This window comes from Aulostomus chinensis, chromosome 11 (assembly GCF_037954235.1).
Source record: "Aulostomus chinensis isolate RoL2024-O1b breed Wild chromosome 11, RoL_Achi_v1.0, whole genome shotgun sequence".
NCBI lineage: Eukaryota > Metazoa > Chordata > Actinopteri > Syngnathiformes > Aulostomidae > Aulostomus > Aulostomus chinensis.
In genome coordinates this window covers 8,003,363-8,285,316 of record NC_141330.1, presented here as the reverse complement: position 1 = coordinate 8,285,316, position 281,954 = coordinate 8,003,363, and the positions used below count along the sequence as shown (strand labels likewise).

The window sequence follows — 281,954 nt, the reverse complement described above, 5'->3', positions numbered from 1 at the left end:
GATTTGCTTTGACTAAAAAAAGAATCATTAATTTTCCCATCATGCTTCTTCAGAGGACAAGATGTTGAGTTTCCTCTCACATCAGAAGAGGTGGCTAAAGCTCTCATTTGAGAAAAGGATTGAATCGTTTGTCAATATCATAAATAATTTTGTGGCCTCTGGCTTGCACGCCTCTCCAACCTTGACCCTGTCAAACACTTCGGGAGGATTTAAAAGCTCTGAGACATCAGGGGTCAACCTCACCACATTGGAGCAAGTCCACCCAGCCAGTTGGTAAAATCTTCTGAATGGTCCTGGAAGATTTTACAACTCAGGGTTTTGGAACGACTTGTTAAACAATCAGGCGTGGGTGTAGGTTCCAGGTGTCCAGTGTACCTGACTTGTCTTACTGCAGCTCTCAAATGAGATGCCCTCAACTGTGACACCGCAGAGGTCAGATCCACATGCTCGGGGACTCTCAAAAGTCCTTATCTGTTGCTCAGGGGAGCACAAAGTGTTCAAGACTTCAACGGTGGTTCACAGTGTGATGTATCAGTAAAGTCTATCAAAGGTCAAGAATGGCTTTAACTACCTGACAACAACGACCCAACCTGTCCAGCGACTTCATATTTGTCCCGGGAGGTCCTGCTACTTCTTCCCTCATCTATTCTTTTCTTTTGCAAAAATTTGATTTCCCTCCTGGTACCTGCTGCTGTTTCTTCATTCTTGCATTCTTTTAACTGTTTTTTAACCTTTTCTATCTCTGCATCCATCACTCTCTTCATCTCTGTCTCCTTGCTCGTTGTGTCTGTATTGATTTTGTGGCAGTGCACGCTCTATGCTTCTCAACCATTTTGATAGAGAGTGAGATGGAGTCTCTGGCTGCCAAATGAAATCAAAGTCTTTCTCTCTGTGTCTCTCTCTCTCTGTATCCATCTCTCTGACTCTCTCCCTCTCTCTCTCTCCTCTCTTTCTCTCTCCCCCTCTTCAGTCACTCCACCGCAGTAAGCGCAAACTCCATGGGCTTTGAACTTGTGTTTGTTAAAAGAGCTCTCTGTGCACTGATTGTCAAGTCATCTCTGTCCACAGACTCTTGTTCTCTCCTTGGCAGACACTCCCCCCCCCCCCCCCCCCCCCCACATAACCCCCATTTCAGTTTGATCAAAAAATTTACATTCCATTAGCGGGTTACCACCACACAGGTATTCCTCTGTACACACCCGCATACTCTCTCTGTATGCTGTCTTTCATAACATGCCACGAGCAATTATAACACAGCAATAAACAATTATAATGAGTGCAATTAATCATTGATAAGTGTGTCATGCCATTTATCAATAATTGAATACAAGAATCTTCTGTGTTCAAATCCGAGAAAACCGTTACTATGGATACGATCCACCCGTCCATCCTTCCTGTTCATCTGGGTCATCTTCACATTGGCAGCACAAGAGGCCGAGCAGTCTAGATTCTCTTTCCTTCCTCCACAGCTGCCTGGAAGCGTGGCTGACTGACAATATGGCACAGTTACACACAGCACTTACACCAACAGTGTGTTCCTCCCTCCCTCCCTCGCTCCTTCCATCCCGCCCTCCTGTCACTGGGAAGGTTGGAAGAAATCTGGGCTCTATTACATGAAGTTACGGTCGTGCGCAATGATTTTAATGTTTAAACTAGATTTTAAAAGGGGTGCTGAAACATGGAAGAGCAACCATGACATCCCTGTGTGAGGATTAGTAGAACCTGCTGCAAAAGCTGAAAATCAGTGAGCTTAGAACAGCAAACCTATCTCATGACCAGCAGCATGGAAGCAGCCTCAGAGCTCTTAGATCATGACATGTTGCTGCTTTTATTTTCAAGCAGTGAGAAGAAAATAAAACATTTTCATATTGTTTTAGATCACCAAACAGAATTTTTTTTGCACTCTAAATCTTTGTCTACCAACTTGTAATGGGGAGGAGCAAAAGGTCAGACTCACCTGTAACCTGCGTGGTGTAGACTAGCACAGTGTGGCACCTGACTGGAATCATAAAGTTTAGAGGTTTACTCCCAGGACAGCATCCACCCGCCGGCTATGGTGGGACTGGCGTTTTTCGTCTAGACATCAGCCTGAACATTTATTTTTCACTCAGACTTTTTTTATTTTTAAAACAAACACTATCATTTATTTATTTTCCACGTTACATCTGATGTCAGCATTGTCAGGAGGCAGCATGATTGTCCAGAGACTTTGGGCCCCTGTAATCCCAGGGATTACCAGCAGGTCAATTTTTTTCCACATAGCTGGAGGTACTGGCCTTGGCAACCCACACACACACACACACACGCACACACACACACACGCACAAGGACAATAATTTGGTGGCGAAAGCTATTGAACTTTAGTGCAGATTTTGAACATGCAGTATTAAAAACTGCATTCCTTTGCAATTAAAGTATTTTTATCGTAACCATCCTGCTGGGTGCTGGCCCCGCCCAGGCCGCAGGTTTTCTTCTTTAAATGACATTAGTTCAGTGCTCATTCACCAGGATTCTATGCTATTTGATTATGTTAAGTGAGATATTACATATTCTTTGTGAGTAGCCCTGTGCTTCGCAAAAGGTCCTGCAGCTTTCTATGTTTTCACCCCCCCCCCCCCAAAAAAAAGAGAAGAAACCCTAAAATATTCCTGCTTTCTGCCATTAGGGCCATCAGCATGCAGATTTGTCTTGTACAGATTTAAACATCAATGGAAATTGTGCACAGATCACAAAGACTTTCATGATGTAACATTCATTTTTAATCTCACCTGCTCCATCTCTCTCTCTCTCTCTCTCTCTCTCTCTCACACACACACACACACACAGGGCGATGGCTTGCAACTGGAGTACGAGATGAAACTGACCAATGGCCAGTCGTTCTGGACGCAGCATTTCTCTGCAGACGAGTTTGGTAAGAGTGATTACACAAAAAGAGAGATTATGGGATGAATTGCTGATGGCACAAGCCAACACCACTTAGCACGGCCAATAAAGCACACTGAACTGAACAAATTACAATAATGAAGGGACGGCTGAATGAATTAATGATGATAGATGAACTGAGAGGAAGAGATGAAAAGAAGAAGATGCCCCAGTAGCTTCTAAATGAGTCACTCCTGCATCTCCCACTCTGTTCCTACTCTAACTCCTCCTCTGTCACATACCTGGCCTGCTGTATATTTCATTCTTTTTCCATGCCTTCTCCTCCTATTTCATCTTCTTTCCTCATCATCTCCTCTGAAACCACTTTTCTCACCGTTTCCCACGTTTCTTCCTCATCCAATATTCTATTTCACCCCACTGCTTTCCAATCCATCTCTACTTTATCTCAGGAATCTTGGAGACGGACATCACCTTCCTGGTCATCTTCTCCATGGTGTTCCTGCTCTCTTGCTACTTTGCCTGTAAGTACTTATGAACAGGGATAATTTATGCTGCCTTCAAAGCCCAGCCAGTCATAAAGTGCCCTTTTCCTCAGCTCTATTATAAAATTGACATGTCTTCTTGATAGAAAAGGAGTACGTTCTCATGTTTCCCCAGTTACGTAAAGGTGCGCCATGTGAATATTTCCTCGGGGGGCTTTGGAGTTCAGCAGAGCAGAACATAGATGCAGGAGTGAGAGGATGACGAGAGGGAGGTTGGGTTTTCGTGTAAAGGTGAATGGTTGAGTGGAGAAGGTAGCGGTAGCCTTAAGGTCAGTGAAGCGAATTTGTCACATGAAGGTCAGAGCTCCAATAACCTGCAGTAGCTGAACATAAGAGCCCAGAGGAAAGACTGTCATCTCCTTCTTGCTCCATGTAGGCACGAGTGTGTATTCTCTCTCCTCTGTCTTCCACTCTCTGAAATGGTTCTATTCAACAACAACACCAAAAAAAAAACATAATTTCCCAGTTTAACCTAGTTCAGTAGTTCCCCCACTTTGGCTTGTAATCCCTTTGAAAAAGCAATACCTTTGTGTGAAAAACAGCAGTGCTGGCCTGGATTGATATACAGTTAATACTAAAATGTGTCTAAGGTCAGTTTTTAAATACATTTTCACTTTAACCGTCACCATCTCAAAAACAGGAAACATGTCAACATGGCAACGCACATTGATTACGAAGAGTTTGCTCACCAATGAGGAAGCATCTCCTCAGTCGTCTGCAGTGGTGTAGTTTTGCAGAGATTGATGTTGATGGTGTGGCAGCTAAAGTCAACCATCCATGCGTCCATCTTCTACTGTTTATCATGTTAAGGGTCACGGGGGGGCTGGAGCCTTTGGGCGAGAGGCAGGTTCACCCTGGACAGGTCACCAGTCCATCACAGGGCCAACACATACAGACAGACAACCATTCACACTCACAGTCACACCTACGGTCAATTTAGAGTACCAATCAGCCTCGTCCCCTCTTGATGTCTTTGGACTGTGGGAGGAAGCCGGAGTACCAGAGAGAACCCACACAGGCACAGGGAGAACATGCAGACTCACACAGAAAGACCCTGTGATGGAGCTGGAACTCGAACCTGGAACCTTCTTGCTGACCACTGCACCACCGTGCCACCCTAAAGTCAACCAGTGCAACTCATTCATTCCAACAGCTGAAGTGCAACGAGCACAGTGATATGTTTCTTGTGCTTACTGAGGCAATTTGAACAATTCTTTCACCTTTTGTAAATCGTACAACACAAAATCGGTTAAATCCTAAATTGGGTGTGAAAAATGTGATTTCTTTTTTTTAGCACACACCCACACACACACACATATACATATATACATATAATATATATATATATATATATTACAGGGTACCACTTTATAATAATCTCTTATCATTATTATTAGTCATTAAGGGGTTTATTGTAAGTGGTTCCTGATAGTATAGTACACTGTGGTGTAAGTATTGTACAGTAGAGCATTTGACCAAAACGAAGCTTTAATTGAGCTCAGGACAGATGTTTCTGTTAATTACCAATGTCCTGACAATCATTTACATGTAGAAATACGAGGGTTGCAACGGTTTACGGTTTGAAACCGAACCGTACGGTAGGCCCTGCACGGCTCACACACACTGAGACAAAGAAAAGTAACAACAAAAAATGTTATGACGAGCGGAGGGGTGGAGAGACCGGAGCACCGGCTTCATTCAAATCTGCGGTGGGGGGGACATTTCGGTTTCCCTGTAAATTTTAACGACGAGGGAGAGAAAAAAGTGGACAAAAATAAAACTACGTGCGAGCATTGCTCCGCGCTAGTCCCCTACGCTAATGGGAACACTTCCGACATGCGTCAGCACCCAGAGGTACTGCTACTACTTAATGTAAGCTAAATAATAGCTAAGGCTAATTATTGTCATAATTTAGTTTTCTTAAAAGCAAAATAAAGGGAGTCTTTTGGGAAGTCAGACTTCTTGTTTTCTATGCAAAACACGAACCGAAACCATGATCCCGAACTGAACCGTTGCACCCCTAAGAAATACACAGGAAAACACAAAAACAGAGACGAAAACTCCCCACAGAATAAATCTGTTGCGGCTCGGTCTGCCATTTGGCCTCCCCTGCGTGACAGCTGCTGGGGAGTTGCGTAACCGGCAACAAGGGCGGGTGAAGCGCATGTCGTGACACACCTGCAGCTCATCTGCTCATTACTCACCTGCATCTAATCAGCGCCCTCTGGCTAGTATAAGTTTGTGGGCCTCCCAGTCCTCAGATGCGAGTTTGCCCTGAAGAACACAGACTAGTTCCCTCAGTCTTCGCTGCCCTGCATTTTTCCTTGGTGTCAATCCCCCGATTTGGTTAGTGCTGTTTGAGTTCAGACCCCAAAGGAACCGTTTTGAGTTTTTGTTCCTTAAAGGAACACTGAAGTATTAAACCCTCGCCAGTTAGGCAATCTTATCTGTTGTCTTGTGTTGTGCTGTTGGGTTCAGTCTACAAACCCTAACAAAATCAAGCTGATCACCCTGATAAAACAAAGTGATAGAACTGCACTGGTGTTACTCAGTGAAGCAGAATACTCTACATTTAACTTGAACAAGAGTAATACACATGCCAGTGGAGACACACAACTCCACAAAAAAAATCCTTTCTTTGATGAGTTCTTTTCAGCTCATCCATAACCCAAATGAAAACAGCATATTTTGGAGATTGATTTAACTCTAAGTGCTGCCGGTGGATGCAAACTACATTTCAAGTATGTTGCTCACGCCGGAGAGAATTTCTTAGTCTCGTTCTGCACAATAAAACCACCAGCAAATGCTCCATTTGTTCTAAAGAGAAAATATACTGCTGGTAACAGGTACTGGGAGGGGTGGAATGCCACGGATGGGCACTAGAAGCTGCCATGAAGTGCTTTATGGCCATGTTACATTCCACCAATACAGCATTTAAGTGCTGCTATTTATAATCTTAATGGAGAATGGAAATAATTAGTTTTATAACAGCTCAGTCTGCGTTTGACCCAGGAGTTAAATGCTCACTTTTAGAGTGAAGGATATTTTTTCTTCTCGGATTGTTTGACTTGAAGAGCTCTTTTGGAAACGAATGGTTGCGAGCATCTTAAATCCATATGACCGTCTTGACCGCCTCTCTGCTGCTGTTGTTGCTTTTTTTTTTTTTACGATTTGGAATCCACCACCTCCGCTGAACACAACACTAGTTTTGTTACCCAGTTAATGCCGATGGTTGCATTTGCCAAGATTTTTTAGGTATTTTTGTGTACGATCTCTGCTGCCACCTTCAATATAATGAAGGCACTCACCGTTTAAAAAGAAATGTCATTTGAAAAATTTAGCAGCGACAGACGCACCGGATAATCTGAGAACGTCCTGTCAACATGTTTTTACAGGACTATTCATCGGTTTGTGAAAGCAGTTCCAATAAAAGTGTTGACACTGGAGTCTTGGGATCATCTGGTGTTCTTGAAACAGACGTTGCTTCTGAAATGTTTATTTTTCCGATGACCACAAAACACGGCGTTAACCTCCATTTTATTGTTGTAGAGGAGGAAAGCACATCTGATTTAATCAAAAGGGAATCTGAATTAACAAACATCAAAATCAGACTAAATTCTTCATCTTGACCTTTGAGACGGCCATTAACAACACAACCTCACCAAAGGGTCGGTGTAGTAGCTGCATTTTCACTTTCAGCCGTATCACTTCAGCTTCCTCGGTCCAGTCATCCTAGAATTGTAGATCTGAATTTCCTTTTCTCAAAGCTCTTAAAAGATTCATTGCTCATGTTGGTTTAAAAGCCGAGATTGGAAGATCAGATGCCAAGGTCAAGGAGAAAGCTTCGGTTTCATTTCAAATAACATGGAAAGAAAATGGAATGTGTGTGTTTTATCTTTGAGTGGATAAGTTTAGGAGAAGCATAGTCCTTGCTTTTCTTGCAGAAGTATAATGAAGTGCAAATACTGTACATCTAAGGTGATTTTACTAGGATTGGGAGGAGGCTTTGAGTGAACCCCTGAAGCATATTTGCTGTGTGTTGTGCATGTGTGTGTGTGTTGCTTCTGTCAGATTCATCTAAGTCTGTACTTTGGCACAAAGTTTTTATTCATTTGCATAAAGCAAAAGAACCGTGGAAAATGGAAAAATCCCAATAGAATTTTTTTTTCATTGCTAAAATTAAATAAAAGATAATTCAAAAATGGAAAAAGGCAAATACTGATTCAGTGTAGTTATAATTTTATAACCCAAAGAAGCCAGAGGAGGACCAGCACCTGACCACCAAGGTTATAGAAGGAAGCCGGGAGTGTTTTTATGACCCGACCTGAGCTTGTAAATATTCCCTGGTTGCTACTGCTGTTTATAGGAGTGTTTTGGTAGTAAAATATCCTGCTTAAATACACATTAAAATATTTCCTGAGATTATGGGGGAAGACGAGAGAGAGAGAGAGAGAGAGAGAGAGAGAGAGAGAGAGAGAATGAATCGAAAGGTGGACGCATACTAATTGTCACTCCCTGCTTTATCTGGCACCTTCTCTTGTTCCTCTACCTCACTCTCCGTATCTCTCTCGCTCTGCTCTGCCATCTGTTAGCATAGCTCCATCCTTTTTATCTGTATCCCCCACCAATACACACACACACACACACACGCAGACCTCATCACCTAATTGTATTTTTTTCATCCCTGCAGACAATTTGAAGGGACGACAGCTTCTTCATACAACCTACAAAATGTTTATGACAGCGGCAGGTGTGGAGGGTAAGAGATACGCGTCTCATATAGGCTCTCTCTCTCTTTCAGTGCACGATGACAACCAGCGTCTTGCACGGCTGCAGCATCTCATACCTTAATCCACACTTGAAGAGCTGAGATATTATCACCCCTATTATGAGAACTATTGAAAACAGCCGTGCAGCGCTACAGTGTTCAGTAGAGCATGCTGCTACTGATGAACGCCCCCTTACTTGTCTCATCCTCTCCTCTCCTTTTTTATTCCCCCCCTTATCTTGCTTTTCGCTTGCTTGTCCCCTCTCCAAATCCCTTCTCCCTCTACAACCCATTCTCTCCATTTTTTATCTCTCTTTTCTTCTCAACCCTTCCCTTTTTTAATCCCTTTTCCTCGTTCCTCTCCCCTTCTCCCTCACCCTCTGCTTGTTATTATCTGCCCGTCTCATTTGTTCAACTTTACCCCTCAAAAAAACTCTTCTGTTTTTCATATCCTCTACTTCTCCTCTTCTCTTTCTCCTTCTCATCCTCTCATCTTTACTCTTCCATTTCTCCTCTTGTGCCATTTCTCTCTCTCCTCTCTGCATCTTCTCCACTCGGCAGTGCTCAGCCTGTTGTTCCATTGTGTCTACTGGGGCCTGTATGCAAGAGATGGAGTTGGCAGCGGCAGCCTGAAAATACTCGGTGAGTTCTTCTCCTGCATCAGTCAACCACTGACTGACAGTTTCTCTGCGCTGGAAAATCACTCTCTGCCTGAGCAGAATGAATGAGTGGATGATGATGGATGGATGTGCGGGTGAAGAAGTGTAATAGCTGGTTTGACGGGCATTGGAGGCATCCTGTGTGTGTGTGTGTGTGTGTGTGTGTGTGTGTGTGTGTGTGTGTGTGTGTGTGTGTGTGTGGGGTGACCTGATTTTATCTTCTTCCTCAGATATTACACATTCAGAAACCACACAACCTAATTACCCCTTGTGTCTTCTCCTTCTCACTTTCTCTTTCTTTCTCCATCTCTCCAGGGAAATTACTGTTCTCCATCAGTTTCTTGGTGTTCCTCCTGATGCTCATATTGCTTGGCAAAGGTTTTACTGTCACCAGGTAGGGGGTTTGCAGTTTTTATTATTTTCCTACTTTTCCTCATGTAGGTACATGTATTTGTGCTAGCTAACCTTCATTGTGTTGATGGGCTGCTGAAGTGTCTCATTCTCAGACCTTCTAAGGGCGTCTTCACACCGGCCCTTCATTTTGGTCTAGTTGAATTGAACTTACAGCTACATTTTTGCTGGTTTGAAACCCGCAGCCACACTTGCAGCATGTGTACCAGATGGACTTGGCCCTTGCTGAAGAGGTGGTCTGCTTACAAACCAACTGTGGTAATGTTTGTCGGTTGTTTGAACAGGATTTAAACTCCATTGGGGCCAACTACTTGTTGAATTTTGAGCTTTGGTATCCAGGTGGGCTCAGCATTTTTGGATGCAGCAGAGCGTGTAGACGGCAGCAGTTTATGCTGTAGAAAAAAAGATATGCAAATCAAGTTGAGAAAACAGTCACCCCTTTCACATCTGACCAGTAAAAATTCTCCAGTGGTTTGTAGTGATACATTGAAGCTTGCTCATCCACGTGCAACAAACAAACAAACCAAACCAAGAGGAAAATGTTTTTGACAAATAGGTTTATGATGAAATGACCTCAAGGTGTGAACCTTTCCAACGCTTGATGCCGACATTGTCATGTGTTAGAGTTGATTTTGAGCTCGCGAAAATGTGACAAAGCTGAAAACGCGAAAAATGGTAATAATTTAATTCACATCATTTGTAATGTAATTTCACTTTTTTTTTTCAAATGGATTTGAATCTGTATCCAAAAAAAAAGTGTTGTTCAGTAAATGATATGGAAGTCAAGTATTCATTATATGCAGGAAAGACTCTGTCAACAGCGTGTGGGTAGGAATCATGTAGAATAGCCTGCACAAGATGACCTAGCGTTCTTCTTTGCCTGCACATCAACATGTCACTGCAGACCACATTGGAACGTCTTGGTTTTTTTAAATTTCAAACTCCCATTATTGAACTGGAAAAGCCAGCCAGCAGCTCTTAAATGTTGCTGAACACCTGCCAAAATCTCACCTCAGGTTAAGGTGAAAATGACGCTATGCAGTCATTCACTTTTTTTGAAAGTCTAAACAGCTTGTTAAGTGGCCGTGTACACAGCTCTGAATGGTGAGCGGTGATGAGTCATCATCTCAACTGCTGCTTGTTGTCGGAAGATTGGACTGTGCTCACTGGATACTCTCCACACTGGTAACCGATCTTGCAGTATTTAAGCCGGCCTTTTCATCTCAGGATTAAATTCTCCTCTGGGTTGACAGGATTCTGCGATCTGTTGGATTTATGAAACCGTCTTAAAACTCCTGTGAATAAACTTAAACTGCATTTCCATCAAGCTCACAACTTGATTATTTATGTCCAGTCGCTGATATGTTGACAGTTTGGAGATGAATACCGGACAGCTTTGATGTGTTGTCTCTGATGAGTGGTGATGAATTAGTCTGTGCGAAAGGATGTTTGAAATGCGGATGAATGCTAAATGCTGACATGCTCTCATTTGGTGACTGCAGCTGCTAAGACATGAGTGTGGGCAGTGTTTGTTTATTTATTTATTTATTGCAGCTTGTCCTGATGGGTTTTTTGGCTGTTTTTTGAACTATAAACTCATAGTTGAGCGTAACTCTTCTGACTCCCTTCTGACTTCCTGCTTTTATTGGCCTATAAAAACCATAAATGGATGGTCTTACATGTCCTTCCCTCCATTGTCTGTTTATCTCTATATTCTATTTTGTTTCTTATCTTGCTCTAACTTTTGTGTGACCTCGGACCTTTTGTGTCATTGTGTGTGTGTGTGTGTGTGTGTGTGTGTGTGTGTGTGTGTGTGTGTGTGTGTGTGTGTGTCAGGGCAAGAATCAGCCACAGCGGGTCAGTTAAGCTGAGCATCTACATGACGGTCTACACAATCACCTACGTCATCCTCTTCATCTATGAGGCAGAGGTGGAGTATCTCACACTACATTACCCACAGAGCCTTTCATTTTTGATTATCACAGCTGAGACTTGACACGCGGGTCAGACTAAAGACAATCCCACAGGATTTGCTGCTAAAAGTAGAGGCAGTTAGAGAGTTTAGATGCAGAACAATCCAAACTCCTCAGAGCTGTGTGGTGTACCTTTAACCACAGCTTGGAGGAGGCCCAGCCACCAGAGAACCCCTGAGTAGTTTCATACTTTGTCACATTGGCGTTGAAACATACCTTTATTAATATTTTATTGGGAGGCGATTCACCCATGCGCTTGTATTTGCCATAATTTTTTCCAGTTGAAGAGAACTGGAAGCATCGTTTCCGGTGCTGGACAGAATTTATCTGAGACGGGTGTGTTAGCCACCGTATTTGCCTCCTTTCAAGCAACAACAAGCAGGCATTTAGAAATCCTCAGACTTCAGATGTCTGGTGTCGCCAGACTTAGATAAGACAAGAAAATGTCAAATTTAGAAAAAAAAAAAACAGATCACAAATTCCTCAAGGATCAATTTACAATAATACAAAGACAGAAGGAAGGAGCAGAGATTCAAGTGATTCTTTACAATTCATTTCACGACATAATATTTAAGCTATAGACACCAATCAACTCTGTGTTCCACTTTCCTGTTCGACATTCCCGTTTTATTTTATTTTCTGTAAAGATGAGCGCTCAAATAAGAATAATAATTGAATAATCATTCCAGTCACACTGTAAATCTAAATAGAAAGGGCCTTGAAGTCTGTTGACTCAAGTGGAAGGTAATTCATTAATTAAAAATTATTCACTTTGGGCGCTCAAATGTTGGAGAAGCTACAGCTTTTCTATAATGTCATGTTAATTGAATAGTTTTGGCAATAGAATAGACAGAACAAACCATCGGCCTGGCTTCTGTGAAATTGTCGTGAATATTTTCCACTGTTTACTGACAATTTTTTTTAAATACCAAAACTTTTATCTTAGTATGAAAACTGGGTACCAGAGTTCTCACTTGACGCAACTTGACGAAGTATCTGTAATCGTATTAAATCTCCCCTCTGCTTGTTAAATAATCTCATGAATATTCATGCTCGAGCTGAGCCTGTCTCGTCCTGTGATGCTTTCATATACTGCCAATGATGAATATGCATCAATACAAACATAAGAGTATAGAAATTGCTTGATGTGTTTCAAATTTTGGATCCCGACTGGAACAAGAAGAAGCTGCTATAAATATTGTAAACCTACCTTACGTTTGCGGTGCTTCTCACCATATGGCTTTACAGTATGCGTGCACTTTTTCGGTGGGGTTGTCTTACTGAACAGCTACTGTGGGATCCATTTTTTAATTATACTGCACCTCTATGTTCTGTATGTACAGACAGACAGAGACTGCACCCCCTGTGATATTAACTATGTGAGCTTATGAATTAATAATGCTCAGGAGTGGTATATATTCATGCATCTCTACATGCTACCGTGAATCCAGCACAGTGAGATGTAATGATGTACATTTAGGGACAGTGGATTACAGTCTTTGAGTACAGCATGGTAATGACCCAGTGGGAATGGTGCAATGGAAGTATCCGAGCTATATTTAAATTTAGAGCCTTTAGCCATCTCTCACACTGCAATATGTGGCTCTGAAGCAGTGTAATTTATCTGGCGCCTGCCCTCTTACATGCTCCCTGCTATTAAAGAGCTAAAAACTCAAGGGAGCTCCTGCTAAAAATAAGCCAAACTAGGTTACAATTGGAAGTGAGATGAAGACTTGAAAGTGTCTCTGCTACTGGGCCTGCAGTTGGGAATCCAACTTGCCCTGGCTGGTTCCACTCTGGGTTGTCAGACCTATGCATTATGTAGCAAAGGTAACACTGTATGGTCCAAGCTATCCAGTCACTGGACTGTGAAATGCAATCTATAGTGTCTGCGGAGGCAAGCACGTGTGTACACTCATGAACACGCACGCCAGTGACCTAGATGGAAAAAAGATGTGTCAATGTCAAGGAGTCACAATGCTTCAAGCTGAGCTTTGGCTCAGCCATGTCAGAGCACCAGCTGAACCGCAAGTAATTAGGGCACAGACCACAGCGTGCAGCTGAGTGAATCAGTGCCTCTCTGAGTAAGAAACTTGTTTAGCGTGTGTATTGATTTTGGTTTGCATGTCCCTGTGCCAGTTCTTTGACCCAGGTGAAGTGCTGTATGCTTACGACAGCCCTGCAGGCTACGGACTGATGGGCCTGCAGCTGCTGGCCTACGTGTGGTTCTGCTACGCTGTGCTGGTCTCTCTGAAACACTATCCAGAAAAACAGCCTTTCTACGTCCCTTTCTTCACCACATACACACTCTGGTGAGACCTTCCCAGCCTCCAAGCACTGCCCCAGCAGCAGATAAATAGTGCCGAAGTGAAAAGCGGGAAAAAAAACACACATTTCTCAGTTTGAGGTCTTTTCAATTTGAATAATTTATGCATCTCTGTAGGAATGTGCACACGATAGCTGATGCTTTACTAATGAAAGTTGTTTATTTTACACTACCCCTCTACTACATGGTGGGCTCCACCTCTGTGCTCTGCTCACGCTGTAATTGTAGTCGAGCAAATGATTGCTCGAGGAAAATGCCTATTTTTCAGCTGATAATGTCTCTTCTATTACAATAATTTATGCACCCATATATCGGCGAGAGATAGTTTCAAGCTTTGTACCGAAAATAACAGTTATTCCTTTTAATAAACTGGAAAGAAAATTTACATCCACTGCTCAGCTTCTCTACACTTCACTCACTCTGTATAATAGCGTGCGTTGGAAATGAGGGGCATATTACAAAGAATATGATCTCTATATTCTTCTCTTTGCTACCACTATCTGCCGCCTCATTATCTTCGCCTCTCCTCCCCTTCCATTCTTATCTTTCACTACGCTTTATATGTACTTCTGCTCTCTCTGCCTCTCTCCTCTCCCCGTCGTTACACTAAATCTGCTCCATTGTCCGCAGGTTCTTTGCAGTGCCGGTGATGGCTCTCATCGCAAACTTCGGAATTCCTCGCTGGGCCCGGGAGAAGATCGTCAACGGCATTCAGCTCGGCATCCACCTCTACGCTCACATCGTCTTCCTTGTTCGTAGCTCCGACACACACATGCTCGCGCAGACCTTTGCACTATTACATAGTTCACATTATTCAGGAGTCGTTATTGCGGCTGTCAGTCATACATTATTCACTCTCCTTGAGTCACTACCGCTTCATGCTGATTGTCTCCTCCACACATCATTATCTACATCTCCCTCACCTTCGACACATTGTTCTTTACTAATGGGCCTTACTTCTCTCTTACTTTTAATTTCATATTCCTGCTCAGTGCATTCATTTCCAATCTCTGCTTCTTATTTGAACCTTAGGAGCTCTAGCAATGAGGTAGATGCATTCTAACAATATACATACTACACTGTTTACCTCGTTAGAAATAATAGAAATATGACATCGGACAGAAATATATCTTGTCCTCCTTTTATCTCTTAGGCTATTACCAGACCTTCAGCAGCAAATAAAAACTTCCCATACCATGTCCGGACATCCCAGATTGGGATCCTGCTCTCCAGTCCAAAAGGCGGGGAAGGGGCCGAGAGCTTCCCTCATCATGCCTACGGGAATAGCTCCTTCCTGGGAGACTCGCAACCCAACTTCACTGAACTGTTCTCCATCCAGTCAGTAAGTCCGACTTCAGTTAGCGTGTTTGGATAAATCCCAGGTTTAAGCTTTAAGTGACACAACACAAAAACATGACAGAAGTGATGAGGTCTGTTTCAGATTATGGGAGAATTATTTTTACCTCTTCCAAGGAGATAATGTGATGACATCACTGCCACTTGTCTGTTTGCAGGATTATTTAATACGTGTGGAAGCATTTTGATGAAATTTGGTAGTTCACAGAATTTAAATTGAGGAAAAATGAATATGATTTTGAAATTAATCCAGATTTGGACAGGATGACATCTTATTACCTAGGCAGAGGTACGAGCTCTCTGAGGACCTTCTAGTTTATATCAATATTTTAGTGTAAAATGTCTGTCATATACTGCAAAACTCATCTTTTTTCAATAGGATGTGACCAAGGGACCCAAAAGAAGAACCAGATATCAGTACTAGACTGGAGATGTTCAATACACTGCTTTTTTCATTTTATTGCCTCCAATATTTTTCATGTTGTTTGTTTGTTTGTTTGTCGTTCGTGGTTCATGTGATGACAGGAACCCAGAAATGTGGAAGTGCAGTAGAACTTCGGCTGAAATTCATTTGCTTGTGGTAACCTAAAAAACCCATTTTTTTAGATACAGCGGATTACATTTTGGGATCCTTAAATCTTCATATTACCTTATTGCAGGTATTTCTGCTCTTAATCCTTTCCAGTTAATTCATTCATTCAATCTGTGAACTTCTGAACAAGTGATGTAAATGCAAGACCAGAAACAGCTTAAAGATTAATATGAGCACCAGAATAGAGTTACGGATCAGTTTTTGTGTGTATGTATTGCCAGCTCAAACTTTTCCTTATCAGCAGTGTCAAATGTAATTAGATCCAGGCTGTGCCTATTTCTCCTGATACAATGCAAACTGCTGTCTCATCTAAGAGAGATGTCTCCTCTCTTTGTTGCCAAATAGAATCCGCTCATATCTTGAGTGAAGGACGTGTAATTGCAGTGGATGTCTATTGAATCCGCATCATTTTGATGAAAATAACTTTACATACAGCAGAATGCAGCCCTTTATGTATGCTAAAAATGACAAACTATGTTGTTTTGCACTTGTAACACAGGGAATATTGCTAAAAATGGATTTATGTATAAAATGGATAAAAATGCACCCCAACATGCTGATGGAAGATGGAATGACAATGAAATTAGGCAAAGAAAAGACAGTATATGACTTTGTGAGTGAAAGTACACTGTGGCTTTTAGTAGGCCATGTTATAATTTTGAGGCACAGTTAAGAAAAGCTCACAACAAAGACAAGCTGCACAGCCTATTTTCCTGTGTGTGTGAGTGTGTGTGCGCAGTAGATGTACATACACACGTAATTTACGCCGACCTACATAACCACCTCTGTGACCGAGAGCTTTAGAGGAAGCTGTCTGTGTCTTGTTACTGCCACAGTTTTTTGCACATGTTCTGTCCAGGTCACCTCATTTCTGTAACCTCCATCAGGTCAGTGCAGGTCAAATGTCTAAAACCATCATTGTCTTCATTCCAGGATCCAGTAAAGACGGTGGAGGAGACGGTGGCCCGTAAAGGACCAGAGGTGCCAAGGAACAGCGAGCAGAAGATCATCACCACTGCCGCTGACTTGACATCGATATTGCCCCCACCTCCACCACCTCCGATACCACCCCGCCCGGTTGTACGCTCACCCCCACTACCACCTCGACTCCCTTCGTTCACAGAGTATTTCAGCATGCAGAGTGGAGGAGGAGGAGGGTTTGGATCTAAGGCATGAGACAAAGACAGGACAGAGGGATATGGGAGAAGGCATGGAGAGAAAGGACAGAATGACATTAAACAGAAAAGAGATGAAGTTAAGGTGGTACAGACAAAAGAGACAGCCAAAAAAAAAAAGATTGGATGGACAAAGAAGAGAAATCATCAGAAGAGAGCGCGTGAATGCCTAAATGGTCCCTTTTCACCTGTGAATGGAAATAAACAGAGTGGAGGAGGAAATGGCGGTGAGATATGAGTGCAGAGGATGTTAAGGAATAAAGAAGCAATAAATATTTGATGTTGCCCAGTAAAACGCACACAAGGAGAAAGATGACAAAGTGGATGTAGCCGGAGCAATAGAATGATAGCTGTGCACGATGCGGAAATGAACAAAATTCTGAAATGCTTTTTTTTTTTTTTTTTTTTTCCTTTTCTTTTTTTCAAAAATTCATGAGGCATTGATGGTGTGCCTGGAAGAGTGTAAATAGCTTAAAACTGATGAGAGCTACCACACTATATAGTTTTTAATCTCAAGAAAAACTATTCTTTTTTTTCCATGTTATTAAACAACAGTCGGTGCTGTGACCATCAAAAAATGAAAATCTCATGCCATCATGTTTATTCAACTCATGAGGAAATACATTTTTTTATGTTTAACACATTTTGATAAAGCATAGATATTTATTCTATATGGAGTTTGTTTATTTATATTCTTATATGCCTTCATTGCAGCTGGTTATTCTGGATTGATATGCTGATGTAAAATGTCACGTTTACTGTGGGCACCTCTAGATACGTACTCGTGAAAACATGCATGTTTGTATCGTATTTCCTGTCCAATAAGCTGATACGTGTACTCCATGTGACCATGCAATATTCGCTTATTGTGTGTATTGAAATCTAAACTTTTGTGAATACATACAATATTTTCTTTGACTTGATATTCTGATCCAAACCCCTGTACACTGTTTGACTCACAGCATAAAACCAGTACTAAACTATACTAACTTGACTTAAGTTGTTACGTGCGGAGCTCCAGAGTGGCTCCAGAGGGAAAAGAAATATAAACTTTTCCCACCGAACTACAATATGATTTTTTTTTTTTGCAACAAAATATAACTTGTTCCCACACAAAATATAAGTTGTTCTCATGATATTAATTTGTGCTAACAAGCTTTATCTCATGGCCATGAATTAATTAAAAGCACGAGAACAAATCAGTCAAACAGCTGAAACACGAGATCTCACAGGCCTAATGATCATTTAAAAGCATGGGAACAAATTATATCTTTTTTGCAAAAAAAAAAAAAATCAACTCGAGGGAACAAGTTGTAGCATGTAGCAAAAAAAAAAAATGCATTAAATTGCGGGAAGATGTTACATTTCCTGTTCTCACTCAAACTGAATAAATCAGTGTGGGAACAAATTAGTTCTTATCTCCGATAAATATACTTTTCTCTCTTTTCATGACTATTCTGAGGCTCCGGGGTTACAGTATCTATTTTAGTCAAATTTTCATGGGAATGCAGATTGTACCTGCTCCGAAACATCATTTCTCTGTGTATGTAGACATTGGTGAATGTACTGATGCAATATAGCACAAGGACAGGGGCGATTTTCAAGTTACTGAAATACTACAATTCTGGTCCATTTGTCTTTTTTCCCTTCTCTGTAACTTCATCCTCTCCCCTGTCCAGTACCTGCAATGCGACTACTATATTTGCAAGCTTTTTGCACCTGAATGTTGAAACAGTGCAAAAGGTTTGACAGATAATTCTGGATTTACTCCCTCTACCATTGAGCTTCAACAAAAAAGGCCTTGTTGATGAACTGAGAAAATAGCAACGCAACTTTACATTTTGTCTGTCCTGCATGGAGCACTTTAATGTTCCTGGTCTTAGTCTGTTTATTCGTGATGATGTCACCTTATGAGACTGCTTTGACACCTGTATTCACACCACATCTATTAGTATTCCCGACGCATACACCTGTAAATACAGTCCGAAAATGGTAGTGATTGTAAGGACTTTTTTAAGGGAACTTGTGCTAAATTAACATAATTTAACATTCAGCTGATGTTGGTGAGTCATGCAAGATTGTCAGTGAAACCACCACCAGCTTCCTTTAGCACAGAAAGTGGGTAAAAAAAGTGAAAGGACACTGGCAAAATCTGTACTTCTATCTTGAGCAGACAGCAAGCATGGTTCATGTATTAATTTCTAATCCTTCAAATTGGTGGTACTCTGCTAACAGTCTACAGATTTATGCTGTAATGGAGTACTTCTTAGGATGTTAGGACTGTGGTGTGTAACTTGTAAGAGTGTAGTCAGAGGTGTAACTTAGTCTGTGAAACAGAATGATACTTGAATTAGTTCTAGTAGTTACTTCTGTGTCTGGTTTATATTTGGCATGTCTGCCATTTTGTCTGCTGTTGCCTATTGTTACAGTTGCCACGACTTGACTGAACAGACACTGAGACTAACAGACAGGCTCACTGATACTGTATCACTGCTTCAACATTGTGTATATTGACATGCAATTACAGGACTGACAAACACACACACACACACACACACACACCCACACACACACACTCACAAACAAAGAAAAGAGATTATGTATGCATGACAGAAAACAGCACAGCTTTTAGGCTACTCAGAGTGATCTGGTTAAGAGCACATAAGTGAAGCACTGTTCAAATGCATTTTAATGGTGTCAAATGACGGTTCTAAATACGCTGTAGATATACACTTTTTGCCAAAACAATAAAAAAGATATGGTTTTATTAGAGTTCTTGTCTGGGTTTGTGTATTATTTGCCGACTGTGTTAATAAGCAGGAGTGTTTTTGCTCCACTTAGCACCAAGGCGTGTGTCCAAAGGAGTAAATCTAATATCTGTAAATCACATTTAGAATCTGTTCTCGTAACAAGAGTCCATTGAAGTACAACACCGCAGGGACAGAATCCAGGCTGGATGCACTGATGTGAGTTAGCCTAATTATTTCTCCGTCACTGCCAGTATCCTGCACTGTAACTGCTGAAGTGCAGCTTCACAGCTCTGTCTATACTCCAGCACAGGACTAAATCTAAATCTAATATTCGGTCACACTAAAGCAAGATCAAGGTGTCATACTTTAATTTAGTGCTTTTTTTTTTTTAGACCTTTGAGGATATGCTGACAGCTGTTGGACTGAAGCATTTTGTTTTCAGGATGTCTGTCCATCCCATTCTCGTTAATGATGTCTCATTAATGACTCAAGAGGAGGTCAAGGCCACCTTACGTGTGTGCAGTATCTCAAACCACCTTGAGGGAAATTCCTTCTAGTTTGCCATCGGGACTCAAAGATAATAGAATATTTTGATGGTTTAGTGGGATTATAAATGTGTAACATCAGAAATGCAAGCTTGAAGATATGGACCTCCGACTGATTTTTGATAAGTATTCCAAGTTTTGTGCACCATTATTTCAATCAAAACCAAATGTCACCTGATACTAAGGTTTTAGTTTCAAATAGGGACTGAACATTCTGAAAATCTCCGAGATATCAAACACAGTTACGCATCTTGACCCAGTTACAGTTCAAGGTTTAATCAAAGCACAACTTCAGTTTTTGATACAATTCAAAATAGCGGAAAGGCACAAGGTCAAAGTGGGTGGGTTCTGTTTTCAAAAGATAGGAAATCTACCAGAACACAGGGAAAAAAACAAAATATTAAACTTGTATCTCCAGTAGTCGAGAAGTTCTTACTAAAAAAAAGAACCCTCTTTTTTTTTTTTTGCTGCAGGGACTTATGGGACTAATGTTCTTATTTCTACTGTGCCTGGACCCTTGAAACACTGCGACATCAACAAATGGGTATCTAAAGTTCCATTTATCATTTTGGTGCCGTTAATGAAAGCTCATGGTATACAACCTGTATTTATCAAGAAATAAAATAAAAATATGTCACTTTTGTTTATTTATTTCTTTATTAAACATTCAACTGCAACTGTCCATTAACAGAAACGATATTCTGAAGTGGATCACTGTTTCTGAGTCCTCATCTGAAGCATCTGCACCACGCGGACCCTGCCATCCTCGTCCAGCTCCCTCTGCGCCATCGCCGGGGTAATTAAGTTTTAGCTGCCAGCTCTTTGGCCTTGTCTTCTCTGTAGCTTTTGAGCAGCTGGTTGATGAGAGTCAGTTCATTCTCCTTAGAAACAGGATACAGAGGAGGGAAAGGGTTGCCTTTGTACTCCAAGACCGCCATCTTTGCTCTGTCCAGGTTCTCTCTGTTGGGAATGCGTACCATCCGCGTGTAGCTTCCGGGGTGAGGCTCAAACCGTGGAGCGAGGACCTTAAACAACTTTGGGATCAGATCCTTTTCCTGAGAGGACGAGGGAGACTCAACCTTAAAACCACATCAGCCATTTTACCTTTATAGCAGGCTTGAAGATTCACAAATTTCAATAGAGCAACAGACACATACCGTCAGCCAAAAGTTGGCCATTTTCATTGCCTTCTCATCAGTGTCTCCCTTTTTGGCATAGTCGATCAGCTGAAGCACAAGACAAGCACAGTCAGGACAATTGTGTGTCAGGAGTTGTTGATCCTTCAATGTCTTCCAGGTCAAATAACAGAGTCAATCATTCCTACACTACACAATTAAGACACACCTCTATTCATTTTTATACAGTATTTTGCTGTTTGTTCTACTTTATATCAATATTCTATGTATTTATGTATTTAAAATGTATTTACTTCTCTAATCCCTTCCTGAACAGGTGAGAAGACCCATCCTTTCTTAAAACTTAGCTTCTTCTACTTTACTGTAGTTTTTCCTCTATCACAAGACTGGACAAATAAGACACTCCTATTCTAATACTGATTGCCAGCTTCTTCGTACCCATGTAAACATTAAGATGGATACATATCATGTAACCCAGTTACTCCAAATCAATCCCCACACTATTACTAGACTGGAAAAGTAAGACAAACCACCTGCTACAGACTTTTACTGCCTGTTCTAGTTTGTATGAACATTTGAATGGAACATTCATTTGTTTCCTATCCAATAGTTTCCATTGATCTTGACTACGAGACCAAAAGTCATAAAATAAAACACATCCATTTTATTCTATTGACGTTCAACGTCCAATAAGGACTTAACGTTAGCTTGCTACACTGTTAGCTAACTTGTAGCATCACCAGTCGTCGTCGTCACCTTCTCGGCGTAGAAGCGAACTTCATCTGCTCGCACCATCGTGGTTTCTATCCTCTCGTGTCGAACCAGTCCCGTCAGAATGTTCCGGAGCATGTTGATTCGGGATTCCGGACCTAGACCCATCCTCCGGGCCATTTTGCCGTGGGAGATTAGCATTTGCAACGTGAGACGCATTTTGGCTTATATACAGCTACAATTCTACAGTCAACTATCCGGAAAAAACAAGCTGGAAAAGCTTCTCAAGATAAATTTAGTTCGATTAATTTAAAACCAGGCCAAATATTAACAGTGATCTGAAGGCACAGAAAAATCCTGAGGTCAGTTGTCAGCAAGAAGATGGGGATGACATTGTTGGTGCATCGCTTATTTTGTCCGAGTTGATCAAGGAACTACGGAGCGAACGTTCCTCTCAAACTTGGAGCCAGACATCGAGGACGAAGGGTTGTTGTTAATAACAGAGCTAATTTGAAACGTTTTGAATTTTCTTGTTATGGTACCAATATGTCTCACTATTTCCCATTTCCATTTTCTGTCTTTGGAATATAATTTTTTCCCCCTTCATGGTTTTGCTTCTTTTTCTCTCTTCAATTGTTAACATGAATAAAACCACACAGGGAAATAATATGACTGAAATATTCATTCTCTAATTTAATATCAGTTATTTTTTTATGTACACATGGTTCTCATGGTTGTATTAATGTAATAAAATAAAGAGATTATGATGAAACCTAATCTGACACCAGGATGATTCTTAAATGCATTGTAGCCTCAATACAACCCCCCAAAACACACACACACACACACACACGCACACACACACACACACACACACACACACATCCTTGTACTTATATCTTTTTGAGGACTTTCACTAACATACACATTCCCTAGCCCCTCACCCTGAACCTAACCATCTCAACTGACTGCCTGACCCAAACCTTGAACCTAAACCTAACCAGAACCTAATTCTAACCTTAAAACCAAGTCTTGACCTTCAAACGGCCCTTTGAAGATGTGAGGAGCTGCTAAAATGTCCTCACTACTCTGTGGGTTAAATACATATTCTAGTCCTCAAAATGTAGCAACTTGTTACTCTGACAATAGACAAGACACTTAACTACTGTTAAAGTGCTAAGAGCTTTATTCAGTAAGAACCAGTCACTGTGATCACCAATGTCCATACAGAGAAGCAGAGGAGAAAAAGCAGCAATCTTTACGTGTTATTCCATTTTAAGTATGCCTGTTTTTTTGTCCTTTTTTTCAGCTTTCATATTTTTGGTACAATTTGTAGCAGTAGATGTGTCCCCTGCTATCTCCCACATGGAAAGTGTCCCTTCCATGAAATGCACTATCTTTATCAGCAGCAGTCCTGTAACTATACTTTCAACAGTACTTGATGCTGAGATAAAGAGTAACACATTTTGGCAGGGGGTGCTTTTCACAGCAAGCCAGTCAGGCAGCACACTCTCTTTCTCGTTTCTGTACATCAGCTGACACTTAATGTCACTTTACAAATAAATTATTCAACTGATGAATGATTCATGCGTTCTACTTTTTTCTGCAATGAACTGACATGTAATCCGATGGACACTAATATGCCACAATGGTTATATTCTGAGATGGGTTACGAATGCTGTTGACCATGTGGACCACACACACACACACACACACACACACACACACACACACACACACACACACACACACACTTCCTTGGAACCTCACAATTACTGATTATTTGATAGAACATGAAGATGCAAAGATTTTCTTCTTGACTCCAACCAACGACTGTATGAAGACACTACCTCAGTGCTGCTGGCCAAAAAAAGTACTGGCTAGGTACTGATGGCATACTCATTAAAGGTAGCCTAGTGAAAGCATGTCTTTTTTAAAACTCTACCCCTGCTGGATGAATTTCCACCTTCTGTGGCTTGGTTTCAGAAGAGTACAGCAAGTCTGATACAAGACATAATCAGCATTCTAACCTTGGCCCCAAACACAACGAGTGCCAGGTGGACCCCCTCTCACAGAATGAGTCTGGCCTTCACAGATGAAAACTGCAGGGACAAGTTGTCTCAAAACTACTTTAAAATCAGTACACAATTTGAAAAAGTTTTCTCCAGCCATATAATTTCACTAAAAAGAATAATTTATTTGATGATGATGAGACCAATGATACCTACTGATAATGGCTCCTACTAAATTAGAATGTACAAGGAGTCACGTCTTCCCATTGAATGATGCCTCCAAGTTCCAGACAGTTTCTAATTGGATTTGTTTAACTATTATATTTTCTGAATATGTTTTTGTTTTATATTGCTGACATGACAAGGTGCGAGTTTGTTCTTTGGTTAGAATCTGTCATAATGTGTAATATCCAAAATTATAGTTGCATTTATAATCAGAAAATTGTCTAGTATTTTTCTTTAAAGCAATGAACAATCTGTATTAATACAGAATGTATGTTTGTAATTCTGTTCACATGGAGTTTTAACATCTTTTATAGTGCAAACAATTCTTACAATGGTCAAATACAATCAAATTTCTGACAGGATGAAAAGACGAGTAATCAATGCAAAAAAAACAAACAAACTTCTGATTGCCTGCTTATTTGTTGCGAGAAAAATTGCAGTCGATTTCAACAGATATTTCACTGCAGCACTTCTTCCATTACAAAGTTTGTCTTTTCACCTGTTTGATTGGTGAAATACAGTTTCAGCTGTACAGTAGATATAAGATATTACCCATTGTTTTTACTGAATACCGAGGAGCAGTTAAGTCTTAAAACTGGAGCAAATCCAGGCTATGTGTGATGAGCGCGATGCAGGGAGACAAACACCAGAACAAGGAACAACTGTATGACAGCTGAGGTGTTAGTCTTTATTGCTGCACACTGATAGGAATTCTAAAACTTTCATGGAGTTACAGTGATGGAACATAGGTAAGATGGTTTTCAAAGGTAAGATCAGACTTAATAACTTAATACTTGGCCATGGTGCTCTCCAGCCACTGGTTGAAAATGCAGACCTGTGAAGCACAGAAAGCAGAATATGTACTGAATCTGAATAAGACAAGCAAAATCTAACAATTCCATGAAATATATTTTTATGTTTTATTATCATAGCCATGTATGTTTTGCCCTACCTTGGCATAGACACCAGGGTGGTCCTTCTCAGCACATCCGTAGCCCCAGGACACAACACCCTGCAGCTCACCGTTGCACACCACTGGGCCACCAGAGTCACCCTGAGAGAAAGAGATTGTAGACCATTTTCTAATTAACAAATTTCAAACTTACTGGTCTTCAAAAAGTTGAATTGTTCTCATATCTTCAAGAAATAAATGTTCATGATCATCTGGGAAAAACTAGTTTCTATGTCTTGCCACATACCTGGCAGGAGTCCTTGCCTCCCTCCAGGAATCCGGCACAGAACATGGCATCAGTGATCATGCCAGGGTAGGAGCTGTCACAGTCCTCTTGAGAGAGGATGGGGAGGTCCAGGCACTGCAGCTTGTTTTTATCAGCAGCTGAAATGGGACATAATAAGTATGGGTGGGAAAGAATCCATAAAAATCCAATGCTTCCCTAAAATCTTATCTAACGTTCAGCTGATGTAGATTTTACTCACTGGGGCTCATGGTGTTACCCCATCCAGAGACTTTGCACATGGTTCCAGCGGGGGCACAGCTGGTGGGCAGAGCCACAGGCTGCACGTACTGATTGAGGGAGGCAGGCTTGCTCAGCTTGATCAGCATGATATCATTTTTAGTGTAGTAGGAGCTGTACTCAGGGTGGGTGATGACACGTTCGGACCTGATGAACTGCTCCGTTCCCTCATAGTAACTGAGGTGGTGCTCTCCAAGACGCACCTCTATGCGCCTGGAAAAGAAAAACTGGATAATTTGCAGCTGATTTCAAATTTATAAGTTAGAAGACATGAAGATTGTTGCAGGAGAATTTGTATCCTCAATATATCGAGAAGTTACAAACCCTTTGTAGCAGTGAGCAGCAGACACAACCCAGTTCTCGTTGACCAGGGAGCCTCCACAGAAGTGGTAGCCAGAGTTCAGAGACACCTGATGGGGCTGGGAGTAGGGGGTGCACTCATAACCTCCAACAATCTTGTCATCCTCCGTGGCAACTGAAAACACACAAAGTCAGCAGGTGATTACTTCTGTATTTCATTTATCAGGACAAATAAACTCAAGTAGAGAAACTTCATCTTACAAGCGGCTCCAATGAGCAGAACGAAGACCAGAGACCTCATGGTTGCTGAGTGATCTTGTGGATGAGAGGTCTTCAGCTGGGTCCCTGGTTTATATGGAGCTGTGCCACTGTTAAACACACCTCACTTTTGGCTGCTGTTGACCAATTAGAATCCTGAAAACATTGGCCTGGTTCTCCATTAATAGCTCTTATTGAGTTGGCTGAGGTGAAGGGTGGTGGTTTTTTGTTGGGCAACGACGCACTGATAGCATGAATTCCATAGAATATTCAGTGTAATTATAAAGAAGAGTCATTGATAAAAGATGCATTGGAGCAAAACACACAAAAATGTTTGTCATGCACAGATCAGTTATAAGATTTGTTTTGGTTTTTTTTTCATGTTCAACACGCCTCCTTGCAGGCCAGTGCACAGAAGACATTCAAAATACATGTTCAGATGATATGTGTTCATTCAGATTTCTTTTCTTGAGATGATTTTCAAGCCAGCGTCCATTTAATTTTGAGAATGCATCATCTATACACTCAGAGACAAAATTCAGAAAATGTGTCATTCAAAAGGTTATTGTGTTCATCAAACGGGGGGTACAGTCGAGCCCATTTGAAATTCAATCCCTCAAATGAGAGTATAACATTGAAGTCATCATGATGACACAAATTATTTTATCTTTGTCTGAATAGTATGTCATATCATAAACTGAGTTTACTCTGAATGCATAGAGAATGCCAGGTGGACCTTCTCTCACAGACACAGTGGATAAATGATAACTGTGTACAGCTGTTACCGCGTTTTTTTGTTTTTTTTCACAAAGAATTAAACAATTTCCTTTTTCATATCAAGCATTTTTTTAAAGTTTTATATTTAAATATGCAAATGATGCATCATCATGATTACGTGTGTTCTAGCTTGAATCTATTTCCAGGAGAGAAAGCTGAACAAAAAAATAATTTTAATGTATACCTAACCCACAGGAAGTAGAAAAATGTTGCCTCAAATCTTAAAGATGACCAATGAAAAAAATGTTTTTGTGCATTTTGCTCCAATGCATCTTTCATAAATGACTCTTTTTATTACGACACTGAATATTCTATAGACTTCATGCTATCAGTGCGTCGTTGCCTAACATACCTCCACCCCTCACCTCAGCCAACGCAATGGGAGCTTTTCCTGGATCAACCATGAATATGTTTTCAGGATTCCTATTGGTCAACAGCATCCTGACAGGTGTGTTATCAGTGGCACAGCTCCATATAAACCAGGGACCCAGCTGAAGACCTCTCATCCACAAGATCACTCAGTAACCATGAGGTCTCTGGTCTTCGTTCTGCTCATTGGAGCCGCTTGTAAGATGAAGTTTCTCTACTTGAGTTTATTTGTCTTGATAAATGAAATACAGAAGTAATCACCTGCTGACTTTGTGTGTTTTCAGTTGCCACAGAGGATGACAAGATTGTTGGAGGTTATGAGTGCACCCCCTACTCCCAGCCCCATCAGGTGTCTCTGAACTCTGGCTACCACTTCTGTGGAGGCTCCCTGGTCAACGAGAACTGGGTTGTGTCTGCTGCTCACTGCTACAAGTCGTAAGTTATTTCTTGATATTCAAAGTTACACCTTGCCCTCATCTTTTAACTGGTGAAGGAAAAAATCACCTGCAATGGAACTGCTTTTTTCCAGACGTGTGGAGGTTCGTCTTGGTGAGCACCACATCAAGGTCTCTGAGGGCACCGAGCAGTTCATCAGGTCCGAACGTGTCATCCGCCACCCCAACTACAGCTCCTACAACATCAACAATGACATCATGCTGATCAAGCTGAGCAAGCCTGCCTCCCTCAATCAGTACGTGCAGCCTGTGGCTCTGCCCACCAGCTGTGCCCCCGCTGGAACCATGTGCAAAGTCTCTGGATGGGGTAACACCATGAGTGCCAGTGAGTAAAATCTACATCAGCTGAACGTTAAATAAGATTTTAGGGAAGCATTGGATTTTTATGGATTCTTTCCCACCCATACTTATTATGTCCCATTTCAGCTGCTGATAAAAACAAGCTGCAGTGCCTGGACCTCCCCATCCTCTCTCAAGAGGACTGTGACAGCTCCTACCCTGGCATGATCACTGATGCCATGTTCTGTGCCGGATTCCTGGAGGGAGGCAAGGACTCCTGCCAGGTATGTAGCAAGACATAGAAACTAGTTTTTCCCAGATGATCATGACCATTTATTTCTTGAAGATAGGAGAATAATTCAACTTTTTGGAAACCAGTAAGTTTGAAATTTGTTAATTAGAAAATGGTCTACAATCTCTTTCTCTCAGGGTGACTCTGGTGGCCCAGTGGTGTGCAACGGTGAGCTGCAGGGTGTTGTGTCCTGGGGCTACGGATGTGCTGAGAAGGACCACCCTGGTGTCTATGCCAAGGTAGGGCAAAACATATTTTGCTATTATTATACAATACTCATAATTAATATAATCTATATGCATATGCTGCTGTCTCTCTGTGCTAACTTCTGTTTCCATTCACAGGTCTGCATTTTCAACCAGTGGCTGGAGAGCACCATGGCCAAGTATTAAGTCTGATCCTGGACTTACTTTAACTACTTTAACAGTTTAGAATTCCCATCAATGTGCAAAAAGTTCCATCTGAAGCAATAAAGACTTGCACTTCCATACAATTATTCTGTCCATGCTGTAGCATTTGTCTCCCTGCATCACGCTCACTACTTCACAACACTGTAAAACACTGACCTGGGTTCACTCCACTGTCATCACTTAACTGCTCCTGGGAATACAGTAGAAACATTGAACAATATCTTGTATCTACTGTAAAGTTTAAACTGTCTTTCATCAACCAAACGGGTGAAACAACAACCGATGCTGCAGAAGAAGTGTTCAAACACACAACTTTGCCTGTATCAAATAAGTAGGCAATAAGAATTTTGATTTGACAGTAATTCAATTAATTAACTCAACTTTTCCTTCCTGTCAGAAGCACATAGGTTTTGACCTTGATAACAGTTTCGTTTGTACCATAATGGCTGGAACGACAGTTGAACTGTTAAAATTGCAAAGACGTCTGCCCAATCAGAAATCCAAATCTGAAACTTGGACAAAAGGCAGCAAGCCTGAATTCTCAAAAAAAAAAACAAAACAAAACACAGTAGGGTGACGAAAAGTCCTGTTTTCCTGGGACATGTCCTGTCTGCACAGCCTGTCCTAGCCATCCTAGTTTTTTTTGTTTGTTTTTTTTTTTGTCATGTAACAATTTTCTATACATACAGAGAAGGCATACTTTAAATGTATTGAAATTATAAGGCATCTTTTAGTAAACTTGGAGTATCATTTGAGTATCTTATTGCAATCAAAAAATGGTCGCCCTAACCCACAGGTAAATCTATGTTTCGACACAGTTGGAGCTGTTGCACGCTATTTGAATGAACAAAGACGATAAAACACAGTCTGAATTGGTTTAACGCTGTTTCTCAGCATGACCAGCACTGCGGTAACTTTTGTAGGTCATTGTAACATTTTTGTACAGAGATTTTCCACAGAAACCCCACATTGCTGCCCATGTTTCCTCAAGTACCTGCACTGGAATGCATTTAGACTTGAAGTCTGAAATACCAACCTGGAACTACTGACTTCCCATTTGCAATCGAATGAAGCATAAATACACGGAGGTGGGAATACAATGAGACAGAGGTGCAACACATTCAGGTGGGGCCAGGTAATCACTCACCAGGGCAGGGTGTGGAGGATGTGAGATGAATGAGACAGATGAGGTTCAAAATAAAAGCACAGGACACACAGGGAACCAATGAAGACAAAACAAAACCTGTGACCTGTCTGGCAGAGTCCCTGATGTGAAACATCCATCACGAAAACCTCAACATTCCAAACAGGACTGTGACAAATATGAATAGTGTTTTGTCTGGTTTACACAATGAAGTTCTCAGGGCCTTGCAGACTTAATAATAATTCAGTAAATTTTTTAATGTGTAATAATAAATAATAATAATAATTAAAGCTGCAAGCAGCGTTGTTAGGGCCTGAGCCCCCTCGCGGCCTATGGCCGCATCCTTGACACCGGCCCCAATCCAACGGTGTAATCGGCAAATCCCTAGGCCTTGTAGTTTAGGAGATACCAGCCTCAGTTCACTGCACATTGTGACTGCACAGCTGAGAACAGAGCTGCCAGCTGGCTTTTTAAGAACCCCTCCCCCGCTGCACTGTCTCTGATCTGTGCTGGAGTGGAGAGAGTGGAGGATTAAGAGAAATGTAGTGTGGAAAAGCTGAATAACTCGGTATACGTTGGCCAAAAGTCACACATAATATCATATTTTTGTAGGGATGTTTGTCAGGAATCCAGTGGTGTGTTTTTAAAAGCTGTGGGTTGTATGGTGTAGATGTGAGAAGCATTTGTTTGAGAGTATGTTCCCTGAGAGGACACGCTCTCCCCATAGACTTCCATTGTAAGGCGAAAAGTGTCTCCCCCACTTTGACGGCTTATAAAATCCAAACCGAGCGAGTAGTATATTAACCTTTAACAATTTTTAATCAGCACAGTTGGGAGAGTAATGTGTGAAAGTTTGGAAGCCCTGGCATTTACGGTTTAGGAGGAGATAGATTTTGTTTGGGGTGCAAAATTGTCCAATATTAGACATTCGTGTCCAAATTGTGGACATCCTGTTAGAGTTAGGTCAGGGGTGTGAGTGTATGATTTATCCGTCTTGATGAGACGAGTTCAATGGTGTTGGTCCCATGTCTGTAGGACATTCCTACAGGCTGTGGCGTGGTTTTTTGTGTATGTATGTGGCGCTATTAAGTAAAGTGCCTCTTTTTTGTTTAATTATTGAATTTTTCGTTGCACCTGATGTGCGTACCAAATTTGGTGAGTTTTCCAGCATGTTTAGGGGGTCAAATTAACTTTTGAAGTGGCGAGTGTGCCTTCGAAACATAATAGGGTCTTCGCCAGGTACTGGCTCAGGCCCTAATAAATCTAACAATACATGTAAAAAAAAATTAAGTGGAGAAAAAAATGTCCATATTGGATTGAATGTAAATATTTATGCCAAACTACAATATGTTATCAAGTATCAATGCGTATAATGTATCATGTGCATTTATATTTATAAAAAAGCATGTTTTGACAAAGAGTTTGCATTTGTAATTCTGTTCACATGAATCAGAATCCAAATCAGACACGCTTTATTGATCCCCAGGGAAAAATGCTCATGTTCAAGCAGGGAAAATATAGAATAAAAATTAAAAAAGGGGAATAAAAAATATGCAGAATTATATCTAATATTCCACAGAACATTAGGGCAAATGTGCCTGTGACCAGTTGAACAGATGACAAATGAATGTAAAAAATTGTGTTGTTTTTTTCCTGTTTTCTCTGTTTATTTGTTGCAGGGCTGATTGTCTCAGATTGGAATGGAGTTTTCACGCTGGCTCTTCCTCAGTGATGAAGTTTGTTGTTTTGGCAATGCACCGTATGTACTGTGTAATAGATACAAAATCCTGTTTCTTGTTTCTATCATATTCTGATGAGCAGTGGAAATCCAGGCTAATGTACAATGTTGTGATGTGATGAGAGCGATGCGGGGAGGAAAAAGCTAGAAAATGGAAAGAACAACTGCACTGATGCTGAGGTGTAAGTATTTATTGTTGCACATTGATAGAAATTCTAAAACTTTAATGGAGTTACAGTGATGGAACAGAGGTAAGATGGTTTTCAAAGGTAAGATCAGACTTAATAACTTAATACTTGGCCATGGTGCTCTCCAGCCACTCGTTGAAGATGCAGACCTGTGAATGGAGACAGAAGTTAAAAAAAAAGCAGAAAGCAGAATATGTACTGAATTTGAGTATGACATACAAAATCTAACAATTCCATGAAATATATTTTTATGTTTTATTATCATAGCCATGTATGTTTTGCCCTACCTTGGCATAGACACCAGGGTGGTCCTTCTCAGCACATCCGTAGCCCCAGGACACAACACCCTGCAGCTCACCGTTGCACACGACTGGGCCACCAGAGTCACCCTGAGAGAAAGAGATTGTAGACCATTTTCTAATTAACAAATTTCAAACTTACTGGTCTTCAAAAAGTTGAATTATTCTCCTATCTTCAAGAAATAAATGGTCATGATCATCTGGGAAAAACTAGTTTGCTTTGTCTTGCCACATACCTGGCAGGAGTCCTTGCCTCCCTCCAGGAATCCGGCACAGAACATGGCATCAGTGATCATGCCAGGGTAGGAGCTGTCACAGTCCTCTTGAGAGAGGATGGGGAGGTCCAGGCACTGCAGCTTGTTTCCGTTAGCAGCTGAAATGGGACATAATAAGTAGAGTTCATAAAAATCTAATGCTTCCCTAAAATCTTATCTTACGTTCAGCTGATGTAGAATTTACTCACTGGGGCTCATGGTGTTACCCCATCCAGAGACTTTGCACATGGTTCCAGCGGGGGCACAGCTGGTGGGCAGAGCCACAGGCTGCACGTACTGATTGAGGGAGGCAGGCTTGCTCAGCTTGATCAGCATGATGTCATTGTTGATGTTGTAGGAGCTGTAGTTGGGGTGGCGGATGACACGTTCGGACCTGATGAACTGCTCGGTGCCCTCAGAGACCCTGATGTGGTGCTCCCCAAGACGAACCTCCACACGTCTGGAAAGAAAAAGCAGTTCCATTGCAGGTGATTTTTTCCTTCACCAGTTAAAAGATGAGGGCAAGGTGTAACTTTGAATATCAAGAAGTAACTTACGACTTGTAGCAGTGAGCAGCAGACACAACCCAGTTCTCGTTGACCAGGGAGCCTCCACAGAAGTGGTAGCCAGAGTTCAGAGACACCTGATGGGGCTGGGAGTAGGGGGTGCACTCATAACCTCCAACAATCTTGTCATCCTCCGTGGCAACTGAAAACACACAGCAGGTGATTACTTCTGTATTTCATTTATCAGGACAAATAAACTCAAGTAGAGAAACTTCATCTTACAAGCGGCTCCAATGAGCAGAACGAAGACCAGAGACCTCATGGTTGCTGAGTGATCTTGTGGATGAGAGGTCTTCAGCTGGGTCCCTGGTTTATATGGAGCTGTGCCACTGATAACACACCTCTCAGGATGCTGTTGACCAATAGGAATACTGAAAACATATTCATGGTTGATCCAGGAAAAGCTCCCATTGCGTTGGCTGAGGTGAGGGGTGGAGGTATGTTAGGCAACGACACACTGATAGCATGAAGTCTATAGAATATTCAGTGTATTTCAGTGCAAAAACACACAAAAACTTTTTTTCATGCACAGGTCAATTTTGAGATATGAGGCTATTTTTGTCTGCAACATTCTGTCTTTCACACAGAAGAAATCAAAAATACATCTATAATACACATTCATCTTCATGAAATTTATTCACATTTGCACAGTAGTTGGTGGTGATAATGCATCATTTAAATGTAAAATTCAAGACGTGTGGTACAAAAAGTAATTGTTATAATATGACATAATTAAGACTTCAAACCAGCCCATTTCTATAAAAAAAAGTGTCTGAACAACACTAATTGATGACCTTTGGTTGCACAATTCTATATACTATCAGCTGAATTCTCTATTAAATGGATTGCACCTGTTTTTCATGCAGGACTTATTTTTTTAACCTTGATGCTGATGGATTTGTGCTGTAAAAACACAGTTGCAGCTCTGCAGATGGTCTGGTTCACAACTGCAGTTGCTGATTGTGGTTTTCACAGGAAAAATGACGCATGTGCCTTTAGAAAAAAAAAACGCCTCGAGAAATGTTTATTTAGGAAAGTGACAAGAGCTGAACAATGTAAACCACTTAATAGCACAATTACACTAATCACCCATTAAGATTCTCCTCAGTGAACAACAATTTAACAGGATAGCAGATGATTTGGTTTTTATAGTTGACACATTCACTCTTTTATCAAATGTAATAATAAGAATGATTTCAAACAAAGGCTTGGTAGCATTACTTCAAGTAAAAAGACATAATAAAGTCTTATTATTAATAATTACAGAATACCTTAGAGCTGCCGCTGGTGAAGCTTAAATAAACCTCTATATTAAAAATCAAGCACATGCAGTATTTTCTTAGCTGAGGGTACGATAATTTGATTATTTTTCCTTCCATAAATGGATGAATTACCATGTCATGTTCTATTTTTTGGCATAGAAAATGGGCTCTTATAGTTAAAGGTCACCTAGAATCAAAATCAAAGTTTTTGTGTTTTTGGTGTTCATTCAACGTCCCCCAGTAATGGGGAATACACACGAAGTGTGAGGCAGTGTCATAACCTCTGTTTGAAGTATCTCCCCTTTTTTGAATCGCTGCCGGAAAATGGACAAATGCGCTTTTGGCTGAAGTGTTACGTCACAGTTCAGTCAGTGCCCCCCCCCCCCCCCCCCCACACACACACACTGAACCCACCCCTTTCACACACGCCCCTTTGACATAGGAGGGGGCGATTATGCGAGCGAGCCGAGTGAGTGCAGCTTGCTCGTGTCGCTCGTGCAACACAAACTGGAGACTGCAGCAGCAGCACTGACTGAGCAGATTGATTGAATGAATGGCCTCGATAGAATTGAGACCTTTGTTTGATCTGTGCTGTCTGTCGCTAGCTGGCCTAGCCTGGCTTGAGGGGGAAGGAATCTCGCCAGCCAGGCAGGCTACCAAGGGGCCAGGCCACCGGGAAAACTCCCGGTTGTCCCGACGGCCACCCCGCCACTGCATATATGGCTGGATCCGTGAATGGGCCATGGCTACTTGGTATCTTATCTTACGAATGTTGTTGTATGATATGGAATGTTGTCAATTGACAGTAGCAGTCACACTTAGCACTGGCGACAAAGCCGAGAAAGTGGGAGTACTTTCTTTTCAGTGACAGTGAGGGCAGCCAATCACTGAGTAGCAGTTAAATGAGGTTGCCAGATAAACAACGGCAACCGATCGCCGTCAACTCATGCACTTGCATAAATAATGAGGTTGCCAGTCAAGGTCAAAAATGACCCCAATAGGGACAAACGACGCATTCTAAACCCAACATGGTAACATAGCGGTTTCAGAGAGCCTTTTAGGAAGGTTCTGAGCCATTACAGACCAAACCATTTTTTGTGGGGTTACATATCACACCACAGAACAAGAAGTAATACCCCGTTCAACCTCTCTATGGCACCTTTAAATGTCAAAAATAGGAGGAACAATAAATGCATTAGATGATCGATATTCTTATTTAAAGACAACCTAAAAGCTTCAGCTCTCTGAATGGATGAGATTAATTATGATATAATAATGATAATAATAATAATAATAATAATAATATGATTAGGATTCTGTTGTTGTTGTTTGTGTTCTTCTTTTAGATGTTTTATTGTTGTCAGAGTCTGGTATGACTCAGCCTGGCCAGGCATCCTGGGAATGATACAGCTGTTCCCGCCATCCTGGACTGGAAATCATTGGAACACAAACCTGTGATTCTCACGTTCTGAGGTCCGTCACCTGAAATGAACCACCCACTATCACCTTGTACTGATTGGGATTTATTGGCCAAATCAGGGTGTTGGAAGTTGATATAAAATGTGGACTTGGATGTCACTGTAGACTTGTCTTGATCACAGTTCAACCATGAAGTCTCTGGTCTTCATTCTGCTCATTGGAGCTGCTTGTGAGTGTAATAAAGTACTTGTCGGGTTCGGGTGATTTTCATATGCTTGTTTGTTGTTATTATTTGACTGATGCAAACTAACAAGTATTTCTGTCTTTGTGTGTTTTCAGTTGCCACGGAGGATGACAAGATTGTTGGAGGTTATGAGTGCACCCCCTACTCCCAGCCCCATCAGGTGTCTCTGAACTCTGGCTACCACTTCTGTGGAGGCTCCCTGGTCAACGAGAACTGGGTTGTGTCTGCTTCTCACTGCTACAAGTCGTAAGCACATTTTAGATATTTTCCAGCCTGACTTATTGTTAGCGGACTACAAAGATTTAACCATCTTGTACTTTCTCAACTTTCTCAGTCGTATTGAGGTGCGTTTGGGAGAGCACCACATCAGAGTCTCTGAGGGCAGTGAACAGTTCATCAGGGCTTCCCGTATCATCCGACACCCCTACTTCAACAGCTACACCCTGGAGAATGACATCATGCTGATCAAGCTGAGTGAACCCGCCATCCTGGACCAGTTTGTGCAGCCTATTGCTCTGCCCACCAGCTGTCCCTCTGCCGGAACCATGTGCAAAGTTTCTGGATGGGGTGACACCATGAGCTCCGGTCAGTTAAAAAAAAACACAGGAGTGAGGCAAATGTGAATTTTGAAGAATCAAACGACCCATCCTTCCTGCACACATTTGTGTTTTCATGTTGCAGCTGCTGACGGTGACAAGCTGCAGTGTTTGGACCTCCCCATCCTGTCAGATGAGGACTGTTACAACTCCTATCCCGGGATGATCGACAACACCATGTTTTGTGCTGGATACCTGGAGGGAGGCAAGGACTCCTGCCAGGTATCTATCTCTGAGTATACATGTATTTCAAGACAGTAAGAACATTCCTGAAAAATAGTTTCAACTGTACCCTTGGTGAAGCAAATAAAAAAATTAACACCTCGCTCTTCTTCTCAGGGTGACTCCGGTGGTCCTGTTGTGTGCAACGGTAAGCTTCAAGGTGTCGTGTCCTGGGGCTACGGATGTGCTGAGCAGAACTACCCTGGTGTCTATTCCAAGGTAACACATCAAATAAAAGTTAATGCTAGAACTCAGTGTGGTGACTGCAACAAACTAACACGTCTTATTCACAGGTCTGTGTGCAGACTGAGTGGCTGCAAAGCACGATGGCCAGCAATTAAGTCAACCATCCATCCTCCGCACCAGCTAGACAGACCATCACTGACGGCTGAAATACCATCATTTGTGCTGGAGTTGAAGGATTTTGTCAAATAAAGGGTTTGACTTGAATTACAGCTTTTGCGTACATGTCTTATTTTCATTCAAGGGGAAAAATATTTCTCTTCTTCATGCTTAAAGTGCCTTGGATACACTTTTAGGGCCTGAGCCTAGTATTAGGTATTATAGTAAAGACCCTTGTATGTTTGCTCGGCAGAGCAACACATTAGCAGCACTAAAAACACGAAAAACACACACTAAACAGTGTCCCAGCCCCCCCCCCCCCCCCCCAAACACCCATGAGGCAACTCGGCCAGACGGCCCGGAGCCAGTTTTCACATACTCACCCATTCAAAACCTGGTAGTAGACTGTTCTTGCTGTCAATGAGTGTGCACAATATGCGTATTATGCGCATAACGCGCATAATCTAATTTCACCCCCTGAACATGCATGGAATTTGCTGAAATTCGGCACACTTGTCCAGTCTGGCTTAACATTCACTAATCTACCAAAAAAAGTCTATAGCGCCACCTAGGGAGCCACACAACTAAAAGATAATTTTTTTATAATTTGGAGCGCTATAACTCCTCCCACGAATGTCCCACAAACATGGGACCAACACCGTTGGACTCGTCTCATGAAGACGCAAAATTCATACACTCTGACCCCTAACCTATCTACAACAGAATGTCCACAAATTGGGCAAAACTGTCAAAATGAGGAATTCTTTTACTCCCCGAACAAAATCTATCCCCTCCTAGGCCATTAATGCTATCGCTTCCAAACAGTCACACATTACTCTCCCAACTGTGCTGATTAAAAGTTGCAAAAGCTTTTTGTATGAATTACTCGGTTTGGATTTTACAAGCCGTCAAAGTGGGGGAGACACGTTTCACGTTTACAATAAAAGTCTATGGGGAGAGCATGTCCTCTCAGGGTACATACTGTCAAACAAACGCTTCTCACGTCTACACCATACAACCCACAGCTTTAAAAAAAAAAACACACCACTGCATTCCGAACAAAACTCCCGACAAAAATATGGTATTATGTGTCACTTTTGACCAACGAATGCCGACTTATTCAGCTTTTCCACACTACAATTCTGTTCATCCTCCTCTGCTCTCCACTCTAGCACAGATCAAAGACAGAGCAGTGGGGGAGGGGTTCTTAAAGGGCCAGCTCTCAGCTCTTCTCTCACTCTAGCACAGATCAAAGACAGAGCAGTGAGGGAGGGGTTCTTAAAGGGCCAGCTCTCAGCTCTTCTCTCACTCTAGCACAGATCAAAGACAGAGCAGTGAGGGAGGGGTTCTTAAAGGGCCAGCTCTCAGCTCTTCTCTCACTCTAGCACAGATCAGAGACAGAGCAGTGAGGGAGGGGTTCTTAAAGGGCCAGCTCTCAGCTCTGCTCTCCACTCCAGCACAGATCAAAGACAGAGCAGTGGGGGAGGGGTTCTTAAAGGGCCAGCTCTCAGCTCTGCTCTCCACTCTAGCACAGATCAAAGACAGAGCAGTGGGGGAGGGGTTCTTAAAGGGCCAGCTCTCAGCTCTGCTCTCACTCTCTGATCAGACTCAGGCTTCTAACTCCTAAACTACAAGGCCTCCACATTTGACCAAGACACCGTTGGATTCGGGCCGGCGTCAATGACGCGGCTGCTCAGGCCCTAACAACGCTGCTTGCGGCTTTAATTTTCACTGTTTTACTCACCACTATTGCGAATAAGAATTTGTTGTTATGTGATCAGCATTGATAAATCGTAAATTATTGATAATAAATATATGAATAGATTCTATGGCATATTTGTATATTCTCCTTGGTAATGAAACATAACACCCAAATAGTCACATCTCTTGAAAATATTATTTCAGGTTTAAGTAATAGCTTACAACTTTTCATTAATTACCATCTACCATTTTCATGTAGCAGATTATTTAATTTTTCACCCAGAAATAAAATACAGTATGAGTGATCCATTTTAATGGGCTGGCCAATCTAGAAAGTTAGTGAAAATACGTACATATTTCATACTTAAGCCTTTGGAGCACTTGCAGGAAGATATATTATCATTAAACTCACATTTCAAGGTACTTTCATCATCAGCCGCAAAAATAAATTCATATATTTTAATTTGATGATTTAATTAGTAAGTTCCATTTTCTTTTTTCCTTTTCCTTTTTCACAATTAATATTACATTTGCATTTTAATTTTCAAGTCCCTCAAGGCTGACTCGACATCTCATGGGAAGTTGTGTTCCACGCTCAATATGCTGGGAAACACAGCTGTGAGAGCCGCTGTGATAACAAAAATCTATTCATAGATGTGTCTGTCGGTACAATCTGACCAATCACACATGAGCAAACCTTCACCAAACTGTTGATGACTCACATCTTCAAGAATAAAAGTGGTAATATTAAATAAGAACCTGCAATCAAAACATTACATATTTATATCAAGTGAAAGAATTACAAGGTTATTGGGTTAAAATGATCCCTTTAAACGATGTAATGGTCACGTTAGAAAGAGAGGCAATGAGTTAAACGTCCTATTTTAGAGATTATTCCTCTCTTAATTTTTCAAATAAATCACTTCTTCGATGATTGTGGATTAAAAACCATGAAAAATATAAGTATAAACAGTAGGGTAGGGTGAATATACTGTACTAGTTTTCAATGTTTAACCAGGGGTTTGTCCTTTATCACAATTCTTGCTAAGCTACAAAACATTTTAAAAGATCCGACTAAATTTATTTGTGTTTATGGAAAAATTTGTTTTTCAAAGACTCGTGAATTGATTCAAACTTACAGGTTGTTCGGATATTACAGACTAATCTATTGTTTATAGGTGATAATAATATCTACATTTATAATTTGTGTTACATTTCCCAAATTGGCAGAGGATTGACGAGAATAAGGTGTTGTCACCTCACCCTAAACTTCAGAAGTTCTGTGATTGGCTCTTCTCTGACCAATGAAGGTGGCCATTGAGAAGGGCAGCTCTCCAGATTTTAGATATAAACCAGGGATGGAAGTGAAGTGCTGTCATCGACAGGATCAATCAGCAACCATGAGGTCTCTGGTCTTCATTCTGCTCATCGGAGCTGCTTGTGAGTTTGAAGTAGACTAGAATCACCCATCATGACATCTAATAGGAAAGTGTTGAGTTTGACAGTGTTCAATGCGCAGGTTTCCTTGACAATCAGAAAAAGAAAATTCACAAGAGGATCTTCAGAGTGAAAAACAAGTTTTGTTTCTTGTTCATGCGTGTTTTCAGTTGCCACGGACGAGGACAAGATTGTTGGAGGTTATGAGTGCACCCCCTACTCCCAGCCCCATCAGGTGTCTCTGAACTCTGGCTACCACTTCTGTGGAGGCTCCTTGGTCAGCGAGAACTGGGTTGTGTCTGCTGCTCACTGCTACAAGTCGTAAGTACATTCCTCCTCGTGTTGGTGGATGAAGTAGCAAACAGAATGGTGTAGTAAATGGTCTGTCTTTATGCAGAATTTTTTTCCTTTACAGTGCAGCAATGCCTCATTCGTGTAATAAATTTGTTGTGTGTTTTGTCTGAACCATTTACCTGCTTCTTTTTTAGCCACTGTAGCTCACTGCTACAAGTCGTAAGTTACTTCTTGATATTCAAAGTTACACCTTGCCCTCATCTTTTAACTGGTGAAGGAAAAAAATCACCTGCAATGGAACTGCTTTTTCTTTCCAGACGTGTGGAGGTTCGTCTTGGGGAGCACCACATCAAGGTCTCTGAGGGCACCGAGCAGTTCATCAGGTCCGAACGTGTCATCCGCCACCCCAACTACAGCTCCTACAACATCAACAATGACATCATGCTGATCAGGTTGAGCGAGCCTGCCATCCTCAACCAGTACGTGCAGCCTGTGGCTCTGCCCACCAGCTGTGCCCCCGCTGGAACCATGTGCACAGTCTCTGGATGGGGTAACACCATGAGCCCCAGTGAGTAATAAATCCCAAACTGAGATTTTGAGCTTATATTTATTTTACTTCTGTGCATCTTCAGTATCAGCAAGTATTTTTTTTCCACAGCTGCTGACAGGAACAAGCTGCAGTGCCTGGACCTCCCTATCCTGTCTGACGCGGACTGCAAGAATGCCTACCCTGGCATGATCACTCAGTCCATGTTCTGCGCTGGATTCCTTGAGGGAGGCAAGGACTCTTGCCAGGTATTATGATTCAATACAGCTTCTTTTATGTGAAAATAATGATGTCATGTTGAGTTTTTGTGGAGATTTAATTCTGCCTTCTGTTCTCAGGGTGACTCTGGTGGCCCAGTGGTGTGCAACGGTGAGCTGCAGGGTGTTGTGTCCTGGGGCTACGGATGTGCTGAGAAGGACCACCCTGGTGTCTATGCTAAGGTAACCTTTAAAAGAAAGATGCCATCTGATGAAACTTAACTGTTGCCATGATACACTGGCTTGTTGGTCTAACTCTCCCTGCTCTAATTTGTAGGTCTGCGTCTTGAAGGATTGGGTGGAGAAGACCATGACCTCCTACTAAATGATCCAAATCAAATTCAGTCAAACAGCTCAAAATCATTCGCTGTTTATTTTCCATCTCACTGAAAATCTGAAAATATATAACAAATAAAAATTTTCATGCAGATCATTGGAGTCTATTTCATGTGACATATCATGGTTGTGTATCTTCTTTCATATCTACCATAGTCAGCGGAACGGAGACGAGCATGGCTCATTTGGGACTAAAAGCATCAACTTCATAACACTGACATAAAAGTTAACGCTTTCAAAGTCTGATGATATAGAAATTCAGAATGAATCAATTAATAATTACAAAAAGGGCTTCTATGTAATTTTTGCTCATAATTCGTTCAAAGGAAGTGAAGAATAGAAAGGTATAATAGGCCTCATCTCCTTTCAGCCACATAGAGCCTTTGGGTGCAACTGCTTGTGATGCAGACATCCAGGTCTAGACTTTTATTCTGTTTGGTCCCTCTGTTTTGTTGGGACTGCATAGTGCATGTTTGCCAAAAAGGAAGCACCTAAATTTGTGCATGATGGTTGGGACACGAGCCTGTGAGACCAAATTGCTTCCTTTTCTCAAAACGTCAAAAACAAAACAAAACAGAAATAATGGAAATGTGTGTGAAGATGAGAAGGAAAAGCCAGTAAAAAGCCGCACGCGTGCTGTACAGTGGCATCAAGCTTCACATCTGCTGTGGGGTTAGCTGTCCCTGCTTTTTTCTTGTTCACCAGCCTTCTTGTGTGCTCGCAGTGAGTCGACAACATCCATCAGCGTCAGCGAGAACTGCAGATGCCAGCACGAATGAGAGTTCTGCCTCTTGTGCTGCCTTTGCTGGGAGCAAATAAATTATTATTTTTTTGCCTTCATTGGCTTGAATTTGAATGGAATTGTCATGCAACGCAGACAGTCTTCAGGTGCTCCTGCATTATACAGTCTCACAACTCATTAGAAGACAGATGTCTGCTGTGGTTGTTGCCAGTTAATAATTCACCGTCATTACCCCGCATTTGAATTATGAATATATTAATTATAAATGGAAATGTGAAATGACTTTTTTAAAATGACCTCAGATTTTACACGCTGTCATTCTTCTTCTGTAGTGTCCCCCTGTCACGTTCCTTTTCATCTCTCTCTGTATCTGCTGTGATAATGACAAAGAGGAGTTTTACACATTCAAAGCATTTCATTTCAGCCTTATCTGCCTGTAGAGGACTGATGGGAAATGTTACTGCACAAAGATCCATCGATCCATTTCAGGCAATTTCAGGCAGCTACAAAAGTGTCAAACGGGATTTTTGGAATCAGCTGGGGACAAGTGACTGATGACAACTGATGTTTTAACCATCAGCCTCAACCATCATTTCACGGACAAGGAAACAAGGCAATCATGTGAGCTGTGACATTTATTTTCTTGCTCAAAAAAATACTAGTGGTTTACAATATCATAATGGTTACCTGCATAGCCAAAACAACTTGACAACATGAAGATTTTTTTTCCCCTGAAGGATACTGTCAGTTGATCAGTCATACGTGCACCAGACTTCAACATCGCGTGTGTTGTTTTGAATAGAATAGAGTAGAAAAACTTTATTCACTCCTCAGGGGAAATTCATGTGTCCATCAGCTCCCATTCAGTAACAACCACTCTACCACTCTGATAATACATAGTGTAAACATACATAAGATTAAATCAAAATAGTGTATTTCACTGTCCAGTAAGCATTTACTGGACTTAAGGCAGGGGTAGTGCATTGCAGGTGTGTGTATGTGTGCACATATGATTGATTCATGATTCACTTAAAGTCCAACTGAAACAATATTTCCAGAGTGTCTAACTGCTTTTTCCTGATATATTCCTGAGTGAAAGAGGATGGAACGATAGGAATTAACATATCTGTGTCCGGACAAATGGAACTCATCCTGTGAAATGGCGGGAAGCTGTGTGCACAACTCATGCACTTCACTTACTTTTGGTGAATGCGGTCAACAGCGGAGCTGTAACAGATTCCCACTTTCATGGTATTTTGGTAAATGATTAACAGGATTTGAGGTGGAAAGCAGCGAAAGACATCCCAATGTACAATTTTTGTTTTCCAGATAACTAATATGTTAGCTGCAGACATACAGTATGAACCTGGAATCCCTCGTCCAGGTCTACACTCCTGCTACACGCCTGCTACACTCTGCCTGTGAGAGACGGCTGATGCTCCCAGCCCAGCATGGCTCTAAATCTCTAGCTAGACACTTCTTCTCTGTTGTTCCCAAACGGTGGAATCAACCACCAGACTCCATACAATCCACAGAGTCCCTTTCTACTTTTAAGAGACATTTGAAGTCTCAACTGTTCAGGGAACACCTTAACAGCACTTAAATCTGACCCCTCTCCTCTTTGTCCTTAGGGGTAGAATGAGACAGAAGGTTTAAGACCCAGCTCTGAGTGAATACAGTACTTGGCACTGACAATGCTGAATCTTGAACATGTTGAGTCTTAAAAGATATTGTTGATTTTGAATTATTTGTTGTGGTCAGTTGTGGTTACATTATATTAAAAAAACAAACAAACAAACTGGTGCTTCTTCTGCTGCAGCGCCTGCGGCCGATCAAACTTGAAGCACTTTGTCGTACTTATTAAGGTTTTCCCTCCAGTCTAAATTCTTGCTTGTGTTGTACGTCACTTTGGACAAAAGTGTCTGCCAAATGACATTTTTTGAACTGCAGAATAAACATGTGGCTAAAAGTTGAAGATTGATTTATAAGTGGATGACACGGCATTATCAGTTGCAATTGGTAGCTTATTTTGTTTTAGAAGAAAAAAAACAATTGGATTTTGATATCAAAGATAAAGAAACTGATTTTTTTTTCTTTTCTATGTACTGGATTGTAGTGAAGAATGTGACCCAGGGTCTGAAATTAAAGGGCAAAAAAAGGCTTAGTTTCATCCCAACTCATTTAAAAATATACTGAGCACCAAGGACACTGTCTAAAACCTGTTCTAAACATTTGTTTTATGACCCACTGAGGTGCCCTTGACCCCTTGACCCCTACCACTCAGGTGAGGCTGCTCAGTGGCTGTACTGAGCATCTTCTGTTGAGTGTTAAACTGTAAGAATGTGATCTGGTTGTTCCTGCTCTCAGTGGATTTTTTCCAAAATGTTTTTTTTTAAAAGATGCCTATGAATTGTCAGCAATAATTAACACACTCATGCATCACAAGATTGCAAGTTTTATTAAAAGTTGAGTGAATACCTCTCACATTAATTTGTGTTTCCCTGTGGATTCCCCTCCACCACTCATCTGTTGGTTTTTATTCTGACACTTCCCTTCCTCCCGTCTCTGTCTCCTTCAATTTAAATCTCTCTCTGGTTTCCCCTCTTTAATGTAGTTGTGTGATAGGAGATCACAGTCTAGCTGTAAATGTAGAGAGTGTCATTGATCCAGGACAACAAAGAGCAGACTTTGGTGTACACGCCTGGATAGTTAGGCAGAGCGCAGCCCTGGCCCCAAGAGACAACTCCCTGCAGCACCCCGTTACACACCAGAGGACCACCGGAGTCACCCTGAGAAGAGACATTTACATTCGTCACATCTTCGAGCATCGTATACACTCATAACCTGGTGTCTGAAAATACCTGACAGGCATCCTTTCCTCCCTCCAGGTATCCGGCACACACCATACGGTCAGTGATCATGCCAGGGTACGCGTTTTCACACTCCATGTTGGACAGGATAGGGATTTCCACACACTGGAGGTAAAATGGGTTGAACACTGGCGATAGACAACAAGAGAAGGCATAATTTGCCTGACCCATCTATTTGCTTCAATCTTGGCTGCTTCTGCTTCCTCTACAAAAGAGTTATAAGCCTGTGTTGGTAAGCCACTCTGCTCTTGGGTGCTGTGCGCAATAGCTGTACTCTTTTCTCCGAGTAATTGTATGTTGAACCTCACCTTGGTCAGAGTAGATGTTCCCCCAACCAGACAACATGCACATCTCCCCAGGTGTGGGGCAGGATTTGGGCAGGGCCACAGGCTGCACGTAACTGTTCACTGTGACAGGATGCGTCAGCTTCATCAGCATGATGTCATAGTCCAGGGTCTGATAGTCATAACTCTGATGCCAGTAGATGGCAGCCACTGACATGTACTGCTCTGTTCCCTCTTGCATCCATATGTGGTGGTCACCCACGATGGCAATCTGGGAAGATGGGCTGAAGTAGAGAGAAAGAACAGTATCGTGATGATTCTTTAAAAAATACAGTTCACAGAGGTATATTACAATAATGTAGTGTACAAACTTTTGCCAGCAGTGGGCAGCAGAGATGATCCACTGGTCATTAATGAGGGAGCCACCGCAGAAATGATAGCCGAGATTCAGTGACACCTGCCAGGGTCGCGAGTGAGGGTCACACTGGTATCCTCCCACAACTCTGTCATCAGCAGGGGCTGCCGCTGTGGTTTAAACAAAATGTGTATTTATTACACTTACAGTTGTCTTTTGTTTTTAACCCCAAAGTTTTTGTACAAGTTGAAGTTGTGCTTCACCTGCAGCACCGAGGAGAGTGAGTACAATCAGGCCAATCATCGTGTGGCTTCCTACAACCAGACTGGATGTTAAGCATTTGAAACTCACTGCCTTTATACCTCGAATCCCCATGTGTCCTTCTGTGCACCACCCCGCCCATCCTCAGCCTCATACGCACCCCCCTCCTCCTGCCCCAGTTCGTGTCCTGAAAATGACCTTCTCCTCCTTTGCCATGTTTATTTTCAACACAAACACATCGGATAGTGTTAACTTAAATTTTCAGCCAACATTTTATTTTACTGTGTCTATAACCTGAACAGAAACTCATTTTTTTTAAACCAGATGTGACAGCAAAATGATGTAACCAATCTTATTATGTTATTGCTTGATTATAATATAATAAAGACACTTCATCTGCACTCATTAGCATTCAAAAGCCATTGATTCCTGCTTGACATAGAAAACAATCTTGCTTTTTTCCTCTCTGAGGCTGCAGGTGATTATTTTCTCTTGGCTTTTATTCAAGGACAACTGAAGGGGGGAACCCATAAACAACACATTTATTCGCCTTTTAAAAAACTGTGTGGGGGAATTTGTCTGCCTTTTTCAGATGCACCTGTCCCATATGGATGTGCGAAGTATTCTTTTTTATTTGTAAAAAAAAGGAAAAAAAAGGCTTTAAAATTCACTAGTGTTGCACAATGGAGCCCCTTGAGAAACACAAAACTATTCCTGGATATTTGTGAGTAATACTAACAGAAATTTTTCTTCGATTCCAGCCAAAAACTGCTGTTGTTTTCAAATTGAAGCTTGCCAACAATGAGTGACCCATGAGAGAACCATAGACAGGTGTTAAATGTGTTGAGACCTTGGGACACATTTGTAAATGAGATACACAGATGATATAACTGCAGGGGGTGAGCCACCATGGCACAGGAATTGGCATTTTGCAGACTGATAACAGAGTTGATTTGATTTGGCAACTTAGAGTGTGAGGACTCAGCTGGGGTCAACAGATGGAGGATAAAGTGGATGTGCGTGTGTGTGTGTGTGTGTGTGTGTGTGTGTGTGTGTGTGTGTGTGTGTGTGTGTGTGTGTGTGTGTGGGGAGAGCATTCAGTAGGATATAAATATGAGCCCAGGTTTATCCAGATGCCTTCTGATCATTCACCAGACACCATGATACTTTTGGCTCTGCTGCTGTTTGTCGGAGCTGCTGGTAAAAACAAAAAAATGATGCAAATATAAACTTATAAGAACATAAATGCACATATGCACACATACACACACACACACACACACACACACACACACACACACACACACACACACACACACACACACACACACACAGAGTGAAACATTTAACACAGTATAATGTAAAAATGTGGCTGAACACACAAACCTTCTGTGTCCTAATCCCGTCTGTGTTTCTATGTGTGTGTGTGTGTGTGTGTGTGTGCGCGCGCGTGCTTGTGTGCGTGACAGCGGCAGTTCCGCGTGGAGATGGCAGGATCATTGCCGGGTATGAGTGTCAACCTCACTCCCGTCCATACATGGCCTCCCTCAACTACGGCTACCACTTCTGTGGTGGGGTGCTCATCAACAGGCAGTGGGTGCTCTCTGTCGCTCACTGTTGGTACAAGTAAGTACATATAAATGGAGAAAGATTTAGAAAATACTGGATGTTTGTGAATATTACCTAAACTTTTCAGCCAAAACTCTCCTTTTACCACTTACAATATCTTGCTTTAAACACAAATTAGAATATACAAAATACAATACAAAAAATTGCAGAATGGACTGATGGAGAGTCAAGAAAGCTTCATGCTTTTTCTGTCTCCTGGCTGGTTTATGTCACCTCCTCGCTCTCTCAGTCCATATTACATGCAGATTATGCTGGGAGAACATGATTTACGAGTGTTCGAGGGCACTGAGCAGCTCATGAAGATTGACAACATCATCTGGCACCCGAGGTGAGTGGAAAAAAATGTGTGAAAAACTTCCTCCTTTTGTGCATTTCAATGACCATCTGATTTATTGAATCAGTGCAGGGAAAAAGCAGGCTTGAATCACGTTTGTATGTGTGCAGTTACAACTACCAGACTCTGGATTATGACATCATGCTGATCAAGCTCTTCCACCCGGTGGAGGTGACAAGGGAAGTTGCACCAATCTCACTGCCGAATGGGTGTCCATATGGTGGCCTGGCCTGCTCTGTGTCTGGCTGGGGGAATACGGCCATGGAAGGAGACCGTATGTATAGTCGTAGTTTGATAATTTTAGGTATTTTAGGTGGTGTGCAAAAACTGAACATGATGTTATTTTAACACACTCATTTTAGAGCTGCCAAGAAGGGACTTGGAGCAGGGAGGAGTTGGAGATGACAGCATATTTTTTTTTTGTGTGTCCATGAAGTTTGACATTAAGCAGCTTTAAAAAGAAATACGTCTAAAAATCCCTTTTTTGTTCCCTGATAAAGCTTAGTCACTTCTGTTGTTGTCCAAAAACAAGCATGCTGGTGTGCTGCCAGGCTTGTCTCACCTTTAGCAATTGACCATATATTTGTGACTTTTTAAAAACCCATTAATATTCAACAACTATATCTAATATGTTAAGAAAAATAAAAAATTTTAAACTGTGTTTGGACACACTATGGGCAGGTATCTACCAGTCAAAACGTGAGGTTTCTATGAATCCGTTCATTGGTCAGAGTCAGGAACAAAGGAAAACCTGGGAAAACTGGGTTTATTACATGTAGTCCACATCATCAGATCATTTGTAATCTGCATATGTGTGCGTATGTTGGTCGTTCAACTATGAGATCCCAATGGAGACCAAATACTTGATGTGCTCCTTTTATGATTTCTGATAAATAACAATTTTCTTACATCTCTATTATTTTCTCTGATTGCCGTATATTGAATAAGCACCTGAAATGTAAGTATTTCATTATTTTCAGTCGATTTCATTGCATGCTTGATTACTTCTTCAGATTACTCATTCTAGGACAAGCTCAGAGAACACAGTAGGAGTGTAAAAATTTCATTTGAGGTTACAAATGTTTTAAGATTTATATCTTCAAGTGAAACAAATGGGCAGAGTGCCATGTGCAGGCTGTGGGTCTTGTACAGTTTGAGCGATGTCATCTCAAAAGAGTCTGACCAGTCACTCTGTCTGTTCCAGCGATCTTGCCTGAGCGTCTGCAGTGTTTGGATGTGCCCATACTAGACGACCAGACCTGTAATGACGCTTATCCCGGCATGATCTCTCCCAGGATGATGTGTGTCGGATACATGGAGGGAGGCAGCGGTGAATGTAATGTAAGTTTCTTTGTAATAACGTATTAGTATAAGAGGTGAAGCCAATGATTATGCAACAGCAGATACTCACTCATTCTGTGTTTCTCAGGGTGACTCTGGCAGCCCTCTGGTTTGTGCTGGACAGCTCCAAGGCCTGGTGTCATGGGGACGTGGATGTGCCCTACCCAACTACCCTGTGGTGTATGTCAAACTGTGTGAATACCTCTTCTGGATTGAGTCCACACTGGCAGCCAACCCCTGAAGAAATGACATCTTCTCCCTTCTCATTTCTCTCGTGTTGCCCTTGTTTCTCTGCCCTGTGTTACCACTCATTGCTTCGGTCCCCTTATCTAACTCCTCCCCATTTTTCTCTTTAACAGCTCCATTTTTCTCTCCGTCTCTCGCATGTGCTTTATCTCCAGTGCAATTTAAAACCGTTGCACAGGTTTTCTCCCTCACGCGTCCAGACTCCATCAGTCAGAAGATGAACATGTAATAAAATCATCAGATATAAATTCTCGTTTCATTTAGTTTCATACTTTTAATGGGAGGAATATAAAACGACATCTGAAATAAATTCAAGCTTAAATATACAGTATGTGTACAGTTTTGTTTTCTTTTAGTGCAAATTTAAAGCCGTTAAATACAAAGTTACTTTACTTAACTGACCAAGTTTTGATTGTATTGCTCGTAGGCAAGTATTGCACAGTACTTAAGGATAAATCTGAGGTTCATGTACTTTGTTTCTTCCTCTCACTCTTAGCTTCTTCCAGATCCCATTTTAAAGGGAAATAACACGTACTTTCTACTTCATTACAAATAACCTGACATTTGTTGGAACCAATTTCTTCACAAATTAATATTTTGCGTACACAGCATATGTAGAACTTCCAAATTGGTTTATTCAATTAGTCAAGGGACAGGAAATGAATTTGCAATTAATTTAATATTATTTTAATAAATAATTCATCATGCAAAAATATGATTCCAGCTTCACAAATGTGAGCATTTGGTACTTTTACTTCTTTCTTTTTTTTTTTTAACAAACTTTACAAACAGTTGATAAATGGAGAAAACACTGATCAGAATAATCCGCAATGAGAATAATCAACAGATATTACCCGAGAAAGTTCATTATTATCTCCTCAGCCAACATTCAAATCACACTTATATGAGTTATTTAAATATATTCAGCTGTTGCTAAGGACATTTTAACTCTCAAGTACATTTCCTCGACTTCATTCCATCCTTTTATTCAAGCGGCATTTGTGGCCTTTTCTTGTAGTAATTAGTTATACTAATGATTTGAATTCCTCCTCCACTGGATATTGTTTCTAAATGGGCTGGGTGATGCAGCAGCCTATGAAATAATAGATGCATCAATGACATTCCAATGGCAAGTTTATTGTATCATCAAATACACTATTTTAATACGGCGAACCTCTATAAAGGAATCAGTGTCAATGAGAAATGATTGCAGTGTGGTCTGTGAACAGCAGGAGGACTCTGTTCACCTGTCTAAACCTCACGGCAGCACTTCAGACACTTCACCTTTTATTTATGTGACTCTGAAAATTCAGCTCACCGACTTTATCAACTCCAGATCCTAGCAAATGTCTCATCAAACCCTTCCGACAAATAAAAAGGAACCAAAGTAGAACAACTTTTGCGAAGTTTTGAAGAAGAAATATTCTAGTAAGGAATTATTTGAAGATTCAACAACATAATTTTAAGCGTAAAGATTTAGATTATAAAGGACAGAAGTTGCAGCTGAATTTGACTAGAACAGATACACAAACATATCACATGCATAACTCAATTATCTGGTATCTAACACACCACTAAATCTACAAAATAATGATAATAATAAAATAGAAGCCTTACAAACTTTGTGTTGTAGTTGTCTGAGTGATGTGCCGATAACAAATCTAAATGGAGAAAATGACCAGTTCTGCAATATCAGTAAAATGATCACATGTACAGTCTTTGCACTCGTGGTGGATTTTTTTTCCTTTTACCATATTACACCTAAACCGAGAAATAAAGTTCATCACATTTTTACGTAAGATTTAGTGGCAGAACTGTGAAAGGTTTCACTTTTGTTGATGAAAATGTTTTTTTTGGAAGATTGAACTAAAACTGATGTGACTGGAAATTCAAGCGAAATCCAGATATTTAATACAGTATCAGTTATGTACCAAAAAGATCAGTTCAATAAAGGTCTCGGATATTGCAGATAAAACTTTATTGTTTACTTCTCGGATGTAAAGCTTCATCTGTTTGTTTTTGTCTTCTCTTTGTGCCTTCGACGTGCTTTGCCGCCGCTCTGATCCTGCTGAAGAGAGAAAAACATTCAACAATTTTGCTGCAACATAAAATCACACTACAGTTGGTCCTTGTAACAATATGTGAAAAGCTTTAATATCTTTGTGAACCAACCAGGTGGGGGGATGTTTTGGTTGCTGTCCTGGATTCAGGGGTCTGGTGGAGTTTTGTTGTTCTTCGGAGGCAGAAGTGGAATGCTGCGGTGGAGTGTGGGCACCTGGTAATCCAAACTTGAGAGCTGTGAAACAGAAGGTGTGATGAGTGGATGCGTACTACAAAGAGAGATGGACCAAGATTTCAAGTGATTCCTGATAAATCAAGACTGAAGTCCATCTATCTATTCATCCATCCATCCATCCATCTGTCCATCCATCCATCCATCTAACCTCTCTTCCTATCTTTATCTCTTGGAACAAAGTTTATAAAAAAAGACCCTCTGGTTTTTGACAGTTATTTGTGCTCCCATATCTTGGCTCGGGAAGAAAAGTGGCAGTCTAGTCATCACAGGGTCATCGGTTCAATCCCTGCATCCTTAGGAAACTCTATTAAAGTGTCCTAAAGGACTAAAACCCCTTAAACCCTTATTGGTAGACTTGACTCTTGCAAGGTAACACCCCCACCCCCATCCCCCCATCCTCCCACCCCATCTGTACCTCTTTCTATCAAATCCATTTAAAGTTTCAGCCTCAGACCGAAAGTGGATCTATCAACGTCCCTCCAACCCAACAAAACAAATATAGAGTGAAATGTATTCACAAACCTTCTTCCGTGCAGCGATTTCTTTCACCACCAGCTCAATATCCTCGTGGTCCTCGTCTTCCTCCTCATCCTGGTGTGTTTTGTCCTCCTCTTTCTCCACCTGGCCTGGCAGGTAGGGCTCGATGAGGATGGACTCTGTTCCCCTGATGTCACAGCGACAGTACGGGCAGGTGTGGCCTGCTGACTTCTGCTAGACGACAGTTCAAGAAACAGAGGCACCACTTCAAGATGTGGAAGTGAACTTGAAAAAGCGAGTATTAGATTGACCTTTTAAACCAAATGTTAATCCAGATATACCAGATAAATGGATGCATGGATGAATGGATGCATCCAGATGTGAAGGTAAAGAAAAAAGATCAAAGGGAATCGTTTTTCTTCATTTTTGCAACTTGTCTGACCAGTTTGCACACAAATAATAACCTGGCATTTTTCAAACAACTGCCTCACGATGGTTTCACACAACCAAAAAAAAGTGATATCCAATTATATAACATTAAGAATTGTGGTCTTACATTCATGATGCATACATAATTTTACTGTGTCTGATTCAAAGTGAAGGAGACCGTTACAGTTAGAAGAGGATGTGAGAATAAGCCCACACAGGAAATCTTCAGCCAAACCTGCACCTTTGCAAAGACTTGAACAATGCCATGGTAGGTGGAAGGCTACTGTTTGAAAGGAAGAAGTGAAATAGATGGTAAAGCTGAAAATTTCCAACAGTAGCTTTGATTTTCATTGACCGTGACATGTTCACTCAGGGTTTAAAGAATATCCATGATGTATTTCAGACTCACTTGCCTTCTGGTGTCTTTCATTCCTGAGGATGTTGTGTATCACTCGTTTCTACCTGAAGTTTTACATATGCTTCTTCTTATTTTACAGGCTTTATTAAAGAAATAACTTTAGTTTTTGGCATAATCTATGAACCATATTCAAAAATAATAAGCACTGTCACAGTGGGCTGGCGCTTTAACTTCAAAACATGGCACCGCTGATTTCCAGCAAACCCTTTTTTCGCTTCACTGAACTCTTATAAGAACAGTTTGTTTTGACTTCAGAGCATGAGGAAGCTGAAAATTTGCATGCGACCTATAAAAAAGGATGATATCAGGTAAAGTCAGAGTGATTGGGGGGGGCCATACCTGCCAGCCAGTGAGGCAGGGCTGGCACAGGAGATGCCCACAAGGCTGAATGCGAGTGTCTTTATCCCTCTCTGCACAGATCTTACACAGCTGGAAGGTGCTGCCGATCTCGCAGTAAAGCGCATACTGCTCCTGTTACGGTGGCGGTGGGTTATCACAAGCAGAAAAAGATAAGAGAACGTCTCAGGATATGATGTACATTTTGTCTTAGTTAAAGATTCAGCAGGCTGCAGGCAGTCCTCTGTAAAATTGATAAAGAAGTATCAAGTGCATCCACTTACTTCTGTAACTTTGACTTTGCCACCCTGTACTGATTCACACAAACTTGTCAGGTCAGGGTTCATGTCTCGGCCATCTGGGTACAAGTAGCTGCCGGTACACAAACACACTGCACTTAGAGAAACTCGTTAACCAAAGAAAATACACAAAAGAGAGAGAGAGTGTGTGTACTGTCACCAGCCCTCTTTGAAGCCCTGAATGAGTGCCTGGTACAGAGGCACATTCTGAGGAATGGTCTGGATGATGCCGCCTTCGGTGGTCACATGGCCAATAGCCCACTGGCCCATTCTTGTGCAGCTTAGCCGGAAGATATAGCTAAGAGGGCCAAAGAAGATCAATCATGAAGCCAAATTTCTCTTCAGCACTGTTCTGCTCAGTCTCACTCCCCAGTATAAGTACTTCGGGCCACATTTGCTTCTATATTATCTGCAGTTCCTGAATTCCAATAAAACTGAGAACATATAGATGTTTATTGTATTAAACTCAGGGCCACATTATTTTTCTGTTTATCTGACTGGACCTGCACTTATAACATAAAGAAAAATGACTTGATGTTTCGGTTGGAAGTAGTTTCAAAGTAATTTAACAAGAAATTTTCTGACTGACTGACTGATAACCCTTTCATCATTAATGATGAAGTGTTTAAAGTTTTCGGACTGCTGGGCACGGTTCTTTACTTCGAAAAATTGAATAACTGTCACGGCTCAGATCAACTGTACTTAACACACATATGGCTATTTATAGTTTTGTGATATTTCTACATGTCAGTGGGTATTTTGGGGAGCGCATCAGTCACTGGCCTGGTCCTCACCTCCCTGGTTGGTGTAGGTAGTGTTCCAGTCGAGCTACAACTTGGTCATAGGTGAGGAAGGCCATGTAGCCTGGATGGGTCACCGCGAGCTGGTTCCAATTCCTTAGAAGTGATTTCCAGGGCTAAAAGAAGAGGGAAGAATGTGAGTTTGCTTGTTTTCTGCAGCATTACACAAATCTTCCCGGTCCATTTTCATGATTGGTGATGGAAGGATGTTCCAGAGGCCAAGGATGAAACCATTACATTCTGGGACTGATCAATAGCAAACAAAAAAAGGACTCAGAGAACAGATACCTCTGCCAAAGAGGCTCCAAGGATACAGAATATAAATATCAACAACACCTCCAAAAACCATGTAATAATACTTTTATTTGTGTCCATTAGTTTTTGAGATGGATAAATGTGCTTCCAACAAACATACCTGAAAAAGCTAAAAATGAAGCAAACATTGCTCCATATCAAGTTATTGAGGCAACAGTCAGAAATCTACATTCTTGTAAATGTGAGATTGACACTATCCTCACATCTATACAGCGAATAGTATGAACCTTTTGCATTAAGACCATAACCATAGTTCAAACACTGATGCATAAAAACATTAATTTGTGATGTTTATGTCTTTCTTGGTTGCAGGGGGGATTTGCTGAAGTCATAAATTCTCCAACACAGACAAAAGAAGAGAATTCACTTTTGAGATAAGAAAAGATGTCATTGTGCTGTTTTGTCAATGTAAGAAAAGGATAAAAATTAAATTCTAACCAAGCTGTAGCAGCACAATTGGGTGGATTGTGTTTCCAAGTGTAGCTGGATATTTCTCCACCTTGACGTGCGGCTAAACTCAGCTGAATTCAGCATCACAGGCTGTTTGTTGTGCAGATATGATAAGTATCAATTCTCTCCTTTAACTCAGGAAGGAATTTCACAAACGTCGAACAATTCTTTCAAATAATACTGGATGCACGAGAAAGATTCATGGTACCTGAAACAGTCGAGTGAAGATGTCAAATTCAAAGACGGAAACGTGGTCATTGCAGGTGAGATCTATAGTTGACTTCAGCGCCATGGACTCCATCCCTTCCTCAAATGAGTGCTCCCTTCTCAGCTGTTCTTTGAAAGTGTTCCACTGCACAATACATCTGTAGGGACACATTAGCATACAGAGCAGATGTATACAAAAAATATCACATCATATGATATGTATAGGAAAGATTTCACACTTACCTATTGCCAAATGTACACGTCCAAAACTCCTGCGCTTCTGTCTTTGTTATCCTGTAAGTGTTGCCTTGGAAACATTTACCTTGGAACATGGCTTTTAGTTCCCAGAGCATGTGACTGAATAGCAAGGTTAGTTTGGTCAAGTTCCTCCTGGGAAGGGAATACACACACACACACACACACACACACACACACACACACACACACACACACGCACACACTTTCAGTTGCTTTTAGATGTACTGAGGAAATGTTGCCTCGTCCACAAGCATGGAAACAAAACAAAAAAATACACCAAAATGATTTTTTTGTGATAGGAGTTTATTGGCCTGACACAAATATTTGAACAACCTCTCAGTCAAGTTAGCAAAATGACTGCACTGCTTTAAACTGAGGACCAAACTCAAGTTCAGATTTTTAGGATTTTATTTTGCGCTCAGTGTTGGTCTTGTATGTCGTTTGATTCAACATGTGTATTCATGTTTCCTCGAGTGTACAGCTAATAAATTATCACTAAACTAAGAGTGTAGGTGTGTGAAGTCATGTGGGTAGAACCCACCAACAGTGACTGAGGTATACTGAGGCTCACTGTACTATGACTACTACACACACACACACACACACACACACACACACACACACACGCACACACACACACACACACATTAGCAGATAGGTAAGACAGGATGCTGTCGGCAGCATTTCTGTCAGTGAATACCACAAAATGTTCCAGTGGCCAGTTTGCTGCTTCAGGCCAGTCTTCATTGATCTAAACAACCTTTCTTGGCTGACGTGTGTTTTCCTAATGCAATTTTGAAACTCCTTTTAACATTTATGCATTTGTGCTCTTTACAAGTACAAATAAAGTAACCTGATCTTGATGTTTCAAAACTTGCAGCAAAAAAAAAAAAAAAATACACATCCCAAGTTAGTCAATTTTATTACACCAGCAGCAAACATGATTAAATGTTAACATGTATATGCATGGTTTTAAATACTAATGAGTAAAACCCGTATCATTTTGTCGTCGATCTTTTTTAATTGTAACATTATCAGCCGTACGGTACAAAAAAAAAAAACGGCGGTACAAAAAAGTACAATACTGAATTCTATGGTTTAACATCTTCCTTTCATCATGTGTCTTCATTCGCGAGACATTCGCCATCAAATTTGTGATGCATCTCAGGAAATCGCCTGTGAGGGCATTCAGCGTGCACTGACCATTATGCATGTTCACTATGTAGATGATAGCTTTTCTACATCAGTGAGGAGAGTAAAACCTCAAAATGGTGGTGTTCCTCTACAGACTTTTACATTTAAAAAACACAAGGATGGCGGTGAAAGTGTTGCTGCTGACACATCCATTCGTAGTGCCTGATCATGTTGAGCGCCACACTGTCTGAACAAGGTGACGTTGTCTTATGTCTTACAGCCAAATCTGAGCTTAGTTGTTTGAAAATACGCCACTTAATTGTGCGCCACTATTCAGAGAAAAGTGTCATATATTTTCTTCACACTTAACTGACACTTTCAGGTAAGAGTACATACTTACATTACTGTCATGAGGGTTAAAGGTCGAACCAACCACGGGGCTGCACCTTGACAGTAAATTGTATGCTTAAGCAATAATGCATCTATAGAAACAACTATTTTACCTGTTAATCTGTTAATAAAAGCTATGATTAACTTCTGATTTATTATAATAATAATAATTATTATTATTATTATTGATTTTTAAATGGTTAAAAATCAACCTTACTATTTTTACAAAGTCCCAGTTTTGTTTGACCAACAGTCAGAGACCAAATGTTATTTATTAACGTACTTGGGAAAATAATATGCAAACTGTATATTTCAATATTTAGTAATAATATGCAATTTATAAAATCCAGCGGCCAGTTTTGCATACACTGATATGCATAGATCAAGCTGGAATAAAAGAGGATCTACACAGACAGACATGATTAGGCCGATATCTAAAGCCACGTTAGGTATTTACTACATGACCATCCATGCAGGCTCGGCTGTCATCTGAGTCTTCAACATGGCACAGTGAACCTCCAGTTACGTCTGATTTGTAAAACTTCTGGGAGAAAATCTTTGACATGAAGTCCAATGTATTTAACTTGGAGCACTCAAAGAGTATATGTTACATTACAGGAGACACACATTATCCAATCATCCGCTGACATGGCGCTCAGAACCGCTGTCTCGTCACTGAGGCAGACGGAGGAGGAATACGAGTTAGAGCTGCGTGATAAGACATTTATACATCGTATGAAGGCATATGAATAAGATTTATTTACATAATGGGTGTAATCGTGTATTTTCAAATATAATTTCTTTATGTTTGAAAATATTGTTCATAATCAAATACAAGGACGGAATGCTTCTGAAACCTGAGACGCTCATCGTTTCATTAAAAACTTAAAACGAGTTCAAACGCTTGAGATCTCAGATCCTGCTGGTATTTGAGTCTGGATCCATTAGTTCTGAACGCAGCAGAGTCGCCGCGTGTCCATCCAGTCATGCAGGTCAGCAGATGAAGTCAAATAAAAACCGGGTGTAGCTGAGCGAAAGCATTTTTCTTGACGATACCTGCAAGCTGTCACTAGGTGATGTCTGCTTCAGGTCAGACACGCAGTCTCTTAATCGGTCACATAGTGAGATTTTAATCTGATTGACCAGTTTCCTCGCATTAGCATCACAAAAGGCTTGCCATTTTTTCCACATTCAGCATTGGTAGTCTTAACAGGGGACAGGGCTCAACTCTGAATGGGAAAAGTAGCTCTATCCTCCTGTGTTGCCTTAAATTTGCACATAAACCAAACCCCACACTTGCTGTTTCTCTAGGACACACAGATGTCTATTTTTGTCTTGTGGGAACATGGAGGTTGTTTTGTTTTAATCCCACAGATAGAAAAGAGGGGTTCACGGAGGGGTTGAAGCCTCTGTCATAACTGAGCATTATAAGTCATGTATAAATAGTTTATCTTAAGTCATACAAATGTTTGAGTTCTTGTTGCTACTTTTAGCTCCTTTAAAAAGCACAAAATAGCCCCCAGTCCCATAGCCCCATTGTAGTTCTGCGATAGACATGGATGTTCTCTCTCTGACCCCACGATGAAGGAGGTTTTTGTCCTCCGAAATCTCCTGATTTTGATTGGAGAACCCGAGCTCGCTGATTTGATTTGGAGAGAAAAGAGTTTTTTGTTTTTTTTTAAATGGTTGGTGGGTCCAAGTCAAACATATTGTGTATGTTATTCTCAGAGAAATCCTACTTTTGTGATATTCATCTCGCTTTTTTGTTGTTGTCTGAATTTAAATGAGACTCAAAAAAAAAAAAAAAAAAAAGGCACACAACTATGTCAACATAAAGTTTCACTCCTGACCCCAACCCCCACCCCAAAACCCCCTTAAAAAAAGTTTTCACCAGGTAATCCTCTGTGTGCGCAGTTTGGAACTAGAGTGAATACAGACTCTCTGTGTCACATGTAGTGTTTCAGAAGTTAATGCCTTACTGTTTTATGTGACTGACACGTGCATCTCCTGTGTGTGTGGATGTAGCATTCAAGTAGAGGCCCTCTTACCTGAAGCTTGATGTCTCCTCAAATACCTTCTCCCGCCCCTCTTTAAACAGCAGGAGAGCTCTGTCCGTCTTATCCAGCAGGTTTCTCACGTGGACCCTCAGGTACTTGGCCTCATCTCCCCGGGGCATCTGGCTGCCTGCCACCCTGGGACCTTGGTAGGGCTCCCAAACCTGTGTGAGCATTATTGATGACTCAGACACCAGCTCCGGAAGGTACGGTGGACTGTTCCTCAGACCCAATTGTGGGTTAGTGCACAGCTTGTGGAGTTTATCCAGTCTTCTTATAGCTTTGTCCACCAGTCGTCGATCTCCACTGGTAGGAGCCTGGGAGCTGCCGCCTCCTGAACTTGCTGCCGCCATTATTTGACTGTTGTCTGATGTATTTGAAACTTCAGTGAACCAAAACCTATTCTGAATGTCACTCAAAGCAGTCTCTGTTGGCAGTGGTAAATAATAATAGTCCTGAACTTTGCAGTGAAAGTGCAATTTTTATGTAAATATGAATGAGCAGAGATTGAAGCAGCTACCCGGTCAACTTTCAACAGGATTTATCCCCTTTAAGATGGTTGGCTTCATTTGACAAGCACACTTCTTATCCTCTTCAGCATTCATATTTCATCCATATCATCATAATCCAACAGCATTACATTATCCAACAATGGGCAGCGTGTGCAGGAACAAAGCCAAACATTTCATCCCAAAACAGCCACTGTCATCCATTTATAACTTCTCACTCTCTTTGAGGATCTTCATAAAAAAAAAATGACAGCAAATGAATGCAGTTCTTCATTTTCCCACAACAAGAACACGAGATGTAAAGCAGAATGATGCCTGTACTGAAAATGCACAACACTACTACAGTCCCGCTCTCCTCCAGCTCTCTCCACCACACGCATTCAGCCCCTCACGCTCTCAAACCCAGAGTCTTGCCCTCTATTTAGAGCAGCATCTCAGCAGTCTCATATCATCAGGTCAAAAAATCTGAGATATCTACTCACAACACAGTGGAAACATATTTTCTGTCTTTGCCTGAAACGTCGTTTCTCTTTTGCCTCCCTTGCTTATGTCAGTCCCTTTCTATCTCTGTCTCTCTCTGTCTCACTCTCTCTCTCTCTCTCTCTCTCTTTGATAGTTTCCTGGTTGCAGCCAGACAAACAGGTTTGTTTTCTTTGCTCTATTTCTTCAGAGGCAAGCATGCAGTGAGCCAGAAAGAGAGAGAGAGAGAGAGCGAGAGAGAGCGAGAGAGAGCGAGAGAGCGAGAGAGAGAGAGAGAGAGAGAGAGAGAGCGAGAGAGAGAGAGAGAGAGAGAGAGAGATGGGAGGGAGGAAGTCACAGAGGTGTGGACTTAAATATGTACTGATACTGAAATGAGTGCAGAATGCCTGACTTACTGTAACATCTGGGCAAGTATAAAGTGCGTTTGGCCAATCTCCTGTAGCACATTTAGTATCTGTTACAAACATGAACACACACTCTATGCTGTTTGCACGCTTGAACTCACTCATTCACTTACTTACTCAGCTGGTTTGATAAACATTTAAAGGCCATCGGTGGCTCATACAAAATGTCATAGACACATACGCTGCATCTCTTCATTCATCTCTTGTCTTTTCTTTTTTTACAGGAATGACAGGTAGAATTCAGTCTTGGTTTAGTTGTAGAATCACTGTCAGTCAGATATTGACAACCTCAGCTGACATAAAAACACCAGGTTGGTCAAAGATTTCTCCAATACAGAACGCACTTATCTTGTTTTGTAAAATCACTATGTTACATAGAGGTGATATTGTAGTATCAATGACCCATGGCTGTACCTCACACTCGTCATTAGGTAATAGTGTGTAATGTGAAGAAGCAGCTGCACCAGAGGCCTGCAACTCATGGAGTCACTCTAAAGTTTTTCGTAAGCTCTTCGTGAGATTTGACCTTCATCACTGGATTCAAAGTCCAGCGTTCCATTACACTGTCCCTCCTGCTCCCTCATGCTCTACATGAACACTTTTAACCAGCAGAACGGTATGGAGGAGGGAGAGCCACGTCCCTTTAGCTGTCCAATCACGAGTGAGTAAAAATCAAGTCCTACGGCACATGACAAAGTATGGATCAATGGTGATTTAAAACTGGATTTTTTGATTCAAAGCCCAGGTTGTTAACCGTCACATCGTAGAGCCTCACAACCTTGTCAGACATATTTGTTTTATCAAAATACTGTGTCTCTGTAAATGCAATGTGAGTTGAGATACACAAACCTCAATGAAAGTCAACAGTTTTCCTCAAATCCAAATGAAGTGGTTTTGATCGTGAACCGCTTACCATGCAAGATTGCAATCTCTGTGTAGAAAGTTAGTGTTGGAGGTGTGAGGTTGTGTGTGAGGTCCAGACGGTGTCAGTATCAGGCTAGGTAGTAACAGCCTTCGGTCAATAGATATAAAGTTATCAGACCAAATGCTATGTGGGAGAAAACAAAACCTATTTCCCTATAAGCAGAGGGTCCAGGTTCTGACATAAACCTCCAGCTACTCATCAGTGCTGAAGGATGCATCACTAGGTTCTGGGCATAGTGGGTCAGCCCATTTAGTGTTAGATTGTTTGTTTGTTTTTTCCAGCTTCTTATTTCACAATTGTTTTACTATGAAAACTTCAGGTTGTCAGAGGTGGAATGTAACGCACATGTTCAAGAGCGCTCTCACCAATGCGCCTTAGACTGGTCAGCGACATTGACTAGACATCTATTACAGATTTTAAATGAATCCAGCAAACACCAAAGCACTTACACTAGAGGAACTCTGCATATATATATATATATATATATATGTACATGGTTGTCTACTTCATCATAAGAGAAACTAATTGGCTGAATTTCCTGTGAAGCCTTTTGCTTCCACCTACTGGGCTTTTGGTGACGCACAGCTGATTTTATATTTAAATTTCTACATTAGCATTTTGGTTTTAAATGCTACAGCCACATAAGCAACTTCTTGATGATACCAGTCACTTCTTCAGCAGCCAAATAAAGAAGCAGCTTATAGCATATGTCAGCTTAACAGATTCCCTCAATGAGATCTATAGTTTCTCTTTGTTATGTCAAGATTTGTTGGTCTGCCCTCTTAGCACAAGGGGGCCTCATTTCATTCTTTGGTAGCTGGATGTGTTGTCTGATGATTTGTGCTCCTTCTGACTCTGCATTCATCATCCTACACTGTCTCAGAAGAGAACCAAAATGGGTATGGGCATTTTTCAGTTTCTATTTAGGCCTGCTCTTGAAAAAAGCACCCTGAAAAAAACAACAACCCTCAGTCAGTATCTCATTCAACAACAAACTGTCAAGAGTGTTCAGGGTGAGGCTATAACTGTAAAAGACGTCGGTGCAGTTTTTCATAAACATTGATATCAAATGCCATAGAGACTACAATGGCTGAGTGCTCTGACAGCTGCACAGCATGTTTGTGTAATGTCAGGGTGTTTTAGGGACTTTAGACACTAAGCTTTACTTTCCGTTGCCTGGTGCACACATCAGTGGAAAGAGGAAAGTCCCAAATTGACCCTAGTAATCAGAACCTCTTCTGAGGTTGGAGCAGGATCAGATTTAAAATGAAGACATGGTGTGAATGTATGTGCGGCTTGTGGACACAGTTAACGGGTGTGCAAGTGTTAAACACAAGGTGATTGCCTGGCTAGACTGGGGAGTATATTTTCTCTCAAATCTTTTATTTCAATTATGCCCTCCTTTTATGAATATTTTATTTAAGAAGACGCGATGCATATCGAGCACGAACACTTAAGTCCATTGCATATGTGGCATGCAAGCTGCTAGACCTGCTTTGCAGACCCCAGAAGGTTGATGGCTTACTAAAATCAGTAAAAGAGACAATTAAAATTACTTGGACTGTGCAGGCTGAAAGTATGTCCTCCAGACACCCACAGCATGCTGAATGATCAGCCCCCAAAAAAAGAGCATAAAGCTTCATTTCCTGCTTATTTAAAATCTTCTGCATTTGCACTTCTAGCAGAAATTAAAATAAACATAAAATTCAAAGTCAAAAGGGGAGTCTGTTTATTGAACTGTACAGTGATCTATAAATGTCACAAAAGCGTATGAAGCTTGCTTGCCTTTATTATTCTGCACATTGTATATTGTTATCTTCTCTGAGGATTTAGAAGTTTCTACTTGTTAGACAGTAAATTGATTTTTTTTTCATTAGCATTTCTGTACAATCAAAATGTAATCATACACAATTTAGTGGAAAAGGGACGTTGCAGCACGTCCACAAGTAAAACTGAGGTGATGAGACTGTCCACGGGGTGGTTAATACTGAAGTCACACACACAGTGACTTTGATTGGTGGCTACGCGTCGGTGTATGTGCCCGCCTGAACTTCTTCAGAAATTCAGCAGATATGTTATGATCTTGTATGCAAAACGCTGCTGGTTAAAGGGAAAGTACCGCAGCTCTGATTGCTTCATTAGGGGCGAATGAGCGGCGCTGCACTGCTCTGTACCTGCAGTGTGGAGCTAAAGGTGAGCTATGATGAGGACAGCCTCCACATCACTAACCTGCACCGAGCTGATCTCGACTCATTATCGAAAGTGCGTTTGTAGTTTAAGTCACTCAACGCGTGCAGTCTTCCTAAATGACACAAATGACACAAAAGGAAACTGGTGATTCGGTCGCTGCCAGCTGATTTCTTGGAGATGAGCTGTGAGAACTGACTCGGCTACTTAGGATGGTTTGATTCCTCCAAACTGTCTTAGAACACCAAGACGCGGTCTTCATATCCACCCCCACACACCTGAAAGTTCTTCCGATCCTGAGTAACTCGCCCCCGGTTGATGCCGAGGATCATGACCATGAACGGTGACCACGAGTCGGTTGCCACAGTGCCGCTGGATCTGAGCACCACCAAGCGGGGAGACACCGGGTCTAAGACTGCGGACTGCAACAGTTGCGGCAGGGACGCCCGGGTGACGGCGGAAACTCCTGCGTCTCCAGCCTGCACAGAAACGGACAGCTTGGAAATACGCTGCCCCTCGGTTGTTAGCTCTCAAGCTGGCGCAGGGCGCAAACGGCCAGCGGACAAATCTCCCTTCAGGCTTCCTTTTAGGAAACGACCGATTCCTGTTGAGCCAGAGACCCGGACACAATCACCGGCTCCACCAGAACGGGGAGACCGCCTTCCCTCAGCGGAGGATACGGACATACCGCAGCAGGAGCGTTTACGCTTGGGAAGAGCCGCGGAGGAGGGCAGTGTGGCTCTACTGACTCCCAGTCGGGTTGAGGGACCCGGACGCTGTATTGGCGGATTTCCCATTCCCATTCGGTTTTCACACCAGTTTACTCATGGTAAGAGTTGCAAGACTAACTCTGTTTTTTCTAACGCTGAAACCCAGATGCACATTAAAAGTTTTGTTGTGATTTTAACACATTCCGATCGGAAATGTTTGATTTTGGAAAAAAAAAATCGTAAGTACGGACTGGCTATTTTGAATAATCAAACAGAACTGGAGACTCAAGATTTCAATGGAAGGACTTAAACAACCAAAGTTATGAAAAGTAGTCCAATTGTGTACAAATGTATGGGTTAGTTGGTGTTAAAACGCCGCAGTCATGCTGACTCAATCAGAAAATGTCCAGTCAGCACTTCTGCAGCTCCACCGCTGTCTGGTGCATGAGCTGACAAAAGAAACTTAGTACGTCATACTTGTACACACTCCCGTAAAAGAAGTCTGCAAGGCCACCCTTCTGATCTTGTCCCCCCCCCCTTTTTTTTTTCGCCCTTTCATTGGTCTCAGGTCACTGCCCGGTGTTGTGTTTGCACCCGGAGTCAACCCATCCTGTGGTTCACCCCACTGAAAACCTGCTGACTAGTATCACTTTGGCCACACGTCAAGATGAAGATGGAGACACGTATGTTCACTTTATTTTAAAAGGCTTTGACTAGATGCTAGCATGTCACCGCCTTTGCCAATGTCATTGAGAAAATGCTTGGCTACCTTTGTTATCATTATCAATGTTATTTTACTATATATTGTATGAGAAAGTAGCATTGGTTATGTAGAGCATGTACATGCAAATAAAGGGTTGCTATAGTAACAGTAACAGTTCTGACAGGTCCCATCCTGTCTGTGGGGAGTGGCACTGGCAGGAGGGGTGAATGGTCTGTTTCTATAAGTGAGCCCTCTTAGTGACCGGTGACCTTTGGGCCTGTCTCACCTTTCACCCAATGAAAACTGAAATGAGCCCCAGCTGCCTGACGGTGTACAGGATCAGAAGATGTACACTGTGAAAGATTATTATGATTCATCAAATTACTTTTTCAGTCAGACATGGACATTGACCAGCTCTGCATTATCTATATTGTGAATTCCTAAATACAGAATAACCCCCCCCCCCCCCCCCCCCCCAGGACTTGGGATGTAACAGCCGTAATGAGAGTGAAATTAATAGTCACAGGTTTGGCATTTGACATGCAAGAACTTGTGCGTCATTTTGTTCTTCAAAGGAGTGAATAAGGTCTAAAGCGCAAGGTATATTATTAGTATTTTATATGTGCAACATTCATATCATACTTACTTTAATACACAATTTATATGAATGTTTGTTCTGTGTAAAATCAAAAGGTGTAATTTTATGAACATTATTGCCCTTTATGTTCACAACATGTTGCTGAGAAGATGTTACCTAACATGTAAGGCTCATAAGAGAGACTGGTGGCATGTCGACAGTCAGTTCAGCTAACCAGCAAGCTTCTGGTATGTGGAAGATGTGCAGCATCAGGCAAAAAGCTCTGTAGGTAATGTCACATAGAGCATTGGAGGAATAATTCTTGTCAATCTGAATCATTTTCTTTTTCACCAAGGCCATTTTGACTAATGTTAGTATCAAAAGTGCATGTGGTATTTCTGGTATTGCTGATGATTAATGTTTATTATTTTCACAGTGAGTCCTGTAGTGAGAACAATACCAGGATTGCTTGTATCACTGTAACATGTCAAAATAACATTTCAGCTTGTCACAAAGCTCCTTTGCAGCCTATTGAAATGTCTCCTCTCTGCAGGTTCCACTAAACTACTGAAATGAAAAGTGAAAGTGAAACAGTCACAAATAATGCTCAGTACATCTCAATCAGTTACTGGACTTCAGTCTCACTAAATAACAAGGCTTAAGTTGTTGTGCAACCTGTTCATGGTTTGTCAGATGGCCTGTCAGTGACTTTCCTATCCTTTTGTTTTTTTGCTATGATATACATGACTCACCTGGGCTTGAATATTCAACAGGTACAGCCAGTACCGATTACATAGCCCACGGAATTCTTGACCGTTGTTTCACTTCCTGTGATTCACTGAGTTGATCTGAAGACTTTGTTGAAACACATAACCTACAGCACTTGAACCTGAACTGCTGTAGGATTTGCATGTACCGTGTGTAGTTGAGTGTGTGTTTTGAACAGCCTATAATTCTCATTTGACTTGATGCTAAGTGTGCGTGTGTGCGCGTGTGTGCGTGTGTGTGTGTGTGTGCAGGCAGTGAGAATACTGTGCAGAGGAGTTCTAGAGACCACATGAATGCAAATATTAAACTTTAATGCATGGTTACTTTACTTACCTCCACCCACACACTAACTGAAATCATGAACTGATGAGAACACACACACACAAACACACACACACACACACAAGTCATGTGATTTAAAGCATTGCTTGTCCAATGATTATTTAAATGCTGTGGTTTCATTGAAATATGAATTTGCACCCAAACAAATGTCTGATGTATATGTAGCAGTCATTGGTACTGTGACCCGTTGCAGCTGCTTTTCGTCACATATCTGCTTATCATTAACAGAAAGTTGCCAAGAAATAAGAAAAATGTGATACATCTTCACTAATAATAGTCATTAAAAAACGAATTCCATGTGTATGCCAACAAAGCCAAGTCTCATGTTTTAATAGAGTTTGAACATAAGAGCTGCGTAATATCGCTTAACTGTTGGGTGATGTGCAGAATCATTACATTGTATTGTCCTCAATTTAAGTTTATTGTGAATATGTTTTTATCAGCAGTTCAACAAAGGTGGCACGCAGCACATTTCATAGAATATCATAGAATGCAGCTTTTGGATTTGAAACTTTGGCGCTCATTTACAGTAACTCTTTTTGCTCTGTGGTTGCATGAAACTGTGTGAATTCTGCAGGAAAAAAAAACCCAAAAGCATTTGCAGCCCACTAGACCCCTTCACACTGTTTCTATGTACCTGAGTGTCTGAGTGTGTGCGTGTATGCATAATTTCATGGCGTGTATCTATGCCCTCCTCTTACGTCAATTGGGTGTTCATCCTCGGCTCTCAGCGCCTCTGTAGCCCCTTAGTTTCAGGAAAACCAACGAGTGCTTTGTGTAAAACACGGCTGTGGTTTTTCTCAGGTGTCTGTCTCTCTCTTTTTTTCTGTTTTTAAATGAATGAGCTAAAAAAACCCAAACATCCGCTCCTCACTTCCTCATTTACAGCTCCTTCTCTGTCAGTCTTAACTGTCTTTTATCTTCTTTTTTCTTCTGTGTTACCTTTCACTTACTTGTCGACATGTTGATTTTATCAGGTTATGCGGACTTGTTTTCTGCTCCTGCTAGTGAATTTCTATATATTTAAGGTCATTTTAAAGCTCAATAACATGCTTGTGCTGACTCTGCCAGTAGTCTGGATTGCTGCTTGTGTCATTTAAACATCTTCAAGGATCAGTGTGTGAGATTTACTGATATCTAGTGGTTAGGTTGCACATTTTTCCCTTCACCAGAGGAACCTACAGTGGCTTGCAGGATCATTCACCGATATTTATCAAAATGCATCCCATTACTATCTGATGTTTTAAGACTTAATATATTTGATGCAACTGTGTGTTTCTGTTATTATTGTTATCTCTCCTGAGGAGGTAAACATTACTCTGGTGAGGAAGCCAGTTTCGCCACAGAAAACTGTAATAACTGGACCCTGCATGGTCATATCTTTTCCAAAGTTTACACTCTGAAAGTGGAACACATATGGAAAGTTGAATTTAATTCATAGTCAAATCGCAAACTAGTTTCTACAGGAAGTTGGCTTGGTGTCACAAACATTTGATTTACATCAAAATCACACGGTGTTGTCTTTGCATGATGTATATTGACATAACGTACACCATAAATGTGTGTTTTGTAGCACCAACGTTTTCCCCAATGAAACCAAATTGTTTATAAATGGACAGTAATTGATTGTATGTATTTAAAGTTGTACAGTTAAATCACCGCAAAGTCTGGAAGTAGATCGGTCTTTGTTGCGAGGACCGTAGACCACAGCATGGCATACGCTGACATTTCTTGTCATGTGGACTGTGGTGCCTCTTTGCCCCGCTTTTGTTTACTTTTGACACATCAACTCACTCTTCAGCTGGTCTGCAGACTGCAGCACATGTTAAGAAGCTTTATTCTGATCATTCACTTCGACTGTGCCCTTATCCTCCTTACCAAACAGGATACCACATAGGACGCATTGTCTTTCAGCCTTGTCTTTTTCTCACAATCTCTTCTTACACACGCACACGCACACGCACACACACTCACACTGGTAATACAGCAAGCTTTGGTCTTGTGTCTGCGTCAGTACCGCTGTGCCTGAGGTTATCTGGGGCTGTGGTCTGCCCCACTTCCAGGAACTAGAAACTACAAAGTTTTTATCTTAAATGCAAAAGAGACAGAAATGTAAACAGAGAATAATAAGATATAAGGACTGTAAAAGGACAGCTGTTGATAGTGCTGACAGATGAGCACTGAGGGAGATGACTTCTGTTCAGATGTTATTTAAAAACTCAAACAAAAAACTTTGCTTCATCAGTACATTTTATCATCAGTTCCTTTAATCTTGAAATGAAAACTATACTCAAGCTTTACCTGAAAACTCTTTAACTGCGTTGTAACTGTGGTGTGAATGGTCACCCTTATCAGTTACGGGCTGCAGACAAATGAAGAGTAGCATGACTGGCGATCTTTGTGAATACAGATTATTTCATTTGTCAGTCTGCTCACTTACAGGAATGAGCATCAGCTGACGAAAGAACCACCCTTTCCAACATACTTTGTTCTGCTTTTCTCTATGATGTCATGGGCAAATAATCTGAATGTTTATTGTACTTGCCGTTCCAATCCTCTCCTGCACAACTGTGTTTAGTTTTGAACTAAATTTGCACAGAGAGGGTTATCTTTTATCAGTCAGGAAATTTCTGCTTTTTATGACTTTCTGTCAGTTGGAATCGCCACTGAAAGGAAGTGTTTTTGTTAGTGTTCAGGCTTATTATCTACCCTCAAATTCTGTGCAAGGGCACCTGTCAACTTATTCTCAAGAACTGTCCTTGTTTCCTGTTGCAAAATTACCTTCTATGTCTAATTATGATTTATCCTTTGAATGGAACTGTCAGTTAACCTACAGAAAGCCCCTGTTAGAGACGGTACAGCTTGGAGGATGGATTTCACAGCAAAGACACACACAAAGGAGACAGAGTGCTGCCATTGTTACAGACAACAGGAAGTGACATAAAACCTGTGTGACTTCTTACTGGAAGCTGCGTCTCTTGACTGCATGAAAGAGAAAAATGTGAAGAGTGCTATGCCGTCCTCCAGCACATGCTCTCTCCTACCCCCTTGCCCCCACCTCTTGCCCCCACCCCCCACACACTCACACGCACACCCAGTTTCCTGCCCATCCCTGTCCTTAACTTTTGGCCTTAATTTGCTCTTTCATTTCATGTGTAGATCTCAGATAGTTATGTCCTGTATAATACATATAACGTAGGATAAGAGGTAGCGTGAGTCGTGCTTGTACATCAAGTTTTTCAGTGAAATGTCAGCTATTCAGAATATTTCATGTATTTAAATGTTCTACTGGGCAGATCAACTATACTTAAAATGTAATTTGTGAAAGAGTATACATCGAAAGCTTGTATTTGTTGTTTTTGTTGTTTGAAGTATTTAAATGGATTATTTGATATATAATTATCATAGACAGGGTGATCACAATTTCTGGCAAAATGCAAGTGAATCATTGAATGCTGTTTGTCATATAAGGAGTTTAGGGATGCCCCATAGCACTAAAACAAGCAACACCATGTTTGACTTCCCATCAATATTTGAATGAACTTATTAATTTATTTGTGTTATTTCTTTATTAGGCAGTTCAGTTATTTGTTTTTTAGTTCTACAGTAGTTCTTTGCCATGAAACATCCACAGGATGCTGATAATGCATTAAAACTAACATGTTACTTCAAATTAATTGCATGCCTCTACTTTGTGTTCAATGCAGGCCTCTCCATATAGCAGTTGTCCAGGGGGAGTTTGCCATTGTCTGCAAACTGATCCGTCTCGTGCTGTTGGCTGGCAGAAGTCTGGACATCTACAACAACCTTCGTCAGGTGACAGAAACGCATCAATAAAGACCCATCAAACAGATACACGGCATATTTTTTTTCCCATTCCGTACATAAGCGTACAGAGGTGTTGTCATTGTGAATGCGATGTTCAACATCCCAGACAGAATCATTGTTGCCCTTTTTAATCTGGCAGGTAGGCAATCCACTCGATTTATTTTCTTTGTTTCTGTTGTATTGGATGAGAGACAATGAAAGAGGCATAAGCATCAGTTTCTATTAACATGAGATAACTGGCATTTATGTCCCTTCACGCACAGCATGACAACCAGATTCCCCTTCCTCCCCCTTCTAATAACAGTAACATGGAAAAAAATGAAAGGGGAAGTGCCTCTTGATTTCCTCCTTGCCCTGTTCTATGTTCTCACATACAGTCATGGTGGCTAATGGTTATGCAGCGGAATTCACCCTTCCCAGTTTCTCCACCTGTTCTTGCCACAGGCCAAAGCCATGCGCATGCCGGGAAGGACCTCATGTGCTTTCCAGTGTTCTGTTTTCTTTTTTATTCACTGTTTCTCAAGACTGCATTCCCTTCTGTAAAGGCATTTTTTTTTAAATGCTGAAAGTAGAAAAGAGTATCGAGCCGAGATGATTAAGTTAAGTACAAGGGTGACTCCCATGAACTCTCCACTCGTATCTCGTGGCATTACTCAACTCAGCTTTATTTATATTGCACTTAAAACAACTGCAGCTGAAACAAAGTGCTGTACATAAATAGGCTAAACGGCAGAGATGTAAAACAATTAAAAACAACAAAACTGAAAATATATGAGGAGGCTGGAAAATTATATAGCATGCATTGAAAACATATCTCCTTTAATTTGTTGCCCAGCTATACTTTGCTTTTTTTACTTGCATCTGAATAAAACTTTGGTTAAAGTTCTACATCCAGGGCGGTTTACAGGGTAACCTGGTTGCCTTTGAAGGGTGTGACCGATAAAGGATTTTTTTATTTTTACAGTGATGCTTGAAATGTTATCAAACACTTGAGACAAAGATGCAACTGAACCAGGATAATTTACAGTTTAACTTCAAACACTATCATCCAAAATGATGACCACCAGTGAACTAAACAGTAATCTAACTTTAACTATTTGCATAACTAAATCTTAACTTCTATTTGGTGACTGGGGAATAAAAGATTTCTAAAATCTACACATCATCCAATATTCTTTTTGCAATTATCCCTAAAGTGGAGCTTTGAAAAACATTTGACAAAGATATGTAATAGAGACCGACTGTTGTCCAAAATGATGTCAGATCACCGAGGTTATAAACTTGATGACCCCTAACATCATTTTTGGAATGAGATTTTGTTGAAAACAAGTTTTCGTACTGGACAGCATACGAGTATGACAGACACACAAATATACCTGTCAGCTCTGATTTTACATTACATAGGTATTTATGAATGAATGGACCAGGTTTTTTTGTTATGTTGATTAGTCTCCCCTGTTATAGGCGGTGATCGTAGGCAACCTAAACATAGGAGATTAGCAACCGTGTACTTTATGGAAATTCAATCAAGGAATTGTCCTACAGTGTGTCCAAATCTTGGGTCGCCCCACCCACTGGCATTAGGCCAACACTTCCACATCTTCTTCTCTTGCTCATTATCATCTTTTTTTTTTTTTTTGCTTTCTGTGGTTTTCATTCTTTTCATCTTTTGAAGAAGAAAGCATCTGAGCTGTGCAGAACTTCGGTTCTCATGGCTGGGGTTTCACACCAAGCAGAGCGCCACGAGCTGGCTTACCAGAAATAACGCAGGTTCTACACTATCTTGCCTCATTGCTAAAGCTGCATTGGTTTTGTGATATCCTGTGTGTGAAAACTTATGCACGACGCACACATTATCTCCTCACACACACACACACACACACACACACACACACACACACACACACACACACACATAAGGCAAAATGTAGTTAAAAGGGGAGTTTTTAAGGCACATGTCCTGTCAAAGTCATTTGACTACAGATTGTGTGGTTTTGACTGAATTGTGCAAAGATACTTATGAAAAAACAAAAACAATGACAACAAAAAAAAAACCCAAGGGAAGTTTCATTTAAGCAAGCCCAACATGTTTTCTGTCAACAGTCAAACGCCAGAAGATAAACAGTAAAATATAGCTTATCCAATACTGTTGAGGAATCCTGAGTTTCTGTGGTTTTGCATATGGAACATTTTGACTGAGTGTTACTATCACTACTCTAACTGAACAAGAGTGCAAGTGTCTGTACTTGATTTGCCGTCCTCGCTGAACTACGATGGGGATAGCTGTTTGATACGCCCACACTTGACATGCTATCACTGCAGCTTCACAAATGCATGCTGTATTGGTGTACTTGCGGCTGCTTTTGGCACAGCTGGTGGTGTAGTGGGTATGTAGCAATGTCACTAGTGGCGTTTGGGGACGATATCCCCTGGGACCACCCACACTGAAACATTTGCTGCCGGGCATGAGATTTAGATGCAAGTCATCTACTAAATTAGACGTGTTACTAACACAATGAGGTGTGCCGATAATCTGCGTATTTTGATATACATTTAAAGTTATTTTTGATGTACAGTTTTATTTGTGTCATTGTTTTTCATTTGTTTGTATGCATGCTGAAGGCATACCGTGCACATGACATTTGTATGTATTTGTGTGTACTTTAGCATCCTTGATTGGAGAAGTCACACGACCCCCCCCCCCCTTTCCCCCGCTTTGGGCTGTTTCATAACATACCTGAGGTTCACAGGGTAAATTAGAGGGACTTTCCCTTCTGCGTCTCTTTCTCTTTCTTCCTGTCTTGTACCGTCTGTGTCAGTTATGCTCTCTCACCGCTGCCTCTTTTTTTTTTTTTTAGCCCTCCCTGCATACCTCAAGAGAATTTCAGGGTTCTTACCATAACTGATCATTTGACCAATGGTATCAGTATAACTGTCACCAGCAATGACGCAGGAGCATGTGATGTTTTTTATTTGTGCAGCAGGAGTGGCTTCACTCTCAAGTGTGTCTTGCCTTCCAACTTTCTGTCTTTTACACTGCCTACAACCCCGGGCTGTTCTTCATGCCCAGAGACTTCCTCTCCTCTGCTCTCATCTCTTCACCTCCCTCATGTTGATCTGCTCATTTAGCAGGAATGCAAGAGTGTGAGGACAGACTCAGGGGAAAGAGAAGGGATTTTCCCTTGTTATCCTGTCTTTCCTCTGGACTACCCTCTGTTGCTTCTGTTCTTTCCTGATTCCGCTGTCTTTTTTCACAACACACACGCGCGCACACACACACACACACACACACACACATACACAGTTCTTATCTTTGAATTTTTGTGTTAATCATTCTGAAAACTTTTACAGGAATCCAGAGCTAAACTCTGCCAACTGAGGGGGGGGGGGGGGGGGGGGTGGAGGTGGGATGGAATCCACATGTGTTTTGGAAGTGCTTGTATTACTGTTGCTTCTTTAATTTATTTCTAGAACAATGACTTTTGATAAAAGCAAGTTCAAAGAACATCCACATTACAGAGGTATGTGACTCTGTGTGTGTGTGTGTGTGTGTGTGTGTGTGTGTGTGTGTGTGTGTGTGTGTGTGTGTGTGTGAGTCACAGGATACATGGAAACAAGAGCTTTTGGGAGGGACAGTTGCGATATTGGCTGAATTCCACATAGACACCATCATTGCCAGTCAACTTTTTTTTATTGTTTTTACAGTAACACCCCCCCCCCCACCCCAGCGTGCCACTACACATATTCAGTCATGTTTCCCTCACTTCAGATTCATACAGTCTTTGTGTGGACGTTAACTGGCGTAATGCTGCTTAATGAAACAACAGCAATCACTACTGAATCCCTAACCCCAGAACTGAATCTAAAGCCACTTCTATCTTTAAAGTGCCCTCATTCGTCAGCTCTCACAAATATAGCTGCAGAAACGCACGCACACTGTAACACACCAAAAGTGAAACTTGGCGGATTAGTCCATTTCTGCTTGCTGTGTTTCTTGCACAATTTGTATATCAGCTGAAAAGCCCGGATTAAAAAAATACTTCCCTTTATGGTTGAACTCTTGCATTGCTGTATTGAAAGAGCAGGTTGTCCCTCCCTTCGCTGGCTGGAGTTGACAGACTCATCAACAGGATGATAAAGGCTGACTTCACCCTTAGGAATATCCTACATTGCTCAAGTGGCTTAATCAGTATCCAGTATACTCAACCAGGCAACCACCTTGTGAATTGTGTATAATTTTTGTTTTTTCTGTGATTGCGGACTGTTTCTAACTCATCACAGGTTCCTCTTTATTTTGAATTTACCCACACTGTTTCATGGCTGTTGGTAGTGTTTGCTTTGTGATACATGGTGCAAAAATCTCATCTGTTTGCATTTTTTCACTCCTATTAGAGTGCTGATATCTAAATTTAGCATTTTGCGTGCGACGTGCTTGTGTAAATGTCGATATACTTGTGCCTTTAACTCAGTATTTTCTAATGTGTAATAGTGATAATCTAACTAACGTTGTCTTTGCGTGTATTTTTTTTAGGCTTAGGCTTTTCCTTATGAGAACTTTTCTATTGATGCTGACCTTTAACTCATATAACCCATAGCACAACTTGCAGATGATTTGTATAATCTGTTCGTTGGTTTAAGGGGAGCGTTGGGGGTTGGGGTCTTTTTTTTTACTGTTGCACAATCACAAGCAGCACTGGCATGGATAGAGCATTGTTTGTATGATAAGCGGGGGCTTCTGTCCAGTGTGTACTGCAGTGTGGAAAATGAAAAAGATGTTAAAGACATTGTTGGGTTTTTTTTTTTTGTCTGCATAGTCTCAAAATTGCTATTGCTTTCATCCTCCTCTCCAGACACCCCTTCACCTGGCAGTGATTACCCAGCAGGGAAGCATGGTAGAGGCTTTGTTGAGAGCAGGAGCTAACCCTGCTGCCTTGGACCGGAACGGACAGACGGCCCTTCACCTCTGCTGCGAGTACGACCAGCAGCAGTGTCTGTCTGTGGTGCTCTCTTTGCCCTCATCCTCCGCTTGCCTGGAGAGCAAAAACTATGGGGGTAAGTTGTGGTCTACTGAAGAGGCTTTTCTCCACGAAGAGAGATACAGAATATTCACCCCAAAACCTTTTTTTTTTTTTTACCTTTGAGGTACTCACAAATGGTGTCATGATTTTTTTTTACTGTCTGTATCACTTTGTTGTGACTCCAGAATGCAGACAGCTATATTTATCTTGGAGCAAAAAACGACAACAACAACAAAAAAAACAGCAAAAGTGCCCAAAATTACCATTTTACAAACTCTCCAATGTATTGTCTTGCTCAAATTGTGTCTTCTTTATCTGACTATATGGTTAGTAATGCACAAACACTTTGATTTGAGCTAAAATCTCACTACAACACCTCTATCTGTATGTTGACATTAGCTTCTCGCTTCCTCAAGCTAAATACATTTGTGATTGTGCGTTCTGGAGTCACAAAGATGTGACGCAGCATTAAAAAAACCCCACATCTTTGTGAGCTTCATTTATGAGGCGAAATCCAGGAACAATGAAATATACCAGCCTTGTTAATGAGAAGTGCCTCCTTGTTTTCATTTATAGGCCATTCAGGCAAGATTTAGGGAAATACTTAATGTAATCTGCCAGCATTCGCTTCAGACTACTGGAAAAATAGTTCCAGAACATCATCAAGGTGCTTAGTGTAAAACTCAGGTCCCACGTTGTCTCCTTTATCAGGTTTGAGTCCTCTTCATCTGGCTGTGCTTCGTGGTCAGAGGGATTTGGCTAGAATGCTTCTGGATGCCGGTGCTGACATCAATGCTATGGTCAGTCCCTGTGCTATGCTGACTCATGGTATACTTTGCATTTACTGTCAATGCGTCAGCTGACTTTTCCCATGGTGTTTTTTTGGTTCTAATCAGGACATCAAAAGTGGCCAGAGTTCTCTCATGCACGCAGTGGAGAGCAATAACCCAGAGATGGTCCACTTCCTTATTGAGGTAAAGAGGGTGTGTGAGAAGGGAAGGGAGGAGAAAAAGGTTATGACTCAACTTCAATTGATAAGTCTCGTTTTCTTTTTCCAGCTTATCAGCCTGATACAGTTCGCATGTAATAACAAGGAGCTCTCGCCTCAGTTTCCTATGCTGAACTTTGTCAGGCTTCCTTGCTGAGTCACATTTGTCTTTTCTTGTGCAGAATGGCTGTGATGTCAACAGCCAGTCGTACAGCGGGAACACGGCCCTACACGGCGCTTGTGGCCGAGGACAGGTGGACACAGTGCGGTTCCTGCTGAAGAGCGGAGCTGACAGCAGTCTCAAGAACTACCATAATGACACTCCCGTGATGGTGGCCAAAAATAAGAAAGTGAGTGAGAGGATGAAAGAACAAGAAAATATGCAAGACAAAACAAACCCCACTGAATATTATTATATATATAATGTTATATATAATATATACATATATATTATTATTAGGAGTTTCAGCCTCAGGACAGGAAAGTAATGGATGCCAGAAAGGTCACCAAACTTTCTTCACACTCTTCCCCTGTGACTACTGAATCTTGCATCAAGCAATCTTGGAATGGAAAATTACTCTCAAGTCTTGCTGCAGTTGTGTCATAATAAATGTAAACAATTGCAAAATACTGCTTGACTCAGCTCCAGCTGTGATAGTAAGGGGAAATTCTTAGACTTGGTATGTAAATGTGTCTTTCCCTCCATCTAGAGGCCAAACCTGAAAGATGCAGCATGTTCCCCACTAATATCACATTCTTGTTTGGCTCACAAGGTGATGACGATGACATTTTCACTTAAAAGGGAAGGGAAGTTGTAAGAGACTGTAAATCTTTTCCAGATTGCAGATGTTTTACGAGGCCGGGGGTCAAAGCACATACAAGGTCAAGAGCTACACTGCGCTTCAGTCTCACCACATGGGAGCAATTTAACAGAAAATGGTGAGAACATGCACAAGATAAAACTGCAATACACAAACTCAGTAACAGTCCCGTATTTCATCGATACTCTATGATTCTCCCTTAGGGTCCCCGTCTTCCAACCCCAGTCGTGGATGTTCACCTTTGACGACACAACTCACTCCTCACCACTGCAGCTCTCAGTCTCCAAAGACTACACTTGTACTTCCATTTTACTAGCTCAAAGTTATTGTGCATTGAGACCTGCAACTACCTCCACGCAGCCAAAGGGACAGCCAGGAGAAGCCAGCGGGATAATAGACAAGCATGCTAAAGCTCCCTAACTGGACTATTTTTGACCCTAACGACAAATAGCCATAGCCGGTGACCTTCCTTGTGGGTTACAGACCACTTGCAACCACTCTCCTCACCTAGCAGCTGTTGCACGCATTGCCCTCATGACTGGCAGCGAGCAGCAGGTTTTCTCTACGGGACTGTTTTGAAACAGCTGAGATATGTCTGTGACATGATAGACACGGACCTAAATTCAGCAAAATCTTCAGTTTCACAAAAAAAGAAAAAAACCAACAAAAAAACAAAAACGTATTTTGTGGTGGATACTTGAGAGACTGCAGTAATGGGAGGATAGAGAGAGGTTACATGCAGCACATGCTCCTGACTGAACTCAATTGAGGGGTGTTAGATTGTCAGCATCAACACCTCATTTTTATTTTTCATATGTATACTGTCTGCTCACAGTAGGCTTTGATTAATTACACTGTCAAATCCTGTGTCTAGCTTTTTCATCATGTAGTTCAACTGTATCATGAATGTATCTTTTTGTATGTGGATTATATGTGTGTTATAAAAGTATTAGATATTTTTCTATATAAAATGTGTTTAAAAAAAAACAAAAAAACAACAACCCCAGTTGTCTTGTTTTGGGCAGTCATATTTGAGGCAGTTCATCTGGTACGACATTCAGCATCCTGTTTATCTGCTGGCCTGGAAGGCTGTGCTGGACGCCCAGTAGGAGGATGAGGATGAGCAGGAGGACGAGGCCCAGCAGGAGGACGAGGCCCAGCAGGAGGATGAGGCCCAGCAGGAGGATGAGGCCTAGCAGGAGGATGAGGCCAAGAACAATGATGAGGGAACAGCAGCAGGATGAGGCCCAGCAGAATGATGAGGACCCTGCAGAATGATGAGGGATCAGCCGGAGGACAAGGGACCAGTAGTAGGATGAGGCTCAGCAGGAGGCACCGGGCCTTTAATGAGTCCGTGGCAGCAAACTCTCTCATCTGCTTTTGGTTGGTCATATGTGAATGACAGCAGTGAAGTTGTGTTGTTTTGTGTGATCGGCCACAATAAATGCAACATAATGTATTCATTCATCTCAGTAGCTCCATTTGCAACATCATAAAAGACAAAAATTAAGACAAACTACAGAAATGCATGCTTTTGACAATCCCAGAAAGCCCTTTAACATATCCTGGATCTGGGATTGAGCTCCATAGTTTAGTTAAAATACTATTTTGACACACAATTAGCCTTTAACTAATGTTGCTCCCTCCTGTGATTTGAAGATTGTGCGAGGCTATATTCTGATTTTGAGTAACTGTACAGTCGTACTCCATGGCCCACGAGGGGGTAAGAGGAATTTATGTCTTTTAATGGTGAGATATTAATTCTTTTTGACACTTTATCTCTGAGGACAAATTATATAAAAGTTAGAGATTATAACCTCGGCCAAGGAGGTCATGTTTTGCCCCTGGGTTTGTTTGTCTGAGAGCAGGATTATGCAAAATCTTTTCAGCTGAATTGTGTTGAACCTGGAGCACCAACAAAGCCGGTGTGGCAGATAGAAAGACACACTCTGCCAAACTGAGGCCCCCAACTATATGCCCAGTGATAAAGTATGGTAATAAAGTAGCGTTAAGTGCTGTGCAGGGTCTCTCTGTCTGAGTCTTACAAGAAAAGGTGATACAGAAGTTAAACTCGCGTTCTTCCTAGTAACCAGCAGGGGGCGACTCCAGTGGTGGTTTGAAAATACATTGATAGTTACTATGACAATTTTCTTCTCAGTCTACTTATTACCTCTGGAAACATTTTCTTCATAGGTTCATAATGTTATCACTGCTTCTTATTCAACACGATACAATACAGATAGAGTTTTTTTTGTCTTTTAGTAAATTATGGTGTAAGATTATCGGGGGTACTACTATGTGATTAGCATGTTGCTGCCACAGCTAGTTGAATCTTCAGTAGTTCAGCTTAAACAGATCATTAATGCACAAAAAGAAAAGAATATAATATAATGGTATGCATTCATAGAGCATCAGTTTCGTATTTCAAAGATTTTCAAGGAATGAGACGTCTTGATTACTTTGCAGTTGACGTAGAGAATGCTTTAAAGTGAGGTGTCTGGTACAAAACAATTCATGGTGTCTATTTAATATGCACAATAAATTATGAACATTACCCGCGTATAGCACAACTTTAATTAGACGATCACTCTTTTCTAATGAAATAATATTTTCCTTAAGGGAACCTGATATACATTTTTCATTATTCTTCTTCTTAAATCCTTGCATAACATTTTTTTGATTGAGTACAATTCAGGAAATGATGGGTCAGAATTTCATACCTTTACAAAAAAAATAAACAGCCACACGCATAAATGATCTAAATCCATTTTATTATATCGTTGCCTTCTTAAAATAATCGCTTGAACGTTCTTAAAAAAACACACACACCAAAAAATGCAGACAAAACATCTTAAGGAGTTAATTTATGCAAAACAAGTAAAAAAAATAAACGACAAGAAGGTGACGATATTTTATTAAAAATATTTTAATATAGTAACAATTCTGCACAATTTAAAATGACAACTCCCTTATTTTGTCAGTGAGTTGAAACCATGCCTGGTGACGCGAGGTTACTCACTCAGCAACAACAGGCTCAAATTTGAAAGCAGCGCTGTGATTGGTCAGTTTCGGGGTCCTTCAGTAACCAACCGGCCCAAAAAAAACGAGTGCGCGGCCATGTTGAATTATCAATAATCTGAGATAAGAGACAAAAGAGAAACAACTCGGTGTATCCGTCGAAGTACTGAGTTTTATCCCTAACTCGTTAGAACTGCTTAAGTAACGTCAAGTACCCTGACGACAGGGCACACTTTGGATGGGTGTGAGAAACTTAAGGTATGTTCATGAACGGAGTGATTTCTCAAACCTGTAGGTTAGTACTGTTGTAGGGTAACACTAAAAATGGCTGAGGAAACACATGCGGGCTGGGTTAGTTGCGTGTTTGAGGCGAGTTTTAGAATAAATAGAAGGCGCAAATCGACAGGAGCCCCGAAAGTTTGAATAGTTTGATAAGCGGGGTCTCGCGAGTAAACAGGAGCGTGACCCCGAGCTGAAAGTTAGCTTGCTAGGTGCGGGGTCAGAGCCACGTTGCTCTATGTAGAGTTACAACAATTATCTCTGTCTGCTAGAGTTCCAGACTACAATGTGTCCACGAAATAATAAACCCGCACCCGACAATTCTCCGATGGTCACGGATAAAATAACTTTATCCTCTTGTTGTCAATGTTGTTAACTCACTAAGGCCCGTTAAAGCCAACTTGAAAACATAACTTTGAGGAATCGAGCGGAGGTTGAATTTAGCCTGTGTTGGCACTAGCGGTTAGCCTTGACATGATAACAAAGCCGCATGTAGGAAGGTAATTGCTATTTTATCGTGAACTTGTTTACTTTTTCACTGTTGTATCAGTAATTAGACTGAAATGGTTTCCATTATTAGCATCAGTTAAAGCCGAACCGTGTCGAAATAACTTAACATTGTGCGGCTGAGATGTTGTCGATGAAAAATCTAACATCATAGCATATCAGTCAAAATAATCCTATAATGTTTTTTCCTCATAAAACTTCAGCCCTACTTTCTTTACTTGTGGCTTGCTTGTTAACGCACATAATCTCTTGTGACAGGTAACCTGGATTTGGTAATCCTCAAAGCACTTTGCAGACTGCCATCTCAATTTTTACAGAAAAAGAAAAGGGAACTGGAAGAAGCGACCCACATATAGTAAAAGAAGAAAGTGCTTTTCATATTAAAGCTTGCTTGAGACATTTTTTGAGCACCAACGAACCAGGTGGAGGTTGAATTCATGTCAAAGGAAAAGTCTGAGGCTGAAAGTAGATCATATTTTTCCACTTTTTTTGATTATATAAACCTAGTACTCAGACTCTAAAATCCAAGATACACAGATGAACACTCAGGATTACAACAGGAATAAGTGGACGTTGAGCCAAACATTTTGAATCAAAAATTCAGACTGTGGTTTGGTCTCATTTGATTTATTTATTCATATGAATGTTAATTTCTCTCTTTTTGGAGAGATTACTTGTAAATAGATTTATTGAATATAACAGAATTCACAGGCAGGGCTCTTTTTTTCAAGAGGCCTGAGAATCACATTCAGGAGATTCTTGAAAAAGTAAAGAAAAGGTAAAAAATTCAGGTGTTCAGATTAGTGAATAAGAGACAAAATAAGTCTGACTGACTGTGAGGGAATTGTCAGATAAACTTTTAAAGTGAAACAATGGCGACGGTGAAAACTGCAAACCCAGCACCAGTGATTGGACTGAACAAACCAACAAATGGTCCACTGAGAGGACTGGCCAAGCTGGCCGGCCAACAGTTGGGATTCCCTGCAATTGCCCAACAGAGCAGTTCCCCCCAGAAAAGAAGCAGCATTCCCCAGAGCAGCGGTGGCATCAAGTAAGACACTGGTCCATTGCACTTTCTTGCAAAATTAAAAAGTCAGGTCAGCTTATCACAACTTCATCTTGACAAATTGCACTGGATTTAGAGTTTATTTCCCCAGTGATTGGCTTTTCTTGCATAGCTCTCTTATATAGCAGGTTGTGTTAACAATAAAAGATAAAGATATGGAAGAATGTAACTTTTTCTGTGGTTCAAAGTTGGCAACTGTAACTCTGATGGTTTTAGGGTTACAACCAAGTGATTTTACTGTCAACTATTAAACACTTTCTTACAACCAGGTTTGGTGATGACTGGAAAAAGTGCCTGGAGCTTCCTCCAAAAGACAACAGAATGAAAACCTCGGTAAGCTAATGATGTAGCGATAGCAGACAGAATTATTCAGACTGACTATTCATAACAGTGCTGAGCTCCTTTGCGCCTATTGTCCTGTATTTGAAATGTGGAAATGTTGTTCTATTTATTAAGGTGTTTCTGGAACCCTTTACCCACATTGCCTTATTCATGGATTTTTAAAAAAAATCCGCCTTCCAAAGCAGATTGTTCCCATTCCCGTTATGAGTAGAGGAGGAGTTGCATTTCTGTTTTTGTTGTTGATTTTTGTTTTTCCTGAGTTCAACAGCAGAAAGGAGTGAAACATGCCAAAATAGCTTAGCAGAAAGCAGCATGGGGGACAGTGATGGTGATTGTGTTTGCTGTTTTATTACTTTTGCTGTTTTTGTTTTGTTTTGTTTTTTAAACTCCACACTGACTGAACAATGTTAAAGCACTTTTTGATATATTGTCAACTGCCTGTTGTATGCGAGTCTGACATTTGAATCAGCACAAGTGCGCCGAAAATTAAGAGTGACATGTGTTTTGGGTTCTTATCAATGCTAATGGGAGCTGATAAATACGCACTTCTTCTTTAGAGTCATTTGAGCTGGGACTGGATGCACATTAAACTTGTTTTTGTTGTAGAAAAAGTCAAGATGTTCGCTTGTGTTTGCAGTTTTTTTGTCGAGTGGGAAAGGTGCTATAATCCTAGTAAATGGGAACATCATATTCCTGCATTGTCTTGCCAGGATGTGACCTCAACTAAGGGTAATGAATTTGAAGACTACTGCCTAAAGCGGGAACTCCTAATGGGAATCTTTGAAATGGGATGGGAGAAACCCTCCCCTGTCCAGGTACCTTAGCTGTGTAACTACACTCTCGTGAATATTTCCCATTACACATTGTATATTGTGTTGCTGTTTTAGAGTGAAGAGTTTTTCAAGCTTAGGGCTTGAATTGTGTTATTTCCAAAAGTCTCATGTTAAAATCCATCTGCTAATAGGAGGAAAGTATCCCCATCGCTTTGTCAGGCAGAGACATTTTGGCTCGGGCTAAGAATGGCACAGGGAAAAGTGGAGCCTACCTCATTCCTCTCCTAGAGAGGATAAACCTGAAGAACGATCACATTCAGGGTGAGTTCTAACCCGTCTAGGAGTCGCCCTCTTAGGTGGCCTCCTGTTTCTCTGCTAATCCACCACTAGATCATTGGTTTTATTGGTTGGTTTGAACATTCAGGGTTTTTTTTGTTTTGTTTTGTTTTTGAGATGTTGAAGCAACTCTGTCCATGCGTGTCATTTCATCAGCTCTCCCATCTCTGTTTCAATCCAGCAATAGTCATGGTGCCGACCAGAGAGTTGGCCCTGCAGGTGAGCCAGATCAGCATTCAGCTCAGCAAGCACCTCGGTGGAGTCAAGGTCATGGCCACCACTGGTGGCACCAACCTTAGGGACGACATCATGCGTCTTGACGAAACAGGTACTGGTCACGCCATTAATATTTAAGATAAGGAAACAGGATAATTGTAGTATGGATTCTTACTTAGACAGTATTCTGTGGCAGGTTTTTGTCCCTACAAGGTCACAGATCGTTTTGGCCGTTTCACACAAATGTGCTAATTTGAATTGCAAAGGTTTATTTAAGTGTGACTTTAAGTTTTTCAAGCCATTTTTCACTGTCATGGCGCCCTTGAGGAAAAAGGTTTTCATTTCATCAAAAAAATACCTTGCAATATGTTATATGCTGATCGTAGGCATCCGATCCTATTGGAAATGCTAGATTTTATTTTAGTCATTTTTTTCAAGGGAAAAATCATTTATGCAGAATGATAAACACTCCTATTAGTTAGCAGTGGCCTAAACCTATTGAACTCTTGACCTTATGTAGTAAATTTTACTGCTTTTCTCAATAGAAAATGTTCTGAGATGTCATTCGTGCCCCCATTTGTCTCAACAGTGCATGTAGTAATAGCCACTCCAGGCAGGATACTAGACCTGGTAAAGAAAGGTATTGCAAAAATGGATAAAGCACAAATGATGGTGATGGATGAGGTGTGTTTATTTTTCTTTTTGATTTACTTTTTTAAATTTTATTTTTAAGTTGGTCTTTGTGACTTTTATTGACACTTTATTTGATCTTGTTTATTCCTCCTCTGTTCAGGCAGATAAGCTCCTATCCCAAGACTTTGTGGGCCTGATTGAAGATATTATTAGCTTCCTACCGAAGAGTCGTCAGATTCTGCTTTACTCTGCCACTTTCCCTATCAGCGTGCAAAAGTTCATGGTGAGGAATGAAAAGGGCAGTTTATTTTCTCCAAATAAGAAGAGGAGAACAAAATGAGTTGTTGTTTTTTTTTTTGTCACTACACTTTAAAAAAAAAAAAAATGTTGTTTGTCCAGAGCAAGCATCTACAGAAGCCTTATGAGATCAACCTGATGGAGGAACTGACGTTGAAGGGCATCACTCAGTACTATGCCTATGTGACTGAAAGACAGAAGGTCCACTGCCTCAATACGCTCTTTTCTCGGGTAGGTGTACATCACTCATGTCAGGTGTTACTGACTAGTCTGGTACTAAGAGCCAAAAATACTCCAGCATAAATGGATTCAAAGGAGAATGCAAGCTCCTGTATTCCTCCCTCAGGTGGACATACAGAACACTTGAGATGAAGAGCTTAATGAAAATGTTCTCTTTGTCATCAGTGGTCATTAATCTCTCCATTTCTATGACAGCTTCAGATCAATCAGTCCATCATCTTCTGTAACTCCACCCAGAGGGTGGAACTTTTGGCCAAGAAAATCACTCAGCTGGGCTATTCCTGCTTCTACATTCATGCCAAGATGATGCAGGAGTACAGGAACCGTGTGTTCCACGACTTCAGGAATGGATTGTGCAGAAACCTGGTCTGCACAGGTAGGGGATGGGAATTATACAGATTGCAAAGGCGTAAATGGTCCATAAATTTGCTGATGTTCATGCTTTCCACCAGACTTATTCACTCGGGGAATTGACATCCAGGCAGTAAATGTGGTCATCAATTTTGACTTTCCCAGAAGTGCAGAGACCTACTTGCATCGTATCGGGAGATCAGGTGAGAATCAACAATTTTTACATTTACCACCTTAAACCACAGCACCAGGGTTACTCTGCCGTTCCCTTCAAGGATTGTGTGGTAGAAACGTAGATGTGTAAGGTTCCATAACAATACGATAAACAGTGGGAATGGATATTATTGCTGATAGCAGGCTCGGCAAACATGCCTGCTGAGTGTCTGTTCAGGGTCTCCTGCCGGAGTGAGACATGGTGCTCAGTTTGAGAACATTCCATCAATTCATGCATTTATTTTCTTAATTCTCCCACACGATTCCTGGAGGGTGCAATACGAATGAGATGTTATCTTTATATAAAATACATAATACATACAATATATATACCCCCCCTCCCCCAGGACGTTTCGGTCACCTGGGTCTGGCCATCAATCTGATCACATCTGATGACCGCTACAACCTGAAGAACATTGAAGACCAGCTGGTTACTGACATTAAGCCCATCCCCGGCTCCATTGATAAGAGCCTGTATGTGGCCGAGTTTCACTGTGTTGACCCAGGGGATGATGGTGGTGATGATGGCAGAGCCACAGGCAAAGAAGGGGAGCAGCCTGAATGAATGGTCAGTTGAATAGTCCACAAAACATTTAAGAAATCAATTTTGAGTAGACATTAGTTCAATTATCTTAGTTTGGTTGTTGATCGCTGATAAGCTCTTCTTTGAGCATCCTGCAGCAGCTCGTCTAAGCCTGGTCCTAGCTGCTAAGTGGATCTTTCAGACCAGACTTGATAGATTTTAAGGTGTGCAGTTACTATCTGATTTGACATGGTCGGATACACTGATCAATCTGTTTAGGTTTGCTTATGTTATTTGCTGCTATGTAAAGGAAGGATGCAAGTCAAACTCCCCACAGTTACCCCAGTAAGATTAACATCTGTGCACCGGTATTCAATGGAATAAGGATCAAAGCTAGATGGTGTAACTGGTAAATATTTGGCAAAACCTGGAATGTCAGACTCAAACGGGCGAGCTCGAGACTGGGTTGAAGCCCTGTTGGTACTAGGTGGTTCAGTTTCATCATTTGGTGAACTGTGAATAATTAAGAGTAACTAATTTCCCTTTTATGGAATATTATTTGGGTGGAGCTTTTATGCACAGTTTATCAACAATACATCGAAGCTTTCCAACCTTGAAAGCGAGCCAATACTATCAACCGTGCTAATGGAGACTATCCTCTTTCATCAAGAAGATTAAGGGAAGTTTTACAGGATTTAAAGGTGAAGGGTTAATGTTTGTCCTCCTCCAGCTGCTCAACAGCACTTAACATGAATTTGCACAGAGCTGATCTGCCTTAGCTGTGACTCATTACATGGTTATCACTAATTCTAAATTGCAATTTATGCTTTGTCTTTCAGGAGAAACATGGCATCTGGTATCATCACAAAACTTTGGCAACATGTCACGCAAGAACCATGTGAAGATCTTCATTGCCCACATAACAACCAGTATTGAGGATTTCATTGTCAGTCTTCTTGAAAATTCCCTTTTCTCAATTATTTTCTCTATAGCATGGGCTTTGTGCTATTGCTACAATCTGTCCTTGAATTAACAACTTTAAATGAGGGTATTTATTTGTTGTGCTGAGAATTAAAATGTGAAACTAAAGGTGGCGTTAAATGGTACAGCCCAACTCACATCCCTGCTTTTTTTTTTTTTTTTTTTTGGTATAATAGAAAAACCCAGGAGCCACTTGTATCATTCTCCTGCAGAATAGCCTGAATTTTTCTGTCATGGATTTCACAAAGTGCCAGAAACATTCCTTGTGCTGTTTTTTATTGTGACAAAATGGCTTCATGCAGATCATTCCATGGTTGACATTTTTCTTTTTTCTGATATTTGGTTTGCACAACTGAACCTTTTCGCCATGTTGTTATGCACTGAGTTGCTGTAAAGAAACCATTTCCATTACCAAACAGTTGTACCTGATGAAGCAATCGGTGTTGTTGTTTTGGAGCTTTAGAGGGAGGCCGAATTCTAAAATTGGAATCCAGACGGTCACAGAAATGAAAGCTGTGGTTATGCTTAAACATGAGGTTATAAAATGGTGTTGCTCATAATACAGTAAGTTTTTGTACACAAAACAAGATATTTAAAGTGAACAGTACACACAAAGCAGCATTTTCTTGGGTCTTGATGGAACTTTAATTGACTTTATATTGAAACCGTCCAGCTTGTTGGGTCTTCTCAGTGTTTTTGTGTGTGTGTGTGTGTGTGTGTGTGTGTCCCGTCCCACCTCCACAGTGACTTGAATCTAAAACCAAACTCCTTGTCTACCAAGGCTAGTTGGGAAAATGGCCCACATTATACTTTTAAAGGGCTTCCTAATGGTCTATAAACATGTTTTATATTGTATGGACTTGTTTTCTTTATACATGTGGAATTCCTGACTTAAAAACGTCACAAAAATACACTGGGTACGTTTTAAGAATATTTCTACTCTTTCAGACTTGGATGCTGTCTTTTGTTTTGTCGTTAGAGTACTGCCAAGCACTAGCACGGTTGGTGTGTGTGTGTGTGTGTGTTTGTCATAGTTTTCTCTCTGGCTCTAGGGTTGTTGAGTGGTTCTCTGATTATTCAGCCTGGCTGCAGACGATACTTGAACCTGTCTGGACATTGATCTTTTTCTTTTCTTTTTTTGTTGACTTTTTAACATAACAGGAACTACCACTGCCAACTGCACTGTGCCGTAAAGACTTCTGAATGACTTTTTTAAGTATTGATTTTCATCTGATGCAGTTTCCCACACATCACTCCTCTGCTGGATTGAGTACTTTCATGACCAGATGATTTATTAAAGAGAGAGAGAGAGAGAGAGGCAAGAACTTTTGTTTAAATGTTGATGCCAACGCCTGAAAAGAAATAAAAAGACTGACTTGAGGTTTCTTCTCGTCTGTGTCTGTTAATGCATTATGTCCATGATTTTTCCTCCTCTTTGAAATGATTCAATTTGAACTGAACAAGCCTTTGAAAATAGATGGAAAAAATAATCAACAGTCTAATGAGAATGCATTAGTCCTTGACTGCACCTCTGGACACATCCTGACTGAATTATAAAATGTCAAATTGTAATATGCAAGCATGTCTCAAGCATGTTTGTTGATGAAGATGCACTCATTTTCTTTTTTTCTTTTTTTTTACAGTCTAAGGTTTCCAAAGCATTCCTATCCAGTCACGTCACTGTTAAGAAACTGTATTGCAATGTTTGATAGCAACAAATGAAAAATAAATGCTCAGTAATAAAATCTTGCGTTAAAGCCACGGTGTTTCCTAAAGGCTGCCCCTGAAATAGACGTACCCTTGGAATGTCATTCAATGGGAGATTGAATGAACCGACTGATGACCCCGTGTGGTACGTCATCACAATCGGGCGGAACCTGCTATAATTCTAGCCAATGGCGTTTACGATCAGACGTAAATCAGCCAATCCACGGGCAGGTCCTGGGAAGTGGGCGGGCACTTGTCAATTACGGTCGCGGACGTTGTCGTGAACTTTACCGGTGTTGAACTACCCCTGGACCCAATCCGTAAACGTGAGTAGCAAAAACGTTAAATTATGGGAGAATTGTAACAACAGGAGAGCCGCTGATACTCCGTTATCAAATGACCATTACCCTGAACCGCAGTTTCTCATTTCCGGTGGGCAGATCTCGTGGTGGAGTCCACATGGCTACATAGCGGCTAGCCAGCTAACAAACCAACCTTGCTAGCATTAGCCGTCATGGGTTAAATATTGCTAGTGAACAGTTGCCGGCTGCTGGCTTTTCTCCAAATGTGCATTCCATAGCTAACCACGGGTTGCGGAGCGCTATCAACTATAGTTGCCTGAATTCTCCACAACGGTCGCTGCCAACCCCAATCAGCATTGTTTTCGAAAGACGGACTAACGCTGTAATGGGCCTTAACTTAGCTAAAACCAACCTGCTGGGCTGGTAACGTTACTGCCCTGTCACTTCAGTTCACTTCAGCAGAACTCATGCTTGTTTGCCAGCATGTTTGTAGCAAACTGCGCCCCTTTGAATTGGATGTCCTCTGAGAAAGATGCATGCTAAGCAGGCTAATGTGGTCTTTACTTTCTCAACTCCACAGTTAATGTGTGTGAATTAAACAGTTTCCTAGTGCTTCTGTATCCAGCAGCGCAACTTAAACATGGTAAGATGACGAGTTACCTAGACGAAACAACAATCATCTACTGTCTACTTCCTTCTTAGTCTGCCAGATTCTCAGAGTATGGGCAGTGTGTTGGCTGCCGCCTCCCCCAGCCCGGCCCCAGCTGCTGCTGGAGGTGGTCCGGGGGTCCCAGGGTTGGTGTCAGTCCCTCCAGGGTTCTCTATGCCCCCGGTGTCTTCCGTCCCTCCAACATCGGCATCTGAGCAGTCTACAGATGCGGAACCTGCACTCCCAAACCCAGGCACATATGAGGAATGTCACCGCAAATGTAAAGGTTGGAAATGTGCTGTTATAATTTATCAACTTCAGTCATCATTTATTATGTTTGTATTGACACAGCAGCTTTTTCTCGAGGTGTAGAATACATGTCCATTGTACATTGTGGGTTTAACAATACAGTATATTCTAAGCATAATCCAACCATTGATCCATATCGTGATCAGCCATCTTTTTGGGCAGCTTCATTTGGGGATTCCCATGGCACATCCATCTGCACCTGTTCCACAAGTCTTTCTTTACTCTTTGGCAGCCATCATTATTTTATTCTTTTTAAAAAAAAAAATTTTTTTTACGTAGCTTAATTTCATAATATCACTGTCACGATTTTCAGAGCTCAGGACTACATTGTGAAACCACGTTTAAGTTGCTCATTTGTGTGTTGATGATATAAATGCAGGTGATTTTGTTGATGTGCATATGAAGATCGCTGGCCCCTCAACCGAATCCAATCATAAAGCGCAAGACTTGATGACTTCAGTCAATATTGCATCATAGATTAGATCGTGTCTGCAATATTGAGTTGTGATTCAACTTATAATTCACACTCCTTGTAACCCCCCCAATCTGTCTGTTGTAGAGGTGTTCCCTTTGCAGATGGAAGGGGTGCGATTAGTGGTCAACAAGGGCTTGAGTAACCACTTCCAGGTCAGCCATACCATCACCCTCAGCACCCTGGGGGATTCCGGTTACCGATTTGGCTCCACCTATGTGGGCAGTAAACAGACCGGACCAGCAGAGGTGATGATCTTTTTTTCCTCAAACTTAAAAAAAAAAATGTCTTAGAAGTTCACTCGGCTCCAGGAGGTGGAAATGAGTCTGTTATGTACGTTGCAGCACATTTTAGAATTTACGACACACATTTTTGGAGTTAGAGTCAGAAAGGGCTAGTCTTGAGGCTTGTTACTGATATTGCACTTTGCAACCTTTTTAATACATAAAAATAGCAGCAATTCAGATGTCATGCACACCAGCAGAAAAGTAACCGTTGTGTGTTCTGTTCCTGGTAGTCATTCCCGGTTATGGTGGGAGATATGGACAACACAGGCAGTCTGAATGCCCAGATCATCCATCAGCTCTCCAATGCTGTGCGCTCCAAAATAGCCATCCAGGTACGTAGAGGGGCGGAGCCTTTGACGTGATGTCTTTTATCTTGTAGGGCTATGCAGGTCTCCTCATATGCTTGTTTATTTGTGCATGTTAGACGCAGCAGCATAAGTTTGTGAATTGGCAATGCGACATGGAGTATCGTGGTGAAGACTTCACCTCTGCTGTGACTCTCGGAAACCCAGACGTTCTTGTTGGATCTGGTATGTTTGTTTTTTTTTAAATTTTAACCAGACATTCACACAGTGGTGCAGCTGCATTGATGGCCAGCAATTAGTGTGTTTATCCTTTTAGTCTCTGCTTTTCTGTGTTGTCATACACATCCTCACATAGAAAGCTTGCCAGTGATGGCTTTTGACAAGCCTCTGGGTTGAGAGCGCCAAAGAATATGTGATCAGCTGGGGCTGCAGACTCGGTGGTGCTCCTGTCGTAGTACGTGAGCCTTCAGATTTTGTTGTTGTTGAAGCGTAAGGCTGCTCCCTTTTGCAGAAGACAAACAGAAATATTTTAGTGTGTGACTTTGCTGTCCACGATTTAGAATCTAAAATACTTGGAAAGGCTGCTTATCGATGTTTCGGAGTGGGGATTGTCCTCTCGGGGTGGCTCTGCTTGCCATTGTCCTCCATTTTAGTAACAAAACAACACAACACAACATGAACATAAAACTTGGTTTACTGAAAGTTCAAAAGTCAAGCTGACGGTGCCGATGGAGAGCGCCCTCTACTGGATAACAAGGCAAACAACAACAAATGGTCAGAGTAATAGGGAGACCTTATTTGAAACAGGCTGTTCTTTTGCAATTGTGAACTTTTCACCTTGTGTTTGAATGAACATTCAAACTTTTTTTTCCTGATCATCCTTGAGTTCCAGTGGATGTTTGTACTATATTTGGAGAAATCCCCAGGGTGTTCCAGAGAACAAGAGAAACAAACCCTGCCAGCGAGAAGACCTGAGAGGGGAGCAATGTTTCTACTATAAACATATCATAGTTTTACCGTTGTCCTTCAGGCATTTTGGTGGCCCACTATCTCCAGTCGATCACACCAGCAGTAGCTCTTGGTGGGGAGCTTGTATACCACAGGAGACCAGGGGAAGAGGGAACTGTCACCTCCCTCTTGGGCAGGTACACAGGTAAAATACGTGCCCACTTAGACTGCTTGATGCCTTAGTTTATATTTCATACACTTTAAGATAATCAGGAAATATTCAATCACAGAATTCTGAAAGTTTTTTTTTTTCTTTTACCAGTGTGAAAGATGTTGACGTCTCCTTTTTCCCCTCAGGTGACAACTTTGTTGCCACATTGACTTTAGGAGGAGCAGGAGCACACGCTACTTATTACCACAAAGCCAATGATCAGGTACCTCAGACTCACGACTGTTACACAAGTATCACACCTGGTGCACAGCGGAAGATGCTCAAATATGAACTGATGTTCCAATTGTGGGAGGCCACAGTCATTAGGCACACGTTAGATGCAGCACAGCACTCTTAGTGGACACGTGATTTCAGAGAGGAGATTGAAGAGACTCGGTATCTCTCAGAAACATGGATGATGTCGTGCTGACAGGTTGCAGTAACGGCTGCAGGCACGGTGGTTAGTCACAGCATTCTGATTTGTAGTGGATGGTCTAATAATGTGTGGTAAACGGTCAGAATTTTAATTGAATTCTCCAAAATATGAACAGAGCAGAGCTGTGGTTCACGGGGCCACTAAACCTACGGTAGTGTGTGTATAAGCTGTGAATCAGACCCACAATCTCCCCGACTATCCTGATTTGTAGGGCGAGTGTCTAGTCAGCTATCATTTGGCTTCCAACTTAAGCTTGACTCCAGCTTAAATGCAGCAGTTTTCTTAACAGGTTTTGGGTTTTACTTATAACACAGTTGCAGATAGGAGTTGAATTTGAAGCAAGTACACGGATGCAAGACACCACAACATCTTTCGGTTACCAGTTGGACCTTCCCAAAGCCAACTTGCTCTTTAAAGGTAAAAAAAGCCACCTGAAGTCACCTTTCTTTTTAAATGATGCAACATAAATTTCCTCTTGGAAATGAAATCTCCTTTTGCCTCCTCTCCGCAGGTACGGTTGACAGTAATTGGGTGGTTGGAGCAACCCTTGAAAAGAAACTGCTTCCACTGCCTCTCACGCTGGCTCTCGGGGCATTCCTCAACCACCGCAAGAACAAGTTCCAGTGTGGCTTCAGTGTCACCATTGGCTAAAGGAGCTGGAGCTTTCCGAAACCAGCTCACAGGCCAAAGCTTGGACCGGCACAGAGACACACAGGAACCTGGACTGAGTTTTAGAAATTGAATTCAGAGACTCTCTTACTACTTTGACAAAGAGAGACCAAGAAAAGTACCAAGGAGCCAGGACTGGCCAAGCCATGCCTACATTCTGTAGCACAGATGTCTTTCCTTTATGGTGTATTGGATATACCCAGAGGCTAGAGAGGTGTATGTCAGAAGGCATCAGGTGATGCATGAGGTCATATGATGTGAAAATCAGGCAGTGGGTAGACATAATATATGGTGATCATGTATGATGGATTCAAATAAATGTGATTACTTTTTGTATAGTGGGGTGTCTTTTTTTTTTTGGTAGGAACTGGACGTAGTGCAGAAAAACGAATCCATTTAAAAAAAATATTTTATCCACAAATGTTTTTAGTTTTTTTTTTTTAACCTTTTTAAAATACCCACAAATCCTTGTTTTGAGGTCATAAAGATGCTTCTCCCCACGGCGTCACTTCTTTGTGTGCCCAGAATGCAGAAAACAAGTATATTTAGCTGGCAGCTAATTGGATTGATTACTTGCAACAGCAGCAGCATCAAAAAGGCAAAATTTCCCCAGAAAGTCTGTGCACAGACTCAAGTGTATTAGGTGGTACAGTCCACAGTTTGATCCACAAACGCTTTGATTTGAGCTTTACAACAAACTAACACCCTTCTCCCTCTGTGTTTGACCTTGGTAGTGAGTGCAGTTAAACCAAACTGCCTTTGGATTTTCACTTCAGTGCGGAACCTTTTGTGTTGTGTGTGTGTGTGTGTATGATTTTGGACTATGAAGAAAAAACAAAACTGGTGAGGAAAGATGTGGATTACATGAGATGAGTTTGTGAAAGAACATTTTAGGCAAGTTATGCTGTTTTGTTTTCAGTTTTTGTTGTTAGCCACCCGTCACAATTAGCTTCAGGCTTCTCTGCTTTACGGAGGAACAAAGACGTGATGTAGGTGGACAAAAATGTCTGCGCTTAAGGCGCCTATTCGAGAGACATCGAAAGCTGAGAAATGCTCAATTACAACACGTTACTGATTTCAATCTACTGGAGAACCTTAAAAGATTGTACAGTTTCAAATCAATTTCTTTTACAAATCACTTTTGCTTAAAGTTATCTTTTCCTTCTCGAGTGGCCACTTGACTCTCTGAATCCACTAAATGCTCCCTGAACTGGTGAGAATGTGTTCAATGACCAAACCCTGAACAGGACTTTAAATATGGACCACGGCTGATTTCTGGAGCCCTCTAGTGCTCCAACTGGTGGGCTGAGCTGGAGGAAAACCCTGCACCGTTCTTAATTTTGCTTGTATCTTTGAGAATAACCCACCACAAGTCATATTTTAGGCAGTCTAGCGGTTCTCAGGTTGACAGCGTTGGTCTTGTGCTTGTGTGGTGCATTCAGATAAATACAGACATTTGTGGTCTGTAGATGGAACATTCTGTCTCTGGTGAGACCTCAGTTCTTCATTTTGTACCACCATAAGGTATTAAACTGAGTGCTGTTAAATTTAATCAAGACTTTCAAGTTGATGAATTGATAAAGCTGCTGTATATTTAACTTTCATTCAGCGAAACCAAAGGTTGGTAGGAAAAACATGAAGTTTGAGGGCAATCTAGAAGGGCATCAACGCCTCAAAATGAGACCTGTGTCAATGAAGAAAGAAAGTGTGTAAATAAAGTTTCACCAGCTGGAAACTCAGTTTTTAAGAACTGCAATGAAGACGGACGTTTTCAAGACAGAATTTCAGAAGCTGACCCAAGTACTAACAAATATGGTCCCAGGTAGTACTGATGTGATGTTTCCTTAAAGGACCCGTGAAAATGGGATGTATTGATGGCAGATAATTCATGTTTTTTTAACTATGATTTTTTTAAGACAAAATCAGAAAATGAAGGATCATGGTGGCCTTGCCAGTGCAGAATGAACCCTTTATATCTGTGCAGGAAACTTCTATGAAGCCCCCCAAGGGGCAACCTCATATTTTAGCAGAATTAGTTGCACTGGTGCTGCACCAGATGAGGAAGCCTGAACAGAGATGCATGATTGAAGGTATGATGATAGCTTTGGTATTTGTGCTTGGTTCACAAAGCTTGTTTTATGTGTTAATCCTAAGGGCAGACTGTTCCCTTGACTTCCCGTTTGGCACAGAAGCAAAAATGAAATTAAAAAAAAGGGCAAAACCAGAATTACCTGTAGTGGCAGACGATAACCTTCAAAAGTCGATGAACTCGACTGTCTTGTCGACAAGCTCATTTCACAAATTCTTCACAATATTATGTCTTTCCTAGCTCCAATTGGCGAAGCAGGAAAAAACATATTTACTGAGTCAATTTCTAAAATATATGGGATTTGGAGTGTCCATATTGGTCCTAATTAGTCATTTGATTTCCCTCATGTGTTCAGAGGTTAAGATTTACAGACAAAGGATCCCAGTGACCCCGTGACCTCTAATGGATAAGCGGTATAGAAAATGGATGGATGAATGGATTTCAGTGACAACTTTGGCAAAGAAAAAAAACAACATGTTCAAAATGAAGAGTTCCATATTTGATCATTTATCACCTCCATATTACTGAGCTCTCAATCTCTACCAAAAGCAAACATAAGTATGACTAAACAGATTTGTCCACATTTGTTTTCTTAAACATCACCCTCTGCAAGTCATGAGTTCGTCTCTTTCTTCACCGAATTGACAAGCTTTGGGGTTTTATTACAGCTGTGTCTCCACTCAAGACCCAGTCATTCTTCAAAAATATGTTCCAACAGCGTTCTCTGAATTTCTGCTTCACACGCGCGGTGTTCCCCCTGGTGCATAATTACCACCGTAGGAGGAAGTGCATCAGTCATTGAATTCTTTTACAAGTCTTCATGACAACATCGTATCTCACACTCATAATGATCATTATACGATTCATACCATTCACCATTCAACACCATTATCCACACAAGACAACATGCACATTGCAGAACAAATCCACTTAAATACATGCATACATATTCAAGACCAACAGAAGCCTGTTTATTTCTCCAACCTTTCAGTTTAATAGTGGTAATGAAGAGCAGGTAAAGGGGAATAACATGTAATTTCTTGGCTCAGCTCTGTTTCTTAGCCTGATGATGTCCTTGTTGTAAAGTCTTTGTCTTTCCATAATGTGAAGTGATACTTGAAACAGCAAAGCTGTCTGGAAATATTTATTTATAGTCAATCATCTGGTTTAATCCACATTTTCTTTATCCAGTTATTTGCTCATGGGCATAATTAATATTTGTGGTTGTGCTTGTGGCAGCGCAGAGCAGAACCAGCAAGTGCATTCAGGAGAACAATCTTGACCACCCACTGTTGCACAGAACTGGAATGTGTTAAAGTTTGTGTGTTTTAAGCTGGAATCAAAGTGCTGAGAATGTCGATGATAGCAAATGAAGCACTTGAGAGTTTTGGGCCGTTCTGATGTCGTTGACCGAAAGTCACTCTTAGCTTCAAGTTAAATGTGCGTTGGTGGCTCTTCCTACATGCTGGAGTCACAAAGACGTGATGCAAAGATGACAAAAAAACCCTCATCAATTCCAATTAAATATAAGTGACTTGTGTTATTTACCTTCAAAAATGTTCCCTCGGCAGTTTAAACGCGCAGCACATGATTCTATCAACATCGCAGCAATTTACACCACGTCACTGTCAATGAGCTTCAGAAAGCTAATTCCTGTGTGTGTGCTAATTATGACCTTTTCTTGACTGATAAGTAAAATATTATCAAATGGTATAAAAAAAAAAAAACAGGCTGCACGGTGGTGCAGTGGTCAGCACTGTCGCCTCACAGCAAGAAAATTCTGGGTTCGAGCCCTGGCTCGAGCACAGGGTCTCTCTGTGTGGAGTCTCCATGTTCTCCCTGTTCCTGTGTGGGTTCTCTCCGGTACTCCGGCTTCCTCCCACAGTCCAAAGACATCAAGAGGGGACGGGGCTGATTGATACTCTAAATTGACTGTAGGTGTGACTGTGAGTGTGAATGGTTGTTTGTCTCTATGTGTTGGCCCTGCGATGGACTGGCGACCTATCCAGGGTGAACCCCGCCTCTCGCCCGTTGACGCTGGGATAGGCTCCAGCCCCCCCGCGACCCTTAATGTAGGAATAAGCGGAAGACAATGGATGGATATAAAAAACATTAAGAGTTTATTTATGTATTTCATTTGTTGAATGATATATTTGGCGCATCAACTTATCTAGATGTTCCAAAGAAATGCAATCATGCATGAAATCCCGCTGTTAAACAGCTTTTCAAGAATACACAAAAGATAGCGCACTCCCACCACCAAAAGATTACTGTAACATGATATGTAATTCTTTCACTCTCACGTGAAGTACAGTGCGTCTGATTCATCCACCACACAGACTAAATTTCCCGTCCTGCATTGCTCAGGTTGAAGAAAAATTTGATGTCAGTTGATGTCACGCAGAGGTGCGACGTGAGTAGAACAGAACGCTCATCAACGTATGAAAAGCATCAGAGCCGTCAGGAGGACGAGGACTGGGGAGGACACCACTCCAGGAGAGAAACCAAAAATGCTGCAGCAGGTAGAAAGAAACAAATTAAATTAAGTGGCTGAAGATATAATGTGTGTGTGTGTGTGTGTGTGTGTGTGTGTGTGTGTGTGTGTGTGTGTGTGTGTATGTGTGTGCGCGCGCTTGTGTAACAGCAAACAATCAAAACCTTTAGTGGCTCAATAATATTACCCAAGTAACTTACACATTCATTTGCAAAGGCACAGTGCTGATAACAATCACAAAGAAGTTGTTTGTTTTTACACCTAAAAAAATGAAGTCATGAAATTCTAAAATATATGAATACATCTAAATACCTGTCATCTGTTGTTCTAGGTGGAGGCAAGTGGGTTGGGAACCTTTGAAAAGAAATATACATTACATAGTTGACATATTTCATCTATTGTTGTTTGTACTAATGTGGTAACTAAATGTACTAATAGAAGTTTAATAAAACAAAATCCTACGGTTGGGTGCATGGGCTTCTGTACATGGGTTGGGCCATCCTCACTGGTCCCTCTGGACAAGGAAGCTCACTTCCATTTACTAAAGGAGTTATGTCTAGCAAAAGAAGACAATTTCTGTGTGATTACACAGCAAACCTTTCAGTCAGGTGAAGTAAAGTCATGCTTTCAAACAATTCAAAGCTGAATAGTTGAGGAAAACATTTGTTTTCTTGCCTTGGAAGTTAAAGTTGAAAATCACGCTCCCTCCTTTTAGGAAATCTCTGGTTCTAAGTTGTTCCAAAGACACAAAATATTTGATGCCGGCCCAAGGGCCGGCATAAGCAACCTGGTTATTTTCATCGATGAATGCTGATCCATTCTTGCGAGGATTTTCCCAAATATAATTTCCTGTTATCAAACAACAAAGTGTATTAAAAACAGAGGAAACTAGCATAATGTAGTGATTTATGTGTTCCGGTTATTTAGAACTCACCGTAATAATCGGTAGCATATGGGTCGGTGGTGAGGCTGTATTGCTTTGACATCTGCAGCTGGATTTGAGGGTTTTGATCTAGAACTTGGAACGTCACTTGCCTGTCTGGGCAAGGCCACTCCAACTCGTCATCATATTTCCCAGACATCAGTTGCACAAAGGTTCCAAAAAAAGTCTTATGTGCAGATACTCCAACCCTGTAATTATAACCCCCCTGGGAGTATTGTGTCGGGCCAAATATAACCGTTCCATCTTCGCTCTTATTTAAAAGCTCTTCAACATAATTGAGCTGTAAGGTTACATGTGGACACTCAGTCTCTGACAGATTGATGTCATCGATGGAGAAGCCTCCTCCAGAGACTCCCGCTCCTTTACGAACCTCAAACTCCACCTGGAAGTCATGTTTGGCATTCAGAGTGACATGTTGGAGCTTCCAGTAATACGATGGTGGGCCTGGAGAGAGAATTTTGATATGATGTTGCTTAATTTCAACATTTATGTTTGTGCAAGGCAAAATGTTCTGATTTATAAGAGTAGGAGGAAATTACCGGTGATCTGTGCCATGTGGTAGAGAGTCCCTAAGGTATCGTATTCATGTGAAAACTCTCTGATCCAGATGTTGAGGGCATCTGAGCTGTTTCCCGTGTGGAAATAGTAGAACTGGAGGCACTGAATGTGACAGTCCCTATTGAGCCTCATCCTGTGGGTCTCCAGCCAGGCTGAGTCTCCCTCCTCACCTTTAACTGTGCTAGCATGCATGAAGTAACCTTGTCCCTGACCTGGAATGACATCGGGCCGCGTCAGCATGTTATAGCCACCCTTCAAATGGTAAAATTAACTTTCAAAAAATGGTTTGTTTCAATTATGGTGGGAGGTTTAAGTATGGGAGTGTTGTGTTGGTGAGGTCCCTGGAGGGGCGTATGGCGTAATGTATAGGATTAAGAGTGATCAATTTCCAGGAACTAAGGCTGCCAGGAGGATGTAATATTCAGTTTAGGATTACAATGAATAATCAATTGAAATCACAACACCTCTGACATAGCAATGCTATAACATGCAAAATAGTCCTAAAAGAGACTAAATATAATATCTTTTTTTGGTGCATCTGATTTATACCAAGGCCAACCTAGAGTTGGTGTGGTTAATGCTGTTGGTCAAAGCTTTTTATTGTGTGGATTGTGCAGAATTACTTCATTTATTTAAAATAATTGCATTTTAAACAGATCAAATAGAGGGAAAATGAGTCAAATTTAGGTTTTGTTTGAGGTCTTACCAGAATTAGACCCACCACTGGGTAGATTGGTGTGGTCATAGAGGGGACCCCCAGGAACACTGGACATCATTTTCCAGCTGTTGCTACTCTGCGAACAGAAATCCATCCCACACATGTTGCCATGTATAAAGCCACAGTACATCTTGAATGCAATGCTGGATTCTGTAGAGGTGAATGGAGAATACAGGAGAGAGGAATCTTCATTTTATTGTCTTTATATGGAAATATCAAATAAAAAAACAACAGTTTCTCTGATTATTGAAGTACACTGAGCATAAACAGGAGTGATTCTTATGTGTACAGCTAGACACACTGACGGCTGCACAGCTGGATGCATCTGCTGGTGGTGACGTGATTTGTGACGTTCTGTAGTTTTGTTTGACTTTTGCAATTGAGCGTAGTTGTGCAGTTTTACAGCTGAGTTAATTAAAGTATATTTATGAAATGATAAATAGGCAACGCAGTAACAGAATCCTGTGTCAAATTTGAGCAAACGCTGTCTTGTTTTATAGACTGGTACTGTTGCAGACAGCCTCACTGCTGCAGACATCCTTTACATTCAGTGGAAGGCAAGATAGGATATTGAAGATTCAACAAGGCCTAACCCGTCATTTCTGTTCTCCCCACAGATCCAGAGTGTCTCAAGATCAGACCAAGCAGCAGCTTATTAAAATTTCTGAATATTTTCATGCGCTTATTTGATGACACTGAAATTAAATCCAGCTACTTACCGCATTTGTAGAGGAGGTTCAGCTCCAACATATCACTTGGACTCACTCCCAATCTTTGACCAATCTTATCCTGGAAAGCTGGGTTTTTGGTGGTTATCGTAGTCCCGTTTCCATTGGAGAATGCATATGGACCATAATGCATCACTGACAAGTAGTCATATGGGACTCCCTGAGTGTCGCTGTCCTCGGCTTTCCTAAAATTGTACTCCACACCTATATGGCACATATTAAAGTATACCATTAATAGTATTTGACTTAGAAAAAACAGCACTGAATCATATTGCTGCTAACCTAGAATATTATACTAACAATCTCTGAAAACTGTAATTGTAAAAACTGGGAGAGAACCATCTCTGGGTCAACCATAAATCTTCTGATTATACATATACAGTATATGATGTAACAGAACAGGAATAGGATAATCAAACAAACCATCCATGATGTTCTCAAATCGAATGGTCACATAATCATCTCTGTCATTTCGGGATTGTTCATGGTAGAAGCCCAGAGCGTGGAGGAACTCGTGCTCAACAGTGGCGATGAAATCACAGCCCTCTCCGATGGAGAGAATCTGTCCATAGGGCACAGTCTGCCCGATATATGAGTAGCATCTACAAGGGAAAAATCATCGTACAAGATTATCAAAGTTTGAACAAAAAAAACAATACAAGTACACATTTGCCCCCATAACAACCAACAAACCCAGCAATTTTTAAAAAGCAGAGATATGCAAAAGGAACAGAATTATGCAATACATACCCAGCATCCTTTTGGACAGAAATATACAAGACCTCCGACTCCAGCGGTTTGAAGTCGATGCATGACCTCAACCTGAACTGGTCGAGAGCTTGCAGAGTGACTCCTTTTGCGTTCATGTCTTCCATTGTTGATGTGACATATTTTATTGCAAAAAAAAAAAGAAAAAAAGATGAACCCCTTCAAATTGATAGACAAGTTTTTCCCTCACGTTAAGAACTTTAAAATCTCTCTATTCGAAGTTGGAGCTTGAGGTTAGTTTGCAGTTTTCACTGCAGACTGGAAACATCATTCATTTATAAAAGGGAGCTCATTGTTTGTGTTGAAAAATGTACAAAATTGACATCAAATCAAATTTAACTGACTCTCTTTTGACCTACAAATCATAGCATACATAACCAAATTGTTCGTGCTGGAAAAAAAATTGTGTATTATATTTTCATAACTGAATACAGATCATTGAGATCTTCAATATTCACTGTCAAGTATTCACCTTGTCTTTGCATTTAAATTATTCGTTGTGTTATTTGTCCAAAACACATGGTAAAATTCATGGTCCTTCCTTCCTTCCTTCCACCTAGCAAATATGAATCAATATGCAGGTAAAAGAAGCCTTACCAAGGCTGCTTCCCAAAACATATGGGACTGGGGGGTCCCATACAGCGTACTGTTGACTGACCGCACTCCTTTGTGGTGACTAAAATGAGGGGAAAACGTATCAAGTGATTCAAATGCACAGAATCAGTTTTAAATTCTCATAAATAATGCAACAAATGCTAATCTTACTGGCAAAATGTCATCCTTTAAACCTAGAATGGAGCACAAGAAGCAAAAATATCGACTCATCGTGAACCATTCTTATGTTTGAATGGAAATGTTGGAGATTTGATACTCAATGTTAAACCTTACCGTTTGCCTCTGGTATACTTGTCTCCCTCCCAAAATCTACAAAAATAAACACGATGCTACTTTATAAAGCAGAGTGAAAGACTGAGGTTTATTTAAATTAATTGAATAAAACAATTAACTAAAAATATACAACTTACCAACTATTGTTTGGCTGGGCTGTTAAAAAACACATTTGATCACATAAGTATGTCATCGGGTAATGTTCATACAGTACACTGCTAGATCCAACAACAGCGCGATTTCACCTTCTTGCAGGTACTGACTTCTACTCTTAGCGCACATATGGTATAAAAATAACAACACACCGTTAAAACGGATCAAATTTGAAGTAAAGGGCTTGCCTATTGTTATTGAAATGTGTGCCGTTAGTGTCAAGTACAAAAAATAAATAAATAAATTATTGAATTAATGCTATTCATGAAGTACGTGTATGATTTTTCTGTTTGTTACATCTATAAACAGTGATATTCTAAATCTAGGAGAGAAAATACAGCAATAATTGAACTCTTACTGGTGTTGAGGAGGTCAGCGTAAAAACAGCCCAGTTCACCGCAAGAAAAATGAAGCTCTTCGTCTTCATCCTGAGTCCCTGGCTTCAGTTGAATAAGAAATTTTCATTAAAAGATTCATGTAATGCGCATAAATTTGATACAATGGTCAATTTCAATCTAAAAATTCAGTTGGTTAAATGGATCATTTAAGAGGATAGAGGACGGCAATCTGGTTTACCTTCTGCCTCCTTGAATGACTGCATTCTTCAGATGAACAGAGGAGACTTTTAAAGCAGGCATGACGACAGTCTTGGGACAAAAAAAACAAAACAGCTACAATGAAACCGGTTTAAATTTTTTTCAACTGTTGCATCCTCACCTGAATACCTTTGCTTGTCATGTGTTATCAGACCAAGAAAAGTTGTGAAATCTGCAATATGCTGTTTACAATCACATTTATTATTGTCAATCCCCCTACAATGCATCTTTAAGGCAAGGCAAGGCAAATTCATTTGTATAGCACCATTCATCCACAGGGCAATTCAAAGTGCTCTACAGAGGGAAAGAGAAATTGAAAGTTAGAATCAGTTTCAAATGGAAAACATGAATTAAAACATTCAAAAATAATTTAAAATCAATTAAACAGTTTAAGATCAATTCGACAGCAGACAAATCAATATTAAATCAATCCATCAATCCCAAATCAATACTATAAGAAGGCTGCAGTAAGCAGCAGTGTTTTCAGCCCTGATTTAAATGAGCTGAGAGTTTGTGCCCCCCTCAGAGGTTCAGGGAGTTTGTTCCACAGGTGTGGACCACAGAAGCTGAAAGCAGCTTCACCCTGTTGGGTTCTGACCCTGGGGACACTGAGTAGACCCGTCCCTGATGACCTGAGGGGTCTGGATGCTTCATACCCAGTCAGCAGCTCTAACATGTATTTAGGCCCAAGCCCATTCGGTGACTTATAGACCAGTAACAGGATTTTGAACTCAATCCTTTGACACACAGGGAGCCGGTGCAGTGATTTAAGGACAGGTGTCATGTGGTCCATTTTCTTAGTGTTGGTCAGGACTCTGGCAGCAGCATTCTGGATGAGCTGCAGGTGCTTGATTGATTTTTTTACTGAGACCTGTAAAGACACCGTTACAATAATCTAGCCTACTAAGAATAAATGCATGGACGAGTTTTTCCAGGTCTTGTTTAAATACTCCTTCTGTTGTGTAATGTGACAGTGTCAACATGTTGTGGGCAGGTCTCCCTTTATCCATCACACATCAAAAGTCTACCCTACAATTCAAGCGTCCTCAAGACCTTTCAGCACCTTGAGATAGCCTTTATCAAGTGTGCGCATCTGCTGCAACACCATTGTTCTCACAAGCTGTTTTTTTCTTCTTCTCACTAAGATTCTCTGGCGTTGAGATCCGTGACTCCAAGTAATGTAGTAATGTACACATTTAACACCAATTTTACTCATCCATGGTAAATAAATTGGGACTGTGCATGGGATATATTTTGATGTTGTTCGATGACTAATTTGTGTTACTTGGGCATTAGCCTGGTAGTTGACCAGTACTTCACCGTGTCAAATTGGTGAGGGTAGAAATCACTCAAGAATCAGTTTTTGACAAAACATGTGAAGTGATGATGTTTCAGGGCCGCTTTATTTTGGAAGGTGCAGTACATGTACAGTGGTAATTACATCAGATGTGTCCTCCATGGACGATTAAGAATTACATACATAATAGTCTTATTCTAAATCATCAGTTGTGAACATTTATGTGCCCAAAGATTAGAAAGTAACACAGGAACTAGTTTATAAAACACACTGAGTCATTCCAGTTGTCTTTGGTTTCACGGGTAAAATTGCAGCCCTGGGAACCTCGAGGTTGGTGGGTAGGGCTTGTTTTCGAGACTTGGTAATCTCAACCAACTCGTTCAGCACTGTCACAACATTTCTGTTAATCTGCAGGTAGACAAAAATCCCCTTTATACTTGGCATTAAAATGCCTATTTTGAGACTGCAATTCAATTGGACCACAAGGAATTCAAAAAACTATATTGGAAGGTTTTTTTTTTATTATTATTTATAATAGTTATATTCCATCCGTTCAAAAAATAAAAAGATCACTCAGGTTGTACATTTTGCAGTCCCGTAAGGCGAATAAATTGGCTGCCAAGAAAAAAAACCCTTTTCAATAGAAATCTGTATTTAAGTGTTCATCAAATCTTCACAAGCAAACCTAAAGATCTCTTTCCATGAATCTCTTTTGAAAAAAGTTGAATTAATCGTACTTTAATAAATCAAAATGGAAAATCTCATGCTCATTGCATTTTCCTCTCAAACAACCTTTTCTTGAATTTATTAATGCATCTCTCCGTTCTCCTTCTGTTGTGTAATGTGACATTGTCAACGTGGTGGGCAGGTCTCCCATAATCCATCACACATCAGAATTCTACGTTATAATTCAAGCATTTTCAAGTCCTTTCATCGCTTTGAGATGCCACTTTATCAAGCGTGCGCATTTGTTGCAACACCATTAATCTCACGCAATCCTTTTCCCCTTCTCTTCAATGACAGTCTCTGGCATTGTGATTTGTGACTTCAAGTAATGATAAGAATTCTATCGTCCCTCCTGTCAGAGAAGTATGTGAGACTGCTTTCGTAACGCATTTTGTCTGCATACATCCTCGATCTTCATCTGCGGAATTTTTTTCAGCATATGCGTCTGCAGTTCCTCTATTAGAGTTACCTCTCAGCCTGTGGTGTCTTTTATAGTAAGAGCGAATGACCATGTCAGTCTCACAACTCTATGTGTAGTTGTCACTTCAGAATAAAATGACTGTATGCTACACACTCTTACCTGACAAAGAGGTAAATACAACAATATATAACAACAAATAAATGGTGCCTGATTTAAAACCAGCGCACTGGATCAACAGAAAGGTTTCTTCTAGTCAAAAGTGATGCATTAGCTAAGCTGATTGAGTGAATCCTAAATGGGAATGTAAAGAAACATTTTCTATTGAGCTTAAAATGAAGCTCTTCTTTTCAGTCACAAACTCTAATTTGACACCAAGAGACAGAATAACAACCAAAATTTAAGTAATTGGATCTATCTTCCTCTGTATTTCTTGTAACTACGTTTCAAGATTTACTAATATTGAGAGATCTTCCAGCAAAGACAATATTGTTCATCGTGGACTTCTGCATTCTCAACCACACCTCATGCAATAGATACACAACTAAAATTTTGATTGACACTGAAGCCCTGATATTGCTCCGTTGCTGACCACTGGGTGGCAGTGTAGCCTTTTGTAATGGCTCAGCAAACACAGGGATGGTACCAAAATGAACACTACTGTCAAATTACATTAACACATAAAGGAAAAATTGCAGTTTATGTTTTGATCATTTAATAAGTGCCTTGGTTTATTTTTACATCCCATTAATTTTCACGTTATTCAACAGTCCAATACAAAAGCTTTCCAACAATTACTTCCTTTGTGAATCTTAAGAACTGTTCAGACAATTGTTAAACACCAGCTTCACAGTTTCAGAGCTTGTAGATTACATTGTATTTCAAGGCGTCCACATTACTCTGTCTCACGCTAAATCTCCCCATACAGTAACCATCCTGTTCTGAAATCAGACCAGAGCCACAGGGCACAACGTGGTGACAACATAGCAGCCTGAGCAGATTTACAAGGACCCATCAACATCAGATTCCTATCTCCAGTCTCCACAGGTACTAATCTGCTTATCAAACCAGACAGCAGTCGTCCAGTAACAGCCGCTAATCTACAAGAAAACATGACTAAATCTCTGGTTCGGTCCCAACAAGATGCCTCATGTTCAAAGAAAATCAGGAGTTAAAAACAAGTCCCTTGTCTGTCTCAGACAGTTGAATGGCACCCGTTTAGCCCCCGTATTTAAAAGTGGCCATTGGGATTAAAGCCACAATGCCTTCAGGCCGGTTTGACTGATAAAGCAGTGTGAATCATCAGTGGGGGCTCCCACACACGTGCTAATTGGGGGGTGGAAACAGGCTGCAGTGACAAAATGTTAGATCAGTTCTCCACTTCTCAAGTCTGGCTGAGCTTTAGTGTAGTTTGACAAGTTGCATCGTGTTGTAGGAGCATTAAAATGAAGTCATTATGTGTGTAGACGATGTATTTATGATGAATTTGAAAGGGCTGTTGATAAGGACAACATTTTTTGGGGGTGGGGTGGGGGGGTACTGTCTCTGGCCCAAGGGCAAATGAGTCAAAATCATATGAAATCATTCTTTGTTCACATAAAACACACAAACATTCTACAATAGATCAAGTATTTCATTGCATTTCATTTTGAATTGAAGTAGGTGAGGAAAGAATTTGTGTTGTGCCTGTTGTAATGTGCACAAGTGTTCATGCAATATTGCGATTGGACTTTGCCCCTCCACGTTGGATGCTGGCACCTGTAAAAAGGAGCATAAGGCTCAGTGTTGTATATTCACAACAATAATAGGTTCAGTAGGGCCGTTCTCAACAGGGGCAAACTAGAATCGCACACAGAAACACCTTTTAATTCTCTCTCACATCATGTTGGTCATCCACTTTTCTTTCAGAGATTTCTTAATCTGAGTGTTCACACCACTGAGGTGCAGTTTCATGACGTGCATTGACAAGTACAAGAGGAAGAATAACAATCTACTAATGCTGAGACCAGTAACAAAACTGTCACATGAGCCAGGACATGTTAAGACAAGAGGAATGAAGTCGACATCATAGTTGCCTGCCGGGAAAAAACAGCACATGTCCCACTATTAACTGTTTTTTAGGGTTGTTTGTTACAGTCACGTTATCGATCCAGAGTTAAGTTGAAAACAATACACACCTGACAGTTTTGATTATTTTCTTTATTTTGATAACTTACAGAATTTACAAAAAAAACAGCTTTTAACTTACGACACAGTAAAAACTATATGTATATACATGCTGGACAAGTGCAGAGGTTTGCTTTGCAATCTTTGCACTCAGCAATAAATATTAAATTGTAGTAATAATTGGATTTACAGCACAATTCATATATTTAAATTATATCATGTTTTGAACAAAGGCAGATCAAACAAGGCCAGTCTCTCAGTAAATGATGGAGTAGGTCGACTTATTGTGCACTGACAAAGGACTGGTAGAGGGACATGAGCTGGGCCTGGAGGTCCTGGGCGTAGGGGTCTAGCTTCTCCTTCAGGTCTTCTGCATATGGTGCCACAATTTGTTTCACTAGACCGGCTCTCTGAGTCAGCTCAATGTGGACCTTCTCTGTCATAGGAGCCACACTATCCTGGAAGTTCTGCAGGTGCCGATCCACTTTCTGCCTCAGGTCATCAGTATAGGGGCCCAACTGGGTCTGAAGCTCTTTCACACTGTTCTCCAGGCCGGTCTTCAGCTCCTCGCTCCTCTGCATCAGGATGGTCTTCAAAGACTCTGAGTCCAGAGAGTCTGCATAAGGGGCCAGCTCCTGTTTAAGCTGATCTACTCTGTGCTGGATCTGGGCCTTCATGTCCTCAGTGTAGGGTTCCAACTTCTCCCTAACAGAGCTCAGTTCCTGGGTCAGCATATTTCTCAGGATGTCAGCCTCTGCACTGATCTTGGTCATCAGGTCCTGGGCTGCAGGGGGAAGTCGCTCCTGCAGGGTGATGGCGTACTTGCTGGCTAAGTCAGCACTTTCTGCTAGACGTGCACTAGAAGACAGACAAATACAATCAGTTCACCAGAGGTTTGTGCAATACAATTCATTTCCTATTCACCATGTGACCTCTGGCACTTTATGTGACCACTTACTTCACTTCCTCTCCAAACTGTGATTTCCTGATCATCTGGAGGGTTTCATCTGCTGTTTGAGTTGCCTTGGCAATGTAATCCCAGAATGCATCAGTCAGCACTTCAAGCTGTGGCTTGGGTGCATCAGCATAGAAGAGGTTGGCATGACAGCCTGTTGGTTGGAGAAGAGAACAGTATGAGCGTAAAGCACATCTTCAGTAGTTTCCTCTATTGCATTATTTTAAATAGTTTAATAAATGAATAAGTGCACATGCTAACTTTGTCAGATGGAATATAATATTTTTAAAAAGAGTTTTCAGCTTACCCGACAACAGTGAAACAGCTAGTACCACAAACACCTTCATGACTGCTACTTCCTGAAAAAAAAATACAATTTAATGTTCAAGCTGCATCAACAATGTCAGTTGTTTACTTTTACGTGCAACTATCTTCAATTCATGTTTCGAAATGTAGTAAAATTCTTGCCTGCCGTTAGCTTGTGTATCCCTCAGCGCTTGTGAGTGTGTCCAGCTAGCGTTTCGTGTGTATATATACTGAAGAGAGTTACCAGTGGTAGTCAAGAGCCAAAGTCCAGGAGTCCCTGCCATGCTGTCACAAAGGTTCTCTTCCGGTTTCTGGCCTCTACCACATGACTGATGACGCTATAACACAGACACAATCTTCGATGTACTCTGAGTTTATGTGTCTTTTAGGGATATTCACAAATGATCTTTCTATCCCGGGAATATTTTTTATAATCAGTTAATCCAACGTCACAGTTTGAGACGAGAAAACATGAAGGATGCAGGGGTTATCTGTCCATCTAGTCCAGCACCAGCAGTCCTAGATAACTGTAGATAACCTCAGGGTGCTTAAATTAGTGGACTTTGTACTGGGGTCAAGCAATGTGAATTAAATAGTAAACGCGACGTTCTCTTGTGGTAAATGTTGCCTCTTTACATTATTTTTACAGCTGGCTATCAAATTAGAAGTATACTTCCATACACATATATTTCAGGCCTCTGTAATATAAATTATGACGGATGCTGAGTTAATCCAGACAAAAAAAGCTGATTTTGGAAATTTTTAAATGGTAAACGAGTTGAGAGATGCCTCTCTTTGTACCTGCCTTGTTTTTTTTTTTATGATCACTTACTTTGTGTGCAAATAGACACGCATACTCAGACACAAAGACACAAACCAGTATATGGCAGGGATTCACAGAAAAGATTATGACGAGGGTGATACTGCAGAAAATGAAAAATATATAGTCTTGAGAGATTTATGGGTCCAGTTTCAGGTCTTAGAAAGAGACAAATCTGTGAGGGTAAAGGTTAAAAAAAAAAGAAAGAAAGAAAGCCAATTATTTTAAAATGCTGCTCAGTAATGCAGGTTTCTAAAATGCGCTTGGTATGAAATAATCATCTTATACTTCCAAAGCTGCAATGGCTGCTAACCTTTGTCCATAATGACACATAGAGACCATTGCACATTGGCATGACACATAAACAATAGGTTTCATTGGCTGTCAGAATGTAATACCAGACAGAATGAAACACTAAACTGATAACTAATCAAAGTTGGACAACTGAGAAATCAAAGGGAGAGTTCGTGTCTGCCTCGTCAGAGGGTTATCTGTTTGGAAGTCATTATTGGCAGACTTATGAGGACAAGGTTCATTTAAGTTGAAACATCTGGGTTCTGCCTCCCTCTAACACTGATGAAGTACACAAATATTTTGTTTAATCTATGAAGCGAGGCCACAAAACTATTCAACTAAAATAATAATCCCAAAAAGAATCTGGCAGATGATCAGAGAGGAATGACATTGAAATTGGGTTATGTTGTTGGTGTGTTTGGAAGGGTGAATGTGCACCGCAAGCTCTGGCACTAGATGTCAATAGCAGGGTGAGGCAAGTTGACAGCAAGGCACAAGCACCTGGACTTTGGGATCATTACTGCCTCGCTGGCTATATAAGCTGCTCAACCTCACTTGAGCACGAGCAGAGCAAATTGGGCGACACTCACAAACTCACAGGTAAGACGGACAAGTAAGAGGAGCTTTGACTTCAGAGATACTGCTTGGTGAATGTGCTAACCAGCTGTGTGTCTTTGATAGCCATGAAGGTCCTTGCTGTGCTCATCCTTGCTGCTTTCAGCGGTGAGTATGATGGCTCAATCATATTCTTGTGTGAAATTTGGAGTATGAAAATAATTCAAATGGTAAATGGTGACATCATCATTTCCATCCAACAGGCTGTCAAGCCAACCTCTTCTATGCTGATGCACCTAAACCACAGCTGGAGGTGCTGACTGATGCATTCTGGGATTATGTTGCCAAGGCAACTCAGACAGCAGATGACACCCTCCAGATGATCAAGAAGTCTCAGTTTGGACAGGATGTCAGGTATATCATCTTGGCTAAGTGACTCTTGGTGTCACACATGCAAATCTTCTCAAGTGAAAAATGAAGTGAGGAGTAAACTTTTCCTCACTCTCTTCTCCAGTGCCCGTCTGACAGAAAGCTCTGAATTGGCCAGCAAGTACGCCGTCACCCTGCAGGAGCAGCTTCACCCTACAGCTCAGGACATGATCACCAAGCTCACCACAGAGGCCGATCTGCTGAGAGACCGTGTGACCCAGGAACTGAGCTCTGTCAGGGAGAAGCTGGAGCCTTACACAGAAGACATGAAGGCCCAGATCCAGGAGAGAGTGGAGCAGCTCAAACAAGAGCTGGCCCCTTACACAGGCTCTCTGGACTCAGAAACCCTGAGGGCCACCGTGTTGCAGAAGAGTGAGGAGCTGAAGACCAGCCTGGAGCAGAGCGTGCATGACCTTCAGACTCGGCTGGAGCCCTACACAGATGACCTGAGGCTGAAGATGGACAAGCACCTGCAGGACTTCAAGGATAGTGTGGTTCCCATGGCTGAGAAAGTCCAGGGTGACCTGGCGAGAGGAGCCCAGCAAGTGAGGGAGCTGGCCGCCCCCTATGTTGGTGAGCTGAGAGACAGGCTGGACCCTTACGCCCAGGACTTCCAGGCTCAGCTCACCTCCCTCTACGAGTCCTTTATCAGAGCCTAAATCCGCACATACACAAAAAAACTGAATTTACAGGAACAAAATTCTCCATGGGAAACAAGCACAACATTTTATCATGTTTAATATGTCTGTAGATATATTTCCAATTTAAATATTCAGTGCTCGTCTGCAACCACATGCTGTGTTTTCATCCAATATTATGTAAATAAAGCTAATGCAAATTAAAATCTGAGTTTTTGATACTGTCCCTTTAGACAAAGTCACAGTGATATTATAATCTAGGTAATTCTGAGGTTAAAGATGACGGACTGGTGTGTACACAACCATCTAACTGTGGTAACAGAAAGCAGAAACACTGCTTCCAAAGTTGTTATTCACACCATCGAAGCTGAACTGTAAACCTGCAGCTCTAAAATGTAAGTTATTCGTAATCACATATCTACAACTGTTACAAGTACAATTATTTTGTCTCATACAACACTAAGAATGCTGACATCAGAATCAGAATCGGAAAAAGCTTTATTGCCAAGTACGATTTTACACTTTCGAGGAATTTGTTGTGGAGCTGTTGGTGCATGCAATCCAATAAATATTAAAAAGTACAAAAAAGATTCAAGATTCAATTTTTTTATTTGTCACATGCCTAAATGCCTAAAAGATATAACAATATAAATATATATATGGGTGTGTGTGTGTATATATATATCTATATATCTATATATACACACACACACACGCACACACACACAATGAAACAAACACAATAAACCAATTTAAAGATGCACTGGAATGACTATTAGCATCATTTGGAATACATTCACTCGGTGGTGCGGACTGTCGCCTCACAGCAAGAAGGTTACGGGTTCCTGGCTCAGGCACAGGATCTTTCTGTGTGAGTCTCCATGTTCTCCCTGTTCCTGTGTGGGTTCTCTCTGGTACTCCAGCTTCCTCCCACAGTCCAAAGACATCAAGAGGGAATGAGGCTGATTGATACTCTGAATTGACTGTAGGTGTGGCTGTGAGCGTGAATGGTTGTCTGTCTATGTGTGTTGGCCCTGCGATGGACTGGTGACCTGTCCAGAGTGAACCCCGCCTCACGCCCGTAGCCACTAGGATAGGCTCCAGCCCCCCCCCCCCCCCCCCCGCGACCCTTAACAGGAATAAGCGGAAGAAAATGGATGGATGTACATGAAAATGTCATGTTAGACATGAGTTGTCACTCTTGGGTGTCATCTAGTGGCTGTACAGAAGAAATACACATAGAAAGTGAATTCATACGAAAAGACATTTCATAGAAACCTGCTGGCGAGAAACCTTCTATATGAACCCCACACACCAAAACCAGAGAGAAACATGTCTGCCTTCAGGGTTTGTTTGTTCGAGATCTTATTGCAAAATCTAATCTCCCACCCCCGCCATGCCTCATGCGATTCAGCTGTGGGTATCTACTGTACAGGGCTTGTTCAGTTTTGTCTCTGCAGGTCTGGAAGTTCATAAACACATCCTGCTTCCACTGTGTTTTTTTTTTTTTAACCTTTTCTTTTTTTGCCTCCATCCCTGCTGCCAGATTGCACCCACACTGTGTTACCCAGTGGCAAACAACATTCTTCTGTTCTGCCCCCAGCTACGGGCTCATTAACCCCCTCTCTCTCTCTCTCTCACACACACACACACACACACACAAATCTGTTTTCTTATTATGGCTGGCTGAGGGGTGGATGTAAAGGTACCTCCTGTTATACTCTGAATCTGTATTTTTTAAAATTCAAACTTACCACATTGATGTTGAGGAGTACATTTCTAATTTCCTTTACTTATAATAAACTATTCAGTTATTATATAGTAAGAACACACTTCTTTTATCAACAGGAGGACTGCATTTAACTACTTACTGTCATAAAATTCATGTCACTAATACTACTTTACATAGACCGTAAAAAATGGAATCAGCAGAAAAAGGAAAATAAAAGAGGGGAAACGGCCCGGGAGGCTCTCCAGAATATGAACATCCTTTCATTTTCTCCCGCTTATCCTGTTAAGGGTTGGGGGAGCTGGAGCCTATCCCAGCTGCCCTCAGGCCAGAGGCGAGGTTCAGCCTGGACAGTTCACCAGTCCATCACAGGGCCAACACATAGAGACAGACAACCATTCACACTCACAGTCACACCTACGTTAAATTTAGAGTATCAATCAGCCTCGTCCCCTCTTGATGTCTTTGGACTGTGGGAGGAAGCTGGAGTACCAGAGAGAACCCACACAGGGAGAACATGCAGACTCCACACAGAAAGATCCTGTGATGGAGCCGGGACTTGAACCCGGAACCTTCTTGCTGTGAGGCGACAGTGCTGACCACTGCACCACAGTGCCACACAACAGTCATTCCTCTTTTGGATAATGACTTCCTGTGACACCTTCTTCCAATGGCCTCAGACAGTCTTCAGGATTCACAATTTGATTCAGATCATCTCCAAGGTTGATCGCGTATTACTTTACTACGTCATACAACCCATCATTCCATCAGATATAAAATCTTTCTGATAGTTACTTTTAGGTTATCCTAACAAACAAACCAACAAGCACACGGATGATCACATTACCTTGATATCAAGGCCAGAGATATCAATCACCGGAGATATCAATAACAGCGATCTATGTACAAGGCTGTGTAAACTGTTTCCAACTATTTCCTGTCTTTCCGCTGAGCTAATCATAAAAAGCACTGTGTCCACCTGATCTTTGTATTCATCTTCAAAAACGTCCTAATAAAAGGGTCTGTATCTCTAAAAGGAACTTTTTGGATAATATGCTGTTATGTAGCTCCAAACCCAGACAGCTGACTGCTACTTAGCTTAGCTGCAATGAACGCTTGCCATGGCACAAACATCTCAAAAATACATGTTCGATACATATTTCTCCAAAGCAGTCTTGCCACCGGTAACAAAACAAGGGTTGCGCTTCACATACGCCGTGAAACCTTGAAAATTATGAGATGCTGTTACTTCATCTGATTCATAATACTGAGAATATGTGGTTCAGATAGATTGTAACTAAGCTTGTTGGCTTGTTCAGAGTCGCTGTTCTACTTGTTCTGTCCTTCTGTTGATCGAAGACTGACTAGCAGTCAGTCGTCCAGTGGGGGTTTGGAGCAGAGGAGAGAGGTTTCTATCTGTATGTCTGGCACTGAATGATTAACAATAAACACATTTCCCAAAAAAGTTGGTGTGTTCCTTTAAAATGTAAACTCTTATTGAATGTGAATCACAGTCCTGTGACTCAAGGTTACTTTAGTTGATGGACACTCATGGCTGCTGCATTCATCCCACTTCTGTCCCCTTTATTGCAAACAGCCTCATGCCAGCGCAGCCTTGCTCAGACAGTTGGCTCTGTCAACAGATCTCAGCTGATTCCGCTCTGACTCAGAAGCAGACGATGAGACGTATACTAGGGGAAAAAAATACTTAAACATCTAGTTGAACAGCTTTTTACCCACAGATGTTAACTGCAGTAACCCTGCTGACTTAGAGGAGTGAGCTCATCCAAAACCATATCCTTCAAAACAAAGATCATCAGGGTTACTTTCGTTCAGATGGCCCTGTGCACATTTTAGAAAACAAGGAAGTTTTGAAGGCTTTGTCAGATGTTTTATTGTATTACCTCATGGCTTTTCTTGATGAACTCTATCTTCCTTCCTTCAGCACTTTCTGTTCATTTGCACGATGACTTTGTGCAAGGTTTCTTTTCCAATGGTGTGGTTCAAAAGTTTAAATTAAAAAAAATATATGTATTTGCTCCATGTTTATCATTTTCCACACCGGACAAGCTATAAGTCACTGTGCAGATTGATGATCTTTCAACATTACAGCACACCAGAAACAACATTCTTCCTATAATCTGAAGGTGCCAGCAAATAAATGATTAATTATTGTGATACGTTTGCATATACGACAGAAATTTAGATCCCAAAACTACTGATTTTTATCTGCAAATTTTGAAAATAGCTAATTCAATTCCATTGTATGTAGATTGGTTACGATTTAATGAAATGACAGCCTCCATTCATCACAAGATAGATGTCGACTGAACGGCTCACTGAAGAGCTAGCTGGCCTCTTCAGGTTATCGAAAGCAAATGTTATCATGAGAACTAATTACCTGACCAAGCCAACACATTTAAACTTTGTTCCTGTGTAAAGTTGTGTTTCTGTGAAAATTACATGACAGAAATATCTGTTGCGTTGACGGGGCCAAGTTCTAAAGGGCAAAAGTCATTACACATGGGCAGTGATTCAATCACGGCTGAACCTGATAAAAATGTTAAAAATCCCAGTTAAGTTTTGCTGTTCATAATGCTAGTAAACAATACGTGACCAGGCCCTCACTGCATCTGTAACTGCTGCATTTGGTGTGTTTATATAACATGACAACATGACATGATCCTTTCCCTTCTTTTAGTCGGCACTTGTAACAATCAGTTGTCACTTATAGGGCTCTTGGCATAATTAGAGGTTGAGTGGTCAAGTTTTTGAAAACAGGTGAGTACCAGTAACCTCTCTGAGTAATGGAAGTACAGGGAAAATAAGAACACAGTGCACACAAGAGCTCATAGTAGTTTGGTTATGAAAAAGTACTCATTACTCAATTGACATACTGCATCAAACATCCCATTTTCTGTGCCAATTTCAAAATCCTGGAAATTTCTGAGGGAGAGCTGTGAGCCTCTCTGGTTTCTAAATAATTCACTCCTTTTCATTCAGGCTCCCAAAACCTTTTTTTTTAATGTAATACAATAGTTTATGTTCTCTTTATTTCATTGCCTATTATCCTCGTGTCAAATGGGTTTGTTGTTCCTTAGAGCCCAAAGCCTCTACATGCCCCTCTTTTCATGCTGCTCCCTTAATTCTTTCTCTTGGCGCTTGCATGCCATTTATAATTCTACTTCCTGCTAAATGTAGAGCAGCAGTGAGATCTACCCGGAACAGAGAAGCAAGTCAGCCAGATCAGGAAGGAGGAGAGCCGAGATGTTGTGGTGAGGGTGCCCAGGATGTTGGGGGTTGTGTGTCTGTCTGCAGGTGAGGTGTCAACAGTCAGAGCTTTTACACTCAAAAGCATGTGTGAAAGGCTAATTTACATCCTGGTGCTACTGTAGCATTTACATTCAGATGAGACCACGTGGTGCTACATTAAAGTCACCGCTGAACCCTGCAGTTTTCTCACCAAGAAGTTTGCAGGATTTTCTTAAAAGCGCCTGGTAAAGTACATGTCAGTAAAAAAAAAAAAATTAAAAAAACAACAACCTGAGCATCAAATGCAAAAATCTCACCGGTAGAATAATAATAATAATGTATTCATGAAAAAGGATGCCACTCCTTAAACTTTATATCATTTTTCATGCAAATTCCTCATTTGACTGAGACAAATCAAACAAAAGTAAAAATGTTTTTTCTCTTTAGAGGATGAATGAAATGACATTTACCAAAGAGCTGCATGCAGTCTCATTACAGCCTGCACAAGTTGGAGCTTCCTTTTTCTTTTTTCTTACTTTTTTAAAGCTAATTATTAATAATAAAAAATATCCCAGAGATATTTAGTGACAGGACAATAACTTAAAACCATTTTTCCCCCCTTGTTACCCAACTAAGACGGTCTGCTACTTCAATCAATAGAATGCTTGCCATATATTAGAGAAGCAGATGATGGATGTTGGCCGGAGATACTATTTTCGATCCATCTGTTACTTTGGAATCAAACTAGATGGATTTGTCGTGCAACTTTTACCCCGCTTATTCGCGCTGTCCGCCGGATTGCTCAATCAAACCCTGAAACAACGCGAGCTGGTGAGAACTTCGGACGCGCTGCGGCAGCGTGGAAGGAAACAGGAATCCTTCCAGACAAATCATCCGTACCACGTGAACGCGCGCAAGCACCCTCCCGGTGGCACGAGCAGGAGCAGCAGCCTCCCAGCTTCCTATAAAAGCTCCCAGTCACCAAGCAGGGAGCACGGAGGAAGCTCGACCTCTCAGGTGAGTGACTGAACCGCGCAGCGTGCATGGGGGCAGATTGTTCCTATACAGTTTATTGTTACCAAACAGGCAGGCTTTTTAATTTTCTGTTTAGTCTCGACAGGCACCCTGATAGGGTTCCTTTCTCCATGCATTAGTTGCCCAACTTTTTCTTTTTCTTAAGTTGCCAAAGTATCTTTTCATTGTATAGATCATTGTTTGGCTCTGGTTTACAGGTATCTGTCTCTACAACAACCATGAAGGCTGTAGCTCTGATCCTGGCTCTGGCAGTCATCACTGGTAAGTGCATTTTTAATTTTGGGATCATAATAAACACTACACTTGTATTTTGACTTATTTTTCAATTTGTTGAAATTGTGCTTTATCAATACTTTCCTGCTGCCCATCACAGGTTGCAGTGCCCGTGCTGTGCGCCAGGCTGAGGTCCTCCCAACCCCCTGGGAGGACACAGTGGATCGTTTCTGGCAGTATGTTGCTGAGCTGAACAAGCATGCTGATGGAGTTGTGGAGAACCTCAAGGCGTCTCAGCTCACCAGAGAGCTAGAGTAAGAAAATGCTTGAATGATGGCTTCTCATCAGTTAGAAAGTTCCTTGATTTACTGTTTCCCTGTTCATGTTAGTCCTCTACCTCTAATCTCTCATCCCTTCGTCTGACCGTCTTGTGCTTCTTCTCCCAGCACCCTGATCACTGACACCATGGCGGAGCTGACAACATACAAAGAAGACATCCAGACCAAGCTGGCTCCCTACACTGATGCCTCCACCGGCCAGCTGACCCAAGATCTGCAGCTTCTGGCTAACAAACTGCAGAAGGACATGCTGGATGCTAAGGAGCGCAGCACTGAGTATCTGGGTGAGCTCAAGACCATGATGGAGCAGAATACCGGAGATGTGCACGCCCGCATCAGCACCTACGTCACCAAGCTGAGGAAGCGCCTGAACAAGGACACAGAAGAGATCCGCGAGTAAGTTGGATGGTAACTTTCAGATTTGAACCCTTCATAATCTTTGCTCATGCAAAATCTAAATGTCTCCCTCGTCTTCATCACAGCACTGTGGCCACCTACCTGAGTGAGCTCCAGTCTCGTACTTCCCAGAACCTGGGTGCTGTGAGGGAGCAGGTCGAGCCCTACGTCCAGCAGGCCGGTGACACAGCCACCAAGAAGCTGAGCGACATCTCTACCATGCTGAAGAGCCAGGCTGAGGGTCTGGGCCAACAGCTTGAGACCCAGGCTGAGGGTCTTAAGACCCAACTGGAAGCCACTGCCCAGGATCTGAAGACCCAACTGGAAGGAAAGATCGATGAGCTGACAGAGCTTTTCTCTCCTTTTGCCTCTCAGATCCGTGAGAAGTTTGAGGGCATCATCGAGAAGGTCAAGGATACCACCACTGCATAAAGATAGACTCTGAGGGTTCTTCAAGGGGTTTCGATGGTTGGTGGTCAGCTATTTCTTTAAGGAGGGATGTGTAAACCACTGAGATCTTAATGTCTTGAAGAAGAGGGGAGAAGGGGTTGAGAGTTACTGATGGGATTTTTTTGGTTGCTGGTGTTCAGGCTAAGAGAGTCGGAGAGAGGAAAGATGCAGGAAGACCATTATCAGGAGAAAGTGCAGTTGTCTTCTCCTCTTATTGTCTCCCTTCATCTCTGAACACCACACCACACCATCCACAGCCTTAAACACACAAGCAGGAGACAATTATTTGTAATATGCTTCACTTCTCTACTTCTGAATTAGCTGCTCTAGCCCCCCCCCCCTTTTTTTAATTTAGTTTCCTACATTTTGTTTGGTTGTAAATATAACTGCTGGGTTTGAGCCTCTTAGGTAGAGATCTTTAGCTCACATTATCCCTCAATACACCAAACACCTGTGTCTGTCATTTCAAAAAATGCACTGAATGATGTCTAAAGGTGTGTCAACAACTTGATCCAGTGGGGTGATACTTCAGCACTAAAGTGCTCTCCTGTGTTGTCTGCATTTCATATTGAGAAGTTGATTGTAAAACAATTTGATGCGATTGTGACAAAGTGTGGAATGCTACCAAGCTGCTCTTCAGTATGTCATTCACATGTCATGCCCACCATGCTGCTCTCAAGTACGATGTTTGTGGTTGCAACTGAACACTGCTGAGTGAATAAAGAACCTAAAAAAAGGGTTATGTGTTTCCATTGTCTGACAAAGACCCACAAGAATAATCCAGAGCGTCAACTCGAAAACCGTAGGAGTTCTTTAAATATAAAGTGTGCGGATTGATAAGCACTGTGGTCTGAGCTAAAAGCAGCAAGCCTTAATGTACCTCTACTGGTGTTGCAATCTTTTGTAGCACCGAATGAGACCAGCTGGTGCATTCATTAGAGCCAACTAACTAACACTCGTTCTTCATGGTTGCATCAAACTGGAAGTGTCACAGTTTGTTTTCAGCTTAAATCAAACTAGTAGCGGTGTACCGAGGGTACGGTCTGATAAACAGAAGACATGATGTACTTCAGGGTTTATAACTAGTAGTTATGTTAGCCTCTGCAAGCTTCACGCTAAATAACGTTTGCTTCCTTGTCCTGTTTCCCGGAGTCACAAAGACGTGACACAGGAGCGGAAAACATCTAATTGAGCTTGAGACACCTATTTGTAAGTGTGAGAAAATGAGCTGTTGATCATGTTCTGTTCATATGGCACCACCATGTCAGGAGTTGACTGTGTATAAGTACATGATGTGATTGTTTGTGTTAAGTTGTGCAGGCTGCTAGTTGCACTCCAACTGTCAAGGCTGAATGACAAGAATAATGGGACAAGACGACCTGAGTGTGCAGATGTATCAATCAAGAAGTGTGATGTGCATGAGTGTAAAATTACGCATGCAAAAAAAGGTGCGACTCCAAGCATATACTCACTTTCTGTTAATATCTTATTCAGACTCTCTGCTGCACTCTCAAGGTGCATGTAGTGGGGTCTCCAGATATACCTGTGTCTGCTTTGTTGTGTGAAATAAAGTGTTGATTTGGTCAAAGCAGACGACTCCGGTTGAGCTCTTCCCATCAACGGACCCGGTGAAGTCAGCGTACTTCAACAAAGTATTTGAAAAGCAAAAACACTTTTTCGGGAGAAGTATTACTTTAACATGAAGAGTACTCGTGCTAAAGCAGTTGTTGCATTGGGTGACTAATTATATAATGGCATTTATCTAAGGCTGTAATCCCACTTGACCCTCATTCCACCTTTCCCCTGACCCAGGAAAACATGCCCACCTATCTGACGTAGTATTGTTCCTGCAGCAGGTCTAACTTCATTGTCCCTGAGCTTAAACACCTACCAGAACATGCGCTCCACCCCTCCTCACCCACCTCATCTCTCAGCCCTCTGTTTTTCCAGTCCGGACTTGTTAAGATTTGTTCCCAAGATTCCTTTCTCTTGATCCCAGCAGGCATCTGGGAACATTATGTGCCCATGATTGAATTTTTCTTCATGGTGAAATTCTTTTTCACCCATATTCTGGCTCTGTTTGAGTTACGTGTAAATTACTACATTTCAATAAACATTTCAATGTATATTTAAAAAAAAGAAGACGATAATTGGTATAATTTGAATTAGTTTGTCATGATATCATATCACGTTTCAGATTGATATGATTGCATTTTTGCAAAAACTCCATCAAAAACAACAAAAATCCTCATTTTTTTACATCGCAGTAATTGATGTGCAACAGCCAGACGAAAGAAGGAAAAAAAAGAAGAAACAGTAACAGTTTTGTCAGAAAGTCTTACATCACTGGAAACAGTGAAGTGATACTCTCATCCATTATGCAACACCATCAGAGGGGTCTGGTTTCACTTCAGTTCATTGTGCAGCTCCTCATAACTCCAAACATACGGTCGGCTCTCGATTGACCAACAACAATTTTGGACACCTGAGTGGGCCATTTTGAACACCATAGACCCCTGATCCCACCATCAGTCTGAGGAAACATGAAATCAACAGAGGAAGTGTTTCAAGTTATCAGAGAAAAGTTCAAACCCTGTTGTGTCACCACAAAATAGAGATTTAGTACTTACTTAGTAGTTACTTTGTATTATTTTCAAGGACATTTTTTAATGCCTGTCTTATAAAATGTGATCCATTGATGAACTTGATGCAATACCTCTGGCTCAGTTTTGACCAGGGCCTTCATTGTGTCATAGGTGACTCTTTCACATGCTTCCTAAAATCTACTATCAAACCTTTGTGTTTGTGTGTGTGTGTGTGTGTGTACACGCGCTTTTTATATTGTGATTTTCTCATAGATCACTCAGAAACATGGTTCCCCTTCAATCTAAAGGAAGTCAGATTCTTCTATTTCAACTCATCTGCAGCAACATGAAGGTAAGAAAAAGGCCACAATTGTCTAAAACTAAATAAAGAAGCATCAGAAGTCATGCTAATCAAACAGCAGGGTTTTCCTTTGAAGTGTAGAGCAGAGGCCAGTAGAGGACACCATTTGTCCCCAATTCATCCTCTCTCCTCCTCTCCCCCTGACCCGTCCGCTTGAAAGATGCAGCTGTGTTTTCTTTTCGGAATATTATGTGAAGTACATTTGCCTGATGAAGAAACACACACATTCATTTCGAGAGCCGGTAGAAACCTATTGAAAGTTGCATGGAATGAAGGAATAAATACAAATACAGGTCAGTTAAGCTGCAGGGTGATACGATTGATGTTTTCCGGAGTTGTTGATCGAACTGGAGCATCACTGTGGTCTTGGCGCTTACAGCTCAGAGCTGCTACAGGCCCGTGTTTCGTGTCATCCTTCACATTTCCACGCTACCAAAAGGAAAAATACTAACACACATAGCTTTCACTTTAAGTTTTGTAGTTTAAGTTCAATGCAGAAAAGATAAATGGTTGCAAGGGCAGTGTTGTTGTTTTTTTTACCGAGTGTTGTTGTTTTTTTTTTGTCAAAGCAATTTTCCCAAACCAACTGAACTGTACTGCAGGTGATTGTTCACCTACATGCTTCCTCTCTTAGTAACTGAAGCCATTTAACATCTTTACACAGTGCAGAATGAACGTCTTCACTGTCTGTTTCTATGTCAAAGTGCCTTGCATGTTGAGTGAAAGATGATTCATACTGTGTGGTGTTTGCTCCCACTGATACCACTCATTTTCAGGAATCGCTTTCGTAAGAAACTCCCCTTTTAACAGGCAACTCCTCCATCATCACGGTGATGAATCATGAGGTAAAAACAAAAACAGATAAACCACAATTATGCTGCTTAGTTCAGCACTTCTGCTCCATCTGGTCACTATCTAGCAACAACAACATAAAAAAAACGTATTAGCAAGTGCTAACTAGTCTACAGTAGATGACTGCTAGTAACCCCTCCAAAAACACCCCTGCAGAGATTCCACCCCCTATTAAATTCTCCGCTCTTTCGCCATCCTTCCCCTTCACTGCTGGCACAAAACTTCAGTCACCACAGGGGCCCTCGGCTAAACAGAAAAACAGCATTTTTGAAAGCTTGTTATTCCAAATTGGGAGCACGCAGGATGTGCACTTTCACGCCCTATGCCTCCTACAATTATTCAAGAGGAGCTTATAAGCACGCAAGCACAAGCTCATACATAAACCCACCGGCCACTCCATGACAAAGGAGATGGAGATTAACTCTTTGAAAGGTAATGTGTGAGTGTTGAGGCATGTGAAGGCTCATTTAGCTCAATTGTCATTCATTCATCTTGGCAAAAGCTCTTTATAGGCCAGGGCATCAGCAACAATTGGGCATTTGGTCGTCCCGCAGCAGACTGCTTGGTGTGAAAACAGACATGTTAAGCAGAGATGAAGCCTTCTCAGACACAGACTTCCTGGCTCCTAATCAGATCACTATTGTAAAGAGGGGGGTTACTACAGTTCGTCAAACTGTATTGTTTTTCAGCTGCGTGCTAGCTCGTCTGGCTTATTTCCCTCCCAGAAATGGGAACGTCTGGTTAAGAGAGACTTAAAATGAGGTAATGAAATTAAGGAAAAAAATGGCACTAAAACAAAGAAAAGCCGTTTACTCGCTAATTATTTGCTGACAGTAGCACATTATGGACTTCTGCCCTGCAAACAAACCATATTTAGAAAATAGGTTAGCTGATACTACGCTGTTTAAAGTTGTACTTTGATTGTATTGTCATCTGATTTTAAGAACGTGCATCATATTCATAGGACTGTCGTGTACCATCTCATTTCAATCATCACATTTCTAGACTGGACCAAACGCTCCCAGCTGTTAGACACATGCTCGGCCAACTCTTTAGGTCCAAAGGAGCTTCCAAACTGCTATCAGCGCTGAACTAGGTCATTCTATATTACATATCATTTCTCATACGATGTTCAACTCTGAACCCCAAATGTCTCCCTCAAAATCAATATACATTTTAATATAAGTCCGAAACAAACGTCTCTCTTGAATCCATCATTTATTCAAACGCTTGCTAAATTCCTTCTTTGCAAAGTAAAATTGATCATTTTTAACCAATGTTCATAATCTGGTACATGTAATTCTTTTTTGACTATTGCGCATAACGTTGTTGTCTCCTTGTGATAAACATAAACGTTCTGGAGGGCAGAGACATGGGGGCCGGTCAATAAAGGGGGCAGTGACATCTCAAGGTTTCCACGTGTACATATTGACTTGAGTCTGATCCTTTGATTGCACCACCTTCACTCAGCCAGCTTATAAAGAGGACCACACACCAGCATTTTATCACGCGATTGTTTTCTCCGGTGAGACGCGACACAGGTACGTCTGACATTCAATTTGCATTGCCTTAAAGTAAAAATGAAAACAAAAAAATAAAACAATCTTTTGTACCTCAGCTAGTGACACTAGCTGAGGTACAAAAGAAGTAAACCCAAAAGTTTAACCTTGAACTTGATGTGATTTAATACTATTTAACATCAAATCACGCCATCAGAGGAGCTTTTTTTTCAAGTTGCGCTGACTTCTGACTTTTGATCCCGCTCTCATACAGCTGTGAACTTTGCCCGTCTGTCCTTCATCCTCAGACTAGCAGACAAGATGAGACTTTACCTCGCAGTTGCAGTTTTGTTGCTGGCGCTTGTGGCGTACACAGGTGAGTCGTGTGTCAGTAGCAAAGCTGTTGTTACACCACCTCGGTGAAGACCCACCAGCTTTTGTACAGTTTTCTGTAACCTAAGCGTCTGACCCCTTGCAGAGGCCCAGGATCAGACCCTCCAGGAAAAGTTTCAGAGCTTTACCCAGCAGGTAACTGATGCAACCAGAGACCTGAGTGACCAGACCTCGGCCGCCTTTGAAAGCTTCAAAAACAGTGAATTTGCAGAAAAGTTCAGGTAAGCACAAGCACACCGGATGTAAGTGCAGTGTCAAACATTTCCATACACACTCTTCACTGTGTCTTTACTCTCCTCCCAGGGGCTTTTTTAGCGGTATATATGAATCCTCTCGGAAAGCCATTGAGGATCTTTCCCGGCAGTAGACGACAGATAAGGGGCCTTCATCCACCACCCCCCCGCCGACCCTCGGTGCCGCATATATCCCTCTACTGACACAGCTGTTGTTACACCACCTCTCTGTACAGAGATGCTTGATCTAAATTGAGAGTTATCTTTTGGTCAAAATCATGTGTAGCAGTAAAGATATTCAACAATAAAAGTGTTTTTATATATGTAATATCTGTGTTGGTATCAATCTCTTCTTTACTTTCTTCCTTCGATAAGAACAAAATGAATGAAAAAGTATCTTTCATAACAACATGCTGCACTAACATTCTATAAATCACTTTTAAACAATTTAAATTTGTCACAATGTTTTGTTTTTTCTTTTATCCGTGACTGATTTCTAAATATCCAGTTTATATTGCTGAAAGAAATCAGGGTTCTGATTCTTTTCAAAACAAATTACTTCCCCAGAAATAGTTATTCCAAGATAGAGCCATTATTCAGGAGATCCACAGAAATGCAGCATGATTAACACAGCCAGTTAATGAATGAGCATATTTGCTGTAATTGATTGTATTATAAAAGCTAAAATAAATGTTACGTAATGCAAAAGTTAGTTGGTTAACGGTTTGTCAGATGTAACACATATTTGGTAATATTTATGAAATATATAACATATCATCAATATATATCATCATACAACATCATGATTTTATCTATGTATGTGTGTATGTGTGTGCATTTTAAAATATATACATATATAAACATATACATATATACATTCACACATGTAGACATATATACACACATACTATACATACATATACACACATATACATACATATAGACATATATACACATATACTATAATACATATACACATATATACACAGATACTATACATACATATACACATATATACACACATATACAAATATACATACATATACACATATATACACACATACTATACATACATATACACACATGTAGACATATATACACATATACCATACATACATATACACATATATTCACACATACTCTCCACACATATACACATATATACACATATACATACATGTATACATATATACACACATATACATACATGTAGACATATATCCACATACATACACACATACATACATACATTTAGACATATATCCACATATACATGCACTCATGATTTATAGATATTGAGTTATTACATTCATGTGACAATTATTCTGGAAACTGCTCTTTCATATTTGTAATAACAGAAATATCAAGAAAAGGAATGATTTAATTCTGACAACAGGATTACAGATCATTCAAATGTGATATTACGCATTCAAAGTACTCGACTGAATGATTCATTCAGACCAGCACCAGTATGTTATGAATGGCCTCTAGAGCTTAAAACAAAGTATAGCCTGCACTGATTATACTTTATTGGTGTTAATAGCGAGTATCAAAGGGCAAGTGCCAACAAAGCTGCTTCTCTGACATTTCACAACTCCTGGAGTAAAGTCACTATTTATGATGGTTTAATAATCTACCAGTTGTCCCAGTTCATCGAATGATGTTCCTGAGAAGAGAACAGAGTGACAGAGGCCAGCAGTTGGTGTACCGGGGTCACAGACTGCTCATCAGATTATCATCCAGTTGTATCAGACGTCTTCAGATTAAATACATCTTGGTTGAGCATCCTCTCAGCTGTTGATCTTTCATTCACATTGGAGGTGAGATTGGATCGAAAGTGAAGGCTTCAAAGACTCAACTACGCCACTTCTGTATATTATATAGGCAGTAGAATATCCTGAGCCCATTTCTGTATTTGTGAGGACCTTCGTTCCTGACATAGTGCATTCTCTAGCCCCTTACCCTCACCATCAGAACCAAATGTGTGACCCTGACCTGAACCCCCTGACTCAAACCTAATTCTAAACCCGACGCTAAACAAGTGTCCTCACAAGTCACAATGTCTAGGCAGTGTTGATGTTTTGTTTAGGGTTGTTTCACACAAGAATGAACACACACACACACACACACACACACACACACACACACACACACACACACACACACACACTCTCACAAGTTGCCTTACCCAAACCTCTATACCAAAAGTAAAGTTTATTTGTTTATTTTGTACTCATAAAGAAAGCACAAGTAAAAACACAAACTAAAACAACAACATTGCATTTTGCCTTATGCTGAAAAACACAAGCACAAGAAAAATAAGAGGAAAAAAACAACTTTGAATAATTTTGAATTTCATTTTTGTTAAAAATCCCCAGATGCTTGGTCTGCTTGGTCTTTTATCATGAGGTGGTTCACAATGCAGCTTTTTCCCCCGATTGCTCATGCTGTCCCCAAGTGCCCCCCCCCCCCCACAGACACACATACACAGAAACAGACAGACACACACACACACACACACACACATCTTAAAAACAAAGAAAATCTTTGTCCCGTGTTTAGACAGCTGTCAGTGAGTTCAGGTTTGTCAGTGTGATGCCGTTCTGCAGCGGAATCTCAACACTGAGATGTTTCCAATCATACATGCAGCTCAACTGCACTGCGTTGATGAGATTTAATTGATTTTGTGATGGACTCTGCTCACAGAAATGCTTTGCTGGGCTGAAAAATGTTTATCTAATTGACCCCCACCCCCAGTCTTCACTAAAACCCATATCTCTGCTGCTAGAACAGAGACTTTGACTGTAGACATATCTGTACCTGCCAACTGGGTTGAGATACCTGATCCAAAGGGCGTTTGGACAGTTGTTTAACTCTGCTAATGTTGATTTAGAAAAGATATCAAGAGTTCAGGAGCAGTAGATTTTAAAAAGCACTCAATATTCTTTTGGATATAAGCATAAACACATAAGTAACATATTCCTGGACAAAAACAAACAAACCCCAAAACAACAAAATGGAGCTATGATTGAAAGAAAAGACCAGCGTGTAGATATGATGAAAGAAATTCAATCGATGACCTTTATGAAGACGAAACTCAAAAAATAAAATGAAATAAAATAAACACAGTAAGTTTATCACTGCAGTTTCTCTGTGCACACAAGTACTTTCTTATATATGACAATAAAATGAAATCCACGGGCGCAGTGTTTTTTCTTCATAACGTGATGGCTTGTCTGTCTGTCAGATTTTCAACAATAAACAAAGTAAAGAGGAGAAAACAAACACCCGATGTCATCTGACCATGGCCAATGTACAATCTCTGCAGTCACGTAATACAAATAAAATGGCTTGATAACACGTGTTTCATTCAACTTCTGTTGATCACCGCTGCGTTGAAAAGGTACATATACCCTTTATCACTATTTTAAACTTGTTTTTGTTTCTGTGTAGGTATTTTGTGTGATTTTATTTGGTGTTGTGATGACTTGAGTGTTGCAAAGAGAAAGAGGAGAAGAAATATCGTGAAAATGCTGCTGCTGAGCTGGTTTTAGACATCTGCACACACACAGGGACATTTGACGTACACAAATATTCACTTGAAGAATAAATGCTGATTCTATATCAAAATCTACCTGTTTTGAATGTTTATGTTTCTTTGTGGCAGATGAAATTACTTGTCGGTCTCATCTTACTGATTCAAGGTATGTTTAAAGTCCCATCTCCATTCTGAGATTGTGTCTTTGCCTGTTCTGAGTGATGAGCATCTTCCCCTGCAGCATGTGGGCCAGCTTTGGGCCAGACACCAACCTCGGAACCACCCGACTCTCCAGGAATACTGCAGTGTATGCTGGAGAAGGCTCAGTATGTCCAGACTTGTTGTTGTTGTTGTTTTTTAACAATTTATCAAAGTTAAATATTTTATTTCTGTGCATGTCCACATCTTTGTGTGTGCATGTTTATATGTAACCTATTACTTTTTTGTGTACTTTTACATCCCACAGACAAGCCAAAACTAAAGTCCAGAATGCAGGGGAAACCGTGCTGGGCTTACTCGGTGCTTACTATGAAGACTACATCGAACCAATGACGGGGGGATACAGGGACTGGGTTTATAACGTCAAAGACTCTTTGAAGGAGAGGATCCAGACCTACATGCCATTTCAAGGAGACAGAACAACTGATCAGACACCTCAATAAATTGATATTGTTCAATGCATTCCATCAATTCATATTTCTCTGGATCATGTCCTAAAAATGCTCAGCACATTTCACTGAGGAAATCAAACTGGTCCATGGTAAATGTTATTAACTCATCATAAGAACAGAGCCAGCTGGTCCTGCAATTAGACACAAGAAAGGATGGGAGGAGAGGGAATAATCATTAGATAAAGTGTGAATGACACAGTGGTTCAGCAAATGACTTTGACATTTGGTGATTTGTTCATTGCTGTGGTTGCAGCACTAGCGACTAAATATTAATGTTAATAACGCTAATAATAATGATAGCAATAAAAGAATTATTGGAGATGATTCAATTAAAAAGGACACGGGCAAAATGACAAGGAACCCTTTCACCATGAACAAACTTTAGAGTGAGTCAGGGTATGGAGGTGAAAGGTGAACACAGAAGTGTGCGTCTAGACTGGTCGTCCGGATTGAGTGACCTGCTGACCATGTGACATCTGCTCCAGCACACATTATGAAGTGAGTCTAACTGACGGTTAAAGACATGTTGGGGAGGAAGAATTAATCTCATCAAGAGTGTGTTTTATCGCAGCCCAGTTTGCAAACAAATTTACCATATGAGAGGTGATGATTAATGGTATGCCGCACTGTTTGCAAACACATGACTTGTGCAGTATCAGGAGGGCTCCAAGTGCATGGATGCAGATAGTTACATTTGAGTAGCATTGCATAATGACTGAGTCACATTTCCACATTCGGTATTTAAAGTGAATATCATGTACACTGGACTTTGTTTAGGTGAGTGTGTTCTTCTTTGTGTGTGTGTGTGTGTGTGTGTGTGTGTGTGTGTGTGTGTGAGTGTGTGTGTAGGTGTGTGTGTAGGTGTGTGTATGGTTATCAGATGACGTGTGTTTGCAGTCCCCCCCTATATCATCCAGTCCAGATGCGAGCCCAGAGTTACAGGCAACTCGCTTTCAGAGAAGACTGTCACTTCTTGGATCTGTACATCCGATACAGCAGCAGGTAATCCTTCCTCTTCATGCATGAGCCCAGGCTGCTCGATTTCTACTAAAAGATCGATTCTATTAAACAGTGAATGGATTAGATTATTGTCCTTTTGCACTTTTGCCAGTAATCTCTTCAAATGTCAGATATGAGGAACAAATATTGATTCATACACATAGGATCATTTTTCTTTTTTTGTTGTCATTTCAGACATGAATGCCAAATATGCCCTGGCTCTGATCCTCGCTCTGCAGGGTAAGACAATAAACTCATTCACTCTGGACAACAGCTGAACTGGTTTGATTGGAACTTAAGCTGAACTACTACGTGGCAATGCATACTCCCAACAAAGACTATGGAAGCATGAAACCTTTGGTGTAAATTGATCTAACACGTCTACATTGCATAGCTGTCCACCATACTGCTTGTCTTTGTAGTTTACATATCGTGCAGGATGTAAAAATACTGATTGAGGATTTCTGATTTGGATGCAACCTTGCAAACCAGTCAGTGTCTCTAAGGCTGTCAAGACGTATTCGCACACTAAGTTTTAGTTTTTTAGTTGCTGTTTTTTTTAAAAAAATATCCTTGCCAATAATTTGCACAGCGTTTCTGCTTTTATCCTGAAACAAAAATCCTATATTTCATTCCAGTCTCCATGAGCCTGTGTGAGATCCCAGCACCTGATCAAGACCTTGTTGATAAATATAACTCGTACAAAGATGTACTCACCAAGAGACTGATGACCGCTTATGAAAAGATTCAGACTGCAGCTGCTCCTGTCTTGGAGTCAATGTCTCAGGGCGAGCAGGGCCAGGCTCTCAAGGAAATGATTGAACAACTAAGCTCAAGGAGTGAAGTCAGCGCTGCTTCCAAAGTTGCCGCGTAAGTGTTCCCACAGATACAACATCTCACACGTGTTTCTTTCTGAAGTTCCAATGCAAATGTATGCAATATTACCAGTTATAATAATATCACTCAACTCTGACTGATAATATAACAACATAAGAAAGAAAAAATATCTGCTTGTAAAGTTGTCTTTGAATAATTCCTGTCTTTTGCAGAGGCATGGCAAAGGAGCTGACTCCCATAGTGGACAGGGCTCGTACAGCAATGCTCGGTGTGTACGGAGCGTACGTGCGCCCTTCCTACGGTCAGCACATCAGTGATGCCATCGATTCCATCAGAGTCTACCTGGACCAATACCTGCCAGCCCAGTAAAGACAACCAACTGCATCAAACCACCATTCAGCAGCTTGTAATAGATGATAACTCATAGAAACTACACCAGTCTAGGCTGAGAAGAGCATTGCACAAAGCAAATGCATCCTTTGCCTCTCTTCAAATTAATATCTTTGCCAAAGGGAGCAAAAGAGAAATATGTCACAACATCACCCACGCAAAATTGTGCATGTACAATATTATGTGTTTGATACACTAACCATAGACTTTGTGTGACTGTGTATGTATATGTGTGAGTGCGTTCAATAAAATGAACTGGAAACAGATAAAAGAAGCCCTCATTCATTGATAGATTTAAGGTTCATCATGACAGATTTGAAAACAGACTGATCGCAAACATTTGGCTTCGATCAGAACTCATCATATTTTAAAAGTAAGACCAAAGTTGCATTTGCATCTGGATTTACTTCCACTCTAATAAAATGTCTGTCGCAAAAGTGCAACAAATTTTCAGCCTAAGTCGGCTATAAATTAAAATGAATATTATATGTTATCCCAGAAGAATTTAAATTATTAATTAAAAAAAACCTACATGTGAATCAATGACAAGCGTTCACAGAGAACTGAGAGCTTGTGACACAGTTGCATCAGAAATATCTTGTCACATTTAATCTAGTCAAAATATTTGGAACCAATAAACACAATTTAATTACCAGAATGAAATAAAAAAAAAACAACGATTTGGTTTAAATTCTTCATGTTCCTTTCTCTCATTTATTGGCAGCCCCTCACTGTGCTGCTTTGAAATCTCTAAATTTTTACATGACAACAAGGTGTGATAAAGACAAGTCATGCACAGCAACCAGATACAGCAGAACATTAGTACAGAGCACAGCAACACACAGACACACAGACACACACACACACACACACACACACACACATACACACATACACACACACAAATATATAGCAGCGCATGTAAATGGGAACAACCGGGCAATAGTGACCTCCAACATTTTTGATGCCTGTTAACGTGCACGTAGATTTGATATCAAACCACATACGTCCACGATGGGCCGAGCAGGGCGTGATTATGAAGGACGCCGTGATGTGCAAGAGCAGCAGAGAGTTCTCATCTCTCATTCATTCACCCTTAAAAATACATGTACCTCTACACTTTAAGATAAGATAAGATAAGATAAGATAAGATAAGATAAGATAAGATAAGATAAGATAAGATAAGATAAGATAAAATAGGATAAACTTTGTTCACCCCCTGCTTGGGAAATTCTGTTATTACAGCAGCACGGGGGAAAAAAGACAGAAAATGGCAGTGTCGAAGTGTTTTCAGTGATAGACGACCTTGTCATTGTTGCATTAACTGTACCAGTATGGTCACATTCTGGTCACCAGGTGTGACTAAGCACCGCTCTGACAGGCTCCCACAACTGTTCTTGGGTCACAATCAGGATGCTGCATGTGGCTGCGTCACACGAGAGGCCTGACATTTTCACTCGTGTCTAGAAAATGTGCAACAATTTGTGGAAGGTGATATTAAAAGAGTGATCAGTGTCATCAAGACTGCTCTCTACGCCCTTGTAATCGTGCACAGCGAATGGTAAACTTGCATAAACACACGTGAACAGACTTCTTCTCACTCCTTATCAAATATATAAACTAAAATCATCCAGTGTTTGACCATTTCCCTTTGCCTGATGACAGTTTCTTTTTTTATGACCGTTTCATTTGCTTTATGCTTTTTGATTCTTAAATATCTAAAAACAATATATTTCAAGCAATTGAACTAGTCACATCTTAGAGGGGGAGATACTGGAGTTTTCTTTAAGATTTAAGATCCTTGTGCAGTATTCAAGTAAAAGTTACAACTTAAAACTGTTGCTGTGATCGTTATCTAACATATATGGGTTCTTTTTTCTGTTATGGCAAAGTTATGTAATTGTATTTCTTATTCAGCAAAGACAAACGTTAGCAGCGAACTCTTGGATCTAAAACATGGATCAATACATTTAAAAAATACAACTGAGGAAGAGAGGAATAAACCTTATTTAAAATTTAAAAAGACAGGGACCATGTGACCACATCACCAATAACACGAAATAAACAAAATCAAAGGTTCTGCATGTTGCTCTTCAAATTTAGTTCTAAACCAAATATCAAGGTGTTTGTGTTTTTTTCTGATTATGAGCCTGATGATGAGTAGAAGGAGCCTGAGCACTGAATGAGGAGCTCTGGACGACATCCTTTATTCCAAGTATGATAAATCCAATCTGTTTGGCCTCAATATTTCATAATCTGAAGTAGCCGGATTACGTGCTGAACAGCCTCTATGGGACCATCTTTGTAGGACTTAGGACTATCGTAATCTGACATGAGTGCATCACCACCATTATGCAATTAGCGAGTGCCTCCTCCACATAAGGGTTGTAAACGGGGCCAGGTGTAAGACTCTTCAGTCACCACTGGCTGAGTTAATCAATAGAAAATTATTGATTGGAGTGCAACAAACACTGGAAATGTATAAAGACCATGAAAAGATTCTTGATTGGCAGTTGATCAAGGCCCCTTCTGTCACGTCACTCATCCCCCTGATGTTTAATGTTGATAGAGCCGATGTCTGATTTTATCAAAATACGATGTCACACAAGCAGTCGGAAACACACAGCGGACACCAGTGTGAGTTTATCTCCCACAGAGTGCACTTTGGCTTTTGGAGCGACAAGTCAACACATTTACTCTGGTATATAAACAGGTTTGGCCAGCGGTGCCTCTTAGTCTGTTTTCTTCATCGTGGCCGTTTCTGGAGGGGGATACAGTGAGTACTGCCTCGTTTACTTCAATTACAGACTGCTAGAAACCTGCCAATGTTAAGTGAATATAAAAACCTTAAGAGATAATTGAGTAATCAGGGCTGACAGTAAGCGTAACGTGAGGAGAAAACTGAGACAATGTCTCACCCTAGTGGATGAGGTACGGAAGTCTTTACACGTTGATTTGCTCTCTAGTCACAGATCCAAGTCAAACATGAAGAAGCTGCTGGTGATCACCGTACTGGTAGCACTCTTTGCTCTCAGTGAGTACCCCCTCTGACCATAAAATTAAATTAAATCTGGAAAAAAAAAACAACTCTATTTTTCAAATAAAAATACACCCCTGACCTGTTTTGTTTTTTGTTTTTTTTGCAGGTGCTGAGAGTTTTCGTGTACCAAGGCAGACTGAGGAGGAGCCAGGGACCCTGACCAAGTTTTCAAATGCCATCAAGTCCTACTACAACAGAGTCGTCGACACTGCCAACGATTACCTGGAAAGGATGAAGAGCCTGGAGCTGAAGCAGAGAGTAAAGTAAGAGATGCAAAATCATCGCAGCAGTGTTTGCCCCGTATGAATACATTTTAAACTTTTTTTTGTGTGTCTCCAACAGGAATTTTTACGAGGAAACTACCGTCCTTTTGGGTACTTATGGCGGAATACTGCAGGACCAGATTTACCACGTGTACGACCAACAATAGACATATAATCATATATCCTCTGCCCCTCTAAGCTCATCTCAAGGTGATTTAAGTCAGACGCACGGTCATATCTCGCCTCACCCAAACCTCAAAAACACAGAGATGCTGCTCTGCACACCCAACAGGATCAGTGCTCTAAGACGAAGCGCCAAAAAATAGACGGAACTTTGAGAGCGCCAGAGAAGGAAGAGTTTTCTTCATGAGTCTCCAAAACCAGAAATCAACCAGCCATGAAAATGATAAAGTTACCTCACACGCAGCTTCAATGTAAACTTACATTTTTGTCATACCTTTGAATAAAATATTTATGAAAAGAAACAAAAATGTCTGTGGTTTATAAATGATGAGAAATGTCTTTTAAAAGTCTTGTGATCTCACTGGTGAATCATATCTTTGTGTCTCTATGAATCTGCAACGAGGCATCGGATGTGTATCAGCGTCGGCAGCCCCAGATTACAGGCTGGCTATTCTTAATGATGATAAGAGAAAAATCAGAGCGCAAAGAAACCTTCAGAAATGAATAACGTACAAAGACCGGGAAGTTGATTACGACAACCGGTGATAAAAGACGGTTGTCCTTCTTAATTAATGGAACACCTGACCCCTCTTCAAGCACCAGGAAACACAAAGAAAGCACATCTGATTGTTTCACACGTACCATCTTGGGTGAGTGGGACAAATGTCGCTGTTATGTGGCACATTCTGATACTTCTACGTTCTGTTGCTACTACTTCTATGATTTCAACTGAATCAACACATGAATGGTTTACACGGCCCCACGTGCACACCGTGATTCTTTCTGTCACTCAGAATCACCCAAAATCAGTCAGGACATTAACATGTTATTAGAAAATTGGTGATTTTGAAGTGTTTAGATGAACTAAAAATGTGGCCAAACAAAACCCAGTTATTCATTCATAATCCGTAGCAGGGTCAAGAGGGATGCAGCCAATCCCAGCTGATGTAGGGTGGGAGACGGCAGGCACCCGCCCAGGGATCCTGGCTGATAAAACCCACTTAGACGAATTAAATATGCAACTTTTTAACTCTTTAAGTATATGAAGAAACTGCTGCCAGAGTTTCTGCACCTAAATAACAAGTATAAAGGCGTGTGGGGGTGATAGAGGACAAGCAGAGATGCTACCTTGATGGAAAGTTAAGGATTGACGGCAAACATTTTGGGAAAGATAACAATATACAAAACACAGAAGTCTGACAGTCGCGTCAGCAGTTGTTCCTATTTGTTTTCTACACATTGAATTGTGCACAAAAAGTGTAAAATGGGCTAATGAGAGTACTCCTATCAAAAATACCCCATTGATTTCAATTAATTAATTATAGATACAATAACGTGTTAAAAAATTCACTATTACTCGAGCCCTTAACCTCTTGCATGGGTCTTGTCTTGTAACTTATCAAACTCACCAGCGGAGGGCAGCAACACACCTCAGCTGCATCTAGACGGCCATAATTTAAGTCTCTCCGTTTAACCTCCCCTTTCCTATTGAACACTTCAGTGAATTTGTAAAATAAGCAGTTGACGATGGTTCTGTAATATCTGGCTTATTTATTTGATTGTTACTGTCATTGTTGCCTGTCAACAGTTAAAAGTGTTCCGAATAAAAGCTAAAATTAAAGTTTTATTTATTTGTTCATTCCTACATCCAACAATGTCTATTATAAGTAATTTCTGTAAATGTTAAGTCTAAAATAGACACACGTTGTAAATTAAGACAAATTTTATTTCAAACATATAATCAACTTTATTGATTTCAAAATACATTTGTATTCATTAAGGGAGTGGTGCGTTACCCTGAGATAAATGAACTGAAGGGCATCTAGAGTTGTGCAATGTGTGGTGTGTTCTGAAGAACAAAGCCTTTAGAAATTGCATCATGGGAAAATATTAACTTTATTATTAGTGCTACAACAGCTTTCACTTATCTCTGACACCATTGTCCAGTTTAGTGTGTACACACCACAAAGGACAGTTTCAGGTCCACTGAACCAGAGGGGATATGAATATGCACCTCTCCAACTTTACTGCACTCAAAGTGAAGTGTCAATGTTGCCTTTTTCATACACACATTCACAAACATTGATGGTTGGAGCAGAAATTCTATGAGGGAGATGCGGTCTCTGGAAGGGGCGGAAGGCTCAGGGTTCGAGCCCTAGCTCCAGCACTGGATCTTTCTGTGTGGAGTCTCCATGTTCTCCCTGTTCCTGTGTAGGTTCTCTCTGGTACTCCAGCTTCCTCCCACAGTCCAAAGACATCAAGAGGGGACGAGGCTGATTGATACTCTAAATTGACCGTAGGTGTGGCTGTGAGTGTGAATGGTTGTCTGTCTCTATGTGTTGGCCCTGTGATGGACTGGTGACCTGTCCAGGGTGAACCCGCCTCTCACCTGAAGGTATCTCAAAGGTCAAACCAGTGCCCTCATGACTCACTCTGCCCATAAACAAACTTCCTTCTTTACAAAAGCAAACCCAGAACCAATGTGACCTGTCTCAGTAAAATCCCACTCTGGAAAAAGTGTTGTCCTTGTTCTCAATGAAGAAACAGAAAGTTCAGAAAGTGTGACCGAGTGACTGTTACTGACTGTAAAAGCTTTTGAATATTTCCTCGATAAGATAAGCACAAGGGTTATGGTTGAATGGGAAATGATGCTGTTCAGCCATAAAGCTTCCTGCCCCCCCCCCCCCCACCCCCACCCAAAACACCTATAAAGATCACTAACCCATCGAAATCCTCACACATTATTCCAGCTGCATGCATCGGCATCAACATAAAGACCAAGAATGAACTTTCTTCTTCTAGCCGTCGCTGTCGGGCTCACAGGTCGATAGTTGCTTCTTTGTCTTATGAATGTAACACTGGACAAATCCCAGTGTTTCTGGTCTCTCTGGTGTGTTACAGGAGCGTACCCCCTGGACGGTTCCAGGCTGTGCCAGCCTCATTCCAGACCCTGGCAGGTCTATCTCAGTCTACTGCAGCGGCGCCCTTATTGACGAGTGGTGGCTGGTCACATCCTTCGAGTGTTCACCCCAGTAGGTACCAGTGACTGTTGGAAGAACGCTTTCTTACAACTGATGATGAGTGAAAAACCTCATGGTGGTGCCTCGATTCCAGATTACTAACTTTATTAGTTATTTGAAACAATATTAATAGTGAGATTTTAATTAGTCGCAGTTAAATTACAAGAGTAATTTTTAGGGAGAGAACGGTTATCTTGGGCTCAAATTGAATCTTGTGAGCATGAAAAAAGCAGAGTTATTCACCATAATGTGCTGAGAAATAATCTTTTTTTGTCATCTTTTTTGTCTTTTCCAATTTTTTTTTTTTTTTTTTAAAGGATGGCAGCAGGCCCCAGAATCTTATTTGGCTTTTCCCCTGTTTCACCGTAGTCTGCCAAATTTCATGTGACATTTCATGGGCTTGTAGGAACTTGCAGGAGAGCTTCCTCATGGGGAATTGAGTCTCTTTAAACTAGATTAATATTAAAGAGTGCGTTTTATGCTTAATTTATCTGTTAAGTGCTAGGAGGTCACTTTTGTAGTGGTTTTGGCCATGTAAATAAAAGTGATCACGACTAAATGTCTTCATTTACCTTAATTTGCTGGGAACATGTCTGGAAAAAAGATCTCTTTGGGCTCCTGAAGCTGAATGGCCCAAAATTTAAGATGTGCACGTACCCACAGGGATGCACACAATTACATCAGGACGTACAAGAATCTGCAGTATCCTCTGTGAGAATAAATACGAGTTCTGTGTTTTTCCCACCCATAATCTGTGAAGAATCATTCCTTCTCCTTCTGATTGGATCCCGCTCCACCTGCCTAGACCTAGAATAAGCCAATCAGCTACGGTGGCACTGTGGGCGGGTCTTCTGAGCATTGCCGTCTGTGGAGGTAGAGGAAGTAACGCAGCAGACTGTTGAAAGTTTCCAGGGGTAGAGGACTCAAGAGAATTTAGGAAACATCCTGAAGGCTCCAGGTCCACAACAGACATGTTGACATTTAAGTAGTAATCATCTTCAGTTAGAAAGATTTACTTTTGTTGGAAGAAGCATCTGCTGAACTGACTCGATGATCTTCACTTATTGATCTATTATACCCTGAGGCCTGAATGTTCTGTAGCTCCTTCATTGCTCTCCTCTGTCCTCAGAGCCTTCAGGACCGTTGCATCTCTCGGGGAATATGACGTGACTGTAGAGGACGGCACTGAGCAGCACATTCCCGTTGCTGCGGTGATCCCTCACAGCCCGTACCGCTCACCCCTCCACAGCCTTACCATGGTCCGTCTGGCTGAGCCAGCCCGCTTCACCCAGTAAATCCAGCCCATCCCTCTGTCTGCTCGCTGCCCTCAGCCTGGCCAGACCTGCCAGGTCAGCGGCTGGGGCTCCACCGTTCCAGATCAATGTAAGTGGATTCTGAGCTGCTGCTGTGGCTTTTGCACTTCATTAATTTGCAACCACACAAGCATTTAAGCCAATGTTCTCTAGACTACCGAGAAGAAAAAAATAAGGTTTAGTGCATTGCCCTCTAATTTATTTCACCAGTTTTGTTCTCCGGTTCTTGTATTTAAATAAATATTAAGTCCACCAACAACAAAAGAAAATAGTTTATTTCCTTCCCTTGCATCTAATTTATTTGTCCCTCATCATTGGCAATTAAAACATAGCACTCAATTTTTTTTCCCCACACTGACTAAAACCAAGTTGTTATCCTGATCAGCAGGTGAGCAAGTACAAGACAAAAAATGTCATGCAGCAGCTTTAACGAGCCATGAACAGCCTTTTTTTTTATCACAGTGAAAAATGACTCTATAACTTGAGGTGTTTCTAATTGCCTGTCAAAAAGCTCAGGCAGTGATCAAGACTAATTAAAAGAGGTAGACCTTGAAAATGGTATTTACTCAAGGTTTAGACCTTCTGCTCACAGTGAAATCAGCAGACACAAATGAAAGCTGTCAGAGTTAATTTGAACACTTTAAATAATGTCCATATGGGTCCACATCCCAGACTTCCTTAAGTGTTGGCACTTTAATAGTTTATCAGAATAATAAGTGACTCTTTGTGTAGTTAAATTTGAACACTCTTCAACACTTACCCGCTTTTCTTATCACTAGTGAGCAGTAGTTCTCTGTACAGGTAAGCTAGCTCCGCTAACATCACACTCTTCAAACAGGAAACACTTTTTTTTGTGTGTTAAATAACCTTCACTGCTCAACATAAGCATAAATACCGCCAGTAATCTGGTGAATTCACCAGATTACCGGCAACATCATGTTTGCATCTTTCCCTTAAATTCAACAATGCAAAGGAAAAATAGTCAGAATGAGCCAAGATGACGTGCGTCTCCAAACAAATTCCCAAATGTATATCTGATTCTAAATTTCACAAGAAAGTCAGTGGGGTTTTTTTTCCACAAAAACATCAATGTCATGTTTCCATGACTCCAAATAAAGGCTAGATATCAGTATTAGTCTGAATAAATACATACATAGTTCTTTTTAACAGCATTTTTACTGCTTTTATTCCATTTTTAAAACTCAAATTGAAATATTTACCTTCCCCTTAAATCCAAAGTAATATCAGATATTAGTGCTGGACTGGATTAATAAGACTCCCCTGCTCTCGTGGGATTATATCTAAGGCAAAACGTATCATTTGTAGGAGGATGAAACATGAAATTCAAAAATCATGTGTTTGCTATGTGGGCAGAAAGAGCTTTCATGCTGGGTTTTTTTTTTAAACTTTTTTTTTAAACAAATTTTGTACTGTTTGCTACCCTCGACAGCAAAATCAGAAAATGTCCCATTTAGATTTACGAACAAACGTGCCTCCCAGCAGTAAATTAAGGGAATAAAAGGTAATTATAGAGGGTAAAGGCTTTACATGATACGAAAAAAGATATAAACCTTTTTAAATGACTGAAGTAAACCAAATGCAGAGGGAACCAGAACTTTTGGCCAAGTTAGGAGGCCCATTTATCTGGATAAACTTAAAACACACACCGCTAGAGTTCATATCAACGGCAGCAATCACACCAGATGGTAACACAAAGCGGGCTGTGCCAAGGTTTTCATACCACCACAATATCAGCCCTCGTCAGTTTGCTCTGCTCTAGAGCCAGATGTAGAAGTCCATAAAGTTCTTGGAAGTAACCCATATAGTTGTGAACTCAACTTATTTAAAGTCGCTGAATGAGTTGCATATTGATGAGTGTTGAATAGAAACAGGTTGTGTTCTGTTGTATCTTCTCTCCACAGACGAGCCTCGTCGGCAACTGAAGTCCATCACCGTGCCGGTTACGGATGACCAGACTTGTATGAACACGCTCCCTGAGTACCTGCACTGGAGTGTGGGCATGGTCTGTGCTGGTCAAGCAAACACTGATAACTGCCTGGTGAGAGAACCCACAGCCTGATGAACTTCTCTTGTAGTGGCAGGACTCTTCCTCATAGGTCCACCTCTGTATAATCTACTCTAGTTTATCAACTGGCGTGAATCTACTAAAATACTAACCTTCATTCTCTCTCCTCGTATTAGAACAATGGTGGCAGCGTACTGGTGCGCGATGGCCAGCTGCAGGGAGTGCAGTGGTACAGACTCGGCTGCAGCAACGCGACTTACCCCAGCGTTTATACAAAGCTCTGCTTGTACAACAACTGGATCAAGAGAGTGATAGACAGCTACACGCCCGTTCTACCGACTGAAACCACTCTGGCAGACAGGTGGACTATGGGGAGGCCGTGACGGAGCAGAGAGACCGTTATTTACAGATCAAATAAAAACACGCCACTTCAGCCCATTTTGCATGCAGGCTGAAATCCCTGCTGTCAATCAAACAAGACACAAAAAGACTGCATTTTGTGAAAGCTGCACTCAGTACGATTAACTGACCCCAGTATGTTAAGCATAAAAAAAACCCCAACTTTTAGGATTTTTCCTTAATGAAAATGTACCGCTAAATCTAAAAAAAAACTATATCTAAATGTGAAATCTGTGTGCAAAAGGATTTATTTCTTTAAACAAAACAACAAAAACGTCATATTTAATTTTAGTTATGAGTTGTAGTTCACTCCGATTCATCCTTTTTCTCTCTTTTGCCTCAGCGACAGTTTTCACAGCTGGCTAATAGCTGCTGCTAATCGACTCTGATTTTTTCTCACAGATCATAACTTAACACATGCTGCTGCTGCTGCTGCTGCTGCTGCTGCTGCTGCGTGTGACAGTGAATTGGACATGACAGTGAATATTTGGTTCCACATGTTGAGCACTAAAACCAACAGACTGCTGGCTCCTTGATTAAAAGACCTGGCAGGTTTTGTAACATAAATGTGAAACAAGATGTTGTGAATAAACAATGAATGCGCATGTTGCCTGAAATTAGGCTTAAAGTTGCTGTAACCAGTATTTGTAGCAGTAAGACATGAGCAGCAACATGGACGGAGGTGGTCGCGTCAGTCTGTTTTTACTCATCCTGAATTATCGTAACATCTCTTGAAAGGAACAACACAATATAATGACACTCGAGGTCCTTAAACAGTGTACTTTAATTAACAATCCCTGCTATTCCTCTAGTGACACGACATTTTTAGCTCAAATATACTAATAGTACAGTTATTAAACACATCCTACACATATTCATGGTCTCTTCCAGGATGAATCTTGATCACTCTGGTGTTCCCAATCATTACTGGGCCAAAATCTCAAATTATCCAATTGAGTAACTGAAGTGCTCGCAAGTCTGTGCTGCACTTTGAGTTAAATTCTAAATTTCAAACTTTTACATGGCAGGATGCTAAATTAAGAAGGTGACAGTGGGAAACATTCTGATTTAATTATAATAAGAATATTAGGGTCCAAGTTAGCTTGGGTCTACACACCACAACTAATTAATGCCACTCAAGTTAATGGCGTGCAAGTCAGCTGTCAAAGGAAGGGATAGGAATAATACCGTATGCACATGTTATGTTTACAAGTTACACAAATCTTGGTCTGGATTTTATTTAAGGACATGATACAGGATGATGAATGAAGCTTAAAGTGTGCCTAATCCTGCAACATAAACTAGCATTAGTGTACACCACCACTAGATGGGGAACTATCCCAATAATAGAGAAGCATATTGCACCAAGAGCCAGAGCAGAGAAGAATGAGAAGAAAAGGGCTGCTGGGTGATGTGAGCAGGTGACGGGAACCCTTGGATTCTTTGCAAGCTTTTGCATGAACTCTGATGTGAGATCTGAGCTTCGCCATGACACCAGTGCATTCACAGAAATATGTTATAGCTATAAACACAAGTAGCATGACATCAAGACACATCCAGAACAAAGGATCCAGGAACACATGGGGAAGCACAAACACACACGCACACACACATTTGAATGTGCGCACACACACATGCAAAGTGACTGACAGCTGTGTCCATAATCACCCAGTCAGTTGAACATAGAGGCCATTCCGCCATCTGTTCCCAGCGCTTCCCTCCCTTCCCTCGCTCCCTCTTCTCCCACCTCAGCGGGAGACAGAAGGCAAACTGAGGGGCTGAATTTGGAAACTGAATTCTCACTTTAGAAAGCAGTGTGATATTAATTGGTGTGTGTTTAAAGAGCTGCTGTTTATGCCAGTTTTGTCTTTCAAATGGGATTGCATAGTTTTGTTTTGTTTTTTTTATTCTGGGGATTTAACTGACATCCATTTAAAGTAAGAGCTACTGTGTTGGTAATTACACGCCTTTGTAAAAGATACAATAGTTACTTCACTTTTCCCCTCAGGCAGGATATCTTGAAAACCAGTAATCTGCAAATCCTCTGGGATTTCCCTTCAAATACGTCCTTGTGGTGTCTTCATGTGCAGAACGTTCCTCAAAGTCTGCTACACATTGTGGTCCTCCCTCCATATGGACACCGTTCTTGGTTATTTGTCGTTTTGAGATACTAATTGTCTTCCAAACCTAATTAAATTTGAAAATTACGAGTCCAGATTCACTTAATTATTTCGGTTGTGATTGGACTTAAAAGTTATCTTTTGTGCCTTTGTAAATACCAAATTTCTACGTAACAATTCAACCTTTTGAGTTGACTAGAGAGAACAATCATTCAAAAGGAGTGAAATGAATAAGTGGAGATGGTAGATTTTTTTTACCCCACCTTTTCAGCTGTGCCTTCTCTGAACAAGCTAGCAGAGCATGTTCTCAATGTGCTTTTTTTTTTTTTTGCTGCTATGCGTGTTGCTGAATGCATGTGCACAGCATCTCCACGGTCTAAACAGCAGGGGCCAGCTGAAGCTCGCAAGCAAACCAGCATGGCTGAGGAGCAAAGCACTGATGGCGCTGCACTATCAAAATTCTCTTCAAACCTGGAATCTCTTGCGTAAAAGAAAGCGAATGCTCATCCATCTTGAATGGGACTGCGCAGATGCAGTGTGGACACAAACTCACGACCACGGCATGGGAGGCCAGTAGACTAGGAGCCCAAAGCTCTTGTGCATTAGGATGAGTCAACTTCATGAGTTGGGGAGTTAGGTTTACTCTGCAAGGCACGGTAACTGCTGGCGACCCCCCCACCCACACCCCACCCCACCCCACCCCACCCCACCCCACACACACACACACACACACACACACACACACACACACACACACACACACACACACACACACACACACACACACTCATCGTTCATCTTGCAAGACATCTGCAGGACTGTGATAATCGCACATAAATTTGTAAGATACCATACGACTGTTTCATGAGAATCCATAGAAAACAACACTATAGATCTTCTTGAAGGAAAAGAATCTAATCTTTGTCCACTTCATTTCTAGCGACTGCTTTCTCATACTTCTTAATTCAACTCTTGAGAAATCCGTTTACATTTAATTTCATGAATTTAAGATCTTCTTCTCTTTTTGTTCTCTCACTGCACTGAATGTTATGTGCCTGAAATAATCCACTTTTGGGAAACATGTAAGCTTGAAGAGAAATCCTGATCACTTTCTAAATCTCAGTCAACTCTATATTTTATCTTAACTTATCCTATGAACAAAACAGCAAAATAATCCCAGTTTTTCTCGTCTTTCCATTGCTATTCTCAGGCTGCACATGACTATCTGTCTTATTATGATTCGGTCTTTTGTTCCTTGCTTTCTGTAAAGTGGGTGTTAAGAGAAGCAGGTCAGAATTCACTAAACTCCAAATAAAATGATTCATTTCTTAGAAAAGAAAAGACTATTGTGACTTCCAAAAATGTTCCTCTTGGCTGACCTGCTGCATGTATCCTTCCAAGCTCCCACACAGAATTTAATGGACCACCACAATCCCAAATTGCAAAGATAAGATGACCTTGGTGGCCAGAGGGATTTCTATGCCCTGATAAGAATTCTAGAGAGAAGTAAAACTCCCACTGAGCACTATCATTCTCACTCTTACTGTTGTTTCTATCCTTCAGACAAACATGCATACAGATCGTGGATAAACCAGAGTTCTGTGTAGCCCTGTTAGCTATGATATGCTTCCCCTTAATAATGGTTAACCAGTAGTTCTTTCCTCTCAGCCCACTCCTGGCTTCAAACACTATTTCTTAATTTACTTCTACATGTCCTCCCTTCCTCCTTCTCTCTCTCTCCTCTGGTTTTTCTACCTCAAGCATGCATGAACAAGCCTACACTGAGAACACATATCATCCTCAACTGCCCAAACACCGTGGCATGAACTGATTAATGAGAGAATTAAAATGAACAATCATCCATAGGTGGATATCTGTTTCCTGAGGTGTGACAGGGCTTATCAGTGGTAACTACAATATCTGTAGAGTAAATGCGTAGCATCTCTCTCCCTGCTTCCCTCCATCACTCTGTTGCTCTGGAAAACTGTCACCATCACTCATCGCCGGCTTACATTCCAAGCATTCCCCTGTGGCACCTGGCCTATGAGACAGGAAAAGTGGGTAACATGCAATCAATTGCACACTCACAAACAGAGAGAAAATGCACATTGCATGCGTGCACGCACGCACACACACACACACACACACGCACACACACACACACACACACACACACACACACACACGCGCGCACACACACACACACACACACACACTACCACCACCATCACCTTCCATCACACAGTTTTTCTTCCAAACAACTGACAGGTCTTTTCACAGAGATGCAAATGAGTATGTGAAACTGACATTAGCAGAAACCTGTGCCTGGCTAGGCTACTGTATGGGTGTTTGCGTGCTGTGCAGTAGCTTAATGGCTCAATGAGAATAGCACAGGCCAAGTCAATCATGCTGGATCTCTCCCTGTCGTCCCATTGAGACGTGTGGCTCATCAGGGGAGATAATTAGTCTGAAGAGCTTTTATGACACTAACCTAATAGCTACAAGAGCCCACTGAGAGGCTGCGTGGTGTGCATTTCTGTGTGTGTTTGTGCTTGTATGTATGGGATGCTGTGTGCGATATGTCTTTAAGAGGAGGCATGCGAGTGATTAAGTGATTAAAACCATGTTTAGCTAAAAGTGTGTTATATGTGTGTGTGGATAATGATAATGTGGATGCTGATGGGATGATGGAGAATGTGGCCATCAGCCTCCAACCTGCGGCAGCAGCATCTACCTCCCTCACTTTTACTTACATTGTTAGCATACAGTAATAGTGAGTTCACGCTGCAACTTCACAGCCTGTTTGTGTGTTTGTTTGTGACACACAGACCGAGGTGGGAGAGGCATTATGCAGTCACGTTGGAAATTGCTGTGAATTTAAATGAGCGTGTGCACTTTGCTGGACACAAGCTGTTTACTAAATGCTGCGCCAGGAGAAAACATATATACAGGGTGTGGACACATATAGGAACTAATTATTCAACAAAACCCACAGCTGGAAAATAGCACTCGGTTAAATCTATTTGGTTCGATCATGCACAGACTTGTGATACTGCCTCCAACATGTATTGGTACTAAGTTAGCACGCCCATCTATAAAAGTAATCGAGTGAAAGTGACTGAACAAAGTGAAAACCATTAAAACACGAGTGCCACTTTTTGTCGAGAGTTGAACTGCCGGTAGGCTCGATCGGAAAGAATTGTTGGATGATCGAGCAGCTGCAGCAACCCTCAACTGCATCTACCCCCACACTTGGGTGGCTGTGTCCGACTATTTCTGTAACTTTCCACAACAGACAATTCAATATTCCCACCTACTTTGCAGCGTGATAAGCCAGCATTGCAGAGGTGAGAAAAAGAGCTGTGGATTGAACTTATCTCTCAAGCTTGCCGTTTTCCTGTCATTTTACTTTTTCATGTGAAGTACATCACAATGGATGCCGTGAGCTATAATCCCTACATTTTAAACAATATCATGTCAATATCCAAATATTTGATTTCCTTTTCAGGAAAAGGCATTTAGAACAGCTGTATATTGCACTGCAGTCACAAAACAAGTTGTACTTTGTCTATTTTTCCTACAAGACAGGGCATGTATTCCTTGCAGAAAAGCGCACATGCTTTGCTCTGTACCAGCACATAATTTAGCCACATAAGCCTGAATGCAGAACAAACAAACAAAAGCAAAATCAAGCTTCTGTCAGTGGGAGCTAAAGTGGTGTGGTTGGTCACAGACAGTCACTTGACGTGCTTTTGTTTGCATGTGTCTACAGTTGCGTATGTAGGCTAATGGAGCTGCATCGACTGAACGCATTTGGGTGTATCAGGTGGAGGGAAGTGGAGATCACATATATGTGCTGAGGTAATGCATTATGGTGTGGTGGAGAGGATTAAGATCAAACACATACACTCAAAATCTCTCTCTCTCCCTCTCACACACCTATATGTGCATTTACTCTAATGGTTTTCCCAAAAAGGGGCCACAGCTAGAGGTATAATCCACAGGGAATCTATTTGCCGTCTCTTGCAATCAGCACACACTTCTCAAAAAAAAAGAACAACACAAATTGGAGCAGTTGCCATGGATACACATCATTTCCCCCTTTTACTCTTTCATTTTTTTCAATGCATATGTTTTTTCGAGGGATGATCCGGTTGGTTAATACTAAATACCAAGACGTGTTGTTTCCCGCATGAAAGCATGTCTCAAAGAGTTGAAGAACATATTTGTGTGTGTGTGTGTGTGTGTGTGTGTGTGTGTGTTTGTAAAATGGAATAAGAAAGCTTTACCTGGGGGCACTCTTTACATCAGGGACACAGAAAAATAACACCCTGTGATCCTACGCAAACAGATACACAGTGTGTGTAATGCTTTTACTGGCAGCTCCATGACAGTGAACAGGCAGTATGGAATGTATATAACCTCTGACACACACCGTCAGTTAACACACACACACACACACACACACACACACACACACACACACACACACACACAATCCCGACTTGAGAGAGATGTCCCTGCACCACTAACACCAGGTAAGCCTGACAAACTCCCCTGAGCTAATCCAGGTCTCATTGATAGGTCTGTCACACAGGGGACAGAAGTCGACTCGTATATCACGGGAACCTGGAAACTCCCCGCCTGTAGAAAAAAACCCTCATCCACCGAATACAGAAAATATCACGGACAGAGTTGCTAACAAAAGCAACGTTTGGATGAGCGGTTGCCCCATCATGGTTTCTTTCCTCTCAGTGGTCCCGGTGAGTTTTCCTGCTACACGCCTGAGAGTCATGAATTATAAATTATTTGGCTAGATTCTCCTCTCACACCAGAGGAGACCATCTAGCATTCTAAAGCAAAGAAATATGACAGCGTGTTTGTTAACGATCCAGTGAAGTCATATATCAAGACAGGTTTTTCCACTAAAATGTTCAGCTATAAATTCTTCAAATGAAAATTTCATGAGAAATCTATAAAAATCCTAATATTTTTCTTCTCAGAGTTTCACTAATGCATAGAGGATGTTTCCAGCTTCCCTGTAAAATCTTGCACATTTCCAGATGAGCCGTGTATTGGATGATGTTTGACTCTAGGAATTTTGTGATGTCACACGACAGGTGCACACCTAGACCCAAGGTGAGCACAAAGAAGCCTACCACATTCCAAATTTGTATGTGGTGGAGGTCTTTGAGTGTCGCATGTCCTTTTCACAATACAATTCAGTGAAAGCTCAAAAAAATATAGTTTGCTTAAAGAGGAACTTAAACTTTGGTTAATGGGAAGTGTTATTAGAGTATCACCATGCGTTGGTTGACCATTTTCAAAACATCCAATGCAAAATAAAAAAGGTTGATAATTGAAACGTGGAACAGAAAAGGGCCAGAATTTGTGTCTTAAACATATCAAGTAGTGCATTACATTTGCTGTATAACCTGCAGCAGTAGCTCGACAACAGCAGCCATAACGACCTGCTTTGTCCTCTTCATATTTATCTTAAACAAACTGCTGCTGCTGCTGCTGCCACAAGAGTAAAATGCATCATTTCCTGTTCAGTGAAGGATCTCCTGGAAAGACCCGATCCCCTGAGGCGAGGGTTAGAGCAATAAATATAACATCTTTTATGAGGTGGGCATAGGTTGAGTCAATAATGTGCTACATTTTTTGCCAATAGAACAAATGTAGCAAAACCAACTCTGATTTATAAGGACAATATCATAGATTGTTTCTTTTAAATACACACTTAATAAACATCTAAGCAGCCACTTTCAATTTGTTTAAGTAAAAGCTCACATTCATTCTTTGGGGTCAAAGATGTTATTTCTTCCAAACTTTGTCCACAAATGTGTTCATATCACTACGCTTCTTCAATTTCCTGCAACATCAAAATGTTGATTTCAAGCTACAATAACTACACAGGTAAACCTTATGATGAGGTCAACAAAAGGTCACTCCAGATTGATCACATCCCAATGCCACAGGTGTCCGGAGAGGACAGGTAGCTTGCTGCAAGCTAACATGCCAGTTCAGGCAGTTGCTGCAGTTGTAAAGGCTGATTTTCCAACAGTAGTCAGTTCCTAAGTCTTAGCACCACAATCACGCAGCTGCAAGCTCACAGGAGGACATGCCCTAAAACAGGTCTGCTGCACCTGCCTGAGAGAAGCTTCATGAAGACCTGATGAAGTTTGATCTACGGGGAATCTCTGGGCCAACAGTCTGAGAGAAACTGGCTTGCATCTTCTCCACAGAGGCCTGACCTGAATAACAGTCTGGTGGAGGAACAGACTTGAGTGGGCTGACCACATAGTTGATGGACTCTTGCAGGTTTGAGAAGTTTTCTCTTAACCTCTATCGCCTGTTCGCTTCTGAGAATCTGAGGGACTCTCTGGATTGTCCGGTACGCCGTGATGTTGACTCGATCAAAACTTTCGTTCGTTTGATGCAAAAGAGATGCAACATTACCTAAAACACCAACAAAATACCAACACCAACAATAAAAAAAAATTGCAGATTAAATACTGAACGATGAACTTTTGGGGTCTGTCTTTTTGTGGCATATAGTTTTTATATGTGCATATTTAACTCAAACACACTTAACAGTTTCTTATCCTATGTCCTATAGTTTTGTTCAGTAGTTGCTTTTCAAGGCACCTTGAAACAGAATCACAGTGGCACAAATGTCACCTGATATTACCTTCAGCTCATTCTTACTGTAGCATAACAGCCAACCTTTGAAACAGAGCACCCCCCCCCCCCACACACACACACACACACACATAAATAACCCAGCAGGTCAAAGGTCGACTTTACAATTTCTTAGCGCCAATTTTCCAAACCATTCTGCACCACAAAGCATAAAAACGGACATGGGCCATACTTTGAGGGGAGGGAGGGACAGAAACCACACAATTAGTATGGAATGTTAGCCCCTTGAACCCAACCCAAACCTTCACCCTGCAGCATGAGGCTCAGAAAAGAGCTACGACCTCACACATTAGGGGTCATGACCAGAAATCTTTCTTTGGATTCCACCAAACTATTCTATCCTGGGTAGATTCATAAAAAGGCGTCCAGGTCTTAGGCAACATGTAAACTTCGTGTGTGTATAGCTGGGTGGTATAACTTAGAGGAAGAAGAGCCAGGCAGTGCAAGTGAAAACATCTCCCACCAAAACACACTCCCCAACCCCCACCCCCCCCCCGCCGCCTTCATTTAAACACATACTTGTTTTCCGTGGATGTGTGAGACTCTGCAGAGCTGTGTCCTCTGATCCACCATCTAATAAAGTGTGTGTGATAAGCTGATAAGGATTCAGCGGAGAGAAATACCAGGACTCCTTACTTACACACACAAAGCGGAAAACGCACGAGATGGAAAACCTTGACACAGGTAGATGCACTGGCACAGCGGCTGTCAGCAACTAAATGCTGTGCTGTGTTTTCTATTACAGCACAGAGGCGCTGATAAGACCCCTCTGGCTCCGTAATAAGCAGCAGCTCTCTCATCACTCCATAGCTGTTTTTTCCATTAAGTTAAAGGAAGTAAGGAAGGTCAAACAAGTGAATGAGTAGTATAAAATTGAAATAGAGGTGAAAAGGGGAAATTGAAAATGGAAAAGAAGGTGTAAATTAGGATGTGTGTGTGTGTGTGTGGGGGGGCTGTCCTATCCAGGTTGTTCTAAACACCGTCGCTCTCATTTAGCAAAAGTGACACACGAGATCCTGTTTATTCTGACAGCCAGGGAGATGGAGGGTGAGTGGAGAGGAGGAAAAAGGACAGGATTGGATATAATGGCAAAGCTCTATTAGTAAATCAGTGGAGCATATGATCGTAATTATCAGGTGTACTCCAGGGAAGTCTCTCTGTCACTGCTACTACTGTTACAATACACAAGGGGGAAAAACTGTCCACGGTGCGTACGTGCATGTGTGTGTGTGTGTGGGGGTGGGGATCGAAAGAAGAGATCGAAGAAGCTATATCAGCTAACATATTGTTGGATGATGTAAATGCACACACACTTTTTCTTGGCCTTTTGTGTGTATATGTGTGTGTTTGGCCTCAGGCAAGTGTGTGTGTATGTGTGTGTGTGTGTGTTTCAAGGTTGTATTTTCTACAGTGGGAGTCGGAGATCAAGTGCAAGGGAATGCGCTACCTTTTTTATTACTCTGCAGCTCAACATGCTCCAAGGTATTTATGCCATTTTTAGTTCAACATGCTCACAAGTGCACACATTTCTATCACTTCAGAGGCTTTCACTTTAATTTCCTTGAGACTTACACTGACCGTACTTACAACAAGTTCTCAAGTCAAAGTCAGGGTTGGATTTGATTTCCAAATCAGTTTGTCTCAGGGAGCTTTACAGACTGTATCAGAATCAGAATCAGAATCAGAACCAGAATACTTTATTAATCCCCGGGGGGAAATTCTGTACATTCTGTACAAGACATGACCCCCTCTGTACGTTGCTCTTAAATTCGACTGAGTTAAAACTACCCCCCCCCCCCTCAAAAAAGAACCCTTTAACAGGGAAAAATGGCAGAACCCTCATGGAGAGGAAGAACCCAGCACCCTCCAAGGATGAAGAGACATGCTGCAAATACAGAACAACTCAATTAAACTCAAGTCACAGTATATTCAACGTTTAGGAACTCAAACAATTCCAATATTCTGACTCTCTGACACGACCGAGTTTCTTCTGCATCACAAACCAGCGTTGAGAGATAGCCTTTCATGGTGTGTTACTGTCTGTGGTTGAGCTCTGATTATGAGATGATTACAGCTTGGCTTCAAGATTAGCGGACAATCTTGGTCATCGACTCCTGGTTACAAACAAGGAGAGCACTCTTCAGTCGGAGCAGTTGTTAAAACAGCTGCATGGACTTGTGGTTGGTGACTTTGATCCGACAGGGTTTTGGCCCATCAACCACTCCGACCTGCACACTGCCTGATCAGTCAGACATCACCGTCACTGCTCTGGTCTAGGAAAAATGTTCCATCTGAAGATTTAACAGGTTGTTTTCAGGCTGCATTTATTCCCTTCCTGTTTTTTTTTTTTCTTGGGAGAATAATCTCCAACCTTAAACCTTGTCTGCTCCCAAATGTTGGGGAGGTTTTTCTCCCCAAAAAGTTGCAGATCCAGAAATTTGTTGCATGAGGGAGAAGTTTGACGTTCCGCCAGAAAATGTCTTCCAACAGAAAATCTTGTGTTTATGGCTAAAATTGTTAACTTTTTAAATTGTAGTGACTTATTTTCTGCTTGAAGACATTTCTTCATTTGTCAACGACAGATGCCTGGATTTAGGCAGCAAAATCCCTTGTGCAGGAATGAAGAATAACTGTATGACCTCAGTTTCTGTGTGTTTGGATGAGGGGGCACCACAGTTCTGAATTTAAGCCATCTTCAAAAACAGATAGTTTTAAGTGTGTGTGTGTGTGTGTGTTTTATCCCCCAGACAGCTGCTGTGCTGTAATGCTAGCCAGTGGGAGGAGCCTGCTGTACGAACAGAAGTTCTCGGAGGAGCAGCAGCACTCAACAGCTGCTCTTCGGCTCCTCCAGGCCTTCTCCCTCTTTCCTCTTCTTTTAACACCAACTTTCTCTCTGATCCACCCCCCCCCCCTCTCTCTCTCTCTCTCTACAGGGCCCCAGGGGATTTTTCTGCCTTTGGCTGTACTTTAAATCCAATGTAACATGGTGTGCGACTGTGTATGAACACAAAAGTATTCTGTACACATGCAGCATGACAGAAAAGTTGCAGTTTCTCGCTCTAATTTGTAGGAAATCAGTGGTCGGCCTTTTATGATGTTCAAACAGACCATCTGACATGACTCCACTGGAGGAGTTCATAACAAAATGCTAATATGTACTTAAAATTCAGGACCACGCTATGGATGTTCACTAGTTAGATCAATGATCCAGTCTCTTGCAGAGGGCTTCAACTTCTTTTTGCTCCATGAAAAGCAGCATCGTCTGTTTTCTGGTTAATACTATTAAATATTTTGTCCAATAAAGAGTCATTTTTATGGTCACTAATATGTAAATGAACTAAAGTGATAAGATACAAAGATGTTCCGGAGGGGAAATTAAAAAGTTCTCTTGTTCTATGACATTCCTCTTCTTTTGAGATTATGGATACATGGTGGCTAAAATTGGACTTGGATTTGACAAACTACACGGCACCTGGCTGTCACTGATTTAAGATCCTCATGGGTTGTTGTCCTGTGACTCTTGATGCATAAAAGTGTGTTGTGGTTATTTAGGATGACAAATTCCTAAATAACTAAATAAAAAAAAAAAAAGCTGTTCTTTTTTAATCTCATAGTTCAGATGTATTTTAGTGCTCCTGTTAAAAATAGCCCTCACCTTGTGTGGTTATTTGATTTAACTGAAAGTGGAAGCTCTCCTCAGCCTGTCGCAGTGAATTAGAGTCACCTTTAACCCTTTCAAATTGATTAACACACTACATCACTGCATTAACTTGGCTGAACTGAAGGGAGGCTGTTTTTCATTCCATTTCCGCATCAACGTGACGTGTCGGCTGTTTTGTTTTTTTTTTTTTTAATTAATCTTTAATTCAGAAACCGTTATAAAAATCTGTCCCCCACTGTTGTAAAGACACAAAACAATTACTAATTAAAGTGAAAACACATCCAGGGGTGCCATAATGTCCCTACATCCTACAGGTGGTCCGGTTCTCCTGAGTGACACACGTGTCCTGAAACTCGGCTGCAGCCGAGCTTAATAGCGTGCTTGGAGATAAAATCAATGAAACAAATCTACCATGCTGCACGATGGATATCAGAAATACGACAAATAAATGCAGGCTCACACAGGTGCACACACACTCTGATGGGTACCATCTCTCTGTTCTGCCGCTCATAATCACACTCCCAAAGTAAACACATTCAAGCCACACAGGATATTAAACTGTAGGACTGAGGGAGATAAACACATTTATCACACAAGTGCTCTTTCATTCTTTATCTCTGTAGCTACACCTTCACTCCCTCCTTCTCTTCCTCCTGCTGTCTCCAGAGCCAATATTTGTATAAATCCGAGCACAAATGGAGATTTATGACATCTTAACAAGGCATCTTCTGTTTCTTTAGCAATCGTTATTTTCGATTCCTGTCGTACTGACAGTAACCCAGCCTACATCACATCCTCCCTCCATCTAACTTTCAATTTCTATCCTGCGTTCTAATCCATTTAGCCTGTTCCTGCTTTCGTTGCTGCTGTTCTTTGGTCTCTCTATGTGTAATCTTTCTGCCCTGACACAACCCGTCTATTAATCTCTATATGCTGATCTTTTTCTTGCCTCATCGCTCTCAGGGCTTAAGGGACACACATGCAAGTGTGTGCTGATTATGCTGAGTGATGGAGCACATATTGTCAGGAAGACTGTCAGTGGAGCCTCGTTCGTCCTGGACCCATCTCAGCAGCACGAAATACAGAGTACCATGTCTATTTCTGTGTGTGTGTGCGTGTGTGCGTGTGTGCGTGTGTGTACTGAGCTGGGCTTGAGCCAAACGGCTCTGAGCAGCCATCAGATTCGGGTCGAGCAAGCTGAGGGGACAGACAGCGGCTGTCATCCCTCAATCGGCCGACACTAAATGGCTAAATAAGTTTAAAGCTGCTGTAACTGGAGGCAGCAGGAAAGCTCACAGTGGGCAGGAGGAAGAAGGCAAGGACACTGGGAGGAGCGACAGTAATCCTCCACACTGTTTGACTGAAAGGAGCTGATCCTCTCATTCTGACCGAAAAACTGAGAAGAACACACGCACGCAGCAAGATGCACAAGAACTTGACATAATCTCGATCTTTTTCACACTGACAGAATATTACTAAGCTTATGAAGATACAACTTTTTTTTCTTTTTTTCAGCTTCTTTCTAGCATTGGCTGATGTTTGTATGTATGTAGAGTGAAATTTACAGTGATTTTTTTTTCCTCTACAGCATCCAGCTGTTATTCCTAAACAGGAAGTATGTTCATGTAGTAAATACAACACGCCTCTTTATTGTTTATTTCTTTTTTACATGCTATCACCTCATATATCATATACAAGTATTCTAACGCAAAATGCATTTATGGCATTGAATTTTTCATAGTTTGTTTTTCAATAGCGTCTATGTCATGTGACCTAAGGACTCTTCATCAGTACCATATGAAACAGTAGGCTTGAAATACACGACACACCTTTGTTAAATTCATTTTTCAAATACTGTGAAATTTGTGTGTGTATGAATGTGTGTGTGTGTGTGTGGGGGGGGGGGTTCAATAAACTGAACCTTGAGGAACTCAAAAGTTACTCACTTGAAAACAACATTGACTTTGTATTTCTGAATAAAGAACACAAGTTTTCATGGTTTCAAAATTTGATCCTAGTCATAATCAATGTGTACCTCCTCCTGTGGTTGAATCTGGCCATGGACATATATATACATGTCTATGGAATCTGGCCAGGTGCTCCCCATGTCGTCGCTTCCTGTAACGGTTTTGGCTGGACCTGGCTGTTTACAATTTAGAGCATTGATTAACCTCATCCCCTCTTGATGTCTTTGGACTGTGGGAGGAAGCTGGAGAGAACCCACGCAGGCACAGGGAGAACATGGAGACTCCACACAGAAAGACCCTGTACTCCAGCTCAAACCCAGAACCTTCTTGCTGTGAGGCAACAGTGGTAACCACTGCACCACTGTGCCGCCACGCTGTAAACTCTTTTTAAAAAATGTTCATCATGAAAGTTAAGTTGTTTGACAAAGGCCTGCAACCACCTTGTAGTTATTCTAGTTTCTTCTCCATCAGAAACAGCTAATCTTTGCAGGTTTAATTACAGTCCATAGTTACATCCCATGAAGATGGTTATGTGTATCCTCACCTCAGCAGGGGGTGATGCTGTTATTTACAATTTCCATTAAATGTCTCAGGCTGTAAATACTCGTACTGGTAGCTTCTGCCTTTGCTGCTTTGTATTCAGAGCATAGATTGATTACTGCAAGTGACATTGATGGGAGACTTTTAATTTCCTAATGGAAACCAGGCAGAGAAGTGTGTGTGTGTGTTTGTGCGTGTGTGTGCACTTATCGGCCTGTGAGCAAAGAGCCATTATACTGTAGACGCAGTGTTGGATGAAACAGCATAGAGGTACAAAGCTGGAGCAGACTGTTCCATAAACCTGTTAAAAGAAGTTTTTACTTAGTTTTATTTTTTCAAATCAATTGATGGTTATGATATAAAAATTTAAATAACCACTGGAGTGGTGACTGATAGGTCATCCTACAAACTGTTAGCGATCCATGCACAAAGCAGCGTAGCAATTTGCTGATGACTGATGGCTTCATTTCAACTCTTTTTTTTTTTTTAAATATTAAAGCGACTACGCAGAATACTGTATCATGAAGTCAGCAATGAGCCCATCTCTCAAATAGTTATTGATGCAAAACATGAACATCCTCAATTTCAATGTTCTGTCACAACAAATCATGAGATCAATCAATGTGAAGGAACATTTACATAATGCTGGTTATACCAAAGAGATAAGGCGTTGGTGGCAAGCTGGGAATCAATTTAGACGTAATCTTCAAGGAGGTGTAGGAAAAAATACATACACGGATGAGTAGCATCAAAAGCAATTTGATTTCTGATAGGTCTTTTGGTGCAGTGAGTGAGGATTATAGAGTTGTTCAATAGGCTTCGCGAGCATTCGGCCAAACACACTTCCCTGCACCATCCATAAAAACAGACAAACATTTAACACCATACGACAGCAATAAAAACACAGAGAATATAGAAGTGGGGTGGATTTCCTTTTTAAATTCTACACAGCTGGAACAAAAATAAAAAGATACATCAACACACCACAGAGGTCACATAACGCGTACCACAAAATATACAGTATACCGTACAGAGAGACAGAGAAGTAAAGCACTGAGAATACCTCATAAAAATAATCCGGATTAAAAAAAAAAAGATTGTAAAATTCTGTTTTCGCAACTAGTGGAAGAAGTACAGGAAAATGAAAACTCAGTAGTTCCAAAATTGAGAATCCCCTTTGTAAAACAAAACAAAAAAGAAAACATTTTTAATACCACAATATGTTGATATAAAACACTTACGTTGAAAAAAAGATGCTCCAAGTTTTCACATAGCATTACAGAGATTCTAACAGTCACCAGGTTTATGGCAAGATCAGTAGACAGACACGGAAAACTAAGATAAGCCTTGTGGGCACAGATAGTGGTTTTAGTTGACCTTTAATTAAAAGAAAAGAAAAAAAAAAATCAAGGCCATTGGTTCCAGTGTATAACAGAGTTAAAGGGCATGTCAACCCGTTATCATTCCTAGCCAGCCTGCTAACAGTGGAGAGGAGCAACAGAAATGTCAGTGTCACGTACCTTGACACAACACACCCTTGCTTTGACACTGAAAAAACAAACTGAAAAAAAAAAATCCACTCTCATTTGGTAAAAATAGAAAGTACATTACATAATTCAGCAAGAACCCAAATCCCTCCCACATGTTCTCCTCCCTGCTTGTATCAAACTAGGGTGAGCCAGTTGAATCTACTATACCAGACAATCTCCTCCTGACAACAGTGTCTGAGATTGTCAACCATTTCCCCCAAAAAATCCACCAATTATACAGTGAAAGCTGAGGATAATTTTGGCCTTGTGAATAAAAAACAAAAAAAAACAAAAAAAAACCCCACTGCTTGCTGTGCTTGTGAATGGTTTAATCCTGACAAAGAGGACTGAAAGGCTGAGAAAGACTCGATAAGAACAGGTGGCAATTACAGTCCCGGGCCAGCAGCTTAGCAACCACTGACACTTTGAGCTCCATATCATGCACAGAACCCCCTCCTGCTTGATAGACAGGGTAATCAGTTAGGGATTTACAGAGAAAGCAGAAAAGGAAGAGAAAAAGTGAACATAATATACACGTATGCTGAAAATGACAAGAACAAATTTATACAACCTAATAACTTTCATGTTTGGTAGATGTAAAACAGCAAGAATAGATCAGCATTGGTATTAAATGCCTGAGCTGGTTCTATAGAAAGCTAATTAGGGATGTTGGGGAGGGGGAGGTTTATAAAACATTCAACAAGTTGCAAAAATTCAATAAAACAATAAAGGAAAAAAAAAATCAAACGAAGCTTCTTTGAGGAGAAATATTACAACCGTGTATATCAAACAGTGTGCTTGAGGACAAAATGTTGTGAGCGTCTGTATATCATCAGTTTGTTATTGAGGTGAATAAAACAACGGCAGCCTGTGATAATTTATCCAAATATACACAGCAGAGAATTTAAGTGCAGACTCCAAGACAGAATAGTTTACAGTAATACACTTGCATGCGGACACACTCCAAAATACACACAGTGGCACAATGGCATTTTGCATTTTATTTGGGGTAGATAAGAAAGATTTTGCCAGTGTTTTTGGATTGTGTCACGCAGACACACACACACACACACTCACGCACGCACGCACGCACACACGCCACTGCACAGCTACTCTGCAGATGACTCACCGCGCAACGTGATTGGTCAATAAGGAGTTAGAATCAAATGAAGCCACAATAATATGTCATTCAGGTTTGTCACATTGTGCATTTGTGCAGTTTTAAACCTGTCAAAACATGATGGGATTTCTTCTTTAAAGGCCAATCTTCTCCTCCCAACCGGTGTACTCCAGGTTATAAAACGAGCACATGAAATGCCAAACATGGTGCACCTCCCAAAGTCCCAGAAACAAACCCCATTCCCACGCAACACCCTTTGTTGTTTCTCTCAGTTCCCCTCTAGTATCGCAAATGAGAATTAGCCCTGTATTCTTCATAACAGCTGACCTCCTTCCTTCATCCCTCAGTCGGTTATTTTTACTGTCTTGTTTCATCACTGTTGGAGAGAAAAGCACACAGAGAGAAATGATGATGAATATATTCTTATGACCTTTAAAATATACATGAATCAAGATCTGGAACTTGCTAATGAACATTTCCTATGCAGTATTAATAAGAATGCACAGAAACTTTTGCATCTATTTCAATATTCTTGCTAAACGGGCAGATTATGCATGCTGCTGCTATACTCCTATATGTCATCCATGACAGGAAGGCAATGAAACGTAACTTTAATGATCGTAACTTTTATAATCTCACATGCTTATAAGCAATAAATGACAACCAGAATTTGCATTGCATGAAGAAAATGATTGCTGCTTTTTTACGGTAAAATGGTGAGCGAGTGTGGTCTGCTGCCAAGTCTCTGCTCGTGACATTTACATGAATGTGACACACGCCCTCACACCACTTGGCTATCAAATCACTCGTTAGTTCAAAGTGTGAATGGATTCTACGGCTCCACATATGCAGGAGGCTTTTAAAATCAACTGGGTTCCAAGAAGTCTGTATTCAAATGGTGTCACTTCATTTTTAAACAAAAATATGAATTTCAAATCAAATGGTTAACATATCATCACCACAAATTACCAGAGCAAGTTAGACTCCATACATTCTTTTGTTTTATTTAAGTATTTGTAGCCCCAAAAGACAGTCAAATAAAACTGGATTGAAGAAAGCATAACTAATATATATTAAAAAAAAAAAATCATAAATATGAAAAGGGTCGGTCTTAACGTATGTAGTAATATCTGACTCTAGGAAATTGGCAATAACTGACAAAAAAATCCTCAAAACTATGATATCTGTGAATTACCTCTAACCGCATACATTTAGGTTATACATTCTACGTGATGTGCCTTTTTAAAACTTCCCCTCAAGTGGTCTAGAGCACCCCTTGGGAGGCCCCCCTCCCACGCTGAAACCTCTGGTATAGACCATCTGATCCCAGAGCAGTATATCCCTCTCATATGTTCTACGGATTTATAGCTGTGAGTGTCACAAGATCCCTTCATTTTTTTGGGGTTATTAGTCTCCATTTAAGACATCTGCATGAACGCTTAAAATACAAGGACAAGATTTATTTTCAGAATAAAATTAAAACTGTCACTTAGATGCCACCTTTTTATAAAGCTGCAGGATGATATTTTTTAATGACTCCTCAAACATCCCTTGATAGCATATGGAGAGACAGATTTTTACATAATATATCCATTTCAAAAGCAGAGTGTCTGGATATTTGCTGAAATGTCACACAGTAGTTTAAAAAAAAAAATCGCATATAACATGGCTTTTTTATACCGGATTTCACGTTCACATTAAATATGCCGCTACCGTAAATAAGATGAGATGTTTAGCATTTCAGATGACATTTTGGAATGACTTTGTACAGCTGTCACATTCATTTCAGCTTTGTCAAACCTGATCTCTTTGAGCTAAGACATCAGTCGCACCTCATCAGCGTGACTGACGCTTCCCAAGATATTTCTGCCGACAACTTTGCCCAACGCGTGATTCCATTTTCTATCAGACATCTTTTTTTATGCCTACTTGGACATTTTCTATTTTAAAACATGTACAGTGATACTGGTAACTCCGTTAGGTTTGTTATGTAATGAGCATCAAGTAGACCTCACTGCTTTACCACTGATGACCAAATAAAAAAACACAAAACTGGCCCATGAGCCTCAGCCCTCGAGACATCCCAGCTGACCTGTTCTGTGGACGGTCTCTTGTTAAGGAGACCGGCCTCTTCGTTGGCCTTGTCGGTCTTCATTTCCACTACAATGTCAGTGTTCACGTCTCCGCTGGCCCTGTAATGACAGATCAAGTGAGAAAAGAGGGAGTTGAGGATTTTACGAAATTGAGCCGGAACATGGAACACACTAAAATTTCAGAAAATCTGTCAGGAAACTTTATTTTCCAGTCCGTGGGAGCCTGTTTTTGTTGTTGTTGTTTTTCTATCTTGTATAAATCTTCAGCTAATGGTACCCTTCTTTAGGCACATGAGATATCAAGAGGATAAAAACAAAAAAAGCTCCAATATGAAAATGAGTTAGAATGATGTGAAAATACTGCCAAAACACCAAATACAGCCACTAGCTTTTTAATGGATTTTCTATGACTAGTCTGCTGGTGCGGTGTGTTCAGGAGCAGCTGTTCAGCCCAGACATTTAAAGTTTATATTATTAATTCTAAGTGTAATACTGGGGTTTGACTTCAGACCAGTGTTGGCTTTAAGCAATAGTTGTTTTTACATTTTCATCTAAAAAATGAACTCAGGTCTCCAACTTTGAGTCCAGTGTCATACTGATCTGTTCTGTACCAGCTGAAAGTTTAAAAAACAAACAAACAAACAAAAAAAACAATCAGCAGACATGCAATATTTGGGGTATATTAATCAAATTTTACAAGACATAGTGGCCTCTTTTGTCAAATAAAAGATTATATTCAAACCCACAAAACGTGTGATATACGTCTCTCTTTTTATTACACCTGTTGATTTTTAAAAATACATAATGTATAGATGCTGGAATATGCTTTATTGGTTCTATCATTAGAGTATTTCTTCTTGTATTTTTCTCCAGTACAGTTAATTAGTTTTTGCTATAGAGACTAGATTAGAAAATCATCCCCAACATTCTTCCTTTCTGTGCCCTCCATCTCTTCCCGTCTTACTTACATTTCCTTCTTGTCCTTCTTGCTGCAGGGCAGCTTGTTCTTCTTGTTCAGGAAGTAGATGAGGGCCACCAGCAGCAGGAGCAGCAGGACACACACCACCACGGCTATCACAACCCCACTGGAACCTCCCTGCTGCTGGTCAGCTACAGTGCCGTAATGGAGGGACACATGGAGGAAGGGATGGAGGGATGGATTGTGGGGTGGAGGGTTGGTGGGACGGTGGAGGGAGATTTGCGGGAGGGGCAAAGTTGGAAAGGAGGTATGAAGGGGAATTGAGCATTGATCATTGTGGAGGAAGAATTTTGAGGGAATAGGGTGTTTTGATGTTGGAAAGGGCAGTGGAGTGGAGAGAGTCATGTTTGATTCGTGTAGTCGAGAAGAAGGAAGCAAGAGGAGGAAAATCATTCGATTTTGGGTGTCATGGGAGGGAGGAGGAGGGGAGGAGGAGGGAGAGAGGGAGGGGATGGGGGCAGGTGGGGTCCACATGAAGACATTTGATGGAGGAATGGATGGGTGGAGAGGAGAGGGAGCGGGGAGTGGGATGTGGAGTTAGTCTTAACTTTTGAATGCAATGACTGAAATGTGACGGGACCCAAAAACAGGGCCTGTATATTCACACATGATGCTGCTGACCAGCCAGAAAACAACACTGAACATACTCACCCACCCACCTACACTTGTATTACTACACTTGTGGGGACACACTGTTACAGCCTATTTGACGGTTTACATGAGCTCCAGCTGATCGTAATGGAGATGATCTGTAACGACCGTTGCTACGCTGACAACGACAATTTCAGTTGTTGACATTCTTACTAAGGGGTAACAAAAGGAAGAGTTCTATTATTAGGAATATGAAGCTAGAGCCATGATATGTAATCTTTGTATTGTATAAACGGAGCCAGACTTCTACTTTTCTCAGGTAAAAAAATATTACAGCAGCTCTAAAGCTCTTTAACTACCATCTAATTTGTTTAATCCATAAGAAAGCAGGGGTGCACACATTACAGATCGCAATTTGGTGGAGGGATATGTGTTGGATTATGAGCAGTAACTTCCTGGAGTCCCTTGTGGTTCCCTGGCAACCATCCAGTGATGACAATACTGCAGGAAGTTGCTATCGCCAACAGACTGTCCAACACATAACATGGCAAATTTGTGCTGGAGCTGCCCGACACTCAAAGAGCAAATATCACCATTGTGGTGTCCAGGGAGTGGCGTCCTCTTTGGTAGCAGTAAACTAAATGCAAGCTATTGTTATAGTAGAATCCTAAATATAATGAAACGCATAAAGAGGCAGCAGAATGTCTCAAAAAATTAAGTGTAAAAATTCAAACAGCAGACAAATTTGGGTTTTTTTTTCCAAAGAGGTCCATCCCCATAAGTACAATAATACAAGTATGCATACACAAACACATTAGTTTCTGTAAACACAAATACACTAACCTGTGTGTGCACACAGACATCAATACACACACAGTTGTAGACCAACACCATACACGTCAATAGGGTTAGCGGTACAGACCTGACTTAAGCACAGGGTTTCCAGAGAGCAGCACTTTGAGAGAAAGAAAGTTTCTCAGTTCCGTAGCATAGCAAAGCAAGACACACAACAACACACACACACACAATACAAAGAGCACACACACACACATACAGACACAAAAAGCTAAGCTTACACAATCTTACAGCAACCCCAGAGTGGATACGACGAAAGGGAAAAGTGAGAGACAAGACGGCAGTCAGAAAAAAGAGGTGACCAAAAAGGAGACACAAAGAGAGGAAAGGAAGGAATAGAATAGAATAGAATCCTTTATTGTCCCCTAGGGGCCACAAAAAGTTGTAGTAGCATCCACAAAATATAGGACAGACATTATACAAAGGTGACAAGAGAAGAAGAATAACAATATACAATATCCACAGTGTTTGGTAGCAAGAGGGAAAATATACAAGATAACAGTGCAGAGGAGGGAAGTGAACGTGTGTGTGTGTGTGTGTGTGTGTGCGTGCGTATGTCGGTGTGTGTGTGTGTGTGTGTGTGTGTGTGTGCGTGCGTATGTCGGTGTGTGTGTGTGTGTGTTTGTGTTTGTTTGGGTGTGTGTGATGAAGGGGTTGGGACAGGTGGAGACGGGTGAAGGGGGATTTCTAAATTACAGGGTTTGTACAACAAAGAGTCCTGAGAGAAGGAGGGAGAGGAGGAGGAGGAGGAGGGAGAAGGCTCTACCTCTGTTGGCGGAGTTGTCAATTGCTGTAAGAGAGAACAGAAAGAGGAGCAGGTTCAGGTTACAGGTTGTGATAAACGAGCAAGACATCAGGATTGATGTTCAACAGCTCTGTCATTGCTGAATACGTCACCTTCTGTCTTAGGCTGCATTCACACCAAATCAGATGCAGCAGTGGTTGTGTTGCAGTGAGGCCATGTCGCTACATGGACCAATTTCGTGACTTGGTGTAAACTGTGAACTCCCCCCGGCCACCCTCCCAATCCAGAAAGAGGATCAAAAGTAGATTCATAATTCTTACTACATCAGCATCAGATTATATGCGGATTTACATCTTTGTAAAGCTCTTAATACCCTTGGTTGTTCAGGAAACAGCTGAACGCTAAATTGCTACGGGGTAAACTGTACCTGAGGTCTTCCAGTCTGATCTCCTACTTGTGTGATTGGATGCCAAACCAGTTGAGTTCTTCTAAAGTTGAGGTGCTGTGCAAAAACACTATCCCCAGAAACTGCGTCTTCACCGCAGCGGCTAACGTGGTCTGAATGCAGCCTTAGTCAGCACAAGCACAATTTGAATTTCTTATCTAATTAAAACTGTATGGATAAAATATCACAAAGAAGAAAAAAAGTCAACTATGTAAACAGGAAGTCATAATATAGTACATAGCATTAGCGGCAGATACAAATCTTTTACAGTTTCAGGGGGAGATAAATTATTAGTCAAGATGTTGACTAATTTTTATATTTCTTTTACAATTCAGTTATATCAAGCTAACATTTTGCCTGTAAATATTTACAGTTTTTGAGAAGTAAAATCTTTTTTTTCCGAAGAAAATCAAACATTTAATTCTTTCAACCAGACAAAGAGGATTCATTTCACTGCACACTTCTATAACTTATCACCAAAATCTTTTACTGAAGAAAACAGGAGGTGTATGAGGGTTAGCATCATCGCGGCCTTGACACTGACCTCTTTTGAGAGATACTGGGAAGGACTTGCTATCTTTTCCGTGCTCGTTGAAGACCTCGCAGGTCACGCCGTCCTTCATGATCTCAGGCGTGGATTTCAGGATCACTGTGCTCACTACTTTGTTACCTTCCACTGACACCGACTGGAGGTGGCAAGTGGTGAAGGGAAGAGAGATGGAGGAAGGATAAAGCAAATGCATATCATCATCATATCATCTCTGAATTTGCTGCATACTTTTGCTTTTTGTAGTATTTTGTTGTCATTAATTGTCCCAATAAGTCTTGTGTTACAACCGTTTTGGCTTTTATCTTCAAATCAAGTAGCTCTGTCGTCTTTGATCGTACATACGTCATCCTTTCCTTTTGAAATTTTACATTTTTAAGAGGAGCTTTTATTGTATTTCACTATTTATTTGATGAAATCCTTCAATGATGAAGAAACATTACATCGCAAAATCTTTTTAAAGTTGACTTACAATGGATTTTCATTACAACTTTACAACATCCTTTTCAAATTTTAACATAACCTTTGAATTCCCATGGCCTTGCAAACTGGTCTTATTCATCCTTTTTCTACTGTGTTAAAATACCACGGAACATCCATCATGAAGAAGAGCTTCATGATGGAGAAAGTGTGACAGAAAAGCATGCGTCACACTTCAATCATGCCAATTGTGATGGCTCACTTTTTCTTTTTTTTTTGTTGAGAAAAACGACTTCAACTTTTGTTTACTTGTTCAATCGCCTCCTGGAAAGTGGAAATGCTTTCATGGAAAATGCAGAATTGGAGAGAATCAATTGCCAGATGTTTTTTTGTGTTGACATGTTTTGATCTCTGCACTGTTTTGGTATTTCTGTACCTGCTCTCCTGAGGGCTTCCATGTGAACTGAGGGGCGGGGAAGCCATAGGCAGAGCACCTCAGTGTCACCATGTCTCCTTCCTTCCCAACCTCTCCTGCAGCAGGAGTCTCGATCATTGGCTTCCCTTGAAAGGAAGCAACATAATAATATCAAACCTGTGCGCGCACACACACACACACACACGCACCCACCCACACACAAACACACGCACACACACACACACACACACCTGGCTCCATCTCATTTGGGAAGTAATCAACAGGGTGTGAGCAACACAATCACTCAGGTGCTTCAACCAACTGTAGAACATCCGATCTCCAGGTTGAACAATACTGAGAACACCCTAACAACTCTCACCAGTTGTTATCCTGTGTTTATACAAGAGGTGGGTGGAGGAGTTGGGCCCTGACATCAGATACGTATATTTAGCAGAAGATACACACAACCGTACAAAGGACGTGACCGTGTACGTGGATATGCACTTTGTAAAATCAAGCTCAGAAAGTTCCATCTTCAAGACAGAGATTTGGATTAATTGGCAGCTTTGCGTTAAAAGCAAAATCATCTATCTACCAGCTCCCATTAGCTAAAGTGATTTTAAAAAGTTAGGGTTTACATGTGGGCAGATGAAACATACACAATCTGTCAACTAAAAATATCACAAGGCTCAGAGACTGAAAAAAATGAACCAGGGAGGCGTGTGTACATGCTGGAAAACTGCTAGGGAGTGTCTAAGGCAACGGACTCAGCTGATCTAGAATAATGCTGCCAGGATTAAAAAAGCCTCAGCACTTCTCAAATAGGATTACCATTTTCTCACCGAGTTAATGTCCAAATTCTCTTGCTTGTCCTTAAATCACTTCACAGTTACAGTTAAGATACTTATCACAGCTCCTGATGCTCACAGACCATGTGGACCTCTCAGGCTGACCTTTCCTAGAATTACAGCGAAACATGCTGATGCTGCTCACATGCAGAACTAATTGTCAGAAGAGGAAAAAGCTAAAAAAAAAAAAAACCTAACCATTGCCGCATGCTTGACTCTATGGTTCCTTTTTGAATTTCTTTTTCCTGTGTACTCTCTGGCCTTTGGGTATGAAATGTGCTTTATGAATTAACTTTTCCAGACAAAGCTCTATTTTTTTTCAGAGATCATATGTGTTACTTCTATGTATACTTTGGCATGAGTGTGTTACCTTTAACGGTGAGGTTGACGCCAGCCTGGGCAGTCAGTCCTGGCACTGATGGCACTGCTGCAACGCACATGTACTCTCCAGCTTTATCATAGGAGGCGTCTTGTATTGAGAGAGTGCCATCCTGAGAGAGCACCTCAGAGCCCTGCAGGAACAAAAGCATTGAGAAATAAATCAGCTGGACTAATACTATTAGCTCCCTCTTCTTTCTTTTTATTCCCGTGGTGAATATGAGAGTAGAATAACATGGTGAATAACTAGTGTGAAGGCAAACTGTTACGCTGGGAAAGTAAAAAAAAGAACCTTCACACACACACACACACACACACACACACACACACTGTTCCAAACACAGAGATAACCGATCAAAGCCGGTCCTCCATGATGAACTTGTCTCTTGCAATTCTTCCCATAGCAATCATTCTTTCTAGCAAACACATTTTCTACCCAGAAAAACACACACCCGGGAGACACAACAATAGATACAAAGGCTTGACAACAGGCCCAGCATCAGAGAACACTCTGTACATAACAAGTTAAAAAAACAGAGTTGAATATTAAAAGACAACAAAAAAAAAAACAACAAAAAGCCCCACTGATTAGTGGTTTTACACTGTCAGAATGAGGCAGTTGAGACCGTTTACACTGATGTGAAATCAGTGTAAACACGTTTGCTGCTTTGGCATGTTTGCTGAGGGATTTGACATGATGTGTGGATTTGTTTTGTTTCACTCCAGAAAAGAGACAATTGAAGTCAGCCTGCTGCAGACAGACTCAGCCATGTTTTGATCATCCATTACGATAGGCGGATATTTTCAGTCTGTCATGTCTACCGTTTTATTCACACAAACGTCTAAAATGTTTTAATTTCCATGCAATAAAGTTACCATAATAATGCACTGTACGTAATCTAGACAGATTGGATGTCCTCTACACAGGCTTATCTCAAAAACCCTCCAAATTCTGACATTCATAGAATTATATTTATGATGCCACAGTAATGCTGTTTTTTCTTTAACTCATTCACATAGTGGAAGCACAGTTTGCTCTCCAGTTGTTAGCATGGATGCAACACAGTATAGCCACTGTAGCAGAGCCACCACTGGCCTCAAAGAGGCCCAGAGGCACCAGTTTTGCAAGGCAACTGCAAACAAAGACAGTCTTATGTCAGGGTTTTAAACATCATAGATGGTGACCCTCCTTCTAGACAAAGCGTGGAATAAGGAGCCTATCATACTGTTCTTTACATTACTTTTGTTAGGATCATTATTTTGGTTTTCAACCTCATAGGCCACCAACTTTTTAGCCAAACTAGCCTTACACTTTCATAACACCGTGCCTAATACATGAAAATGGCCTGTCCTGACCCGTTTATTAGTTTTTGACTCTTGGAAAGTAGAAAAAAAGATTATAGGTTGATGTACTTGATGTCCATTTCCATTCATAGTTCCTCCTCTGAATCCGTTGGGGCCCCTCTGGAGAGCCTCGCCTCAGGCTTTCAAAACCTCTATATCATTGTAGAAAATGTTTTCTTATCTATTAAGACCAGATGTATTAACAAATGCGTCAAAGCTAAATCTGAATCCCAAAAGTTCAAGTAGGGATTCCCAAGAGTTTGACATCCCAGCTGTTAAGATGTCGACTGATTGGTTTGCAGCTAATCTGGGACTGCTCTGCAAGAATTGTACAGAGAGATGAGTTGTGCAGCGAACCTTTTTCCAGTGAACTGTATGCTGAGCAGAGGCCTTGGTCTTACACTGCCACTCCACCTTGTCTCCAAGCATGACAACTTGAGGTTCGATCGGGGTCACGCTCACCGGGTCAATGTCTGACAAGGAGAGGGGAGAGGAGAGAGGAGAGAGGAGAGAGAGAGAGAGAGAGAGAGAGAGAGAGAGAGAGAGAGAAGATGAAAAGACAGTCCAGAAAAGATGGTAAATGAAACCTGAAAAAGTGCCACTTACTATCAAAAGCTTTCTGATCACTTTAACAAGCATGTAATAGGGCTTTTTAGCTGGCCACACTGAGCAGACTACATTGTAAGTACAAGACGGATGCTTTTGCTCTGAAGTTAAGCTCATTTTGTGGCCTGAGCTAAGCCTTTTCCATGCTATTTCTGGGCTATTTCCCATTAATGTGGGTGATAAGATCAAATTAGAGAGTGAGGTTGGGATAACATTAAAGTAACAGATGAACTGTGAAAAATTGAATTGGATATCGTTCAGCTCAAAGAATTCCAGGAAAGCTCTTTCCATTTTTACCCTTTTAATTCTGTAATTTCTTGATGAAAAGAAAAGGCTTTCTGCAGGAATGGAACTGCCAATAAACATGAAATGAATTCTCCCCGGGAGTGCTTACTCACAGTGGACACTGAGGGTGATCTTTCCACTCAGATCTGCTTCCAGGTTATCAAAATCTGTGGCTGTGCATGTGTACACTGCAGCATCTGTGCGCTTCACAGATTTCAGTACCAGGAGACCACCTTGACCATTGATGGGTTTGTCCTGGAGATGCGAGGACAGCAATTTTTAAAGAGATTAAAAAATTGAGGACTGGAGAGAAAGAGAGAGAGAGAGAGACAGAGACAGACAGACAGACAGACAGAGAGTCTAGGGATGAGATTCACACATACATCTTTTTTGAAGTCAAACTCAGGCTGAGGGTTTCCATCCGTCTCACACTTCATAGTGACAGTATCGCCCTCTTTGACGGCTTCGGAGTTGACTAGGGCAAAGGTCGCAGTCTCTGAGGGATCTGGATGGACAAGAACAGACATGGAACAGGTGAAAATTCCTCCTTTGGATACATTTACACTGTTATACTGCATATCATCAATCAGAGATGACTAATGCATTCCAGAGAAGATGATTTACTTTCCCAGTACCTCCTGCTTTCTTGACCCATACATCCTCATACTTCTGTATGAGAAATATATTGGTTAGCGGCAGTGCTCACATGTTTGAGTAAAATTACAAGAGGCAAAAAACATAAACACAAGGGGCTTTGTAAATGAAAAATTAAAATATTCAAAAAACTCTGGAATCGTCACAATCGCAGCACTACACAGCACTACAACATATTTCCTTCATCAAAGACACAATGTGTAATTTCTGCAGCCAAGGGTCTCACTATTGAAACAATAGCAATAGAATTAGTTTGATGGTGTCATAAAGTAGTGCGGTATCATGGGAGTTGTCTTTATTGTTAAACCACACAACAAACAAACATCACTAAATCTGATGACATTAGAATCGTCTCGGTTGGAAAAACTGATCTATCAGAGCAGCATCATGTTAATACATTCTCATGAACACAAGTAGACTTAGTCCACCAGTACCAAACATCTACTGCATCCACTTGTTAGATCACTCATCTCCTGTTCAAATTCCTGTCGGGAACATAAATATTTGCAGACCTTTTAATGTGAGAATTTAAAGTTGTTTTTTTTACATAAAATATCAAAAATGCAAAAATCTTTCAAATCAGTCACTGAAAGTAAGCTGCACTGTCACTGTCTTTTCACATTCTTTGACTTATTAGTTCAGCCCTCAGTTTGCTTGGTCTTGATCATGTCCAACTGCAGTAGCAGGAGACGTTCGCCCTGTTAACTAACGCTTCCGCCATCAAAATTTTTGACTCAAAACACAAATTTGCCGCATACTGATTCCCCCAGAATTCCTTTTCGCACAGATTGATTTTGTAAGTGATACCATCAACCCGGACTCGCAGCTTATGTGTTAAAATGCAGTTGCTACGCGCTTGGTGCTCACTCAAAGACATTAGTTGTTAGCCTCCTCAATAAACATCCTGTACTCTTTTGTTTGGAAAATTCCAAACTAGATTCCATTTCCCGAAAGCAGCACAACAAGCCACAGGGCGTTTTGTGTCAATCAATATTTGAATCAGATGATGAGACATTGCAGACGGATCAGTGTGCCATCGAAACACTGCAGTTTGTAGTAGTATTGTAGACATCTGCTCCCCTCTCCTCACTCACAGTTCAGGTTGATGGTGATGGTGTTCGACTTCTTCTCTTTGATCTGATCTCCCGGCATGCTGTACTCCACGGTGCACTGGAACACAGAGTCCTTGTCTGCCTTGGTGGGTTGCATGTACAAAATGCTCTTGATGGTGAAGAGACCCGAGGCCTCCTTCACTACCGAGGGAATCATGTAGGTCTCTGACGACAAGGAGGAGGGACGAGGAGGACGGGCATTAATCAAACTGATGGAATGTGTAATATGTGAGATGTGTTCGATGTAACATTGAATAAGGGGGCACATACTCTCTTTCCTGTCCTTGACCTCAGGTAAGGGCTGGTCATCTTTGAACCAGATGATCCTGGGCTGGGGATGTCCGTTCATGGTCTCGCAGGTACCGATCTGATACACAAGAGCAAATACAATAATGATGAAAAACGTCTGTCTTCAGTGCTCGTGCACAATTTGGAAATACGCATCCAAACACACCTCTGAACTCGTGGTCTCCCCCACAGAGATGGCCTGGCTTGACGGTCTGGTGAGGTCTGGCTTCTCTGGAGCAACTGAGACAGACAAATTAGAAGAAGATATGTATTGTTACATCTTCATGATTCAGTGGAAACTTTAACCCCGAGACACATAACTTTCATTTCCTGTCACCATGCCCGCAGACCTTGTTAATGAAGTTGAGCGGTAAATACCCTACTTCAGTGTGACCTGATTCACATGAGCCGATAAGGGTGAAAGCACAAGAAAACACTCCCCCGTCTCGCTCTCGCACTCTGGCTCACACAGCCACAGGTGTGAGCCAGTCCCTGTTCCTCTGTTTCTTTCCTCATCTCACTTGTTCACATTCAAGGTCATCTTATCACTGCCAGCTGTTGGCTACTTGAAAAAAAAAAATAAACAATCGAAAGGGATTCTTCTTTGTCCGACTGCCAAAAAAGTACAAAAAACCACATTTGTGTCTGGTAACGCTGCATCATTCTGTTCACTCTTTCTCCTTGCATCTTAAATGCAACTCCAGTAATTGCTTCGCCTTAATTGAGAAATTAAAATGGACACAGATTTTAGGAAAGCAAGGAAATCAGAGCAATATTGCCCCCCCCCCCTCAAAAAAAGAAACAAACATGATTCTCCACACCACATTGTGTTACAGTTGCATGAAATGTGTTAGACATGTTAAACGTGTTCAAATGACAAGGCAGTACCACAGAAAGAATGCATGTCAATTTGGATCTTTCACCAATAACCTCGTTCTATAATATCACACGTTGGGCGGCACTCTGTGGTGAGAGACTGATGACTGAACTTTTTTAAGCTGAAAAACAACATTATACGAAGAGTTTGAGTTTTGTTTGTTGTTGTTTATTTTCATTCTGCTGCCGTGTGCTTTTGCTGTTGTTTACTGTCGGCCTCTCTGGAGAGTGAATCCAAGCTGCTTCAGCTCAAACCTCAGGAGACCTCTAACTCTTTTAAATAGAAGTCCCGACAGCCATCTGCATCGTCAACAGTGGTCAAATATGCACAAAGAGTAATTGCTGCTTTATCAGAATTGCTCTTATCTAACCGTGGTGAGCACTAAGCGCAACCAAATAGCTCCTCATTGAAATGTTAACAAACACTGCGCTCTTTAAAAATAACTAGCCTGTTCACATTTACTAGCTTTTCTCATGAGATTGATGTAGACTTCATTCCCTCAGAGTAAATAAAAATGTTAATAGGTGAGCTTTTATTGTCTAGTCTTAGCTAAAGAAACAAACTGATGTATCAGTGGAATCCAAAATGCAAATGAGTCCAGTTCATTTTGGTAAGGCCGTTAAATGCTTAAAAGCAGGATTGATGTGTGTGTGTATGTGTGTGTGTGTGCGCGTAGCTGTGGGAGGTGCAAGGACATGGAGGGTCAACTCTCGGTGATAAATCTGAACTGTTATTAAGGTGAGATATATGAGACATGACAGGTGGGATTGAACTATTCATCAATTGTGTCAAGAGTGATTAGATTTTGGTTAATTGACCTCTGGGGAACTTATCTAAAGAAATTGGTAACCTCAGGCGTTGGAGCAGCCTTCTCTGATCACTGCACATGATGAGAAATATTAGCCCAAGTCTAAGCTTCCTGACACATATACATGATTGTGACAAACGACTATATTAAATGTTCATAAAATAATACATTTACATGTAGCATGTGTAAGATGCTATCAGCAAAATGTATTAAGTGATATTAAGCTTTAAAGTATCCATGAGCAGCTCTGATTAAAGTCATAAACCTTGAGGAGCAATGACAGGAACCAGCCAAGTCATGAATTCCATACATCAACAACTGAGGGGGGTTTGAAAAGGTCAAAGGTTACTGTCGGACTCACAGAAGACTTTGAGCATCGTGGCGCCTTCTTCTACACCCGCAGATCCGGCGGTAACCACGCAGACGAAGACCAGCTCATCGGAGGGTTGAACAGACGTGATGGTCAAGGCGAAGTCCTTTCCGATCGACACCCGGCCAGTCAGAGGGGTGTTCCCGTCAGTTTTTCCCTCACCACCCTCTGGGCGTAAAGCAACACGTGTTCTGGTTCCTTGATCATCCTGAATAGGAGGAATTCCAAATAAGGTGAAAATATGAGATAAAGTTAAAGAACCAAATTACTAACATGCTTATCAAGAGAAATACTTACAATGTACCATTCCACAAAAGTGTTGCTTTGTGATGGCGAGACGTTATACGTGCAGGGCAGTTTGGCAGTCTCGTCTTTTAACACCTCCACTTGAGGAGCGACGTTCACGGTCACAGCAGCACTGCAGACTGTAGGGGGAAAAAAGGAAGGGCGCAAGGGATTAATTTGACACTAAAACACATCTAGCTGTTTATATCACCATGGAAAACTGCTAGCAATAAATATGAGTAATTTACCACTTAAAATGTCTACCAAAATGAGCTCTGATTACTTAAAAAATATACTAAATAAACAAAACAATCAAATCTAAGTGACAGTATGAATTCCCATAGTATAGCATGACACTTAATGACTGGGTTTTATAAATTGGACAAGTTTAGTTCCGTACATTGGTTCTCAGTGATGAACAGGAGGAAGTGAGGAGACAGAAAGCCGATAATAAAACCCCAATGACTACAACTTGTCTCTTTGTTGTACGACTGAAAGCCTGTGTGTTTGTTTCGTACCCTCAAGGCTTCCGACTGTTCAAACACTGAGTTAGGAGAACCAGGGCCAGCCGTGTGGCATCCATGAGGGAATTTATCAGCACTTGAACACGCCTTTTCCTGCAGGGCCTTGGGTCCTTCACACTCATCACTCTACATTTTCTACACCACAGGCAACTAGAAGCCTGGGTCTGGGATCCTTTTGCTTTTAATCATAGCGCATTTTTTTGCTGTAGACATGTGTGCATACTGTTGAGTATATTCATGCCTGCCACACACACCCACACACTCGATGCAGTGCGGACACACAGCTGTAAGGCCCCAGCGATGACAAACGGACACAGGCGGTGATGCCAGAGGGTTATCGCACGGACCACACATGCACTGACACATAGGCTTACACGGCGCCTCAGCAATGATGTTGAGTACTATAAATCCATCAAGAGCAAAGGTTATATAGAATTCCAACACATAAAAGGACAACGCCACTACTGACTCAGTTGTGCATCTTCTAATCACTTCTAAAGCAACAATAGTTTATTTGTTAGCTAAAGGTTTGTTTTAAAACTATTGAACATATGAAACGCTGATGCAGGAGGAATATTTCAAGTTTTGACAGGGTCTTTTTTCTCCACTAGAGGTTTTTTTTTTGCATTTTCTGTAAATCCTCCAACAGCTGTTCTCCACAAGAAGTGATTTACAAACTTTTCAAAGTGACCTCCCAAGCTTAAAGAAGTAGTCCCTTAAAATAACAGTAACAACAGTTATGAAGAGAAGCTCTGAGGTCCTGGTGATTTGTCTTACACTATCAGTGTTCATTCAACAGCGGCATTAGAACACTGTGTCCCATATCTCTGACAAGAATTTGAAGCTAAAGGCCTCGACGGACCTGAACTGGTTTCTGTGGGAATAAAGAACACTACACGTCTCTGTACACAAGACGTTGGTGCACAAGCAGATTGCATTACAGAAATGAGAGGCAGGAAAAGAGGGAGGAGGGGGGAGGAACTGCATTTCTGCTGATGAACTCACAGCAGCACATACGTACAGTGTCATAAATCGCACAGTACAGTAAGACAGGAAGGCAGTACAGCAGGCCAATATAAGTCAAACAATAAAATCACAGACGAGTTTGACTTCACCCTTCGTGATGTAATCACAGTACAAAGCCTCAGCTTTGGGGTGGAATGAAGGTGTGGATCTGACCGAGACACGCAGTGCATTTACCTGCAGTTACAAAGTTTAATTAAACCATTTAATTGGAATACTGTTGTTGTCACAGGATACAAAACCAGGGAATCCATTTATCGATGGAAGTTTGCCCGCCTCTGTTTGCATTCAGAAAGTTTGCAGGCGCCAAGTGTCGTCCCTGTCGATCAGTGGACTTAAACTGAAGGACGGTTTAAGAAAAATAGACAACTTCACACTGCTGAACATTTCACCACCTCTGTCCAGACAAAATCTTTGTGTCCGACCTGGCGCCTGTCATGATGATGTCTCCCTTGACTCGGACAGGAGCAGGAGGCCTTGGCCAATCTGGGGCTGATTGATGCCTATAAATGTCTGAGGAGATCGATCCCCAACTGCATTACCTAGGAACGTTAGTCTGACTTTAAAAAAACAACTCAGCACAGGCACAATAACCAACCAGATAACACAATAAATGAACTTTTTCCTAAGGTCGAGGAAAAGTACTGACAGGCACAAGGTAGCCACAAACCAAAGCGTACTCTATTTCGTTATCTATTTTACTCCGAATGTGACAGTAAAAGCATTTATGGCGACTTGATACTATCCACTGAGACCATAAACTCATTAAGAAAATGTTTACTGGGTGAGTAAATCAAGTGGCAAGCAGGATCATTTACACCACTGAAGGGTTTGGGTTTTTTTTTTGGCAACCAGTACATTCTCCCCCGCTGGACATTAGGAGAGAATCCACACCAGCAGGCTTCCAGCCATCTCATTAAGGAATGAAGCAATATTTACAGTAAGACACTGTCAATTCACATAAAACCCACATCTGGAAAATGTGAATATCATGTAAATAATGGATGGGAATCTACAGTAAACAAATACTCCTAAAAACACCTTAATACTGCACAAGTGAAAGCAAGACATCCATAGTCAAATTAATATTCAAGACATAGATTTTGCTAATGAACAACCCAGAAATATATTCTGTAAAACATGAATGAATTATGTCGTCAATTTCTGAACTACAAAATCTAGGTTTAAATAATTGATGTGTTGTGCGAAAACTGCCAAGACGTCTGGGGATCCTGGTTGTTTGACGGGCTACTTTTAATAACAGGGCAGGGAAAATGCAGAAGGGGAAGATGAAAGAGTGTTTGCTCAAAATGTCTTAAGAGAGATGAGAGGAGCCGGCAGGGGCCACCTTGTTATCACTGTACTGTGAGGAAGAGAAGGAGGGAAGGAAGGAGGGACGGTAAAATGAAGGTGCTGTCAAAAATACACACTACAGTTGCTTAGTGCATGGAGGAGGAATTCCACCGGGGTCAGATGTCACAATTCACTATGACCCACAAAGCACACAGGGGTCAAGGGTTGGTTGAGCGTTGACGCTTGATGAAATGATCTTATGTCTCTGCCGTTTTATTCCACCGCTTCCTCTTAATTTACACTTCCCACGCCTCTAATTTAATCTGGCGCTTTAGTTTCTTGATGTTCTTATTCTTTCTTCTCTCTCTTCATCATCATCTCTCCCCCTAAATATTTTCTACCGTCGGCTCCGTGGCTAGCCTCAAGAGTACCCACATTAGTTTTACAAACTAAGTCTCATGTTCCAAGTTTGTGAGAGGGGATGCTACCCAAATGAAAAATCCTCAATTCTTTCAACGCCAACACAAACAGCCAGCCAGACAAGCTAACATCCAAGAATGTGTGAGCAAACGAAGCGCTGCGCTTTAAGGCAGCACTCAGGATTTAAGAGTTCTGTTGAGTGGTGCATGGGAAAATTACACACTCACACACACATACTGAATTAAATCAAGTGACTTACTGCCAGATGTACAGAGAGGCCACGTCTCAACGCAGTTAGTTAATTCTTCTTTTATTTTTTTAATGTCAAACACTGACTCTAGCTATGACCATTTTATAACGTCACATTCTAACCGCAATGCGGCGGAGTTCAATTAGAAATGTAACAACTGCAACTCTTGAACAAGGTCTTGGTCACGCCAGCAAAAACAAACCACACGGAAGCGGACACCAGACCAGAGTTCGAACAAATCGTCGACATGAATCGACGGTAAATGAGAGAAGTTGGAAGTACTTAAATGAACACACTTTATGTGAAAGATCGTCTTTATGTCTTTAAAGGTAACAGTCATATAATTGTGATTAAAATTATGTAGTCTGAAAACAAAGAGCCAAAACTTTATTTGGGAAGTTAAAAACTCAAGTCACGTCAAGTACAGCCGACATTATTTCCCGGTGAACAAATTTTATCTGGCTTCAAAATTGAAACTGTACAAGTCACACATAATTGATGACATTTACTTCCTGGGGTGGGAACAAAGAAAAAGCTGAGTGTTATTCTTTGTACCATATGTCGTGCACATTGTTCAGTCTCCTACACAAATTTGCCGGCATAATGGAAGATAATTAAAACTGCTGAACCTTCACTTTTACAATCTCGATCTTTCATGGGGTGAATAGACAGACGATAAATCAAGACTGTCGCTGTGTTAAAGCCACGCTCGGAATAATCTGCTGAGGATTTTTGAATGGTTTTAAGTCCTTGTATGACCATGTGACATGTTTTTGTGTGGTCAGTAGGTGGATCACGCATAAGCAGGGAGTCAGTTTGAAGCAAAGGTAGTGCTGTAAATGGGTTTTAAAGAGGTTCCCTCTCCATCTCTTTCTCGCACACATCTGTTGGTGTCATTCAGAATATGTTTAGTTGTGGGGTGATCAATCAGGGCCGCTGTACTCTGTTTTACACACCAGGCAGCTGGACAGACAGAGCAGGGCAATTAAAGCATAATTAGGGAGTCCTCCATCCAATCTGAGCCTAGAGCATTGTGTGTGTGTGTGTGTGTGTGTGTGTGTGTGTGTGTGTGTGTGTGTGTGTGTGTGTGTGAGAGAGAGAGAGAGAGAGAGAGAGAGAGAGAGAGAGAGAGAGAGAGAGAGAGAGAGAGAGATTCAAGCCGTTATCTTTCACTCTGTGCGTGCGTGCGTGCGTGTTTGTGTGTGTGTCTGAGAGAAAGAAAGGGAAGGGTGGGGGGACTAGCTACATGGGGGTCTCGTTAGCTGACGCAGGCAAGATAATCGGATTTAGTCAAAGAGAGGGAAAGTGTATGTGAGGTGGTGTGTGAAAGACAGATGGGAATGAGACGGTCAGACTGTGACCTGGACGGACGCGCGCGCACACACACACACACACACACACACACTTACAGTTTATCTATAATGCATGGGATATTTATGAGCACACCAAAAAGCTAGGGTTAAGTACAGTGGGTGTAAAAAAAAAATAAAATAAAAAAAAGATTCCAGGCAAAGCAGAGTGGAGACCCAGAGAGCTGTGTCAGTCCCCTGTCTACTGAAAACTTAATGTGAAACCATCTTCAATACCCCCACTTTCTGTCTACTTTTGCTTTTTTTCCCTTTAACTCGCCCTCCATCATGGCTCCTTCTCTCTCTCTCTCTCATACACACAAAAACACGTGCCCCATCATTAAAAGAAGAACCAGCTGGATCCTCTCTCCTGTCCTCTTTTACCTCTCTTGTCCTCCCCCCCACACCTACTGTCGTATTCTGGACATCAAACCAGGAGCCTCTTATTCTTTCTCTCTCCCTGACTCCTCTTTTCATCCCCCGTTCTCAAAGAGCATTCTTTAATACCCAGTGCACAAACTCAGCTGTCTGTGTGTGTGAATGAAAGAGTGAGAAAAGGAGAAAGAATTAGAATGCATGATAGTAGAAGACAGGCTCAAAGAAAAGTGAGGAGGGGGGCAAAGAGAAAAGAAAAGTTTCAGCATGAGCCCACCATGAACTTGCTCGTCTCCTCGCTAACCCAAACAGCATTTGGCTGATGAATGTTCTTCATTCAAGTCTACTGTATCCACCCGGATGATGGTGGTAGGGGTGCAGCAGAGGTGCGCGAGATGGAGGCAGCACGCGCCACAGAAATAGAGCTTATAGATCTGCACCAGTGGCGTCAATGAGCCCAGAATAAAGCTAATGGTGGACAAAAGATGGGAAGCAGGATATGGATGAGGGTATCTGTAGGTGTGTACCTCTATGTATTTGTGTGTTTGTGTGTGTGTGTGTGTGTGTGTGTGTGTGTGGTCCAAAACAACCTTGGCTACTAACAGGATTAATGTGTTTGACTGTTGGCAAAGCAAACAGAGTTGTGCTGCAGAAGAAACCACCTCAATGTCACGAGGACGGATTCACCGACAGCATGAGGTCATTAAAAAGGAAATGTGATGTTGCAGCAGCTCTTTATAGTTCCGCTGATGTTTGAGAGTATATTTAGAGCATTATTTGTATCTTCTTATAATATAGCGCTGCTGACATCTCAAGTTGTTTTCAAATACATGTATAGGCTCCACCGCTCTTCAAAAACCACATATCAGGGCAACAGTGTCTACAAATACAACATATAGGAACCAAAAGCGCTGTGATTGGTCAGCCTGTGTTTGCAGTGCCAGAGTAGTTCGTTGACAGTCAAGTCAGCCACAGAAAGTGCAGAAATATTCAAATGTTGTCATTCATCACCTCCACAGAATTCTCTAGTTGCCATGATTTCTGCTCGCCAGCAAAACGGAGTATGAAAGAATGTAAACATAGTTACATTTGGGTACACAAAAAAAAAAGAAAAACATTTATCTCGTAGAGCCTCACAGGAACCATCAGTCAGAGGGTAAGTGAGTACAGCAGGGTGTGGCAGGATGCCCTCAGCTCCCTCACGCTGATAAGACAGAATAATGGTCTGTTAATGTTCCAGACTGGAATTGACTCCAAAAATCTGATTTACGGGCCCTTCGCATTCACCCTGCATTCATATTACTCTGATTACCCAGCAAGATGGGAAGTGTTTGTACTCCTCAGGATTGTTCGGCGAGTTTAACTTTGCCAAACAAACTTTATCCATCTTTGAAAATAACCCTGGAGGATTCACAATAAATCAGAACTCAAAACAGAAAAAAAAGGATCTTCTGTAAGAGCAAGCCAATCTGATGAGTTACCTCTAGTATTTCACACTGGAAGTATAATTAATTTGTTATTCTACATACTCGGATAAAACTTCGCACAAACACACTTCACAAATTTCCCTTTGAATGTTAAAAAGAAGTTTATTTTTAAAACACAGAATTCAAAAAAAGAAAAGTTCAAACGGGATGTTTGGCTGATCAACCAACCAGCGTGAGCAGCAGGAAGTGGCAGCGGTTTCCTTCTCATGTTTAACTTTCCAAAATGACTGCTGAAAGCAACGCATCTGCAAACGTAAATAAAAAGAAGCATCAGTGTTGCATTTGTGGACCATTTTCTCCTATAGGAGAGAAGAGTATTTGTTTGTAGGTTACCCAAAGTGCATCCATGCAAGATGTATTATAAAGTGCTATGTTGTATCAGATTAATGTTAGTTTCAGATGGGAAAAAGTGGTTAAAATCACTGTAGGCTGTTCACAGTTGTGAATATTACTTTGACACAGAGCACCACTTTTGCACTGTAGAGATATATGTCTGCATGTGGGTGGGTGTGTAGTAGGAACCAGGCGGGATCAGACCGCCAGGGTCAGGGTGGGTCCATGTAAGGCCTGCAGTCCATCAACGCCTGACGGATGAGACAAGAACAGGTGCAGCTGCAGGACCAGCAGCTGTTGCAAAACATGCGCACACGCACGCACGCGCACGCACACACTCACACTAACAATGAATGCCACATAGACTGTGAAAGACAGGCACAGCGAGACACTACAGAGTGGTGGTGGAGGTTTTCCACTGGGATGAATAAAAACGTAGACACACTGTGTAAGTAGAGAGACGGACACAGAGAGCGCATACCCATTGCCTGTCGCCATTAGACTATAGAGTCATGAATCCTAGATATGGCTGTTTTTTTTTGTCAACACAGACTCACATTTAATAGAATCACAGTTTATGTATGAATAGACTCCCAGAGAAAGATGGTCAAATGTCAAAGAGGATGAGAACAAAATATGGAAAATCCAGGAAAGGGTGTGGAAAGTGAGGATGATATAAAAGGCTAAATGTGCTTTCATTTTATTTTAATTTGCAGCTTGATGTTCATACATTCTATAACACCTTTAGAGCAAAAGCTATGAAGAAACCTACACCACCTTAGCCCCTTCCCATGACATTATGAGCCACTGCGAACATCGCCAGCAGTCGAACAGATATTAAAACTATGCACATGTCAAGATACGGTGAGCAACACAAGCCCCACTGATTCAATACAGCAATTCAAAATGGCACAAATAATCTTAATGGAGTCTTTCATTACCTTTGAGCAGATGCATATGCTGCGTATTTGCTGATTCTAACTGCATGCCTCTGTGCTAGTCTTGATCCAGTCATACTTTTGTGCAAGTCTGGTTGGAGTAGCTAAACCAAATAACCAATTTCTTATTCAAGGGGATCTTTTTCTTGAAAAGAAGATTTTAGTCATTTTCGAGGAAGAACCGTGAGTTTTCAACTGAACAGTCATTCAGATTCAGTCTATTCAATCTCTTCTTCCTTCACGGGCCTGTCAGGACATTCAGCAGTCACTGCTGCAGGTCACAGCCAGAAATCTTTTGTGCTTCCAAGATTTTATCTGCACCTTTAACTGGAGTCACACACAGTAAAATCTTTGCAGCCTGTCTTTCATTTCTTACTCTCACATTTGATGTCTTTCCTGTGTATTTTATGAGGGTTTGATATCCAAATAAATCTGGCAGAGGGGGAGTGGGGGTGGGTGGAGGGGTGGTTCTTGATTAAAGGTGTGATAGACTGATCCCGGATGTGGAGATGCCACATACTGAGCTCTTGTACTTCAATTACAGGATGTGAGGGGGCTTGTCTACCACTTTGTCTGGGCTTGTACTGCAGAACCACCTGAGTTGAGGTAAAAAGATCACACCTGAAACACTGTTGCAACACGTACGTACGCGCGCACGCGCACACACACACACACACACACACACACACACACACACACACACACACACACACACAAACAAACGTACACTCAGGTTGCAGCTGGTTGTAGAGGTCATCAGCAGAGGAGAATGTTTTACCACTTTGTTATTTACTGACACTTAAGCCTGCAGTACTGCTCGTTGTGCAGAGGGAGGCAAGAAGCCTGTAAACTCCTTCTGTTCTGTCCTCTCCAAACTTTTTAGCATCATTTGTCTCCTCTCGCCTGTAGTGTTTTGATTCTTGGATCAACTTTCCTGCAATCTGTTTTTTTTCTTTTGCGTATACTGTATGTGAGGCTAGTTCTCACCTAAGTTGATTTGATTAGCATTTCAAACACATTTGCCTTCATTTGGATGCACAAGTTGATCTTAATAAGGAAAAAAACAAAAAGGAAGGAGAGCCAGACGACAAAGTCAAAAGAAAAGGACAAGGACAGAAGTTTAGAAGAGGTCTGACGTTCACAGGAACTCGATGTTGACGTAATGCAGCTGAGTCAAACATAAGGCTATTAGCAATTAGCCTGGGTACGCATCAGTCTTCTCCACAGCCATAAACCCCAACAATATTAACATCTGTGTATTCTACTCAATGCAATAAAATGCAGACCCCCAAGTCATAGCAGTTCAATGACTTGGCAAATGATGTCTGCCAGCCAAAGCTCTGTGTGTGTGTGTGTGTGTGTGTGTGTGTGTGTGCGCGTGCGTGCGTGTTTGTGTGTGACAGTTGCGCTAGACGGGGAGATTGCAGGGCCATCACTGTGGGTGCAGTTGCAACAGATAAATCACAGCTTTACTGGTGTGTGTGTGTGTTGTGTCATCACATAGCAGTTTAGGGGCTAAAGCCAAACAGTGTGAAGTGGGCTACAAGGTCGGCCTCTCTTTTGTCGAGCGGGAGATTCCCCCCAGTCAGTCCAGTTGTCCTGGCAACAGGGTGACAAGTCAACCCCACTCAAACAGTTTAGAGAGCTGTGTGGTCGGTGAGTGTGTTTGTGTGTAAGGGTGTGTTGTTTATCCTCTTCAAGCATGAGCTGGCGAGGAAAACCAGGACAAGGATATATGATGAGAACAAAGAGTGGTGGACGCAAAAAAAAAATGAAAGCAGAACAGACAGAGAAGGCACGAGCAGAATATTAATCCACACCGCTGACATTGCAGTCTTGCCTTACGTTCTGCAGGAAGTGGAAAAAAATAAAACAAAGCAGAGATATTTCATAAAGAGATAATAAATAGAGCAATGAATACACCAGTCTTGTGAGTTTTAGTGCCGTGTAAGTGCTTCTACAAAAGTAGCTTTGATATATGCTCTCAATGATAAACCAAAGGATTCTCTGAATGTCCCCATTAGAGTAAAATTGAACTCATCTCTCACACTGAATATCGACGCCATTTATAAAGCTAATATCTATTAGTGGACACAATCTGGTGTCATTAAATGTGACTCCATTAAACGTGTGTTAGCACAGTGATAGCCAGCGTCTTCTCCTATTATAGTATCACATGTAGGTCCAAATACTGTGGTGGTAATATGAACAAAAAAAGGCATGCAAAACCAGATATGAAGCAGAATCTCATTTCTTTTTAAATCAAAGTGCACAAAACAGATCAAGCCCACCAGTTCTCCTGACCACCTTTCATTTTCGGGGGAACTCAATTTACTGAAAGAGGGAGAGAAGTGGGTGTATGTGCGTCCTGACTGACCGACAGAAAACCCAATCAGTGGATGTCACTGACGGGGCAGAGATGAAAAAAGATGTTAATATTTAATGTTTTGCGGGTCCCAAATATGGGCCTCCTTCCTTCTTCTTCTCTTCCTGCCATTCCTCTCGCCTTAGGCTCTCCAATTAACACACCCTGTCCTCTTCTTCGCTCTCTCCCACTTTACTGCTATTCCCACCTTCCCTGTAACACAGCCGCTGGCCAGAAAATATAATTTAGCAACAGGAGAAGCCAAGGTGGCAGGAATGGAGGCATAGGAAGGGCAGGAGAAGGAGGATGGGTTCGACTAGCATCTGGAAGAAAGATGTAAAGTTTGGACTTGTCTAGAAAAAGAGAGCAGTGAAGATGTAAATGCAGGTATTCAACAAGGAGGGGGTACACATTATCTCTCACAAACAAACAGAAGAAATGAGAGAGAGAGAGGCTCCCCTTTGGGTCTTTTCCTTTTTCCCCGCCTCTACCTATTTATCAAGGTAAATGACTTGCTTTAATGGGCCAGAATGATATGCAGTGTTTGGCAGAAGCAATCTGCCTGCATATGTTGCCGCTAATGTCGCTGGCATCTATAATGGGTTGTCCTAATGAGGTGCATTCAGTGATGAGAGATGCAGAAAAGATGATAAAATCCTCTCAGGACCCCAGAAGGGATAGCTGGATGGATGGATGGATGGACGGATGGATGAATGATGTATTCATGTAAGGTTTTTTTTTTACATGACTGATTCTGACTAAAAATCTGTATGTAGTAGAAGCTGGTAACTCACGAGAAACAGACTTGTAAAAAAAAAAAAATCTAACAGAAAATGCGAAACATCCCTTCAGTCCGCAACAAACATGTATTTTCGGTATTTCAGATAAGGAATGATGGCAGATACACTTTTTGTGTATCTGCCATTCCAGTCTTCAGCAGACAAAAGGAGACGGCCCAGATTTTTAGTTAGACAGAGATTTTATTTTTCCTTCTTTCGCCATTTTTGTGCCTTAAGACAGTCATGAAAAATACTCATAGACTGAGACTGCAATTGGACTGAACTATTAAACGTTGTTGAAACCAAACAAACGCTGTCTTTGCAATTTTTAATTCACGAAATGAACCATTTTTTTTTACACTTTTGTCTTTCACAGTCAGGACAGACTGAGACAGAGAGGAGAAATGATAGAGGCTGACTCAGTATAAATAAAAGGAGAGACATTAAGGCTACAGCTAATCTCACTAAAAGGGAAGGACAAAGTGCTGCTGGTGCTCTCTCTCTCTCCCTCTCGGTCTCTCCCCCCCTCTCTCTCTGTCACTTCCCCCTCTCCGTGTATCCTTGAATCAATTAAATCTGAAAGTCATTTCCAAGCATAGTGTATAGATAAATACTCAGTGGCTCTTATGCCTACTTACTGTAATAGAAGCCCACTGGAGTATGTCCATTTCATCCTTTGTTTATACCCTTTCTTGTGTGTGTGTCTTGAACAATAGCTTGGTGTGTCTGAGGGTTCCAAACACTCATTTGTTCCAGAGGGGAAATAAGATTGGAGATAAGTTGTAAGGTGAGGAAGAGGTGAAAGCAGTCCAATGTCATTTTGCATGTCTGCCCTACAACCAAAACTGCATGCCAGAAAAACACACACACACACACACACACACACACACACACACACACACACACACACACACACACACACACACACACACTGGTGAACCAAGCTGTGCTGTGCCAAGCCATGTATATTAAATAGTGCTGGGATGAATGTCTCGAGTTCTATTTAAAGTAAGCTATTTACAGTAGGAGCACTGTTACATTCACAAACAGAGCGAAACACACGCACAAACACACCTGCCTGCCCTTCATATCTCAACAGTTCAATTACTCAAACACACTCTCCCTCTCTCTATGATGCCTTTTTCCAGGAGTTGTCACCCTCTGAATTGTAGCACCCAGGTGTCTTGTTGGCCGAACAAAGGGTCGGATCCTGGGTGAAGGGGTTATACACACATCCTCCACTGGCGGAAGCAAACAATGGAAATGCACAGTAAATAACACTGATATGCTGCTGTACTTTTGTTCCTACCTCACTAGTGGATATAAAGTGAGTTTAGAAGCTTCCCTTCAACTCGAAAGCAGCTTAATCTGAGAACATTCCTCCTCTCCTATTTGGTCTTCCATGCACAGAAAGCTGGCATGTTTAACACCCCAAAACTGAGCTTAAAAAAAAACATGGCTGGATAAGGCTTCTTGTTTAGTGTTGATAAGAGGAAGCAGCGATGATGCAAGCCTGGCCAGACAGTTAAAAGAAGCCGATAACTGATCACAGTTTAAGCTGCATTTATGTAAATCTGGAGCATAAACTGAACATCTCAGTGCCACTGCAGAGGAATTACATTTACCAGGTTTATTATATATATATATATATATATATATATATATATATATATATATATATATATGATGGGCCAATATTAATACTGACCATCAGACCGATATTTGTTTAAGAAGTGATCAATATCTATAGATACCCATGTCAGGCTGAAAATATTGTGCAAGCCTAGTTTAAAGATCAGAGGTTGGCAACATCCAACCATCTGATGCATTCATTCAAACGTTCTTTTGTATAGCACATCTTTTATATTTTTCATTTTGTCATTAAATGCGCTCTGTCAACACCCTCCTTCAGATCATTCATCCCGTTCCACCGTCCTTCTCTCCTCCTCCTCTCTTGTTCCTCATTCTCCCCTCTGTAAGAGTGCTGAGTAGCACTCTGCCCATTTCATTTAGAAACAGCCCTCCCTTCACTTCTAATGAGCCTTCATTTTGGCAGTGGAGAGAGAACCATCTCCACTACTTCAACTGACAGCAGCTCCCTCTTGAAGCCCTCATCTAATACCCACATGGGACCATAAAAGAGCACAGGAATAGAGAGAAAATGGTGGAACAAATGGATATCCACTCTCCCTATTAGCCTCCATTATGAGCAAGCATCATTTCATAACTAGCCACGGATGAAGTGTCCATGTATGTGCTTGTTTTATATTTTAATGTGACCCTCTGCGAAGTTGGGATACACAAATCTGGTGTGGACAGCACGGAAACCACAGAGAATTGCCCTTCTTTGTACCCAAACTGAAATAGGAGCGCACTTGCTGAATAAAAGGGGTCTTATAAGGGGGAGAGGGCACTCCTTTGGGGGCCAGTCAGCCAGGCGTGACAAGCCGGTCCCGCTGTAATGAGATAACAGGCCACTGGAGTACACGTCGAATTATTCCTCCTTGCTTTCCTTTCTCTTCATCACTTATCCATTTGCTGCTTTCTTATCCATCCATTTGCTCTTTTTTCATTTTATTTTTTTTAAACAGGCTATCGTGCTCAATATGCTGGTTAAGCCTCTGTGTGCGAGACAGATAGAGGGATAGAGAGGAAGGGGTAAACATACTGGCACGGAGATAGGGTGAAGGAGAAAGAAAAGGGCACAAGAGTGTGGAAAAGAAAGCTTGAAAAGAAGTGTGCGTGTGTGCGTGTGTTGGTGAAAACATTCAAATGTCTGTTAACAGAAGCTAGGAGATCTCTTGAATTCGAGGAAGGACAAAGTGGGGGGAAAAAAACAAACAAAAACGGCACACTTAGGAGGCAGAGAGGAGAGGACATGGCGTAATCAAAGTATAGAGAGTCAGGGCGTATTCTCAGTATGGGTCAGCGCCTCCAGACAAGCAAGCTACAGCTTACCTCCACTCCTCTGCCATCACAAAATTACCCCCGCACCTGCCCTCTGGCTCTCCTCCCTGTCTTCTACTCCCTCCCATCTTGGACAAACAGTCTTATACTGTGTTGACAGTGGCAACACTCAGTGGGAGGTAGAGAGATATGGGAAATCCCAGCTCAACTCTTTTATTGTGTTCCGTTACTTTCAGCCTGGTAAACACAACACACAAGACTTTCTGCTCTTTCCAAAACCCGCAACATACCCTATTTATGATTCATCTGGAAAAGAAAACAACTCTCCTAAATCAATAGATGGCCTCTTATCGTTGGACAGATTTACAGTGGTGATAGTGAGGCGGGCCAAAGCCATGATTTCATCTGAATGACACGAGCTGTCTGCCTGCCTGGGTTATCACCACCTGCTGTCCCAAAACAGAGTATAAGCTGTAGATTTAGAACGGTCTGTCTAACCCTAAATCTCTAGTCCCCTGCTTGGCATACCTCACACACACACACACACACACACACACACACACACACACACACACACACACACACACACACACACACACTACATCTCGATGCCCCACCTCCAACCCCCTCCTTCTCCCCTACCTACCACGCCACCCCCCTCCCCCCACCCTCAATTTTCTGTCTTTTTTGCCTATTATGGTGGATTAACTTATAATGCTTGGATGAACTTCAGTAAGTGGGGGGTACAAAGTCACACATCAATACACTCACAATCACTGGCTGGCTGGTTGGCTGGCTGGCAGGAAGATATGGTCACAAGCCCACTGGCACAGACACACGGAGCCTTCTGGAGAACAGTGAGGCACATGCCGACAACCTTATGCACACACGCAAACACACACACACACACAAACACGAACGCGCGCACACACACACACACACATATACACATTCATAAACACACTGTTTAGATACAGGAACCAGACTCCCATGCTGAAACTGAGTGAAAGGTGTGGAATCCGAATCAAAGCCCCTAATAATCCCCCTGATCCCTCGGAGATAGAATAATTCAGAGTTAATTACTATTCTCCGGCATTCCTCGCTTTCTTCTTCTTGATTTCTAAATCCATTAAAATCCTTCACTCCCTTGCTTAAGCGCTGTTTGAATATATTGTCTACCATTGCAGATCATCCTTTGTCTGCGTTTCTTCACAACTATTTATTTTCCTCCTCTTCCTTGGCAATACTCTTCTGCGTTATATCTTGACAGACCTAAATGAGAGGTAAATATGGTTAGGAGCCCTCTCACCCTCTCAGTTTCTCTCTTTCCTTTTCTCTGACACACACACACACACACACAATTGCACAGGCCTTGGCAGCAGCTGACACACAGTCTGGCATTGAGGTTGTGTCTTTCTGGTTGGAGTTTGGAACCACAGTGAGTTTAATTAGAGTGGAGAGGGAGCCCACATGGCTGGCTGAGTAGCTGGTGTAAAGACTGGCTGAGAGGCTCACTAACAACCACATTGTAAGCTGTGGGGAAAACTCACAAATAATATACTCCAATGTGCATACATGGCTATATTTATACAGTAGCTGCACATGTATTTGTATGCAGACGGATCTTTCGATCTTTCTGTCTCAGACTGCTGCAAACAGTGTCTGTATGAAGATAATTCATTATGAAAATAAGATAAAAAATATCTTTCTGAAATGCAGTTAAAAGCGTCCTTATCGTCGGCTTTATAACACGTGGTAGTTTGTCACATGTGACGTGCATATTTCTCGCAGGGGGAAAGAAGAAATAAGAGAATGCTTTCCTACAAAGTCATTTCTATTTTCTGTAGCAACACTCGAAGACAGATAAGCTGCAGACGAGGAGATAGCGAAGAGCTGCTCTCGCCCATGCATACATGCCGAGGCCAAGGAGACACAAGAAAGATGTGGTATGCACACACACACACACACACACACACACACACACACACACACACACACACACACACACACACACACACACACACATATTTACACACCCAGTAGGCATATTTCAAATAACATTCAGCATGTGGACAGAGCAAGCACACATGGCATAAGTGGCATGCAGATCAAACATTATGCACACATATTTTAGTGTAAACCTGAGGGAATATGAGCTCGCGCATGCACACAGCAAGTATTTGAGTTAGCCGGCTCTGGTCTGTGTTAACCTTCCAGCATTCCTCGCTAATCTGCACCATAATGGCACACCTGTCTTCACTCACTCTATTATCTCCACAGTGGGGGAGTAAAGGGAAAATTCACTAAAGATATTCATGAACAAACAGCACATCCATCCTCTTAATTCTGTATAGAGACCTCTATCAATCTTCAACCACTTCCAGTCTTGATTTGTTTCCATAATTGCTTTTTTTTTTTTAAAGGAGTAAGTTTTTGTCAATGCTTTGAGGGGGCTATATGTTACCAAGGTAACAGACATGGAGGTTATTGTCAAAGCTAGACAGGCATTATTGGTAAGAGTGGGAAGGATAGAGGGCATGAGTGGGTTGTTTCAGGGGCAAAGGCAGGTCAGAAATTGTAACAGTGCAGACCAGGGGGTGAATAACAAAAGCAGCGTGCAGGCAGGGTAGATAGGTAGGTCACATTATTATTGATTGCCTGACATTATGTGGACAGCAGGGGAGTCCACAGAGACAGACGAATAAATTGTGGCTTGACATCAAAGTCAGACTGCTGACATTGAGCCCGCAGGGGACAAAAACTGCTCAAGGCGGGATTAGAGGTTGCTAGATACACACAGACATAAACAGAGCAGGAGAACAGTCCACAAGTTACCTGATAAAGTGAGTGTTTAAAGCGAGAGAGAGGGAGAGATGTTCAAAATGAAAATGACAGCATGAAACAAGAGGAAATGTCAACCGTGAATAATTTCAATTCCAAGATCTGCCTTTTTTTTTTTTTCAATGAAGCCACTTCTACAAATTGGACATTTTTCAGAGTAAGACACCAAAATTGTCTCGCTCATTTACACATCAAGGCTCACCAGAGACTTTCAGAAGGTGCATTATTCCAATCCTCATGAAAATTCCAATCTGTGAACCAGTACATTTTTCACATTCATTAACACTCCATTAAATTATTATTCATAGCTCTGAAGATGATTAGATATGAAATTGGAGACAACAGATGATATAATTAGGGCAATGAAACTCTGATTTAAATATTCAACATCCATTCTCATTTTGACTGATTCCAGTAATCTGGGGAAACAAAATGACAGGAGAGCTAAATGATCTGATCATCATAAGACTGTCCAACTTGTCATGCACATTATCCTTTTAAGATCACGCCTGGCGTGGGCCTTTCATCTGAGGGCATCAGGCCTGCCACAGAGAGCACAAGCCATCATTGTTTGCTAAATGACTGACTGCTCTCTCTAGATGGCTATCAGCTAAGCTATCCGGAGCCTGGTGATAATATCTGGTATGTGTGGAACCTGATGGAGACAAAACAGCACACGTCTCAACCTGCACAGACCTGCACCTCCAGGTGATGGAAGATATAGACAGAGCCAGGCTGAAGATTGTGTGTGTGTGTGTGTGTGTGTGTGTGTGTGTGTGTGTGTGTGTGTGTGTGTGTGTGTGTGTGTGTGTGTGTGAGAGGGGGTGGGGTGGGCTGAAAGGGTTTAGCAAAGAGACAGAGATGTTAAAAACAGCAGGATGTTGTCATGAATGGAGAAAGAAAACAAAGATGAGTGGTGGTGGAGGTGGGGGGTGAGAGGAAGCCAGAGGTGTGGGGAGTTTATACAGAGCAATGAGGTTGAAAACTCTCAGCGAAATTGTCCCGTGCTGCTGCACCAACCCTCTTTACAACACACTTCTACAAAAAATACAAAATCACCTATAAGATGAAACAACTTCCTGCTTTTGGTAAAAAAAAAAATCCCCTGACCAGTTTTTCTCTGTTTAAGTCACTTCCTGACATTGTTAACCTGCCAAGAGATCTCACAGCAGATGGGACCCTGACCCTGCTGCATCCACACACACACACACACACACACACACACACACACACACACACACACGCAAACACACACACACTCTTCATAAAATAAGGCAGTTCTCTGAGGCTGGTGTTTATATTGGCATTCATCAAGAGCGTGGCTTCCCCAACAGGGGTTACTGACTGCCCACTGAAAACAAAGGGCTTGTTAACATCAAGATATCGGAGTCACATTTTAATGTCAATCACAAAACAGCAAACTAATGTTCATTCAATAACAGTCTCCAAAATGAGGAGTTCTTTGTTTGCTTTAAATCATTCTAAATGAAAACATTTGGGTTTTGGACTGTTTGGTTAGGCTCTGGGTGATTATGATACTCAATTAGCCGAACAACTATGCAAATAGGTAACACATCCATTAATAGATAGTGACAACAATTGTAAGTTACATCCATAAATGAGCTGAACTTTTAGATTATCATTAAAATGGTTCTACCTGGACAAAACTGTTAAGAGTATAAACTTTTTCCTAGTGCCTCCATTTTTATGCAAATCCTGCATCTAGTGAAGATATCATAACCAGAGAGGTATAGATTTATGAGATCAGAATAATACAAAAGAAAACAAGACCGAGGAAGTGACAAGCTGAGCTTAGGACAAGATCAGGCTGGCGGACACTGACAGAGACCATGCGAATGTGACTGAACTGCTCTGGAGATGCCATGATAATCAGCAGCATAACAAGATAAAAATAAGACTGAAGCATAAGATAGGACTGTGTCATGGTCTTCATGTATCACTTTCATCATGGCCCCAGCATACCGCACAGACAGACTGTAAGGAGGGTGATTTGTTCCTCTCTTTGATTAATTGAGTGTATCCCGGAGAAAGAAATTCTTTCCTAAAAATAGAGAACCAGTAATGTCAATACCTAATTTGTGTCAGTCTCTCTCTGAGTCTGGCTACTGCTAAGGATCCTACACACTGGACTACATACAATATATGTACATGGTTCAGCACTTAAATGAAATTTAGCATTAAAACAGAGCTTTAGCCTGTGGTTTCTTAGCATTCTCATTAATGTTATGGTAGGTTTTTACAGCAGCAGATGGTCCAGGTTGGCGTTTTTTAGAATAATGTTAGAAACAAAACATCATAAGGTGCGGAGCCATGCTCGATGACTGTGATCTGTGTGTGTGTGTGTGTGTGTGTGTGTGTGTGTGTGTGTGTGTGTGTGTGTGTGTAAGAATCAGCAGGCTTTAGGAAGTTTGCTGGGGTGTTGAAGCTTGACTATCAGCACTTCTCCAAACCTGGCACCGTGTCCTCCTCCTCCATTTCCAGGCATCTGTTCATGTTTGAGCAGATGAAGGAAGAGGAAGGTCGCATCAGAAGGAAAAACCATGGATGGGTGGTTGAGGCAGTGGAGGAGGGGTATGGTACGGAGGTGAGGAAAGAAGGGTGGGGTTAGATACAGGGTAGCAAGCATGAAAAATAAAAGATGGAAAAGATGAAACTGGCTCACACTGTTTGTCACGTTTTCTGCCATTTATCAAAGTGATGTAAGTAAGGGAAACACTGAATAGTTCAATTTACTTAATGCTTGAGATGATGTTAAATAGGGAAAATTGTAAAAGAGAGGGATGAAATGAAAAAGCATCTGGTTTATCACAGGACATCTTTGATCTTATGACTATATTCATAGCTGTCAGCACATGCTTTTCATTTTAGGGGCGGGGGATGGACACCAAAAAGGAAATGAGATAGAGATAAAAGAGACCATGACACTTTTGAACTTGTTTCAATTAAATGAACTCAAAGGCACCGGTGCTGCGTAGCTGGACCTCACATCCGCATCACAAATGTATTATTTATAACATAAAATCACAGGCATGTTCATGTTTTTTTCTTTCTTTTATTTAGAACCAGAGGTGTGTGAGAAAGCTAGTATATTTTCCACTGTTTCTGTGCGTGTGATTAGATGTGAGTCACAAGTAGGAGGTTTTTTGTTTTTTTTTAGGAATGTATGAGTCTGTATGTCTCTAAATGTCATTGGAGAATAGTGTGCATTTGTCAAGCTAGAATTACACACTTTTGGTCTGAGGGCCCTAGGCAAAGTTTGACATTCATGGTGGGGAGATGGTGTTTGAGGAGGGTTAGCAGAAGCAGGCAGAAGCTTGTCCGTGCAGGTATATGGCAGGAAGGGACACAGTAATGGAAGAAGGGAAAGGACAGGAAAGGAGGGGTGGCTGTCAAATCCAGAGAAGGGTGAGAACTCCTAAAAGTATGTGAGATGAGGAATGTGGCAAAAGCAAGCAAAGTTGAGGGATAGGAGATGTGGAACCTGTCTATCATCAGGAGAGCCCACAAAAAATATTTTCCGCGACTGCAGCTCTCCATTCTGGAGAGGTAGAAATGTAGCTGGGGGCAGGGATGCCAACTCTGTATCTCCGTAATGAGCTGGGAGCTGAGATGGGAGGGGAGGCAGAGGTGCTCGGAGGTAACACTCCAGTTTAGGTTTCAGCCATGCACAAGTGAAGTAAGAGAGCCCAAAAATTTGGGGACAATGTGCTGACCATATCAAACACGTTTAAACACGTTTCTTAAACTGCATTACTGGGACATGTTCGTCCCGCCTTGGAAACACAGATGTCAGGGAAACTAACATGTTTATATGAATTCTAATTTAATTTTAGTAACATCATGTCAAGATACTGAGACTTTTTCTTGAATTCAAAACTTCTCCCTGCTGCAAGTTCTCTATAAACCTAATTAGACAGAGGCACTGGCCATGACATCAGCTGAAGCCGGCGGTTCAGAGCCAAGAATTGTGGTATTTTCAAATCTAAGTAAGATAAAGTCAGGCTTTTCATCTTTACTGGCAGTATTCTTAACTTCTTAGTTGGCTGCATCAACTGTCTGTTACTCATGCTACGGGAAGTAGCTTTCTGTTGCTACAATGCTACTTGAGGCTTGTTGATGTGGCATTTCCAGGCCCATAAGATGGCTTGGAGCGATGGGTTCAGGCTGTTGTAAAGACTGATAACAACCTCCTGTTCTGCCTCTTTTGGAATCTGTCCAGGTCCTGATTAGATGACAGCAATTACTTATCCGCACTGTTTTTGTTTATATCGATCTTTGTGACAAGCATCCATAAGTGAGGTGGAGGCTTCACTAATTGACCCTTTTCATGCTTACGGAACATATTTCTGCTCTGGCATTTATTGTGCAAATTTCACCAACCTCCTCACTTAGTCATCCTTCCGAGATTGATCACAGTCATTTATTAATACATTGATAAATTATTCATAATGTGAGGTTTGAGTCACAATAATTCAAGCTCCATTTGCCACCCACATACACAATTACACAGCACAGATTTATGTGGAAACAACTGATAGTGGCTTCTGTATTTATCTGATAATTCAATCCATTTTGGATTGTAGTCTAGCAAAGCCAGCTGCTGCAAGCAAACAGAGGCACTGCAGTGTGTCAGTGTTAGCAGCTAATGCGGTTCACGGGCAGACCTGTGGACCGAGCCTGGCTCAGGCTGATATGGAGGCTTGTTTCCACGGTCCACAGCCAACCAGCCAATCATTTGGATATTGTCTCATGTTTGTACTAGAGCCTTGGCTGCCCTCTGTGAGTCAACTGGCTGATAATCCACTGCAGGGGCTCTGACCACATAGTGGAGTGGGAAAAGTGAGACAAACAAGAAAAAAAAAGAAACAGCAGCGAGAGAGAGAGAGAGAGAGAGAGAGAGAGAGAGAAGTATAGAAAGGCTTTGATATGCAGGACGCAAAATCAAATTAGTGGAAGACAGGAACCAGAGAGAGTAGTGGTAGAAATAGGGAAAGGAAAGGCCAGAGAAAAAGAGGAATAGAAAGAAGGTGGCAAAAAATGTCATCTTGCAAAATGGCAAGACAGCGACAAAAGAAATGAGGACAGAGGGTGCAGACAGTGACTTAAAAGTCACAGCCACCATTTCCTTTGTCCTTTTTCATATGTTGGCTCTGCCCACGGGACATGTTGAAGAAAGTGATAAGGACAGAAAGCAGCAAAATGTGGGTGGAAGAAAATGAAAGATAAAGGACAGGAGGTCCTGTTCTGACACTCGGATGTAGCCAGAGGAAGGGAGGAGAGAACAGGTGGGAAGCCACAGGACAGCCATTATTTAGCCAGTACCAGTTCAACCATCCTCAAACTGCTCCAGAATAGAGAATATCCCTGAGAATTTGAGACAAAGATAGCATTCGGGAAAGGTTACTGCTGCATCCAGTGCTTTGACTTTGTTTGCCCTGTCATGCCGATGGTGGCCCATGCTCTCCAATGATCTCCTGAACCGTTACACCAACTGCCCCAAACCATCACCACACAGGCACACATGCACAAACAGATGGGCCAAGGCAGGGGGGTTTGTGTGGGTGAGGGGCTACGGAAAAGGGTGTAGATGGTAGATTTTTTGGCTTGCACTTTCTTGTTGATTCCCTTGCCAATGAGGCCAGCATCTTAACTGAAAGCCTGGATCATATATATCACCAGCTGGCCACCAGAAGCCACAAGCACTGGCACACAACACGGACAGGGGAACTAAGAATACAGAATATCAAACCTTGACTTTGATTTCCTACAACATCCCTGATTTGGTTGAAGGAGGAAAACACATCTGGTATTGAATTTTAACATAATAGGCAAGAGAGAAGTGAGGTTAGGGAGAGGTGAATGAGAGTCTGAGGGCCCCTCTGGTGCACTGGTGGGCTCTTGTACAAGTTCACAAGTACACCGGTGTCCCATCACCAGCTGGTACTGCCATCGTGGTTGGATTGCGCGCACACACACACACACACACACACACACACACACACACACACACACACACACACACAGACTTATTTATAAAATTTGTTAAATCCGGATTCTAGTTCTTAGTTAGGTCGTTGTAATGTTCACATGCTCCTGACAGATCTGACCAAGTGACGGAGGCCCACACACACAGCATGGTCCCGTCCCCCACCCAGTGCTAACTCTGCATTGCCGTGTACACACACACACACACACACACACACACACTGCAGTGTTAGTTCAGTTAATGGGAAATGCATTCCAGGCACATATTAAAGTGCCCAGACACAGTCATTCCCACACACCTGTGAGTGTGTAGGTTCACATGCTTGAACACATGCATTCACCATTTCTGCACAATTACACCCAAAATTTATACACCAATAAGTACCACTGTTCATCCGGGTCTCCCTTTCACTGTGCCTCCATGTGCTGCGTGCCTCCTCGCCCTTCACTCTACACCTCCTCTCCACCCCTCTCTCCTTTCTTTCCTTCCCTCTCCTTGTCTTTCTTTGTCTCTGCTGCGTGTGTAATCACCCCAGTATTAATACCTGCATTCCAACAGCCAACAGGAATGTCTTAACAATGTAGCCTTGTTCAGGTACTGAGAGACAAAGACCTCACTGAAAAATACATTACAAGTGCTGCATTGACTCCTAGGGCTACATCACATATGGATGTGAGCTCTCATACAAGCCCCACAATCTTCGAACAATCTTAAAATCTATTTATCTTGTAAATACGAGTATCGTTAATTACATAGCCCTCTGTTGAGGACTGAGACAATGAAAAAAAATTGGTGAGTGCTCAATCATCCTCCCATCCTCCCATCCTCCCTCCCTCCGCCTGTCCTCCTTTGTCAGCCCTTATTATTGAACATGTGTCCTCTCTGCCCCTGCCATTAACCAACCCCATACCCCACCCTTACACACTTCTTTCAATGGAGACACACACACACACACACACACACTCACACACTCACTCACACACACACACACACACACACACACACACACACACACACACACACTCCTGAACTGCTAATTGACATGGGGAGTCAGTGCATCTTTCATCATTCTCTACACAGACAAATCCTGAAGTGTGTGTGTGTGTGTGTGTGTGTGTGTGGGGGGGGGGGTTATGTGAGTGAGCAGGGTTCAAAGGGGGTTGTCAAAGCTCCTTGTACTGGACCTCGACGGCACTCTAAACACTCCATATGGCTGCTCGAAAAAATGCCAAACATCTACAAAACTCAGGATTCACAAGTGTCAGAATGTAAACGATGATATGATCCTAACCATCCAGGATGAATAATGGTTAACTCAGTTTGGACTTGCTGCTACTGCAAGATGCTCAGGAGGCAAAACACTGAGGTTATAATCACTTTAGCCCTTAATAACAAGAGGCTAAATCAGTTAACCACTCTGTAAGTCTAACATTATCCTACAATAACTATCCCTAATGTTTGTTGTTCTTCAGGTTGTACAGATGTGTAATTGAGAATCATGTAGCCTGATGGAGTTATAACTCAATTGAACGCTATTGATTTTGGATTAAATATTCCTATACACCAGGAGCAAGCTTGTACTTTTTTTCTTTGCTGGATGAAATCAAAATGAAGCTATGAAACCTGAGTCTCCTCATATTTACAGAATATTGATACATCAGGAAATTCAGGGAGGAAATTTCCAACGAAAACAAGTCTAAAAATGCTTTAATGGATCTGTAGATAGCCACTCACGCACTTGACACCAAAACTTCACAAATACAGTTACAAATGGAGAGTGACGTAAGTCCACCCCCCTCTGGCTTAAATGTTATCGTCAGTTGAGCTGTTTGTCACTGAGAATTACCCTGCTTTGACAGCTCCTTCGGTTCAGGCCGTTGTGATAATTACATGTCTGTGTATGTTCTGTATTATTCTTATTTTCATAATACCATATTCTGGTCTCCGATGGGGAGACAGACAAATGATGGAGGGTAAGACAAGGTTAGCTGATGAGATGTAAAGCTAAAGACGGTGATACCAGCGAGAGCTAAGCATGAAGCAGGGTGTGTTAGAGACACTTGCAGAGAATCCCATGGAGAAATGTAACGAACAGAGAAGAAACTCATACTGAGGTACAAAAACAGGATGAGACTTGAGGAGACATTAACAGTCAGAGCACTGTAACTTTACTCATCTTCTCCTCTCTTTCAAAGTCAAGTTCACACAGGCAGAGAGGCACAGCTACAACTTTAATGCTGTGGTCGTTGTTTCAAAACTTCAATAAAACAAAGACAAGTTATGTCCTTAGGGCCTGACTGGGTAGCCGTGAAAACTGACACTGGTTCAGTGATGTTTGTCTCTAACTCTCAGGTAACATGTGGATCCCCTTTGTTTCACAGACACTAAGTCATACTCAACAACCAACCCACGGAGCAGAATATTGTATGAACGCGTAACATAAACGCAACCTGTGAATCTCATTCACAAACACCTCCACTTGTACAACACCCCCTCCTCCATCCACCACTCCTCCTCTTCCTTCACATCCTGGAGGATTAATGTTACCACTCCTGTCTCTCAGGTCCCCCCGGCCCAGTTAAAGCAATAAGATCTCATTGTCAAACAGTGACCAGCCTCACTGGGGAGGTTAACCACCGCTGCTTAACCATTAACTAGATTAAAGACAGAGGGGTGCAGGAATGTTCGCTGACAGATGGAAGAAGGAGATTGGGAGTGAAAAGTGATTCAAACGAGAGAAATGCAATCATTGTGGACTTGGCCTACCTTTTGAGTAAATTTGCACACATGCACATGTACAGTATCCGCACAGGTAAACACAAATCCAATGAACTTTTAGTCACCCTCATCTCCTGCTTATCTCTGTGTGGCAGAGATAAGCAAGGAAAAGAAAATCCTTGGGACTCTTTGCTCATATTTCTGAAAAGACTCCTTAGGAGGTTGGAATTACTGGGTCAGAGGTGCAGTTTAGATGTGATCTTTCTTAAAATGATGCCTCATTGGGAGGGGAAGTGCACAAATCATGAAAAGGCATTTTACAGATTAATTTCCCAGGTATGCCAAATAAATACCCAAAGATGTGAGGGAGATCATCTAAGATGTAAGCAAAGTAAGTTAGGAGTGTGCTCTCAATTTATGTTTCCATTGATCATCAAGTGAATTTCAAGTGAACTTTAGAAATGTTGCAAATAGGAAATGGGAATTTGGTGCATTTTAATCAAACAAGGTAAGAGGCAGTATAAGACACACAACGCTTGACTTTAACTGAACAGCAAAAGAAGTTACAAACCCAGAAACTAAATTAGTCATCTAGGCAACCTACCAGCAAACATCGAGGTATTGAGGAATTACTTCCATTTGGATGAGCTGTAATTGGTATTTCATGCAAGTGAGTTTTGGTCATGTTGCATGCTGTCGGGAGACAAAGACAAAGTTTGGGGGCATCAAAGATGATGCTGATGATGGAAAAACAGCTGGCAGTCACGAAGAAGCCTCGGTGTATCAGAGTCTCTTTGAAAGTGATGCATCTTTCGTCTATTTTTACGAAAGGAGAACATCACCCTAACCAAGCGTTTTGGAAACACAATTGCAACCAAGTGAGGGATCGAATTTTTGGAAACCCATGGAAACTCAATCCCTCCTCAACAGCAGGCCATTAGCCTCACCGTCCATCTCACATGGGGTCAAGGGGGGCTGGAGCCAGTTACAGCTGACGCTGTAAAAGGGTGGGGTACCCGAGATACTTCGCATGGAATGAAACTATTCATCATCGCATTCACACCTCCCTGGTTTGAGAGATGCACACATCAGGCAGGAAGAACATAAAAACTGTTTTACTGTGCCACCCTATCCAGTGGAGTAAGTAATGAGGGGGTAATGATACCCAGTGTGTGTGTGTGTGCGTGTGTGTGTGTGTGTGTGTGTGTGCACGCACGCACTGGACGGGGAGTGACAGGGCTGTTTGAAGGGGTGCATTCAACAACTGCTGTTGAGGCAACTGTTGATGTCTGCAAAGCAACAGCTTGAGGGTCCCAGAGGACCCTCTGCCAGCCAGCAGTCAGATGGAGGGTTTAGGGTTGGAGGGGTGCAGGGGTTAGGATTTCTTCTCTACTGCCAGAAAATGATCTTCTTGGCCACAGATCCAAGCTTTACCATGACATTCTTCATTAAATGCTGCTCCTCAATCCTGACATACTCGCTGGTGTTTGCTGCTGCTGCCCGTATATCTGCCTTTATCATGTGGGCTTGTTTTGTCACACTTTAAGAAACTATTTACTTTATTTTTTTTAACTGGACAACACATGTGGTGAAAAATCATTTCACTGCTGTTTACCATGACACAGATTTTTGAACTGTGTGTCTCAAGGAGCAGCTTTTTTTATTGCTACTCCAAACACACTGAGAAATACAGGCTCTTACCCTCATCTTGCTACAGCTCCATCCCAATAAATGGATAGGCAGCACTTAACCTCCTCTCCCGTAAGAGCTTTGTGAATTTTCAATTTTGTTGCAACCCTGAATTGCAACCCCCCCCCCCCCCACCCACCCAGCTGCTACTACTACCACCATCAAATACACATGAAGAGACAAGGACACATACAGAGCCATGGAGCCTCTTTTCAAGGCTGCATTTGAAATTACCCATCAGCACCATCTTCCTCCCTGGAGACAAGAGCAACAAGACTGCACAGTGGCAACACAATAGTCAGCTTTAATCATCTCTCATCCCATCCCTTGATCTCTCTCTCTCACTCTGTCCATCCCTTCCTAGCGTCTCCCTTCCTTCCCTCCGTTACACTCCCACTAATGACATGATAGCTCCACCAGAACAGGAACGACCTTTCACCACAAAAGAAAAACAAACAACCAAAAAACCGCCTGGCCAGGTTATTTTCACCCTCCTGCTCTTCTAACTTTACTATTTATGAATCTATTTGTTTGCTCGATCAAGGTAAATGGAACTCTACGACATTTTCAAAAACAGCAGACTATTCTGGAATGAGTGCTTTAAAAAGGATGAAAATGCCAGCGTGTGTGTGTGTGTGTGTGGGGTGGGGGGGGGGGGGGTGTCTGATTCCCGTTTTTAAATTGTCAATAGTGGCCATAAATCTGTAAAAGAATGGTCCTTGAGATGGGTGTAAAAGCAAACAGTCCCACTAAAGCACAGCGGGCAATCTTCCTGATGCTATGCAGGGTCATTAACTGTGAAACCATGCACAAAAGCACAGTGGCCGATGCAGGCAAGGACAACACGGTAAATCTCAGCAAGCACACACATGCACAAGTAGAGCTGGGCATCAGATGACCTTTCCTAAAACATTGGGGTTGTAGGGTCAAACAGAGACAAGACAGCTGGAGAAAGGTGAGAACATATAACAAGATAATCAGGAGAAATACATAATTTCTGTCCATATGAGCGTCTGTGAAGGCAATTTAGCCGCAGCCCTGTGAAGCACTTACAGGGAACCTAGTTTCGCTTCCTGTCCTGTCACATAACATCTGATATTCACATTAAACGTGGAGGGAATTCAAATAGTAAAGTATGTAAAAGTAAATCCTGTGAGCAAAAAAGCATCAGACTGTTCTGAATTCTACATTTTCAAAGTTTCTGCCTCGACTTTCACAACCAGTTGATGTGAGCTCGGATGATTTTATGGGATCATCTGCTGCAGGCACAGCACACCCACGAAGTACAGCGACGTGCCCCTCCAACGATCAGTCGTTCTCTGAAGTTTTTGCCGCCGCTCCCCTCAGAAGTATTCCTCAAGTTTAGGGTTTTCATGTTACATGTTGGTTTACAGTTTGCTTTTAGTTTACTCAAACAAAGTCTGGGCGCTAGGCATACTTCTAGATATGCCAAATGCGGCCTTTTAAGGAGAGGGGCTTTGCAAAGATAGGAGCTAAAGGGTTTGTTTCATAAAGAGGATGAACTGAGGAGCCACAGTAAGATAAATAAGGATTGTGAACTGAACCGGGCAAAGGTACTCTAGTGGAGCCGCTGAATAAAAAAGCTGGAAATGAGCATAATAGGCCCCTGTGATAGAGGATGCCAGGGTGGTAAATGCAAGGGAGATAAACTTTTACATCTGTGTGTGTACCACATCATTCTTGCTAACTGACTTCAAATTGGGATTAACCACGTGGAGGCACCCTTCCAGCTGCTCATACCCAGATGCCTACTGGTACTGACTGCCAGCTCACCAGCTAAAATCACAGAGCATGAATCACGATCAAACTGCTCTAATTAACTTTTATGTGTCTTTCACAGCAAATATAAACATAAACCGACTATGTAAAAAAGGGTGACTGTAGCTCCAAAACCTCTTCACGAGTTTCCCTCACACCCATTAACCTGTCCTTTATTTAACTGGCTAATGCTTAACTAGCGTCTCCTGGGTGTTCAGCTACGTAGAACACACTAAAGAATGCAGCAAACTCCAGTTTTGCACTTACAACCACATTGTGGCTGCTTGTTTGTTCAGGGATTATTGAGTGTGACTTGTGGTGAGAGGGGGTTTTAAAGCACGGGAGGATGTCCTTTTCCATGGAACTTGAAGTGATGGCAAACAAACATGGAAGAGCGAGTTTTGACGTGTCCAGAGGAATGCCACTAATTCCATGTACTCTGCTACTGTCTATCTCTCACACACAAGTACACACGCAAGCACGCACGCACGCACACACACACACACACACACACACACACACACACACACACACACACACACACAAACACACTCAAAACCAACAAATGACTGATGGGAATGAATAACCTCAATAATTAAAGCCACACCTTTTAAAGACCCACTCCCCCAAAGACCTACATGATAAGAAGTGGGCAAATATGGACTTGCTCTTCCCAAAGCAGCTACTTTCAATCCGTCAAGAAATATATAGGGTTACCACTATTGCATAACATCAGAATACCGCAATTTGTAGTTACATCATACGGGAAACTGTACAGGATTGTGCCTATTTTATGTAAAATTAACTGTAATGCATTAAAAGTATACATGTGTGTCTTTGCTGCCCGAAGAGGAGGGAGGCCCTGCTGGCTTTTATCTCCTCATGGCTAAATGGCTCTTTTTTCTGGCTTAATACCATAATAATTACACATGACTGCAGGGGGTGCACTTCTGATGCGATGCTTGCAGGGGGGGGACAGAAATTAAAAGTGAGGAAATGACTGTGGGGAATTAAGGTGGCCATAGACAAAGAGGCTGACTCTGCGTGTTAGAGGCGAACACCTTGAACTCAGCTGATGCTTGTCACTACGATTCTTTCCACTTGTTCTCCACCACTTTGGAGTCTCTGACTCATTCCACCACTTCTTTCCTATACCTATTCCTGCACGCTTTAATGTCACTTTGTTCTCTTTGCTCCCTCAAACTTAAAAGTCAAGAAGTTAAGAAGACACATTTCTTTTGGGGGAGAGTGTGTGTTTCTTCTTCACCATCAGTTTTAAAAGCTGTGTTATTTTAATTATTCATGCTATCATATATTATAGAAACTTAAAATAAAGTTACATCTAAGCATGTTTTTGCTGTCAGTGCCTTAGCGGCAAAAAGGCAATGGCATCTCAGGAGCGTCGGAGAGGAACCTTTCAGGAGCACGTCTGAGTGAGCAGGTCAGAAGGTCAGCATGATCCTGGGTACGAGCATGCCGGGCTCTGCGTTGCCGTGCGCCACCTATCCGTGTGTGACAGCGACATGCTAACAAACATGTAGATGCACTCGGAGGAGACAACAAACCCAAGGAGAGCTGCGTGTTACGTGTCCCGTGGTTCTGTTTAGTGCACTCTCATGCTCGTTGACATAGTTGGAAGTTGCAAGTGTGTGACCAGTAATTGTGGGAATGTGGGTCTGTGTGACAGAATCCCGCTGAGACCCTACAAGAGCTGCTATTATTAGACTAAAGTATGCTGGATGCAGAGGGAGAGGGGGGAGAGATAGTTCAAAAATCACATTTGCCAAATGTTTTCTTCCATGAACTTTGCTTTTCTTTCCCTTTGACTTAAGTAGACTTCAGAGAGGCGTAGAGTTCAGCTGAAGCCAAGACTTGAAATCAATGCACCACAGCTGTACAGAGAGAGATGGCTGGGTTCTACACTGCGTCCATTATGAAGCACCTTTTAGGAGGCACCTGTTAAAAGGCGCCACAGAGAGCAGACGGACAGAAAAGCACAACAACTCTCTGAGATCTGAAAGGAGGGAGGAGTCATTCAAGGATGTCGGGGGTGGGTGGGTGGGGGGGTAAGATGAAGCAGGAGAGAAGACCAAAACTGCAAGTCAACTCAAGGTTGATGCAGAGAACGTTGTGATTTAATAAATTAAATAAAAGGAAATATATAAAAGTGAATACCGTGAGAGACTTTGTAGAGAACACTAGAGAAGGGGGGGGGGGCGGAGGGGAGTCGCCCTGTGCTACAGCCCCGCCCTTCAGCTCTGCTTGCTTCAAACCACCACAGGCTGAGGAGAAGCATTAGAAATATGTTTGAAAAAAAAATGCCTCAAAGCAATCTTGCAAATTTGATTTGGACCAGCACGCAATCACAAGGGCATTTCTGCACTACATTTACAATTCAAACGGTTGGAAAACATAAATGAAATCTATAATACATTCTGGAAGATCATTAAAGACGTGAAATATATTCCAGTAGCACAAAAAGAGACTCATAAAATACAGTAGAGCCGTAATCTCGCTGGCAGTACTTGAAATCTAGATCTAGTACAACGAGGTCAATAAACTCCAGACACAGATTCTAATAGAAGAATTGCTGGATTTGGTCAATAATTTGTAACTTTCTTTTGAAAAGGATCATAAGAGCCCTAAGCTCCCCTGGGTGGTGGTGATGAAGATGATGATGATGAGGTGCACTGTGAGGAAACACACCCCAAACATCAAAGCGCTGAGAGCTGCAGAACAGCAGCCAGGCTGCAAGGAATGAGACACAAATACTGGCCACATGGTCTTTCAAAATAAAAGCGTTATTACCGCTCACTGCTGGGGAGTAAAGGCGTGTGTGATCCAAGGATTTGAAAGGGTGTTTTGTGTGTGTGTGTGTCTGTGTGTGTGTGTGTTTTGTTTTGTAAATTTAATTAAACATGAAAATTATTGTTCAACAGGGGGTTTCGTTTGGCAGCTCAATGTTTCAACCGGGCTGCGTAGTTGCGGTTTGGCTCTCTTTGGATGATTGGCAGCGGAGGAAAGTCTGCCGCAGTCCTGTGCGACAACAAGTGCACTCAGGTGCTGAGCAGAAATTTCCCGCACAACTTCAAAGAGCCTGGATACGTCGGGGCTGCGCCAAATACCAGCTGCTGCAGTTCTTTCATAAAAGTTTAACAAATGGACTAGTTTCGATAAATGTTGACGTAATCCTTGTTTCCACCTGTTGTCGGTGTGTGTTGAGTGTATTCGAGCAGGTTGTACAGCATCATTCAAGAATATAAAGCGACACAACGTGTTTGATTTAGCGGGACAATATCGAGAGCCACTGGCATGTGCAGACGTGCCCTCGGAAACTCCGCTAAAGAGGAAAGTATAAATCTGTAGCCCCAAGCCATGGAAAAGAAGTAGCACCGTGTCCAACGCATTATAAAGTTGTTACAGAGGGGCAGAACTTAACAAATGTAGCGGAAAGTATCAGTCTTACCTTGCAAAGCCCAGAGCAGCAAGGTGCACACAAGCGACGCGCGTCCGAGTCTTATCCCGTCCATTGCTGCTTTCTCGACTCAAACTTTTCTTCTTTCTTTTTTTTTTGGAAGAAATAGTAGTCACTTGGTTTTTGCTTGAAGGGTGAGGAAATGTGGCAGCAGCAAGTCTTCCGTCTTCTTTCAATGCTCCAAAGCTTTCTAGGCTCTCTCTCTCTCTCTCTCTCTCTCTCTCTCTCTCTCTCTCTCTCTCTCTCTCTCACTCACTCTCTGCAAAGGAGTGCCTCTCACCCTCACACACACATTCACACAGAAATCTGATGCGGGTGGCAGTCTTCTTGCCTGATATATTTGCACAAAGGTGACCCCCCCCCCCTCCTCCTCTCCTGTCTTTCTCTCGCTCTCTCTCTCCCCCTCCCTCCCACCCCTACCTCACGTGCAATGAGGAGACTTTAGTGGGTCATACCCGCAAGGTTCCCTTACCGGAAGTTAAAATTATTTTATCATGAGCCACTTTGACTCAATTCTCAAAATCCCTGCCCTTTCCTCATGACACCAAAAATGTATCAGAAGGATTTACTCAAAGAAAACTGAGCAAAACAACAAATGTGTGTCATGTGTACAGAATTGGAAGCTTATTCAAATCAGCAGAAGACCTACATACCTCCTGGCTTGATTTGTAGTTACACACTCAAAATAACACAAGCTCACTTATCAGTTATGAAGCAAGTGTTCACAAAGTGGGGTCAAGGGAACCCCAGGGGTCAATCAGGGTCTTTCACTTTTATTTAAAGGCTTTTTGAAGTCTTTCATAAGCAGCTACTGATGCGACCTATCAGTTTATAGTTCAAGAGTAAAATATTTCTATTCTTTTTTTTAAAAAAAAAAAGCTTTAACAAAAATGACAGAAAAAGCAAAAGCAATAGAATGATTAGAATAGTAGAGAACGATCGAAGCAATTTGAGTGAAAACTGCCATAAAGTCAATGCAATAATGTCATACATTTTCACACCTTGTGTTCAAATTCTTGTGAAAGTGTCTGAATGCAGGTTGAAGGGTCTACTACTACTACTACTACTACTACTGCTAATAATAATAATAATAATAATAGTAATAATAATTACAATAGCCTGATTAGAACTGGAATTTGGTGACCATCAATTTTTGGAGTTATAGACACGGAGATCATCGCTAAAGGCAGCTAAATTAGTCTGGCAGGTTACTAAAAAGACAAATTTCCTGCCCTGGGTCAACCTTGAACCCACCCCAACATGCATATGTCTCAAAACACAGTTTTCATTTTCAGAGTGGGCTAAGCTGTCTGTTACTGCCAGACATACCACTCATTCCTAGACATGAAATCCTTTCAGAATCTGTTTGGGACTTTATGGTACAGGCCATTTGAGTATTTACAGTTCAGATAGTTATTGTGAGGGGGTAAGTGGCTTATACACAGAGCAATAATACCAGCCAGAGTGCTTAGCTGGAAAGCTATTGTGTGACCTATGGAGTTGATTTGGCCAAATCCCATAGGCTCGGAGTTTGAAAACATAAACAGATGGCAGTATGTTTGGTATGGAATGGCTCGACTGCAGACTACCTTTACTAACCTCTCAGAGTGCCATCTATCTTCTCTGGAGCAGGACTGAGTAATGGGCACACCCCGCAGGTATTAACAATCCCCTCCAGAGGAGATGCATTCAAAGACACACATTCCAAACATAGTTGGCCCAAAACAGCTGGTTAATATTTTTTCAGCCCTGTACAAAGATGAGAAACGATACTTTCAACCTGCTCCACTGCAGCAAGCACCCCTATGGATCTCTCTGATAGCTGAGCTGAAACAAACACACACAGCTGCTCTATACATAGTTTACGAAGAACAGTGGCGAGAGTTTACACAGGCCGCAGAGAGTTTGACAGCACTGAGGCGTCTCACTCTCTGAACTTCTCTCTCTCTATTCTCGGGCTGTGACTGCAGGAGGAGAAAAAAAAAGGCATCCCGCTGATTAGGTAACATCAATACATCCACTCATCCCTGATATCGACCCTGTCATAATCATCTCTCTGTGCCGTAGAGACATGAGATCCGCTAACAAGTGATCTGTCCTGCAGTGAAGGACTTATTCTGTAACCTTCACACTGCCTTACATAATTCCTATATCATGCCGCATAGCTGTGTCTTATGCTGATCTTGCTGAGCACAGATCATTCTGACGTAAGAACTTAAGTCATACAGGGGTTGAGGCTGTGATTTACTGTATTGGCTCATTACCTAATGGAACTGCCGGAGAGGAGAGTAACGGAGAGCATGGGAGGGGCCAACAAACAGATGAATAGTCAAAGAGAGGTAGAAGAAGAGGAGGAGAGAGAATTGAATATGAAGGCAGGGATGGAGAAATGAGAAGATTCATAAAAAAGAGAGATCAAGCCATCCTAGGAACTGTATCATAGGCCTCGTTCAAATTGCAGGGAAGTTTAGTTTTTCTGTCCATATTTGCAAAAGATGAACTCACACTTGCGCTCAGAAATTGGCAACCTATCTACAGGACGCAAACTTAAGGAAGCCACTATCCAGAGATAAATGAGTTGTTACCTGAAAGACACTTCAGTCTTCCTCAAATCAAATTTGAACACCCAAAAACAAAACCTGACTCAAATCAGACTCCTACAGATGTGTCGTGCATGACCCATTTATTCATGGAAATAAACCACTTTAACTTGTGTGTTAACTGTGTCTTGTGGATAAGTTGTCGATGTCTGGACAGACAGACACACACACACACACACACACACACACACACACACAAATCTGATCTCACCACCTCCAAATAGCAGAGTGGACAGAAAGAAAAATCTGATTTAAGATAATTCCAATTTGATGAACAAGTCGGATTTGCCAGTAGTCTGAATGAGGCCTTTGAAATTCTATTTGAGTGTCCAGACTGAGAGGCATCTTTAGAACTCTGATTCAAATCAGATTTCAAACCACCTTCACATGCTGGATCACATTTGCATGGATCCCCCCCCCCAATAGACTATAAAATCAATTTGGTTACATCCGCACACGTTAAAATCTGATTTAGAAGGGCAGCCTGAACAGGTCACAGTAGGAGACCAAATAAAAGAACACAACCATGGGAGATCCCTTCCAAGCTCAGTGACACTATCTTTTTACGGAATTAGCATTTAGCTCCAATGAGTAAAGATGGAATACACATAAAAAGGTGTGCTTGAATATCATGCAGGTGCTTGCAGGACAGGCATGATTAGTTGTAAAATGATAGGGTCTTTATTCCGTCTTCAGACAGACTTTGATTTGAGTAAACTGACATAATCCCCCCCCCCCGAGCAAATTGTTATTCAAATGCTATTATTTCAGAACCATATCCCCCATAATTAACATGATAACATGTATTCATCCATATGGTCACTTGCTAAATTACTATGGTGCATGGAATAGAAGCTGTTAGGTGTCACCCTCAAGGCTCAAGGCCATACATTTCATTTCCAGCCTTGTATAAACACAAGAGTATTTCTGTTTTTGAATAGTTTGTTTCCCAGCTGCTGCAATGACGTTTAAAAGAGGTTTTGTACCCTGCAACTGATGTGCACAGTTGTGATGCTGCAAAGCCTCCCAACTCATGGATCTAGTTCTCAAAATGGCCTTCCAGGATAATGTTTTTATTGCCCAACCAATGAAGGCCCATTATGTTATTTCAGTATAATGCTCCTCTTAGTCTGAATAGATAACATAGTCCAGTTCTCCCTGGGGACATTCCCAGCCAAGGTGGGATATTTGACCTTATCTGGAAAGCTAGGCTACTCCAAGCTAGAGTTAAATATCCCACCAAGCTGGGAATGCCCCCAGCTAAGGTGGGATATTTAACCTTTCTTGTGTATTCTAGGTGTGCCTCAGGTTCTCCCTCAAATGGACGTGCCTCGAAAAACCTCCACATACCCTTTTGTCAAAATCAATTCAACCATCTCCCTTAAATATGAGGCTCGGATGGCTGCGCTATGATCTTTTTCCAGATGTTGAGCACCACATGTGAGCTATATTTCTTGTAGTTCATCATACGTTTAAGTTCAGACCATCTCTCAGGTACAGATCGGTTTGTACTGTGGGGAGATGTACCCAGTGAGCAATATATCATAAGGAAGATAGTAGATTACCAAGATTAACAATTCTATCCTCCTTGTCTGAATAGGGGGAGGATCATAGCATAAGCACTTCATTCTAGCTAATGCTAGAGGAGGTGCTAGTGATTTGTAACATCTCAAAACTTTGGCCAAAAAAAGAACAACAACAACAAAAATCAAACCCCAAAACATGTGTTGATGATTAAATAGTAATAACTGCTACTACTTACCATGAACAAATGTATAAAAGAGAATGAGGAGGGTTATTTTTGGACAAACCAAGATCCTGAACCATATCTATCTGAAAAGCAATACACCAATTAGGAACTAAAGGTTTTGAGCAGGCAAGATGGAGGAATGCAAGACATCCAATCCACTTCAGCGTAGAACGCTAATTAGCAATTTGTCTGTGGGTTTAAGTGTATGCCGCAAAACATTAGCTTGTGCCTTCACCTATGATACTGGTAACAAAAAAAGCTTTCAAAGAAACTGAGGAAAATAGTGTTAGCTCTGGTCTGAGCCTGCATCAGCACTGGAGCAGACACTGCTGTGCGATGCCGAGTCTCATCTCTACTCATGCTGCTCTCTGTATTGAATCTGCAGCTATCACCATGTTGGCATGATCCTTCTATCTGGCTTTGTTACCTACAGTCATTTTATGTGCAGTTGCATCCTTTGCATTTTTAGAGTGAAGCCAAAAAGACTTTGCTCCTTTTCAAGTATAGAGGCAACAGCGTCGAAGCTTCTGCTCTTTTCAATTACAGCGAAAACTAAATGACCCTGATACAGAGAAGGAGATTATTGAGCTACAAAAACCGATTCAGTGAAGTTTTACAATAATCCCCCAAAGTCTTTGAATATGTGAAATTGCAAGAAATTGCATCATTTTATTTATTTTATTTTTCTGGGGGAGGATACCCGTGCCCCTGCTCTAATTGTGGCTCCCAAGAGTGACACTGTACACACATGTGGGTTTTTTTTTTTTGATCCTGCAGCCACAAAAATTACTCTCTTTCTTGCATCTATATACAGGTTTTCTAACAAACAAACAAATAAGAGAAACAAAATCTGGTGTTTCTATTCATTTTGGAACAGAAATAAATACAGCAATGTGTACAAGACTGGAGCATCCAATAAATAGTGTTACATGAGCATATATACACTTCCATAATGCAAACATGATGCCAGAATTACCATATAAGCATCACGAGATATGAACAAGCTCATCTGCCAGCTCTGACACACAGCAGTTTTTAATTTCAAAAGAAATAGAATCTTGCAACTATGACACTTGTTAAAGGTCTAGTTAGGCAAATTCACACCTTGCAAAATATAAATTATCCAGATTTTCTTTATAGTCTCTTGTTTTATGTGCTGCACAGCAACACAGCATGTCACAAATCAGAGAGAGAATATTTAACATGTCAGCCTGAAGCATAGAGTTAAAGAGAAACAGAGACATGGAGGCACTACAAAGGGAACAGAGATGTGTAATGAAAGAATAATGAAGAGAAAAGATTAGAAGTGGAGGAGGAGGAGGGGAGAACTTTAATTCCAAAGTAAGAGGATGAGTAACATATAGCCCAGAGGAATAAGAGTGAACTATGGGCAAAAGAAAAAAGAGGGGAGCGATAGAAAGTGAAGGTAGCAGTAGCCATAATCTAGTATGACTTCACATGCGGGGAAGGATGAATGAAAGATGTGCCAAGGCTCCATCCTTCACTCCCTTTTTGATCCATCCCTTTGTTTCACTCGTTTAGTCTCTCTGTCTATGTGTGTCGCCCGTCTCTGTCCAGTCTAATCTCTCCATATATCTTTATTACACCCTCTCCATTTCCCTCCAGCTCTCATCCTGGCTTCTCTCCTCTTGGCCCGGCTACACACACTCACACAGCTGTTTTCCAGACATTGATAAAGTGTATTGTGAGTCACGGTGCAGGATTTGCGCAGTGATGTAGCAATTTTCTGGGAATCCAACACTACTGTATGTAATAGAGATCACTTACAATGGATGCCAGTTGGCCTTGGTGATCAAGAGAGCCAACAATCCTGTCACTAAAATGACTCCGTCATCATGATTAATCTTTAACAACACTTTCTGGTTTTCTATCCTTTTTGACATTGCCCAGGCTAGAGATTTATGAGAATCACTCAGTGGGACAGTATTTGGCACAATGATAACTGTTTACTGGGCGGTTTTTCAAAGTTAAATATAATAGAATGAAGTTAGCCGTAGCTCTTTGTTTATTGTGGAGTTCTTGGATTTACTGTAGTTGTATGCAGTAGTAATCAAGGGAAGGGCTGCACCTTCAGTAGATCAACACATCTTCCATCCAGAAAGCTAAACTGCTGTGGATGTGTGCAATATTTGTAATACTCTTACTTCTTTACATTTACCTCCAGACAGCCCTTTCTTTTTTCAGTTTTAAACCATAGCACTTCTTTCATATTCCTATGCATCCTGCACACTGTATTACTCTGCAGATGAGCGGTTTGAACTGGAAGGTGCTAGGGTAGTAAAGTGCACAGCATGCCTTGGAATACAAAGACAAAGCAAAGCAAAGGAGCCTCTAACAGCAAAAGGAAAGTGGTGAAAGTGGTGAAAATCCATCCATCCATTTTCTACTGCTTATCCAGTTAAGGTTCGCGGGGGGCTGGATCCTATCCCAGCTGCCTTCAGGCGAGAGGCGGGGTTCATCCTGGACAGGTCACCAGTCCATCACAGGGCCAACACATAGAGAGAGACAACCATTCATACTCACAGCCACACATACAGTCAGTTTAGAGCATCAATTAGCCCCGTCCCCTCTTGATGTCTTTGGACTGTGGGAGGAGGCTGGAGTACCAGAGAGAACCCACACAGACACAGGGAGAACATGGAGACTCCACACAGAAAGATCCCGTGCTGGAGCCGGGGCTCGAACCCTGAACCTTCTTGCTGTGAGGTGACAGTGCTGACCACTGCACCACCGTGTTGCAGTGGTGAAAATATTACAACCATATAAACATGTTTTTAAGGTGGATCAAACACATTTTCCTCTGTGACCCTGTCCTCATAAGTGCAATGCTGAGCATCTCATCTTCTTATAACAGAAGATGCGCTGAACTAAGTGTAGCCTCACTGGATGACTACCTCATACAACCCCGCTTCAATAATTCCCAAATATCCATTTAATCGTTCCACCATAGTATCATGCCTCTCCCTGTGTGCGTGTGTGTGTGTGTGCGTGTGTGTGTGCGTGTGTGTGTGTGCGTGTGTGTGTGTGTGAGAGAGAGACTGCATTCCAGGCACAGCACCACCCACTCTTACAGTAGCCCTGTGGGAAGGAAATCTGTCATGCCCACAATAGACAGTGGGGGTAAACGTCAGAACATAGTAATGAACAATAGGGGGGGGGGGGGGGGGGGTGCATACCAAGCATATCCAGTATGTCACTGAATCATAACCATCATGTATGTGGTCAGCAGCTGGCACAGGAACTGAGTCAAACTGAACAGGAAACCAATATCACATTTCTATTTGCTAGGGAGAATATAAATGTATAATATATTTATATTCTCCCTAATGTCTCAGCTGAGCTCAAGCGAACAGGGAGGAGAGGTGAATTGCAGTGATAATGTAATATACAGGCTAATCCAAGAGCTGCTCTGTAGACAGAAAACAATGAAACAACTGCTCTAACACTCGGACAACAGCCACAGTGATTACACTGGGACATGGGGACATTTTGTGATTCACAATAATAATCCTTACATTCAGCTGCAGTATCTCAAACAACTGATGCCCTCAACTCACTTACTAATTCACTGTCATAAAGATGCTCCCAAGCCATCCGATGTATGCCCCATTCAATTCTCCTCACCGTTATTTGTGCTGGAAGCCCACAAGGAAAACAACTGCAATTACTTTTCCTCAAAAAACAATGTTTTGCTAGTTTTATTCCAGCAAATGACTATCTTTTACACTGTGACACTCAATTTGCAGGAATATTTCTCAGGCTGTCTTCTTCTACACTGACACGTGACATCACACATTGGGATTTCCCTCCCAGGGAAACAACGGAGAATTAGTGTAAACACAAGCATTATGTTGTACAGAATGGATTAGCACAATGTCAGTTCCATTTTAGGAGGGATTTTGGCTGGTTATCTGAAATACATTGGCATTTAAAAGAGAGAATTAATGGATACCTGACAACGCACGTGAAATCATAAGAATGGATTCACCTTGGCTGGGACTATCTCGAATTAAATCCTTATCCAGTTTATTTCCCTTTCATGCACCATATCAAGTGTATAAATTAAAACTGAGCGTCTTGAAATTCCCAGGCATGATCTGATCTGAAGGGACAAACGGAAGCTTATAATCCGTAAAAACGTCACGCCAGGCTGGAAAAATGAAAAGGAAGAACAACTTAATAATAGCAAAATCATATAAACCTGACTTTTCTACAGAGCTTTGTTGAACCCCAGTTGGCTGTAACATCTCTTTCAGTAATGCATGTAAATGTAGCTTTCAGAAAGAGAGTTAATTGGGAATCAGCTCTTTGCCTTCAAAGTCTAGTGTCTCGGCGCAGCACTTTCTGTTGCTTACAAACATACCCACTCACAATCTCCCATGCCTGCTGGCTGCATGGACTTTATCTTGCCTACACCTACTCAACGCTGGCGTCTCTGCACTCCCCCCACAGGCTTTGAAAATGAATACATAAACCATTTTGTAGAATATTAATCATACTTCACCACAGGAAATTTTTTTTTATTTAAAAATACAAGAAATTGCATTTTTCTGTGTCCACCCAGAGGTTACAACAGCAAAATGGGAAAACATGAACATGTTTAAAACTCTGACAAACTAAACGATGTTATTATATGCATGAGGATTGTTATTTGCATGTTAACCTGGTGGGTTTCCCAACATGACCCAAAGCAATGCTCTCCTTTAATTGAAAAGCCCTTTTGTGGTGTGCATTCTCAAACAAACATTTCTCATGTAACCAGGAGCTGCTGGAACATACAGACGTTCTCCACTAATTGAAATGTTCAGCCGTCAAAGAAACGTGATGGTGATTGGATAAAGAACAATGAAGATTTTCTTTTATGACAGAATCTCACTTCTTAAACACACTAATAGGGAGCCACACCAACAAATAAATAAAAAATTCTTTGACTTTAATACTTGTTTTTTATTTTATGCCTAATAATCAAAGAAAAACTTTCATATGAGACTGCCAATGCCACTTCTCCCAGGCAGATGTTCTCATAATAGAGCTTTAATGATATTCCTGCTTTTTAACTTTGATAGGGATTGTTTTAAACAAGTTGCTATGGTGTGCTACATCCTTGTTTTATTTGTTTGGGTTTTTTTGTACAACCAACTGCAAATCTAATCTCCCCTTGAGGGATAATAAAGCTCTGAACTGAGCTGAACTTCTCAAATGGGAAAAAGAACATGAACACCTCCACAGTTTGAACATTTTGGTGTTTGTGATGTAATTTCATATCGAACAAATAGTAGACGTTGCAACAGAGGACTGCTACTAAAGCACCATTTGCACCTGAATGCACTTTTGTGGCCCCGTTGAGTATGTTTTGGTTGAATTGGTGACAATAAAAGTCTGAATATCATACAGAAACTGTAAGTTTAACCATTTCCTTAACCTAGTTTAGTTGAGAGCAGCACTTTGGGTATAAGCTTACCATGCGGCACCCCTTCCATGTGCTTCTGTTTTCGGAGTCTCCCTTGAAGCTCCAACAACCTCTGAGCTCGCTAGCTAGTAGCAAGCTACAGACTGAAAATGGACATTTCTGATGAACAGCTGAGTCACGAATAGTTGCAAATATATATCTAGAACGCTCACTGTTTTCATGTTTCCCTGCTAGCTATGGAATTTTAAGATAATGATTGGCATAAAATACGTTGATTTTTTTCCCCTACTGTAGCTGAATAACAGTTTGAGCAGACTTCTCAATGAAGGGACTTCTGGCTAAGTGTGACTGTGGGCCAGCCTCACACCTATGCTGACATGAACATATCAGGCAACATGTGACATTAGAGCCCGAGCTTCATCAAAAGCTCCCAAATAGCTGATAACATCAAATGGATGGCAACAGACTCCGCCCACTTCTCCATACACGGATGACATGAGTGATGATAATGGTTCCTAATGGTGACAACAGTCTGCCGGAGGCTAAAAGTCTGAGCTCCACCTTTATTAGTCTGTCTCTTTCTACACTGCTGCCATATCTATTTTTCCACCTGTGTGTGTGTGTCCATTGTAAAACTGAAGTGATGGACCCATCTGTGTGTGTCCGGTGAAGCCTGAACCATTATATCTCTAGTGATGTGGCCCCTCACGACAGCGTCCAAGGACAGGAAGTCCCCTGAGACACGCAGTACCAGGCAGCCTGTCTCTCTCTCTCACACACGCCATGACATTATTCTAACCAGTATGCTAATAAGCCCTTTTCACAGCAGAGTTTTTGACTTGTCAATACATGGAAAGCAGTGGTGGAATAACTGAGTTGAACGATGGTTCCATTCCACTAATGGTCCCTGTTGGCTCTGTGAATGAGTGAGCATCGCTCAGTGTTGGAACCCTGCATCTGACCCAACAAATCAAAACTCAGCAATCTCTGATATTGTTAATAATTCAACCTTTCCTTTTCCTGCTTTGACAAGCCAAGAACTTTGCCTCTTCTTCCTTATTCATCTCTCCTTCCAACAGTTTGACCCCCCCATTCTCCATCTCTGCCTTTGACAACACCTCAATCTCCCCCTCTCTTGCCCATAATGGGGGGTAATTATGGTATTACAGCCACAATGACTGTGCAGTGGGGGCTGAGGAGCCGTGACACACGCTCACGCACCATGGCTGAGTGTTGTCATCAATATGGTCGTCTGTGACACCACGGGAGGCAAAGCTGGGGAGAGATGAGGGATGAGAGGAAAATCTGGAGAGGGAGGGGACAAAAATAAGAGATGAGAAAAAAGAAGGCAGTAGGTGGCTGTCAGAGGTGTGGAGAGTCAATTAGTGGGAAGAAGGATGAGGAAAAAAAGAAGTAAGAGTGGGTGGATACGATTTTCTAAAAGGTAGGGAGGGGATTCAAGGCCAAGAGGGGAGGGAGAGAAAGAGAGAGAGAGAGAGACAGAGGGTCAGCAAAACCGGGATCAAATCTGAACGAAAGGAAAGAGAGGGAGAGATTGATGCGTTTCCGACCGCAGCAAATCGAATCAAGGCAGGAGATGGACAGGGAGGAAGAGAGGAAGAAGAAAAACAGAAAGAGGGTTTTGGTCAATAAAAGCAATAGTGGGTACTTGCGAACCGGTGAGCCCCCTCCAACCCGATGCTGCAGTTTGTCAAGCTGGGCCTGTTGGGCTGGGCGGGCCACTTGGCATGATGAGATTTAATGCAGCTCTGTGAGGGTCAGCCAATGGGAATGAGCAAGGCTGTTTATCTCACTGCTGAGAAAGAGAGAAATTTCGCATTATCACATTAATTTCCAGCTGATTCACCCACATAGACGGGGAGGGTACCGTTTTTTTATGAGTTTCGAAACAGACTGTGCAGAAATCTCTTCTGTCAGTTTTAGCAAAGGCTTAGCCAGGTGGAGTGGTTGCCAGCCTTTATTATTTATAAGTTAAAATGAAAAACAATCCATAAAGCAGGACATTTTAGGAACAGCTTGTAATTCAAGGAGTGGCCAATGACAATGGCATTAAAGATTTAACAGCCAGATTACGTGGTCAACATATTTCCTCACACCTCATTGCCTTGAGATGAGTGAATTACTTCTGCTGCTGAGCTTGCCTACTCAAATCAATATCTGTTATTATAATCAATTGGCAGCAGATGGTTTTCTTGCCATAAATGGGTTCTTACTGAAACTCAAGTGCCCGGCTGTACAACGTTGGAGAAGAGTGCATTAGGAGCCCCATCCCACAACAATAACATCAATTAGTGTGGGTTCTTGTTTGTATCTGCATCCAATATAACGGATGATGCAGGCAGATCTTATGACTGCCCAAAGCCTTTTGTGTTCCATCAGCTCAAAACAGCCCTATATATTCACCAGTCATCATTCTGACTCAGCTCTCCACAGTTTCCCCAACTCTGATGTCATAAACACGAGTAAAACGCTCATGGATGACCTAATGCACATGGTCATCATTGCTCAGACCTGAAGGGAATGTGGTGGAATCCTGGACTGCGGGAAGAGATGAAAAGAGGGCATCCGTGGTCATCGTGAGTCATGGAGCACACAGGCAGGAAGCACATGAAACTGAATACTGGTTTATTCACTTGTTTTCACAGGGAATGAATCGGCTTCTTGTAATTTTGTACAGAATAGATTACTCAAAAGGGGAAATTTTGAGACGTCGTTCCTCAAGGGGTTTTGTCTTTCAAGCATGTTGCACTTTATCTAAATCTTGTTTTAAGTGGAAAAAAATCGAAAGCAGTTCTTCAACTTTCTGATATTTTTAATGTCATGTCCATATTTTTATGAAAAGACCCATTTTTTTCCATTAAGAATATCTTGATAGTGTCATGGCACAGATCCAGACATGTCGTCTTGTTTGGTTCTAAATTCAATGTGCCTTCAAACATTGACTGCAAATTTGTTTTTGTTGGAAAAGGTGCAGTTACCAGAAACATTAAATCTGTGGACTCGCGAGAGGCTGAACGACGATAAATTCGACCGATTTCCCTCCGTTATCAACTGTTGCTTCGCTTGGTCGCATAATCATTCACTTTTCCTCCACCACTTTCCCCCAGTCTGATGCACATCTCTTCTGTGTGCATTCTAGAAAAAGTCAACTCTGCTCATCTGCATGCAGATCGCCTTGGTTCCAGCTGTGAACGGAGGATTGAAATGGAAATGCAAAGGGGAGAGGGAACAGATTACTCTCCTCAAACGCATGCGCTGCCTCTTGGCTGGCCCACCAGCTGAGTCGAGAAAGGAAAAAGGAACACGAGAGGGTGGTTGATGGGGGGGCTAAGGCTGAAGACTAAATGTAGGAAGCAGAGTTAGACTGCAACAAAGTGGTGAGAATGAGAAATAAAAAAAGAGTAAGAAGGGCAAAGTAATTATGGTCATAAGTCACATATGGAAGACTGGCACATTCATCTGCTTTGGAGGGGTGAAAAATGGTAAAAGCCAAGATCAAGAGTCTCACTCACACACACACACACACACACACACACACACACACACACACACACACACACACACACACACACACACACACGAGCCAGACAAGATTCATGTGAATAAACGGCTGGATGGCCAGACCTTGAACCTCAGTAGCTAGTTTGAAAAGGCAGACAGACCCTGGCTGACAGAGATGATTGACTGGTTAACATTATACATCCAGCAACAAAGCAGAGACACTATGCTTCTGATAAGCAGACATGGTGACTGAACAGTGTCAGCAAAGTTAAGACCCTTGCTGTGTTTTTTGTATGGAAGAACATTGAGCCCAGGAACATGAAAATAAAGCTAATTTGCAAGATGGGAATAAAGTTGAAATGTTGCAGGGAAAGTCCAAGTGTAGAGAATAAGGAGGACATATCATGATTAGAGTTGATTATCAGTGTTAGTCAACATGGCTGCATCTACAAATGTCTTGAGTATCAGTGAGAATGCACTTAAGAATGGAACAAGAACAAGGAACCTTTATCTTTTTGTGCATCAACATTGAATGGACTTTGAGAAAGTGGAACCATGAGTGCAGTGGTTAGCACTGTCGCCTCACCGCAAGAAGGTTCCGGGTTTCAGCCCCGGCTCCATCACGGGATCTTCCTGTGTGGAGTCTCCATGTTCTCCCTGTTCCTGTGTGGGTTCTCTCTGGTACTCCAGCTTCCTCCCACAGTCCAAAGACATCAAGAGGGGACGAGGCTTATTGATACTCTAAATTGACTGTAGGTGTGACTGTGAGTATGAATGGTTGTCTGTCTATATGTGTTGGCCCTGTGATGGACTGGTGACCTGTCCAGGGTGAACCCCGCCTCTCGCCCGTTGACACTGGGATAGGCTCCAGCCCCCCCACTTCCCTTAACAGGATAAGCGGTAGAAAATGAATGGATGGATGGATGGAAAGAGAAACTAATACTGCATCACTGACGAGGCCTCACTCCCTGAGGAAATGCTCCACAGCGCAATACACAAAATACTGTCAATTTAGGGCTCTCCTCAACCCAAAGTCATTATAATATAGTAAATCAAGTCATTCTGCGGAGTTGAGAAGATCAAAACATGTATCCTAAATGTATCATATGTGATGTATAAGTAAATGTTGTTTTGAGCTGCAGGCATCACGTGATTGACGCTATACTTGCAATAACAAGATTAAAATTAAAATTAGGATTTTTTGAATGTGTGATTTCTCTAGAAATTGATTGAGGTGATGGGAAAATATGATGGATTGATCTTCAGTATATCATAATCAAAAGATTAAATTGAACCTCACTTTTATTCTCTATTTCCAAATGTCAGGAGGCCTGCCAGTTTGGTACTTTGCTATTCATGAGATTCTCGTGTCAGGCTACCACAGATTGTTATTGACCTCAGCTGGAATAGCCAGATGTGAAAACTGGGGGAGAAGGAGCGAGGGGGTGGGGGAAAAAAAACCTGCTTAATGGAAAAATGAAATAATGAGAGAGAGGGAGAAAAAAAGAGAGAGAGAGAGAGAGAGAGAGCTTTGTAGTAAACCAAGAGAACAATTTCTCTATCCGGAACCAGACAAGCATGACTCTGTTTTGCTGCCTGCTCGTGTTTGGCTGGCGTTGAGGGAAGTGCATAATGTTCGCCCAAATGTTGTATCAAACCTCTGCCTCGACAGGACCTTCGGCCATTAAATTAATTGCTCTCTCAGAAGATGGGTCCCTATGGTTTCGTCCGAGCTCCCATAGAGGAACAGTACAATTTTTCTGATCGTTGTAGCCAAATGTTGCGTTTGAGCTCCGAAGCTGTGAAGCCAAAAGGTCCCAGATGGCCAGTAATCATGGCTCACAAACCAGGAAGACAACTGCATCATTATGTGGAAAACAATTCTAATTCTTTTTATTTTTTGAATGCATTTGCAATGTTTAGGATATTTATTCTTGGCGTACACAGAGCAGAGCAAAACTGATTTTCTCTCCAGTTTATTTTTTTCTATTTTTAAAGAGGAAGCTTTGAGGCAGCTCAGCAGTTAATAAGATTTCTGCAAACACAACCTCACCTCTCTGTCACACTGTTTTGACATGCACACATAGACACGGGGAATGTCTTGGATTTTCCTTCTCACACTTTCCCCTTATCCATCCTCTCTCCTTGGCTGACACACATACGGATGAACAAGCCGAAACAGGAACAATAGCCCATTGATAACAGTGAAGGAGTTTATCTCTCTCTCTCTCTCTCTCTCTCGCTCTCTCTCTCTCTCTCTCTCGGTAGACCAGATACACAAACAAAAGCCCATTGAAAGACGATTTACTTACTTCAAGGACATATTATTTTTCACAATTGTGTGCAATTAGAATGTGTGGCAAATAAGACGTAGACAGACATGCTGGCACAGAAGAACGCAATCATGCAGCAGAAAAGAAACCTGAGACAACACTCCTGTATAGTGAGTCTACCAGGTATGGAAGGGGAATGTGGAAACTGAAAATAAAGACAGACAAGAAAATGCTGAAATTCATTCTGGACGAGAGGAAAGGGAAAAAGGTGAAGTGGAGGAGGTCAACTACACATGGACACGAATGCAACAAAACTGGGTCCCAAGAACAGAAGTCTATGAAATCGCACTTGTGTCATACCTGCAGCTGATCTTCTACAATGAGGTGGCGGTAGTGGTGGTGGGGGACACAAGGATGCTCAGCCCTCTCCTCGTGTTTTAAAATTCAATTGTGAAACATTTCAGGAAGTCACAAGGTAATCACAAGCCCCACAAACACAAACACACACACACACACACACACACACACACACACACACACACACACACACAATGCATATCAGGAGACTTGCAGTTTTATGAAATGAAGGTTTACTTCAGATATTTTGAACTACTGAAAGTGTTTTAGATAATTGGAGTCAAATCTTGGTAGATTTATTTCAGTGGTCATAGCTCAAATACAGATGCTAAAAATAAAAAAAAATCTTGTGTCACTGATTACTGCATTTATGTTACTGGAATACTGCAATTTCCCTCTTCAGCTGGTTGCAGTTAAGTCATTTATTAATAAACTCTGAGGTAGTTTCATCTATAACACATCAAGATGAGCAAGCAGGTCAACCGGTATATTTTTGTTCAGGATAAAGCTGTTGTTGTTTTTTGCATTTTGTGCAAAGGTGGATGTCTGTGACACCATATGTCTCGGATCTCAGAAACTGTAAGGGTGAGTATTATGTTCCCATAAGCAGAGGTACGTATATATATATATATATATATATATATATATATATATATATATATATATATATATATATATATATATATATATATATAAATCAACAATTTGAATTAAGCCTCTCAAACATCTTGCAGCAGCTTTGTCAGCCGCATCAGTCAGCAACATCCATTAATTCCTCTGGAGTATTAAACGCACCCTGACCCTCTCTGTAAGTCACCTCTTTTAGTCGTATTTGCATTCACGTAATCCATTCAAAGCATTCTGATTATAGGATTTGTCAGCATCCTCTGATAATAGGAAGAAATCAACATTCAAACCTCAATTTGGTTTTTTTTTTCCCTCCTGTAAATACCCCAAATGTTTCACATGAGAGGTGCAGGGTGACATCATGGAAGCGACTCAGTAGAGGCAAAGCATCAAAACCAGGGTGAGGCAGAAAGCTGAGGGCTCTCAGTTCCGATAAGGAATTCTAAGACTGGGGGAAGGGACAATGGGGATACTGGCAGAAAAGGATGAAGAATAAAGGCTAATAGGGGGAAAAGGATAACAGGGAAGGGAGAAACGAAAAGTTGAAAGAGAAAGATCATTAGAGAGATGAAGTGAGAGTCAGAGGGATTGTGTTGGCTGGTGGAAGAAGAGGATTGAAAGGAAAAAATAGAGAAACTGATGAAGGTGGGAAGTCATACGCTTTTCTCTTTAAAATTGGGAGTATTCAATGTGTCCGGTGGAATCATGATTGACGAATCTGTCACATCTGAAGTGGTGAAAGAACGGAGAGAGATCTCATTACTGCGGCTTTAGAGGTTTTGTGTCTTTCGGAATCCTTATTAACTTAAAATCAAGCCTGATTACAGCGGACGTGATTACCTTGTTTTAACAATTCCTTGTTTCTTGGTGCGGGAGACATCTGATAAGTGACACACTGAAAGAGACTCACACAAGAGGGCTGAATTGCTTCTTTATTCCCCTTTTTTCTTTGAAAGAACAAGAAATACGCAGCAAACACATCATAGCAAACTAGCTTGAGCCACAGGCAACGTCTGGTCTGTACACGTTATCCACAGCTATTCTATTCTTCTATTATATCATTTCATTTTATGTTCTTTGAATATTTTTACTGTCTGAAGATCTTAACTGAACACAAACTGTTTTCCACTATTTGGTCAAAATGAACAAACATTTTTCTCATAAGAAATGAAGAAAAACTAGGAATAAAGATCACCTTAGGAGGCAACTGCCGTGTCAACGGCGGGTTCATTCTTAGATCTATTGCACATGAACATGGTAATATGTCTCTTAAGGTCAGTGCAGCTGAGTACTTGAAGTGGCTCCATCGTAACAGGGCTGGAAGTCCACTCTGAGTTTACCACCCTCATTTTTAATGACTGATGTGTGACCTGTCACACGTGTTGTAATCTGACTTCTACTCAAAACTGCACATTCTTTCACGACTGACCCCGTCTTTTCAACAACAAATATTAACAGATCTATAAAATCCTACTGAGCTGATGTAGAGTATCGACAGACAAGTGAGATGTAGAATTGCTGTTTACCATTAAAAAAAAAAAAAAAGTCCCCAAAAAGTATCAGAACTGGAAAGGTGGCACACATCTACATGTATGAACTAGAAGGAGGCGATACAGTGGAGGGTCCCTCTGCCCTCCTCTACTGTCCAGTCAAGTGCTTGTGTTTACAGTAAACGCAGTGTGTCATGAAACACAGCAAAGTTTGCTCAGCTAATCACTGCAGCTGAAGTTGGCCTAAGAGGATCTTACCAAATTTTGTCACACATGGTCTAAACCTTCAAAATGTTTCTGCAGTGTGACATGAGGAGGAGACTTGTCAGGGCCGCGGGTGATGAGAAATCTGGGATTAGAGCTATCCTGTTGGGCTCATTCATACATGGCCTGGCCAGTTTCTGACAACTCTGCTTGGCATTTCTTTGAGGTTTTTTCTTTTCTTCCCTCCCACAGAGAGATAGGAAGATTCGTGAAGGGGGGGGGGGGGGGGTACAGTGAGAAAGATAAAGAAATGATGAGGCACGGTGGTATATACACACACACACACACTTCTTCCTATCTCACTGTCACTGTGTCGACTATCTCCAGACATTTAGTGTCACACTGAAGTCGAGCTGTCTCCCTCTGTCACTCTCTTGCTCTGTGCTGAAGAAAGCGCAGGGCCACAGCATCAAAGTACAAATGACTTGAAAGCTTTGATCTGACTGTGCGCGTGCGTGCGCGCACACACACGCGCACACACACACACAAAACCAAGAGCACAGTTAAGAAATAGCACATGCAGAAAACACACTGTGCAATTCATTCAGTTGGGCCGGCTTTGTAGACAGCATCTGTTCTGTGCCATGTCGTCCTCCCTTTACACCCCACCCTCTCTGACAGGTGGAGGGGATTCAGACTCTCAGGCAAGGGAGACACACACACACACACACAAGGGCCCAAAACACATGGTATGCCTACACACACCTGCTGTGGGGCAGTGCTGTAGTGCCCTGTGGTGCCAGGCAGGCTGAGCGGTACGTTACATGTTTACACCACCTGCTCTCAGGCCAAACACGGGATGAGGGATTAGAAAGGACAGCGCACGCAAGTATAGCAACAAACACAATGAAGACAAGTGTACATAAAAACCTCCAACAATCCAGGAAGTCAATGAGATCAAACTTTTCCAGAGTTAACACAAGATGGCTTTCACCGCTCTAAAAATGCATTAGGCAGAGGCTCAGGTCTGTCTTCGGAACGACGCTGACCTTTTGCCCTTACGCTAATTTGTATGAACACTGGCACCCACCACACATCATCAACACATCCTACAGTTTTACCCTACTGTGGAACCACTGGCTTATAAAACATAGTCTCTTTATGCAATTTTGAGGAGAGATAAAAAACAAAACAAAAACAAATGCTTGGCACAGGTCAAGTTCTTTTAGAAATTCTTATCCATCCATTTTCTTCTGCTTATCCTGTCAAGGGTTGCAGGCGGCTTTCGGGTGAGAGGCGGGGTTCACCCTGGACAGGTCTCCAGTCCATCACAGGGCCAACACATAGAGACAAACAATCATTCACACTCACAGTCACACCTACAGTCAATTTAGAGTATCAATCAGCCTCGTCCCCTCTTGACGTCTTTGGACTGTGGGAAGAAGCTGGAGTACCAGAGAGAACCCACACAGGAACAGGGAGAACATGGAGACTCCACACAGAAAGATCCCATGTCCTACCTGGGTCTAGAACCTAGAACCTTCTTGCTGAGGCAACAGTGCTAACCACTGCACCACCGTGCTGCCCAGAAATTCTTATATCTTGATAAAATGATGTAATTTATGAGAAAAGCTCCTTATGGTGCAACATAAAGGCCAAGCAGCATAATCTGTAGCATCTGTGTTTCCCAGAATGGAATTCAGCGTAACTGGGAAACCTTATAGGGTGTGTATTGTCCTCGGAGGAAAGCATGTTACAAGGCTTGAAGCTACCGTATGTGTGAGTGAGTGTGTGTGTGTGTGTGTGTGTGTGTGTGTGTGTGTGTGTGTGTGTGGAGGAGCTCTCCTGATAGTGGTTCTATTTTAGAGACTTGTGCAGCAGAGACATTTCCTAGTTATCTACCGTTTTCAGCCCCGAGGAGGTGAGAGGCAGGTCTGCCTCCATTCTCAGTGTGATCACGCTGAGCTGTGAAAGAATGGGGGGAGTGGGTGCATCCCCCCTGCACACACACAAACCACTTGAATGTGCATTTGTTAAAGTGAAAATTTGTTCCACAGTAGTAATTGCTATAGTTGTAATTATGCTGGCAAATCGCTTCACAAACTAGTCAACTGTGGATGTAAAAGAAGGGACACGTGAACATACACACGTGCTCCCAGACAGAAGCAAGTGAATCAACCACAACAGACCTCCACTAGTGGATTCCACACATTTCTCTCTATCACTCAAGGACATGTTTATCCTTCTCTCCTCAAAATTACAGGGTAGAAAAAAACAGAGGGATCATGAGAAGGATGGGCTCGGGGAGGAGAGACGATGGGTTCAGGTGTTCAGGAACAGCTGGTATCCAAATGATAAAAAAAAGGGCGTGGGCAGACAGAGGGGTGATGGATGGAGGCACGAGTGAGAGAATAAGGGGTGTAAAAAGACAAGATTGTTTACGGAGACGTGTGGAATAATTGTTGTGTCACTGCTGGATAAAGTTGTTTGCTGTTGGAAGCACACACTGCATTTTATGTACTGCATTGTACACACATATCAAGTGGGTGAAAGACTGGCAAACAGCAGGCTCGGCTCACTGTCCAGGGATCCACACTCAGGGGCAAGTATAAGCTTGCTCACACACACTGAGCGCAGCAGGCTGGGTACAACAGCCCAGCTCTGTCAGCAAACAAAGCCTTCTGGTTGCTGCGCTTCAGATCTGGATATGAAATACGTGAACAGTATAAAAGCAATCTGTATAATCTCAAAGGGGATATAGATACATGAACACTGTATTCTTTTTCTTTTTTGGTCACGCTGAGGCAGCAGATGAGGTTCCACTGGCCCAAATTGAAAGTGAGTGCACAGAGATGAGATGTTTTACAGTCAATTAGCACAGCACATTACATTTCTCTGAGGAAAGCTCCTGAAGCAGTTATGATCAAGAATTCAATTCCTACACACAATGTTGCTTAAGTAAACAGAGTTGCATATTATTTATGCAGTTCCCATTGTGCCTTTTAGAGTTGCAACATGGAGCAGTGGCAGCCCACGGAAACCGGACATGTTGAGAGTGCTTGGGATTCACCCCGTCCATGTATAGGCCTGGTATTCTATAGGCTTTGGCACCCTCTGCAGGATTTCAGAAGTACCATCGAATTCAATTTGTCAAGCGTTTTCATTGATTGCGGTTTGAGAAGTGCAAGCAAGTCGTTTTCAAAGAGCAGATTCAACTATTGACTAAGACTCTCTCACAAGACAAATTTGGCACATTATTGGGCTGCTCAAACTCTTGAGCACCCACAAATGTGGTAATTTTTGAAATTATCCAAAATATTTACCCAGTAGGGAGTATAAAACCATTGAGGTATTGAATCCCTGCCATCGACTCACCAGATGATTTACGAACTTGGACATTCTCTAAGCGTCACTAAATGACGAGAGCCATTTCATGCCAGCTATTTAACTATCAATGTGTCACTTATTAAAATCGAAGCATCTGCCTTTGCTAAATGGACTATTTTGTCACATCCAACACAGAGAGAGCGAGAACAAAGGATTCAAGAGAAACAAGCACCGCTGTAGTGGAAAGCTTTTGTTTGAGCAGCTCATTGGACGCCTTTTAAAAACGCACTCTACCGAGCTTTTGCTCGGTTAAAGGACAACAACACCCCCCCCCCACCTGCTTCAACTACTGCTAATTCACTACTCTTAAAGACTAAATGACACTGAACCCAGTTTGCAAGAAATACAGGAAATAATTAGATCATGCAGCAGCTTGCTTTCCTCGACAACTGCGTTGCTAATGATCATACTTGCAGAAATAGCCCGTCAATCACATACATTTTCTAATTTGAACCATCTTGGCAAATAATTGGCTTTACTACTTGAGCAAGGTCAAACATGGAGCGGAAGAGATTAAGCCGTTTTTCAGATGCCAAACATGGAGGGAATACTTTCCAAAAATACACGAAAAACACATAAGGTCCTGAAGGTCATTGTTGATTGATTTCATGGACTTGAAACAAAGAAACACACAAACAACATTGAATTTCTCCAAAAAATTTATTAAACAGTTTTCTTGTTTGCAGCGGCAACCTGTGAGGAGAGGAAAAAGAAACATCAGGAATATTCACGAGCCGTCTTGCAGCAAGATGTTGTTGTAGTGTCGTATAAAATATGTCTTTTTCTTGCTGGGGGAGATTATATCTTAATGGATTGCTTTAATGATCAGGCTTCCCAGCACATGAATATGGTATTGGTTCAATATTCATTTAAGTTCATTTTTTATTACCCAACTTAGACATTTTAACAACAAATGCAGTATTAAGTCAATTAAAAGTGATTTTATGGCAGCATAGTTGAGCACAGCTTGAAAAGCAAGGATGTCTGTGTTTTAACGGAACCCCAGACACCAAGCAGAGGTACTGACCATACACAAATGTCCCTTGCAAGAGAAAAAGAAAAATTTCTAAAAAAGCCACCATAAAGTAACACACAAGGGGGATTTCATGATGAGGTAGGGGAGGTACAACATGCTGCATGCCAGTTTTGTGCAGTGGGCAGGCAGGCGGGGCCAGGACCAGGTCCTCTCATCTGCTTACTGCTCATTAGCATGGGTAAACAAGGAGAATACTGGTGCCATACGGCAGACTTGCCAAGCATGAAATTCCCTCCTCATGTTTACCCCTTTTACCCTTGGATTATCACAACACTGCTGCCTCTCTCCTGACTTTTGACCAAACCCAACTGCCATTATTAGTGAAGGCGAACAAACAATTCCAGCAGTATACCACCCACGACACATGGCTGACGGGAAAATTTGTCCAAGGACAAGTACTTTAAAAGCCTGCTGCTGAAGTAATTGTCGTGCCACACACAAAGACATGGTATTGCATCAAATCAAAAGGATGACATTTCTATGACAACAAACTTTTATACCACTTGTGCTTGTTAACATCATGAAATAATTTTAGTATCACACAATCCCCAGATACAACTCAAGGGCCAGTCAGCATCAGCTTGGGATGATATTCAACATCGTGGCAGTTGTATTCTAGCGCTGCGTTAGACAAGCCTGTTGCCAAAGTCTCATTTTTTAACCTGCCAAGTACCAAAAGTGAGCAATTATCTATTTGGGGACGAAATCTCACCATATTGGCCAGTAAAACAAATACAATGGTGGCTCAGAATGAGGAGACGTATTCCCCATATAAGGTTTATTTAAAAAAATCCTGTTCATAAAAATATATAAATCCTATTTAAACCGTGCTGTGAAACTGCAGGAGCCTCAAGATGCAAAGGAGCGCCAGTAACAGACCGTCTCCACAGCTCTTAGTTCAGTTTTATTTTTGGATCTGCACATCCCACACTCTCTCCAGGATACCACCAAACAGATGTGGACACACCTGCACAGCTACTTGTTCTTCTCCCGCTGCCCAAGTCCTGAGCTGTTCTGATACACAAGGCACAGCCTACCTCTCTCCACTTAAGACTGATTCAGCATCGACAAAGCTTTGTTGAGCACTGACCATAAACTGCACATCCAAGACAATGGTGCATTCAGGCATACCGCACAAAACTCAACCTCCCAAATTTTGTCTTTTCTTTTAATACATCTGATTTAAACAGTCAAACATGATACATTGCCTCAGTTTTACCAACATACTTATTACTTTATATTCTGAAAGTTTAAATTACACACTGTCATGCAACAGTATCAGTACTAATCCATGATGACTTAATTGCAAAACACTTCTATAGGCATTGTTCTGAACATAAACATTATAATCCAGTTACGCCCTTTCCCTTGTCTGTTAGTTGTGTTTTTGAATCAATAAGATAGATTGAGTTCCTCACCTGGCCAGCAATCCTGTCCAGATCTCTGGTTCCCTGGGGAGTTAGTCTACGACCACTGATGGACCAGAAAAGAGCTCAAGTTATCCGAATTCATCAACCAATATACATTTAATTATGAGTTGCCATAAAACACTCATTACCAACCACGAAACAAATTTCCTGCCCACTCTGATGTAGAGCAAGCTAATTGTAGCTGCTCTACGGTGATTACATCTTTAGTGCAGTTACTCAGTACAAACTCTAGCTGATACATCCCACATCACAATGGCTCAGTGTCATTGTATGGGTATTCGACAATCACAGGTACTGCAAAATAGATCAAGTGTGTGAATGGCAGTCACCTCAGTGACAAAATCCCAACAAAAATCCATCATGACTATGCCTCAGGTACAGATTTATTATTATTATTATACACACACTTAGTCTTCTCTCTGACTAAGATTTCATCAAGCCAGCATGTTAAATTATATCAAGGCTCACCCATTGGGGTCCTTCTCAATCATCTTGAGCAGTTCGAGGGCCTGAAGCACTTTACGGGCCACGTTCTTGGATCCCACACTGTAGTGGGCAGGGCAGACGCCGTTCCTTTTACGACCTCCATAGATCTTGGTCATGGAGCCAACACCAGCTCCTCCACGGAGATAAAGATGGCGTACAGTGGAGGCTTGGGGAGCAGAAGAGATGAGCATGTTAATGCAAATCCTTGTGTAAACAGAAGAGCCTTTCAGTCACACGACCAGGAACGCAATCCAAATGATGGAAGATAAAGTGGTGTTTCATTAACAAAGCATTAATCCTCTCTTCTCCTGCGATGACAAATCCCTAGCCTTATTGTTGCCTCACATTCATGGTTAGGCATCAACTTTGGCTGGCCTTTGTGACTTTGTGAAGAGTTGCCCACAACTGCCTGGGGTATCTACTGAATGCAGCACGCTAAAACCATAACTCAACCACTCCTCTCGACTTGCCAGGAAAACAAATTTTCAATTGTATTTAGAAATATTCAAGATTGTGTTAAACTACAATTTGCACAGGAAGGCAGTGACCAAAAACAATTGAGATTCAACTTCTCTCATGCTTTGAGAACATGCGACATTTAGTGCGTTTCTATAAAAACGGTTCTTCAGGAACAGAGTACGAAAGAATTGAAACTGCACAGCACAACTTACTTTAATTTCCAAGGGGATTCTGAGATCATAAAAGTTCATATAGAATCACAATAAGTAATTTTACCCATGACCTCAGGAAGCAGGCAGAGGAAAAATAATGGACTACATGTCACTTGACCCTTATGGCCCGATCGGCCCGCCGCCAGGCCAAAAAACGCTGGACGTAATTGGGCGCTGTAAAAATGTACCGAAATTTGACGGCAATGTTTACTTTCAATTCTCGATCAAAGTTTGGACTCTAATGCTCACAAAACAGGGTCGGGTGTCTGTTTTAGTGCAAACGTTACCTTTTTGTGGTGATTTTTATCTGATTCCACTGTGGTCACAAAATTTAAATGTCCCGATTTCGTACCAAAACAAAGTTGAACAGTGTTGCGTAGACTTCTTCTTTACGGCAGTGTTTGTAGTCTTTGGAAAGGGGAGAAGCTACTGAATCGATCGACACCTACCATTCCAAGAACTACAAGTCCCAGCTACGTAAAACTTCGAGCGTAAAACCTGCGCAAACTATGCGCTCTCGCCGTCTTTTACACGAAGGCAGACCGCTGAACAAAAGCCAAAAGCTCCACTAGTTAGTAGTAGACAACTAAAATTAAAATTGATTGTAATTTGGAGCCAGTTTTCATCAGAGATAGAAAATAATTCCTTTGGCACAATTTGAAAACTGAGTTCTCGGCTGGGTGTATCCTTACAAAATCCTTGATGTAGGCTTCACTGTTAGCCCAAATTCTATCAACTTTGGTAAATTTGTGGTCAAGGAGTGGATGAAGCTAATCAGTGGTGTCTGGGTGCATGAAATCATTGCTGGCATAGTGTTTTCCTCTGTCAAAAAAATAAAATAATTTGGCGAGAGTAAAAAAAAGACGCAATTTTTCCTCTGGTTTATTACTATTTACTCAGGCTTAATGACAGACACAACACTTCTGACACTTGGAACACATTCCCTGAAGTCCCTAGATGTCCAAGGACACCAAGAACATGCATATAACCTTTAGTAAAGTGTAATAATTACACATTTACTATGGGCATGTCTTTTTAGGCGTTTTTTCCTGAAAATATGCTAAGAGTGGAAGAGGTTAACTGTGTATGGTCCAGAACAGGATTTACTTCCTAAGTGTCTACAGTCAATGTCAAACATCTATTTAAATAAAACTTCAACCAACTGTCCAGATTTTGCAAGGATTGAGATGGAGTGGACAATTCAGGAAAAATATAAGGAGCAGGAAATAATATGGTAACAGGAACTGGGGCAAATACAATAAAAAAACTAACTTCTTGAATTTTTATTTTTGACTATTGAAATCATAAGGACTCCCATTTCCCCAATTTTTTCATCCCTCCACCTCAAATTGTAAATCTGATTATTTTAACCACTTTTCACCATATCTTACAAAGACCATAACAAACAGGACTGAAGAAAAATACATCAACTTACCTGCTCTGATGTAGAACCAGTTCTCATCACTGGGGGCCAGTTCTTTGTGCTTACCCAGCTTGACCAGGTCCACCCAGTCAGGCACCTTCAGCTTCCCTGACCTGGAGGAAGGGAGTGAAATGACTAACTTCTAAACGCAAGTCTAGCTCTGGCAGTAAATTAACCCTCAATTTACTAAGGAGGAACTTGTCTCCTCAAAGTGTATGGCATATGATCCCACAAGACTGCATTACTAATTAAGATGCCATGGAATCATTTACTAGGAACACATAACTCACTTTTTCAGGAAAGCTGCCAGTGCAATGACGAACTCCTGCTGGTTGACGTCTTTCACTGTGACACCTGGCATCTAAATAAAATAAAACTGATTAGTTACATTAACATTACACTTTCATACATAGATATATATCTATCGATAGCTCTATCTATCTATCTATCTATATCTATATATCTTTATCTATATACACACATACACAAGTTTGGACGCACGATAACATTTTCTTCACAGTCAAGCAACACCGCTAACACTGCCTAAGCTTAGGTTGAACTGACTAGGAGGTTGAGCAGCATCGCTCCCTCCACGGTACAATAATTTTACAGCAAACCCGCTCTTCTCGGCTCACTTGTAGCGACAGAGATATCAATTCAATAATCCAAGCGGCTGACATTCATGTCTCAAGATCGCAGTGAGGAGGCTCTCCGTGAATTTAGGCAGCATTAGCTTTGTTAGCAGCTCATCCACTGAGCGTGCTTAACTGGCGTGTGCCGACCACTCGACTATCTCATAAAACATTTACATTTACTGAATTGGGGACACAAGACATATAAGACATATCAACCTCTGATTAAACACATTCTTCCACTTCATGAGTCCGCAATGAATGAATGCTAATTTGACATAGCTAACTAAAAGCTAGTAGGCCCCAACGAGGCGGTATGGGAGCAGCCATTACTATCACATGAACCGAGAGAGCGCACTGCTCACAAAAATACTTTCTAAAATCGTTAACGCTTATCGAGACTTCGAACAAACTTTACCAGTACATTGATGTATACGTCACAATCTACATAACAACAATAGGATGATTAAAATATAATGATTTAACTGTAAATGTTAAAATACAGTGGATGGGAAGGGAATAGTGTTTTACCTTGCTTACGGACAGCGAAGGGAAGAGGGTGGAACGGGGTTTCCAACTCGTGTTAAAACGGGCAAATCTCGTTCTATAACGCGAGACTGGAGCGTTCAGGGGAATTGTTTCTTTTCCCACAGGTTGAAATTGCCGACAGTTAATATTTGTGTACCCTCGGTTTACGAAAATAACATTATACGTACAAGATTATTTCAAATTCGACAGTAAAATCTGGATTTGTTGAAATGCACCAGAATGTCAAAGATGCAAGTGAAAAGGAAATGGATTGTAGTGTTATCTTTAATCTGGCACACAGTAATTTATGCAATTGGGATTCCATTATATAGGGGTTACAGACATATATTATTGACTTATTTTCAAGCCCAAATGTCAGAATAAGAGTTCAATTGAACTGCAAATCCCCCCTCCTACACACGCATGCATGCACGCACGCACACTACTTTTCAATTGTTATCCCTTTGTTTGTATATAATGTATTATGTAATAGGTTGTTTAACTTTCCATGAATTTATATGGATAATTTAAAGTATAATGTGCCATGTGAATTTAATTTTGCATCCTAGCAATATAGTTCAATACAGTATTAGTACACCGCTAGCAATTTTTCAAGCACTCAAAGATGCTTAAGATGATTGAGTGGTTATTTATTTTGATGGAACTATGCTTTTAGATATCTTTGATATTTCAATTTATCCTTATAGCTCTAACTCATACACTTTTAATCAGCAGCCTTCCTTTCCCTTCCCTGTGTCTCCAATTAAAAGAAAACAGTGCAAGAAAAAAATTCTGAAAAATAAACCACATTCCCATGTGTTTTCCAACTGTGTTCTTGTGTGTGTGTGCGTGTGCGTGCATGCTTTATTTACATATTTCCCTGGCTGGCCGAGGTGCTGTTGCCCTTTGCACATCTCTGGTGGAAAGGGCAGCGATGATCCAACATTGACACAATTGATATGTTTGCAGAGACAGGATAGAGACATATAAGGCAGGTGGATAAGCAGAGGTTTATGAAGCAGGTTTAGTCTGTCAGTGCGGGCAGATGGTTGAGAGTAGCCAAAATTTGTGTAGAAGAAAGACAGAGATCCTTGGGGGAATAAAAACCCAGCAGTCATAAAGGGGATATTGTAGAAGTTTGACTTGACAATCCTTGGAGTCACAAGTCTTCAAAACAGGTAAAAATACCTTTTTATTCTAATTTACTTTAATTTATCAACATTAAGGGTGGCACTGTGGTGCAGTGATTAGCACTGTTGCCTCACAGCAAGAAGGTTCCGGGTTCGAGCCCTGCCTCAAGCCCCAGTTCTCCCTGTGCCTGCGTGGGTTTTCTCTGGGACCCCCACTTCCTCCCACCGTCCAAAGACATTGTCGGGGGACGAGGCTGATTGATACTCTGAACTGACTGTATGTGTGGCTGTGAGTGTGAATGCTTGTCTGTCTATATGAGTTGGCCCTGCGATGGACTGGTGACCTGTCCAGGATGAACCCTGCCTCTCACCCAAAGGCTGCTGGGATAGGCTCCAGCCCCCCTGCGGCTCTTAATAAGATAAGCAGAAGAAAATGGATGGATGGATGGATGGATGGATGGATGGATGGATATCAACATTCAGGTGCCCACTGCACGGGCAATGCTCTTTATAGATATGAGCATCCTGAAAGGCTCATCCCTGAATCATGTTTCAAAGAGCTTAATTGATTAAGCAAGACAATAAATGACAGTGGGAGTCACCAGCCTTCAGTTTGAAGTGAAAACTCAACGTGGGTGGATTAAAATCCATCACTTACCTCTGTAAATCAATTTTGCTGAAGCCCTGTAAGCGGAAAGACAAGACAACTGTGTAAAGTGAAGGTGAAGTGATAGAGGTTATTTCATCCAGTCGCGGTTATTATGGAAAAGTGACTACCAACACCTAAAGGTCAAACTAATTATGTGGAATAGACAGATGGTGTATTGCAGTGGCATACCTGCAAATTCAATATCCATCTGTTTCACTTCATATGAATTGTTGGAAAATGCACAAAAATTAGCTGCCAATCATTTAAATGTTTTTTTTTTCCACAGGAAAACACTCATCAGGAAAGTGTTTGACTCAATATCATTGTTCATGTGTTTAACGGGCATGCCCTCACGGGTGTGCATGGCAGGCTTAAAGGGCCTGAGAGGCAAAACGAAGACCAGTAAAGGTGGATAGAAACCAGTGTTAACAACATGTTACCACCTAGCTTGGTGCTTATTGGTGTGTGTTTGCATGGTGCTCACATTCTTACTGGAGAAGTTCTGTCAAATCTGGTCTGGCCTGACCTTTTCACTCTCTAGGCACGTTTATAGCTCTGCAAAATCTATCAAAATACATTCTATCTCCCTGCCAGTCTCCCTGCCCTTAGCACAAACTTACATCACTTTCTCTATCCTTCGATGGCTTTCTACCTCTCTTGCTGGCTGTTTTTTATAATTACAACCTACAGGCTTATAACCTCAAAATTTCCTCCATCCCTGTCACTCAGTTTTAATTTGTATTCTCTCTTTTCTTTTTCTTGCAACGCTAGACAAGTTAACCCTGCAGGGTCACTCTTAAAGAGCCATGTGGGAGCTTGTGGGCTAAAGTCAGAGTGAAAGAAGCTGAATTAACATAAGATCAATAAACTTTTGCATTTTTACATCATTGACATTGTTTTAGATTTACTTATTTTTAATGTTTTGTATCCTTCACAGACATGGAATTCACGTGGCTGTATTCCCTATGCCAGTGTATCCTCTCTGTGTCTGTTATTGTGGTAAGTGTGAGGTTATGCATGGCGGTCAGTAGCGGTGGTGACATGCAAGATGCCCAAGAGGGAACCCAGGGTGCAAGACCCAAATCTGGGAGTGTATCATGCTGCCTTCGACTGTGCCTGGGCTGGGTGGGGGCCATAGGCGGTGCAGTGGGGATCCCTGTGATGGTGTTTCTAAACTTGAGAACCCCACAGTGTCTGTACACATGCATAACCCTCGTGTGCTGTCCCCTGCTGGTCAGGCAGTTTACCATGTGCCTGTTAATGCTGCTCACGTTGGATTGTCACTTGCGGCATCACTTAGCTGACCGGTGAGTCTAGAAAATGCACACAAATCCTAATGTGAATTAAAGTGCCAACACCAACCTTACATCCCTCAGAAATATATTGAAGAATCACATATCATTAATAACACAATATTCTTTATTGCTTGCACAAATGTGTGCGTGGGAGAAGGTAAATATGTAGGAGTCGACCAGCACTCTCAAGCTGCTTTCAGCACTAAAAGAAGAAAATCAATGTTAGATAAACATAAAGCAAGCCAAGCAACTGCATGAAATACAGTTAGATCAAAACAGACTGTTTGTTCAGTGCTTATAAGACTGTTTATATTCCTCATTGCTTATTAGACTGCTAAATGGGAGAAAAGGTGAGTAAATTCTAAAAGGCTCCGAAGTTCTCAGACACATCATTCCCAGTAACCAACCTGTCTTTCTGTAAAGGAGAGTCAGTGTCATGTCCCTTGTTCTGTAATGGACTTCAATTCTTTTGTATGAGCCACTTAACCAGCTAAAGTTAGATAATTCTTTTTTTTTTTTTGCACTTTTGGTTTCCAGATCAACATCAGCAGAATATATTACAGCAGATAGAACAGGTTTCTTCCAAAAGCCAGACATTTTCAAATTGACTGTATGTTTTAAATATACTTTTTCTGATCAGAGTAAGGCGAACCATTCTGTATTTGTATTGATGGTGAGATGTGAGTATCAAGCCCATGGGGGACTGACGGAACTGTTTACTAATTTGTCTGTTGCTCCTGTATCCATGTGTTTCTGAATGCTAGGTACTCCACAGTGGTAACCCGTAAGCGATGTCTATGTGTGGTCCTGCTGTGCTGGGTGGGTTCGGTTCTGGCCTCGTTTGCCCAATTCATCAGCTCTGATGCCCTTCACACCTGGGGAAGAACTGGCCAAGATTCAGGCACAGCTGGCCTTGGGTTAGACGGCAACTGGACAACTTCTTTGCCACACATGCCTTCCCCTCCCCCTAAATACCATCAGAGCCGCAAGGTCATAGGCAAGTACCTTCCCTACGGTGGCTTCCTGTCAAAGTTCTACATGGAAGACATGCGCAATTTCACCTATGCTGAGATCCACAGCAGCCACTGGGGAGTTTGTGCCCCAGACACTGTTCTCACTCCCCATTTCTTAGTCTATATTCATGGGATGACAGTGTTCATGCTTCCCTTGCTCTGCTTGCTGGCCATTTACCTTCATCTGCTATGTAAGAAGCCCAGAAAGAACACTTTTAGCCAATTGGACCCCTCTAAACATGACTCCTGCAGGGACTGTTCCTTGGCTCTGTCTCTTTCCCTTTTAGTCATGCTGTGCCTGCCGATCCATATTATACATGCTCTGTTGCTCTTTGCCCCTAGCACCAATCCTCCTGCTTGGATTCATGCAATGGCCATGTTCTTCTTCCAGCTCTATAGTCTTGTGCCCCAGCTTCTCTTCACTCCTTCTAGGAAACAAGTAAATGAAGAAAGGGCATCATCGTTTCCTCTCTCTGTCCCCCATCTTCCACCTGTGGTTGCACAAGGGAAATCTGTCCGTAAGGCCTTGTGTGAAGCAATGCGGGCCTCTTCATGGTCTTCAGCCAAGCACTCGCTTAAAGCCAAAGTGTGCCCAGAGGTCTGATTTCAAAATGCCTGTTGTTCTCATCATAAACATTTGTCTTCATCTAGAAGCAATTAAATCTCACTGAATTTCCTCCCCGCGCGTTCAAAAGAAACAGCGAGTTTGAAGAAAATTGCTTGTGCCATAAATAAGAATAAACACAGCATTTGTTGTCAGATTTTTAACTAATCAGCAATCTCGTGCACAGACGTTATGTGTACCCCACAAATGAAAAGGCCAGTTAATTATCAGGTCCCACACCAAATGTCAGCACTGAAAATTAAGTCTCCAGATGATGACTACTATCCCGATCACAGATGTTTGTTTTCTTTCCCTTCACATCCTATGGGTCTTTTTCTAAGCCTTTTTAAAGTCTCTGCTAAGCCAACCAACAGTAATATAGATATATGAGTGACAGCATTTAATTAAACATTCAGTAATAACATTGTGGTCCGGAGAGGACGCAGCATTGTAGGGAAAACATAATTAACCTGGTTTTGACATAATCTTCATGGCTGTTTTGATTAAACTTGTAAATACAATGTGATGCTCTCTTGTAATAAAAAGGGCCTTGCTCACACTAATTGGATTGTTCATCTTGAACCACGCTGATGTAAAAAAATCACTCGTGGAGAAAAAAAAAAAAGAAAGAAATCAGGCTTTTTCTGCGAATAACATAAGCCGTGTTTGTTGTGATCTTTTTCCTCTTCCTTCCTGTCTGACTTCACATTGGTGATCATTTCTCAGCTCCTACATATCTCAAGTCTATTTTTCATTTATTTTCTCAATTATGTTTTTCCTTTCTTCCCAGCCTGTTTTCCATCTCCTCTTGATGTGCATGAACACACATTATGTCTTCCATCACTACAAAATAAAATCCCTGACTGGAGCACATTATTGATAGAGAAATCTGGTAACGGGGGAAAAAAAATAGATTCCTTGGCTTCCCTGGCGCGGCTGCCTGTTCAATTGTTCTGTCTGCCTGAAAGCTCCCTGCTTCCTGATTATGCTAGGCCTCGACACACTCAGCCTCTACAATCGATGCCTCATGCTGTTGCCACTTTACACACACCTCCATGCCTCACAAGGGTCATGCTGCCAAGACCAGTGAGCATAAACTTCAGTAAGCTTTAAAGAAGGATACAACTAATCTGCTCTGTAGTCACCAGACATGTGAAGCTTTTGTGTTTGGATGGACTGCCATGTTTACTACATCTCATAGAAATGAAATATGACTGTCATAAAAAATGGAATTCTCAAATGTGAACCTGTTCCAGGATGTTAATCGGTGAAACTAGCTTCAGGGAGAAGCTGTGTGAGTTATTCAAAGGTGTCTTGCCGTCTTTATTGGCAAGATTATGATACATTCATGTCATAAACTCAAGGTGGAATACGTGTGACTAATGTGTGGCCTGTCTCCGTTTGATTTTTGCTAAGTCTTCTGATTTAATAATCAACCTCAATCATTACAGCAGTAGTTCGGATTTAATCATGTCAAACAGCTGAGTTCTATCATTGTTGTTTCCAAACAATGGGCAGTTTTCCCAGGATGCATGGGAGCAAGAAGTAACAGCATTAGTCTCCTGAGTTCTGTGAACCTGAATGTGATTAAAGGAACATGTGAATTTTTGGGAAATATGCTTATTGCCATCCTCTCTGGAGCAAGAAAAGTAGATCACCCTTTTCTTCTCTGTGCACAGATTACTGAGCTGAGACCCACCAAGATCACCAGAATGCTAGTTAGCTTAGCACACTGAATGGTACTTGGCAGGTTGTGTAGCATTGCTCCACCAAAAGTGCAATAAATAAGTAAATACACATTCCTTCAATATGATCATAGCCTATGTTAATAGCCTATATTGTGAATAACATTTATTATGAAAGACAATTTAAAATTGTGAGATATTTAATTTTCTAATCGGGTATACACCTGGAAGTAATTTCCTAACTGGGCATGGTGATCTGACGAGGATTACACAAATCCAAATTCTGAACCTTATCTATTTTACCTGGATATACAGAAGATGAGCTGCAGGTTTGGAGGGTGAGTGTATACTAACCTGCCCTTTAACTACCATTCATTTAGCTAAGCTAACTAGCCATCAGCTGGTCTCTGGGGGTTTTAGCTCCCTAATTCACACAGAAGAGATATGTCAATCTTTTTGCTTGGCTCAAGGGAGAGCGGACAATAAGAAAATATCCCAAAAAGTTAGCGTGTTCCTTCACAACCTTTATGATAAAACCCATGAGTACCTAAACTACAAAAAAAAAAAAAATAGAAAAAGAGATACAAGTATCAAACAGCCAACAAACACAACCACATTGTGTGCTGTGACTCCCACAGGAAAACAGATGAAATGTTTGTTTGAAGGACACACTTTTGTCTTGAAGATGTATAAAAAGCCAATATTCTCTCTTTTATTACCCATCAATCACAATGGGTCTGATAGCAGGAGCTGCCTACCTTTACATCATAATAAACTGAAGATACGTCTGGTGTCAACTTGTGTATGTGTGTATGAATTGGATTGTTGGAGTGTCAACTTCTGCTGGTAGCGCGTGGCAAGTCCATTACTTTGATTGCCGTTTGACAATCTGTCTTTATGACAGGTTACCGTGGAGCCTTGCCATCAATGCAAGAGAAACACATTGATCTATCACCCGGCGACCTCCGGCGGCTTTCAAATCTAGCCCTGTGCACAGATGGACATGTTGAGTGCTTCTCAACAGAATCGGGTATTGATTGCATGAAAGTTAATGGCAGAGTCATATTTTTCTGTGTGCATCTGACTCTACCCTCCTGTCACCCTTTACTCCCCGCTATCTCTTCTTATCAGTCATTAGTACCTTCTGTTTGTTTACTCAATGTATTCTGAATGAGCTGCCAGTTATAAGTGGCTCCACTGCCTCCATCCTTATGTTCCCACCTCGAACTCCTCTATTCCCCATTGATCTAATCATGCTCCGTCTCCTGTTCTCTTTTCTCAAGGTGTAAAAACAACACCTGATAATTACAGAGAAAACACATTCAAACAAACAAAAAAGAAAAAAGAAGGCCAACCCTCAAGGTTATTTTTGGAGTCTTTTTTTTATTTTGTCGTGCTTTGTATCTTTCCCCTATAAAGAAATAGTTAGCTATATATCAACAATGACACATGGACTCTAAAATAAACAGTGAAAGACGGGAGAGAAGAAGAGACGACTAGGCACAGGAGACAAAGAGGGGGAGAGAGAGAAATACAGGGAAAGAGGAAAGGTAAGAGGAAAAGAGTGAAAAAAAGACAGCAATATCTCTACAGTAGAACAAAAAAAAAACAACCATGGGAAGTGTACATTTCTTTAACATTTACAATTGTAATAATAACAACAGCAATAATAATAATAACAGTAACGACAATCATAATTGTTCAAATAATAATAATAATAATTAATAAAAAACTCAATAAGACCTCTGGTTTCTCATAAAGACAAATTTTTTTTGTTCTTTTCTTTATTTTCTTTAAAGATCACTGGACAGTAGTTTGTTTTCGGCTTTGCACCTCTATAGGCTAATATTCTGTGTTAGTATAGTTGCTTCATAATGCGTTTCAATAGTAAACAGTTTTTTTTTAATTTCTTAAAAGTTTCATTTAATTTATGTAGTTGTTCTTTTTTTATACAAATAAGGAATTGAGATATGTATACTTGTTCTGTTCAACATGTTTACAATACGTATGAATGTGTGTATGTATTGACATATGTGTGGTAGCATTCAGAAAAAATATCCATTTATTTTCTCAGTCATTCGCTTTGCTATCATTCAACTTGTCCTTCTTATTGAGACTTTTAAACCCTTTTATCCTCTTAATGACATTCTAAAATAATTATGCTGTACTTTAATGCCTTAGCGAGTCATATTCCTTTCGTCTTTGTCAGGAACGCAGCTCAACACTAATCCTTTCACAAGGAGCCAACAAAGGGGGAACAATAAAGGGACAGACAGTGAAAAAGAGAGATACAACGGAGGGGAGGGGGGGAGAGAATGGTGAAAGGTGAACAGAGACGAAGGAGGAGATGAAGAGAAAATGAAAAGAAAAACACCTTTCCTTCGCTGTTACAGCCAGAGGAAAGAAAAAAAATCAGTCCCAGCAGGAATAGAAAAACAAGACATTTAGTTTGTTCATAAAGTATGGATACTTCCCGGGACTCTGGGTTTATACTCTCCATTGTTGTTAGGGAATTATATATGAGTTGCACTCTGTAGACAAGATGCTTTGGCAATTTTAAAAATTTCAATTTTCTAGCATCAAACGTTCAATAGCTCCTGGTCAACTCCCTCCCTCCCTCTCAATTCCCCTCTCGCTCCTCACACACTGCTCCCTCTGTCTCCACCAGTTAAAGGTTGAGCTTTGTCAAATGGATGGTTTTCTCCAGGCGTGGAATTATAGTAGTCATCTGCTTCTAATTCCCTTTCCACTTTGGCGACTACACAGGCAGAGTGCCGAGGCTCTCGCTTCCATTTTGATCAAAATAATTGTGGCATCATTTTGCTTTTGTCTACATTCACCTCATCTCTCCACTCCCTCATCTCCATTTTCATGTACAGTATATGGCACAGTCATTAATGGCTGGTGGGTCTATAAGCTCTCTTTTTCTCAGTCTGTTGTCTGTACGAGTGGAATATGGAGTAGTTTGGAGTGGGATGGATTGGCTGTGTGCAATTTCTGTATACAGTCGTTTTCAGAAGGCCGCCTGTCATGGCGTGTTGTATAGAATTGTGTGTGTGTGTGTGTTTGTGTGTGTTCTGTATATAAGGAGGGGGGAGGGAAAGGGAGGGATAAAGGGATGAGGTAAGAAGAGAAGGGATAGGGAAGGAGAGGGGCTACAGTAGGTACTCCTTCTTGCCCTGGGTGGCGTCGTTCCCATTGAGGAAGGCTTCTTGCACCTCACCATGTTCATCCAACCCACTGGCCTCATGGGTAAGATAGGAACCTGGATAAAGAGTGATGGAGAGAGAGAGAGAGAGAGAGAGAGAGAGAGAGAGAGAGAGAGAGAGAGAGACCAAGAGGGAGATTGGGAAGGGATGGTTAGGTGGCAAAGCGTCATGATCACTGCAGCGCCATGCAGCTTTATCAAACCAATCAGAGCTTATATGACTGAGAACCCTACCTGACAGATTAATTCATTAGTTAACTGATTGTTAGGTCAGTACCAAGCAAGAATAGGCTCTCTGGTACGATACGAGCCTAGCGGCGGAAATTAAAGGTAGAGGATGGATGTGTGAATTGTAGAGGAAGACGAAGCAGAAGAAGAGGGGAGGAGATAACAGAGAATAAAAGACAGGGGAGGAAGAGAGATTGGCAGAAAGGGTGGAGGGAAGGTTAGGTGCAAGAGAACAATGGCATGCTTGCATCACTCAGAAAACCCATCAAACACATTTATGCATCCCTCAAGTCTTTATGATTAATGATTCGGCCCATTACAGGTTAAATAGAGCAAGAGAGGCCCAAGTCGTCTTCCTGCTCGAAAGTTGTGTCGCTCCAGAGTGACACTACCATTCCCCTTACGGTGGAGGTTGACTGGCGTGCTGACAGTCATGGTGGGCAAAAGACAAAGGCCTAATGGCCCTGTCTCAACACTGATTGGTTGTAATGGTCCTGTCTTGGTGCTGATTGGCGGTCAAGCCATACTGAATGTTGAATGACAGCTTGTCCAGCCACAGGGTAAGTAATAGCTGTTTGCAGCATGCTCCAGTGTAGCTGGATTATTTCTTGGCAGCTTTGGTACACAGTCCAAGGCTGCCAACAAGGGGGCACTTAAAAAGATAGGGTACAGAGGGAGGCCTCTTTTAATGGATGAGCCTTGATACACTAACATATAGTCATAAAACATGGGGACACCTGCATTTCCCACCCCACCCTGTCATCCACTATCCTGGCCAAGGTCGTCTATCATGGACAGGGTGAAGAAGAGCAGCACTTTCTGTCAGCTTTGAACTGGCAATTTTCACATCAATGTAAGAGATTACTTTTCAAAGAATCTAGCTGTAACCACCATTTATATTTGCCTGTGATGGCACTCCAGTGAAGTGTTGAAATGAGAAGACATGTCTGTGGATAATATACTTTCATTGCCGAGATGTGTCCCTTGCTACTTATGGAAACTTCATTGTATTGCATGTTTGTTTGAGTGTGTGTGTGTGTGTGTGTGTGTTACCTTTCTGGCGAACAGAGCACCAGATGGTGACAATGAGGACACAGATGACAGTGAAAACCAACAGTGCCAGAACGCCACCTATGACTGCATATGGTACTGCACTGTGAGTCTCTACCACTGCACCAGGATCTGAGAAGAAGCGAGAGAGACAAATAGCGTGAGTGGGTGTGTAGTGTCGGGTATCTAAAAGGAACCGTGGAGATAAAGAGGGAGAGGAGCGCAGACAAAGAAATTGAGACAAAAAGAAAGACGGATCAAAAGTGAAGGCAGGAGAGATGTGGAGGAAAAGAAAGAGACAAAAGTGAAAGAAAGAAAGCACATGAAAACGACAGCATGGGAGAGAATATAGGAGAAGTCAATATCTTCCACCCAAGTTGCATTATCACCTTTCATCACACATACAGCACAGATAGGATGGGTGAGAAATAGGTGGAGAAATGAGGACAGTGAATAAAGAAATAAGTATGTCAGCCACTAAAAATCCACTCCATCCAAGCACCTGTCAAGAGCACAATGCATTTTGAATGAGGGAAACTTTGAGTGTGTTTACCCCCCTGAGTAGTATAACCCTGGGAAATGAAATGAACCACTTTACCACAAGATGAGTGAAGGAAGAGAGGGAGGGAGTGAGAGAGAAAAAAAAAAGCAAATTAAAGTCTGTGACATTTTGTCGTGTAAAATTGCGGGCACATTATGGAATCATTCATGTACACCTCACCCACTTCACACAACGCTTGAGAGTAAAGGACAAAAACTAAAACAGAGGAGTGAAGACAAAAAAGACGACATTTCAAGGCGTATCATGAAATGTTTCTGAATGAAAAGGGGGGGGGGAGACGGGAAATAACGTTGGGGGTTTGATTGGAATGCTGAAAAGCGGACGTATCCAGAGAAGGTCATAACATCGGCGACGCCCTGTTGGTATAGCAGAGAGAAAGTGGAATCTCACTGTTTGCACCATGTAGCCTCTGAAACAGTCCTCTATAAAAGGCCTTGGTCATAATCTGTAGCTGTCCCAGACGCTGTTTTCATCAAAATTCATAAATTCCAGCCAGAAGGCCTGTAACCATGGCATTTTGGGAAAAGAAAACAAGATTTGAGGTAGGCAAACCAACTGATGTATCTCAGCTTGTAGACAGATATACATGCTGCTAAAGCTGACTGACAGGTTTATGTTATTTACTGAAATTAGTTGGTGCATTCTGATGTAAGCATGCATCATGTTTTGTTTGAAATGGAGAAAAAAAAGATCAAATTTTCATATAACAATATGAGGAAATGTTTTTTTTTCATTCTTGTTGTCTTAAAGGTGCACGAAGCGTTGTCAGCTGACATCACTTCCATTGATGTTCTTTGTACATACCAAACAAAGACAGAGCAAGCTTGCCCCCCCCCCCGTGTTTCTGTAAATGTCATGAACATGCATTGACAAGGAAGGTGGACCTGTGCTGTGCTAAGATGAGTGAGCAAACCCCAACTGTTTGGTGTGTAAATTTATAAGTAAGCAAGGAATAACAAACTATCACTTTGAAAAATGGCTTCCGGGTGTCATAGCTACGACGCTAATCAATTGACTCTGCTTGTTCCCCAATGTATGCATATGCCCTAACCCCCCCCCCCCCAAACCATCTTTGTTATGTTTATGTGAACATCCTGTGCACTCAGTGTTTGTTTGCCGTTTGTGAGCCATGTGTTGTCCAGAGCCTGGACTTTTTCATGGTGTATTCAGGAAGCACAGGCAGCTAGCGGAGCAAGGGGAGACGCCTACGATTTGAGACAAATTGTGCTGAAACCATGCAACAAGGCTTAGTGCACCTTTAAATTGTGAATGGGTCACAATGTTACCAATGATCTGAACTACAAGTGGTGAAAAGCTTGTTGATTTTTTCATTTCAGCTTGACATTAAAACAAAGAGTCAATTAATCAATTTCATTGACAGAAAAGCAAATTATATTTGATTGATTGAGCTTAATTTCATTGATTGTTGTTTATCAAGCCAATCTATCAAATCATGGCTTGCTCCAGCTCCTCAAATGTGATGACTTTGTGTTTTTCTCAGTTTTGTAATCAACTAATTGATTAATTCATATAGATTTTTGACTGCAGATCGGACAAAGATATCACCGCGGGCACTGGGAAATTTTGCTATGTTCTCTTTCATTTTGTAGGTGAAAAAAAATCATTATGGCTTAATTCTTAGCTGCAGCTGTAATTTCACAAAGAAAAAAACCAAAGAAAATGTATTCGGGGTGATGTCTGTCTCACATAACTAGAGTGCACGATGGAGAGGAACGACTAATGCAGAAAACAGGATATGAATGGTTCTGTCTAAAGCAATAGAATACCAGAAAATAACCCTGGACTTAAATAATAAGACTCATTGATAGTGCTGTGAAGGTGTAGAAGGAGAGGTGGTGAGGCCAATAGGAGGAGGCAAGGACACCGAGTTATTGATGCAGCTCTTGCACCTTAACTGCAGAATTAAAACATGAATCATTAATACAGTGCTAAGACATAGAGATCAGGAGAGAAAGAGAAAGTGATGGATGAGGTGAAGGACAGTAGGAGGAGGCGACTGACAACTGAAGGAAAGCAGATGCATGCGCTCTTTTGCACATATTTCTTGGAGTCTCATTAAGCGTGGCATGCATCACAGTCATCCAAAGCAATATTTCATCATGGGGGATAAAATAGCAAACAGTGTTGTCCCGTACCGCATACCACCTTGTTGTATATCCACGGCAGCCTAAAGCTCTACAGCAAATGACTGACAGTATAAAAATGTGTGTTGTTTCTCTTGAGAAGCCCCTCAGATCACATGCTAAACACACCAAACTGTTCCATCCATTCATTTTCTTGTGACTTGTTTTGACATTTTAAACCCATGCCCAGCAGGTGAACAACCTCTACCCACAGGACAAAAAGAGATGTCCCACTGCCTTTGCTTCATCTTCTTTGAAGGGAAAAGAAAGAAGCTGAAGGCTTGGAGAAAGGAAGCGCGAACAATGTGCACCTATTTGTGTGAGTGTATTATGAGATGAGGGAAAATATTGAAAGTGCAGTTAAACACACACAAGTACATACTCAGCGTAGTGCCATGCAGCCTTTCTTTCTACTGCTGTCACACTCCTCCAGGATAATACGATTAGACAACAACCTGGATCTCTGATCTTTCTCTCACTTGCCCTCCCTCGATCTGAATACGTGTGTGTTTCTGTGCTTGCGTGTGTGTGTTCAGCTGAATACTGTACATTTGTGCAGCATTGCCCTCATCCTTCACAGGCCTGTGTCAATCAGCTAACGGCTGGGTGTCCTGCCAGTTCCTTAAACTCTTACTGCAGATTCATTAACAGCATCCAACAAGCACCAAGAGACTAGACCACACACACACACACACACACACACACACACACACACACACGCACGCACACGCACACGCACACACACACACACACAAAAATGCACAAATGCTGACTGAGCAAAGTGTGTGGGCAGTGATAAGAAAGAAAGCAGGAGTTAGTGGTTGTGTGTGGTGCATACTCAAGCATCTGCAGGCACGTATGCTTGAGTAGATGTGGGGGCAAAGGAAGGTTGCAACAGAACAAAGTGTGTGTGTATGTGTGTGTGTGTGCGTGTGTGTGTGTGTGTGTGTTGGCCACCTGAGAGCCATCAGATTACAAGGGGGAATGGAAGACACCAAAGGAGGAAAGCGAAGGGCGATGGAGGGAAGCGGAAGCAGAATAAAGAGGTGTGTGTTACCTTTCGGGTCCGGTGCGAGGTTGGGTGTTAGGAGGGTTGGGGTGATGGAATGGGAGACGATTGGTTGGGTGGTAGGAGTGGGAGGGGCCGTGGTAGTGACTGACACATCTACAACCAGACATGGAATGGGATAACACACATACACAAATGCTATTATCTACAACATGCAGTGGCATTTCAGAACAGGAGTTGCAGGTGCAGCATAACATGACTCGTGGTTTATAATGGTTAAAATGCTGAGAGAGGTGCTGTCCTCCACTTCTCGCTTAATCATCATTGGAATCATAATCTCAGATAGCTCCCATCTTCCAATGAGTTTTGGGAAGGAGGCCGAGATCTAAAATACATGAACTTGAACACATATTTTAAAGATGCTGATCAGCAACTGAGGCTGATGGCATTTCAATACCTGTGACAAATGTCACTAATTATTTTGCCAAATTGACTGAGGGAGGGAAACAGAATCAATCTCGACCCCTGACAAGTGATAAGGACATGCACAATTTATGCTGCCTTGCAGACTTCAACAGCAGGTGAGGGGGTTAAAAGAGATGTTTACGATGTGAAAAACATGCTTTAAAGAAGAGGTTGAGGTAAATTGCACCCAGCAGACAGACATTCATCTAGGAGGCAATTGGAATATACAGGAACACATTCTCTATCACTGACAGATTTTCTATGGCAGAAAAGACAGAGACATTGTCTGTGACAGATGCATTCCCAATGGAACAATGCCATGCAGGGATGGTCTTATTCAGTGTCGAACAATAGCTTGGATCTTGACACATTCTCCAAATCAATGGTCGAGACACAATGGTAGGTAGAGAGGTAGAAAGAGACAAGTTCATATTGCCGTTAAAGATAAAAATAAAGGCTGTCAAGAACTAGAAAGGGAGATGGAGGAGTGGGTGTGAATGTGTCTATCTGTTTGTGTGCATCAGCACTTTCAGAGTGAATAACATGCCACTTCATCAGACAATCTGTATAAAACTGCACTGTGCCAGATCTGTGTACAAGACACACAAACACACACACACACACACACACACACACACACACACACACACACACACACACACACGTTCATGCAGATTTGCTTACACGAATATACATGATTGCTAATACACCAATAAATTTGCACATACTGTACGACACGCTCAAAGGCATAAACACACGCGTGCAAACACAAACTGCCCTTTCTACTCAGGAGTAATTTATTGGTAAGTATTCCTCTGTCTCTTCTCTCTTTCCCCACTGGCCCTGAGATCATCAATCTCTTTTTGCACTCTTCTTATGTCAGCACTATAACCCCCTACACGTTTTTTTCTCCCCCTTTTGCTTTTGGTCCAACCCTTTTTTTTTCAGTGAAGAAATGTACACTATGCAGTGCCAATGCAAAATATTTTGCAGTTAAAAAATGTTTTATGTTTAAGTTAGATGAAAAATTGTGTGTGTGTGTCTGTGTGTGTGTATTACATGTGACTGTGGCTACATTTGTGTAGAGCTTGAGAGCAGAGGATTTATGGAGGGGTTGCTGCACTAATTAACCGGACACTGATTTATTTCTCTGGACTATATCATGAATGACCTAATAATAGTTCTTTTCTCGCATTTTCATCTTTTTCTTATCTTTCTGCCAAGATCTCTCTCTCTTTCTCTCTCTCTCTTCCTTCTCCAGCAAAACTCTCTCCTCATTTGCACCTCACATTTCCCTCACGTTCCTTTATTTTTCTCCATTCAGCTCCCTCTCTAGTTTCATTCCGATGCAAGTACACTCCTTCAATGCTGCTCTTCAACTTAATTAAGGAGAATGCAACACAGCTGTTGTTCTCTTGGCCGATAGCGCCATTTTTTCCCTCATATCATATTGTTATTCATTAACAATATATGGCTGTCAATCAGGCACACAGCCCATGTTATTTCCAGGGATGGATGTGGTGGCACTTGCGATAATGACGTTTCTCCTCGTATCTCATTCTCACAGAAGTGTGCCTGAGGATACTACAGCACCATTTTGGAGGAGTCCTGTTATTCTTTCATGTTCAGTGTTCCTGATTATAGGGGATTTGCGAAGAGAAGTGGTTCAGCTGTCAATCAGTATACCATTGTTTAACATTGGTCAGAGGTCCACTGCTTCCATAAAGGCCAATGCTGATTGGAAAAGAACTCATTCGGATTGCATTCTGTCTGATGTGGCTAGAGGTGCGTTGTTAAGTTTGGGGGGGAAAACAGAAGTGAAGACACAACAAAATGGACTCTGTACTATCTCTTGCTTCCTCTGTCACTAGCCTCTAACCCTTTTTCCATTTTCATTGTCATTCTTTTTTTCCTTGCCAGTCTTCATTAAATGGAGGTCAATGTTTTTCAATCCAATTATCCTGACGGCTCATTACAACAGTAGAGGAGACATAGACTAATCCCTAGTCATGTACTACAATCCCCCCTCCTTAATGTGAACCCATTCTTTAATCTATCACACGCTTCCTCTGCTTTTCCTAGAATATTTCTTTAAGATACTATACACACAGATGGTTGACAAATAAAGGAAAAACCTAATGAATGTGGTTTCTTCCTCAATGACATGCCCCCCATCCACTGTGAAAACAAGGGGTCACCGAATGGGTCGAGGAGTATAGAAATGAGGTGAATCATGGTTACGGCCTTCATAGTCACCGTATCTCAACCACTAATGTCAAAACACCAAACTAGGGAATGTCTTTCATAAAAGTGCTGTGAATGCAGACTGGTATCTTGGGATCGTCCACTCACGTGTAGAGTAGAAAGCATCATGCAGGTCACATCTTGAAGGAGCCTACAAGCTTTCATTGCCTCCATGTATACTGTTGAAAGTGAAGCTCCGACTGCTCGGCTTACACGTGTCAGAGGTTGGATGCACCACAAGTGGACCACAAATGATCCTATCTATGTGGGTTGTACGTTCATATGTATGCCAACTGAAAGAGAAGCTGATAAATACCTGAGTATATACATTTCATGTGGGAGTGAATGCTGATCAAACCTGTTCCCACTGCAAACCAAATGGTAGCAAATTTTAGCATGTTTTTTGCCAGAGAGAAGCTTTTGGGTTGTTGTTTTTTTCCCTTTAATTCCAAATACATGTGCATTTACATGGATTTAAGTGTGTGTGAGGTACATTATATGCACACTTCTTATCTTCCCATCTCCCCCTCTCAACTTCTGCCTCTCCATCTCCCTGACACTCTACTGCAATTCAATTCTAATGGGTTTTATTGGCTTGGCGATTCATCTGAGTGCAGCAGCTCAGTTCAATTACATAAGGGAGCCCTTTGGGCTTTCATCAAACAATCAGCAACATTCTCCTACCAGTCACACGCACGCACACGCACGTTAAACATGCACACACATACCCATAAACATAAAAAATCCAATTTCTCCTTAACAATGGTGGCACAGGGATGAAACAACCAATAGAAGCTATATCCTTTCAGCATTCTGTAGACCGCCTAGGCTGTGTGTGTATGCTTGTGTGTGTGTGTGTGTGTGTGTGCTTGTGTGTGTGTGTGTGTCTATGTGTATGCTCTTTTATTAATTTAAAATAATTCTTCACATTTATAGCATTAATGATTTTCTGAGCGTTGCTGAGAAATAATTTCATTGTATTAATAGAAAGATGAACATTAGAAATCTCTTTTAATCATAAACATATTAATGTAAACACACACACACACACGCGCGCGCACACACACACACACACACACACAAACAAGTGTGACCAGTTGAATAAAGCTCAAATTCAATTGCACTGCATTGCATTGCATCTTTTCCACCACAGAAGCTCCCTAGAGTTTCCCACCTATCGCTCTCTGTTCTCCTTTGCAGGCATTAATCCCCATCTCCCTTCATAAAGTGACAGCGCCGAAAGCACCTGCGATAAATTGGCAGGCACTTTTACCTCAGTTTGTGTTCAGTGTACAGACCCTGATGGCAACTAACTCTCACAGAGGGAAGTTTGACAAGAAATGAGAGCGAGGGAGACGTGAGAGCGCACTGGTAGTTTTTCTGCACCTGCAACTTAATGGTTTCTTTTCTGCTGACTCATCTTTTATAACACTTTTCCTGCAGTGCTCCCTGCTTGATTCCCCTTCCTCTCCCAGTGCACCCTGGGAGTCCCTCTGGGAATGCTGGAAGGCAACTAAACTGACATGCGGTTTATCTGACAGGCTGTGGTCCTGAATGTTAACCTGCGTTCGACCTCTATCGCCCATTCCCCTCTCCTTTTAATCCCTCTATCCCCCGCTTCACTCTCTACAGCACCCATCCTCCCTTTCTCCTTGTATTCATCCCTCTCAACTTCTCGCTCAGTTACACTCCCCTCTTTGCTTCATTCTTAGAAAGCCAGGCTGTATTCGGGTAAAGAGATTGAACTGCAAGTGAACCAAGAACAGAGGGCAAACTGTTGGCAATGTGATAAATAGTTGAAAGGGTGTGGGAGGACAGAGGAAGTGGGCAGAAGGTGCAAAAGAGGTGAGAACAGAAGGCAGATTGAAGAAAGGGAAGAGAGAAGGAGAGGAGAGGAGGGTGATGGAGGAAGTAGAGGATAGAAAAACAAGAAAGGGAGAAAGATGAGAGAAGATGTTGACTGAATCAAATAAAAAAGCGAAGCATAAAAAGGGAAGAAAGTGTTTTTTCTTATCAACATGGTTTTTAGGAAGCACCAAGGAGCTCCTGTTGTGCTCTCTTAAAATGCAGACACTCGCTGTTTTCTTTTGCTGATATTCTTGATTATTCTGCAAGAAATTTCCTGAATGCCTTTAAAACTTTGGTACTTTCATTTATGAAAGATACCATGGGCTACAATAATATTGTTTGGCATGTTTATTCTTATTTTTTTTAATCATTCTTTCAGGGCCTGTATTTAGTTTGCAGCAAGATATCGCCTCCAAGATCCGCTTACTGTTTGTTTTTTTTGTTGTTCTGGTAATGACACCCATTTATTATGTTATACCCATTGCACACTGTGGTATTATTATATAAATTTCATAATAATAATGTACATATAAACTATATTTGGCTGCAAATACTTAAGTACTTTCAATTAAGTAGCAATATTCATGCAGGATGTTTATTTGTAATAGAGAGTATCTTTATATTGCAATGGTTTATATTTGTAAGACTGTATATGGAACTAAAATATCACTAATGGCTGAGAGTAAACATGAAAGAAAAAGGTTACAGGGAAAGCTAATGAGTGGGCCTCAAACTGTCAAAGGTTTTTTTTTTAAAGAATCTCACATATCGTGATCTCACACCCAACTGTGAAAAACACCACAGCACACACAAGGAAGAGGGACTCGGCCTTATTGATCTGTTGATCACGATCAGCTTTTTGAGAAACTGAAAGTGTTTATGAGAAATTCACTATCACCAGCTAGAAGAGGAGTTGAGAGATTCAGCAGATTGCCGGCTTGTACATGGCAATCAACAACACGCACCCACCATTCAACACACCATACTGACAATTTGAACTTTTTCTGGGGCCACAGACATTTTTTTTTAAGGTAAATGGACCTAGAGGTAACCATATCTCTGTTTTCTTTAAAATGTGGGTGCTACTGTGTACACAACAATTCCAACATTGAAAAGAGAAGTGGAGTATTTATCCAGGCTTTCCCTTCGTCATTTACCCTCTATTGACCCAAAGCCAACAGATGGATAATCATTTCAAATCTGAAATTACAAATGTTACTGATGCAGCAGCCCTCTCTAAGGTGATTGTAATTTCTAAAAACAGCAATGTGGAGCAACAAATGGAAACTAAAAGGCTGTTGAAAAGCTAACTGCAGGTGTAAAAAACAAATCTCCAGGCTCACTATGATAAGATAATATATTTACAATTTGAACTGCGGGGAAGCCCTTCTGATACCTGCTTTATTTGCTGTTGCTGAAGCTGAAAATCCCTGACAATTAGACAAGCAGTCAGTGTTTGCTCATAAAAGTAATGTGTCTGTATTGTCCTTGTGTCAACTAAAGCAAATTTGATCCCATCAACCCCAAAATAATTAGGAAGAAATTATACATGTGAAATCCTCACAAAAGAGAGCTTTGAATGAAAACACAATTTTAGATTTTGTATAATTGGATGACAGTTCTGTGTCCAACTTGACCAAAAGGGAAACTGGGTGGGATTTTGTGGCAAGAACCAGACTTGATGTCTTCAATAAGTACAACTACTTTCTAACAGTGAGCAAAAATGACATATGGGGCTCCTCAAGGCTCTATTCTCTAACCTCTTGTGTTCAGCATTTAAAAGCTCCCATTTGCTCCCATTATTGAGAAAACTCATATTTCCATAGTGATGCATTTTACACTGCCATAGAAACGATCCCACCATTACGATGTTATGGTTGTTTACACAAAACCGAGCAACAGCAGTCAGTGTTGTTTTGTTCTAATATTCTGGAAGAAAGGTGCTGATGTTGTATGTGACTTGCTTTTTCCACGGTTCCATAGGTCCATTTTAGACAGACGTTGTTGCTGTGAAAATGAAACATGCTTGTTTTGTACTCAAAACAAGCATGTTTCTAAAAATAAAAATCAGATTTTTTTTATCTGCACTAGATTAGCTGCTATGTCATTTTTATTCAGCTATGTTGTCGCCCTACTTTATCAATTTTTAATAGTCCATTTAATTTCAAGTTTGAAATCTTTTTAAATTTGTGTCTTTTTAATACTATCCTCTTTATCTTGGGTTTCCTTTTACATAATGTCTTTACGATGGTTACCTTTAATGCAAAAAGTTTGGCAAAGTTACAAAGTAGACGTATGAATAAAGACATAGTTTACTTGCCTTTGCTACAAAATGTTATATTCAATATTTCAAAGATAGAAAAGGACATAAAACAGACACCTACTCAAAACAACAAGGGTTCTGGAATGGAGAAACACTGTGGATGGCAGAGGTATGAGTCATCTTATCTTTTATAACGTTTAACATTTTATTGCACAGAATTATATCTATTTTCAAACGGACCGAAGAACGACTTACTGCATTCAATCAGCTCCTCACCAGAACATGATCATTAATAACTATTTTTCTTTAGCAGTGATGTCTTGCAAACACATTTTAAAACTGTATAACATTTACAAAGACACACATATCAGTGTAAACATCCTGCAATGGGTCCTTGAAAAATAATTAATGCCATGTAGCCAAATTTTCAGTTGTGACTTATAGGAAAATTAAGAGTGACTTTCAGACTTCTACAGATTAGGATGATGGCTGAATCAACAACTCTGAGCTGTTTGAGATAAGGTTTGAAACAATCTGCCCAGTGGGTGAGTACATAACTTTTGAAGTGGAGCAAATCACCACTGATATGGGGCTAAAACAGGGGGATTTAAGACGCTAATTGCTCTAAATTTGTGGTGCAGAGCTGAGCAGCTGAACCCTGGGTTATATTGGATTTGTATTAAAAGCTTGTTTTTTTTTAATGTATTGCTTAAATTTGCTTGTCAGTTTATTAAGTACAGCTAGAGAAGTGCTGAAGTAGAGCTGCAGTAAATCCTCCCTTCATGAGGATTATTAAATTCAGTTTGACAGCATCTGATAGAGGATTTTATTGATTTATTGGGGGCTGTAATTTGAGGTTAACTTCAACGTTGGACCGAAGGACAGAGAAGTGAGCTTGTGTGGCAAGGTCAGCAGGATAAATCTGGGTGGGGAAAGTGAAGAGGAGCCCCTTCCCCTCCCTTGCTGTCACCTCTGAGGTGGCAGCAGCGACCAGCATCTTCACCTGTACTGCGAAGCTTCCAGGTGTGAATGTGTAAGTGTGTGAATGCGTTTGGGAACTTCCTGCAAAAGAGAGCATTGTTCCCAGTAAATCCTCTCTGAATAATTCAAGGTCAAGTGAAGAAGGTTCTAGTTAGCCACTCACTGCTAGCTATTTAGACATGCATGGCCGGTCCAGATGAGAGTCACAGTAATAAGCTAAACCACAAGCATGACGGATGTGTAGAACCAAAATAATTCAATTTGAAATACATATTTTTGTTCTTCATTCTTTTGTTCTTCATGTTGTCAAACTATGTTTTTGTTTCACTTCAAATCATGGTACTGTACTGCAGAACTCTGCTAGTTTAGAATTCAACAGGGTTGAACATGTCAGCATCTTGCATTTTACCACTTCCTGCACAGCAAAATATAATGTTGCCTTGATAAATGACATATATTCAGCATAAAAGAGAACAGATCAGCAGATCAAACACAAAAAAATAAACGCCTCTCGCAAACAGATTCAACTAAGACAGAACGGCATAATCCTCATGAAGGGAGGATTTTGTCAAGGCTGTTATAATTTCCCTAATAAATTGGCAAGTGGATGTACTCCTTAATCCTAACAAGACAGCACAGAACAACTGAGTGAAATAAAGATGATAAATGATGAAATGTGGGAAAAAAGAAATGGCACAGAGAAATGTAAAACTAAGCTTAAAAATGGCGAGGGAGGAAGCTGAGGAGAGGTGAAGAGGAGGTAGAAAGTCATAGCATTTTTCTACAGAGGTGGCAACGTACATCAAAGCTCACTATGTCTAACCTACTACGGGAGGGAGGCGAGGAGGAAGTGAGGGAGGGAGCGAGAGGAAGAGATAGAGAGAGAGACAGAGAGACAGACAGACAGAGTGGGTGGGGATGGCACCTTTCATCTTGTCACTGTTGCCACCCTTGATGCCTGTGGAAAGCTTCCATTATGTGTACCGTTTGATGCTAGACGTGCTTGTACAAGAGTGTGCGTCTAATTTGTGTGTGTGTGTGTGTGTGCGCTCATGTGAGAGAGTTTGAATGTGATGGATAAATGAGGGGGTGCTAACCAAAAAAATGTTACATAAGATATCATATCTCTATTCCCTCCCTCCATCCTTCTGTTTCTTATTATAGGCACTAGCATGCAGTGACAGGAGCAGCCACCAGGGGGTGAAGCAGATCAAAGGGGTAAACCTGCTGAGTGACAGTGGTAGGCTTATAATTAGGCCAAACCACAAATGTATTAGAAAATCTCTAATGATGAATTAGATTCACTGCTGCTGCATTAAAAATCTCCATATTTTGACCTTATTTGACTAAAAAGCAGCTTCCTCACTCTTTTCACAGTCAGACCTTTGTTTTCAAACCTGCTTCAAACCAAGCACACACAAACACAGAAAGTTGTCCAATTTGTCACATGTCCTGAAAAAAAAAAAAAGCTTTGTGGTAATAGAAGTTGTCACGCAATGTTGCAAGCTGTATCATCATCTTCTTTGAGCCACGGTGTGCAGTCTATCTGGGTCAACCTTCATTAAGAATTTAGCCACCAGTGAATCGAGGTGCAACATCTTTGAAAACTTGTAAAACCTGAAAACCACATCTTCCTCCCTCTTTGATTCCTCTGCAAGCAAGAAGCAAAGTTGATTCGTCTGCATTTTAAAAACAACAGATGCTCCACTCTTGTTTTTGTTTTGTTTTTTTGCTCTCCCAATGTTAGTATGTAAAACTCAAACACTTTCAGCACAGCATTAATACTTTGCACAGTCGGAAGTTCTGTTGTCTTTTGTTTCCTGCATGTCAGCTCATTTTTTTGTGTGTGTAAATTTTCAGCTGCCAAAAAGACCAGATGAGTTATTGTGAATCCCCTTGAAGAGCGCTCTGTGTCCAAGGGGAGACATGATAAATGGTTCTTTATAAGGGATAGCCAGAATAATGATGTTGTGACAAGCATCTGATCACAGTCTACATCTTGCTGGGGAATCAATATTTCTGTTGAATCAATTGCAAAGTAGGTTGAGCAGAGGGTTTCTCCTGCGTACCGAATCAGGAAAACAAATAAAAGTGAAAGACAGATGAGGCAGACATCAAGATTTAAGGTATCTCAATACGAGCGTTGGAATAAACATGATGATGAAATCTAAAAAGAATCAATACAATTAGTCAGATCTCACAAAAAAAGACACAAAAACAAGAAATGTAACATCATCGAAGACAGGAAATTCAACTTAAAGAGAAAAAAAGAACAATTAATATAAAAAGTACCATTGAAAACTGGACAGAATGAACTGGTAGCCATGGTTACTCACCATAGACCAATAGGGTGTAATGATCAGCGGCTCGTCCATAGTTGTTCTGGGCCTGGCACAAGTACGTGCCGTTGTGCGATTGGCTGAGACGAGAAATCTGGAAGGTGGGGCCAGAAATCTCTGCCCTCTCTGGTAAGGTGTCATTAATCTTGGACCACTGAATGGTCCTGGGCCTGAAGGAAAGAGGAGAGAGTGACTCAGAGGCTCTTGAATTCTACCCAGACAGGTAATCGAACAGTATACCATATATGTAAAGAAAAAAAATGCTGGTTGTTGTGTGTTCCTGAGAAGTGACTGCTTTTTATTACAGTATCTGATTACTTTTACAAAATGAATCATCTAAAAACACCACCTCAGCTTATAAAAAATAATGATGGAAACATTTTACATTATTTTGTCACCATTTAATTAAAAAATAAATTAATTTGATGATTCAAAAAAGTAGTTGGTGAAGCTGGACTCTTTGAAATTGAAAACATTTATGTCTAGAAAGCAATCAGACAGCACACACCTGGGTGAACTTTTGGCCCCTGACATTTTTGTGCTTAAACTCTCATCAAAGCTGCCAGCTGACCTTGAACTGTGACCACCAAAATTCTTTCAACTCATCCTTTAGTCCAAGTTTGTTTGTGCAAATGAGAAGAAATTCCCTCAAGACTTTCTTGAAATGTATTACCTACATATGAGGTCACAGTGACCTTGACCTTTGACCACCGAGACTGTTTTAGTTCGTTCTGCAGTCCAAACGGACGTTTGTGTCAGATTTGAAGCCTTTACCTCAAATTGTTCTCGAGACATCCTGTCACTAACAGTGGGATTTAAAGATGTGCAGAATACCTACAGACAGATAATCTCAGCATAGAGAATATAACTTGCTTATATATTCATTTGGAGGTGCTATATCTACCAACTACCACTCCAATGACGGAACTAGACATGAGTATTTCTGTAAATCTTTGAAGCTTGAGGTACGAAAAATAATAAAAAAAAAAAAAAATTGAGCCAAACATCTAGGGATGCTAAAAAAGGGAGAGGTGAAGACGAAGGGTAAAGAAGCCCACGGGGAGAGGATGACATGAGAAGAAAGTATGAACGGAGTTGCAGAAAGAGCCGATAGCAACAGAGAGCTTCACCCTGACAAATAATGAAGAGATGGATGGTCAGAGGCTGGCGATGGTGTAAAAAGTTTGGCAGGAGGGAAAAGAGGGCAGATGAAAGAGATATAGGATGTCAAATTCGCAGAGTGGGAAGAGAAGCAAGTGGAAAGATAGGTTAAGAAAGCGCGTGTTATTACAGGTGGAGGAAAGTTGTGGAAACGGAGAGGTATAGCGCGGTTGGAGACTAAAGGACGGAGCAGCTGACAAAATGAAATGGTCATGAAAGACAGTCAGACAGAGCAGACAGGAGGTGCAGGGATTACAGAGACACCCTGGCAAACAAAGATATGTGTGTGTGCGTGTGTGTGTGTGTGTGTGTGTGTGTCTGGCTGGCTGGCTGGCTGCATGTCATGGCTCATGCCACCCTGGACAGATTACAATCCTGACTCATCTGGGTTTTAATCCCTCAGGAAGTCTAATTAAACTTTCTTGCTTAGTCACACATACACACACTCTGGCAGGCCTCTCGCACACACACATCAACTGCACAAACAAAATATCCAACTACCCCTCTCCTGCTGCACATGTACATACACACACACACACACACACACACACACACACACACACACACACACACACACACACAATGTGATTCCTACAAATACTCATAGAAGCCAATCAAGCAAAATAATGTTCTTCAACTAAAGGATGAGGCATCTAATTAGTCATTAACGCTTAACTGGGTGCTAACGGGTGGCTAGAGAGCAAGTGTCAAGGGGCCTGTGAGTGTGTATGTGAGTGTGTATGTGTGTGCAGTCCAGCGTGTGATGAGGGCCAGAGTCCAGAGTGGCCCATGGTGCCATCTCTATCTATCACCACACGCACACACACATATACACACACACACACACATACACAGTGTCCCCAACCAGCCGTTACAAAGCTTTAGCGGGGCTAAAGCCAATATGCCTCTCAGCCAGTCCTCGCTGTGGGATTTCACTAAAGTTATCAAACCCACACGCAGACACACACACACACACACACACACACACACACACACACACACACACACACACACACACACACACAAATACAACGGCTGCATGAAGCTTTACCGGGGTGCTAGAGTGGATTCGATGCCCACAGACAGACGGGCCATCTAGGGGAGGGTTTAAGAGCTTAGGACCCAATAGGCCTCTGGAAAGTGCACAAAGGGATGTGAACACATCAGAAAAAGGCTTTGTTTCAAATCTGGCTCCTCAAACTGTTCACTATTGATTGGTTTTATTAGCTCTTCCCTCACATGCAGAATTGTATCTAATATATCAATATTTTACAATCAATCTTTATTATCCTTGTGCAACCTTTCTGCTCCACTGATAAGCTCTTTTTTGCTTAGTTCTTCATGCAATAAAATATGGATCAGGCGGTTTTTATCCGTCCATCAAACATTAAATGTCAGGAGAGATGATACCGCAGACACCACTCCTCTGGTTTTCATCAAGCTCCAAGGTGTAATTATTCCTCTGCACTGAGATTTCATGATTAGACACATTCTGATTGGCCTGATGACATTTTTATTAATGTTGTAAAATCACTTGTGATTTATTAGACACCCATTTACCTTGAATTAAGCTTCTAGTGAGGATGCATTTAGGGCTGTTTTGAGCTAAAGGGGGCCTTGCATCAGGACTACCTGTATTTTTGTATTTTCAAATAAATTCTTAGAGAATAATTGATAAGACACTCGTACAACAAAGTAAGCAATTGGGATGTTATTACAGGGAATATAGAGGAGATTAAAAGCAGTTAGCCTGGATATGTTTCTAAGAAGGCAATCAGGATGGAAATTACATAGAAACGTGTTAAACAGCATTTCAATAACACATTAAAAAGAGACAAATGAGTGTGTGAGGTGATAAACACAAAAGACAGAATCACTTGTTCAAAGCCAGTTATTTTAAACAAGTGAAAGGGAGCGATCCTCACCCCTTTTTCTTTGTGTATATACACACACATACATGTATATGAAAATGTATTGAGGACTAATAGAGCGTGGAGTTTCCTGATGCCACTCTCCAGCAGTTACATGCATCTGGAAGCCATCTAGAACAAAAAAATATTGTTTTCTGCTGCAGCCACTGAAAGGCTCCACCGGAGCAGTTAGAGGTTAGTAAAGGACATTTCAACACAAGATAGGAGAGGCAGAAGTTGTTTATCGTGTGTATAGGGAGGTGATAATAAGCACACAGAGGTGCAATAATATAGATCAGAAAAGTTTGCCATTCACAGATCACCTGCTTCTGTAGTCCAAATATTAAATGTCAGGCAAACAAGATTTGGTAGCAAAGTTTAGTAAACGCCCAACACTCTACGTGTGACTTTAAAACCTCATTTCTTCAAAATGCCACTTTACTCTTTATTATTAACTCTGCAAATGAGGAAATGTTTCCAGTGGTGTTTGTTTGTCAGGCAGCAAGATTACACAAAAAGTTCAGATTTGAATCAAATTTCGCACGAAAAACCCATTATACCTTGGGTCAGATTAGTCGTGGTGCCACTGGTGACACCATGTTTGTTTGTTTTTTTACACTTTGATGGACTCCTCTGAGTGGGTCAACCACATCCTCCTTAAATTTAGTCAGGAAAGCCACAAGAACATGGTGATAGGTTACTGTGAAGCTTGTATTTGTGACATGACGTTACCATGGCGAAGCAGCCAATTTTGATATGTCACTGTAGAAACACTGAAATGGTAGTTACTGGTTTGTCCACGGTTAAATCTTTTCCAAATTGTCATATGGCGGAGATCTGGCAGGTCTGAATATACTGTAACTCATTGACACAGCGCCGCCCAGTGGTTGCAGGAAGTAAGCCCGATGTCTTAACGGAATGCAGTAGTGGCAGCAGGAAGTGCTACTTTCACCCAGCATATTCTGCTCCTTCCTGGAAAAAAACCCCACAACATGCATGAGGGTTCACTCATCACTGTTTGAAGAGTTAATCTGAATTTTAACACAAACGTTTTTACGTGAATGTGCCAGGGGCCACAGTGGTGCAGTGGTTTGCTCTTTCGCCTCATGGCAAGAAGGTTCCGGGTTCGAGCCCCAGCTGATCTTTCTATGTGGAGTCTCCATGTTCTCCCTGTGTGGGTTCTCTCTGGTACTCCAGCTTCCTCCCACAGTCCAAAGACATCAAGAGGGGACAAGGCTGATTGATACTCTAAATTGACTGTAGGTGTGACTGTGAGTGTGAATGGTTGTCTGTCTCTATGTGTTGGCCCTGTGATGGCCTGGCGACCTGTCCAGGGTGAACCCCGCTTCTCACCCGAAAGCTGCTGGGATAGGCTCCAGCCCCCTGTGACCCTTAACAGGATAAGAAGAAGAAAATTGATGGATGGTGCTAGGGGCCCGAAAGTTCACCTCGGTGGAGGTATGTACTTCCCATCTGCTTTCCAGTTAATTTTGTTTGATTTGCACAGTTGCTCAAATGGGTTTGACAAATTACCAGACACTTATCAGCTCAGTTGACACAGCTAAACTACTCAAAATGTCTGAATTTAAAGGTCCAATCAAAATGTGAAGCATGCTCAGGTGGATTGGAACAGAGTTCGACAACAGGAGGATGAAGAAAGAAGTGGGGAAAAAATCCCCCGTTGAAAAGATGTTTCTTAGCTAGAAAAAAGAGATTTTTGAAATAAAAATACTCACATATTTATATATTCCATATTCCAGTGAGGGACAATTAGTAGATTGTACATTAAGACGTGGTACTTCAGGTGCTTTAATCGCTGGATGAGTCAGATTTAAATTTATTGACTAAAGGATTTATCTGAATCTTTTAATCTCCCGGGGAATATTATAAATTTGGTTATTAATTACCTATTATTACATAAGTCTTCATTATAGCCTGACTTATCAATGCTACAACTGTACTATATACTGTGATATCGTTTGTGATATACTTATTGAACTTTCTGAGCTCCATATTTAATAAGAAACTTGTAGAATTGCAACACTGCACCACCAGAAACCACCATTAGCTCACAGTTATCTAGATTTTCAACATAAATACCTTCCAAACTTTTATGGCTGTCTTTTAAATTCATGTTCAAATCAGTCAGCTTCACTTCCCAAACCTTGCCAAGCATTTCTTTGACAGTCAAACTGTGACAACTATAAGACAAATGTTTACACCTCCCAATGTTTCCCACTGAGCTCTGACAGTAATTATCTGTTACATGTAAGTATCTCAGTCTACTGCAGTTCAAATACTACGATCCTATTGGAATATAATTGATGCTTGTGTCTCTCATGTGCCCTTCTCACAGCAGCCATGTTGACTTGTCACAGCACGTAAACAAATGTGTGATTGATAACATTAATTACGGTCCTTTTCTAGTTAGTGTCACACACATTCTAGAGAGCCGGTGTGCACAGTAGCAGGACCAAGGGTCCACCTAAATGGAACAGGGCCATAATTAATGTTATTAAGTACTTCTGTGCTCACCCTACGATGACATGTCAAAATGGCTGCTGTGGGAAGGGCTTATTGTAATGAGTTTTAACACACACACACACACATACACACACACAAACAAGCAAACACACACGTTCACTGCATTTGAGCTTATTTCAGATTTTTGCCTTTTCATTTTTGTTTGTTTGTTGACTTGGGGATTACATCACTCTTGTATTTACCTTTTATATTTATGAAGGTAAAATTCCTTCTATAAGCCTCAAGAGTTTTTTGTTTTTGTATTTCACCTCTGATCTTGTTTCATTTTTTGCTTTGTTTCTAATATGTTATTTGTGCAAATAGTGGTTTTTAATGTAAAAAAAAAGAAAAAAGTATTGGAAACCAATTATTATTTAAAGGCTATTTTCATAAAACCTATCCAGAGGGGAACCTAAAGGGCAAATCTACTTAGACATGCAAAATTAAGGCAGGCTTTTTTGCGGTGGCACAAATAATGGCACAATTTGCAATAAATCCAGCAACAAACCTTGGTAAATCATGTAATGCCTGTCTTTTATATATTCCTCTTTTATTAGGGGGGGCTCTGGAAAGTTAAATATCACACATATGCATATAATACACACATGTCCACGCCTTACCAGCAGTGGTTGTAATTGTGCCTCTTTTGTTAATTCTGACAGTAGTTCTTTAACACGAAAACGAGGGTTTGCACCGGTGCAAACTATATATCAGGCCCTAAACCTGTATCAAGCCTGAGGGCAGCCTCTGCTCCTCCTGGTACCCGAGGCTATCTGCTGCTTGATGATGTCATGACTTAAATGTCACTCTTGTGGTAGGTTAAAACAATTCTCCCTATACTTTCTGTCCCATCAAATTATTTTGTAAATTTTTTTTTAAGGGTTTGAGGCTAAATTTAGCAACTCCCTGCAAGCTCTTGTCAATCAAATGCTCTCTTGTATCCTTTAGCCAATTTGTCAAGAGTCGTAGTTTTTCATGCTCAAATTGAGGCAAACCTAATACGTTTTGTAATTAATTTTGTTATGAATTCATTATGAAATGAGAAAAAATAAAACAGCCAAAAACACTGCTATGACAATCCAAAGCAGCTTCACATGCACTGTTGTGTGCCAGTTTGTAAATATGCCAGCTTATATCGTGGAAAGCAGAGTTGAATGCATCTATGATTACACTTCTTGTTCAAATTAGTTTTTGAAGTGTAATGACAGAAGAAAAAAAAACATTTCATTATGGTTTTTACACGAGCAAAACAGTCTGTCACATTTTAAAGGACAATAAAGGTCAAAGCAGAGAGTTTTGTGTAGCACATTTCTCCACCGGCTTTAAATGTTACCGTCGCAGTGACAGTCTGCGTGATGTGAACTTTACCGATGAACACACATGGAATGTGTGTAAGTGTTATGCTACAAACCTACTATCAGCTTCTCAGGCTAACTAGGCTGTGTGACCCAACAATTCTACACTCATATGCAGACACAAACAATGACTCACAGAGGGTTCCCAGTGATGGAGCAGGTCAGGCTGAGTGAGTCGCCCTCTCGCAATATACCAGACGGAGGAACAATTCTCACCGTCGGTGCGACTGTGAAGGATCAAGAGAAAAAGAAAGGGAAAGGGAAAAATTAAAAAATAGAAAACATAATGTGTCAAAAAGACTAATTTGAAGCAAAAAAATCATATCCTACAGAAACATAACAGGAATCAGAGAGACAACAAGACAGGAGAAGAAAAAGTGAGGGCTGGAGGAAGCATCTTTGGCATGAGTTTCCACGGCAACCAGCCGACAATCCTACGCTCGAGACACCTGTTATCATAAGCGGCCCAGCGCTCCAGCAGCTGCTGTACTGCACTTACTTCAGTCGGAGAGCGATGGAAAGCCACATCCGCTCTGACAGTTGGTCATTAATGCCAGTTCTCTGGCTGGAGGATCCAGCAGCATGCAGATTGACTCAAACTGGTGAATATTCATCGTTGCGATCCATCAACAAACATTAGTACACATGTGGAAAATTAAATGTACCCAAAGAGAGACAGAGGAGTACTTCCTGAAAATAAATCATATCACCAGTGGTAAATATTTATATATGTAAATATGCCGGTGGAAGGTTTGAATATATTGATATATTCCCAGATAGAAATCATATTGAACTGTCAAGAATGTGGAAAGAAGGTAGTCATTAATTCAATATTCTGTGTTGAATAGCATCAGTGATACTGCAGCATTGTATCAAATAAGAAATCCAACCAACTTCATGGTACAAGAACTATATGTACAGTATATTTAGCAAGGATTCATGTATAAACACAATGTCATCAATGACGGTGAAAACACATTTACTTCATTTTTTTCTTCATTTACTCCCTGAACAGTAAAGATGATTTGCATTGATCTTTTAAAAAAATCCAATTAATATGCATTAAATTATAATCATACAGATTGGCTCATTGATGGGATTAGAAGCAAATATAATGGATTTACATTTCAAAGATATTTAATCTCTTGACTCATGAAAAGTTTATAGCTGTCTGACATTTTTCAACATTGATCACACTGAATAATCTATGGAGTTTTTGGACACCACTTTGAATTTAATTTAATATACTAAAACAGGTTCTATCAGAACTGTTTGCCCTGAGTGAGTAATAGACTGAAGCCAATTATGAATTCAAATCTCTGGTAGTATTTGGCTTCAGCCTTCCTCAAATATCTTTGTCTGGACGTTATGTGCAGAGACGTCAGCGCTTATCAACTTGTGCAAATAAGACAGCAAAGATCAATCAGTCATTGAACACTGCTGGCATTATTGCCCATAATGTGACCCAGGTATTCACACTTGATGATGGTTAGTTGTTTAAACCACAGGCCAGGACCCTCGCCTGGCCACAGGCCTGTTCCTGCCAGCTCCCTGCTTGACAAGATTTGTACGAATTAGGTTTTAATGAGACTAGGTCTTACACAGAGCAGCACTGAATATCAGTTTGTTAAAACCCTGGACGACGTAAGAATGAGCTTCATTCTACAATGAAAAATGAGGCTACTACTTACACAAAATTATTGCCGGCATTAAAATAAAATACTATAATATATTGTACTTAAGTCAGAGTAGCTGTAGTGACAGGGATACAGAAGGAATAATCTCGGTTTTGAAATATTTGGCAATGAGCATTAGGTTATGTTGTTTCCCAAATGGAAAGAAAGTACATGTAAAGTATGCACACACACACACACACACACACACACACACACACACACACACACACACACACACACACACACACACACACACACACTAGCCAGGAGGGCAGACTCACAATACACATCCAGACGGTAGTGTCGAATCCTCTTCTGGTTGCCCAGGGCAGGGTGGAATGCCTCGCAGCTTAGCGCTGCCCCGTTGTCTTTCCTTTCTACTGTGATCCGGATATTGCTGGACACACTGAATGTCTTCCCGTTGTCCTGCTGGGATACCACACCTGGAGATAACCGAGAGACACAAAAGAGCTGAGATGATGGAAGGAAATAAGACAGGAGGGCTGACCGTGAAACAAGTTTGCATCCCATTCTTCCGTAGTCCTGCTGAGATATTGCTCACGTGGAAGGAGCTTGAGGGAGGAAGTGAGGAGGGAGATTTTTAGTGGAGAACGTAGATGAAAAGTGCTCGCTGAACTGTTGAAGAGGTGGTGACGATGAGTGATCGTTTTACTGCAGGAGCAGGTAGCCGAGTGGCGGGTGAAAGATGAGAGAGCATGTATTCCATGACAATTATGAAAAGCTGAGTTACTTGTTTGCAGATGTTGAATAAACTTAGGTTTTCTGTTTGTGTGTGCAAAAAATAAAGAAAAGAAATGAAGAGACGGTGGGGAGAGGGATAAAAGGTTGAATGTGTGCATCTGAGATTTTAAGGGCGAGAAAGAGGGGCGTCAAAGCAACAGGTTGAGAAAGGAAAGTCAAAGGAGAGAGGGACTCAGGGACAACATGGCCATGACTGATATGAGGAGACAGGAAAGTAGAACAGGATTGTGCCAAGAAAGAGGAAGGTCAAAGCGAACAAACTAAAGATTAGTTATATACTGGGAGTTTGTTTTGAATGCAATAATATTACTGATATTGCACCGTGTTTTCAATTATTGCCTACAAGCAAATAAGAACAAGCCCAATCGAAGTGAGAAAGAGGAGAGCAAAGGGTGCAGATGAGCAGGGATGAGAGAGCAGCAGGAAGATAGAGTCTTAATTAACAAGTGCTTTCCCATATCTGCTGGGATCTGCCTCTAACCTTTAGTGTCACAGTTCATTTACCTCAGGGGCAAAGGAGTGGAGCAGATAAGAGGAGAGGTGAGGAGACGAGAGGAGAGCATAAGTGAGCAAAGATGAAACAGGAGGAGAGGGAAGAAATAACGGGGGGCAAACAGGGGAGGTGAAGTATTAGAGGATAGACAAAAGTGTGGTGTCTGTCTGTCTTTTCAGGTGTTTTGGACCAAGTTTTTATTGCAACTTAGTTACAGGAGTTATTGTGGCTACCAGCATGACCAACTTTCCCTCTTGGACTTCATTTTCTGTTTGTGTTTGCCCCAGTAGTAGGAATGGTCAGGTGACGTAACCCATTAGATGTCCGCGACATCTTCGACCAATAAATGACCTTTTCTCCTATATCACTGGTGGTTCCTGATGTGCTCAGAATTCGCAAAGGAAGGTTCCTCACAGTGGAGCCCAAACCTAATATGGTTACCAGTTCCTACAAAACAAAAAGGGACTACTTCCTCAAACAGTTAAAGGAAGTTTCTTTAGTCTGAGAGTGCCTTTTCGACTCAAATAATCAAGCGGTCTTTGCCATGACTTTGTCACCAGACAAATTACAATAAAAAAAAGAAACAAAAGAAAGAAGCTGAGATCAAATGGAAGGAGAGGAGATGATGGGAAGGACAGAGAATGTAATGGAAGACACTGAAAAAGACACAAATGTCAGAAAAATAATAAAAATAAGAAGTTCTAAAGGGCAACACATTGCTCAATCAATGTCCCCCCCCAAAAACTGTGACATTAATTCCATCTGTTCTGAGGGTTTTATTGAGGTTTAAAATGAATTAATGTATAACAATAAAATTAAATATTTAACAGGGATTTGCACTTTTAAACCATGTTGTCTGCATTCATTACAAACTGGAGATAAAATGAAAATAATAGCCACAAGCATGAGTGGAAATCTTATTTGCATGACTTTTTTTGTGTGTTCATTCAACCAAATAGGATTTTTGTGGAAAACAAATCGAATACCCGAATGATATAAAAAAATGATCCTGTAATGTTGGATCGCAAGAAGACTTTTCTAGTCTTAACAGACAGAAGCAGCAGAATATGATCAGCCAATTGAACGCCCTTTTATCAGCTGTAGTCTGTGGTATAGTTTTGCTACCGATTGACACATGACCGCTGACTCCTCTGAAACTGAACCAGAGAAAAAGGGTGAAATTAGATGATGCGCACAAAGCAATCAAATCTACACAAAGGACGTGGTTTTAAAACCTGGTGACTCATATCTTACAAGCTGGAGATTTGAACAATGTTAGTTATATGCCTTGAATCCCTACAATTGAAAACCACAAAGAGAAATCAGAAAGAGATTGGTCAATTAAAATAATGATTCAAACTGCTTTTCTGCCACCCGACAGTAACGTAACTACTGACCGGTAGTTAGTTACCCAGCCTACAAACCAGAGTAGTCGAAAATTGCATCCCCAGTAGAATAAACATGGCTATAGGAGCAACTACTGCAGAAATACACTCAAAAACAGGAATTAGACGAGGACAACAGTACGTACAAGTGGTGTCTCTGAATGTTTAAATTGCTTCTCAGTGTTTCTGTCTGGATTTGTCATCGTCATGTTTTATCACACTGATTGGTTAAGCGGGGCTTGTCTGTCAAGGCAAGGACTCTGCCTTCTCATACGGATTTTTAGATAGATTGGAGCTCACATCCTACAAACAGTCTCATCAGGCTAGTTTTTTTGGGCGGTTGATGTGGTGGATATTTACATATTGTAACATAACTGTACAAAAGCCACCACATTTCCTAACCCTAACCAGACCCTAACCATCAAGTCAACACATCATAAAGCATCATTACATTTCAAGATGGATCGATCTATTTTGGATGATGATACACGTCTGGAAGCGGTGACAATAATCATAGATGATGTGCACCTTGTGCCCCGCTGCTGGGTGGAGTTTATCCCATCTGAAGCATTCTAATGGTCGTGATAACAACTTATAACGTGCTTATTTAATGGACCGATAAGATCTGCAATGGGTGACTGAGGGCAAGGGGAAGATAGGCGTCAGATGTATTACCGAGTGAAGAGTCCCTTTACGGAGAGAAGCCAAGGGAGACAGACAGAAAGATAGAAGGAAGGATAGATCAAGGTAACAGACAGATAGATGGATCATGGATTTATCAGAAGCAAAGACGAAGAGGAGAATTTAGATGATGAGAACTGAAAAGTGAGAGTGCATTCAGCAACTGTGCTTTCATGTCATGCTGTACTTGTCAGGTTATGTGCAAATAAAGCAGGAAAAGAGGATTTTATAAAAATATAAAATGCAGCCATTTTAAAACCCAAATAATCAGATGGGGTCTATTTTTCTTTTCTTTTCACTTCTAATGTCCTTCTGCGATGAACTTTTGACTTTCACTTGAATAATCCGAAACATGAAAAGTTTTAGTATCTACTGAAAAAAAAAAATCAAGGAAATATGATCCATTTCTACCAGCTCACTTCAATAAATCCATCTGTGGTTCCCTCTGTCAACCCTTCAATCACATTTCTATCCTTGATAACTGGAACATTTGGGTCGAATCTGCCACAGTTTTGGTGTTACAGATGAGTTACAGCATTGACAAGTGTTGTGTGGACCAGGCATGGTCCAAAACTAACCAGCTGGGTTTGACTGGGTGGCTGAGTTTGGAAGCCATACTCAACCTGAGTCAACACCATTATTCCAGGCCAAATATGGCCCAATCACCACTCGGACTTTTTCTAATTAGTAGTCAGTCTGGTCATGCATCCATCCAAATGTAGCACAAACTTTAACCGGTATTTTGAAAACATCAGACATAAAAAAAAAAAAGAAAAAGAAAAAGTGTTTCTATCCACAACAGCTATGCAAATATTGGGAGGGGATTCATTGAGATTAGCATGTAGCTGCTAGTGCTACTGTCGGACTTATAACTTCTCACTCATTTTGCTCTGTGGGAAACTCTTCCCTCTCAGAATTAACCACAGTTCATCAAGGTCCATATGTCCGGGGAGTTTCTAACAGCAGAAGCAGCTCCTTCACTCAGACCTCGCTGAGCATTGATGACGGTTCAATGTTCACAACTTCAGAACAGGAGCTTCCATTTCCCATAAAGCATATAAACACAAAGTGAGGTTAAAAAGGGTTTTTTTTTGTTTCAAATTTGAATTATTTTTCCCTTGTATTTTTCTGTTCCCATCTACCTTTCCTGATACTCATAAACAAATATACTCTTGGAAACATGACTTGCGTTTCTTCCTTCATAACTTTAATCTTTGATTATCATCTCTCATATCCTGATACCTGGTATCTCCCGGCCATTTCGGATCCAGCGCAGGGTGGCGGCCGGCTTGCTGCGCGGTGACACACAGGTTAGCTCCACCTCGCCGCCTTCCACGGCCTCCTGCTTGACCTCCACTGTGGGAATCTCAGGGGGCACCAACACAGAGAGAGTTGCCACTTGGTGGTGCGTGGCATCTGTATAGAGCTGGCAGAAGTAGCCCCCCTCATCTGAGACACTGACGTTGGTCAGTGTGATGCGCACCAGCCGTGGTGTGAAGAGCACCATCTGGAAACGATCGTCCTTCAGGGCTGGAGGTGGGGAAAGATAATGCAGAGGGTGAAAGTGAGATGGAGGAAGAGTGGAAGTAGACAGCAGGAGAGAGGCAGGGAGTGGATGTGGAGGAGGGGGGGTGGAAGTATGGATGAAGGGTAAGTGACAGGAAGAGTGGAAAAACAAGACAAGTTGTCAGGGAACACGACTCTCTTTCACAGGGGTAATAGACATTTAAATAGAAAGGAAATAAAGGCAAAACAACCACAACCAAAATTACCACCTGCCTCCACCAACCAGGCCGGTTGCCGGTTACATTCATGTGTGTCCACACTCACAAGATACTGGATGTGGAGCAGACCATCATGCTGACCCTCTAACTTTTGGATTTAAAAAGCAATCATGCAACCAGAGATTTGTGTGAAATTTTGTCATTGTTCATTCATCAAAAATCTCAGCCAACACTTGTGCCACATTTGAAGAAATTCCTCAGACTGTTTCAGAGATATTGTGTTCATGCGATGTTAAGTTCCTCCTCCAGTCCCAGGGGATGTTTGTGCCCGATTTGAAGCATTTCCCTAAAGGCATTCTTGATGTATAGCATTAACCAGAAAAGGGCGGACAGACAACCATAAAAACATAATACCTCCGGCCCACTTCTGTCACCATCTGAGGCATAACAATTCTTTTCTTCTGGGTCAAAATAAATAATTTTTTTCCCCACTAAAGCTTAAGGGACTGGGTGAGAATTAAAAATAATATTTGTTATGGCGCTCTGGTGACTTAAAATACACCAAACACAATGTTAGACCTCTAAAGCAAGCGCTAAGAAACTTGTTCCGAGACATTTCCCAGACAGGATTCGCCTTGCTTTATTCTGTAGGTGCAGATTTTTACTCCTAACTCATCCTGCTCATGGCTAGCAGGCTGCTGAATGTTCTCTGTGAGGAGCGGCTGTTTGTTCAATGCCGTATCAGTTCTACACATACGAACCTAGCCTAATAATTCCTGACGGATGTGTCATTTTTGTGTTATTTCGTTATTCAAGCTGAGAGCTGCTTTCTGTTCTGGCAAGGTTATTACAATCAATAGCGAGTGACACATCAGTGCTGCCATTTGCGTGCCATTTTCAGTCAACATGGGAGCCGCAGTAAAGCATTTGTCACTTTGATCTAGCAAATATACAGATTTAAAAGTTGGGTTGGGGGAATTTTTTGGGGGGGGGGGGTAGAGAAAGGGAGGGAGAGAGAGAGAGAGAGAGAGAGAGAGAGAGAGAGAGAGAGGAGGTGGTGTCATATAATAGATCATTTTCTTCATGTTACCAAAAGATCAGTTCTATTTGCCATTTGCGTGAGAATCAGAAAAGAGTTTTCACTGCCCTCTGATTTGTGATATTCATAATTTGTGGTCAGCTCTGCGGAGGAAACATGGGAGGAAGGAAAGGCTATGAAAAAAAATCCCCTGACAATTTTCTGCTCTGGAATTGATAGTGCTGCTAAATCTGAAGCTTTAGTTTGATATAAAAAGTTCAGAGAGTTTGTGAGTTGAGCAGCTCCAGGCTGTGCATTGATAAAACATAACAGATGTCTCACTTCTCTCATTTCAAGCTTTAAGAGAATGCTGCTCGTTTTCCCAAGCAATGATTGGCCTATCCCAAACTAGGCTGCTTCCATTCATTCCCTTTGTAATAGCCTGTTTTATTCCTCTGAAAGCCAATTTGTAATTACTTTCTGCTATTTTTTATTGTTCATCTTATTAGTTTTAAATGATTTTTGTTTTACTTATTGTGACACACTTGGCAAAGAGGACTCTTTGGAAAGGGCTGCGCAAACTTTGCAAAAACTGTTTTAGTAAATCTATTATGTGGTACTACCCTTTGAGTCAATGAGAGAATACTATGATTACAATGATTGTAGACAGAATAATAAGCAAAGAAAAGTAAAAAATACATTTGCTTTGAAAATGCTTTATTCTATAGACAGTCTTGGGCCACAGACCAATTAGCTGTTAGAAGAACTTTGCCCAGAATGCACAAAAGAGAAAAACGGCAAAGCGACAGAAGATTAGAAGGAGTGAATATGCAACAATTTTCCTTTTGTCACAAAAGAAAGCATTGAATCAATGGTGAGAAAAATGCTGATAACAAAAAAAAAAAAAAAAAAAAACGAAACGCTAATAACAGGCAGTGGGTGACAGTGGCTCGATGTCCATAGATTCTCATAAATACCTTTGAGGCTCACTTTATATCGACTTGACTGTGAAAGCTCACTCTCCATCTCTATTTTATTCCATCCCACTCTGCTACTTTGTGTTGGCTTTGGCTCACACAGGGACACGTCCCTGATGAAACACTGGGCCATCTCGTAGCATAATTCGTCACAACACAGACAGTACAATATAGATATTGGTTGTGTGTGTGTGTGTGTGTGTGTGTGTGTGTGTGTGTGTGAGTGAGTGTGAGAGAGAGAGAGATAGAGAGTGAGAGAGAGAGATTAAAGGAAATAGAATAATATCACTACAGCAGGCAGGGACAAATAGTATAGACAGAAATGAAAAAAAAAAACCCAGCAGACAGGGAGAGAGGCTGGAGTAAGTCCACTCCTCTTGGAAGTACACCACACTAATCCCTCCCAAAAAATTTCCTCTCAACCGGATGGCAGCGAGAACATTGTTAAAGAGCTATTCCCCACAGATAGGTAAATCTTTTTCCCCCCTCTCTGCACTAAATGGCAACTAAATGTCAAACTTCTGTTCAAGTCCAAGTTCACCTTTATTGTCTCGTCTCATTTGCATGCTGAAGGGAGTTGGCAATAGGCAGGAAAAGAGAGATATGGACCACTGAGGAGAAAAGGTCCATTTTGGTTAGTTCCACTTCTCCATTACAGCTATCTGTTCTCCCAGTCGCATAAAACACACCCCTGACTGGTCGCTTCCTTGCAAAACAGGAAACCTATTTCACCGCTGCGGTGCAGTTTTGGGCAGTTAGTGTGGAATGGCTCGGCACAGAAAGGCATCAGTTTGTTAGCCTGATATCTGGGCGGCAGATAGACAATTGGCAGAAAAGGAAGAGCCTTATAGCGAATGATGGAGCAAACATGGCGGTAGAGAGAGCCAGATATAATTTACACTCCCAGAAAACATCCCCAATGAGGCTTTTCTGTGTTTACAGGAGCCAAATGAGTTTCTTTCTACCTTACCTAGGCTTTTACATCATTTCACAGTGCTCTCTCTCTCTCTCTCTTTCTCTATTGTCTGACGACACCTTACCACATTCCACTCTGTTGCTGTGCCTTTCTTAACTTTCCACTGTTTGTCTCATTCTCTTCCATTCTTGCCTTTAGTCTTTTTTCGCTTTCATTCCAGATGCCCACCACCCCCCCCCCCCCAATTATGCTTCATCCTTGATTGTGCTTTTCGAATGGTGCAAGTCCCGGTCCCAAGGGAGAGCAGATGAGGCAGATCTGTTTAAATACTTAATGGAACTTACGGGTAGTGCTGATCTGATAGAACTGGGGAACCCAATTAGGCTTGCTCTGTGATCGAGGTGAATAACGACCGAGGGAGAAGGTGTGCAGAACAAAACTATTTGAACGTTAAGCAGTCAACAGAGAAAGCAGCTCTATTCTAGTCTAATCTTGGGTTTCTGTTCTGAAAATCTTCACAGAATAACACTCTGATGGCGGCAGGTCCCCAGAGTTTACAGTGCAAGACTTGAATGGTGAATCAGTGTAATTAGAAATGCTGGAGGATTTCATCAATAGAAATGTGAAAAATGTGCATCTCCATCATAACATATCAAGCTGACGTGTTTGCAAGTTCTCGTAAGTAAGAATACCAAAATGCCTTAAAGCTGGAACAGATTTCTTTCTATTTTTTTTTTTTTTTTTTAGGTTACAAGCACAAGTACAATAATACTCCAACAATTCTTCAGTAATTTCAACATGGTTAACCCTTAGGCTAATGATGTTAAATTACTGCTGAAAATAACCAATTTACCCCATTTCATCATGTGGAGGATTTACTGCACGGTCAGAAAATTGGCTCTGAATTTGGCACACTCGTGTTTTTTTATAAAGACACTTCACATGTAATTTCTTCAAACACCAAACACCAGTTACAGACGTCTCCTTCTTTGTATCACACTTGAAGTAGAAAGACGTTGAATATTTAACCAGTTCGAGGGCTGTGTGAGAAAGAAAATTTGGAAATTTTAATAATTGCAGCTGAACTTTCATATATCTGAAGCCCCAGTTGTTGTTTTTTTCTCTGTTCAGTTTTAAATAAATATATCAACAAGTGCTTTTTCTTGTCATAATAGCGTGTGAAATGAGCAACTTGTAATGATAAACCTGTAGGAAAAGACCAATACAATGAGGCTCCACAAGAAGCCATATTATAATTAAATACAACATTGCTGAGTAGTTAGGAGGTATGAAACTGAAACCTTTAATATTCATCAATTCAACAGTGCATCGGTTGAGCAAAACAGAAAAAAAGTGTGAAACTTCTTAATTCATACTGAAAATAATTGTAATAAAATGAATTTAATTCTACGTATCAGTGACACATAATTGAGTAATTTCATCTGTAGTAATCAGTAGATTTAAATGAAGTCAATGCAGGGAATTTCATCTTGATTTTATTCTTCTAAGAACAAACAAGCGAGTCTTCAGAACTCTTCGTTCTGTCTTTCCATTTCTGTTCACTTTTTTGAACAAAGAACTCGAAATCAGCTTCTAAAAAGCTGCGTGACACGACAGCGGGAGTTTCGTGTTATGTTCAGCTCAAATGACATCCAGGTAGGAACCGTTCACTTCATCAGTTTACCAACACAGGGACGTAAGAACAGTTACATTAAATAATCGGTATTGTGTTTTAATTTCCAGAGAATTATTGTTTGTTTGTAGTGTGGCTGATGTGGATATGTTGCTAAAAAGGTGCAAAAATGAAGTCGATCTTATCGCACTTGTTTTTGACTTTGGCCTGTGAAGACAAATGCGTCCATTAATTTCAAACATTGACCTTTTGAGGAAATACCTCGTTTGGATGATCTGGCTGGAATATTATTTGTTTAACTTGATATCAGTCGATCTCTGGCAACTTGCAGAGTGACCTAGACTGAGTTTTAACACGAGAAGGACTAGCACTAGTTGCCAATAATTCAAAGGTTTATTTGGTCTTACCAGGAACTGTCCATGCTCCTTGTTTTCCTTGCAGTATGCAGTACATATTTATTTTAAGGATGCAAATTCAAGCACTTTTATATCATCTTAGCCAAAACATCAAGACTAACATGCAGAGATGGTGGTGGAGAACCGTGAATAAGGAGCAAGCAGGCAGTGGAGGATTTCTGTTGACTCAGTTTGAATATTTTTAATGTCTTTTGAATCAGTGTCTCTTGTGCCATACTCAGTCAAGCTGTGCAGTTTACAATATCTGATCCACATAATTAATGGCACCACTGGATTGAGCCGTAAAAGAGACAAGTGTTTTGAAACTATGTACGTACCAAGTCAAAGTTTCGTCTTCTTCTGTGTGATTCTAAACATGTAGTTTTTATGTTGTGGTCACCATTAAAAGCACAATCATGGCTGACTCCAACTTCACTGAGACAGGAGCCTGGTCTTGTTAGCCTGGAATAACTGCCCCTGAGGCGATACCAAGATTGCCTAGGAGGACTTGCTCAGAGGTTCACTAGGAGTACCACAAGAAGAAGTCACTACCGTGAAAACTTTTGCCCTCAAGTATTTTAAAAAATGTAATGCTGACCTATCCCGAGGCTCTGAATAAAATCTGCCTTCATTATAATATTTGTTACAATGATTATCTACCATAGAGCCACCTTTTAAAAAAAAAAAGTGTTTTCCAAGGACATGTTCTAATGAGGAACTGTAATATCCTCTGATCTCATCAGTGGGGTCAACAGCGAATTCGTCAGGATACTTCGAACTATGCTTTTAAAACATTTAAAGCAATCAGTGTTAGGGCAGAAAATAAAACCATCTCTTTAATTAACTGTGTGATTATCTGACTTTTTAATGTGGCAATGCTTCAAAAGCAAAGTGAGGCCCATTTGCAGTAAGTAAAACGCAAAGTGTGAGTGTTGATGAGTCATTGCTGATGTGTTCAAAAGTCTGAATACAAACGATACTGAGGTCATATGAAGCAAATGATTGGGTTCTTGGATAAACGTGCATGAGGATACACACCTCGTGTGCCGTTGAAGAAGAGGGTCTGCCGGCGAGGATTCTGGATGACCACGATTGATCCATCATAGTTCTGCAGGCGACAGGAAATCTGGGCTGTACCTCCCTCCAAGACTGTCACATTCTCTGCCTGCACGGCCTGACAACGGGCTGAGAAGGAGGGTGAAGTGAAGAGAAGGGAGAAAAAAAGAGGTAGGGAAGAGGAGAGGAACAAATGTGAAGAAAAAAGAGATGTTAAATTTGCACTTCTTTGGAGATAGAACCTTTCGAAATGACGTACTTGAAGCATTCTTCATTTACTCGCTATTCATCATATAGGCACAATAGGGGAGAAATGGTGGAGAAGAAAGGGATGAAGGAAAGAGTGATAGAGATGGGAGAGTGAGAGAAAGGACACAGAAGGATGCAACAAGTAAAGAGGTCCTTATGAACAATGTGTTCTTATCATTATAATTAAGATCATTATAATTATAGCCATTCATCTTTTCATGTGCAGAGAAACACGCAGGCAAATAGCCCTGTTGCCTCTGGCTACTCAGAATGCATCAACACACACATTTGAATACATAATGCCTTATTAAGCCTCTAAGTGGCTGTCGGTCTTGAATTTAGACACACAAGCACAGACGCGCGCTAACACACACCAACGCACACATGCACTGACCAGAAGTTGGACCGCAGCCACCTCATGCTGAAATTATTTCATATGAGTCTGAAAAAGCTGGCCGAAGTGCAGCACAGCCACTCATTCACTTCGCATATTTTAAATACCGTTTCTCATCCAGGTGCTAGTTCAAGGAATCGATTCGACTCCATTATCCCGATGTGATGCTTCTTATGACAGGTGTTTGAAAACTGTGTGATCGGTGGAGATCACGACGTAGCTTTGGTGTTTGAAAATGTATAAAGTCTATGAAAGTTCCATCATTACACACTCAGAACTGAAGATGCCTACACACATGCAGAGTGACTTACACCCTCACAGAAACTTACAATCTTTCAAACAAACTTGTCTGACCCCAAGCCCCAATATTTTTCGACAACGGGGATACAAAACAGCAGGGAACCACTTTGATGCTGCTGACAGGCCAAGAGTCAGTAATGAGGAGGTTGATTATGCTTTGATTGGAGCGCACTCTGTGTTTGTGGGTCAGGCTGCTGACACGGCTCGGCTGAGTCACGCCTCCCGCCGAGCACAATGGACACCAAGCTTTGCAGTTTGAATTTAAATTATTTGTGGAGCAATTAGCCGTACGGCTCCTGCCAGGAGTGGATTGTGATTGCCTTGAAGAGAGGAGCAGCTTGCTGGGTGCCCCAAAACTTGTATTTACCAATTTGTTTCCCCATTTGCATGCCTTCTCCCTTGTCAAAGTTTTGGCCGTAGGGAACATTCAGGACAAGGATGACATCAGTATGATGATGAAGCAGGAAATAAAGTGTTCTGATAAAGTGATAAAGATGGTGGGACTATATATGTCCTCGCTGAGTTTAGCAGTATCTCTGAACCCTAAAACACCTTCAGATGGCAGGAAATGTTGTGAGAAAAACAGATGGTGGCTGACATAGCAGGAGTTGCTGACTTGGCTGCTTTGGGCCTAAATAAATGTCTATATCTGCAATCGACTGTGTTCTTTCAACGCGCGTGTACGCACTGCACACACACTCGTCCAATAGATGGGCATGTGTGTACTGTACATGTGCAAGGGTTGGCATATTGCAATTAAACTACTTTGACATCATCTGATGGCTCCAACTTCATCCAAATCTAATTCTTCCCTCGATTTTAATCTCTTTTAATGAAATAGTCAAAGTCTACATATTCCTCACATCAGGGGAAACAGAAAGACACAGTGGATATTAAACTCAAGATGGAAAACTAAGGGGGATAAAGACAAGGGGGACTCTCCTTGATGGAACAAAGAATAAAATCTTGACAATTACCACTAATTGTAGTCATTATTGCTCCCATTCTCTGCATCAATATTGTGATTCATATCGGGGCCATCAGGGCCTGCCACCGCCATCCCAATTATTTTTCTAATGGCTGTTATGACTCATCACCATGACAACGATGCTAGGCCACTATTGTTTTAAGCAGTATAATAAGAACACATCATGACAAAGTCAGTGTAATGTCTGCTTGTGATTAGTGACCCGCCTGAACCAACAAAGAAAGAGGGCGTCAAGTGGGAGGGTGACTCCGGACAAAGAAAGTGGCCAAAAGTTTGCTTTTGGAAGGAGGAGAGGAAAACTAATTAGCAGTCCATTTGTAC

General features: G+C 41.4%; 24 protein-coding genes and 1 pseudogene across 34 annotated transcripts in view; 15 read left to right on the top strand and 10 right to left on the bottom strand.

Moving 5' to 3' along the window:
• tmem145 (transmembrane protein 145) overlaps positions 1-19,455 on the top strand; it is a 42,161-nt gene extending 22,706 nt beyond the window's left edge. Inside the window, exons 6-15 of the mRNA XM_086218089.1 lie at positions 2,827-2,911; positions 3,333-3,404; positions 8,116-8,184; positions 8,755-8,835; positions 9,168-9,246; positions 11,100-11,193; positions 13,376-13,548; positions 14,193-14,313; positions 14,716-14,904; positions 16,444-19,455. Of these exons, the coding sequence (XP_086074215.1) occupies positions 2,827-2,911; positions 3,333-3,404; positions 8,116-8,184; positions 8,755-8,835; positions 9,168-9,246; positions 11,100-11,193; positions 13,376-13,548; positions 14,193-14,313; positions 14,716-14,904; positions 16,444-16,686 (1,206 nt within the window). The 3' untranslated portion in view covers positions 16,687-19,455. The remainder of the gene's footprint in view (positions 1-2,826; positions 2,912-3,332; positions 3,405-8,115; positions 8,185-8,754; positions 8,836-9,167; positions 9,247-11,099; positions 11,194-13,375; positions 13,549-14,192; positions 14,314-14,715; positions 14,905-16,443) is intronic.
• A 788-nt stretch (positions 19,456-20,243) lies between these two features.
• mrpl17 (mitochondrial ribosomal protein L17) lies at positions 20,244-22,259 on the bottom strand. The gene is made up of 3 exons (XM_086218093.1): positions 21,873-22,259; positions 21,138-21,206; positions 20,244-21,035 (listed from the first exon to the last, which is right to left on the bottom strand). Exons 1-3 carry the CDS (start codon positions 22,044-22,046, stop codon positions 20,781-20,783), a joined length of 498 nt encoding a protein of 165 aa, XP_086074219.1. The 5' UTR covers positions 22,047-22,259; the 3' UTR covers positions 20,244-20,780.
• A 2,592-nt stretch (positions 22,260-24,851) lies between these two features.
• Positions 24,852-26,173, bottom strand: LOC147253088 (trypsin-2-like). Its single transcript, XM_086217131.1, has 6 exons — positions 26,101-26,173; positions 25,864-26,014; positions 25,502-25,752; positions 25,264-25,400; positions 25,017-25,118; positions 24,852-24,899 (listed from the first exon to the last, which is right to left on the bottom strand). Exons 1-6 carry the CDS (start codon positions 26,138-26,140, stop codon positions 24,852-24,854), a joined length of 729 nt encoding a protein of 242 aa, XP_086073257.1. The 5' UTR covers positions 26,141-26,173.
• Positions 26,174-27,368: 1,195 nt separating this feature from the next.
• Positions 27,369-28,661, top strand: LOC147253087 (trypsin-2). The gene is made up of 6 exons (XM_086218091.1): positions 27,369-27,441; positions 27,528-27,678; positions 27,773-28,023; positions 28,125-28,261; positions 28,407-28,508; positions 28,614-28,661. The coding sequence occupies exons 1-6, from the start codon at positions 27,402-27,404 to the stop codon at positions 28,659-28,661; spliced, it is 729 nt and encodes a 242-aa protein (XP_086074217.1). The 5' UTR covers positions 27,369-27,401.
• A 3,189-nt stretch (positions 28,662-31,850) lies between these two features.
• Positions 31,851-33,163, bottom strand: LOC147253086 (trypsin-1-like). The gene is made up of 6 exons (XM_086218092.1): positions 33,091-33,163; positions 32,860-33,010; positions 32,512-32,762; positions 32,285-32,421; positions 32,037-32,138; positions 31,851-31,898 (listed from the first exon to the last, which is right to left on the bottom strand). The coding sequence occupies exons 1-6, from the start codon at positions 33,128-33,130 to the stop codon at positions 31,851-31,853; spliced, it is 729 nt and encodes a 242-aa protein (XP_086074218.1). The 5' UTR covers positions 33,131-33,163.
• Positions 33,164-35,729: 2,566 nt separating this feature from the next.
• Positions 35,730-37,009, top strand: LOC147253085 (trypsin-1-like). The gene is made up of 6 exons (XM_086218090.1): positions 35,730-35,778; positions 35,889-36,039; positions 36,128-36,378; positions 36,475-36,611; positions 36,729-36,830; positions 36,905-37,009. Exons 1-6 carry the CDS (start codon positions 35,739-35,741, stop codon positions 36,950-36,952), a joined length of 729 nt encoding a protein of 242 aa, XP_086074216.1. The 5' UTR covers positions 35,730-35,738; the 3' UTR covers positions 36,953-37,009.
• A 3,010-nt stretch (positions 37,010-40,019) lies between these two features.
• Positions 40,020-41,576, top strand: LOC147253084 (trypsin-1-like). The gene is made up of 6 exons (XM_086218084.1): positions 40,020-40,094; positions 40,262-40,412; positions 40,703-40,953; positions 41,044-41,180; positions 41,271-41,372; positions 41,467-41,576. The coding sequence occupies exons 1-6, from the start codon at positions 40,055-40,057 to the stop codon at positions 41,512-41,514; spliced, it is 729 nt and encodes a 242-aa protein (XP_086074210.1). The 5' UTR covers positions 40,020-40,054; the 3' UTR covers positions 41,515-41,576.
• A 3,327-nt stretch (positions 41,577-44,903) lies between these two features.
• LOC147253082 (trypsin-2-like) lies at positions 44,904-53,220 on the bottom strand. 3 transcript variants are annotated; one of them, XM_086218087.1, is made up of 6 exons: positions 53,199-53,220; positions 46,040-46,090; positions 45,789-45,946; positions 45,446-45,692; positions 45,129-45,265; positions 44,904-45,056 (listed from the first exon to the last, which is right to left on the bottom strand). In XM_086218087.1, exons 2-6 carry the CDS (start codon positions 46,077-46,079, stop codon positions 44,904-44,906), a joined length of 735 nt encoding a protein of 244 aa, XP_086074213.1. In that variant the 5' UTR covers positions 46,080-46,090; positions 53,199-53,220. The 3 variants fall into 3 exon arrangements, with proteins under 3 accessions (XP_086074213.1, XP_086074212.1, XP_086074211.1); XM_086218086.1 differs by lacking the exon at positions 53,199-53,220 and adding an exon at positions 45,323-45,336 and having other exon boundaries at positions 45,129-45,248; positions 45,789-45,940; positions 46,040-46,079; XM_086218085.1 differs by lacking the exon at positions 53,199-53,220 and having other exon boundaries at positions 45,789-45,940; positions 46,040-46,079.
• On the top strand, positions 47,198-49,627 carry LOC147253083 (trypsin-like). The gene is made up of 6 exons (XM_086218088.1): positions 47,198-47,237; positions 47,507-47,663; positions 47,896-47,994; positions 48,111-48,274; positions 49,205-49,341; positions 49,430-49,627. Exons 1-6 carry the CDS (start codon positions 47,198-47,200, stop codon positions 49,580-49,582), a joined length of 750 nt encoding a protein of 249 aa, XP_086074214.1. The 3' UTR covers positions 49,583-49,627.
• On the bottom strand, positions 49,935-60,579 carry cblc (Cbl proto-oncogene C). 4 transcript variants are annotated; one of them, XM_086218083.1, is made up of 11 exons: positions 60,442-60,531; positions 59,445-59,614; positions 55,858-56,004; positions 55,616-55,772; positions 54,637-54,758; positions 54,003-54,140; positions 53,828-53,915; positions 53,547-53,678; positions 52,406-52,594; positions 51,760-51,883; positions 49,935-51,655 (listed from the first exon to the last, which is right to left on the bottom strand). In XM_086218083.1, the coding sequence occupies exons 2-10, from the start codon at positions 59,570-59,572 to the stop codon at positions 51,794-51,796; spliced, it is 1,191 nt and encodes a 396-aa protein (XP_086074209.1). In that variant the 5' UTR covers positions 59,573-59,614; positions 60,442-60,531; the 3' UTR covers positions 49,935-51,655; positions 51,760-51,793. The 4 variants fall into 4 exon arrangements, with proteins under 4 accessions (XP_086074209.1, XP_086074207.1, XP_086074206.1 ...); XM_086218081.1 differs by having other exon boundaries at positions 49,935-51,652; positions 59,445-60,579; XM_086218080.1 differs by having other exon boundaries at positions 49,937-51,655; positions 59,445-60,578.
• Positions 60,580-63,821: 3,242 nt separating this feature from the next.
• Positions 63,822-79,327, top strand: bcl3 (BCL3 transcription coactivator). The gene is made up of 9 exons (XM_086218079.1): positions 63,822-64,784; positions 65,234-65,348; positions 70,763-70,871; positions 75,734-75,935; positions 76,613-76,701; positions 76,798-76,875; positions 77,072-77,239; positions 77,729-77,828; positions 77,914-79,327. The coding sequence occupies exons 1-9, from the start codon at positions 64,274-64,276 to the stop codon at positions 78,024-78,026; spliced, it is 1,485 nt and encodes a 494-aa protein (XP_086074205.1). The 5' UTR covers positions 63,822-64,273; the 3' UTR covers positions 78,027-79,327.
• A 1,463-nt stretch (positions 79,328-80,790) lies between these two features.
• On the top strand, positions 80,791-88,865 carry LOC147253079 (putative ATP-dependent RNA helicase ddx6). The gene is made up of 13 exons (XM_086218078.1): positions 80,791-80,986; positions 81,773-82,565; positions 82,850-82,913; positions 83,633-83,737; positions 83,887-84,016; positions 84,213-84,359; positions 84,837-84,931; positions 85,041-85,163; positions 85,280-85,408; positions 85,613-85,793; positions 85,870-85,971; positions 86,329-86,549; positions 87,344-88,865. Exons 2-12 carry the CDS (start codon positions 82,387-82,389, stop codon positions 86,544-86,546), a joined length of 1,473 nt encoding a protein of 490 aa, XP_086074204.1. The 5' UTR covers positions 80,791-80,986; positions 81,773-82,386; the 3' UTR covers positions 86,547-86,549; positions 87,344-88,865.
• A 537-nt stretch (positions 88,866-89,402) lies between these two features.
• Positions 89,403-94,118, top strand: tomm40 (translocase of outer mitochondrial membrane 40 homolog (yeast)). Of its 2 annotated transcripts, none has more exons than XM_086218076.1 (9): positions 89,403-89,518; positions 90,197-90,429; positions 91,012-91,172; positions 91,442-91,543; positions 91,636-91,741; positions 92,547-92,669; positions 92,822-92,898; positions 93,426-93,528; positions 93,623-94,118. In XM_086218076.1, exons 2-9 carry the CDS (start codon positions 90,216-90,218, stop codon positions 93,760-93,762), a joined length of 1,026 nt encoding a protein of 341 aa, XP_086074202.1. In that variant the 5' UTR covers positions 89,403-89,518; positions 90,197-90,215; the 3' UTR covers positions 93,763-94,118. The 2 variants fall into 2 exon arrangements, with proteins under 2 accessions (XP_086074202.1, XP_086074203.1); XM_086218077.1 differs by having other exon boundaries at positions 89,516-89,624.
• A 3,848-nt stretch (positions 94,119-97,966) lies between these two features.
• On the bottom strand, positions 97,967-103,759 carry LOC147253077 (meprin A subunit beta-like). Its single transcript, XM_086218075.1, has 16 exons — positions 103,696-103,759; positions 103,478-103,559; positions 103,104-103,122; positions 102,967-103,002; positions 102,844-102,866; positions 102,676-102,754; positions 102,061-102,178; positions 101,734-101,912; positions 101,302-101,514; positions 100,571-100,732; positions 99,846-100,076; positions 99,298-99,750; positions 99,039-99,212; positions 98,826-98,919; positions 98,676-98,717; positions 97,967-98,382 (listed from the first exon to the last, which is right to left on the bottom strand). Exons 1-16 carry the CDS (start codon positions 103,755-103,757, stop codon positions 98,304-98,306), a joined length of 2,046 nt encoding a protein of 681 aa, XP_086074201.1. The 5' UTR covers positions 103,758-103,759; the 3' UTR covers positions 97,967-98,303.
• A 4,597-nt stretch (positions 103,760-108,356) lies between these two features.
• On the bottom strand, positions 108,357-109,823 carry LOC147253076 (uncharacterized). The gene is made up of 4 exons (XM_086218073.1): positions 109,746-109,823; positions 109,585-109,636; positions 109,281-109,431; positions 108,357-109,180 (listed from the first exon to the last, which is right to left on the bottom strand). The coding sequence occupies exons 2-4, from the start codon at positions 109,622-109,624 to the stop codon at positions 108,604-108,606; spliced, it is 768 nt and encodes a 255-aa protein (XP_086074199.1). The 5' UTR covers positions 109,625-109,636; positions 109,746-109,823; the 3' UTR covers positions 108,357-108,603.
• A 1,349-nt stretch (positions 109,824-111,172) lies between these two features.
• On the top strand, positions 111,173-112,525 carry LOC147253075 (uncharacterized). The gene is made up of 4 exons (XM_086218074.1): positions 111,173-111,297; positions 111,379-111,420; positions 111,516-111,666; positions 111,767-112,525. Exons 2-4 carry the CDS (start codon positions 111,381-111,383, stop codon positions 112,338-112,340), a joined length of 765 nt encoding a protein of 254 aa, XP_086074200.1. The 5' UTR covers positions 111,173-111,297; positions 111,379-111,380; the 3' UTR covers positions 112,341-112,525.
• A 5,700-nt stretch (positions 112,526-118,225) lies between these two features.
• On the top strand, positions 118,226-120,470 carry apoeb (apolipoprotein Eb). Its single transcript, XM_086218072.1, has 5 exons — positions 118,226-118,317; positions 118,533-118,596; positions 118,709-118,862; positions 118,995-119,282; positions 119,369-120,470. Exons 2-5 carry the CDS (start codon positions 118,554-118,556, stop codon positions 119,712-119,714), a joined length of 831 nt encoding a protein of 276 aa, XP_086074198.1. The 5' UTR covers positions 118,226-118,317; positions 118,533-118,553; the 3' UTR covers positions 119,715-120,470.
• Positions 120,471-124,977: 4,507 nt separating this feature from the next.
• apoc1 (apolipoprotein C-I) lies at positions 124,978-125,983 on the top strand. Of its 2 annotated transcripts, none has more exons than XM_086217129.1 (4): positions 124,978-125,071; positions 125,338-125,405; positions 125,508-125,643; positions 125,726-125,983. In XM_086217129.1, exons 2-4 carry the CDS (start codon positions 125,351-125,353, stop codon positions 125,787-125,789), a joined length of 255 nt encoding a protein of 84 aa, XP_086073255.1. In that variant the 5' UTR covers positions 124,978-125,071; positions 125,338-125,350; the 3' UTR covers positions 125,790-125,983. The 2 variants fall into 2 exon arrangements, with proteins under 2 accessions (XP_086073255.1, XP_086073254.1); XM_086217128.1 differs by having other exon boundaries at positions 125,013-125,071; positions 125,304-125,405.
• A 4,760-nt stretch (positions 125,984-130,743) lies between these two features.
• Positions 130,744-132,364, top strand: apoa2 (apolipoprotein A-II). Its single transcript, XM_086218071.1, has 4 exons — positions 130,744-130,866; positions 131,059-131,103; positions 131,502-131,733; positions 131,913-132,364. The coding sequence occupies exons 2-4, from the start codon at positions 131,061-131,063 to the stop codon at positions 132,067-132,069; spliced, it is 432 nt and encodes a 143-aa protein (XP_086074197.1). The 5' UTR covers positions 130,744-130,866; positions 131,059-131,060; the 3' UTR covers positions 132,070-132,364.
• Positions 132,365-134,714: 2,350 nt separating this feature from the next.
• On the top strand, positions 134,715-135,867 carry apoc2 (apolipoprotein C-II). Its single transcript, XM_086217127.1, has 4 exons — positions 134,715-134,866; positions 135,057-135,124; positions 135,237-135,393; positions 135,473-135,867. Exons 2-4 carry the CDS (start codon positions 135,076-135,078, stop codon positions 135,558-135,560), a joined length of 294 nt encoding a protein of 97 aa, XP_086073253.1. The 5' UTR covers positions 134,715-134,866; positions 135,057-135,075; the 3' UTR covers positions 135,561-135,867.
• Positions 135,868-138,359: 2,492 nt separating this feature from the next.
• LOC147253070 (trypsinogen-like protein 3) lies at positions 138,360-142,327 on the top strand (annotated as a pseudogene).
• Positions 142,328-158,246: 15,919 nt separating this feature from the next.
• Positions 158,247-207,772, bottom strand: bcam (basal cell adhesion molecule (Lutheran blood group)). Its single transcript, XM_086218070.1, has 16 exons — positions 207,465-207,772; positions 174,934-175,061; positions 174,628-174,844; positions 172,748-172,821; positions 172,564-172,660; positions 172,276-172,458; positions 170,911-171,032; positions 170,641-170,782; positions 169,994-170,109; positions 168,285-168,426; positions 167,088-167,212; positions 166,229-166,370; positions 165,261-165,284; positions 163,038-163,179; positions 162,069-162,168; positions 158,247-160,352 (listed from the first exon to the last, which is right to left on the bottom strand). The coding sequence occupies exons 1-16, from the start codon at positions 207,526-207,528 to the stop codon at positions 160,350-160,352; spliced, it is 1,821 nt and encodes a 606-aa protein (XP_086074196.1). The 5' UTR covers positions 207,529-207,772; the 3' UTR covers positions 158,247-160,349.
• A 21,983-nt stretch (positions 207,773-229,755) lies between these two features.
• rps19 (ribosomal protein S19) lies at positions 229,756-235,406 on the bottom strand. The gene is made up of 6 exons (XM_086217126.1): positions 235,324-235,406; positions 234,451-234,521; positions 234,173-234,273; positions 232,049-232,232; positions 231,569-231,623; positions 229,756-229,807 (listed from the first exon to the last, which is right to left on the bottom strand). The coding sequence occupies exons 2-6, from the start codon at positions 234,519-234,521 to the stop codon at positions 229,778-229,780; spliced, it is 441 nt and encodes a 146-aa protein (XP_086073252.1). The 5' UTR covers positions 235,324-235,406; the 3' UTR covers positions 229,756-229,777.
• A 2,632-nt stretch (positions 235,407-238,038) lies between these two features.
• LOC147253067 (adenosine receptor A1) lies at positions 238,039-240,011 on the top strand. 2 transcript variants are annotated; one of them, XM_086217125.1, is made up of 3 exons: positions 238,039-238,126; positions 238,157-238,406; positions 239,159-240,011. In XM_086217125.1, the coding sequence occupies exons 1-3, from the start codon at positions 238,039-238,041 to the stop codon at positions 240,009-240,011; spliced, it is 1,191 nt and encodes a 396-aa protein (XP_086073251.1). The 2 variants fall into 2 exon arrangements, with proteins under 2 accessions (XP_086073251.1, XP_086073250.1); XM_086217124.1 differs by having other exon boundaries at positions 238,039-238,406.
• Positions 240,012-243,047: 3,036 nt separating this feature from the next.
• The window catches only part of cadm4 (cell adhesion molecule 4), a 168,191-nt gene continuing 129,284 nt past the window's right edge, over positions 243,048-281,954 (bottom strand). The window contains exons 2-9 of one of the 3 annotated variants that reach the window (XM_086218069.1): positions 279,685-279,831; positions 273,226-273,513; positions 268,944-269,105; positions 267,123-267,213; positions 260,035-260,207; positions 246,186-246,314; positions 245,139-245,215; positions 243,048-244,961 (exon numbers count right to left, since the gene is read on the bottom strand). In XM_086218069.1, the coding sequence (XP_086074195.1) occupies positions 245,175-245,215; positions 246,186-246,314; positions 260,035-260,207; positions 267,123-267,213; positions 268,944-269,105; positions 273,226-273,513; positions 279,685-279,831 (1,031 nt within the window). In that variant the 3' untranslated portion in view covers positions 243,048-244,961; positions 245,139-245,174. Of the gene's footprint in view, positions 244,962-245,138; positions 245,216-246,185; positions 246,315-249,945; positions 250,054-260,034; positions 260,208-267,122; positions 267,214-268,943; positions 269,106-273,225; positions 273,514-279,684; positions 279,832-281,954 lie in introns of all 3 variants that reach the window. The other 2 variants (XM_086218067.1, XM_086218068.1) reach the window with 2 other exon arrangements.

Excerpts from the sequence above, each read along its gene's own strand:
- mrpl17 (XM_086218093.1), bottom strand. The coding sequence starts at position 22,046 with ATGCGTCTCACGTTGCAAATGCTAATCTCCCACGGCAAAATGGCCCGG. Across the intron at positions 21,207-21,872 it reads TTCGCTTCTACGCCGAGAAG|CTGATCGACTATGCCAAAAA; the intron begins GTGACGACGACG and ends CTTGTGCTTCAG. Across the intron at positions 21,036-21,137 it reads TGGCCAACTTTTGGCTGACG|GAAAAGGATCTGATCCCAAA; the intron begins GTATGTGTCTGT and ends TCGTCCTCTCAG.
- LOC147253088 (XM_086217131.1), bottom strand. The coding sequence starts at position 26,140 with ATGAGGTCTCTGGTCTTCGTTCTGCTCATTGGAGCCGCTT. Across the intron at positions 25,401-25,501 it reads GGGTAACACCATGAGCCCCA|CTGCTGATAAAAACAAGCTG; the intron begins GTGAGTAAAATC and ends GTCCCATTTCAG. Across the intron at positions 25,119-25,263 it reads GAGGCAAGGACTCCTGCCAG|GGTGACTCTGGTGGCCCAGT; the intron begins GTATGTGGCAAG and ends TCTTTCTCTCAG.
- LOC147253087 (XM_086218091.1), top strand. The coding sequence starts at position 27,402 with ATGAGGTCTCTGGTCTTCGTTCTGCTCATTGGAGCCGCTT. Across the intron at positions 27,679-27,772 it reads GCTGCTCACTGCTACAAGTC|ACGTGTGGAGGTTCGTCTTG; the intron begins GTAAGTTATTTC and ends GCTTTTTTCCAG. Across the intron at positions 28,509-28,613 it reads ACCCTGGTGTCTATGCCAAG|GTCTGCATTTTCAACCAGTG; the intron begins GTAGGGCAAAAC and ends TTCCATTCACAG.
- LOC147253086 (XM_086218092.1), bottom strand. The coding sequence starts at position 33,130 with ATGAGGTCTCTGGTCTTCGTTCTGCTCATTGGAGCCGCTT. Across the intron at positions 32,139-32,284 it reads GAGGCAAGGACTCCTGCCAG|GGTGACTCTGGTGGCCCAGT; the intron begins GTATGTGGCAAG and ends TCTTTCTCTCAG. Across the intron at positions 31,899-32,036 it reads ACCCTGGTGTCTATGCCAAG|GTCTGCATCTTCAACGAGTG; the intron begins GTAGGGCAAAAC and ends CTCCATTCACAG.
- LOC147253085 (XM_086218090.1), top strand. The coding sequence starts at position 35,739 with ATGAAGTCTCTGGTCTTCATTCTGCTCATTGGAGCTGCTT. Across the intron at positions 36,040-36,127 it reads GCTTCTCACTGCTACAAGTC|TCGTATTGAGGTGCGTTTGG; the intron begins GTAAGCACATTT and ends CAACTTTCTCAG. Across the intron at positions 36,379-36,474 it reads GGGTGACACCATGAGCTCCG|CTGCTGACGGTGACAAGCTG; the intron begins GTCAGTTAAAAA and ends TTCATGTTGCAG.
- LOC147253084 (XM_086218084.1), top strand. The coding sequence starts at position 40,055 with ATGAGGTCTCTGGTCTTCATTCTGCTCATCGGAGCTGCTT. Across the intron at positions 40,095-40,261 it reads TCTGCTCATCGGAGCTGCTT|TTGCCACGGACGAGGACAAG; the intron begins GTGAGTTTGAAG and ends GCGTGTTTTCAG. Across the intron at positions 40,954-41,043 it reads GGGTAACACCATGAGCCCCA|CTGCTGACAGGAACAAGCTG; the intron begins GTGAGTAATAAA and ends TTTTTTCCACAG.
- LOC147253082 (XM_086218087.1), bottom strand. The coding sequence starts at position 46,079 with ATGATTGGCCTGATTGTACTCACTCTCCTCGGTGCTGCAG. Across the intron at positions 45,947-46,039 it reads CACTCTCCTCGGTGCTGCAG|CGGCAGCCCCTGCTGATGAC; the intron begins GTGAAGCACAAC and ends TTTAAACCACAG. Across the intron at positions 45,693-45,788 it reads CCCACTGCTGGCAAAAGTTT|ATTGCCATCGTGGGTGACCA; the intron begins GTACACTACATT and ends CCATCTTCCCAG.
- LOC147253083 (XM_086218088.1), top strand. The coding sequence starts at position 47,198 with ATGATACTTTTGGCTCTGCTGCTGTTTGTCGGAGCTGCTG. Across the intron at positions 47,664-47,895 it reads GTCGCTCACTGTTGGTACAA|TCCATATTACATGCAGATTA; the intron begins GTAAGTACATAT and ends TCGCTCTCTCAG. Across the intron at positions 47,995-48,110 it reads AACATCATCTGGCACCCGAG|TTACAACTACCAGACTCTGG; the intron begins GTGAGTGGAAAA and ends GTATGTGTGCAG.
- cblc (XM_086218081.1), bottom strand. The coding sequence starts at position 59,803 with ATGGCGGCAGCAAGTTCAGGAGGCGGCAGCTCCCAGGCTCCTACCAGT. Across the intron at positions 54,759-55,615 it reads TCTTCACTCGACTGTTTCAG|CCCTGGAAATCACTTCTAAG; the intron begins GTACCATGAATC and ends CTCTTCTTTTAG. Across the intron at positions 53,916-54,002 it reads CAGGGCTTCAAAGAGGGCTG|CTACTTGTACCCAGATGGCC; the intron begins GTGACAGTACAC and ends GTGTACCGGCAG.
- bcl3 (XM_086218079.1), top strand. The coding sequence starts at position 64,274 with ATGCCGAGGATCATGACCATGAACGGTGACCACGAGTCGGTTGCCACA. Across the intron at positions 64,785-65,233 it reads TTCACACCAGTTTACTCATG|GTCACTGCCCGGTGTTGTGT; the intron begins GTAAGAGTTGCA and ends CATTGGTCTCAG. Across the intron at positions 76,876-77,071 it reads TGGTCCACTTCCTTATTGAG|AATGGCTGTGATGTCAACAG; the intron begins GTAAAGAGGGTG and ends TTTCTTGTGCAG.
- LOC147253079 (XM_086218078.1), top strand. The coding sequence starts at position 82,387 with ATGGCGACGGTGAAAACTGCAAACCCAGCACCAGTGATTGGACTGAAC. Across the intron at positions 84,017-84,212 it reads GAAGAACGATCACATTCAGG|CAATAGTCATGGTGCCGACC; the intron begins GTGAGTTCTAAC and ends GTTTCAATCCAG. Across the intron at positions 85,164-85,279 it reads TCAGCGTGCAAAAGTTCATG|AGCAAGCATCTACAGAAGCC; the intron begins GTGAGGAATGAA and ends TTGTTTGTCCAG.
- tomm40 (XM_086218076.1), top strand. The coding sequence starts at position 90,216 with ATGGGCAGTGTGTTGGCTGCCGCCTCCCCCAGCCCGGCCCCAGCTGCT. Across the intron at positions 91,544-91,635 it reads GCTCCAAAATAGCCATCCAG|ACGCAGCAGCATAAGTTTGT; the intron begins GTACGTAGAGGG and ends TGTGCATGTTAG. Across the intron at positions 92,670-92,821 it reads CCTCTTGGGCAGGTACACAG|GTGACAACTTTGTTGCCACA; the intron begins GTAAAATACGTG and ends TTTTCCCCTCAG.
- LOC147253077 (XM_086218075.1), bottom strand. The coding sequence starts at position 103,757 with ATGCCTGCTTTAAAAGTCTCCTCTGTTCATCTGAAGAATGCAGTCATT. Across the intron at positions 101,515-101,733 it reads ATTTGAGAACATCATGGATG|GTGTGGAGTACAATTTTAGG; the intron begins GTTTGTTTGATT and ends TGTGCCATATAG. Across the intron at positions 98,718-98,825 it reads AGAAGCCCATGCACCCAACC|GTTCCCAACCCACTTGCCTC; the intron begins GTAGGATTTTGT and ends TTCTTTTCAAAG.
- LOC147253076 (XM_086218073.1), bottom strand. The coding sequence starts at position 109,624 with ATGAAGGTGTTTGTGGTACTAGCTGTTTCACTGTTGTCGG. Across the intron at positions 109,432-109,584 it reads AGCTGTTTCACTGTTGTCGG|GCTGTCATGCCAACCTCTTC; the intron begins GTAAGCTGAAAA and ends TCCAACCAACAG. Across the intron at positions 109,181-109,280 it reads CAGTTTGGAGAGGAAGTGAA|TGCACGTCTAGCAGAAAGTG; the intron begins GTAAGTGGTCAC and ends TCTGTCTTCTAG.
- LOC147253075 (XM_086218074.1), top strand. The coding sequence starts at position 111,381 with ATGAAGGTCCTTGCTGTGCTCATCCTTGCTGCTTTCAGCG. Across the intron at positions 111,421-111,515 it reads CATCCTTGCTGCTTTCAGCG|GCTGTCAAGCCAACCTCTTC; the intron begins GTGAGTATGATG and ends TCCATCCAACAG. Across the intron at positions 111,667-111,766 it reads CAGTTTGGACAGGATGTCAG|TGCCCGTCTGACAGAAAGCT; the intron begins GTATATCATCTT and ends TCTCTTCTCCAG.
- apoeb (XM_086218072.1), top strand. The coding sequence starts at position 118,554 with ATGAAGGCTGTAGCTCTGATCCTGGCTCTGGCAGTCATCACTG. Across the intron at positions 118,597-118,708 it reads GGCTCTGGCAGTCATCACTG|GTTGCAGTGCCCGTGCTGTG; the intron begins GTAAGTGCATTT and ends TGCCCATCACAG. Across the intron at positions 119,283-119,368 it reads GACACAGAAGAGATCCGCGA|CACTGTGGCCACCTACCTGA; the intron begins GTAAGTTGGATG and ends TCTTCATCACAG.
- apoc1 (XM_086217129.1), top strand. The coding sequence starts at position 125,351 with ATGAGACTTTACCTCGCAGTTGCAGTTTTGTTGCTGGCGCTTGTGGCG. Across the intron at positions 125,406-125,507 it reads GGCGCTTGTGGCGTACACAG|AGGCCCAGGATCAGACCCTC; the intron begins GTGAGTCGTGTG and ends GACCCCTTGCAG. Across the intron at positions 125,644-125,725 it reads GAATTTGCAGAAAAGTTCAG|GGGCTTTTTTAGCGGTATAT; the intron begins GTAAGCACAAGC and ends CTCTCCTCCCAG.
- apoa2 (XM_086218071.1), top strand. The coding sequence starts at position 131,061 with ATGAATGCCAAATATGCCCTGGCTCTGATCCTCGCTCTGCAGG. Across the intron at positions 131,104-131,501 it reads TCTGATCCTCGCTCTGCAGG|TCTCCATGAGCCTGTGTGAG; the intron begins GTAAGACAATAA and ends ATTTCATTCCAG. Across the intron at positions 131,734-131,912 it reads GCTGCTTCCAAAGTTGCCGC|AGGCATGGCAAAGGAGCTGA; the intron begins GTAAGTGTTCCC and ends TGTCTTTTGCAG.
- apoc2 (XM_086217127.1), top strand. The coding sequence starts at position 135,076 with ATGAAGAAGCTGCTGGTGATCACCGTACTGGTAGCACTCTTTGCTCTC. Across the intron at positions 135,125-135,236 it reads GGTAGCACTCTTTGCTCTCA|GTGCTGAGAGTTTTCGTGTA; the intron begins GTGAGTACCCCC and ends TTTTTTTTGCAG. Across the intron at positions 135,394-135,472 it reads GAGCTGAAGCAGAGAGTAAA|GAATTTTTACGAGGAAACTA; the intron begins GTAAGAGATGCA and ends TGTCTCCAACAG.
- bcam (XM_086218070.1), bottom strand. The coding sequence starts at position 207,528 with ATGGACGGGATAAGACTCGGACGCGCGTCGCTTGTGTGCACCTTGCTG. Across the intron at positions 167,213-168,284 it reads CGTCAACCTCACCGTTAAAG|GGAAGCCAATGATCGAGACT; the intron begins GTAACACACTCA and ends CTTCCTTTCAAG. Across the intron at positions 162,169-163,037 it reads AAGAAGGACAAGAAGGAAAT|GGCCAGCGGAGACGTGAACA; the intron begins GTAAGTAAGACG and ends CTGTCATTACAG.
- rps19 (XM_086217126.1), bottom strand. The coding sequence starts at position 234,521 with ATGCCAGGTGTCACAGTGAAAGACGTCAACCAGCAGGAGTTCGTCATT. Across the intron at positions 232,233-234,172 it reads CTGGTTCTACATCAGAGCAG|CCTCCACTGTACGCCATCTT; the intron begins GTAAGTTGATGT and ends CTGCTCCCCAAG. Across the intron at positions 229,808-231,568 it reads TGGACAGGATTGCTGGCCAG|GTTGCCGCTGCAAACAAGAA; the intron begins GTGAGGAACTCA and ends CTCTCCTCACAG.
- LOC147253067 (XM_086217124.1), top strand. The coding sequence starts at position 238,039 with ATGGAATTCACGTGGCTGTATTCCCTATGCCAGTGTATCCTCTCTGTG. Across the intron at positions 238,407-239,158 it reads CGGCATCACTTAGCTGACCG|GTACTCCACAGTGGTAACCC; the intron begins GTGAGTCTAGAA and ends TCTGAATGCTAG.